Source organism: Thamnophis sirtalis, unplaced genomic scaffold (genome assembly GCF_051295495.1).
Source record: "Thamnophis sirtalis isolate CommonGarterSnake01/CBP01778 unplaced genomic scaffold, rThaSir2_p1.2 scaffold_2, whole genome shotgun sequence".
Lineage (NCBI taxonomy): Eukaryota > Metazoa > Chordata > Lepidosauria > Squamata > Natricidae > Thamnophis > Thamnophis sirtalis.
Window position 1 is genome coordinate 89803946 of NW_028261382.1, and position 288358 is coordinate 90092303.

General features: G+C 42.8%; 1 protein-coding gene across 4 annotated transcripts; it reads right to left on the bottom strand.

Moving 5' to 3' along the window:
• Positions 1-79175: 79175 nt before the first annotated feature.
• ETS1 (ETS proto-oncogene 1, transcription factor) lies at positions 79176-210587 on the bottom strand. 4 transcript variants are annotated; one of them, XM_087706349.1, is made up of 9 exons: positions 210504-210587; positions 200781-200925; positions 115252-115371; positions 113132-113332; positions 105039-105116; positions 104422-104670; positions 97903-98163; positions 82040-82158; positions 79176-79886 (listed from the first exon to the last, which is right to left on the bottom strand). In XM_087706349.1, the coding sequence occupies exons 1-9, from the start codon at positions 210570-210572 to the stop codon at positions 79671-79673; spliced, it is 1458 nt and encodes a 485-aa protein (XP_087562475.1). In that variant the 5' UTR covers positions 210573-210587; the 3' UTR covers positions 79176-79670. The 4 variants fall into 4 exon arrangements, with proteins under 4 accessions (XP_087562475.1, XP_087562474.1, XP_087562473.1 ...); XM_087706346.1 differs by lacking the exon at positions 79176-79886 and adding an exon at positions 80656-81449 and having other exon boundaries at positions 210504-210583; XM_087706348.1 differs by lacking the exon at positions 104422-104670 and having other exon boundaries at positions 210504-210583.
• Positions 210588-288358: the final 77771 nt, after the last annotated feature.

A 288358-nucleotide genomic window follows, 5' to 3' on the forward strand; every position in this document is an offset into this window, starting at 1 on the left:
GCTGGTCTTTTTTTTCCCAGGCACCGACTACAAATGCTTCATTTCTGAAGCCTGCACTGCCTTATCTAATGGCCCTTTCCTACGGAATATTTGCATTTGATTCAATGGGCCAGGGATGAAAACCAGAATACCTAATCTTAGTCCGAGTAAGCAAAAACGAAACAAAAGCTCACCCAGATACCACTATATAAACAAATCAAATGCTGAGATAACCTTAACACAGTTGAAATTGCTTCCTTGTTCCTATGGCCAGAAACATACCCTTGAGTCATTGTTAACAAAAGCCATGAAATGTTATCACTCAGTAAAGATGTAACATAATCGGCCACTCAGGCCCTAGTCTCTTCCTGTCTTGACTGCTGCAATGCACTCTACATGAGACTCCCCCTGAAGAGCATCCAGAAGCTCCTGTCAGTATAAAATGCATGGTTTTGTGCAGATCTCGGTGTGCACATGTGTCTCCTCTCTTGCAGAAGCTGCATTGGTTGCCGATTTGCTTCTGAGTGCAATTCAAGGTGCTGGTTGTCCTTAATTCTAGGGTGGATCTTTGAAGGTTTTCCACTCATAACCCATATTTTTCGGAGTATAAGACACACCTTTTTTCCCTCAAAAAAGAGGCTAAAAATCTGGGTTCATCTTATACACTGAATATAGCATTTTTGGCTCCCAAAACCCTGCCCCCTTCACCAAAATGGCCATGCATAGCCTTTAGGAGGCTTTCAGAGTGCTCCTGGGGGCTGGGGAGGGCAAAAATGAGTGAAAAATGGGCCATTTTTTGCTCAATTTTGCTGCCCAGCACCCAGGAGTACCCTATAAGCCTCCTAAAGGCTATGCATGCCCTTTTTCGGACAAAAAAACGGGCCCATTTTCATGAAAAACGTGCCATTTTTGGAAGGTCTGCAGAGTGCAAAAACTTTTTTTAAGTTGCCTTTTCAAAATCTTGGTGCGTCTTATACTCCAAAAAATATAGTACTTCTTGTCCTGCCTTCAGGTGCTTTGGAGAATAGGTTGACGTCTTCCTCTCCATGATAACTCCTCAAGTACTGGAAGATTGCTATTATGTCAGCCCTAGTCATCCTCTTCATTAGACTAGAGATAACTCTTACAACTGTTCATTCTATGGTTTAGCTTCCAGACTGCCAATCACCTTGGTTGCTCTTCTCTGCACTATTTATAGGACTTCAGCATCTTTTTCGTACCATGGTGATCAGTGGTGGGTTTCCAAAAATTTTGGAACCTACTCTGTGGGTGTGGCCTCCTTTGTGGGAGTGGCCTGCCGGCCATGTAACCTGGTGGGAATGGCTTGCCGGCCATGTGTTCTCTCTCTCTCTCTCTCTCTCTCTCTCTCTCTCTCTCTCTCTCTCTCTCTCTCTCTCTCTCTCTCTCTCTCTCTCTCTCTCTCTCTCCTTCCTTTTGTCTCTCTGTCTCTTTTTTCATTTTTTCTTTCATCTCTCTCACTTTATTTATTTATTTATTTCTTCCTTTCTTTCTCTTTCTCTCTGTGTCTGTCTGTCTGTCTGTCTGTCTGTGTCAGTGGTGGGTTGCAAAATTTTTTGGAACTTCTTCTGTAGGTGTGGCCTGCTTTCCGGGTCTGCTGGTGGAACCTCTTCTAACCGGTTCAGTAGATTTGACGAACCGGTTCTACCAAATAGGTGCGAACTGGTAGGAACCCACCTCTGATGGTGAACAGAAGAAAACTTAGTACTCTTGGAGTAGTCTTACTGGTCTACTTCGATAGATACTTGTACCAGTTATTTGGTAACTCTCAGGTACTCAACCTAAGTCTTTCATGCATGGCTGATCTCCTAAATTATCTTTTTTTTTAAAGGACAACATCTCCCTATAGCTAAGCTTGACTCCTAGTGACTGCATGTTCTAAATGATTTGCCCATTTTTTCGTGGTTCCCTTTTCCAACTTCTCAGTATAGACTAAATTATATCTGTGTCATTTTTTATTTTCTCTTTCTGATTTCTAGTCAATGTTCTAACTAGGGCCAATTCAAGTTACTTCCTGAGGTCAGGTGCTGGTAACGAGCGGCATTATTAAAATGAAAAGAGAGAAATGAATAAATCAGACTTTAATATTATTAAACTCATATTAACCGAATCACTTAATTAAAATGAAATTGCATTTAGATATAAAATGAATTAAATCATATTTTATTTTGTCTCGGTCCTACCTACTCAAATGTCAATGGTCTTCTGCTATCATTTTTCCTTGAACTAAACTGGCACGAGAGTCAGAATTTTAATATCAACAATAATTATGCATCAAACTGATTAAACCCATTTCTTTAAACTCTAAACCCTATTCTCCAAAGCACCTGAGGGCAGGACAGGAAGCAATAGGTAGAAATTAATCAAGGAGAGAAGCAACTTAGAACTAAGGATACATTTCCTGACAGTTAGAACAATTAATCAGTGGAACAGAAGTTGCCTCCAGAAGTTTTGAATGCTCCAACACTGGAAGTTTTAAAGAAGATGTTGGATAACCATTTGTCTGAAGTGGTGTAGGGTTTCCTGCCTAAGCAGGGGGTTGGACTAGAAGACCTCCAAGGTCCCTTTGTTATTCTACATTCTATTTAAGTGAATGTTTCTACTTCTTTAAAATAGGATTGGGCAGTATTGCTGAACTCCAATCAAGTATAAAGAGAAGACCAATGGTGAACATTGATGAGAGTTGTGTACTACCAGCATCTAATCATACTTTGCTTGCCCATGATATAAAAAGATGAAAATCCACTTTCCTTCTCCAACTCTTGGTACCTTCCTGGAATATTTTATTTCTGCTTTGTATTTCAGATCCACAAGAGGGAGTCCAACCTCATGAAACACACTTTGGCCAAGGAAATAGAGCAAACGTTTATCTTGTGATAGGCACTTATTAAGTCAATGCATAACTGTAATGTAGTGCATGATACGGAATATTTAAAGGATGCAACAGGGAATGAAAATCTACTGAGGTTGTCGACGTGAATCCAAGGATGTAGCCTGGAAAGCATGTGACCTGACTTCAGTTCCTGTTGTTTAAAGTGCAGTTCTTTAATCAGTGTAGGAGTTGGTGATACTATTTTTAGTCAATCAAGAAAAAGGGATTGAAGCAATATTTACAGTCCAAATGCACGGATGTACACTCAGAAACAAACATCTCCAATTTAATCAAAACGGATTCCCACGTCGGAAATTGGATTGCACCTGTAGGCAGCAGATGTGTTTCAAACAAGAAACTTTATTTATTTATAAACTTGCAATTGATTTCCCAAGTGGGGATGTATAGGATTGAAGCGGTAAATCTTTAAGCATATGCATAATAAACAAGTAGAGCACTGTATCTCTCTAGAGAAGTGATAAGTAAATATAAATGAATATTAGAAATGCAATCCCCCTTCCTTCCTTCCTTCCTTCCTTCCTTCCTTCCTTCCTTCCTTCCTTCCTTCCTTCCTTCCTTCCTTCCTTCCTTCCTTCCCTCCCTCTCTCCCTCCCTCCCTCCTTCCCTCCCTCCCTCCCTCCGCTTCCCTTTTTTAAAGTGGATACCACAATTATTTCAATACTGTGAGTCCAGAATTCTAATTGTTGTTTTTTTTTAGTTCCCTCCCCTCCACCCCCACTACCGTAATGATACTGGCCAGATTTAACATCAATAGCTGGGCTACTTGTCATCTCAAATCGAATATTAATTTGCCCTTGAACTGCAAGTAAACATTCATTTCTGGTTTAAATATTGTGTATCACACAGAGAGGAGGAGATTCTTCACAATTAAGAGTCAGATTACCTGAGTGATTTGTTACACTGGCAATGAGAGGACACCGCCACATCCCAAAACTGCATGGTGGATTAGGAGGTGTTGAATAAACCAGGAGAAGAAAGATTCCAGAAGAAGACAATGCTAAACCACTTCCATATTGTTGCTAAAACAAAACAAATGCCCAACCCTGGGGCTTTTGACCATGAGCTCAACTAGAGGGAGCCTTCATTTCCCATTCCTTCAGCATTTGTTTCTTAAACCAAAGAAAGAGGCCCCATCTTTCTTCTTCATGAATAGCAAAAAGGCAACAGTGGATGCACAAGAATTGCTAGGTCAGTTCTGGGCTAATCACCTCTGTTAAGGTGGAAACTACTGCAGTTCTGACCTTGTGACTCTCACCCAGGAGTGGGCTTCAAAAATTGCAGCAACGAGTTCGCTGCCCCATTGCTAGGTGGGCGTGGCCATGGTGGTCGAGCCTTAGTTGGCCTCTTGCACCCGGAGGGGGGGGCGCTTTTCACCCTCCCCAGACTCCAGAGGCTTTCCTTGAGCATCTCGGAGGGCGAAAACTGCTTCCTCCAGGCTCCAGAGGCCTCTGGAGGCCAGAAACAGGCCCGTCTCCAGACTCCCGGAACTTCTGGTAGGCCCATTTCCCCTCCCCCTCCCCGAGCCTCCGCGTGGGCCCTACACTTACCTGGCATGATGAATGGGCTGCATGGAGACTCCTTGGAGGGGTGGGTTTGGTGGAGCAGGGTGGGCATGGCCAGCCAGGGGTGGCATTGGGGTTTTCTTGAACTGGGAAGAATCCTAATTAGAGGATCGCCTGAATCCGTGTGAACTCCCAGCAGCCCACCCCTGATCTCACCACTTAACAATACTTATCAATGGGATCATCTTTGGAAGATTTCATGGTTTATTTAACTGTGTATAAATGCAACCTGTTACAAACTAGTTGTTGGGTTGTCAACTCCTGGTTATTTTCCAGATACGTTCTTCCAAGTTTCTTGGTTGACGTACGAAAGCCATTGTCTCCCCTCCCCAAGGGATATATTTTTTTCAACTTCCCAGTCTAGTCTCCATCCATGGCATTTCTCAGGGGCATGACCTGGTGTATCCCTGATAATAAGAAGCTTAATGTAACCCTGCTTAGCCCTCCACCAGCAGAGAGCATAGTGCCCAAAATACAGAGTCTTCCAGGGGCGTCTTCTTTCTTTCTTTCATCTCAACTCTTCGATTGAGCCGTGGATAACTCGCATGTCTTTAAGGTTCTACCTGGCATTGAATGCACCACGGGCCTCCCTTGCCCATCCCTGGTTTCTTCTTTTCTGGGTTCCCATTCTTGGAAGCCAGCTGCAGTGTGTAGGATGAAAATGACCCTGTCACAGCTGCCTCTGGTGTGTTATTGTTAGTGTTACATTACAAATCCTGTTTCCATGCCTAGGTCTCACGAGGGTCATAAACTGGAGAGGTTGCAGGCCTGCCAATAAACAGAACCTCAAGCTCTATCCTGACCTCCATTCTGCACTGACTTGAGTGGCACAAATGTTTATGCTGACATGATTTCTACTTTCCTCTGCCCCATACATAGCAAAGATGTTTGCATGACTGGGGCCACCAAACAGACCCTCCTGGCCATGCTTGGGATGATCCTTTTGATTGTGCTCTTTGACATGAAGGCATCTACACAATGGATATTTTGTTGTTGTTAGTTGTGAAGGCATGACTGACCCATCATGACCCCATGGACAATGTTCCTCCAGGCCTTCCTGTCCTCTACCATCTTCTGGAGTCCATTTAAGCTCATGCTGACTGCTTCGGTGACTCTGTCCAGCCACCTCCTTCTCTGCCGTTCTCTTCTTCTTTCGCCCTCAATCTTTCCCAGCATGAGGCTCTTCTCCAGGGAGTCCTTCCTTCTCATTAGGTGGCCAAAGGTTTTGAGTTTCCTCTTCAGGATCTGGCCTTCTAAAGAGCAGTCAGGGTTGATCTCCACACAATGGATATAAGAGGGGGAAAACTGGGAAAAGGATTGTGATCTCACTTCGATTTAGAGCAACAATGATTTAGAGATGATAATAACTCTTGATGCATTTTCTTTCTTTTCATTCTATCCAAGCAATGACTAGTTGAATGACACAACATGGGCTTATATATATGTGTTTGTGTGTGTGTGTTTATTTGTGCTGATAAATAAATAAATGGAGACTAGTATAGATCTATTTCAAGCTATTTAGCTCTCATCAGCTAGCCATACCCTTACTGGGATTCAAACCTGTGCTGTATTGCATCTTAGGCAAATGTCTTAGCCATTAAGCCACAGGTCTCCTCCTTATCAGCTGAAGCCAGGGAAGAATGTATATATTTAGAGTCACAACCCCTGGTAAGCCCCAATTATGGGAGGAAGCTAACTGCTTCCATCAACTGTCAATCGGCTCGTCACAAGAGTCCATCACGACAGAAACCCAATATTTTTACTGTTGCCTTTGTTATATTTGTGTTTTTTTATTTGTGCTGATAAATAAATAAAGGGCTCAAGCTGATAACGGAGGACAGCCTATGGCTTAGTGGTTAACATCTCTGCCTGATATGCAATCAGCCCAGGTTCGAATCCCAGCAAGGGTATGGCTAGCTGATGAGAGCTAAATAGCTTGAAATAGATCTATACTAGTCTCCCTTTATTTATTTTATATATAGTTGTGGCTGTTGCTATTGTAACTCTTATTTTACCTGGCAACTGTTGATAATCAGCACAAGGCTAATCCACTGAATCGGATTCAGATTTGACCATGCTTAGAACACAGCCACTTGAAACTTAAATCAATGAATTTTTTTAGCCACTACCAACCTGCCCTGTTGGATTCAGAATGGTCTGATTTATGCATCATTACCACCAAACAAACCTCTAGGTTCAGTTGAGTTGAGTTGCAAATCATACTGTACCCTATTTTCTCCTGCCCCTTCTTTAAAAGTCTGACAGATGAAACCATTCTTGAAGTTAATGCCAGAAAAATTGAATATGTAAAAGAAATAATAACAACGCTAAGTTAAGCTACACTTCTCCTACAAACTATAATCACATTATCCACTGATAACCTTTTGTTCAAGGTGTCCTTCTAACGCATTCCAGCACCTGCTTCACCCAATGTCTATCTTTATGAAGTACGTGTCCTAGCCATGATTCTAACAGACCACTATAATGGAGTTATTAACTGGTGGAAACAAGTTTGCAGACATGAGAAGTGACCAAATGAAGTGTTTTAGACTAAATATTGGTTTAGAGCAGGGTCCTACTGCAATAAATCCAGATGCTCATTTTATAAACAATCCCCCATTTCAAACACCGTTGGCCTAGCAAGCATATCAGTGAAAACCAGCGAAAATCAGTGAAAACGAACTTCTGCCCTTTGGGTCATAATATTTCAGTTCTGAAAAATGAAAAGCATTGTGTTGTAAGACAGGTGGCTTAGCAGAGTATTGGCTAAGCAGTAATTTAAGAAAAAAGTGGGAGACATAAACATAATATTCTGGCTGTTATTTTTATAGAGCTACACAATCAACAATATAAGTGAGTGAATGAGTGTGTATGTGATTTCCAAGCAGCAAAATCTCTCTCTTTTTCAAAGTATTACTGAAGCATAAATAGCTGGCAGGAAATAAACATCGGTGTAGTCTTAAGCATGTTGCCTGAGTTCAAATTTCATGCAAAACCATATTTATCATATTTTGATAATCTGGCGTTGCCGAGGTATTTATTTATAGGGGGAAAATGTCTGGACCAAATGTAATTTTTAATGTTGAATTTTCCCCCTTACCGGAAGGAGCCCCCCTTGTGGAATACTGTGAAGCCATTATCATGGCAACTCCACTATGCTGTATATTAGAATCTATTTTATGGCAGTACAGTAGAAGCTATTTTAAGGCACAACAGGCTGTATCTTAACAGAACGCACAGCCCAAGGGGGCTGTCTTACCCACCACAGTATTTTTTCCAAGAGTAAGTCATCTGTGTACCAAGGTTGGTTGAAATTGCTCGAGGCGTTCCAGAGTTATGCTGGAACACACATACACACACACACAAACACACACACAAACACACACACACACACAGCTATATATATATATATAGCCATACAGACCCAATTAAATATTTGGGAGTGCATTCCTATAGCGAAATGAAACTTGAAGCTACTGTGGAAACATTATTTGAAAAGGACTTTCTGTTTATCTAAATAAACCATCGTAGCAAAGAGATTAGATCTTAGACCAGATAAATGCAGATCCAAGTATTGATTGATCTGATTTTCCGATGTTTACCTTTTGACAGATTAATCTACTCCATGCCATGTGAGGTTAAGATGGGATGTAAGTGTGGCAATTAATCAATGAACACTGGGGATCCTTCTTTAAATCCCTTTATTGCAAAGATTAATCTGGTGTCTCATCATCCAGGCCCTTTTCTTAGGAGAACCTGCCTTAAAATGCTTTCCAGGGAAATATGCTTGGGTCAAAAATGTTTTCCTTTTTTAAACAAGCAAACAAACAAAAACTAATATGAGCAATTTATCTAGGACAGCATTTGCTTTTCTTTTTATTTGCCTTCGTTGGAATAATATGCTTTGGGGGTGGGGGGAAACCTTGATATTTTATGATGCAATAACTAATGCCTTGAGAACATTCTACACTAGAAAAGTCACAGAAGATCTTTTATTTATTGTATTATAAGTTAATGTCGTCATGGGAAGACACTTAATATCGTTGTATATTTTGACATTATTTTCCTTAGGCTCATAGTCACGTGGTGACCAACCACATTACATTCTGAATTGTCAGTTGTAGAAAATCTCCCCAGAAGAACAGTTAAGCTCCCTGCTTTGATAGAATGCAGAGTTGGTCATTTCATGCTTTAAGAAAACAAAGCAAAAATACCTACAATCACATCCTTTTTAAAGCCTGACTCTTTGCTGTCCCAAATGTAATAACAGATTACATTTTGCAGATTTCAGTTTGTTAAATCACAATGAAGAGACTTTATATGACATATGTCAGTGGGACAAACTTGTGTAGATCCAGCTGTGGCTAATTTTGCAGAGTTCATCTACAATCCTATTCTTTTGAGGCTCGACGAGCCTCCGTGGCACAGGGGTTAGAGTGCAATACTGCAGGTTACTTCTGCTGACTGCCAGCTGCCTGCACTTTGGCAGTTCGAACCTCACCAGGCTCAAGATTGACTCAGCCTTCTATCCTTCCGAGATGGGTAAAATGAGGACCCAAATTGTTGGGGCAAGAGGCTGACTCTATAAATTGCTTAGGAGAGGGCTGTAAAGCACTGTAAAGTTGTATATAAATCTAAATGCTCTTCCTTCCTTCCTTCCTTCCTTCCTTCCTTCCTTCCTTCCTTCCTTCCTTCCTTCCTGCCTGCCTGCCTGCCTGCCTGCCTGCCTGCCTGCACAGTGGTCAGAATGCAGTATCGCAGGCTAATTCTGCCAGCTGCCAGTAGTTCGATCCTGACCAGTTTGAGGTTGACTCAGCCTTCCATCCTTCTCAGGTGGGTAAAATGAGGACCCAGATTTTTGGGGGCAATAGGCTGACTCTGTAAACCACTTAGAGAGGGCTGTAAAAGCACTGTAAAGTGGTATGTAAGTCTATTGCTATTTCTATTTTATGATGACTGAAACCTCATTGACATGGATATAATATGATATCTCTACAATACTGGACATATAAAGAGTTAAAATATACCAGTAAGGAATAAAAGACAACAGTTTTGGAATAATCTAAATATAGCTATTGACTGATGAAGATTTTCTAAAAGGTGATGGTATTCAAGTGGTGTTCCTGTTGCTTTGGCACACAAAGTGCCCATTACTATTGATACTATCTTAGCTTTCTTTTCCCATAGTCATTCTACTACTATTTGCAGGTCTTTATATGATGTGATTTTCTTCAGTATTATCTATTCTGTTCTGCTGTTTTCTATTCAGACTTCTTTGTCTTTTTTATTGACAATTGTTAAATCTGGGGTATTATGAGGCAAGCGCTTGTCTGTTTGAATTCTGAAATCCCAGAGCACTTTAATTTATTCATTTTCTATGACTTTTTCTATTGTATATCCCCACAAGTAGCATTTTTGCAGCTATTCCAATGCACCATTGTTGCTAATTGATCATATTTGTAATCAGCCTGTATTATTATTATTATTATTATATATTTTATTCATTAAACATGAAACTCACCCAACTGAACATTCAAAAATGCATTGCAAATACCAGTTACTGGTGCTAATGGTTGATACGGTTTGCTTCCAGTGTCCTAGGTATCAACCAAGTACCTTCTTAAAATGTAAGATGTTCCGAGTAGCGCAGGTTTTGTTGTTGTTGTTGTTGTTGTTGTTGTTGTTTTGCAGTTCCGCTGGTGTTATTGCAGGAAGCTGCAATTTGTTGATGTATCTTGTAAAATTCTTGGACATGGTGCCAAGTGCCCCGATGACAATGGGTATCACTATTACATGCTTCATCCATAGCCGTGTAGTTTCGATGGCCAGGTTGCAATATTTCATTATTTTTTCTAGTTCTTTTGCTTCGGCTCTGCCATCTCCAGGAACAGCGATATCAAATAATAATAATAATAATAATAATAATAATAATAATAATAATAATAATAATAATAATAATATAAGGAGCACTGAAAAAAGAAACAGAAGGCTTTATTTTGGCAGCTCAAGAACAAGCCTTAGCCACAAACTGCACGAAGGCAAAAATTCAACATGTTACCACCAACAGCAAATGTTGCCTCTGTAATGAGAAAGACGAGACAGTCGACCACTTGATCAGTGGGTGCAGCAAAATTTCACAAACTGACTACCTACAATGCCATGACCACGTTGCTAAGACCATTCACTGGAAATTGTGCCAAAAGTTTAGATTTGAGTACAGCAAAAACCACTGGGACCATCAGCTTGAGAAGGTTTTAGAGAATGAGAAAGTCAAGATCTTGTGGGACTTCAGAATTCAGACTGACAGGCACTTGGCCCACAACACACCTGACATAACAATAGTTGAAAATAAAAAAAAAAGTATGGTTCATTGACATTGCAATACCTGGAGATGCAAAAATTGAAGATAAACAGCAAGAAAAAATCAAAAAGTACTGGGACTTGCAAATTGAAGTTGAGTGACTGTGGAAAAAGAAATTGTGTGTTGTCCCAATTGTAATTGGAGCCCTTGGAGCAATACCCAAAGGGCTATCCTGCTATTTGGACATTTTAAATTTATCAGACTTGAACATTCTGATTCTACAAAAAAACGACCCTACTTGGAACAGCTTATATCCTCCGACGTTACTTTAACAGTTCCTAGGTCCTTGGTTAGGATTCAAGCTGTTGAGCTACGAACCAGCCCCAAAGGCTGTGAATCTCACCAAAGATTAACCACATAATAATATTAGAAAGGGGGGGGAAGGCAAAAAAAATTAAAAATAATATGAATAAATAGGGAAGCATCATAAGAAATAAGCCAGACTACTTTCCAAAGATAAGAATTTTCAATATTTCATGAGTTAGTATTGCATATTTGAATATATTTTGCTGTTTTAAACTCTGGGGCTCATTGTTAAAATTCAAGTATTATATAAATGGCAATAATCAACACTGCATAAATAATAAACTACAAAAAGGAATTAGAGCAATTTCTGTCCAAGAAGTGAAAAATTATTGTTGAAAGTTAAAATATTAAGATCTTGCGTTAAAGGAAGCCCAAATTTTGGAAGTCATAGAAACCCATATATGGAACAATGCAAAAATGATTTCCAGTTGAATTAAATTCTATATCAGATTTACTTTTGAAATACAAAGTTATTTTGGTTACCAAGGCATGATCCTGTAACTTAATTAGGGATTCTTCTGCAGAAGGAACTGCACATTCTTTCCAGAGCTTTACTTGTCTGAGTGAAAAATCACTTCCATCAAATGCGTTCACGATATGGTAACAACTTTACGCCTTATGAAACCAGCTGCAGTTAAATTCCGGCATGGAGGGTCTCCCAAAGGTTCTAGAGTGTGAAGAAATAATTGATACAATAAGTCTTCTTCACTTAACTGTGGAATGGAATCCAAGCATTTGCTTTCTGCTGAAATTCTCTGGATGATCCATAAATTGAGTACAGAAGTGACAAAGATATGCCCCATAGAATTGTGATACTGGTAGATGATGGCGCTTCCCAGATTTACATCCCGGAACACATCTCAGCCGCATCTCCAAACCCATGTCCTTCTTGCACTTCCTTCTCACTGTTGCTGTTGTTCACCTGTCCAAAGAAAGTGAACTTAACAGGAAAGGGTTCAATTCCCTCTGGATGGTGCTGTGGGTTTGAGCCCAGAGGGAAAAGGGAAAAGAGCAAGAATAAAAGTTAGGAGATCCTGTTATGAAGAAGTTGAGCTTTTGATGACTTCTTACCCTACAAGTCCATTTCCTATATTCCATTAGTTAGAACCAATTCAGAACCTCAAATTGGGGAAGGTGAGGAGGAAAGTAGAGAAGGGAGGGAAGGAGAAGAGGAAAGGAAAGGAAAGTAGGGAGGCGGTAAAATAAAATAGGTGTATGGGATGGTAAGCAAAGGAATCCCGATCGTATATGTCGATTTTTTATATGGAAAAATGAATGTTTAAAAGTATTAAAATGTGATAAGAATAATAACTATAAGAATGTGCACTTGTAAATGTGTGTATGAGACTAAAAATGAAAAACTTAAAAAAAACCTCAAATTGCCTCTTTGCAAAACATCTACGTTCATGATGGTGAACTTATGGCAAGCGTGGCATCCACAGGTGGCATCCAGAGCCCTCTCTGCAGGCACTCCAGCCATTGCCTCAGCCCAGCTCCATGCATCTCCTGACAGCCAGCTGGTCTTCTGGTCTCTAACACACATGCGCAGGGGGCGGGGCACAAGTGTGTGGGGGCCTCGCATTGCTTTTTGGGGGTCCGTGCATGTGTGCGCCCTGCCTCCCCCCCCATTTTGGGCCTGGAAGTCCTCCTGCACCAATCTGGAAGCCAAAACGGGGTGCAGGGAGACATATGAGCCTCCCTGTGCCCCATTTTGGGCCTGGAACCCCTCCTGCATCAACCTGGTAGCCAGAAATGTGTGAGGGAGCATGCACACATGCACAGGGGGTGGGGTGCATGCATGGGGGGGGCTGCTCATGTTGCATTTTGGGGTTACGTGTGTGCGCTTTGGTAACTCTGCACCATCACTGATCTATGTGAATGTGCATCTATTAAAGCAATCAAGTCTACAGCATCTAAATTAAGCAGGCGATACTTTCTCCAAATTTCTCTGCAGAGTCACTAAGAGAAATATTTAGCATATCTGGCCTGGGGCTATGTTGCAATATTTGAGGGGGAGCAGTTGCAAAACAAACGCGTTGGCCTGCCCTGTTCCAAGCCTACCTCCCCTTTCTCCTCAGCTCTGTATACCTCGTGAATAGTTCTGCCTTTGAGAAATTTAGAGAGGAGGCTGTGACCTTTCTTTTCCCTTCTTTATTGCTCCCCGGGGAATGGAGATTTTCCATCTGGGGGGACTGGTAACACAATCCAAAAATAACAGTGTCCAGCAAACACAGAACGTCACTCAGTACATCCGAGGTCGTGTCGCTCCAAATATCCCAGCCAGTAAAAGGTGAGTGGTGAAATTAAAGAGCTGCTGACTTTCATAAAATATACATCAGACCACTGTAGACAGTTTACATTTTTGCAGCAATAACAGATTAAGAGAGTCAGAAGGGACCTTGTAGGTCATCTAGTCCAACCCCACCGCCCAAGCAGGAGACCCTACACCATTATGGCTTGGATTGTTTACTTCCAAACCAAAGAATAATTTGAATTTCTAGCTTGGTAAAGATCTCAGTATAATCCCTTGCTTCCAAATCAGGGGAACGGATCCTGGGCTTGGAATAAGAAGACTTGAGTTCCCATTTATTTTATTTTAATGGAGGTATCACACAACAGAAAGACAATTGACGCTTCTTATTGATGTGTTCCTCAGTTCTCAGAAGAATTAAGTAGCAATAGAACTAGACTCCAGTGGAAAGTTTTGTATTTCTTACACACATCAATCCTTTTTCTGGCTTCCAAAACTAGTTGATGTATCTTCTCACCTGGGAACATGGCCCTCCCTTAACTATTCTCATGCCCTGTTGGAATTGAGCCCTATCATGACAAATATTTTATGGGCTGTGGTTTATTTATAGGAACATCCTTAAGAAATATTTCTTTATTAGTTTCACTTCTTGATTTTCATATAGGGATTCAAGGTGTGTCAGTTTTGAGAGGTAGTGCAGAGAAGAAACACACACAGGTGTACTAACTTTATTTCTAGCCAAGTGATGGTGAACAGATGGCCTTTGAAGGGCCTCCTCAGTTTGACACCCCTGCCTTAATCACTATACCACACTGGCATTCAGATGGGTTTGGAATGCCCTGTTAAAAAACAGAATTGTTTGGCCAAAGGCCATAATAAAAGAAATCATTCATTCGTTTACTCAAAAAGGGCAGTAATAAAAGGTGGCCTCTAGTAGAAATGAGAAAGGAGCTTCAGAGAAAGAAGTTTCCATCTAGGCTCACATGTTTCCTGCAGAAACTGTTGGGGATAAAATGCCAGAAGTATTCTTTCTTTGCACATCAATTCTATTGATCACAAGAGTTCCATCTTTGCTGCTTGCCTTGCCACTGATCTGCCTTCCTCTGATTAGAAGGATGTTACTCTTCCTTTGTTTGTGCTTGCTACAGGAAGAACAAAAAAGATCCTCCTTCCCTTTTCTCCTACTCAAAGACAGAAAGCTCAAAGATGAAGGCTTTCAGGAAATGCATACCGTGTTTCTCCGAAAATAAGACAGAGTCTGAGCTGAGGTGGCTCAGTGGTTAAATGCAGCACTGCAGTTCAGCAGTTTGGCTGTTCAAATCCCACCAGGCTCAAGGTTGACTCAGCCTTCCATCCTTCCGAGGTGGGTAAAATGAGGACCCAGATTGTTGTTGGGGGCAATATGCTGACTCTGTAAACCGCTTAGAGAGGGCTGAAAGCCCTATGAAGCGGTATATAAGCCTAACTATTGCTATTGCTACTATTTTCTTTTGACCCTCAAAATAAGCGCTTGGCCTTTTTTTTTCGGGGAGGTCTTATTATTTTTGAGGTGCAGGAGGTGGTGAGCATGGTCACCTCATGGCTGCTGCTGTGTTGCAATATTTTCAGGGAGGGCTTATTTTGGGGGGAGGGCTTATTTTAGCACATGTGCTCAAAAGCTCGATTGGGCTTATTATCCAGGGAGGTCTTATTTTCAGGGAAACAGGGTACATTTTCCTGAAAAAAATATTTATTATTAAGAATTGTAAGCATCTGTCTCTAGATCTTCACAATAGGCTTGTTTCTACCCATGCTAATTACAGAAGATTCTGAAGGACTCCAACCAGACTGAACTTATAAAGGCACCTTCCCTGTGCAAACTAGATGCACATTCTAATGTTCTGAGAACAATGACAACTGAGAACATGCTGTGGTATATGACCTTGGGAAGTATGACTTAGAAGTTTCTCATGGATCCCACACAAACCTTATATGGTTTGAAATCCTTTGAGGCTTCATTTGAAGTCTCTTGAATCTTCATCTTAGGGAAAGTTTTAGCAACCATTGAAAACCAATAAATGATACATCCACAATGCTGCTTCAAAAGGCTGGACAATGCAAGCAGATATTTATTTACTTACATCCTTGGTGGTGCAGTGGTTAGAATGCTGGCTACTTCTGCTGACTGCCAGCTGACTGCAATTTGACAGTTCAAATCTTACCAGGCTCAAGACTGACTCAGCCTTCCCTTCTTCTGAGGCAGTGGTGGGTTGCAGGCAGTACGCCCGGTACCGGAGCCTGCCTGGAGCACCAGGTATATTCCGGTACAGTGCCCCGGAGGGCCCTCCTGCCTGCCCAAGCTCCTTACCTGTCCTTTAAGCCTTTGACGTTTCCATGCATGCACATGGCAGGTACAGCGCCTGCACGATGCTCCGCCGAGCAGCTGGAGCATCGCGGGCAGGTACAACACATGCACACACTGCATGCATGTGCGCACATACCACACGCATCCACGTGGGTGATGCCAGGCCTGTTCCAACCATACCGGTTGGAACGGGATCCGCAACCCACCACTGTTCTGAGGTCATAGGTGGCAAATACCTTTCAGTTGCTCCAAATACCATTTCAAACTCCTGATCTCCTCTTCAGGATGGACTCTGGCTTCATCCAGTTCTGCAGTGTGATTCTCAGGATGCCACACGGTGGTGGCTTTCAATTTTTTTTTAGAAACTATTCTGTAAGTGTGGCCTGTTTTGTGGGAGTGACTCACAGTCACTGCTATTAAGCCTGGTTTCACCCAGTTTGCATGTGTGTTAGGAATGTGCCCCCCCCGCAGTTACTTGCAAAATGAAATGTTTGTTACCTAACAATGTGTCCTTTTGGTTTTTCTTACCTAAGTGTAGGACTTTGCTTTTCTCTACATTGAATTTCATTTTGTTAGAAACAACATTCAAAGACAGCAAGGAGCAGTCAAATATTAGGAAAGTGTCAAATTGAGAAAACCTGGATTTGCTGTGATAAACACATGGAAACCCTGTCTTTCAAAAAGTTACACCGCGATGATTCTTGTGAGAATCATTGCAAGGTTTGTGATTTGATCCTATTTACCCTACCAAGAAAATAGGATTAGCCAACTCTTCTTACGATTGCATTCCATCGCTCGTGACCTTTGGAGGACAAATCACTCCGATCAAGTATAGGTAATATAGAATCCCTTTTTTTTTTTTGACAAAAAAAATATATATTATCTCCCTGCGTCACGTTAGTTTCCTTTGACGCCACCGAAAGAGAACTTCAGAATGTGTGCACAATGGGCAAACTGCCATTCCAAAACATCTCTAACCGATGGCGGACTCAAGGATTCCTATTTTTACATCCAAAACCTCGGGTTCCTCCTTCGGGTGTCCTGCCCTGACCCAACCTTTTTGAACCTAAAAGACATTCAGCATATTATTTTGGCAGGACAGGATGGCTGCCTCTTTCCTCTGTAGGTGCCTCTTTCCTCTGTAGGTGGCAGGAGGACAATCATTATTTTCACCTTTTTCCTGTTCTGTCTAAAGTGAACTTTGGGGAAATGGAACATTCCATGACATCTATACAGTCAGATCCCATGTTGAGGTATGCAGCTTGATTCATTTATTTATTTTTATTTTATTTAGTTTGTCAAACGTGTACAAGATAACAGGTATAAGTATACACATGGACATGAACAAAGGAAATGAGTAAAAATAAATGGGGACAGTAGGAAGGGATGGTAGGCATGCTGGTGCGCTAATGCACGCCCCCTTACAGACCTCTTAGGAATGGGGCGAGGGCCACGGTAGACAGTTTGAGATTGAACCTGGGGCGGTGGGGTTGAGGATGTAACAATAGAGTCAGGTAGAGCATTCCAGGCATTGACCACTTTGTTGCTGAAGTCATATTTTCTGCAATCGAGTTTGGAGCGGTTTACCTTGAGTTTGTATTGATTGTCTACCCATGTGTTATTATGGTTGAAGTTGAAGAAGTTGTTGACAGGCAAGAAGTTCTAGCAGAAAATTTTGCGTACTATGCTTAGATCGAACCGCAGGCGGCACAGTTCCAGATTGTCCAAGCCCAGAATAGTATAAAAGTAATAAAACAGCAGGACAAAGTTGATCTGGCCACTTCTTTTCTTAATTGTTTGCTTCTGATGAACAAAGTGAGAATGCTCAAATCCCATACATCTCATTCACATCTGCATATACATCTGCATAAACTTGGTAAGACATGATGGATATCTCTTTGATAAATCATGCCATGTCCATAGTGGATGAAAGCTTCTGGATTAATAGGATAGGAGAAATCACTTGATTGATTTGCTGGTCCCTCCAGATAAGGCAAAGGTTCCCCATGCACATATGTGCTAGTCGTTCCTGACTCTAGGGGGTGGTGCTCATCTCTATTTCAAAGCCAAGGAGCCAGCGCTGTCTGAAGAAATCTCCGTGGTCCTGTGGCCATCATGACTAAACGCCGAAGGTGCACAGAACACTGTTACCTTCCCACCAAAGGTGGTTGCTATTTTTCTACTTGCATTTTTACAGGCTTTCGAACTGCTAGGTTGGCAGAAGCTGGGACAAGTAACGGGAGCTCACTCCGTTACGCGACGCTAGGGATTCGAACTGCCGACCTTTCTGATCGACAAGCTCAGCATCTTAGCCAACGAGCTAAGCCACCGTGTCCCTTGGTCCCTCCAGATACCCTTTTCCAAATGCCTCCCCAGTCCCAAGGTTGTGAAATGAATCACTCAAGTTCCTCTCATGGCCAAATCCAGTTGTCATCAATCTGATTCGATTGTCCTTTTTCAACACCCCACTACCTTTGCTTCCCCTATTGTTTGCCAAGCGCCAGTCCCTGACCCTGGTGTATTTATAAAAAGCTCATTTCCCCCCACTCTGGATTGCTGTGTGCTGAGCCGTCACAACGTGTGCTTTGCATCCTGCCAAGCATCAGCCTTTGACTCTGTCCAGCCTTGACTCTCCACTTCCTCTACTTCCTGTTTACAGAGGCCTGGGTGGGGCCTATGAAGGCCACTCCTTGGTAGGTTCCATTGAAGCTTCCTAAAGGAACAATGAATTGTCACTGGCAGCCTTTAACCTCTTTTTATATTTACCACTCGGATTGTGTTTGACTTGCCTTTGGGGAGTTCTCAATGTTTTCTCAATAGACATGGGAACTTTTCAACTTTGGTACAGTAAGGTACCAACAAGGGTTCAGAAATGTAGGTATGCAGTAACAATTGTTTAACCCAGTGTTTCTCAACCTTGTCAACTTGAAGATGTCCGGACTTCAACTCCCAGAATTCCCCAGCCAGCGAATGCTGGCTGGGGAATTCTGGGAGTTGAAGTCCAGACATCTTCAAGTTGCCAAGGTTGAGAAACACTGGTTTAACCCACATTATGCAGTGTAAGCATTGTTGTGGTTGTTAGTTGTGAAGTCGAGTCTGACCCATCGTGACTCCATGGACGATGTTTTTCCAGGACTTCCTGTCCTCTAACATCCCCCAGAGTCCATTTAAGCTCACGCCGGCTGCTTCGGTGACTCCATCCAGCCACCTCATTGTCTGTCGTCCTCTTCTTCTTCTGCCCTCAGTCTTTCCCAGCATAAGGCTCTTCTCCAGGGAGTCTTTCCTTCTCATTAGGTGGCCAAAGTATTTGAGTTTCATCTTCATCTAATTGTGTAAGCATAATGTGGGTTAAAAAAATTGCCCTGTGAGGTAGGACAAGTCAGGGGCAATTGCATTGAATTGAACACTGAACACTGAAATGAACACTATGCCAATAGCATCCCAAGTGGGTGGCATTCAAAAGTCTTCAACTACAAAACTCATATGGCTAGGAGAAATGATGGGAGGTGTTCTCCAGTAAATCAACAAGGCACTACATTAGAAACTACTTGCTTATCAGAAGTCTCCTTTGATTTGAGCTCATCTAAAATGTTTTCCTGGCAATAATACAATAGTAGTTCCTGCTTTCTTCCAAGTTTTTTTTTTTTTAATATTTCCCTGTCTAGCTTACATTTTTATCACTCCCTGGAGGTTTCCTTTCAAAGTACTAAGTTCCCAGCTCCACTAGATAGGCCAGACATGAAAATCAACTTCACAGGAAGACTGGAACTAATAGATAGATAGATGATAGATTAGATAGATAGATAGATAGATAGATAGATAGATAGATAGATAGATAGATAGATAGATAGATAGATAGATAGATAGATAGATGATAGACAGACAGACAGACAGACAGACAGACAGACAGACAGATATAAACTCACCAATACACTGAGAATTCTATATCCCCAAAAAACAGATTTCATTTATTCAAAGATAGACTCATCTGTGAATATATACTCTAATCATCTTTTATACTCACTGATAAGTCCATCCACAGATAAGCAGACTCTTTAATTTTTAACCTAAATTGTCAGGCACAAGAAATTGGGAGCCACGGTTAGGTCCAAAATGAATGGAAGTTTATTTTATGGTACCTCTAAACAAGAATCTGAACAATTAATGGTCAAGGCAAATTAGAGGCAGATAAGTCTGAATCACTGGTGGGTTTCAAATTTTTTTAGAACCTCTTCTATAGGTGTGGCCTGCTTTGTGGGAGTGGCTTGCTGGCCATGTGACTGGGTGGGGGTGGCTTGCCAGCCATGTGACTGGGTGGGAGTGGCTTGGTAGTCATGTGACTGGGTGGGGGTGGCCAACTTGTAATATGTGGTGAAACTCACTTAACAATGCTCTTGCTTAGCAACCAAAATGTTGGCTCAGAAACTCTGGCATTTGAAGCACGCAAGTCTTAAAGCTGTCAAGTTACAAGACCCTTGCACCCCTAACCCTTTAGGGGAAAAAACCCAGGCATATTCAAACTTGACATCTTTAAGACTTGTGGACTTCAACTCCCAGAATTCCTCCTCCAGTCATATTGGCTCAGGAATTCTGGCATTGAAGTGTGCAAGTCTTAAAGCTGTCAAGTTACAAGATCCTTGCACCCCTAACCCTTTAGAAAAAAAACCCCAGGGGTGTTCAAACTTGACAGCGTTAAGACTTTAAGGTTTAGATAGGACTCTTAGAGGTGGGTGGGGTGATTGGTGAGCCAGCCAATCAGTGAGCGGCGGGCAGGGCAAGCATGGTGCGGACCGGTGGGGGGAGGTATCTGGAACCGATTCTAAACGGCACAATAGATTTGTGGAACCTCTTCTATAGAAGAGGTTAGAACTGGCAGGAACCCACACCTGGTCTGAATATCTCAAAGGTGCTTTTTCAGAAGGCAACTGGACTTCCCAGTTTTTTTGAAGGTCTTTTGCTTCTCATCCAAGAAGCTTCTTCAGCTCTGACAGGATAGTGGGGAATGCACTTGGGTCGTTGAGGCCATTGGAGGTTGATCTGTGTCCTCAGGGTCACCTGAGTGGTGCTCCTGGTTTCTGTAGTCTGCAGTCCTGTAGTACAGGTTTCTGAGTCCTGTAGTCTACAATTTTTTTCCCTCTGGAAATCCATTCCTACTCCCACACCATTCAAAGGGTGTTCATCCCAAATGGTATAGCTAAAAATCTATAGAGATTCTCAGTCATCCAAGTCAACGACTCTCTAAAAGGATGCAAATGACCAGCTGTCTTCAAGAAATATAAATCCTTCCATTCCCCACTATCCCATCAGAGCTGAGAAGCTTCTTGGATGAGAAGTGAAACATCTTCAAAAGAAACAAAACAAGAAAGTCCAGTTGCCTCTTGAAAAAGCACCTTTGGGACAACATGACCCGGATGACTGAGAATCTCTAGAGACCATAAGACTGAATGGAATTCAAGGTGGGCCTGAGTTAAATCTCTTGTGGGCACAAAAGCATTCTAAACCTGTAACGTACTTGACCCCACCTTTGGGCTCAGTCTGGTCATTTCCTACATCTCCTATGAAAAATGGGCCACCCACAGGCAAAACAATTGAGAGAATTCAGAACTTTCAAAGATGTTGTGGGTGAGCTTATTCCCCAAAAGTATTCAGAGCCTCCTTTATTAACAACAGATTCTTACAAGCCTGATTGTGTTTTACTCCTCTTCCTTCTTATATCCCAGTGAATCAGGGATGACCCTTTCCGTATCTCTTTATTTTGTTTCCAATTTTGCTTCCCCCAAAAACATTTTGTTTATGTAATGGTTCTTGCATATTTCTGCCAAGATCATCTCCCTTCCTCTTTACATAAGCAGGCACAACCCTGGCTTAGCTTTTAAGTCCAGGATGAGAAGCATGTTTGGCTTTACCCTTGATAACAGTTCCTCCATGTCAAATACCTTCTGGCTTTTTTCACAAGCCGGATAAGTCTTTCTCCTCTCTCCCATTCAGTAATCCATATGATCCTGCTTTCTGCAAGCCATGTTCTTTTCTGAACGTGGCATTATCAACACATTGTTCTCCAACCTCTCCTCAGCCCCTTCCCTTGCATCCTCTTCACCTCCTCCATTGAATTTTTGTTAAACCAGCTCTTGGTTAAATAAGGAATGATGAAGAACTGCAAAGCAGGACCTACAGATCAGAGATCCACAACAGCTACCAGGCAAACTTTACTCTTGTGTCCTTCAAAAAAGGAAACTTTGGGATTCTTGATGACTTGGGAAGGTGAATCAACAAGATTGACAGTGTCAACAAGGGTGTGGAAACAATTTCCCAGGAATGAAGATGCAGGTAGCTTTTCTACATATTGTTGTTTTTAGTTGCAAAGTTGTGTCTGACCCATTGCAACCCCATGGACAACATTCCACCAGGCCTTCCTGTCCTCTACCATCCTCTGGAGTCCATTTAAACTCATGCCTACTGCTTTGGTGATTCTATCCAGCCACCTCATTCTGTTGTCCTCTTCTTCTTTTGCCCTCAATCTTTTCCAGCATGAGGCTCTTCTCCCGTGAGTCCTTCTCATTAGGTGGCCAAAGTCTTTGAGTTTCCTCTTCAGGATCTGGCCTTCCAAAGAGCAGTCAGAGTTGATCTCCTCTAGGACTGAACAGTTTGATTGTCTTGCAGTCTGAGGAGTTTTCTCCAGCACCATAATCCAAAGGGTTCAAGTCTTTCTAAATATCTCAGCCCACTAATGCTTAAATGGACCACCATTAGCATGTTGATTATCAAGCTTTGAGATGAAACTAAAAACAAGCAAGACCATAAAAATGGGGCATTTAAAAATCATACATCAAGTCAACTCTGGCAGAGATCTTCTCCCACATCAGAGGACATGCCAAATGTTTGTGTCTGTGGGCATTTAGTTCAACACTTCTAGAAGGTACCAAATTACTGAAGATTCTTTAAGCCAGGAGTGTTCAAACTCGTGGCATCACATCGTTGTCACATGATGTATCATAACTTTTTTCCCCTTGCTAAACCAGGGTGGGCATGGGCAGCACGTGATGTATCCGGCCCGTGGGCTGCAAATTTGACACCCCTGCTCTAAGCTATTCCATAGTTAACTTCAGCATTTCATTGATTTACCGTATTTTTCAGAGTATAAGTTGCACCTTCCCCCCCCCCCCGAAAGAGGGTGAAAATTTGGGTGCATCTTATACACCGAATGTAGCATCTCTCACCCACCAGCCCCCACCCTTTGGTCTCTGCCACCCAGCAATTTACCTCCTTGCAGCAAACAGGAAAATGGGGCTTGCAGATGCAGCAATAGGCTATGGCAATCCCTGCAAACTGAAACAGCTGATCATTGGGAAGCCTCTGCTGAAACTGAAAGTGAAACAGGCTGTTTGCTGCAAGGAGGCAAATTGCTGGGAGGCAGAGGCAGATTTTTTTCCCCTTCTAAACAGGCTAAACAGCTTTTGCTGTTTGCTGCAAGGAGGTAAGTCAATAACTATAAATGCCTATAGAACGTTCAAATTATTAGACTTATTTTTTTTAAGACTGCTTTATTATTGTTCTAGACAACTTAACAAAACGAAGAAACTTTTAAAAATAAATGCTTGATCTGAAGAGGCCCGGTGCTATTGTATTTTCTTTTAAATAGCAGAGAACAACATATGCTTCCAGGTGTTATTTATGTGTGTTTGATATAGCCTAGATATGATATCATATCATATGGGGAATATCAAGCTTTTGATTGATCTTAAAGTTTTAATTCTTAATGCTGAAAGATTTCAATTGTTTTTAATTTTATCTATCTATCTATCTATCTATCTATCTATCTATCTATCTATCTATCTATCTATCTATCTATCTATCTATCTCCATAATCTATAATCTATATCTATCTATCCATCCATCCATCCATCCATCCATCCATCCATCCATCCATCCATCCATCCATCCATCTATCTATCTATCTATCTATCTATCTATCTATCTATCTATCTATACTTTAAATATGTATGTATGTATGTATGTATGTATGTATGTATGTATAGCTGATGAGAGCTAAATAGCTTGAAATAGATCTATACTAGTTTCCCTTTGTTTATTTATCAGCACAAATAAAAAAACCACAAATATAACAAAGGCAACAGTAAAAATATTGGGTTTCTGTCGTGATGGACTCTTGTGACGAGCCGATTGACAGATGATGGAAGCAGTTAGCTTCCTCCCATAATTGGGGCTTACCAGGGGTTGTGACTCTCTCTCTCTCTCTCTCTCTCTCTCTCTCTCTCTCTCTCTCTCTCTGTGTGTGTGTGTGTATATATATAATGTTTTTATATTACATTTTATATTGCAAGCTTTCCAGAGTCATTTGTGACTCTGGAAAGGGGTGGCATATAAATTTAATAAATAAATGAAAATAAAAATGCACTTCTCTCTTTCTCTCTCCATTCCTCGCTCCCTCTCCTTCTCCCCCCTCTCTCTCCCTCCCTGAAAAGAAAGCAGCATGATTTTGTATATATTGTACGAAACTCTTTCCATCAATCTATTTTTTCCACAGCCTAGGCACAAAAGTCATTTGGCAAATGGCAGGAAGTCATCCTCCCACCCCCTTCAATGCAGTTCATTAGTCAACCCTTGTATTGGCGAGACTCCCTCTAGAACCCGTTCCAGATGATGCTCCCCATTGTTGTACCCAATTCATCTCTATATAGGGTCAGAATATCTAACTACATCCTCCCCCACAAACATCAGGGTGGTGAACAATGGGATTACGTCAAACCTGAGCCAGCTGGGAGAGGCCCGTGGCCCCCCCAGTGACTTGCAAAATGAAATGTTTGTTTTTTTTCCAAATCGCTGATAGAAAACCATAAGCTGAAGCTCCACCTGGAGCTTTCAGATGTTTGAAGGCCTGTGGCCTCTTGAGTTGTCCGTTGACACGTATTCTTTATCTCGCTAGGGCAGCTGATGCAAATGCATTTCCAGATGTTTCCTAATCCATATTCGGCTTTCTGAGGCCTACAGATCTCAGTAAAAATAGAATACAGAAGGGTGGGGGGAAACGAGAGGGGTGAAAACATGATGAGAATTGGAACTATTTTTCTTCTGCGGGCGACTTTAGAAAAGAAATTTATTCCCTGATTCAAACAACAGTTCATGGCGTTCTTAAGACGATCACCGTTTCAAAATTGTAAAAGAAAGCATTAAAAAGATTAAAATTTCCACTTCAACCATTGTTGTTGTTGGTTTTTTTTAGTAGTAAAAACACACTCCACATGGAATCTAGTTCACAATTAATTATTCTCTGGAAGAATGAGTGGATAAGAAGGGACAAAGTACTATTGCTGAATTTTGAGTTAATAATTATTATGTCATGATTGCAAATAGCCTGACATATTAATTATGTAAAGAATTCAGGAGAATAAGGTAAAATTATATTTAGCACACAAGTGCTATGTTTTCATCTACTCAAATGCCATTATTAATAAGCAGAGAAATAATGACATCTAAATATATTTCTGAAGTCTGCAGAAAAGCAATTCAACGCATTTTTGTAATTGCTATGTTCATTAAAATTATTTCTGTACCACCCTTTATGGATACTGTAATCCTGAAGCATCTAATAATAAAATTAAGTCAAGAAGAAAATAAAAGGTGTGATGGAAAGAAAGTAAAAACATTCCATTAAAATAGCACTGCTAGGGAGAGAAAACCTGATCCAGGCATGTGAATGTGAATGAACATGTGAATGAACACAGTGGTGAGTTTCAATTTTTTTGGGAACCTACTCTGTGGGTGTGGCCTCCTTTGTGGGAGTGGGAAAACATGCTGTTGAGTTTTCTCCAAACCAGCCCCTTAGATTTTGAAGCCATCATGTTCTTCTTCTGCCTGGACCTTGTTTGCCTTCAATCTTTCCCTGGAGGATTAAATGAAGTATGCCATATTTTTCTGGGTATCACATCACATGTCCAAAGTACTCTAACTTTTGCTTTTTTATGGTTTCACCTATATATTTGGCATAGGGATATTATAGAATGTTGGTTGGGTAACCTGGCTTTATTTCTTGTGTGTTTTGTCATTTTTGTGTGTTGCTGCTGTGAACTGTCCAGAATTCTGTCACATAAATGAGATGGGGGGGGGGGGGTCATATGAATATTTTAAATAAATAAACCCATAACTTGTTCTCACCAAACGTTCCCCTTTTAAACACACTCCCTGAGCATTGGGGTTTTTTTTAAAAAAAATTCATTTTACAAAATTAACTAGGTCACTGGTTGTTTTTTTACTAAGACTTTTAATGGTTGTTGATGATCTGTTTTTGGAGCTTTTTTATGTGGTTTTGTTTTTGATCAAGCACAGCTATTTTCTCATAATGTAAACTATCTGAACTAAGGATCTGCCTTGAAAATACCTATAGAGTTATGAGCGTTCATAAATGCATACACAGCTGCTTTTACCTACAAGGGCACCCGCAGACACAAGAATCTGTCATTTTACACTTCCCAACTGCGTCAATGGCCAAACAGCCACCCACAGTTTTTCTTCAGAAACTGGCTTCGCAGCTTTGAGTCAGAAAACCCGAGAATTGCAAGCCTGCTTGCCAAGATGCAAGTTACATCTGTGAATTAGCCAGAGTTGCAGTTCTCAACATTTTCAGAGGGAATCTTTTGAAAAACCATTCAATGAGATCTAAAAAAAATAATATTTTTGAGTTCTCAAGCAATAGCACTTAGACTTATATAATGCTTCACAGTGCTTTTCCAGTCCTCCCTAAGTGGTTGATAGAGTCAGCACCTTGCCCTCAACAACCTGGGTCCTCATTTTACCCACCTTAGAAGGATGGAATGCCAAGTCAACCTTGAGCCAATGAGAATCAAACTCCCGACAGCAGGCAGAGTTATGCCTGCAGTACTACATTCTAACCACTGTGCAAGAAGGAAGGAAGGGAGGGAGGGAGGGGGGGAATTGGGGAAGGAAGGAAGGAATAGCAATGGCACTTAGACTTATATACTGCTTCATAGTGCTTTTACAGCCCTCTCTAAGCAGTTTACAGTCAACATATTGCCCCCGACAATCTGGGTCCTCATTCTACCCACCTCGGAAGGATGGAAGGCTGAGTCAACCTTGAGCCGGTGAGATTTGATCTGCCAAACTGCAGCTAGCAATCATCTAAAGTAGCCTGCAGTACTGCCCTCTAATCACTGTGCCACCTTGGCTCTATCATAAATGCAGAAGACACATTAGCCTCATTATATTCTATACTATCTAGAAGTTGGTTTGGTCATTGTTTTGCTCTTGTTCTGCATAACTGTTTTTTGTTTCCTCTTGGAGCTCAAGGGAGTTCACTTCTTTTCATCTCTTTTAATTCCACAGGTTGGAACATAAGAGTTGACCCTGGGTGTTTCCAATCTCAGTCTAAAGTGGCAAAACCTGGAGGTGGGGTTAAAAAGGGGATCAGCCTAGAATCTCTACATAGCCACAAGCCACAAGTCCAACCTCCCCATCCTTGAATCCCATTGACCCTTAGCTAACTCCAAGCAGGTGGTAGCCATTAGTTTTGGGGCTAGACATTCTAACAATAAATCAATTAATTGTGCCGTCATGTGCGGACCTGATCTTTCACACCTGATAGTTGTTCACCTTCAAGAAAGAAGTAGCAAGACAAGTAGTAAAAGCAATGCCTTTCATGGAAATCCTGACATTTTCTCAATGTGCACATATATTTGGCAAGAATCCACGTTTTAATTCAAACTTACAACCATCTCTTGTTAACCCACATGTTGTGGAGCAGGGCACGCCATTTATCTTCAGCCAAAGAACTCCAATACAGCTGGGAGACATCAGAGCCTGTCAGTGCCAATAAGTTATTAATAACCTTGAATGATGACCAGAGAAATTAAAGGTTATCAGTTCCCCTTTTTCTTTACATACCCTGTTTCCAGTAAATTTGATTGATGCCAGATTGCTTGGCAGAGAACAGAAGCAACCCATTTCTTCTTCCTTCATTTTTTTTTAATCTGGCTCTCTATCTAAGAGCTTTTTTTTAAAAAAAAAAATCTGCTCTTGAAACCTTTATAAATATTTAAGAGAATTAAAAGCATGAATAAATGGGAGCATGTGAATCTATACTGGAAGCCCATCAAAGCAGCATAGAGTTTCTATATATAGAAAGGGTGAAGGAACAGAGCAAGAAAATATTATAAATCTTGGGGAAAAGAGAAAAAAAGAAAAAGAGGAAGGGCTTCACATGAGAGAGGAAGCCATTTGGAGCAACATGCATCCATAATGCTTCCTCATTCATTTGATCCAATTTCTACAGCTGTTCCTTTTCTGGAAATGACCATTTTTACCCAACAGGTGTTTCTGTTAGGAACTACATCTGTTTAGGTTGGGACCATGAAAAGTGGAATGCAACATTTTAGTAAACTGGTGAAGAATAAATGACTTATTTTATATAGGACTAGCTGGATACCTGTGCTTCGCGACAAAAATATGTGATCGGGCAATGCAGGAAAAATCCGGATCACTCCGGTTCAATCCATTGGCTCAGTGGTGGCCGGTGATTGAAACACATAAGGGAATATTGCTCCAACCTCCTTGAGTCTGGAAGCAGTTCCATAGGTGGAAGGTCTAGACATTTTGGTGAGGTACCAATGTTTAGTACTGTTAGGAGACCTAAACCGCTCCTGAGTGAAGGCATGGAATGTCTGCCAGTTTGAATTGAGGTCACAGAATGTGAAGCAACTGGCAGTTGGAACAGAGTTCTTTTCAGGTGGGGAGGGGGAGTAGAACTCCTTAGTATCAGAGTGTGTTAATTACTGTAGAAGAAATACTAATGATCTGATGATCATTTCAAAAAATCCTTTCTTAGCAAGCACCTAGAAGCCAAGAGGAACATATGTGCCAAATTTCAAGTTTGTAGGCTTTACTGTTCTGGAGATTTCATGATGAGTGATTGGTATTTGATCCCCTAATACAATGGACAACTGTGTAGTCCTATCTATCTATCTATCTATCTATCTATCTATCTATCTATCTATCTATCTATCTATCTATCTATCTATCTATCATCTATCATCTATCTATCAATCATCTACCTATACCTATACCTATACCTATACCTATACCTATACCTATACCTATACCTCTATCTATCTATCTATCTATCTATCTATCTATCTATCTATCTATCTATCTATCTATCATCTATATCTATCTATCTATCTCTATCTCTATCTCTATCTCTATCTCTATCTCTATCTCTATCTCTATATCTATCTATCTATCTATCTATCTATCTATCTATCTATCTATCTATATGACTACAGAGTTGTTCATTGTACAACTTTTGTATTAGGGAGCTTGCTGGAGTCACGATTAAATGGCATGAAATCTCCTTTGAGAGGTGGAATAAGAAATTTGGGCTAGCATGGAAGAAACATCTCAACGTTTTCTTCAGAAATGTTACTGTGATGCATGGCCTTTGCTTTGCTTAGTTTCTTCTTGCCCATGTAATGTAGCTTCATTTGGAACTAATTGTTGCTGATATTATATCCATTGCAGAATCGTCTTCTAGACTTTGAAGCAGTAAAAGAATAATCATAACCCAGTGGATTCCAAGCACCATGGACAGTTCCCCTCCTATCCTCCATTTGCAATTCTTTTGCAACTTGCCCTTGGTTCTGGTCCCATCCATGTTGACCTTGACTATTATGAGAGCCATTTCTTGCAAGTGAAGATGCTTAACAAAACTGCCTTGGACGTGCAATTGTAGAAGAATAGTTGAACTTTCTTGTCCCTTGTTTTATTTATACTATACTCTATACGTTATACATGCATGCATACATACATACATACATACATACATACATACATACATACATACATACATACATATGCATGCCATGGTGGAGCAGTGGTTAGAGTGCAGTATTGCAAGCTACTTCTACTGACTGCCAACTGACTGAAAGTTGGCAGTTTGAATCTCACCAGGCTCAAGGTTGACTCAGCATTCAGGCTAAAATGAGGACACAGATTGTTGGGGACAATATGCAGATTCTGTAAACCACTTAGAAAGGGCTATAAAGCACTGTGAAGCAGCATATAAGTCTAAGTGTTATTGCTACTTTCCTTCCTTCCTTCCTCTCTCCGTGCCTTCTTTTCTTTCTTTCTTTTTTCTTTCTCTCCCCTTTCCTTTCTTCTTCCGTCCTTCCTTCTTTCCCTTCCTTCCCTCCCTCCCTCCCTCCCTCCAAGTTGTTGGAATGCAGTATTGCAGGTTAATTCTGCCAGCAGTCGGATTCTGACCAGCTCAAGGTTGACTCAGCCTTCCATCCTTCCGAGGTGGGTAAAATGAAGAGCCAAATTGTTGGGGAAAATATGCTGACTCTCTAAACTGCTTAGAGAGGGCTGTAAAGCACTGTAAAGTGGTATATACGTCTAAGTGCTATTGCTATACTCAACCGTTAGTATTTCTTCATTTTTTTTTAAAGTACGTATATCATGACCATCTGGAGTACTCAGGATAGCCTACAAGCAAATGTTTAAATCCCCATTTCTTACCATACAAACTACATGAGCATGAACTGCAAAAGAAACTTGGACAACTGCAGTGGGGTCTCAAAAATCCTGGACCTGTTGAGATTTTGCCGGAAAGCATCCATGAATAACCCTTGATTGCTTTATTTAACTGAAGAGCTCAAAGCAAACTCTATAAAATCCACGCAGCGGGATGCCAACTTTCTACATCCTTTATAACACAATTGAGATCTGCATCAAGGACACACATATAATGAAGTAGTCATGCCATGATCTAAGTCTCCTAAGGCCCGAAAGACAGGGTGGGAGACATCAAAGAGGAAGATAATTAGGCCTGGCACACAAAAACAAGGAAGCTTATTTCAAGGTCTTCAGGCAGTAAAATCCCAAAATGTATCTCCAGTTTGAACCGGAAAGGTTAATGTGTCCATTTTTAGATCACACCGTGAGACTGAACATGTTGAAAGAAAGTGGGGGACAAAGTTTGTGCACTGCTTTTGATCACGCTTTGGTACTTCCCAAGAGCCACCACCACATGCCCAACACCTGATAAATGCTCCAAGCTGTGCATGTGGAGGAGATGTGGTAACCATAAATCGTCTGTCTCCTGGTCTCCTTTACTGCTTTCTGCATCTAAAGGGAAAATTGAAACCATGTTTCTGATTTGAAAGTGATGCCTCTTCTTCCTTTCATGAAATTCACTGAAAGGGATTGTCAGTTCTGAAGGATGTGCTGTGCCCTTTATAAGTCAGAGCTTCCAGATGTTACTGAGATGATGGGCACCAGGGGATTATGAGAGATATTAACTTTAAAATTTCACGTTCATTGGTGTAGGACTTACTTGGTGTCAGAGTTGTAGAGGACCATGAAGCTGACTTACATTAGGCATCTAAAAGATGTTGGCAGGGATTCTGAAGCTGTGCAATGCTGTGTCTTCCTACCCAATAGCAATAGCATTTAGACTTACATACCACTTTACAGTGCTTTACAACCCTCTCTAAGTGTCAGCATCTTGCCCCCAACAATTTGGCTCATCAATTTGCCCACCTCGGAAGGATGGAAGGCTGAGTCAACTTTGAGCCTGGTGAGATACGAACTGCTAAATTGCAGGCAGCTGGCAGGCAGCAGAAGTAGCCTGCAGTACCCCACTCTAACCACGGCGCCACCGTGGCTCATATAATACATTAGTTTATGAAACAGCTCTCTCCAATTCATAAAACTAATACATTCATTTGGGTGAGAATAGAACACAAAACAAATATATACAAGTCCCCTAGATGTGTGGCTTTCATGACATTTGACTTAAGGTTTTCGCTCATCATCAGCAATCTGGATCTGGCTGGCTGGGGAATTCTGGGAGTTGAAGTCCACAGTTTGTAAAGTTGTCAAGATTAGACACTCCAGCTCTAAACTTTGTTCCCATTGAGGACCAGTGAGAGCAAAGATCATCTCACTGGTTTGATTCTAAAAAAAAGATTTGGTGTAATTCAAAAAGGATCCTGTTAGCTGTTAAACCTTTTCACATTGAATGACATATCCAGCTTTTGATTGGCATACTAGCAACAACAATCCTAAAACCACCAATAAGATGGTGAGAATGGGATAAAAAGTTAACCAACTACCTAATTTTGTTTAATCATCATCTGCTTTTTTATGTTGGGTTAACATTGCAATTTGGCATCAGTGACTTGTTATCCTAGGAAAGGCTTTCAAAATCATTCTGATCTATGACTGTAATAAAAATTGATTTGATTTGATGCATCCAATGTTTGGGGGAAATAGTCACCTCTGAAACCATGGCTTCCATATATGTGATCAATTTGAAATGTATGAGCAGAGAATATTTATCAAATTTGGAGATGTCTCATTTCACTAATAGAGTGATTTTGGATGGTGTACAATTAAATATTCAACCAGAAGCATAATTTAATGGATTATACTTTCAAACATATAGGTCTTTCTTTCAGGTCATCTACTGAGTTAGAGATTTGTTTCTAAAGAATAGATTCCTTCTCTCCACTTCTCTTCTCTCTATATACAAATTACTGAATCTCAAAAGATTCCTCTGTTAAAGTACTGAAGTTTGCAGACGATACAACAGTGATTGGTCTCATTCGAGACAATGATGAATCTGCATACAGATGAGAGGTTGAACAACTAGTCTTGTAGTGCAATCAGAACAAACTTGAACTAAATACACTCAAAACTGTAGAAATGGTGGTGGATTTTAGAAGAAACCCTTCTCTACTACCACCTCTTACAATACTAGACAACACAGTATCAACAGTAGAGACTTTCAAGTTTCTAGGTTCTATCCAGTGGTGGGATTCAGCCAGTTCGCACCTATTCGGGAGAACCAGTTGGTAACTTTCTAAGCAGTTCGGAGAACCAGTTGTTGGAAGAAATCTTTTGTTTTTCTCCACTTTAAAAAGCTAATTCTGTAAGGAAGGCAGGAAGTAAACATTCTGGTGTTGCTTCTAGCCTCATCTTTATTGCCCTGCTTACAGAAACTGCCTCTCTGGTTAACCCTTATTACTATTGTAACAACTAAGGCGAAGTGCCCATCAACCTGAGTGACATTGACTTGGCCACGCCCACATGATCACATGACCACCGAGCCCCGCCTACCCAGCTGGTCATTAGGGCAGAAAACTGGTTGGTAAAATGTTCTTTCTGTGTCAGCTGAGATAGCTGAGACTGCCCAAAGAGCTGCTGATTCTGTTCTACAGAGGAATTATTGAGTCTGTCATCTGCACCTCTATAACTGTCTGGTTTGACTCTGTAACCAAATAAGACAGACATAGACTTCAACGGATAATTAGAACTGCAGAAAAAACAATTGCTACCAACTTGCCTTCCATTGGGGACCTGTATACTGCATGAGTCAAAAAGAGGGCCGTGAAAATATCTACAGACCCCTCACATCCTGGACATAAATGGTTTCAACTTCTACCCTCAAAACAACACTATAGTGCACCACACCCCAGAACAACTAGACACAAGGACAGTTTTTTTTTCCTGAATGCCATCACTCTACTAAACATCTAATCCCCACAACACTGTCAAATTATTTACTAAGACATTATTACTATTATTCTTCTCATCCTTTCTAGTACCTATCTCTTCCCACTTATGACTATAACCATGTCACTTGTGTCTTTACAATTTATATTGCTTTATTTGTTTCCTAGTACAATTTGATTCCTTATTAGTAAACTATGACTATCACTAAGTGTTATATCTTATGATTCTTGATGAATGTATTTTACTTTTCTTTATCTACACTGTGAGCATATGCACCAAAGACAAATTCCTTGTGTGTCCAATCACACTTGGCCAATAAAGAATTCTATTCTGTTCTGTTCTGTTCTGTTCTGTCCTGTTTTCCCAGATAGGTTCATCTGACTTGGTTGAGTGGAGAAAACAAAAGTCACTGGACTACATAAATTGCCTCTCAGTAAAGTGGAGGAAGGTAGTTTGAAACTAGTTAGGGTACCAGCGTGTGAAATAAACCCATGAGAAGAAGGAGAATCCGAGTTATCTCTTGTGGCTGGAAACACAGGCCAGGAGAAAAGTACTGCTCCGTCCTGACCTTTGCAAATGAAGGAGGTCAAAAGGAGAATTGCCCAGGCCAGAAACAGTGACCCCAGAGGCTATTACAGAAGTAATAACAGATGTTAAACAGAAGCTCCTAGTGTGGCAGAAGCCAGTGAGAGTCTACCCTAAAGGAATCACCCAGCAGAGGATGCAATTCCCCCAGAACATCTGAAGATGGAAATGGCAGCCTGGGCAATTGGAATGGGCTGGCCACATAGGATTCTCTTTGGCAAAATGTCTTAGGCTTTGAGCAATTCAGAACCTCTTTAGGGAATTTAGCTACATTGGAATGACCACCAGTCTCATTTCATGCCTTAAGAACCAAATGAGATCGGCCATCATTCAAGGGCTAGGATTAAGCTCGCGCATCATTTCCAAAGGGTTGCCAAGTAGCTTTGTCTCACGCCGTTCGTGGAATTTTTCCCTGGCATTTCAAGTAGCTGGTGGAGGCTTCTGGATAGGTACTGCACATATCCTTCACATGTACAGAAACCTTTTTCAGATTAAGAATTGAAAGGGTGGCCAATGTGATGTGAAGCACCTTGATTAGGCAAGTCACATTACCAATAAAGGAGGATATTGGTACCTTGGGGTTGAAATGAGGAGACCTTGGTGCTCTCATGAGCTTGGTTGTTTTCTTGCAGATGTTTAATTCCCCAAACTAGGTAACTTCACCAGGTAACTAGGATGTTAACAAGTTTGGGTTGTGAAAAGCCTGCAAGAAAAATCCATACCGTGTACGGGTTCTGGGAAGTCGGGGGGGGGGGAGTCGGAGGGGGGTTGGGGGAGGGGGGAGGGAGGGGTATGCATTAGGCTAGACAAGAATTTGGTGGTAAACTAGAATTATTTTGACATACAAAAAATTGTACTTCGATGTCTTACTGATTGAGGAATGATGAAATGTTTGTTTTAAAAGAAATAAAACTTTTGAATTAAAAAAAAGCCTGCAAGAAAACAGGCAAGCTCAGAGAGCACCAAGGACCCCCACAATCCTCCTCTTCCTCCTCCTCCTCCTCCTCCTCCTCCTCCTCCTCCTCCTCCTCCTCCTCCTCCTCCTCTTCCTCCTCCTCCTCCTCCTTTCCTTCCCCTCCCCACTCCCTTGCAGCATTGCTAATGTTACCTAGTTTGGGTAATGAAGTGTCTGCAAGGAAACAAGCAAACTCAGAGAGTACCAGGGACCCCACAATCCTCCTCCTCCTCCTTTCCCTCCCACTTCCCCTCTTTCTCCACTTCACAACCCCCACCCCCTTCTAGCCCTGATGATGTACCTAGCTTGGGTAATGAAACATCTACAAGGAAACAAGCAAGCACAGAGAACCCTTCAAATCACATTACCTCTGCAACTCAACAAGAACCACAAGTATGATCTGAAGGATTGCATCAAGGTGACATGAGGTGACTTTACAGGGACCTTATATATGGTACAACCGGGTAACCAGATTTTTTTTTAAAGTAGACTCCTGTTTAAAACAACCCTTTGCAATTAGTTAGAGATTCCTCCAATCTTAGCAAAAATATATCACTTTGGATCATCACACAGCTTTATAACAACAGCAGCATGAAGAACAACAATACTGTTTTATTAAGTTTATAAAACCACCACATCAGACAGATTCAAGGCCTCGTAAATTTAAAGCATTGCAGATTCAATGGCTCAAGGGAAAAAAAGTATGGGCTGATCGCAGTTACAGTCAACTGAAACAAGAGCTAAATGTGTACAACTTAAATTGTCAGTCTTCTTGGTGAATTGTTAAATACAGATGCTCTTTTCATCGTCTTAACCAAATGGGTGAGAAGATGACCAGATAGGAGAGTAACCTTCCTCTGTTTGTTTGCACATATGATTAATACCACCAATCATCATAGGAGGAATGAAGATGGAGAAACTTTGAAAGACCTCAAAGGCCCCCCTCCCCAAAAAATAGGTTGACATCAAGAAAAGAGAGTTGCTTCAAAAATGGAAAAATAAAGAGACTCCCCCAGAACAAGAAGCAATAAATAAGATACTGACGTGCACAGAGATGGATAGACTGACTCTTGAGCTCAAAGAAAAAGGGTGAGACAGACTATCACGGAATCTGGGACAAATGGTACCGATGGTTAGAAATGAGGGGAAAAAGCCGGGACAGAAAAACACAGACGAGTTAAGAATTGGAAAATATGGTATTAAGAAGGTGTGATATAGAGGTGGGTTCCTACTGGTTCGCACCAGTTCGGTAGAACCAGTTCGTTAAATCTACCGAACCAGTTAGAAGAGGTTCCACCAGTGGACCTGGAAAGCAGGCCACACCTACAGAAGAGGTTCCAAAAAATTTTGAAACCCACCACTGGTGTGATAGGTAGGAATTGGATATGTATTTGTATGATTAGTAATTATATAAAAGAAAGGATCCACAGACAGGTAATCTGACTGACTACACATACCTCTGTAATGGATATAAAATGTAATTGTTGTCAGATCTAATCACTATATGGAAACGTTTATGCCAGAAATGTCGCACTATGTCCATTGTTTTTAATGTTTATATAACATATAAACATATATAGGAGCCGAGGTGGCGCAGTGGTTAAATGCAGCACTGCAGGCTACTTCAGCTGACTGCAGTTCTGCAGTTCGGCTGTTCAAATCTCACCGGCTCAGGGTTGACTCAGCCTTCCATCCTTCCGAGGTGGGTGAAATGAGGACCCGGATTGTTGTTGGGGGCAATATGCTGACTCTGTGAACCGCTTAGAGAGGGCTGAAAGCCCTATGAAGCGGTATATAAGTCTAACTGCTATTGCTATTGCTATAATAAAAAAACGTTTTAAAAAAGAAAAGAAGAGAGAGTTGCTTGCTCCCCAAAGGGCAGGCTGAAAATCTAACCCTTCGGTGACTTATGAATCATTGGGGTGTAATAAATTTGAAAGCCGAAAAGATGCTGTCGAAGCCTCTCTTGCTGCTGTGATAATAGGCTAAGATAGAAGAGACCAGAGGAGGGGAAGGCAATGCGGGGGAAGGTTACACAACAGCTCTCTGGGCAAGAAATGTATTTTTCCACTTCCCTTCTCTTTCCTCCATCCCCTCCACGGAATCTTGGGTTAAAAAAAACGAAAAGGAGAGAAGGGGAGGGAAATTGTGATCGTCACTGTCCTGTTGTAAAGAAAAACCGTTTCATTTGGACCGTGATATTCCTTGTCTCACATCCAGAATCCAACAAGATAGAGAAAAAAAACTGTTCCCTCTGGGATGGTCCCTCTGGAGAACTGGTGTTTTAAAAAAAAACAACTCAGGGAAAGGAGTAGCGATGTGGGGGCGGGAGAGAAGCTGCTTTGAGAGAAGCAGCAGCAAAAAGTCATGAGAGCAGCTGAACTCCCACAGAAATCAGCTTAATTTTGTGCGGAAGAATTGGAGGCAGGAATGTCTTGGTCGCTGTGGCCTTCATCTATGACTTCTCTCTGAGTGGGATAGAGAGAGGAAGGGAGTGGGTGGGTGAGCTTTCTTCTCTGCTCTGATTTCTATTGGACCTGGACGATGGAAATGTGCACGTTCCGTTATATTTACTTAACCATAAGGGAACGTGCACATTTTTACAATTTCCTACACAAATATATATGTGTGCATGGGATGAGTGGGTGTATTCTCACCCATCCATCCTCGCCAAGTTCAAGAGATCTAGCAATTCCCAGAATTGTGTGCCTACATCGCCTGGGGGCTGCTAACTATAAAATATCCACCAGAAGAAGGCAAATGGCATGCTACCCTAATTCAGCAGTGGCTTCTTCCGTGCCATTTGTGAAGAAATTTGCAAACGTTTGGTGTTTTCTTAATTAAAGCAACAACAACAAATTGGAACAAGCAGAAGTCTTCCTTTACCCGGGGTTCATCCATCAGTTTCGAATTAGATTCACCAACTGCATTTGCAAATGCTCATCAACATCAAGCACTATAAAACTTCCCTGTACATGTTTGAATGATTAGATCTGTGACAGTTGACTCATATCTTGAGTGACGGACAAGCCAGGGCTGGTCCGAAATATTTTGCTGACTGAGTCAAAGCTGAAGATGGCATTTCTTCCCTTCTGTCCTCTTGCAAAAAGTGGCTGAAGTGACCCACGGTATCCTACTTCTATACTGTGGGTGGGATAATGCCCTATGCCATAGCTGAGACACCAAGGAACCTCATGACAAATTGCTGAATATAGCATCTCCAGCTCCCTTGAAAGACAGCCAGAAAACTGGCAAAGATTGCAGTTGTCCACCAAAATCTGCTACGCTTATAATAATTGGGATGCCCCTAGTTCAGAGCCATACTTCTTCAAGGGACCACTATTCATACCCCGGTTCTTTTGTATGCTTGCACATATTGTGATCAAGAGGTTAGGTACTTGCTACAGTGGTTCTCCTCTTTAAAAGAGCATATGAAGCCTACCTATGCTTGATGTGTCCTGATCACATAGTGCTTCCTATTGTTTATTGTTAGTTGCGAAGTCATGGCCGTCCCATCGTGCCCCCATGGATAATGTTCCTCCAGGCCTTCCTGTCCTTTACCATCCCCCAGAGTCCATTTAAGCTCACACCTACTGACTCCATCCAACCACCTCCTTCTCTGTTGTCCTCTTCTTCTTTTGCCCTCAATCTTTCCCAGCATGAGGATCTTCTCCAGGGAGTCCTTCCTTCTCATTAGGTGGCCAAAGTATTTGAGTTTCCTCTTCAGGGTCTGGCCTTCTAAAGAGCAGTCAGGGTTCATCTCCTCTAGGACTGACTGGTTTGATCACTTTGCAGTCCAAGGGCCTCACGAGAGTCTTCTCCAGCACCGTAGTTCAAAGGCCTCGATTCTTTGGTGCTCAGCTTTCTTATGGTCCAATCTTCACAGCCCTACATTGCAACTGGGAAAACCATACCCTTGACTATACAACTTCCTATTGGTCAGTAGCAATTATAGCATTGGTTAGATGGTGACAGAGGCAAAGAAGAGATGCACCTACAAAGAAAATAGAGCTCTGTTGCCCAAGGATTCCCCCCTTCCTGATACGATAAAATAAAAACCTAATCAAAATTGAAGTGAAGAGAAGGACCAAGGGAGACATGACAGCAGTGTTCCGATATTGGAGGGGCTGCCACAGAGAGGAGGGGGTCAAGCTATTTTCCAAAGTACCTGAAGGCCAGACAAGGAATAATGGATGGAAACTGAACAAGGAGAGATTCAACCTGGAAATAAGAAGATTTTTTTCTGACAGTGAGAGCAATCTAATAGAATATAAACTAACAGAACAGAAGTTGCCTTCGGAGGTACTAATACCACTCAACAAAGCCCCAGTAAGACCACATTTGGAATACTGCATCCAATTTTGGTCACCACACTATAAAAAGATGTTGAGACTCTAGAAAAAGTGGAGAGAAGAGCAACCAGGATGACTAGGGGACTGGAGACTAAAACATACGATGAACGGTTGCAGGAACTGGGCATGGCTAGTCTAGTGAAGAGAAGGACCAGGGGAGGCATGATACCAGTCTTCCAATATTTGAAAGACTGCAACAGAGAAGAGGGGGTCAAGCTGTTTTCCAAAGCACCTGAAGGCCAGGCAAGGAATAATGGATGGAAACTGACCAAGGAGAGATTCAACCTGGAAATAAGGAGGAACTTTCTGACAGTGGGAACAATCAACCAATGGAACAGAAGTTGCCTTCAGAAGGTGTGGGAGCTTCATCCCTGGAGGCTTTTTAGAAGAGACTGGACTGCCATCTGTCAGACATGGTGTAGGATCTCCTGATTGGATGGGGGTCGGACTAGATGTCCTACAAGGTTTCTTCCAACTCTGTTAACAATCTAATCTAACTGGAATCAACACTGCAAATGTCTTAATTTATTTCTATAATATCAAACCGGCTCTAGAAGGAATTCCTGGGAACTCCCTGTGGAAGATCTCCCCTCCTGAATCAGAAGCAGCCTCCACCCACTTCAGCTGCATTCCTCTATCGCCATTCATAAAAAAAGAAAAAAGTTTCCTGTGACAGAAAGTGGGGGAAACAGCACTATCGGTCGTAAGCCTTGCCTCTTGGGAAGGGCTCAAGCTGAGAGGCCATGATGGGAAAGAGGGGGAGCGGCATTCTCATGGAAAACCTTGGCCCTTTCTCCTCCTGATTACTCTTTCCGGGAGGTCAATTCCTTCCCTGGGTCACATTGCTTGCTGCTGCAGCCTTGCCAGCCTTCAGACTTCATAGGACCAAAGCATTAATGGGGTTTATCGGACCCATTAGCCGATAAGGCAGCATGCATGAAACATGATCCTTAACCATTTAAATCTTGGAGTTTAGATTTTATGCTTTAAGGTGGTAGAGGGGGAAAACAAGCAGCTGCTTTCAAAAGAAATAATCCAGGCCACATATTAGCTGGAACCAGGGGTGGGCTTCAAAAATTACAGCAATAGCTATTGCTATTTGGTTGCTGGGTGGGCGTGGCCACGGGGGGCGTGGCTTAGTCAGCCTCCTGCGCCACGATGGGGTGGAGGGGTGTTTCACCCTCCCCAGACTCCGGAGGCTTTCCTTGAGCCTCTGGGAAGGCGAAAACTGCTTCCCCCGGGCTCCGGAGGCCATACACAGGCCCGTTTCTGGACTTCCGGAACCTCCAGGAGGCCCATTTTTCCCCTCCCTGAGCCTCTGCACAGGCCCTGCACTAACCGTATTTTTCGGCGTATAAGATGCACCTTCCTCCCCCACCAAAAAAAGAGGCTGAAAATCTGGATGCATCTTATACATTGAATACAGCATTTTTGGCCTCCCGAAACCCTGCCCCACGCATCCCATTTTTCACAAAAAATGAGGTGTGCAGAGGGCTTGGGAGGCCTGCAGAATGCTCCTGGGGCCAGGATGGTTAGGGTTAGGGTTATTTTTTAAATTTACCTTTTCAAAATCTTGGTGCGTCTTATAGTCCAAAAAATACATACCTGACATGATGAACAGACCACGTGGAAACTCCTGGGAGGGGTGGGGCAGGGTGGGGTGGGATGGGCAGGGTGGGTGTGGCCAGACAGGGGTGGCATTTTGGGGTTCACCAAACTGGGCAGAATCCTAGCTAGAGGTTCACCCGAACCCATGCGAACCTCCAGGAACCCAGCCCTGGCTGGAACCCAAATAGTCTTTGAAGATTCAGTATTATTATTTGTAACTGTAGAAGTTGTATATTAATATCTTTCCTCAACCTTAGCAACTTTAAGACATATAGTCTTCGGTTCCCAGAATTCCCCAGCTAACCATGTTGGCTAGGGAATTCTGGGAGTTGAAGCTCCCATTTGGAGGCATCTCAGTCCCCTCAGTAGAAGTCCACATGTTGTAGGTTCTCAGGCCCTCATTTGAAGGAGTTGAAGCTCTCCATGTTGAGGTCCTCAGGGTTGAGAAACACTGGGACAGCCTGATTGTGTAATCCAGGGGGGGAAAACAGTATTTTAGGGCAACCAGTCATCCACTTCAGGTCCAATGTTCCCATAATTCTCATTCCTATTCTCATTCGCCCAGAGGGATGACAATTTTTAATCAAGGTCACCATCAGTGCAAGCCCAGCTGAAATAAACTGAAGGATTCCTGAGGCACATCATCAGATGTTCTACCCACAGTCGCTTCTGCTTCTCTTTTGTCTTGCTGCCAAGACACCTCCAAATTCAAATTAATTTTAGCAGGAAGGTCCTTTGGGAAGAAAGAGAAATAGATAGAGCAGAATTGCTCTTGCAAAAAGCCCATGGACTCTGTTAGGCAAAGCTCTGGAATGGAACAGCACTCCAGGGGAAACTGCGATTGCAAGAATGGATAGAAATGGTAACAGCAACCGTGATATGATTTCTTTCTTAACCCTAATGCAGTGTTTTTTAACCTTGACAACTTTAAGATGCATAGACTTCAACATTCAGAATTCCCCCAGACTTCAACTCCCCAGGATTCCTGGCTGGGAAGTTCTGGGAGTTGAAGTTCACACATCTTAAAGTTGTCAAGGTTGAAAAATGCTGCTCTAATGTGTAGATGTCCTGTGTATTTTGAAACAAGCCAATATTTTACTTTGGTTTGCTTTATTAAAAAGAACTACCATATTATGTACAATGCCCACAGTACCCATACCATATATAAACAGTATTGTTATTGTTATCAAGGTAAAGGTAAAGGTTCCCTTCGCATATATGTGCTAGTCATTCCCGACTCTAGGGGGCGGTGCTTATCTCCATTTCAAAGCCGAAGAGCCAGCGCCGTCCGAAGACGTCTCCGGGGTCATGTGGCCGGCATGACTCAACACCGAAGGCGCACGGAACACTGTTACCTTCCCACCAAAGATAGTTCCTATTTTTCCACTTGCATTTTTACATGCTTTCGAACTGCTAGGTTGGCAGAAGCTGGGACAAGTAACGGGAGCTCACTCCGTTATGCAGTGCTAGGGATTCGAACCGCTGAACTGCTGATTGACAGCTCAGCATCTTAGCTACTGAGCCACCGTGTCCCTTACCAAATAAATAGCTACCCTGTTAATAAATACTATACTATGAAGATTGCTCTCCCTCACCCCACCCCGCCCCAAAGCCCTTTTGGGAATGGCTGGGAGAGCTGCCTTTTTCTCATATTATCAGTCTGTGCAGCTGCCCTTTATCTAGGGAGCTTTCTTTTAACTGCTCTTGGCTAATATTTCATGTTATCTTTGACATTTTATTGTTCTCGTTGCGTTGCCCCTATTTTTAGACTGTCCCTGAGACTGAACAGGAGAGCTGTAAACAAACAGATAAATAGAGTTGTTGGTTGTGAGGATATGGTTTTTGAAAAGGGTGGCTTTCTTAGTTTTGCACCACACTAAACCTCCAGTTCTCTCCTGGGCTATTTCTTTTATATATATATGATGGAACTTCTTGTTCCTATGTTGTTTTAAGTCATGTGTTTGTTTTTGTTGATGTGTTTATGTGTTTAAAATATATATATATTTTAAACACATAAACACATCAACAAAAACAAACACATGACTTAAAACAACATAGGAACAAGAAGTTCCATCATATATCTTACAGCAGTTCCGTATCGGTTTCTTTACAGTTAGTGTTTTCCCTTTCTATACCTTTCTATCTTACATTCGTGGTCTCTTTATTCGTTATCCATTTTTATGTACAATTCTATATTTATTTATACTTAACTATTTATAACCAAATATTGTTTACCTATATTATGCTTCATATTCTTACTATCATTTATTCTCTTACATACAATTATGGGTGTACATTCACATAGTTATTCTTTTTCTTTGCCATTCTTATACCTTTGTTATTCCATTTTAAATGTTATAATATACAGTTTGGGTTGCTTTGTTTACCATCCCTAGGGCCTGTTGTAACACAACCTTATTTTCCCTTTCTTTTCTCCCTCCCTTCTTTCTCTACTTCCTTCCTTCTCTCCTTCCCCTTCCTTCTTCCCTTACCTCTTCCCTACTCCTACCCTCTCTATTCCCCTTCCTGCCCTCTCTCCTTCTCTTTCTCTCCCTTCCACCCACCTCTCCTTACCTCTTTCTCCCTCCCTTCCTTCTCTACTTCCTTCCTTCTCTCCTTCCCCTTCCTTCTTTCCTTACCTCTTCCCTACTCCTACCCTCTCTATTCCCCTTCCTGCCCTCTCTCCTTCTCTTTCTCTCCCTTCCACCCTCCTCTCCTTCTCTTTCTCTCCCTTCCACCCACCTCTCCTTACCTCTTTCTCCCTCCCTTCCTTCTCTACTTCCTTCCTTCTCTCCTTCCCCTTCCTTCTTTCCTTACCTCTTCCCTACTCCTACCCTCTCTATTCCCCTTCCTGCCCTCTCTCCTTCTCTTTCTCTCCCTTCCACCCTCCTCTCCTCCTCTTTCTCTCCCTTCCACCCACCTCTCCTTACCTCTTTCTCCCTCCCTTCCTTCTCTACTTCCTTCCTTCCTTCTCTCCTTCCCCTTCCTTCTTCCCTTACCTTCCCCTCTACTCCTACCCTCTCTCCTCTGCTATTTCTAATGCCCTTCAGAGGGTCACCTATTCGGACTGTCATTCTTGGCTTGGGAGTAACTGATTGGAAAAAGGTCACATTTTTTTTTTGTTTGTTTCTAAGACGGCTTGTGTTTCTATTTTTGTTCTCTTTATGTTTTTCCAGTGCATTAAAAAAAAAAATCCCTCTCTTTAAAAACAGCCTGCCTGGAATTTCTTTCATGGCCCCTTCCCGGCCAATGTGTATATTTTCCAAAGTGTTTTTTTTTTTTAAAAACTTGCGTTGACTCAGCCGGGACTGAGAGCCAGTTCTGGTTTCTATTACTGATGATTAATGCCAGCGGCCGTGTTTTGGCTCTCTGGCCTTTATTTGCTGGTTAGGGTTGTATGAATTTGAGTACCCACTCTGATTTTTTTTAAAAAAAAAGAAGGCTGAGGACCTGGTGAAAAGGTGAGGGCACGAGGTTCAAATTACAGGGCGAGATGTTGAAGTCCACCCACCAGGAGGGTGAGAGCAAACTTTGCCCAGAAAACGGCCAAGAAAGCAAGGAGAAATTGGATGCTTTGGGAGGAATGGCTGCCACTCTTGCTTTGGTTTGTTATTCTCTCCCTTCCAGAAACGTTCACAGGGTGTAGTCAAGAACATCAAGATGGCAGCCACCGCAATGTGATTTTGAAGAACAGTTTTTCCCCCCGAACTCCATCACTCTGCTAAACAAATAATGCCCTCAGCATAATGTCAAACTATTCACTAAGGCTGCATTGCTATTAAAGGTAAAAGTTTCTCCTGCACATATGTGCTAGTTGTTCCCGACTCTAGAGGGCAGTGCTCATCTCCGTTTCAAAGCTGAAGAGCCAGTGCTGTCCGAAGATGTCTCCATGGTCATGTGGCCGGCATGACTAAACACCAAAGGAGCACAGAATACTGTTACCTTCCCACCAAAGGTGGTTCCTATTTTTCTATTTGCATTTTTACGTGCTTTAGAACTGCTAGGTTGGCAGAAGCTGGGACAAGTAACTGGAGATCACTCTGTTATGCAGCACTAGGGATTCGAACCACTGAACTGCCGGCCTTTTGATCGACAAGCTCAGCATCTTAGCCACTGAGCCACTGCGTTCCTGCATTACTATTACTATTAGCATTACTATTACTTTAAGTCTTCTCATCATTCCTATCACCCATCTCCTCCCACTTATGACTGCAGGACTGTAATTTTGTTGTTTGTATCTTTGTGATTTATATTGATTATTTCCTGATTGCTTATTTGTACCCTGTGGCTATCATTAAGTGTTGTGCCTTATGATTCTTGACAAATGTATCTTTTCTTTTATGTACATTGAGAGCATATGCACCAAAGACAAATTCCTTGTGTGTCCAATCACCCTTGGCTAATAAAGAATTGTTGTGGCCCAGCAGGCGCCGTTGGAGCTGCCACCAGACTCCGACAACAAGGGGCCCTATGAGTCAACTCTGGAGGATGTGGAGGACCCTGGACAGGGTTCCGACTCCGAGCAGGGCGCAGAGAGGCTGGTTGGCCACCAGGAGGCACCTGAGCCTTGGACCATTGGGGAGGAGACAAGGGAGAGTGAGCTGGACGCTAGTAGTGAGTTGTTCCTGGATACACGGCACCGAAAAGCTAATAGGCCTCAGGAACAGTTGCGCAGTTACAGGAGGTAATTACACTCAGCTGGTGGTCATTAAGCTCCTCTCCAGACTATAAAAAGACTACTTGTGCACACTCCCTTCTTGCAGAAGTCAACACAGGATCGAATGTCGGAGAACATTATTAGGAGCTTGGCAGGCTGGATTGCTGCCAAGCCTTATCTGTGTTTATTGCTGCTCAAGCTTCCGTTGTAAGCCGCCCGGAGTCTTCTGGGATTGGGCGGCCTATAAATTTAATAAATGAAATGAAATGAAGCTTGTCTGTGCCAGTTTGCTGCCAAGGACCTGTCTGTCTGTTAATTAAATGCCATAACTTATCTTTGGCTTGGAGTGTGCTTTGGTGTGGAACGAGGGGGGTCAGAACAAAGAATTCTATTCTATTCTATTCTATTATCCCATTATATGTAATCTTCTTGTTGGACTATCAGGCTGAAGGATGATGATACCCGAGTTCCTTGCAGATGAGGAGAACATCATCATATGCAAAACATAACGATGGATTCTTGATCTGTTCAAGAGGATTACTGACTTCCCAGCTAAAATGGGTTGCATATGGAAAGAGCTGCAACACTACAACTGGTCAAAGCCACCGCAAGTTTTCTGCAGTTGCTGTTGTTTGTTGAAATAAACTGTCTCCACAATGTCTTGTTGTGGGGTTCTTAACAAAATATATTTAATAATGAGGAGGCCCACACAACTTCACTGGTAGCAGATTTGAGGATTTTGCTGCCAAAGGAAGCTTTGATGGGATGATAAATAGCAGCCATGGAGAAAAAAAATCTTCTGGGTAATTTGTTTCCTTAAAATGAGGTACAGAATTGCTGTGATGCACACTATTTTTTGGAAGTTCAGCAGAAGATCTCCTCTGCCTTTGTAGACTTTAAAAAGCTTAGCATGCTAGAGTACTAGACACTGACACTATTTCCACAAAGGATTTTCAACTTCTTGGACATTTTATAGACCCGTGATGGCAAACCTATGGTATGCATGCTGGAACTGGCACACAGAGCCATCTCTCCAGGTACGCCAACCATTGCCCGTTGCTCTTCCAGGTTCTGGCACACACATGTACGCCAGCCACTTGGTCTTCACATGTGCAGGAGCCTCAGAAAACAGAAGAGCAGCTCTCTGGCACATGTGGTGTGCCAGGAAGCTGAGCTTCTGGTTTCCAGCACGCCAGCTGGTCTTTGCGCACACATGTGCACCAGAAATTAGAAGCCCAGGCGCATGTATGCACACGCTGGAAACCAGAAGCTCAACTTCCTAGTGTGTGCATGCATGCCAGGGAACTGTTCTTCTGCTTTCCGGCACTCCCGCGCATGCATGCTGGGGAGCTGCTCTTCCAGTTTCCGGTGCGCTACCCTGCACACGGACTCCTCTTTCAGCCCTTGGTGCTGAAAAGGTCCGTCAACACTTTTATAGACTGACCATTTAATTAAGCAACTCCGTGTGATTGCATAGTCCTTCCAGGAACTATGGGAGATGCGTTTTGGAAAGAGCCTGATAATTCTAGAAGAGTTTATAGAACAGTTTATAACTCATTAACAGAGGGAAAGAATCAAGATTGCCATGAAGTGTTAGTGCCACTTTATAATGCCTTGGTAAGACCACACTTGGAATCCTGCATCCAGTTTTGTCACTGTAATTTAAAAAAAAGACTTTGAGACTCTACAAAGACTACAGAGAAAAGCAATGAAGATTAGAGGACTGGAGAAGAATCCTTGCTGGAATTGGGTATGGCTGGTTTAATGAAAACAAAGACTGGGGTGCCAGGATAGCACAGTTCCTATATCTGAGAAGAGCCGAGGTGGCGCAGTGGTTAAATGCAGCACTGCAGGCTACTTCAGCTGATTGCAGTTCTGCAGTTCGGCTGTTCAAATCTCACCGGCTCAAAGGTTGACTCAGCCTTCCATCCTTCCAAGGTGGGTAAAATGAGGACCCGGATTGTTGTTGGGGGCAATATGCTGACTCTGTAAACCACTTAGAGAGGGCTGGAATCCCTATGAAGCGGTATATAAGTCTAACTGCTATTGCTATTGCTATATCTGAGATGCTGCCATAAGAAGAAGGGGTCAACCTGTTCTCCAAAGCACCTGAAGGCAGGACAAGAAGCAATGGGTGGAAACTAACCAAGGAGAGAAAGAATCTAGAACTGAGGAGAAATTTCCTGACAGTTAGAACAATTAATCAGTGGAACAATTTGCCTCCAGAAGTTGTGAATGACCCAACACTGGAAATTTTAAATAAGAGACTGGAAAACCTTTAGTCTGAAATGATATAGGGTTCCCTGCCTGAGCAGGGCATTGGGCTAGAAAACCTCCAAGGTCCCTTCCAACTCTATAATGCCCTAATAAGACCACACCAATAACAGAGTTATTCTATTTTAGGGTCTCAAAGACTAAATAAAGCTGAGAGACATCGCTTAGCCATTTATTTTTTTCTTTGTTTTTATGAGAAATTCTTGTCAGTTCCTCTCTAATCTTCCAAACTTTTCTATTTTATTTTATCTTTCCTGCAAAAGAGAAAGGAAGGAAGGAAGGAAGGAAGGAAGGAAGGGAGGGAGGGAGGGAGGGAGGGAAGGAAGGAAGGAAGGAGGGAAGGAAAGAAAGAAAGAAAGAAAGAAAGAAAGAAAGAAACCTGAAAAACTGCTCTGCTAATAGAGACAATAGAACACAGGAGATTTTTGAGATTCCAAGCATTCCTAGTTAAGAAATAGACATAGTTTCTCGCTTGCCTTATTATTAAATTTACCTCATAACATAAGCAAATGACTCCCAGCAGCTTACAGGTAGACAATACAATAGCAATGCCAGCACAATCATAAAATAATGGCATTAATTGTCAATAAAAATGGGAATGGTGCCATGCATTATATCAAAATAAGGACCAGAGTTCAGACATTACACTGGTGTAACCAACCAAAACTCCCAAGTGCACAATTCTCATAACTTCCTCATAGCGATGTTAAAAAGAGAAGGGAAGGAGAGGGCAGTCAAGTTTTTGCTGTCTTGTATCTCTGATCTATCTCAAAAATAAGTCCTTACTTAGATTAAACTTGGGCTTTAAAGTAAGCCTCGAAAGATAAATTAACTCAACTTTGGAAACTGATTGAAATAAAGTGGGCAGAGGAAGGCAATGGATATTTGGCAAAGTAGAACAATGGCCATTATGATTTGGGTTATGAAGTCAATGAATCATGAGTTTCTTCCTTGCACCTTTCCATTGGCCTCGTCCTCCTCTTCCTCTCCTTCAACCTCTTATTTTATTCTTCTTCCTCTTTCTCCTCCTCCTTTTCCTCCTTCCCTTCTCTGCCTCTGCCACTTTCTCCTCCTCTTCTCCCTCTCCCTCTACTACCACCACCACCACCACCTCCTCCTCCTCCCCCTCTTCTTCTTCTTCTTCTTCTTCTTCTTCTTCTTCTTCTTCTTCTTCTTCTTCTTCTTCTTCCTCCTCTTCCTCTTCCTCTTCCTCTTCCTCTTCCCTTTTCTCCTCCTCCTCTTCTTCCTCCTCCTCCCCTCCTCCTTTTTTTCATGCCTTATACACACTTATTTTTCCCTGCCTCATTATCCCCTATGCCATGTATCCACGCCTAGATGGGAGAAATGTTTTATTTCACTGTCTCAGGCTATGTCTTGGGCTCCCAAAGCTTTGGAGATGATTGGTGACATGAGAAGTTTCTCATCTGCTTCTCCCAGCATGTCTAGGCCTGCTGTTTCATTTGATATCTCTGCTCTCAGTCAGCCAAACAGCAAGATTTGTGTTCAGGATTTGCAAAGACAACTCATGAATCAATTTGGTTTTTTCCAGGCCAGCTTGGGATTCTCCATTAATCAGTCTATAGTCAAATAAAAGTGTGCACTCCTCTCTCTCCTATTATTTTTCCAAGACCCCCATGCCCTCCATGTTGTTTGGAGAATTGAAAATATGCAGCAAAATGTATATTTATTTTTTTTCACAGCCTTCTGTGGCTGAGCGTAAATGCTGGCATTTATATTTGCGTCTGGGTATTTGAAACCAAAGAGGGCTTCCTCCCAACCCAAGTAACTTCATCCTTTCAGGTTGGCCTTTGAAATTTTTGAAAGTACTTTACAAGTCCAGGTCTCCTTATTTTTATTCCTTAACTGACAACATGACCACATTTTGCACAGATGAAGTTGACTTCCAAAGTAGCCATTTTGGTGGTGGTGTTTTTTTTCCCCAGAGATAAGGAGAAAAGTAGGAAAATGTACTTCCCACAGTTCCCTCCTCCGTGTGTGTGTGTTTGTGTCTCTCTGTGTGTGTGTGTGTGTGTGTGTGTTTATGTGGGGGTGGAAGGGACAGTGCATTGACATTTCAATTAAGGGACTCATTTTGCACCAGTGAAATGGCTCCATAATTCATTTCAGGCAATTCTCAGAATTCATTGAGGGGACCTCAGCTGATTGTCCTCTACTCAAAAAGGAGAAGGGCATGTTAGGTGGGCGTGGAGAAGACAAGAGAAGCTTGGGAGTGGACAACTAAATCTCCACCATCTAGACAAAGTTATTCTTGGCAGCCACCTCCTTCGATTTGCCAGAAGAAGGACCTCCCATGGTGCCTGGTGAAATTCTGAAAGATTTTGAAAAGAGTCGCTGCTCTGGGAACACAAGTCTGTATAATTACATTAGGATACTTTTGGATAAATGAGTAAGCAAAGACCCAACATGTTCAGAATGTAGGCGCCCAAAGTCCTGAGTAAAGAGGGTTACACAGAGGCAAGTTGACATAAAAGGTTATTGGTTTCTTGGGAAAAAAAGAAAGAAAGAAATGCTGACAAACTCTATTTCACAGTTTGACCAAATAAAGAATTCTGAAAGATTGCTGCTGGTTTCTGTGGTGGACAAGAGACGCTCTTGATGATTACTTCTCACGTACATGTTCTAAAGAGAGAAGCAATTTTTTACCCTTTCAAAGAAGGAAGGTAGATATCATGGATACTAGTAAACCTTTCAAGATTTCTCTAAGTTCTGTAGAGAATTTCTATAATGTTTTTATCCTGCCTTTAGAAGCAGTAGTTGGTGTTGCCAAGGGAGGAGCATGAGAGAGTTGTCAAAAAGTCAGTAAGAGTTGAAATATTAAAAAGGGCAAGAGATGATGGATAGATACAGAATACCGCCTAATATGGGATTTGTTTTACTAAGGGTTAGAAAATAGAGGTAGAAGTTAGAAATTGGGAAAATATTATTATGTATACTTCTACACAATATAATACATTATGGTTACTGTGTACATATAAATGTTAGAAGTTGAAAGGGTATTACTATGTATACCTAAACAATATTATTGTTAGTATTCAAATCTCACCGGCTCAGGGTTGACTCAGCCTTCCATCCTTCTGAGGTGGGTAAAATGAGGACCCGGATTGTTGTTGGGGGCAATATGCTGACTCTGTAAAACCGCTTAGAGAGGGCTGAAAGCCCTATGAAGCGGTATATAAGTCTACTGCTATTGCTATTCAAATTCGACGGTTTGAATCCCTAATACCGCGTAATGGAGTGAGCTCCCGTTACTTGTCCCAGATTCTGCCAACCCAGCAGTTCGAAAGCATGTAAAAATGCAAGTAGAAAAATAGGAACCACCTTTGGTAGAAAGGTAACAGCGTTCTGTGTGCCTTTGGTGTTGAATCATGTTGGCCACATGACCATGGAGACGTCTTCGGATAGTGCTGGCTCATTGGCTTTGAAACGGAGATGAGTACTGCTCCCAAGAGGAGGGAATGACTAGCAATATGTGTGAGGGGAACCGTTACCATTACCTTTATAAAGCAAATTGACCCAGACAATAAACTGTTCACACTAAGCAGTTACGTTTGTCAAAGAAAAAAACTCTAAATAAAAATTAGAAAAAAATAGAAGCAGTGGTTAGTTGGTTCTGATCCTCAGCTTATTTTTCCCCCACTTGTGATAATTTATGTAAATTGTTTCATAGCCAAACAGAAGTTGTATATCCTACAGTTGACTAAAGTTGTGTAAGGCTTTAAAGGGCTGTTTCACTCCACTCATACTTTATGGTGAGGGAACCACTCCTTCAAAGCTGCTTTCCGAGGCAACACAGCTCCCATCTTCTACAATCCAGAATGCTGCCTTACTTTACCTGCCATGATTTTGATTCCTTCTGCTACATATTCGTTCTCTCAAAAGGGCTCAGAAACCCTGCAAAGTCTCTTGGCAAGCTCAAACATCTTACAAGGCAACCCCTCGTAGCCAAGTGTGATAAATAAAGCCAGTGGTGGGTTTCAAAAATTGTTCGAACCTACTCTGTGGGTGTGGCCTCCTTTGTGGGGGTGGCTTGCCGCCCAGGTGACCGGATATGAAGATGCCGACGACACTTGTCAGAACCACCTTAAATTACCTCACACACAGCACCAGCATGCATAAGAATATGATGTAAACTTGTTTTTTAAAAGGCATCTTTGGTTTGCGTTAAAACAACTTCAACACACGCAATGTTCTGATTGCACCACAAACGCAGTAGTCATCCTTACCTTTCACAGAGGCACTGAGTTTTATAAATATGAGCATGATAGTGTAGAATAATCATATCCAAGGACCAGTGGTGGGTTTCAAAAAAAAATGGAACCTCTTCTGTAGGTGTGGCCTGCTTTCCGGGTCCACTGGTGGAACCTCTTCTAACCGGTTCGGTAGATTTGTTGAACCGGTTCTACCGAATATGTGCGAACTGGTAGGAACCCACCTCTGAATAAAGCCTACAATTTACTTTCAATAAAAAAAAATGTGCATTTAAAAAACAAATTACAAGTGGATTTGCTGCAGCTGCAAGAAATTAAAATCTGGAGATATGTATATGGATTCAACAGCACATTGCAAAGCCTAAATCTTGGGGGAAATCCAGACTTCACTCTAATGAATTCTGATTTTAACCTTCAGTTCTGCACCAAAGCATGGCTGTAGAAGAGCAGAATATTGATGTCTAGTGCCCGTGAAATACTGTTTGCACAAAATATTTTCAAATCTCTTTTGAGTCCTCCAGCTTGCCTACAAAGCACTCTTCTGAATATCTGAGATTTATGATTTAATGGTAATTAATAATCAGGTTAATGTACAAAATTACATGGCTGAGATTAAATGAGAAACCTGGCTTAATGAAATCTGGAATTTGTTCATCAGTAAGAAACAGAAGGCGACGTGGTGGCTCAGTGGTTAAGACACTGGAGCTTGTTGATCAGAAAGGTTGACAATTTGGCAGTTCAAATCCCCAGCGCAGCGTAATGGAGTGAGCTGGCACTACTTGTCCCAGCTTCTGCCAACCTAGCATGTAAAAATGCAAGTAGAAAAATATGAACCACCTTTGGTGGGAAGGTAATAGCGTTCCGTGCGGCTTCAGCATTGAGTCATGCCGGCCACATGACCACGGGGATGTCTTCAGACAGCGCTGGCTCTTCAGCTTTGAAATGGAAATGAGCACCGCCCCCTAGAGTCAGGAACAACTAGCACATATGTGTGAGAGGAACCTTTACCTTTAGGAAACAGAAAGAGGGCCCTTGATGAAATATTCAGCATGGCATTCTAGTTTACAGGAATATGATTGACTTCCTGAACACAGATATAATGTTTACAGCAGTGAAGATACATTCCTTAAATCTATACATTTTTTTTTCTATTGCCCTACAGGCTGATTTGGTTTTAATCTGGCCATGGGTCTGTAAAGCAGAGTGTCCAATTGAAGAAAACCAAACTACAAATGGGGTGCCTATTGATTAGTACTTGTAAAAATCATCGACATACATTTTTAGCGTGCCAAATGGAACAGTTTCGGAGTTTCCGTGTTGGCTTGTTGATTGCCGAATGCTTGGAGTTTTCCTCCTATTGAAGGTCAGTGAAATTCTGCTGCGAATGTTACCCCACACACACACTTACTATCCTAATTTATTTATTTCATCCACCTGTTGCATCTTATCTTAATGTAAGCAGTTTGTGGACATGTCTATCTAACATCTCGTCTGAAATCCTCTATGCATACACAACAGCCATACCAGCCTCAATGTTCCATTTACATCAAAAAGAGCAGGTATGTTTATGTCTGCTGACCATAATAAGAATGAACACATCTGGAGGATGATTGATGGAGGCAGCTAGGCCTTTACTCACCTCCGAGGTCTTTTCTCCATTTGCCCTATTTATCACTGAAGGTACTTTTCAGTTTCAGCAAGGGCAAGTTCTCCTTACTTTCCCCCTCAAACAAAACATGGACTCTGAGCTCAGAGCAAAAAGGACTCATCCTATTCCGGTCCTTAGTGCAGCAACATCTGAATTATTTGTGCAGTTTTAAAGTCACCCCTGTTGGTTGAGCTCACACAACAAACTAGGCTAAACTGGTCTCTGTGTAGTTGCATTTTATTTATCTATGTTTTTTCCCTGTGTGTTCATGTGTTTCCTAGCACTTCTGTAACAGTGAGGAGGTTGGGGAGGAACATGGGCCAGTCCTGGAATCTGGGGAAGGCTCTGACGAGGGCTCTGCATCGGAGGCAGCGATGGGCAGGGCTGTCCCACAGTTATCAGCTGCCTTCAGAGTTAGATATCAGTGGGGCAGAAGAACAGCTAGAGCCTGTTCCCGATGTGCGCATGCGCAGAGCTGCCAGGAGAAGGGAACAAGGGCTGACTCGGGAGTAAAGGCACAGGTGGACAGTGAATGTCCCCTCCCATAGGGAATAAAGAGGAACAAAAGGGGAGGGGAGTTTGCAGGAGATAATCAATTCAATTCATTTGGTTGACGATCAATTCCTGACTTCTTCCCAAGTATTGTCTGCTACAGAGTGGCGTTTGGAAGATATCGGCCTGGCAGCTCTCCAAGCCCGATAAAGCAGTTGTGAAATCTCATGAAAGACTGTTTGCCGGGACTTTGCTGGAGAGGAATTCCCTTTAACCTAAATCAAAGAGGTTTTATCGGAAGGAGGAGTCTGCTTCATGATCTTGGGAAGCCTAGGCCAGAACAATTGGTTCTGTCCTTGATTAGTTTCCATCCGTTGGTTATTTTCCAGCCTTTAGGTGCTTTGGAAAATAGGTTGACCCCCTTTGCTTTGGGGCAGCCCCTTAGAAATTCTCAAAAAATAAAACAGCAAGCCAGTAAAAGCAAATCAGGGAGACTCTATCCATCTTACTTTTAGAGGAAGGAGGCACTAAGCTTTCTGTTGCTTAACACCCCCCCCCCCAAAAAAAACCTGTTCCCTGGAACTGATGTTACTTTCTCAATTACTAGCCTGATTCAAGCCAAGAGCCCAGGGCATTCCTCTATTAAAATCCCTATTCCTGCTTGATCTCGGAGTGTGACAAAGGCAGTCATTCTTCCTCCCGATCTGATAGAAATTCCTTGTCAACGTCCAGGAGTTGTTTTTTTTTAAGCACGGTTATTGCTGCTTCCAGCACATCACACTTCCTCTCCACACAGCTGAAAAGAAAAACGAACTGACCACGTATCTGTCAATGGATTCCGGTTACCTCCTTCTTTGGGTTTGTTTGATCTCACCCTACCTTTTCGGGGCTCAGACGAGCTACCCATAACCTATTTCTGTCTGTGGGACTTGGTGTCAGGCCTGCAGTTATATTCCTTTTAGAATTTTGGCCTGCCACACTTTCTCTTATTTCTTTATGCTGTTTCATTAGTATAGTTGATGGGAGGGGGGAATAGACAGGAGTAGGATTGTGGAATGTATTGTTATCATTCTTGTCTAGAAGCCAAGGTCATCCTTTGTCTCCGCACCAGTACACCTGACCAGAAGCAGCTGGGTGTGGATGCCAGCGTGGAAGAAGAAGATTGGACCATGTGATGGATTGTGGGTGTGGGGACAAGATCATGAACTTTTAACTGGGTGGAATTCTGATGTCATCTCCAGAATTGGGTATTAACACAGATGTGCTAAGATGTCTGCTTTATTAAATTGGAACTTTAAGGATCGTTTTGCCTTGGACTCTGATTTAATTCTACATGATACTTGGAACGCTGACACTTGGATTGGATGAAGAGCTGTGGGTCCACCCAGGCTGAAAATATGAGCTTCTGAAGGCAACAGTGAAAAAACTTACCAGGCCAGTTAATTTGTCAATGGCCACATAAAGCAGGGGTGTAAAACAGGGGTGGGTTTCTGCCAGCATCACTGCTGATTCGGTGCTCGCGATTTGCTCCATGCGTGTACGCAGTTGCCACTAAATAGGTCTGTGCATGCGCAGAACATTAAAAATGTCAACAACAAAAAACATGCTGCAGCGATTGGGGAACCAGTTTGGGGGCATGTCAAGCCAGCCATCCCTACCAGTTTGGCGACCCAGTTGCAATTTCCACTACCGGTTCGCCTGAACCAGTTTGAAATGGTAGTAACCCACCTTTGGGGTCAAAGTCAAAGCCCATGGGGTACTTAGATCTGGCCAGCAGGACCACGCTGGAAACAGTGAAGGACCAGACAGCGGTGCTACTGCCAGCAAAAACATGTTCCCGAGTTCCGTTTTCGGCTGCCACAGCCTCCTGCAACCTTCTGCCAGTGAAAACGGGCCCTCCTGAGCTCCATTTTCACTGGCAGAGGGTTGCAGGATGCTGTGGCAGCTGAAAACAGAACTCAGGAACCCATTTTTGCTGGCAGAGCGCTCATGCCACCACAGGTGACCCTAGCACAAGTGACGCCAAACTGGCAATGCCCACCCTGGCTATGCCCACGTCAGCCCTCTGAGGTCAAACACAACCCTCAATGAAATCGAGTTTGACATCCCTGATATAAAGGCAAGCAGTGTAGACCATGCCAGGTTAGCTGACCTAGGATTTTTTCTTGGAGGGAGGAGAAGGGTATTTTTTTGCTGAGGGTAGCAGCAATTTGGCCACTGCTTTCTGTTTGTTTTCGGAGTTTATTTATGAAAAACGAGCCCGGAGTGATAGAGAGTGCTATGGCATTCCTCCTCCTGATTTACCGAGAACTTTGCACTGACAAAATCTTTCCATTTAACCAGACCCAGAAGAAGAAGAAGAAGAAGGGGAGGCCAGAAAGCTGTAAAAGCTGGCAGGATGATTGGAACCAGATGTTCCATATGTTTTCTCAGAGGGCTGGGCTAAGGATCTTGCCAGGGTTTGTGGCAACTCAATATGGGCAGAGAGCTGTTATGTGCCCTGTAGATTACCTGTGAGTCTCAAGAGGCTGAGTCTTCTGCAGGGCTGTGGGCAATTTTCGACTGACTGTGCATAAGATCAACCTAGGTCAGTGTTTCTCAACCTTGGCAACTTGAAGATGTCTGGACTTCAACTCCCAGAATTCCCCAGCCAGCATTCACATTCACTGGCTGGGGAATTCTGGGAGTTGAAGTCCAGACATCTTCAAGTTGCCAAGGTTGAGAAACACTGACCTAGTGGCTTAAAAGTTTTCAAAGCTGGAGAACACACCTCCTAGAATTCACCCATTCGTCCTTTCTGATCTTCCCATATGCCAATAGGGCTTCCTGCCAGCTTGCCGGACATCAAATGGATATGACGGTAGATATGATTGTTGTAATGTGAGACAGTTGCTTTAGGCAGCAGCTTTTTCCTTCTAAAAGGATAACAAATTATTACCGGATTTCTACCAGCCATGGGTGAGATTTTTCTACCGCTAGGGTTTAATTTGGACACGATGCACATTAACTCGAGGGAAAAGATAAGATGCCATTTTCTCTTTGCTTCCTGTAGCATGATGGCCTGTTTTGGAGCCGAGGTGGCGCAGTGGTTAAATGCAGCACTGCAGGCTACTTCAGCTGACTGCAGTTCAGCAGTTCGGCTGTTCAAATCTCACCGGCTCAGGGTTGACTCAGCCTTCCATCCTTCCGAGGTGGGTAAAATGAGGACCCGGATTGTTGGGGGCAATATGGTGACTCTGTAAACCGCTTTGAGAGGGCTGAAAGCCCTATGAAGCGGTATATACGGTAACTCTAACTGCTATTGCTATTTTCCTCCTGCAAAAATTGAGTGGAATGTTTTCCTAACTACATCAACTTCCACATGTGTGATATTCAGCTCCCAGAATTCTTAACGGAGCTGGCTGGGAGATTCTGGAAGTTAAGGTGACTTATATGGAACCTGCTTGAGTTTGAGATATACCGGAACTAGCCAAGTGCATTGGCCAGTAAAGGAACACACCATAATGCTGTGTCAGGAGGTATAGTTCTTCTGAATTATTTTGAGAGCTACAATGGCATACCGTGTTTCCCCGAAAGGGTCTTATTTTCTATTTACCCACAAAATATGGCTTGGGCCTTATTATGATAGGAGGGTTTATTGTTTTGGGGTTGCCTGGCGGCTGCTCTCTTGCAAACGGGCTCATAAAGAGCCAGGCACAGCCTCAGGGGCGAATGGCTGTGTTGCGCTGTCGCAGCAGTGCAACACAACCAGAGGTGGGTTCCTACCTGTTCGCACCTATTTGGTAGAACCGGTTCATCAAATCTACCGAACCAGTTACAAGAGGTTCCACCAGTGGACCCGGAAAGCAGGCCACACCTACAGAAGAGGTTCCAAAAGTTTTTTAAACCCACCACTGGTCCTTGGATAGGATTATTCTACACTATCATGCTCCTATTTATAAAACTCAGTGCCTCTGTGAAAGGTAAGGATGACTACTGCGTTTGTGGTGCAATCAGAACATTGCGTGTGTTGAAGTTGTTTTAATGCGAACCAAAAATGCCTTTTAAAAAACAAGTTTACATCCTATTCTTATGCATGCCAGTGCTGTGTGTGAGGTAATTTAAGGTGGTTCTGACAAGTGTCGTTGGCATCTTCATATCTGGTCACATGGGCGGCAAGCCACTCCCATCCGGTCACATGGGCAGCAAGCCACTCCCACAAAGGAGGCCACACCCACAGAGTAGGTTCGAACAATTTTTGAAACCCACCACTGAACACAACAACCATGAAGCGACCACGCTCACGAGCAGCCACCCAGCAAACCCCCTTTCCAGCCAGGCACAGCGCCATTCACTGACCTAGGGTATAGCCAAGACATGTGAGCATCTGTTTGCCACTGCCCAGCTTGGCACCTTCGAAATGCCAGTGAATGGCGCTCTGCACGGCTGGAGAGGGGAATTGCATGAGCGGCTGTTCCGCTGTCCCTCATATGCCTCCCAGCCTCACTATGCCCTCGCCCAGCTCTCCCTGCAGAGCCAGGGCACCTCCGCTGCTGCCACCACTGCCATCCCAGCATGGCTTTTTCGGTGGCTTCCAAACCGAGTCTTCCAGCAGTGGAATACAATTCACTTCCTTAGTTAGTGGTACATATATCTGTAAGTTGCAGCTAACTGCAGTAGCTATGGTGCATCTGAAAAGGAAATGGTAGCATGAGATATCAGCTAAAAATATTTGCTTTAATCCCTTCATTAGAAGTTGGGGGATGTTTTGGGACAAAAAAAAAACTGGCTTCCCTCCCAAAGTTTTGTTTATTCTATTTGTTTAGAACGGTATTTGCCCTTCTTCCTACAGCCTTCTGATTTTTTTTTTTAACCAAAGAACCCCAGCCATTCAAAAATATAATATAAAAATGTGTTGGCTGTAATTCTTCATGATGAAGGGGAGGGGAAAATGACCCTGACTGAAGGAGCTTGAAACTACAAAAAAATAATTAGGCAGCTGAAGGGACTGACTGAAACAGTCACGAGAACAAATGAGTACAAAGTTCAGGACTGGTGAAGGAAGAGCCTGGGAAGTGCATATAAATAATCCTGAAAGGGGAGAGAGGGGGGGAAAAAAGAATCCAAACTAGAGAAAAAGTCAATGAACAAGGGTGATGAATTCTATTCCATGACCATGTCTCCAACATTGGACAAAATTTTAGATCAGGGGTGTCAAACTTGTGGTGTCTGTTCTGACCAAGACTTCCCAAGAGCATGAAGCAGACTCCTTGTCCCGACAAAAACCCTTTTTATTGATTGATTGTGAATTCTGCTCATTCACATCCAGCAAAATCTTTCAAGGGAGGATTTACAGTCACAGACCTTATCTGGCTTGGAGAGCTGCCAGGCCTATATCTGCAAATCTTGGCTAGGAGTCTTGGAGAGACACGAACCAATTAAGTGAACTAATTGTCTCCTGCAAACTCCACTCCCTTTTGCTCCTCTTTTATTTCTTCTGGGAGGGGCCATTCATCATCCACTTGTGGCCTTACTCCCAAGTCCACCCCTGTTCTTTAGCTGTTCCCTTCATCTAGCAACTCCACGCATGCGGACACACTTTAAAACTTCTGGGCCACAATTCAATGGCTGGCTGGGGGATTCTTGGAGGTCTTAACTTTAGGTCCACAGGTCTTAAAGTTGCCCAGCTTGGGCACATTCCTGTTCTGGATTCATGGAAAATGCATGCCATGAGCTAGGAAATGGAATGATGGGAGAAGCAGTGAACAGAAAGTGAAGATCCTAATAAAATCTATTACAGTCAGGAAGCCAGAGATATCCACCCATTCATGTAGACGAGGGGTGTCAAACTGGCAGCCTGCGGGCAGGATACGTCATGCCAGACCATGCCCATCCCAGCTCTGCAAAGGGGAAAATTGTCAAGTAGGTTCCAATGTTACGAAGATGCTGTCCTCTATTAGTGGACAACACATGAAGCAAGAACTGTGGTACAGAACCTAATTATTCTGCCCCACACCTTTTCAGTCTCTTTATCTAAAAGATCTGGCAGAATAGATGTTTAAATGATAAAGTGGAAGAATCTTCATAAAAGGGGTAATGTAAGAAAATCATTCCAGCTCTCCACAGATCAAACTTTGGGGGAACATTAAAATGGATACTAAGCCAGGATGAAATACATGCTAGATAAGTAAGGAGATTAAGTTTGAATATTGTACAAATATAACAAGGGAAAGTTTCATGATAGAGGGAAAAGACTAATTCAGGGTGTTTTCCTGTTTCCTAATTCTAACTGCAGCTGCTTCCTTTTACTCCAGTCAATGGAATAGCAACATCAAAGTGGCTTCTTTCTTAACCTTCCTTTTGAAGGTTGGCTGCCATTGTATTTGCTGGTGAGAGACATATGTTCCAATCACAATGAAAAACTCTGGCTGGGCTGAATAAGCAACAACAGGCTGACTCACACAGACAGGTTTAACACTTTGTCCTAAACCATAATTTTCCTCAACTGATTGACCAAGCCATTGCCTGAGTTCATTTCTTTTGCCAAGCTGGCGACTACCGTGTTTCCCCGAAAATAGGACCTACTTCAAAAACAAGCTCTATCCTGATTTTCACATTTGTGCCATTATAAGGACTTCCCCCAAAATGAGCCCTAGTTAAGCCCCACCTACTATCTGGTTGTATGAGGTTGGGTCAAGCGAATGTGTAAAAATCAAGCTAGGGTGGTGTGGGGAGGTAGAGCTGCCCCATGCATCCAACACCTACTTATTTTAGGACCGCGGCAGCCAGGCCTCCCACATCCCAGCACCTGTTGAATCACTGCCTGACTTCTTCTGTGGTTGCTCACAGCCAGATGCCATGGAGTACATCATGTCAGTGCCACTGCTCATGGCAGAAGGCCGCGTGGCATGCTGTGCTGGTGCTAACGTTCACACATGCAGCAGCGCAACATGCCACACAGCCTCCTGCCACAAGCAACAGCACCAGGATGACGAGCCATGCAACATCTGGCTTCAAGCAGCCATGAGCAGCCACAGAAGAATTCAAGCAGCAGCGCAACAGGTGTCGAGGCATGGCAGGCCTGGCTGCGGTGGGCCTAAGATAAGTGGGTAAGACACCCCCCTCCCCCCAAAAAAGACCTGGTGCTTATTTTGGGTTTCAAAAGAAAATAAGACTGGGTCTTATTTTGGGGGAAACACAGTCTGTTTTATAACCCATACTCTGGTTGGACTGAAATCGTACAGTGTTTAAAACAGGGGTGGGTTCCTGCCAGTTCTAAGCTCTTCTATAGAAGAGGTTCCACAAATCTACAGTGCCGTTTAGAACCGGTTCCAGCTCCCTCCCCCTGCCTGTCTGTACATCATCAAGATGAAGAGCAACAGGAGGAATTCTGGGAGTTGAAGTCCACAAGTCTTAAAGCTGTCAAGTTTGAACACCCTTGGGGTTTTTTTTCTAAAGGGTTAGGGGTGCAAGGGTCTTGTAACTTGACAGCTTTAAGATTTGTGTGCTTCAATGCCAGAGTTCCTGAGCCAACATGAGTGGAGGAGGAATTCTGGGAGTTTCTGAGCTAACATTTTGGTTGCTAAGCAAGAGCGTTGTTAAGTGAGTTTCACCACATTTAACAAGTTGGCCATGCCCACCTAGTCACACAACTGCCAAGCCACTCCCACAAAGCAGGCCACACTTACAGTAGAGGTTCTAAAAAATTTTGAAACCCACCACTGGTTTAAAACTATATATAGCAATGTGTGATCCAAATAAAACAAAATAGTTACTTCATCACTGAAAATGATGCATGTATAAGCTGATTAATCAGCTGTCTTGTCTATTTATCCCCTTCCCTTGTTTATTGTGAGCCGCCCGGAGTCCTTCGGGAGTGGGTGGCATACAAGATCAATAAACTACAACAATGACGTGCGGTCAGCTTTATGGCTGGTGAGGCACTTTTTAGACTTGTGGACTTCAACTCCCAGAATTCCACAGCCACGCATGCTCAGTTCCAATTTAAAGCGACAGCATTTTTCCCCCTTGCAAAATAAGTTTTCCCATTTTTTTTCTTCTCCCCCCTCCTTCCTCCCTCTCTCCCTCCCTCCCCCCTCTCTCAAACAGACACACGCACACAGAGAAATTGGATCCCTCTCTCACTCATTCACTCTCAAACAAACACAAATGCAGAAGTTGGATTGGATATATTTTCCAAAGGCTTGAAAGCAGCTTCTCTGCCATACCCCCCCTTCCCCTGCTGCTTTCCGATCAAACTTTTTGAATTCCTCCCCCCTCCCCACACACGCACCTTTTCCAGCTGTTTCAGAGACGATTTCAACTCCGCTTCTGCCTGCCCTGCCCTCATGAAAGGCCAGAGCTCTGAGTCAGACTGAGCTAGTTGCTCCCAGAGAACTCTAAAAAGCCTCTAAAAATGCCCTCTACAGGAGGCGAGAGAACACGTGCCTCCTTTGCATACGAATTTTTTTGCTTGTTAACCCTTGCTTAACTCTTAAAAGGTGAAAAATTGCTTATGCACAGGAGGTCCCTATTTCTCTGGCCTCCTCCTATAGTTAACACTAAGCACTGTTCCAAGTCACTGTGAATCTGGTAGCAACTACCTTGGCTTTAATTATTTTTTAAAAATTCTTTAAAATTCTTTCCTTTTCCTCATGACTGGTGAGGCCACGCCTCCCCTGCCTCTAGTGACTGCACGTCCCTGAACTACAACTACTACCATCCACTTCCCCCTCTCTTTATTCATTTGTATAATTCAACCAGAAGTTCCCCATCATTTATTGCTATGTCTTTTCTTCTACATCTCAGGTTATGAATGAAAATGAAAATAAAAAAGTCCAAGGATACATAGGAAGGGAAAAAACAGCCCAATCCAAGTCACAAAACTTTATTTTTCAACTGAGAGGAGAGAATGTCAGAAAAAAAGGTAGCCTGAGGGAAAATCCAGGCACCAATCCCGTATGAATATCAGCCTCCTTCCCACAATTTCATGGACCTCTTAGAGCCAATTCACATTTTTTGCCTGCCCGGCTGTACTTATGAATGAGTGCATTTACGGCCACCGCCTTTGTGAAGACACAGTGCTTTTCCTGATGTTAAATGCTGGCATGAGAACGGGGGTTCCACCACTGTATTTGATGAGTCACGATTTCCATGACGTTCATCTCTTTATGTACAGTTCATCCTACTCAGCCGCTCTTGAAGAGCATGAGACAATGTCCCTAAATGCTCTTCTGTGTGGCTTCTCTTTGTCACCTGCTTTGGATTTATCACTAGAATATTTATGGCCGAGTGAAAATGGAGAGGGATGGCTACATCTCAATTCCTCAAGTCTCTTCCAAGAGGTGATGATTGCTTATATCAAGAACGCAAGAATGCTCAGTCTGGCTCTTCGCCTAGAGAAATGAGAGCTTCTGCCAGAAAAAATTCTGGGCTGCAGAAAACTCTAACATTGATCTAGGTCAGATTGCATTCCCAAACTTGTGAGTCTCTTAACGCCAGTATCACCCTTTCTGCTAAGCACAGAAAGCTTAGGGAAGGAAAATAATATTGTTCTAAAAAAATCATTTTCCTGGCTAAGAAAGCTTGTTGATGATTTGCCGTGAAGGTGACCAGTTGCTATGAAAATAACATGTAAATGTAAAGGTTCCCCTCGCACATATGTGCTAGTCGTTCCCGACTCTAGGGGGAGGTGTTCATCTCCATTTCAAAGCTGAAGAGCCAGCGTTGTCCGAAGATCTCTCCATGGTCATGTGGCCAGTATCATTAAATGCTGAAGGTGCACAGAATGCTATTATCTTCCCACCAAAGGTGGTTCCTATTTTTCTACTTTCATTTTACGCGCTTCTCAACTGCTAGGTTGGTAGAAACTGGGACAAGTACTGTGTAAAATGAGGACCCAGATTGTTTGGGCAATAGGATGACTCTTTAAATTAGCTTAGAGAGGGCTGTAAAGCACTATCAAGCGGTATATAATTGTGAGCTGCCCTGAGTCCCCTTCGGGGAAAAGGGCAGCATATAAATGCAATAAATTCAATTCAATTCAATTCAATTCAAGTAACGGGAGCTCACTCTGTTATGTGGAGTTAGGGATTTGAACCGCCGGACTGTCGACCTTTCTGATTGACAAGCTCAGGATCTTAGCCACTAGTACAAATCTATGCTAGGAAATCAAAGGCCATTCATGTATCAGTAGCACGTTGGGGAGAGCAACATTCATGGAGATCCATCGCCTATCAATTGCTCCACAGTAACTGAACTGAGGTACCTGAGCCCAATTTTCAAATTGGTTATCACATCTGTAACTTTGCGCATAAATGTCATTTTACATATTTCCTTGTAACTCATTGAAGAACTATGGTGGTGCAGTGGTTAGAGTGCAGTACTGCAGACTACTTCTGCTGACTGCCGGCTGACTTCAATTTGGCAGTTCAAATCTCACCAGGCTCAAGATTGACTCAGCCTTCCATCCTTCTGAAGTGGGTGAAATGAGGACCGAGATTGTTTGGGCAATAGGATGACTGTAAAATAGCTTAGAGAGGGCTGTAAAGCACTATCAAGCGGTATATAAGTCTAAGTGCTAGTCTTTCCTTCCTTCCTTCCTTCCTTCCTTCCTTCCTTCCTTCCTTCCTTCCTTCCTTCCTTCCTTCCTCCCTCCCTCCCTCCCACCCACCCACCACCCATTCACCCAGTGGTTAGAATACAGTGTTGCAGGCTAATTCTACCAATTGCCAGGAGTTCAATTCTGACCAGCTCAAGGTTGACTCAGTCCTCCATCCTTCCAAGGTGGGTAAAATGTGGACCCACATTGTTGGGGGAAAAGAGGCTGACTCTGTAAAACTGCTTAGAGAGGGCTGTTAAAACACTATGAATAAGTCTGCTATTGCTACCTGTGGCACCATGCGGAAGAAAATTATGGTAATATCCTCTCTGACACATCCCTCATGATGACTTTTCATATTTGATGCCCTTTGGAGTTTCAGGATAGCAGTTCCGTAAAATTCTGGATGACCACAAGATTGCACTGAACAGTTCATAAAACGTTCTCTTCATCCACATTTCAGAGGTTCAGATCTGATAGACCTGCAATACATCTTCGCGAGATGACAATGACCAGAAGCCAATGCCTTTGTCTCAACACTTGTTTCCTTTAAGCGAGAGATTTTGGAGAAGGACTGCCACTATGTTCTCCCCAGTGGTGGGTTCCGTATCCCGATGCAACTGGTGTGGTGCAATGGGGCTAGGCGTCCACCACATGGACACATGCAGCATGCACGCATATGCGCACAGTGCACACATGTGTACTTACTGCCCGTGTTGCTCCAGCTGCTTGGCGGAGTGTTGCGCAGGCGCTGTACGCTCCATGCACATGTGCGGAAGCCCCAAACAACTCAAATACAGGTAAGGAGCGCTGGCGGGTGGGTGGACCTTCTGGAGCACCGTACCCGAACAGTACCTGGTGCTCCCAGCAGGCACCGGTACGCCCGCACTGGGGCAGAAACTGGTTGTATCTCACTTGTACTTGAGAGACCGCCTGCTGCCAATTACCTCCCAAAGACCCATTAGATCTCACAGGGTGGGCCTCCTCTGGGTTCTGTCTACCAGCCAATGTCTTCTGGCTACTACCTGGGGGAGGGCCTTCTCTGCGGCGGCTCCGGCCCTTTGGAATGAACTCCCCGCAGAGATTTGGACCATCACCTCTCTCCAGGCCTTCCGAAAAGCCGTTAAAACCTGGCTGTGTCAGCAGGCCTGGGGTCGATGAGTTTCCTTCCCCTCTCGAATCGTGTGGCTGTTGGTTGTTTTTAAATGCCCTGTACTTTTGTAGTTTTTGTGTTTTTCCCTTCCCCTCCTTGGGTTTGTGCGCCACCCTGAGTCCCTCCGGGAATAGGGTGGCATATAAATAAAATGACTCAAACTCAACCACTGGTTCTCCTCCACTTTATAGAGTCCTTGGATGTTGCTTTCCTCAAGCTGACTTTGGTCTTGCAGATGTGACATCGTCAATTCGCAACACCGGGTCTCTCAAGAACTTCCTGGAACTCCATGGCTCTCTCTACCAGCCCACGTCTGGTTAAAAAAAAAAAAAAGAAATCCCTCCATATTTCTAGCAGCTTTGCCCTTGCATTTTTCCCTGTGGCGTTCGTCTTCCGCCGAAGCTTGAAGAGGAGAAAAAGTTGATCCTGTGAGCTGCAGCCGGGCCTTTGTTGCAACAAGCAGTTGTCAGTTCAACTGAAAGGAACTGCCTGGCAGAATACCCCATTGTGGCTTGAATACAGGACTCGTTTCTTTGCAAAGTGTGGGCTGGAGGATGAAAGGGACAGGAGGTGGGGGGGGAGGGAGAAGAGGAACACTGGAAAGTTTCTGTTGGATGCTGTTCAGAAGCCTTCGCCCAGCAGGCGAAACCCTGGGTTGAAAGAAAACAGAGCAGGCAGTGGAAAGTGCTGACTCTGAAAGCAACGTTGGCATCTTCCACCAGCCAGCCCGCCAGCCAGCCAGTTGTTGGAGTCACCTGCAGCTGCAGAAGAAGTCGGGCCCGATTCCACTGGGCGGACCCGGATTTCAGCCCTTTCCAAAGCTGACATGCAGCGAGTAGCCGGTTTCTGACCTGGCGAAAGAGCTTTTGATTGCAAGAGAAATGAATACAAGCCTGTCTGTCTGCTGTGTCTCCCTGGACCAGAGTAAAGCAGCCATGCGCTTCCTTGCTGTGCTCCTGCTGACATTCTGAAGATGCCTAGGGCAGATACTGAGCTGAGACTTTCAATTTGAAGAGGCAATCATTTACGTAGTTCAGGGGTGTCAAGCTCAATTTCATTGAGGGCTGCATCAGGGTTGTGTTTGACCTCGGCGGTGGGTGGGCGTCAGAGGTGGGTTCCTACCAGTTCGCACCTATTCGGTAGAACCGGTTCGTCAAATCTACCAAACCAGTTAGAAGAGGTTCCACCAGTGGACCCGGAAAGCAGGCCACACCTACAGAGGAGGTTCCAAAAATTTTTGAAACCCACCACTGCCACACACACACACACACACATACACACAGAGAGACAGACAGACTGACACACACAGAGAGAGAAAAAGAAAGAAAGAAAGAAAGAAAGAAAGAAAGAAGAAAAAAGAAAGTAAAAGAGTGAGAGAGATGAAAGAAAAAAAGAAAAAAGGGACAGAGAGACAAAAGGAAGGAGAGAGAGAGAGAGAGAGAGAACACATGGCTGGCAAGCCACTCCCACCAGGTCACATGGTCAGCAAGCCAATCCCACAAAGGAGGCCACACCCACAGAGCAAGTTCCAATTTTTTTAAAAACCCACCACTGGTGGGCGTGGTCAGGGCGGGCATGGCCAGCTCAACGTCACTCGTGTTGGGGGTGCCAGGAGCAGCCAGAACACACTGCCAATGAAAACGGGTTCCCGAGCTCCATTTTTGCCTGTGACGGCCTCCTGCAGCCCTTGCAAGCTCCATTTTTGCTGGCAAATGCACTGTGGGCCGGTCTTTTGCTGTTTCCAAGGTTTCCAAGATCTAAGCATCCCTGGGGCCTTGATTTTGATACCCCTGATTTAGGCAATCTGTCTATGGAGATTCTCAGTCATCCAGGTCATGGCTGTCCCAAATGTCCCCCCCCCACAAAAAAAAGGTAAATAGACTTTCTGTGTTTTTCTTTGAAGTTGTTTCATTTCTCATCCAAGAGGCTTCATCCATTCTGGCTAGAACCGATGAAGCCTCTTGGCTGTGAAGCGAAATGTCTTCAAGGAAAAACAAAGAAACCCCAGTTGCCTTTTGGGGGGGGAACCCCACTCTTGAGACATTTAGGAAATCCTTTTTGGGAAGTAGAGAAGGGAGGGAAGAAGGAAGGGAAAGGAGAGGAGGGTGGAAGGGAGACAAAGAGAAAGAGAGTTAGTAGGAAGGGAAGAGTGGAGGAGAGGTAAGGGAAGAAGAAAGAGGTAAGGAGAGGAGGATGGAAGGGAGAGAAAGAGAAGGGGAGGAGAGTGGAAGGGAGAGAAAGAGAAGGAGAGAGGGCAGGAAGGGGAAGAGAGAGGGTAGGAATAGGGAAGAGGTAAGGGAAGAAGGAAGGGGAAGGAGAGGAGGAAGGAAGGGAGGGAGAAAAGAAAGGGAAAATAAGGTGGTGTATCAACAGGTGCTAGGGATGGTAAACAAAGCAACCCAAACTGTATATTATAACCTTTTAAATGGAATAACAAAAGTATAAGAATGGCAAAGAAAAAGAATAACTATGTGAATGTATACCTATAATTGTATGTAAGAGAATAAATGATAGTGAGAATATAAAGCATAATATAGGTAAACAATATTTGGTTATAAATAGCTAAGTATAAATAAATATAAAATAGTACTTAAAATGGATAACGAATAAGGGGACCATGAATGCAAGATAGAAATGTATAGGAGGGAAAACACTAACTGTAAAGAAACCGATACGGAACTGCTGTATGATATATGATGGAACTTCTTGTTCCTATGTTGTTTTAAGTCATGTGTTTGTTTTTGTTGATGTGTTGATGTGTTTAAAATAAAAATAAAAAAATAAAAAAAGGAAATCCTTTTTGACATTCGGTCTAGATTCTCAAGTCAATTTCATTTAAATCCTTGAATTGGTCAGGAAAATGGAGCCAGGCTTTCGAAGCATAAAAGTCGCTCAGAACTATTCAGAAGGGATCATTCATCCAAGAGAGATTGAACAGTATGAAGTTCTCCAGTCCTTCGATTCAATTGCTTTCCTGTCTAAGTAATGCATTCAGGAGCCCACCAGGTGGGTGAGCGAGATAAAGCTGGTCCAAACTTAACCTGATGTTTCCATCGTGTAACTGCAAGGAGTGAAGATGAGGAGTGAACACAAACCAGATCCTAGGCTATCTTCATTGGCCCTGGAGCTTCAGAAGTGGCTGCTGAAAAGCTGGTTATCCTTTGCTATCTTATCAGGTGTAGCTGTCATGTCCAAACTCCTTGAAGGAGTCGGGATATGTGTGAGGAGTCTGTTAACAAGCCAAAGGAGAGATAATCCTTGGCTTCTCATGTCTAGAGATTCCCAAACAACAGACATTCTCTTTACAAAAAAAAAAGAGAGAAAAAAAAAGAGAGAGAAAAAAGGTCAAAACGGTTTAAAATCACAACACTACATACATTCATTCTAATCAGGGCTGGACTTCAACAGTGAGGTCAACAGCCCCAGGCCTGCCAGAACAGCCAGGTTTTTACAGCTTTCCTGAAGGCCATGAGAGTGGGTATGGTCCAGATCTCTGGGGGTAGCTGATTCCAAAGAGTTGGAGCAGCCACAGAGAAGGCTCTCCTCTGGGGGCCCGCCAGCCGACACTGTCTGGCTGACAGCATCTGAAGGAGGCATAATCTATGGGGTCTTACTGGCCGCTGGGAGGTATGTGGCAGTAGATGGTCTCGAAGGTACGCTGGCCCTGTAGGGCTTTAAAGGTAATAACCAACACCTTGAATTGTGTCCGGAGACCAATTGGTAGCCAGTGCAGCTCGTGGAAGACAGGTGTAACATGGGTGTAGTGGGTGATTTTGGGCCAATCACTGAGTTCTTGTCCCACCTTAGGCATGAAAAGCAAATGGGTGACCAATCACCAGGTGACTGAGAGTTCTAGTTCTAGTCCCGCTTTAGGAATAAATTGGAATGACTTAGGATTAGTCATTTTGGGGCCCACAAGCGGCCAGCGGAGCTGGTTCCAGACTCTGACAGTGAGGAGGTTGAGTAGGAACATGGGCCAGTCCTGAAGTCTGGAGAAGGCTCTGATGAGTGCTCTGCATTGGAGGCTGAGAGGCGGCCAGGGACATCCAACAGTATCAGTGTCAGGCCTGCAATTATATTCTTTTTAGAATTTTGGCCTGCCACACTTTCTCTTATTTCATTATGCTGTTTCATTTGTATAGTTGATGGGAGGTGGGAATAGACAGGAGTAGGATTGTGGAATGTATTGTTTTCATTCTTGTCTAGAAGCCAAGGTCATCTTTTGTCTCCGCACTTTTACACCTGACCGGAAGCAGCTGGGTGGAGACAGCAGCGTGGAAGAAGAAAATTGGACCATGTGATGGATTGTGGGTGTGGGGACAAGATCATGAACTTTTAACTGAGTGGAATTCTGATGTCATTTCCAGAATTGGGATTAACACAGATGTGCTAAGATGTCTGCTTTATTAAATTGGAACTTTAAGGATCGTTTTGCCTTGGACTCTGATTTAATTCTACATGATACTTGGAACGCTGACAATCAGCTGCCTTTGGAGTCGGATATCAGTGGGGTAGAAGAACAGCTGGAGCCTGTTCCCAATGTGCCGCCAGAAGGGAACAGCTAAGGAACAAGGGGTGACTTGGGAGTAAAGGCACAGGTGGATGGTGAATGGCCCCTCCCATAGGAAATAAAGAGAAGCGAAATGGGAGGGGAGTTTGCAGGAGACAATTAATTCAATTCGTTAGGGTGAAGATCTGTTCCTGACTTCTTGCCAAGTAATTGCTGCTACAGCGTGGCATTTGGAAGATATCGGCTGGCAGCCCTCCAAGCCTGATAAAGGTCTGTAGTTGTAAGGTCTCTTTATGATCTTGGGAAGCCTAGATCAGAGCAAGTCACTCTCTCCCAGCTCACCTCACCTCACAGGGTTGTTGTTATGGGGAGAATAGAAGAAGAAGAATGTGTTGGATCTGTTCACTGCCTTGAATTATTAATGAAAATAATGAAGACAGAACTTAAAGAAAAGAAATGCCCAAATAGACAAAAGTAAACAAGGCATGTCTTTGCAATATTTTAATTTTGAATACAATCAGAAATAAGGCTACAGTATATAAAAACTCTCCAGAAGAATGATGTGCCAGCATCAGCAATCAAAACAAAATCTCTTCCACTCCCTATTAAGTCTTCAGTGTGGGAGAGGTTGCGATTTTGAATTTCTTAAAAAACACAGATAACGCTACATCTCTAAGCTACCTCAGCTGAGTTTGGTTTTCTTTCATTTTTTTTTCTCCTAAAAGCACCTGCTTTTTCTCCTTTATAAACAAAAAAAAACAAAACAAACAAAATCATTTTGCTTTTAAGGCATTTTTTTTCCTCACTTCTATAAAATATAAATTATATGAAAATACAAGTCGGAAAATACTTGAAGAGCATAATATAACAATCTTTTTCTCCTTTTCCTAAACTTATCAGCTTAAAAAAAAAACCAGATATAAAACAAAGACAAAAAAAAAAGGAACACAATATTTATTTTTTAAAAAAAGGTTCACTGAGGCAGTTAATTCCTGGAGATATTTCTGTCATAATAGATATGCATATATCAAGCATCATTTACTTCAGACATCTTTGGAATGGTGACGCTACTTCATTCCATCTATACAGACCCCATCAGAATAACTGGAAAAAAAATCAACTGGCAGTTCTGCAGTAACTGTAATCTATGCTGAATTGGCTTTTTGTACAACTGTTTCACACATTCTGTGGTTAAGCAAACACCTTTGTTGTTGTTTTAAAAGTAAGCCAAACATGTAATGTGTGAATGAGGCCTAAACCCCTTTTGACTGAGAGCTGTCAATTGTCAATCACCATTAACTTTACACCTTCCTTCCTTATCTCGTTCACAGAGCTGAGTGAAATATCTCTGCTAGTGCAAGGAGAATACACACTTTCCCAAAAATATATATATGACACTGCCTGTCTGTCACTGCAGTTGAAAGGTAGATAGCAATAGCAATAGCAGTTAGACTTATATACCGCTTCATAGGGCTTTCAGCCCTCTCTAAGCGGTTTACAGAGTCAGCATATTGCCCCCAACAACAATCCGGGTCCTCATTTTACCCACCTCGGAAGGATGGAAGGCTGAGTCAACCCTGAGCCGGTGAGATTTGAACAGCCGAACTGCAGATGGCAGAAAGTTAGGTACAAACACTGATAAGGGAGGAGCACCACCAGCAATGTCATGCAGCATGGTTCGCTCTCCGTTGCCCTTTCAAGATCCCTGAGAATATATATATCTGTTGTGAACACTGGACAGATTGAATCGGATTTTGAATCAGATTCAAAATGTTGGGAAGATCGCCAGAAAGTTGTAGGTGCAAATTCTTTTTTCCAGTCAGCACTAAGTAGACCAAGCAACACGAACCAAGAGTTGAGGGACGGCCATTCAAAATGGATGCTGGAAGAATCAATAGCGCCAAACCGTAAAGCGCAGAAGCCAATGGCCAAACCAGCTTTGCAAACAAGGTAACAGAGTGGTTTGTGAGCTACACAATCCAAACTTATTTTTATCTTGATGAAGTTACCCAAATCTAAATTATACCAATCACCACCTAAATCCTTACTGCTTCTAAAAGACAACCCATTGTAGGAAGATATCTCAGTGGACAGATATCATCTCCAAGTCTGCTGTTTGAGACCTTTTAATTGGAAACACTCAACTTTCTGGAATATTTGTTGCCCTCTACCAAGGAATGATGTCTCAGCTCTAATTAACAGCCACTGACTTTCCTGTTAAACTCTCCATCCCAGATACTAGACAAATGATTGAATAAAAGAGTACAAGTCTGTTTTCTTTATCTTTAACAAATGTGTAGAGTTTGATAGAATATAAAGCAGGGCTATCAGGTGGTTAAAAATCAACCAATTCTAAACCATAAAGATTTCTCCAAATATACTTGAGGAGAGATGCACTGCTTCATGTCAAAATCACAAGTATTTGCCGATGCTTAATCCACAAAGGTATAAACCCAACAGTATAAAAATAGTCTTATCTTCAGTTGGTCCAAACCAGCCTTCCTGATCAAATGTGTTAAACTCCTACAGATTTCTACACAAATGGAAGACACAACTTGGGAGAAAGCTACTGTGAATTAATGTCCTAAAACTTCAGTATTATATACATTTTCCCTGGCTAAATTTCCTTTGACGTTGGCAGGGTTTACTCCTGAATCAACAAAGGATTATACTGTAGGAATACTAAGAAGTATCACTATGACTTTTCTTTCATTTTTCCTTATAAATACCTGACTGAAAATAAAAAAAAAAAAAAAAAATTGAAACATATCTCCAGAAAATATTTTTGACCATTGTATATTTTGCTGCCATTAATATTGCTCCCAGATATTTGTTGGGAGTATCCAGGTTTTTGCACAATGCATTCAGAACTCTGAAATAAACTTAACATTTCAACTCTAATTGTTAAATTTTCTAAAACACTTTAGTCTGTGTATGGTGTTGGAACTGTAATTACTGGAACTAACATGGCTAGTGGATGGAATTCTGAAACTTAAAATTTCAGTATAGCTGGGTCTATCGACCTGGAAAAGATTGCTTCTGCTATATGATTCTTTTTATGCATAATTCAAAGGATACAGCCATTTGAATAGCATGTCAAATGAATTTGTTGTTCAAAATCTATTTTTTTTAAAAACTATGAAATTACCCCCCCCCCCCCCATAACAGTCAGATTTCTCATATTAATTGTCTATTTTCAGAGGCTGATAATGATAATTCTGTGATACAGTGACTTTACTTACAATACAAGTTGTTTTCCTTACACTAATATTTTAGAGTCTAGTCTTTATCTCTTGGTTTAGGGCTAAATCCCCAAATACCATAGTTCAGGGGTCTCCAACCTTGGCAACTTTAAGACTTGTGGACTTCAATTCCAGGAATTGCTCAGCCAGATTTGCTTTGCTGAGGATTTCTGGGAGTTGAAGTCCACAATTCTTAAAGTTGCTAAGGTTGGAGACCCTTGCCATAGATGACAAAAAAGAAATAAAAGATGTCAGGTTTTAGGAATACCATTCTTTTCCACATCCACTAATCCTTCTTCTTTCTCATTTTCTACTCATATCCTCATTTCACTGGAATCAAATCTAACTGAGCCCTTGGCCCAGATTTCCTTTCTTTCATTGCAAGAATAACCACTATCAGTGTTCCTGGCTCAAAAATCTTCTTTCCATATCTTCCCCAGAAATTCCAAGCTTATCTTCCTCTAAACCATACCAAGAATGTTCAGCCCGTCCTAAATTTATGGACGTTATTCCACTGCTCACAACCTAGCTATCTACACAGACTATGGATATTTGAGGTAATCAATACCAGAAGACCGAGAGTGGTGGAATTATCAGGATTTTGTCTTTTTGTTTTGAGCATTTGCAGATCTGGATAGAGCTACTGAGAGTTAACAATATTCTCAACACCTTTAGCAATTCTGTAACAGGCAGTTAGGGACATAATAGAAGAGGCAGCCCAGATAGACCTTATAAAAGTAAAGGTTCCCCTCTTTAAAGGTTGTTTCTGACTCTAGGGGCGGTGCTCATCTCCAAAGCCAAAGAGCCAGTGCTGTCACAAGATGTCTCCTTGGTCATGTGGCTGGCATGACTAAACGCCGAAGGTGCATGGAATGCTGTTACCTTCCCACCAAAGGTGGTTCCTATTTTTCTACTTGCATTTTTACATGCTTTCAAACTGTTAGGTTGGCAGAAGATGGGACAAGTAACGGTAGCTCACTCCATTACCCAGCATTAGAGATTCAAACCGTTGACCTGCCGACCTTTCTGATCGACAAGCTCAGCGTCTTATCCACTGAGCCACCATGTCGCTCTAAGATAGACCTTATACCATGCTATAAAAGTGATCGAAGCCCTAGCGAAAAGTTATCAAGAAAAGCAAGCTATCACCGCTAATCTTCCTAACTCCACTTCACATCCTCTCCACTGATAGTCTTTGAGATGGAGTGAAAATACATTCAGGAATGTTGATGAGTGACAGTCCTTGAGGAAGCTGCAAAAGCCTTTATTATGGTACATTCATGGCTTCAAACAGCCCCACTTTATGATTGCCTGGTTGATATAAAACCATATCAGAAATTAGGCCTGTGCAGGGCAGTTGTGCTTTGTTTGAACAAGGTCCTTTGTGTCATGGAGGCCACACAATTCTCTTAAGCTTGGAGGTCAATCCTTTTTTTTTGGGGGGGGGGCATTTTGAGTTGTTTTGAAACTTTTAGTCAGCAGTTCATTGAACTAGAAGTAGTTCCTACACCTCACTAACATATCTCCAGAACCCTCTTCCAGCTGCTCGAATTTTTTGCAAAGACTCAACCCATTTGCCAAAAGAAGCAACATGTCTTTTTTATTTGACTTCTATTTTTTTGGTCTTTTAATGACCCCTAATCCCTTACATTGGGGTGGGGTTGGGACAACTGAATGGAGCTGACTATTTACTGGCTGGATGCCCTTCCTGTCGCCAATGTAGAGTCCACAGCAGATGATTACTCATTGTGCTTTGATTTGACTTCTATGAAAAGGTGAAATATACTGCTGCAGGAAATCAACTCTGAAAGGATATTTTGCATGAATCTTCACTGCAGCAAAATCTATTCCCAGCTCCACAGGTAATCCTCGACTTATAACCATAATTGGGATCAACACAAGGCAATGTTAAGAGAGCTGCATCCAATTTGATGACCTTTTTTGCAATGGTTATTAAGTAAATCATTCCAGTCGTTAAGTAAAACACGTGGTCATTAAGCAAATCCAGCTTTCCCCATTGACTTTACTCCTTGGAAGCCAGCTGGGAAAGTTGCCCATGGTGATCACGTGAGACTGGGATGCTGCAACGGTTGCAAATATATGACAGTAGCCAAATGCCTGAAGTTTGATCATGACCTTATGGATGCTGCAATGGTCATAAATGCGAGGATCAGTCATTAATCACATTTTCAGTGCTGTTGTAACTAAACGAATGGTTACAAGTCAAAGACCACCTGTACTAGAAGGCTTTTATCTGTGATGGAAAATCTGCCACCCTCCACATGGATTGAATTACAACTGTCAGCATTGCTAAGGAATGGGGTTGCTTGGGATGTAATTGGACATGGCTACAAGTTTCACTTCCTCATTCTATAGCTCAGAGATTCGTGGCCTGTTTCAGACTGAAGGACACACTTTGTGGCAAGTTAGAAAGGGCTGCCCCAAGAAGAGAGGGTCAATCTATTCTCCAAAGCACCTGAAGGCAGAACAAGAAACAACAGATGGAAACTAATCAAAGAGAGAAGCAACTTAGAACTAAGGACAAATTTCCTGAAAGTGAGAACAATTAAAACAGTGGAGCAGCTTGGCTCCAGAAGTTGTATATGCTCCAACACTGGAGGTTTTTAAGACAACTGCCTGGAAGGGTATAAGGTCTCTTTCTTAAGCAGGGGGAAGGACTAGAAGAACTCCAAGGTCCCTTCCAACTCTGTTATTCTGTTAAATTGTATGCAAGGAGTCTGTTGTAAGAAGACGACAGTACCAGCATCAAGAAACAGATGGTATCAATAGAAAAACTAAAATTTATTTCATGTGGAATTTTAATTCAAATTAATTTAAATACTTATAAGACAATGGCTCTTTTGTTCAATCCTTTCTGTCACATTTCGTTCAATCCCTTCTGTCATATTAAACATAAATAAATTTAGTCCCAATTTTGGAGGTGCTCCGAAGGCCATGTTCAAGGTTTGGGGGACAAACTGTGTTCCTGGGCACCCAGGTTGTTCCTCACCGCTACAAAGGCGTTATTTTGAAGGGATCTAACGGCTCTTCGCTGATTATGGAAAAGCTAAATAGAGTCAGTCCCATCCAGGACTTTGATGGGTGAACTTCTCGAACAGCCCAAGTTGTAAGCTAGTCTGAAAAGCTGAAGACACCCACACAAATGGCACAAATCCTGGGGGGGGGGGAAGCAAACCACTTTCATATTGCTGCCAAGAAAACGATGTGAATTTGTTCATGAACTCGCTTGAGACTCAAATTAAACTGAAAACAGACTACCTTTTTATCGTATCAGGTAGCAATGCCTTTGAAAAACAGATTGAATCTGGCCTAGCAGGGACAATTCAATTAGAGGAAATGGTCTTCCTCAAATAGAGTGCATTTGTTTCTTTTTTCTTAAATTTATTTCCTCCTAATTTTTTGCACCCTTGCCCTACAGGTTACACAGCAGGGTCTCCGACCTGCTCTATGTCAAATTCCGCTGACATTTTGAGCGGAATTTTGTCCCACTTTCAATTTTGCATGACTGAAATAGCAATAGTTAGACTTATATACCGCTTCATAGGGCTTTCAGCCCTCTCTAAGCGGTTTACAGAGTCAGCATATCGCCCCCACAGTCTGGGTCCTCATTTCACCCACCTCGGAAGAATGGAAGGCTGAGTCAACCTTGAGCCGGTGAGATTAGAACCGCTGAACTGCAGATAACAGTCAGCTGAAGTGGCCTGCAGTACTGCACCCTAACCACTGCGCCACCTTGGCTCTCTCATTTCTATTACAGTTTTGGGCTGGTTTTTTTGGGGTGGGGGTGGTGGGGAAAGGGGATTCAAGGTCATATTACTGTTCTCCGGTTTGCAAATGTTGGCTCTCCACGTTTGTTCTTTGAAGAGTATTTCGTCCATTATATTTCATCGGTGTAGGACACAATTGTTTCACGTGACCCAAAAGCTGTGAGGCTGCTACAGCCATTGATCCCACAAAGCAGAAATATAGATGTAGCCATGGCTGTACTCAGGGAGTGAAGACTTAGGATCCAAACCCTCTAGAAATATAAGTTTTCCCCGCCCTGATTTCAGTTTTTGTAAAGGCTTTTCCGGATTGCTTTACAAATGAGTCAAGGGATAGAGTTATATTTTTAAATCAGCAGATGATTCGAGACAGGGCAGGAAGAGGGCATACAAATTCATAGAATATCTTCACATTCTATGCTCCCCTATGACCATAAATATATATTCTAATACACACTGAAGAAAGGAAAAGAAATTAATCCATTGAACTTCAACCTGCCCTCCTCTTGAAAGATATTCAAAACAAACAAACAAACTGCAAAAGCTAGCAGGAAAAGGGTCATCTATGAATAGCATCTTTTCAAATATTTTAAAGATGCATTTTAAAATGTGGGTTGTTTTTCTTTTTCTTTTTGAGATAGTAGATATTTAAGACTTGGGTATTTGAAAGGATAACAATTTTTCGCATTCTTTTCTTGTATCCAAATAAGGATGATGGAACTGTAGAGTGGGAACCCATCTTAAACTGCACCTAACACCAAGCCTGATTATTTTTGGACAACGTAGCATGAAGAAAATGAGCATATATATTGTAACTTGGGAACACGCTTGGTGGCCCTGATTTATTTTACATCCATTCAATGAAAACAGAAGTATCTGCCAAATTAGATAAGACCCCTAAGATCTTCCATATCTACTCTTAATTCTCACCCTTATGCATGTAGGCACATTGATCAGAAGTCAGAATCCCTAGAGGTTACTGAATCTTTTCTTATAAAATACTCGCAGATCGTTGTAGAAGATGGTTGATTCGAATTGTAAACCTGATCCAAGCCAGCAATTCAGCTTGATTCAGAGAATCACGCTGAATGGGGTTTCCCAACAAGGCACTAATGAAACATTCATAGCAACCGATAGCTGTGAAAAGAAGCAGAAAACAAGCCATAACAGATGGACAATTGAATTGTCCCCACAACAAGAGAATCAACCATCCTACTTTTCAAACAATGGCATAATTGTAGAAAGAGAGCCATGTTAGTTTATGGTAGGCAAAAATGAGACAGAGTGGGTAGCATTTTCCTAGACGGACACAATAAAAACCATAAATCTTTGAATAAAATCTGTTAGTCTGAAAAGATGCTACCTGATCAGTGGAATAAGACTGTTCTTTAAAGTATCCTAGATAAGCATGTATTCATAACATGCAGACAAAAATCTAAATAACATCTCAGTACGAAACTGACTTGATTGAAAAAGGCACAAGCAGAGGCACAGATCCATTGACATAAGAGAATAAAGTGCAGGAAATCTAGCATTCAAGCAAAACATCCATTCATCTAGAGTTCCCCATTCTTAGCCTACACTTGTATCTTGGTATTCTACTGGTCTATTCCATCTGCTCAGTTCTAGGGGAATTCTATATAGACATATTTCATTTTTTCCTCAATGGTGATAAAAATTCGCAGCTGGCAAAACAAACACATTTTTTTTTTGCAATACTGAAACCATTTTTTTTTTTAGAGCTTAAGACTATTTTAAAAAATACTGGCACAAAATTTAATAAAATACAATTTTCTTTTAAACATTTTCTTTAAAAAAAAAGAGGTGGTTTTTTTGCCCCCCCCTTCCCGACAAACAGAAGAGCAGAGATCTGTCTTATGAAATGCAAAAATTATCTGAGATCACAGTACTTGATTATTCAGATATATTTTCCCTGTAAAACAGGACGGTTTGCCACTTAAGACTGTTCTCCATCAGTTAAAGACAGCGCTGTCTTACAAACACACCAATTGTCAGTTTTTAAAACCGGAAGAAAGGGAACGATATGAATTCATTAAATAGATGTAACAAAATGGCGGTCATTTTCCTGACTTCTAAAATCCCAGCTGCAAATACAACTCCAAGAAGATGTAAATTGGAAACTTGGTTCTTCCTCCTCCCAGCCAACCTATATCACAGTTTCATTCAAAAGCTTAAAATCCTACCCCTTCTTAATGAAAAATTATGCTATTTTTTTCCTTTCTTTTCTTTTTTTTTCTTAAGGAAAATAAGGATTGGGGGGTAAGAAAGAAATAAAAGTCCTTATGTTCTGCGGATTGTTCGATTTTGGTAAAATGGATCCATTCACTCGTCAGCATCTGGCTTCACATCCAACATGGCATGGAGCTCTTCCGGAGTATAACCCAACAAACTTTGAAGATCACACACGAAACGATACACGTAGCGTTTCCCTGCGGTCTTGTGGATGATGTTCTTGTCGTAGTAGTAGCGCAATCCGCGGCTCAGCTTCTCATAGTTCATTTTTGGTTTGTTTTTCCTTTTGCCCCATCTCCTTGCCACCTGCAGAATGGGAACCCATAAGATGTAGTTCATGAAATTGCCAGGCACTATGGAAACCAGAAGATTCAGCAGTTCAAATGAGTATTTAAAATTATTGCATGCTTAAGCTCTCTATAGGAATCTGAACTACTAGCGGTCAATGGAAACGAGCAGAAGTTAAGAATAAAAAGGAATTCAAGGTAGAGTGGAGTTAGATTTCTTGTGGGCACGAAGGGACCCATGACTGATGACACTTTTTACCCCTCCCTCTGGCTCAACCTGGTCATCCCCTACAAAAATTCCTTAATAGAAATTAAGAACTTGACACCAGAAAAATTACCATATTTTTCAGAGTATAAGATGCACCTTTTTCCCTCAAAAAAGAGGCTGAAAATCTGGGTGTGTCTTATACACTGAATACAGCATTTTTTGGCTCCTGAAACCCCACCCCCTTCACCAAAATGGCCATGCATAGTCTTTAGGAGGCTTTCAGAGTGCTCCTGGGGGCTGGGGAAGGCAGAAATCTTTCCCCCCCCAGCCCCCAGGAGGACTCTATAACCCTCCTAAAGGCTATCCATGCCCTTTTCCTGACAATAATGGGCCCGTTTTAGCGAACAATGGGCCATTTTTTGCTCATTTTTGCCCCCCTCCTGGAGCACTCTACAAGCCTCCTAAAGGCTATCCATGTCATTTGGGGGGGGGGGGGAATGGCCTGTTTTTGTGAAAAATGGGCCATTTTGGGGAGGTTTGCAGAGTGCAAAAACTTTTTTTAAAAATTGCCTCTTCAAGACCTTGGTGTGTCTTATATTCTGCTGCGTCTTATACTCTGAAAAATATGGTAGCCATAAGTTGTAAGTGTATTTCAAGTTTACGTTGAAAATGTGGGCAACACAAAGTGCCATTTTAATATGCCTGGTAGACTTGTAGAAAAGGTAGAACATTTTGTGTTTCAAATACATACATGGATACAATAAATTTTAAAGACTAAGATTTATCTCCAAGCAGAAATTTGCTTATTGGGATTAATGGATGGATAACTAGAAAAGAGCCACAGATGATTATTTTTATATATGATCCCTGTTGATGAGAGTATTATATGCATAAAAATGGAAAGTCTCTGATATACCCATAAGGGAGGAATGATTGGTGAAGATGGAACCAGCAGAGGTGGCAAAATTAACTTGTTTGCATAGAGAAAGTTCAACAATTACATTTTATTAAGGTTTGGAAACCCTTTATGGGCTTTTTGCTAAAAAGGGAGGCAAAAATTAATTTGTGATTTATGGGTTTCATGATTAGAAATGGTAGCTTATGGTATCTCAGTACTTGATTGCTTCAAAACTCTCAAATTTGGTACTCAATACATTTGGACATGAATATGTTGTCCCAGTACTTGCCGTTGTTTAGTATTCAACACGATGCTATAGGAAGAGGGGAAAAGGTGTGGGAAACAGACAGGAAATCAGCCGTGCTGGGAAGGTCACTACAAAAGGAGCGGGACTGCTGCAGAGGGTGGATAGGAAGTTGGCCATGCTGAGAAGGCCACTGACGTAGGAAAAAGGACAGACAGAAAATGTTTCCTGGCTGAAACAAAGGGTCATATGGTAAGTTACGTGGTTTGTTTGAGATTCATCCTTTTTATTACCCATCATACCTCTCAGAACCAATTAATGCCGAGTACCAAGGTACCACTGTATGATGTAACCTTTGAGAGGGAGGGTAAAATATAAAGGTATATATAACTACTGTCAAAAAGATTGCTTTATAATTTATTTATTTCTTCTCTCTCTCTCTCTCTCTCTCTCTCTCTCCATCCTGTCCCTTTCCTTTCCTTTCCCCTTTCCCCTACTCTTTTCTTTCCATTTGCCTTTCCTTTTCTTTTTCCTTTTCTTTCCTTTCCCCTTTCCCCTACTCTTTTCTTTCCATTTTCCTTTCATTTCATTTTCTTCCTTTCATTTCATTTTCTTCCTTTCCCTTCCTTTCCTTTCCCTTCCTTTCCTCCTATCTTATCCTATCCTATCTTATCCTATGCTCCTTATTTTGTTTCTTCTTAAAAATTTGCACTGTTTTTATCTTGTTAAAATGTATTCAATTAAAAATTCTATTTTTTTTAAAAAAAATAGAATTTGACTCAGGGTTTTCACATGTACAGTCCAGATTAAACTTATACTTACCTCATCAGGATCAGAAAGTTTAAATTCCCAGCCATCACCTGTCCAGCTAATGAATGACTGGCAGGACTTGTCTGTCAGAAGTTCCAGCAAGAATTGCCATAACTGAATAGGTCCACTACCTAAGATGAGAGAGGAACAGGGAGAAAAACAAATAAGTATCCTAGAAATGAAACCCATAAATGAAATGCTGTCCCCAGGAACCAATTAGAAACGAGGAAACCACATTCAGGTTAGAGCTGTTTCACTGTTTATTTATTTAGCACGTATTTTACTCTCCTTCCCTGAAATCAAACTGGTGAAGTGAATGCAAAAAGTTATTATTAAAATCCAAGAATAACACTGCAATAAATTAGAATAAGTTAGTATTCAAACATGCTCTAAACTGGTAGGCAGAAGGGGGGGGGGACACTGACACAAGAAAGACCTTTGTAAAGTTATATCTTCATTAGAAGCCTGAAAGGCAGGAGCAGGGGTGGGATTCTACTGCTTCAGACTGGTTCAGGCGAACTGGTAGCTGTGAGAGAACCAATTCGCTCCAGTGATCAGCTGGGCCCTCCTGTCCGTCTGCGCTATTTTCCTACCTTTATCTTCCCAGCTGATTCGCACGGCAGAGTAGATTGCCACGCAAATCAGCTGTGTTACTCCTCCGAAGAAACCAGGAAGGGAAGATTTCCTCAAACGGTGCACATGCGCGCAAATCGCACGATCACCGAACCGGTTGCTAAACAGGGTGGATCTCACCACTGGATAGGATGAGAGATGCTATGGCTATGCTTTTGGGCACATCCAGCACATGTGATAATATGTGCCCGGTACTTGATTACATTTCCAACATTTGGTGGACATCTTTTTAAATATTTTTTGCTGGTAATAGCAGAACCTATTCTGACAGTTGAGGAGACTCTCATAAGAAAGTCCAAATTCTGACAAGTTCCCTTGTCCTAACTTGTCTCACAGCTAACAGTTCGCTTATTTTAACTCAGCTATAGTGGATTCATGAGAGCCGTCACAATGCTTGTGATAATATCCCCATGCTGTACATGCCTACTGGGCTCACACAGGATGTCTTTCAAGCTTGTGCCTCAACGAAGGAGTTGGATCCTGCTGGAATTGCAGCTGCTGAATAGGAAAATCAATGGGATGTTTGTACGCCAGTTTAGAGTTTACGTCTTAGTTACCTAGACAGGATTTTGGCATCGGTTGCCAAGGGAGGAGCAGCTGTACCCTCCCACCTGCCAAAAGACTCTTGGCCACAACCTGACCTCCATCAGGCTCCTGCCTCCGCGTCTTGCCTGCTGCCTCTCCCGACCTTGACTTTTTGTTCCTGGCTGTGTTTACCAAGAAGTGATAAAAAGGAGGCAGGTATGAAAATTACTGGCCTCCTTCCAAGGCATGTTGATGCAGGAACAAACTGCACAATCTCACTGAGTTAACAGGGGGGCGGGAAAAACCCAAACAAACTTGGAGCAGTTGGTGGCTATTAATATAAGGAGAGGCAGCCCTGGTATTGTGGGTGGATGGAACAGGGACATTTGAACATGGGTGGAGGGAAACAAATCTCCCTATTAAATCACTTGGTGCTTTAATAGTTCCCTTCTTCTTGGGAAAAAAAGTCAGATTAGGCTCCAAGCAAGGAAAGTCTGGCAGGAGATACAATTTGTTTTTAGGCTTTTTTCCATCTTCTTCACCTTCAACTTTGAAGAACTTTTTTCAGTGCCATTTTGAACTTTCTTTAGTGCCATTTTGGGTGGTGCTAACAGAGATACTAACTGACTCCATCCTAAATAGTTAGCCTGTTTACACAACAGTTTGCTAAAGAACTCGCAATGGGTTACATTTACACAGCACGCTATACCATGCTTTACAAATCACAGGAGTGGAGTTCATGCTGAATCAAAACCAAGAAATGCCTTGATGGTAGGGATGCGGTGGCTCAGTGGCTAAGACGCTGAGCTTGTTGATCAGAAGGTCGGCGGTTTGGCAGTTCGAATCCCTAGCGCCGCGTAAACGGAGTGAGTTCCCATTACTTGTCCCAGTTTCTGCCAACCTAGCAGTTCGAACGCACATAAAAATGCAAGAAGAAAAATAGAAACCACCTTTGGTGGGATGGTAACAGCGTTGCAATGGAACTGAACCACTGTTCCATTGGTTGTTTGTTCTCACTCAAAAGTTGAGTTGTTCTCACTCAAAAACATTCTCTTTATTTCCAGATTGAATCTCTCCTTGATCAATTTCCATCCATTATTCCTTGTCTGGCCTTCGGGTGCTTTGGAAAACAGCTTGACCTCTCCCTCCCTGTGGCAGCCCCTCAAGTATTGGAAGACTGCTATCATGTCTCCCCTGGTCCTTCTCTTCGCTAGACTAGCCAGGCCCAGTTCCTAAAACTGTTCATCGTATGTTTTAGCCTCCAGTCCCCTAATCATCCCGGTTGCTCTTCTCTGTACTTTTCCCAGAGTCTCATCTTAACATAGAGATCTATAACTCTCTTGAAAGCTAATTTTGGTCTGATTTGAATTGTAGCGTAATTAAGTATAGGTACTCCCATATGTTGAATATTCCCCTCCTGGTCCTTTACAAAAGCTGAGCTGCTACTTTTGGCAGGCTCTGGGGTCCAACCCAGGCTTTAGAAGGGAAGTGCAAGCTGCTCACCTCTCCTTTAAATAGTCTTTCAGCAATAATTAGAGTAGATCTGACATTTAAAACTCTTTCTTTTATACAACAGTGGTTTCCTCTCTAGGTTGTCAGATGTGAGGCACTGTTTCATTATTTTTCTGTTCGGTGTCCCTGTTCAGACACTCAACACAATTACATTTAAGGTCAACTCAATCATGCCTTTTCAATTTCAGTTTCCTTCTGCTGTGTTTACCGATGTTTGGTGAAGCTGCTGCCCCAAAAGTATGTATCTTACTAGCGTAGAAATATTTCCAGCTGGAGTACTGGAGTACTCATTTGTTAAATTTATAGACATAGATCCGAAGAAGGAATGCTGAGAAATTCACAGACATTGAGATAGCACAATAGCATCTGGCTTTTCATTCTCCTACATGGCTTAGATGGAAACTATGCTGTATACGCATCTTGAATCTATGCTTCCACATCATATGATAGAACATATTTGATATGTTCCACATCAAAAATGTCATCAAAAAAGCACAACAAAGAATGTTCTTTCTGCGCCAACTCAGAAAGCTCAAACTGCCCAAAGATCTGCTGATTTAGTTCTACAGAGGAATTATTCAGTCAGTCATCTGCACCTCTGTAACTGTCTGGTTTGGCAAACATAGACTTCAAAAGATCATTAGAACTGCAGAAAATAACAGTTGCTACCAACCTGCCTTCCATCGAGAACCTATATACTGTATACAACCTGTATACTGCACGTGCAAAAAGAGGGCTGTGAAAATATCTACAGACCCCTCGCATCCTGGACATAAATTGTTTCAACTTCTACCCTCAAAATGACGCTATAGGACACTGCACACCAGAACAACTAGACACAAGGACAGTTTTTCCCCGAATGCCATCACTCTGCTTAACAACTAATTCCCACAACACTGTCAATAATTTACTAAGAATGCATTACTATTATTCATCTCTTCCTTCCTAGTATCTATCTCTCCCCACTTATGACTATAAATGTTGCTTGTATCTTTCAAGTTATATTGTTTTTATTTGTTTCCTAGTACGATTTGATAGCTTATTAGTAACCTCGACTATCACTATGTGTTGTATCTTTTTATTCATGATGAATGTATTTTATTCTCTTATGTACACTGAGAGCGTATGCACCAAAGACAAATTCCTTGTGTGTCCAATCACATTTGGCCAATGAAGAATTCTATTCTATACAGCATCTTAACAAATTAAGAAGAGGGGGAGGGATGAGAAATAACTTGGGGAGGAAAACTGCATAGTCAGAAACTAACAAATGGAGCACCTAAGAATGTGTGAGAATGCAAAGATCACCTTGTCTAATGTCAAGCAGGGGAGACCAGGTCCACACATGAAGGTCCAATTAAACTGATTTATTGCTACTCATTCCTATGCAGAACAATCTACTCAACTAACGGTTAGCAATTGCTTGGTGATAGATAAGGGTCAACAGGAGTTCAAGGAAGTTGGACTTAGATCGCTTGTAGCTATGTAGGAAATCTAGGCTGGTTCCTCTTTTAACTCCATCTCCAAATTCTGCCACTCCTTTTCCTACATCCAGAGTTTCCTTAGTTCTGGCAACATAAATAGTGATAATTTTCTGGAGTACACCTTGCCAAGTCTAGTGGAACCAGTTTCTACATGCTCCAGCAAAGTATGAATTCTGTCTCCAAAGAGACAGAATTTGATAAAACTCTCTGTTCCTTCAACTGTGTGCCAGATGAACCTAGAACAGAGCCAAACTCTGATGGGATTGTTGGACTTTAAATAGGACCACATCTGTCTCTTGTTCTACAGAAAATAAACTCCAAAAAAAGCACATGATGTACACAAACTGGAGGACGTCACAGATCCAAAGAAGAAAGGGGACAGAACATACACATCACTGCATGAACAAGAATCACCCTGGGTTTTCTTTTTGGATTCCTTTTTGTGATTTTAAAGCAAGAGGACTATCGAGGAAAATGTAGACATTGCGACCCAAATTTTAGGAGCAAGATTTAAAAATGGCGTGTGATTCCACCAATTGGATGCCAGAAATCATTGAATCTACCTGAATTATGGCTATTTAACCTCTGCTTAAATATCTACTGGGACGCGGTGGCTCAGGGGCTAAGATGCTGAGCTTGTCAATCAGAAAGGTTGGCAGTTCAACAGTTCGAATCCCTAGCGCCACATAATGGAGTGAGCTCCCGATACTCATCCCAGCTTCTGCCAACCTAGCAGTTTGAAAATACAAAAAAAAATGCAAGTAGAAAAATAGGGGCCATTTTGGTGAGAACTTAATAATGTTCTATATGCCTTTGGCATTTAGTCATGCCAGCCACATAACCACTTCGGCTTTGAAATGGAGATGAGCACTGCCCCCTAGAGTCAGGAACAACTAGCAAAAATGTGCGAGGGGAATCTTTACCTTCATCTTTTACCTTACCATTAGAGGTCAAACACATTCTTGTTGTGTTTAAACTTTATTTAAACGAGTCCCACTGAAGTTGAAATTTATTAAGGATTCTCATTGTTTATTAGCCAGACTAAACAAAGTACAGTATTCGAGGTCTGCAAAGACCCCTCCTCTTGATTAATTTTTGTAGAGTCTGCAATGTACTTGCTAACTCAAAAGTGTCTTTGTTAGGCTTTATTTAGACATACAGATTCTATATATTATGAAACAGAGAAAATCATCTGATGTTGGCATTCTGGGCACAAATAACAATCTGCCTTTTGTGGTGTAACCTTTTGAAATTCAATTTTTTAAAAAAAGGCTCTTCTCAGCCCAAATAGAATCCACCAAGCCTGTTCAATTTGGGAATGGCTTGCAAGAAACCAACCCTTCCGCTCATCACAAGGAAGGAGGAAGACCGTTCCGAGTTTCTTTCCCCAGTGTCTGCTGACCTTTGTACTATAGAAAAAGGGTGGACTAAGAATAGAGCCAGTCAGAGGTGGCTCACATGCTAAATGCAATTCACAATGGATGCCCTTGTCTCGCCTTCATCGTGGTTCAAGAACAGCCAATGGGGGATTGTTACACATTAGGAATCCTCTAGCATCACCATGAAAATATGATACGCCCAGTGGATTGTGAAGTGGTGACTACACTGGGAACCCTGTTTGAGGAAAGTCCCTTTGGGAAGAGAATACATAATCAGTGACATATTTGCAGTTTGGTTTCAGAATATTCTGTTGGCAACGAGCACAACTGTATTTTGTCCCTGGTAAACCAGCAGCCTTGTTGGGACTTTTTGGGAATGTCTTAAAGCTTTAAGCCGAAAACACCAGCCTGAAGATGGCGAGTGAGACCTCGCTGAAACGTTGCCAAGACAATCTCAATCTTACATGGGAAAAGACCTGAATACAACAAGACCAGCATACCTACAGTCGTGAAAATCTACGAATATATACATACATACATGTACATGTATTGTGTCACAACCCCTGGTATGCCCAAATATGGGAGGAAGCATACTGCATCCTTTCTCTGTCTATCGGCTCACCCCAGGAGACCAGACAGACAGAAAGCCATTATTTTTACTGTTGCCTTTGTTACATTTGTGCCCTCAAGCAACATCAGATATAGATAGATAGATAGATAGATAGATAGATAGATAGATAGATAGATAGATAGATAGATAGATAGATAGATAGATAGATAGATGATAGATAGATAGATAGATAGATAGGATAGATAGATATAGAGATAGTGATCTCTCTCTCTCCTCTCTCTCTCTCTCTCTCTCTCTCTCTCTCTCTCTCTCTCTCTCTCTCTCTCTCTGTGTGTGTGTATTGCATTTGTGCTGATAAATAAATAAAGGGAGACTAGTATAGATCTATTTCAAGCTATTTAGCTCTCATCAACTAGGTTCAAATCCCAATAAGACTATGGCTAGCTGATGAGAGCTAAATAGCTTGAAATAGATCTATGCTAGTCTCCCTTTATTTATTTATCAGCACAAATGAAATACATACACACACACACACAGAGAGAGAGAGAGAGAGAGAGAGAGAGAGAGAGAGAGAGAGAGAGACAGAGAGAGAGAGAGAGAGACAGAGACAGAGAGACAGAGAGACAGAGAGACAGAGAGACAGAGAGACAGAGAGAGAGATCACTATCTCTATATCTATCCTATCTATCCTATCTATCTATCTATCTATCTATCTATCTATCTATCTATCATCTATCTATCTATCTATCTATCTATCTATCTATCTATCATCTATCTATCTATCTATATCTTATGTCGCTTGATGGCAACTTTCTTCCAAATTGTCATCTCCAGATGTGTTGGCCAAAGATTGTGTTGGCCAACACAGGAGGAGAAGGAGAAGGGGAAGGAGGAGGAAGAGGAGGAGGAGGAGAAGTAAAAGGAGAAGAAGAAGATGAGGAGGAGGAGGAGGAGGAAGGGGGAGGAGGAGGTGGTGGTGGAGGTGGAAACTAATCAAGGATAGAAGCAATTTAGAACTGAGGAGAAATTTCCTGAATTAATCAGCGGAACAGCTTGCCTCTAGAAGTTGTGAATACTCCAACACTGGAACTTTTAAGAAGAGATCGGACAACCATTTGTCTGAAGTGGTGTAGGGTTTCCTGCCTAAGCAGGGGGTTGGATTAGAAGACCTCCAAGGTCCCTTCCAACTCTGCTATTCTATTTGGAGGAGGAGGAGGAGGAGGGGGGGGAGGAGGGAGAGGAGGGGGAGGAGGGGGAGGGGGAGGAGAATAAGAGGAAGAAGAAGAGAAGCAGTAGCAGTTGTTAGGCCACTAACAGCTTCTAATCCCATTGACTGTTTCCACACTCATCATGCAACCACTGTCTTCAGCTACTTTAGAAAAAAGATTTGTTAAATTGCATGCTTATGGTTTTATTTAGCTGTAACATGTCCTCGTGCTCCTGAAAGTGGTCATTTGCAAAGCAGAGCGTTTTTATTGTTGTTGCTGTTTGGTTTTTTTAAGAAAAAGGCGAGAGCAGCACTTTCCCACATAACACGGCTTGTGGTTCCTATGTGACAAAATGCTAAGGAACAGTCTATTCCACATGAAACTGTCAGCAAAAGGGAGATGAATGAGGGGATCTGAAGCAGCTGTGCAGAAACATGAGTGAGTAAATGATTAGCCTACCCAAACATACCTACATGTTAATAATTTATGGCCCATCAGCCACTGTCTGGAAAGAAAGAAGAAGTAAAAACTCCCTTTCAAAATACGCCAATGCTGATGGAGATATCCAGTTTTAAGAAATCCCTTCTCATCTCAAATGAGTGGCTGTTTGCAGATAAATGCCCCTATGGAATTTCCCATTCTTGTTTGGAAATTAACTTGGCTTTAAGAAAATCCTATGGAAGTCTCATTGGGGAGCAGGGGGTGGGGGGAAGCAGAATGTAAAGTAATATCTAGGGCAGTGGTGTCAAATTCAAGGCCCTTCAAGGGTGCTTAATTTGGCCTGCATGGCCGCCCTGGAAACAACAAAGGACCGGCTTGCAGTGCTTCTGCAGGCAAAAACAGAGCCTGGGGATGCTGTCCATGTCCTGCTCACCCACGGCCGGCCTGGGCTCCATTTTCAGCTGTGACGCAATGGCCTTTTCAGCCGCAATGGCCTCCTGCAGCCCTCTGCCGGTGAAAATAGAGCCTGGGGAAGCCGTACATGTCCCGCCCACCCACGTCCTGTTTGGGCTCTGTTTTCAGCCGCAATGGCCTCCTGCAGACCTCTTCCAACGAAAATGGAGCCCAGGGAGTGTTGTGGCCCAGCAGGCGCCATTAGAACTGCCGCTAGACTCTGACAGTGAGGGGTCTTATGAGTCGGCCTTGGAGGAGATGGAGGACCCTGGACAGGGTGTCGACTCCGAACAGGGCAAGGAGAGACTGGTTGGCCACCAGGTAGTGGCGGAGCATTGGATCAAAGGGAATGTTCCTGAAAGCATTTGGGAGTTGTATCAGGATGCATGCAGGTTTAGGTCTACTCAGCGTAAAGGACAAAGAAGTAACTACAGGAGATGATTGCGAGCAGCTGTTGCTCATTGGGATCCTCTCCTGAGTATAAAGAGACTGCTGGTGCCACGCCCTGGTTGCAGAAGTCAATGTTCTGTTCCTGTTCTAGTGCTGGGTCTTGTTCGCGTTCACAACCCGAGAGAAGCCAACTTGGATAAGTGGTTTTGAGATAAGAGAAGCTGGGTTTGCATTTTGTTATGAGTTATAGGACTTTTGCCAGAGCTATTATCTTTGTTTATTTTGGGCTCGCAGCCAGCAAGAGCCGGGACTGATTAAAAGAAACCTTTTGAGTTACGTGGCTTTTGGCCTTCATTTCTGAACAGAGAAGGGGGGTCAGAACAGGGAGGTTGTGCATGTCCCGCCTGCCCAAGTCCTACCTGGCCTCCGTTTTCAGCTGTGACGGTCTCCTGCAGCCCTCTGCCAGTGAAAACAGAGCCAGTGATATCGAGCTGGCCATGCCCACCCTGGCCACGTGCCCACCACTACCCAAAGACAAACACAACCCTGATGTGGCTCTCAATGAAATTGAGTTTGACACCCCTGGTCTAGAGAGTATCTCACAAGGATCTCCTACATCTAGAGCACCTACACATAGGCTCAAAAGGAGTAGTCTTCCTTGCAACCTTCTAGTAAATTACTCCAAACTGGACAGAATGGGAGTGAGAGAAGGGCACATCCCTCCCTTGGCATTTAATTATAGTCATTATGAAAGTGAGGAAAAGTAAAGGGGTGTGAAATAAAAAAAAGTGACACTAAAAATTAATACCATTTCTTTCTTACACACTTGTCTCTTTGAAAGTTTTTCTGAAAAATCGCACCACTGGCCAACCATGAATGCCAACAGCTAATTTTGTTCTCATTTGCAAATGTCTAGCAGGTGTCACTAGAGTAACTGAACCAAAACTGATCTACTTGTTAAGTCTTCTCCAACAGCCTAAAGACAATCTCATACTAGAACTTTTAAGAAGTACAATGGGCGTGTGCAACATCTATCAATCCAAAGTTTTTGACTTCCCCTTGGATTATGCCATTCTAAATTAATTCAGTGGTTCCCAAAAGTACAATCCAAACCAAAACTGATTTGTGATGTTCCAGATCTAACTTCCAGGTTAGGTTGGTCTTTGTCAGAGCAGGTCTACTCCCCCCCTCCTTTCTTGGTCTAATATGCACAACATACAAAACCAACATGTGTTCATTTGCTTTTGGCTCAGTGTGTTGCATTTACACAGCCTCTGTATTTGTTCAATCTATTTTTTGGAGTTTAATACATTGTTTGAACCCTGCCACTTATGATTCACTCCATAAATCTTGGTGTGCATAATTGGCCAACCTAAGCCTGACATCTGGCAAGGATTCACACAAATAGTAGAGGTGGCCACTGCTGTTTACAGCCTCCTGAACATTGTGTTGCAGCTGGGATGAATTGTGAATTTGACCCATACATATTTGTTGTGGATCTGGCAATCTGATCAATCAGTAATCCTGCTGGGGGGTGGGGGTGGGGAGAGGAGAATCCAGAAATGTAGTATTTGAGAATGGGAACATTTGCTGATAGCAGTGAATTTTCATCACTTTTTTGTCTATAAGCCGTAAGAATTGTTTATCTTTTCCAAATTACTTGGTAATATACAGGGTAGCTCAGAAAGAAGAGATCTGGGGGCCTATGAGAGATCTGGTCTGCCATCTTCCTCACATATATATATATTTTAATTGTAATTATGTTGCAGTTATTATTATTGTTAATTTTGGAAATAACCTTTTAGTTCTGTGATCTGCAAACTAGGAAAAATCTAGTTCTGACCCAACAGGAATTTGGTTTGGATTTTGGTTGTTTTCATCTGTAATGGTTGAGTTTATATATTGTGCTATCCTATGCCTTGTTTTAACTATAATTTGAGTAACCTTAATTGGCTGCTTTCAAGAAAGCCAAAATCATTATTTAGTGATCAGACAAGTCATAAAGCAACATTTACGTATGCAGTGGCTAATTTCACACAACTACAACCTTACAGAATTCAGTATCTTTCTTACCCTTATCTTTTGTACCTCTCGTTACCTATCTAGGTAGCACTGAATTAAGAACTATGGGAAAACATCTGCTTCGATAGATGGTCTAGAACAGAGGTCAGCAACCTGTGGCTCTGGAGCTGCATGTGGCTCTTTCCTCCTTCTGCTGTAGCTCCCTGTTGCCGGTCAGCTCCACAATTGATAGGGCTTTTGGTTAGGACAGGTAGATGAAAAAGGATGCCGTGCTAGGAGGAGACTCTATGGTGGGGGAACCAGACTTCCGGTTGTCTCCAGAATTGAATGGGGGGGCTTCCAGTTAGGACATTTGTGGCTCTTTAAGTGTTTAAGTTTGCCGACCCCTGGTCTAGAACTAACTTAACAAAAGACAGATGTGTTAGGAAGGTGATGTTTCAAAGTCTGTCCAAACCACCAAAATATATAGTTGCTTGATTAAGAAGATCTGACAGATGAACTTTTACAAACTTTTTGATCAGCTCTAGTCATAAAGATATGGGTGTGTGGAGTAAGATAGGGTGGGGAATACTGCAACACCTCTGAGCAGCCCTGACAATTTGCCAAAATCGGTTAAGATGTGGAGCATAGATAGCAGCACTTGAGAAGACTGGGCCTTCATTGCCAACTTGAGAAAACATCAAAAGACAAATTGGGTTTCTACCAAAAGCATTACCTTCTCAGCAAAGTTGTTATCATCAGTGGGTTGTGCCTCACTGGCAATTACGAACCGCACAAATAATCTTGCTGTCAGTGAAACTATCAACAAAGTCAAATCTGCAAGACTGTTCATCTGTTTTGCAGTTTACTGCAGAGATAAACACAATGCCATCTTAATCTCCCATAAAATGAGGGGCTTTCAAGGATTAAGTCAGTATCTCTGAACCTTTTACATGATGTTGTGGCCCACCAGTGGCCAGAAAAGCTGGCAGAAGAGTCAGACAGTGATGAGGATGGGGAGAAGGATAGGCCAGTCCTGGAGGCTGGGGAAGGCTCGGATGAGGGCTCTGCATCAGAGGCAGAGATGGGGCCGAGGCTGTCTGGCAGTGATCAGGTGCCTAGGGAGCTAGACAGCAATTAGGCAGAGGAACAGCTGGAGCCTGTTCCCAGTGTGCGCATGCACAGAGCTGCCAGAAGAAAACAACAACTCAGAAATCAGGATGGACCTGGGAGTAAAGTCACAGGTAGAAGGTGATTGGCTTCTCCCATAGGAAATAAAAGAAAGGGGAGTGAGTTTTTGCAGCAAACAATTTGTTCGTTTGGTTGTTAGATTCATTTCAGGAGTGTGAAGATCTGTCCGTGAATCTGAGAGACTCTGTGCCCAGTCTTTCCTTGCACAGCACCTCATTTGGACAATATTGACATGGCAGCTTTCCAAGGTAGATAAGGTCTGTAGTCATAAATATTCCTTTGAAAGACTGTTTGCCAGGCCTTTGCTGAATGTGAAGGAGAGGAATTCACATCCGTTTAATAAAAGGGGTTTTGTCGGGACCAGGAATCTGCCTTGTGCTTTTTGGGGAAGCCTAGATCACAACACATGATACCAAAGCCTGTTTGGCCATTTTACAACATTTATTATGAGAAAAGCTGGCATTATAATATTCATTTCCAGATCACAGTGAAATACTGTAAGAAAATGAAAAGATAAAAACACCACTGAGCTAAGGTCATCTTCTGAATTGATAGGCAAAGTGAACCTAAGAACTCTTGGCTTACAGATCTCACTTTTAATGAACTCTTGCCAATCTTTCATCTTTATGATATTCCAGGAGTCACAGCCGCTGTTGCCTTCTTGTTTCCCACAACACCAATGAATCTAATAATATACAACAATTTCTGAACAGGAAGCAAAAGCAACAATAATAGGATCCAAAGAAGACCATCAAGTGGGAACTAGTACAGCTTGGAGATCATCAAATCAAGAATTGGAACCATTTGAAGGACATGGTATTTTGTGATTTTTCTCCAGTTCTTTCTCTTCTGTCCTGCTGCCTGTAGGTACCACAATATCCACCACTCAGACTTTTTGGTCTTTTTTAAATCAACAATGGTTAATTCGAGGGGATGCTTGCCTAGAAATGCAAACTGAACAGTGGCAAAAAAAAGCAAAAACAAACCAAAGATAGTCCCAATAGTTGAATCTCACACCAACCGGATCACTACTTGAACACCATCAGCATTGGCAAAATCACCACCAGTCAATTGCAAAAGGCAGCTTTACCTGGACCAGCTTACATCCTGCAACGATACTTTTCCCTGTATCAAGCATTGGCCGATCTCAGTTCCTTGGGAAAGGACTTGATAGATGGATAATAGCTCATTATTCTGTTGAGTGCAGGGGTGAAATTCAGCAGGTACTGACAGGTTCTGGAGAACCGGTAGCGGAAATTTTGGGTAGTTTGGAGAACCGGCAAATACCACCTCTGGCTGGCCCCAGAGTGGGGTGGGAATGGAAATTTTGCAGTATCCTTCCCCTGGAGTGGGGAGAGAATGGAGATTTCGCAGTAGTCTTCCCCTGGAGTAGGGAGGGAATGGGGATTTTGCAGTATCCTTCCCCTGGAGTGGGGAGGGAATGGAGATTTTGCAGTATCCTTCCCCTGGAGTGGGGAGGGAATGGAGATTTTACAGTATCCTTCCCCTGGAGTGTGGTGGGAATGGAGATTTTGCAGTATCCTTCCCCTGGAGTGGGGAGGGAATGGAGATTTTACAGTATCCTTCTCCTGGAGTGGGGAGGGAATGGGGATTTTGCAGTATCCTTCCCCTGGAGTAGAGAGGGAATTGAGATTTTACAGTATCCTTACCCTGGAGTGGAGAAGGAATGGAGATTTTGTAGTATCCTTCCCCTGGAGTGGAGAAGGAATGGAGATTTTGTAGTATCCTTCCCCTGGAGTGGGGAGGGAATGGAGATTTTGCAGTATCCTTCCCCTGGAGTGGGAAGGGAATGGAGATTTTACAGTATCCTTCCCTTGCTACGACCACCAAGCAATGCCCACAGAACCAGCAATAAAAATTTTGAATTTCACCACTGGTTGATGGCATATTTCCACTCAATAGAAGGTGAATGTGAGCATGCATCCTTGCATTATCCTGACATCTGAAGTAGTTCAATGGACTTCTCCGATACATTTCATATCTACCCCATAATCAGGGTTAAATAGAGCCTCTCCCTCCATTCAACCTCAATCGACATACCTACTTTCTGTTCTTCACCTACACCTACTGCTTCTACAACCCACAGATACACTTCATAGCTCAGAACTAAAATGACTAACCACTTCCTCTTGCATACAGCTCCTAAAATTATCTTCCATCTTCCCCAGAGGCACCACATACATGTATAGACTCACAAAAAAATTTTATCAGCCATATAGAAATAAAAAGAATTACATTCAGGTGTGGTCTCAAATGCAGCTCCAACTTTGTCACTGCTGCTGTTTAAGATACAAGCTTGAAAGAGATAAGTCTTAATTGTAAACTCTGGGATGTACTCAAGACATATATTTCAAGCTCCTTCTTCATTCCATCAGTGGCATGCAGTTAACCATACCCAGTCTTGATAGGTTTGTAAGCATCTCTAATAAAATACGATGTGTCTAAAATGTTTTAAACACCAGGAATATGCAGAAATTCAGACAGTACAAAAACTAGATTAGATTGCGTGGGACTGCAAATCGGTGGTTTTGTGTGTTGTGATAATCTAGTCATTGCCTTAGTATATTTATGAACCAAGCTATCACAGTACATCATAAAAGGGTTTTATTTACTTGGGCTTAACATACTTATGCAGATACACCCAATGTATTTGTAACCTAGTGTTCTGACCTAGGCTTCCTGATACAGTAAAATGAACACAATTAAATCCATAACCCTTCTTTTTTCTTTCAAAGGCTATGAATTATATTCATTCAGAGCCCGTAATGAGTTTCAAATAGGAGTAAAGAGTCCTACAGCAGGCTGCCAAAGTCCTTCGAGATAAGCCGGATAAGCACCCACCTTTATCTTCTTTGAAACACTGCCAAAGACTTAATTGGCAATTAGCTTGGCAAGGCCACAAGGAGCAAAGAGTCCAAACATATTTTCAGAAGGTAAACTGACCAGCATGAACCAAGTTGCTTCCTGCAAAGACTCATGTGCCTTTGCTCCTCCTTTATGTCCAATGGGAGGGGCCTATCACCTCCAAGCCTTACTCCCGAGTTGTCCCTTCTGTCTTAACTGTTCTTGCCTTCTGGCAGCGCTGCACATGTGCGCACTGGGAACAGGAGGAGCCTGTTCCTCTGCCTCGCTGCTGTCTGACTCTGGAGGCTCCGGAGATAGTACATAACTCCCAGATGACCCTACCCCTCTCTCTGCCTCCGATACAGAGCCCTCACCCGAGCCTTCCCCACACTCCAGGACTGGCCCATATTCCTCCCCAACCTCCTCACTGTCTGACTCTGCTGCCAGCTCTGCTGGCCACCTATGGACCACAACACCTAGATTCGGTGAGGTGTTATTGTTACTGTCATTATTCCTGCCAATGAGAATGTCACACGGGTCATGGTGAGAGGTGGTATTCAGCCAGTTTGGACTGGTTCAAGTAAACCAGTAGTGGAAATATTAAGTAGTTTGGAGAACTGGCATATACCACTTCTGGTTAGCCCACCCCCATCATTCCCTATCCTATATTCCCTTGTTTTTTAACTCTGTTGATTCACGCAGAAGAGTGGCTTGCTACACCTCAGCTGAGCCAAAACACAGCTCAGCTCACCAGCACTGACAATGGCGGTCTTTGAGTGCTGTGAACATGCGTGAAGCACATGTTAGGCATGGGCAAAACGCTCTGTCTCACACAACCGGTAGAAAAAGGTTTGGAATCCCACCACTGGTTGCGGTTATACAATACACTGAACCTGGTAAACAATTTAGCCTGTTGGTTTGTAGAATGAGATGAATTATAAGCTCACAGAAAGGGCTGAGTTTGCAGAATATTCTGGATTCCCCTCTTTTCTAAAGAAACACTAAACAAAATTTTAAGGAACCATTACTTAGCTCAGTGTTTCTCAACCTTGGCGACTTTCAGTCCTTTGGACTTCAAGTCGCCAAGGTTGAGAAACATTGACTTAGCCGATTGCACAAACGCAAACCACCAGATCCATGACTGATCTAATTGAGCATCTTGAGTGAGTCAACAGAGCCATGAGAAACTGCTTGTATCGCCCACATTTCTCCAGCATCTTACCTGTGTAACCGGCCAGGGCAGCAGCAGGAATGACAGGTTTGTCCTTGTTCATGTCACTTCGGTCTCGAACATAGTCCTTGAAAGTGCCTTTGGGCTTGTGGTTGGGCAGAGGGACAGGATAGTCCTCCGAATCAAAGCTATCATAGGAAGGGACGCGCTGGAGGCTCTGGAAGGACGACTGGCTGCTCCAGGACTGTGCCAGGCGGTCACAACTGTCATAACTCTCTATACTCTCAAAAGAATCTTGGCCCCCAAGTTTACCTGCAAAGCAAGAAGAAAATAAAGTTCACCTTCAACCAGTGATTGAGATGCCCTCCTAAGGAGCGGGGTAAAAGGTCCAGGCTACAAATAACATCCAACTGCCTGACTACCTCCCGATCCTCACCAACGTTGACTTCAATATCATGTTTTAATGTGATGGAAAGAAAAAGTCATTCTAAAACATGGTAAGCAACCACCGTAACCATCCTTGTTGAAATATTGTTTTAGCTTCATTCATGTTGCTACCTCAACTGCATCCCTTTCCCCTTCTTTTTGGCAGCACAGCCCCCAGCCTGTCCCTCAAGAGCTTAATCTAGCCCTCAGACAAAAAAGAAGTTGTGCAGTCCCCATATTTCTGTCCTGAAACTCCACCGTGAAGCCTTTTGTTGAAGCCTTACTGCTGAAAAGGAGTTCAGGCATGAGTATCTTCAGGTGAAGATCTGCCCTGAAGGGCTGTTGGCATGATGGGGTTAGAAGGGCACTATGCCATCTTGGGTGGTGCCCGAAGCAGGTGTAAGGGAGAGGCTTAAGCTGAAGCTGCAACGAAATGAGGGTGGACCTCATATTCCCTTCTTTAGGCCTCATGTCCATCTGACATTGCATTTCTTGGTGTAAGCAATATCACGTACATCCTTTGAAGACTTCAGCATGGGACCATTGGGAACTCAGAGTTCACAGGGCTGAATCTATGCCTCTAATTGCCTGAACATTGTCTCCATGCTGTCAACATTTACATGACCTTTTCTCTGAAATATACCTTTTTTCCCTACTCAGTTAAGGATATTGTTAAACCTGAGGAGGGAAACAAACCGAACGACAGCTCTGGAGTGGAACACAGTCTGGATTCCAGAGGACAGAGACAGTAAGTTTAAATAGTTTGGTTGGGAGAAAGAGGCTCAAGCCTGCTCCTCCGTAGAAGTTGTCAGAGAATATCTCTAATGATGCAAGTAACTTGCTTTAGATGGGGAGTCTCTCTGCTTATAGGGGAGGAATATTAAAGGAAACGTCTTAGAAGTAACTTTGGGTGCGTCTTTCTTGGTTTTTGGAGCTTGATAGGAACAGAGTCTTACAAGCAAGGCAAATATTATAAACTGAAAGTAGTTCAATCTCACATTTAATCTGTAGTTCAATCTCCAATTTCTCCACCTAACAGCAACATGTTGCAAGGAGAAGTAATGACGTCTTCATAAAGATTACTGAGTTAGATGGAGAAACCACCTGATCTGCTATAAGGAAACCACCAAGCACACAGATTACCACTTGTGCTATTTATCAAGAAACTTCACCAAATGTGACAAGTATCGTCTTTTATACTTTGGCTTCCAGTTTCAGGCTCCCTCCCTCTCTCTCTCTCCCTCCCTCCCTCCCTCTCTTTCTCTCTCTCTCTGTCTGTCTGTGTGTGTGTGTGAGAGAGAGAGAGAGAGGTTTGATGGCTAATAACACCAGTTATGAAGAAGAAAAGTGAAACATATAGAAAAAAAACGAGATATACAAAAATTATCACCATGTCAGTTAATACTTAGTTGGGTAACCTTTAGTGTGAATTATGGCCTTACAAAGTCTCCCCATGGAGTGAACCAAGTCTTTGAGTTCTGCAGCTGTTATAATGTGAAACCAAGATTGAATGATTGCTTCTATTAACTGGGTTTTATTGCTGGGTCGCTTCCGACTTATAACTTTTCATAGAATAAAGATAATTGAACGAACTTTGTTGCATTACATTCTTGATTACATTATCTTTCCACTGATATATAATTTTATGGTTCAACTCCAAAAGAAAGTCTGTTATCAGCCATCAAACCTCAAAAGTACACTTTTCCCTCAAAATGGTTTCCACAATTTTGGCCACTACTGTGTGTGTATGTGAGCACGTGGCATGTACGTGTGTGCATGTGAGTGCGCATCTACCTACCTACCTACCTTTCTCTAACTCTATCTATCTTTATCTATCTATCATCTATCTATCTATCTATCTATCTATCTATCTATCTATCTATCTATCTATATCTTTCTTTCTTTCTTTCTTTCTTTCTCTATATCTATCTATCTATCTATCTATCTATCTATCTATCTATCTATCTATCTATCTATCTATCTATCTATCATCTACCTACCTACCTACCTACCTACCTTTCTTTAACTATATCTATATCTATATCTATATCTATATCTATATCTATATCTATATCTATATCTATATCTATATCTATATCTATATCTATATCTATATCTATATCTATATCTATATCTATATCTATCTATCTATCTATCTATCTATCTATCTATCTATCTATCTATCTATCATCTATCTATCATCTATCTATCTATCTATCTATCATCTATCTATCTATCTATCTATTTATCTATATCTATCTATCTATCTATATCTATCTATCTATCATCTCTCTCTCTCTTTCTCTCTATATCTATCTATCTATCTATCTATCTATCTATCTATCTATCTATTTATCATCTATCTATCTATCTATCTATCTATCTATCTATCTATCTATCTATCTATCTATTTATCTATATCTATCTATCTACCTACCTACCTACCTTTCTCTAACTCTATCTATCTTTATCTATCTATCTATCTATCTATCTATCTATCTATCTATCTATCTATCTATCTATCTATCATTATGCATTTATTTGAACACTTTCAGAGTTCAGCTGCATGTGTAGCACCCTCTGTTACTAAAAAGGAAAGGTTGTGCATTGTTGCTTCCTCTTCCTCCTCCTCATGACCATTAGACGTTACCTTAGTCCTGGCAAGCATGAGGGTTGTTTGTTCTTGGCTTCTTAGAGCGCAGTACAATATGTCAACTCAGACAACTCTGCCCAGATTAATCACTCTTACTTCAGTTAAAAAATCTGAATTCCTACCAAAGCACACAGGTTCAAAAGTGAACAAACAAAATAAAACAAAATAAGATCTTGCACTGCTTTCTCTGGAATTCCACTCAATGGCTATTGCTCAAACATGTCAGATTTACTGACAACCCAGTAGGATCATTTGAGTTCAATAATGACCAAAACCAGTCTGAAAACAGCTGCTGGGATTGTGTAAGACCCGGCGGGACGGGTGTGTGTGGATATTCATTGGCAGAGATGGTGGTAACTAAAACCCACAGAATAACTCTCGGAGGTGGACATAATGCTTTGAACTGGAATATTTGCCATGTTTTGATTTGACCTCCATGTCTTTTCCAGTATGTACCTCCCTATCCGCCCATCCCCAAAATATATCTAGTAAGAATTTAAATAATGGCAGGAATCAGTTGCTTGAGATAAGCAAAATATAAGGTTAATGTTCCCCTCGAATATATGTGCTAGTCGTTCCTGACTCTAGGAGGCGGTGCTCATTTCCGTTTCAAAGCCGAAAAGCTAGCACTGTCTGAAGATGTCTCTGTGGTCATGTGGCTGGCATGACTAAACACCGAAGGCACACGGAACTCTGTAACCTTCCCACCAAATGTGGTCCCTATTTTTTTACTTGGATTTTTACGTGCTTTCGAACTGCTAGGTTGGCAGAAGCTGGGACAAGTAACGGGAGCTCACTCCGTTACGTGGTGCTAGGGATTCGAACTGCCGAATTGTTGACCTTTCTGATCGACAAGCCCAGCATCTTAGCCACTGAGCCACCACGTCCCTCAAGCAAAGTATAGACAGTCTCTAAAGTCTAGAATTTGGAAGGTTCGTGATGCCTTTCTCATATTGCATCTTTAGAAGACCCAAAAGCAAATGCATGGCTTTTAAGAAAACAAGCAAGTCTTCAACAAATCTGTTGGTAGAATTTCCAGTTGAAAAATCTTGCGTAGCGTAGCATAGGAAAAAGTGTCCATCAGTCAGAGGAGATACATCACCTTGCCAAAATAGTGCTATTTATTTATTCATAAACCTGCAAAGTGATCCCAAAGGAGGGATAAATTTGTTAAACAAACAAACAAATCACATTTATTTATTTAGTCGGTTGATGTGCCCAATGAGGGAGCTGCATCCTGTTAACCTTGGCTGATCTCAAAAGAGCTCCACAGGGTCAGTTAAACCAGGATAATACTTGGATGGGAAAACAAGGGTGTAGGCTACACTGGAAAATTACAAAAAAATAAATCCTAGAAGGCAAACGACTTCCAAATAGTTGCCAAAAAAAGTATATGGATGTTTCCAGAAATCTTGCCATTTTTAAACATTGTTGGTAGGTGAGCTTAGCTACTACTGTGGCTTGATCACAGTGTGATCTCAACTAACTGTAGTACATTCCAAAAACTTTGGTTAAATCATTGCTTTTAGTGATATAAAATCCCAGCTAGTCTAGTGATTGGACAACAATAGGTGATGTATGGTTTGTGTTCATTGGTTTGTTGGTTCTTGTGCTAAAAAAAAAACAAGTCAAAAGGCTGGGTTTTATTGGGGGGAGGGGGAAATAAAACTGTCTCAACCTTACTGTAAAGTGTAGGCATGGGTGTCTGGGAATGAGAACTGGGACCAACAATGAGGTCAAATCCAATTTATTATTAAATAAGAAAGGGTGACACAGGTTTGAAGTATATATTAAAGGTATATACATATATATAGGTATAAAGGTATATGAGATATATATTAAAGGTATGGTGGTGGGGGGGAGAATAGATATGTATGTATGTATGTATGTATATACATGTACATGTACATGTACATGTACATATACATATACATATACATACACATACACATAAACACACACACACACACACACACACACATATATATGTGTGTGTGTGTGTGTGTGTGTGTGTGTGTGTGTTTTATTTGTGCTGATAAATAAATAAAGGGAGACTAGTATAGATCTATTTCAAGCTATTTAGCTCTCATCAGCTAGCCATACCCTTACTGGGATTTGAACCTGGGCTATATTACTAGTAGGCAGACTTCTTAGCCATTAGGCCACAGGCTCTTATCCATTATCAGTGAATCTAATATATATATCAGCGAATCTAATATATATATAAACACACACACACACACACACATGTATGTATGTATGTATGTTTGTATATACACACACATACATGCAAAGGTTCCCCTTGCATATATGTTCTAGTCATTCCCGATTCTAGGGGCTGGTGCTCATCTCCGTTTCTAAGTCAAAGAGCCAGCGCTGTCTGCAGACGTCTCCTTGGTCATGTGGCCGGCATGACTAAATGCCAAGGGCGCACGGAACACTGCTACCTTCCCATCAAAGGTGCAGTTTTTACATGCTTTCAAACTGCTAGGTTGGCAGAAGTCGGGACAAGTAAAGGGAGCTCACTCCGTTACAGAGCACTAGGGATTCGAAGCGACGAACTGCTGACCTTTCTGATCGACAAGCTCAATATTTTAGCCACTGAGCCACCATGTCCTACACATACATATACTGTGTGTGTGTGTGTGTGTGTGTGTGTGTGTGTGTGTGTGTGTGTGTGTATTTGAAACCAAAGTGATTCATCCCTATTTACAAATAAGGCTGGTGCCCCCATTTGAGTGAGGAGTTACAACAGACATCTTTACCCCCCTCCCCGAGTTTTGACACAATGGCCATTGCACGAAATTTCTTCAATAGCCTTTACCAGTTCTAGATTCCTCAAGATGTCTAGAACTATGACATCCAAAGTCCATGGTTGGGGAAGACTAGGGTAGAACACATCCCCAGTAACATCACTTAGGCATACTATACCAAAATTATCCACCATTTAGCAAAAGTAACCAGCAATAGCAATAGCGATAGCAGTAATACTTAAATTCATATACCGCCCTGTAATGCTTTAACGAGATGGTTTACAATGTCAGCATATTGCCTCCAATCATCTGGGTCCTCATTTTATTGACCTTGGAGAGATAGCACTGAGACTTATATACCGCTTCACAGTGTTTTACAGCCCTTTCTACATGGTTTACAGAGTCAGCCTCTTGCCCCCAACAATCTAGGTCCTCATTTTACTGGCCTCAGAAAGACGAGAGGCTGAGTCAACCTTGAGCTGGTGGGAATTGAACAGTCAGCAGAAGAGCTAGCATGCCGTACTGCATTCTAATCACTGCGCCACCACAGATTGAACTCCAGACTGTGGGCAGAGTTAGCCTGCAATACTGCATTCTAACCACTGCAACACCAGGGCTGATTAAAGGCACACCAGCAGAATGAAACCATGATTTGAAGACGTTTTGTGGCAGTACCAGGAATGGAACAGAAGCAACCCCCATGGCCCAAAGCCTTCGTTATCTATTTGTCTACACTACCTCGGCTGGCACGCCCCATGCACATGTTATCCGGTGTTACGACTTCCTGTTTGATTGTGAAGTAGTCTGTCTGCAGGGAGTCCATCTGCATTGGGTCGCGAAGAATGACCGGTGGGTATTCATTCTCATATTTGAGAGATAGGAGCTCCTCAGAGCTGATTGGATGGAGAGTCTGGTAGGACTCTGTGATGAAGCTGGGCTCAGAAAACTCTGATGGAGGCACACACTGAGCATGCTCAATGCCATAACCTGCAAGGAGAAAAATGGCATGAAGTGGTGATCCAGGGTTTCAGGGACCTACGTGGGCACCTCGGCAGAAAAGGCCGCTGTCTGGGATTTGCCAAAGATCCTGCAAGGTTCCCTTTCTGCTGGATCTGATGTGACAGGCAGATGTAATTGGGAAGAGGTGTACTAGGTCACACATTCCAAAATTTGTTCTAAGTTAACAGAACACATTTTTAGATTTGTTTAAAGCCCAATATTCTGCACACATTAATTTACCCTCTTGTAGGAGGGAAGGAGGGAGGAGGGAGGGAGGGAGGGAGGGAGGGAGGGAGGGAGGGAGGGAGGAAGGAAGGAAGGAAGGAAGGAAGGGTAGAAAAAAGAATTGGACTTACTAATGAAGTAGTCAGATGTGTAGCGAGATTCTGGATAGGCAGCATTTATTCCATTTGCTGGATATGGCTTGATCTCTTCTATAGCAAATAAACAAAAGGGAATATCTCAGTTATTCAACAACAATTTAACTAACAACAATATCTATATATCTATATATCTATATATCTATATATCTATATATCTATATATCTATATATCTATATATCTATATATCTATATATCTATATATCTATATATCTATATATCTATATATCTATATATCTATATATCTATATATCTATATATCTATATATCTATATATCTATATATCTATATATCTATATATCTATATATCTATATATCTATATATCTGTCTGTCTATGAAGCTGAGAAACTGTGACTAATGCAAAGTCATCACACAACGTGGTGATAAGCTTGTCAAAACGAGCCCATGTAGAAAAATTGATGGGAACACTATGTTGAACATTGGAAGTGGTAGTTACCAAGACATCCGTTATGGAAATCCAACATGAGGACCATAAAGGCATGAATCACCGTGGAGTCCAGTGGCGTGCATGTAAGCAGGGCTTTCCGTCACATGAACATCTGTATTAAAATTTGTATGTGAGTTCCAAGACTTTCCCCATGTGACATGTAAATGCCTTGAGGAAACTGACGCAATCAATACAGCTTGAGCACAGTTCCCGTCATCACCAACCACATGCCAAGCTGGCCAATGGAAGTTAAACATGAGAATTGTCCTCCTTAGCGTCTATTAAACAAATGCTGTTGATACAGTTCCATGACTTACAGTTGTGTAATAGGATTTTCCCAAAATTTCATTTTTTATCATACTAGGAAAGCTGTTTGTGGCTGGCAGCTACATCTCATGAGTACAACGTTTGGCACGGTCTACTCACATTGCAAAATCGCTGCATATTTTTTTCATTGATTTTGGTTTAATTTGACTAGGGTTCAAAAAGTGTGAATAAGAGAAGCATCATGGTCCTGTCATCGCTGTTCAGTAGTTTGCTAACAAATTTCAGGCAAAAAATGTCTGCAGATTTGATGAGTTCCCTTTCTACTCCCTCATCTAAATCATTGATGAAGCTATTGAAGAGTACTGAGCCTAAGACAGAATCTAGGGCAGGGCTTGGCAACCTTAAACACTTAAAGAGCCACAAAGGTCCTAACCGGAAGCCCTCCGTTCAATTCTGGAGCCATTCGGATGTCCTGTTTCCCCACCATAGAGTCTTCTCCTAGCATGGCGTCCTTTTTCCTCTGACAACCAGAAGTCTGGTTCCCCCACCATAGAGTCTCCTCCTAGCGCGGCGTCCTTTTTCCTCTATCTCTAACCGAAAGCCCTATCAATTGTGGAGCTGACTGGCGACAGGGAGCTGCAGCAGAGGAATAAAAGAGCCACATGTGTCTCCAGAGCCGCAGGTTGCTAACCCCTGACCTTGGGATACCCCACTGCTTACGTCCCTCCATGAAAATTGTTAGCAAAACAAACAGAATAACAAAATATTAGAATGGATAGAAATGGATAGATTAACACTTAAAAATAAGGGGAAGGAAGGAATTGAATATTTTTTTTAACATGAGATTTGTTTTACCAATGGCTAACTAACAGAAACAGAAGCTAGAAATTTTAAAACATAAGAAATGATTAATTATATAAGGAAGATTTACTAAAAGGGATAAACAAATTCTATTAATATTATGTGATCATTATTAATGTTATGAATATCATTGTTACTATTATCATTATTATTTCTCAAAATTAACTGTACCAAGACAACACACTGTTTATGTAGACATTGAATGTATGAACAACAACAACAACAACCAGTGATACCTATTGTCATCGGGACACTTGGTACCACATCCAAGTATTATATAAAACATATCAAGAAATTGTAGCTTCTTGCAACACCAGAGGAACTGCAAAAAACTGTGTTACTCAGAGCATTGTATATCTTAAAAAGATACCTGGTTGTTAGCAAGGACGCTAGCAGTAACCCATAACAACCATTAGCACCAGTCAATGGTATTTGTGGTGCATTTTTGAATATTCAGCTGACTGAATTTCATGTTTAATGAATAAAGTATATAATCACTCATTTGAATGATCTTTAAGATATGGGAATAAAGTATATAATGATGATGTAAAAATTATGTTATTCAGCAGGAGGATCTTGAGGAATTGGGGGAATCTAGAAAAGCATCTCAGGGGTCTATGAGGCCCATGAACTTTTTAACCATGGTAGGAAGCTCCTGTGCTCAATGTCAGCTGGACTAAGCCAGATTCTACTGAGCAGCAAGTGCTAGCGCCATAACTTCAAAAACTTTTGCCAAAGCAAACACGTAGAATTGCATGGTCAAAATAATCAAGATGGCCAGGGTCAAAGCTTCCAACACACTTAGGTATTTCGAAACATTTCAGCCAGAAGTGACTCACCGACCACAGACTGCCTAACAAAGACAGCAAAGCCATCAGGCGAAGTCTTCTTCACTGACATATATTTCAGAATATTCAAAATTAATCCCTTTCCATCCCCCGTGCCCTAAAATAAACCCTTGTTCCTCACAGTCAACAGTGCCCTCTCGTTGACTACAAAGTTGGTGCCTTCTTTAGAACTATATCCTGGCCTGTCCCCTTCCCTGTGGTTATCTATCTGGGGGTTTGGCCGATCTGTCCAGGAGGAGGGAAAAGGGCACAATGCTCTCACAACTCAACTCACACAAGTCTTAGCTTTGTTTAGAACTCTTCCCCATCCCCCTTAGCAGAAGGAGAGGTCAAAACTAGGTCCTTTTTTAATGGATGTACACTATTCTCTGGCTGACCTCTCTCCGGAATCAGCAAAAATACTGTAGTGACCAAAAATTGTAGAAACCTTTTTTTGGGGGGAGGGGGAATGCATTTTTGAGGTTTGATGGCTAATAACATACTTTTTGTTTGAGTAGTACCATAAAATTATATATCACTGGAAAGATATTTTAATCAAGAATGTAATGCAATTAAGTTTGTTCAATTATCTGTATTCTATAAAAAGTTATGTCAGAAACAACACAGCAATAAAACCCAGTTAATAGAAGCAATCGTTCAATCTTGGTTTCACATTATAACAGCTGCAGAACTAAAAGACTTGAGTTGACTTGACTTCATTCCATGGGGAGACTTTGTAAGGCCGTAATTCACACTAAAGTTTACCCAACTAAGTATTATCTGACCTGGTGATAATTTTTGTATAACTTTTTTTCTATGTATACTTTTCTTTTTTCATAACTGCTATTCTAATAGAAAATCTTTCATAAAGGTTATTGCATTCCATACTTGATTAAATTATCCTTCGATTGATATATAATTTTATGGTAGTACTAAAAAAAGTGGTGTTATTAGCCATCAAATCTCAAAAATACACTTTTTCCCCCCCACAAAAGGTTTCCACAATTTTGGCCACTACTGTAAATAGGATCCTCATTTCATTCCCTGATGGGTCAAAACTAGTCATTCCATGTGGGAACATAGGACTGAAAGATGACTAAGAAGGAGGAAGGGCTTCCTTTAACCTTAGCATCTTCATGAAAATTTACTCAGCGGTCATCCTTTATACCTGGGGTGTCCAATCTTGGCAGCTTTAAGCATGGCTGGCTGGGGAATTCTGGGAATTGAAGTCCACAAGTCTTAAAAGTTGCCAAGTTTGGACACCTCTGCTTTAGGCAATCTTCATCTCACTAGTCATAGATAATGGCTATCAGATCCATGGTGACTTCTCCTTTCTAGTTTTACAAATAGAAATGGAAACACTGTTTTTCAACCTGTTTCAGCCATTGTAAAAACTAGTCCAAACTAACTGTTTTGAAGGTACCTAGCAAATGCTCAAATTTCTGGACCTCAGTAAATGGACTGTGCATAGAACAAACCAAATATATGTAAGAACATGTTTGTACAAATGATTTAACTTGCATTTATTTCCCTAATGTCAGTATGCAAAATTCTGTTAGTTGCATAATGATACAGATAATGCATTGCCACAGTGTTACACTTGTTGTATTTCTCAGGCTATGGGGAATAATCAACATGGCCGTCTTCCAAATAATCCATAAAAACAAAGTTTTGTTTCATATATTTCCAGGTCCTTGTTCAGCAAAGAGTCCTTATTTTCTAGAACTCAACCTTAATCAACTTTTGCCAATATCTCCAACTTAAAAAAAAAAACTTGCTTGTTGTTTTCATGACTATCAATTTTATCAACTAAAGTTGTTTCCTAGAACACTGTATTCAATTCTAAGGAACCCCTCCCTTACTCCCAAGCAGGTAAACAATAAAAATGAGCATCAAAGCAGCAGAATGCATTGCCTTGCATTGAGCAATAGCAGCAGAGGTGGGTTGCTACCGGTTCGCACCGGTTGAGGTGAAACAGTAGTGGAAATTGTGATAGGGTTGTCAAACCGGTAGGATGGCAGGTCCACCACGCCCCTGAACCGGTTCCCCGGTCACCGTGGTATGATTTTTTTGACATTTTTAAGGTTCTGCGCATGCGCAGAACTATTTACAGGCAATTGCGCACACGCACAGAGCATGCACAAATCGTGCGTGCACCAACCAGCAGTAAGGCTGGTGGAAACCCATCCCTGAATAGCACTTAGTCTTATATACTGCTTCACAGTGCCTTACAGCCCTCTCTAAGTGGTTTACATAGTCAGCATATTTTCCCCCAAACAATCTGGGTCCTCGTTTTACCGACCTCGGAAGGATGGAAGGCTGAGTCCATCTTCTGCTGAGAATTGTATTGCTGGCAGTAGGTAGAAGTAGCCTGCAATACTGCATTCTAACCACTGCGTCACCACAGCTCTTATAAGAGCAAGGAATGGTCATAAGTCAACCTTTATCAATGTCATTGTAGCAATAGCAATAGCACTTAGATTTATATACCACTTCACAGTGCTTTTCAGCCATCTCTAAATGGTTTGCAGAGTCAGCATCTTTGCCCCCAACAATCTGGGTCCTTGTTTAATTGACTGAAGATGTTGACATACTATTTGGGGAACATCAGCTAATGTACTCCAGTTCAGTTTAGTAATTTCTACATTCATTGATTCTTAAAGAGTTTCAATCTAATGATTTTTTTTCTCATCCCACCAGAAGTTACCTGGGATTTTGGTAAACCAAATCATTAAACCCTAGATGCCTGGGATATAGCAATAGCAGTTAGACTTATATACCGCTTCATAGGGCTTTCAGCCCTCTCTAAGCAGTTTACAGAGTCAGCATATCGCCCCCACAGTCTGGGTCCTCATTTCACCCACCTCGGAAGGATGGAAGGCTGAGTCAACCTTGAGCCAGTGAGATTAGAACTGCTGAACTGCAGATAACAGTCAGCTGAAGTGGCCTGCAGTACTGCACTCTACCCACTGCGCCACCTCAGCTCTATCATTTGCATTAGGTATGCCATGATGATGCCAGTGTACACAGCAAAACAAAACGCACGGAAACTTAAATTTCTATACTCTGTATGTTGCTCAGTGGTGAAATCTAATCCCCCCGCCCCCAGTTCTCTGGGCGTGCCTTGGTGGGGGTGGGGGTCTTGTGACTGGGTGGGCGTGGCCAGCTTTTTTCACTTTCAGCTTTTTTTAAAGCTTTTAAAATCATTTTTTTCCATGCCAGTTTGGGTGAACCAGCAGGGGAAAAAATGCCTTAAAAAGTTTTTTTTAAAAAGCTTCCAGCGATCACACAGCTCACAGCTCCTCAGAAGCTTTTTTTTTACTACCGGTTCACAGAATCAAGGACAATCGTTCCTACCGGTTCGGCTGAGCTAAGCCGAACTAGAAGGATTTCACCCCTGGTGTAGCTTGTTCGGTTAACTCTCACACCAAAACCAGTTGGAAATGAAAAAAGGAGAAGAAAAGAGCTGCAATGATATGCCACCAACAAGAGAAATGAGAGGCTGTCCATCCAAAAATGGTGGCATGTTTATCTTTAGGAAGCCACAGAAGGTGGCAACATCCCTTACCTTTTTAGTGGATTTCATGGAACAGACAAAACTGTCCCAGCCCACTCTTGCCTCCCAAAATGGAATAATAAACACCTGTCTCTACCTATTACAGAAGCCTCCAAAATGGTTTGCAAACATCTCAGTGGGTTTAGCCCTTTATTTACAATTGGTTTCACCTTATTATTCAAGACTGAATGCTGCTCTGTTACTTATTAAAGCTTATCCAGGTTAGTCCAGGAATAGCTGATGCTGTCTATTATTTTTGGAAAAAGGTGGTGTCAGAAACACAGCTTTGCCCTTATAAACTGTGTGTAGCCTGGCAGTGAACTTGGTTCCTTAGCACCTTTTCCCCACAGGCTCCAAGGAGAATAAGATTTCACAGTTATTTGGCAAAGAACCGAACGCTGGTGAACGATACACAGGCTGGAAAATCCCACCCATTCAAGCATGGCACAGAAACACTTCCTATCTGTGGCTGCAGTGCTGTTCTCTTGTTTGTGTAGAACTCCTCTTCTTAAATGCATCAGCACAATGATGGAAAGGTTACTAAAAAAGACTTTGTGCAGGAATAGTCATCTTCAGGTGGGAGAAAGGTATAATTTTGCAACAGCATTTGGGCCAATAACAGGGGTGCCAAACTCAAGACCCATGGGCCAGATGGGGTGCTTAGATCTGGCTCAAGGGGCCGGCCTGGAAACAGCAAATGGAGCTTGGGGAGGCCGTGCGCCCCCTCCCCAGGCTCTGTTTTTGCTGGCAGAGGGCTATCAAAACAAGCTAAAAACCAAGCGAAAGGAGAAAGGTTTCCTCTTTTGCATTTGAGCATGCAAGAAGAGCCAGGAAAGGAGAAAGGAAAAAAAGGAAAGACAAAGAAAAAGAAGGGAAGATGGGAAGAGAGCAAGGAAGGAAAAATAAGGAAAGAGGGGAAGGAAGAAGAAAGGAGAATGAAGAGGGAAGGAAAAAGAAAGGAAGGAAGAAGGGAGGGAGGGAGGGAGGGAGGGAGGGAAGGAAGGAAGGAAATAATGAGAGTGAATGAGGGTCTCAGGGAAGTCCTGCCTTAGCAGTTGGCCATCACAGATGCCCCTGACACAAGTCCTGTGTCATGCCACTGGCCACACCTATACTAGTCATGCCCATCCCTGGCTCCACTCAACCCGGTCACAGCCACTCCCGGCCACACACCCCAGCCCTCCCAGGGCATACACAACCCTGATGCGGCCATCAATGAAATCGAGTTTGACACCTCTGGTCTATATTCTAGACCCAGAGGTATCAAACTTGATTTCATTGATGGCCGCATGCAGCCTAAGCCAGCAACCTGATCAACTCTCTGTGGTGCTGTACACTCTTGCAGAGTTGAACTTGTGTCCTCATCCATTGTTTCTCAACCTCAGCAACTTTAAGATGAATGGACTTCAAGTCCCAGAATTCTCTGGGGAGTCAGCATGAAGATATCCTAAGGAGGGGGATGAAAGGTATTTCTTGGGGATTTGAGGATATTCTGGAATCCATAGATTGCATTATGGGTTGATGCATTAATCAACCCATAATGTAGACTACTTTTTAGCTTCCCTGAGCCACACTGAATGAAGAGGAATTCTCTTGGGCCACATATAAAACATATAATATAGTTAATGTATATAAATAATCAAAAATATAGAAAACTAAAGAGAATTCATTATCTGGTAGGCCACATTACTAACTGTCCAGGACCAACTGTGGCCTACAGGTTACAATTTTGACACACCTTACATAGACAGTCACTAAATAAATATAATCTCTTTTAAAGCAATTTTCTATAATCCCAAAATATAGATAAAGATTAAACTACCTTAAAAAAAATAATCGGCAAGGGCAATCTGTTTTGGGAGCCTTTCACTGTAACCAGACTCTGCCAAAATATTCAATAAGGATACCGTATACTTATATCTGTGAGGAATAACTAAACACAATAAATTAAACACATGTATTTGCCTTCATTAGTACAATAAATTAAAGTGATGTTGAATCAGGAACATTGATTTTTGCACTGGGATATTCAGGAACTCCCATCAACTTGTGCAGTCTTCCAGTAGAGTCCTGATCAAAGCAGCCCATTGTTGGTCATTATATATTACCTTTCTGCAACATCTCCAGATGTTCCCAAAGAATGTCTCCTACAAAGTCTGGTGCTAATTCAAGGAAGCAGTCTTTCCCTAGAGCACACAGGGCAGCTCCATTCATGGAGAACTTCTGGAAGTCTACGTCCTTCAGACTAAATTCATTCATGGCCCACATAATCCAGTCCCGTACATGAGTTTCTGTCCATTGGTGAGGATCTGCATGAGGAAACCACAGATAAAAAAGAGTTACCGGGAGTGGCATTTACAACATTCTATTAGGAAAGGCTGAAAGACCTCTGCTAGCCTGAATTATTAGTCCTTGTATCTCTCTCAGTGAAAAGTCATACTGTACTCTCCTCACTGTTGATAATCCAGTGAGTTGTAATCCTTTTCAAATACGCTGGCAGAATTGGCAAAGTGTTCTGACCGAGGCTTCCTAAGAGCATGAAGGAAACCCCTTTTATTAATTGACTATGAATTCTGCTCATTCACATCTAGCAAAGTTTTTCAAGGGAGGATTTATAGTCACAGACCTTATCTGGTTTGGAGAGCTGCAAGGACGATATATGCAAAACTTGGCAAGGAGTCTCGGAGAGTCACAAAGCAATTAAGCGAACTAATGGTCTCCTGCAAACTCCACTCCCCTTTCGCTCCTCTTTTATTTCCTATGGGAGGGGCCATTCATCATCCACCTATGGCCTTACTCCCAACTCCCCCCATGTTCTTTAGCTGTTCCCTTCATCTGGCAACTCTGTGCATGAGCACACTGGGAATAGGCTCCAGCTATTCATCTGCCTCACTGGTGTCTGACTCTGAAGGCAGCTGATAGGTGGCATATGGCTCTGGCTCCCTCTGCCTCCGATGCAGAGCCCTCATCAGAGCCTTCCCCAGACTCCAGGACTGGCCCATGTCCCTCCTCAACCTCCTCACTGTCCGAATTCGCTGTTGGGCAACAACACAAAGATATCTCTTCTGGTTTGGTAAGAGTTCTCCAGCAGTTTTTATCCAAGGTGGCAAGAAGCTAAATATTATTCAGAAGTTCTTTGGATGATCAGATATTGGAAACCCTCACCGGGACATATTAATTGCAATTCTGCTCAGTTTGCAGGTAGATATCAACTGATGACTGGTTGCTTCGCAAGTGTCTGAAGGTACAACAGACTTCCCCAGGGATACTTACAACCCAGTTCCAAAGTTACAATAGCTGCTCCCCCTGCAGTCATGTGACCACACATTAGGCACGAGGCAACCAGCCCATATTTACTGCCCTCCCTTTGCAGTGTTCCATAGCTGCGTGACTGTTTTTTGTATTGGTTTTGCTAAAAACTAGTATTTCCTTCAAATTTTTGGCAAGATCAGCCTATTGTGAACCCCTGGATTATTTAACAACTAGGGTGTTTGCTTAATGGCTGCGGTAGTCATTCTACAAGGTTGCTTAATCGCCATTGCAAAACAAGTTGTAAAATTGGGTCAGTCACATGGGTGGCCTAAAGGATGACAAGTTATGTCCATGATGGGGCAGACTCAGTTATGGTTGTAAGTTGAGAACTGCCTATGTCAGCTTCTCAGTACCAAAGAGTACTTCCTTATTAATGATACACCAACCACCTTTCAAAAATATAGTAACAAATAAGAAAAAGGTTGTCAGCTGTTTCCACCATCAAGTTGAATGTCCCTTAGTTGAGTATCAGATCAAAGAAACTATGAATCTCAAGATGTTTTGCTTCTCATCCAAGAAGCTTCTTCAACTCTCTTGGATGAGAAGCGAAATGTCTTCGAAGAAAAACAAGACAGTCCAGTTGCCTCTTGAAAAAGCACCTTTGGGACAACCGTGACCTGAGTGACTGAGAATCTCCATAGACAGGTGAGTCTCAAGGTTGTGGAAGGTTATGGAGACAACACCTGAGGAACTCTGTGCTCTTGGAACTACAACATATACGTATATGATAGAACTGCTACCCTTACGCCCCAAATGCTGTGCAATGTTCAAATTGCTTTCTATATACTAAATGGAAGCTGAATGACATAGGAGGGGCTCTAGCTAGAATACAATCCACGAACCCATTCAACTTGCACCTGTTTTGAAACCACACACTCTTGTAGCACGTTGGCGCAAATCAGCACTTCCAACCTACCTTTGGGTATTCCCAGTCGTTGCTGCTCTTTTGTGAAACCACTGAATGTGGCTTTTAATGCCTGAGACATCATTTCTTTGCTGCTTGGAGTTAACAAAGGCACATCTGCACATTCCATATCTAGAAGACAAAGATGAGAAAAAGGAACATCAGTAGACACCAATGATCTGGATGGTGGAAGGATCAAAGGAGCCGAAGTCATTGGACCGAGGTCAATAGATAGATGTCCACCATCTTTTCCCTGGCTAGAATTCTACTCAATGGGCCCATCTAAGTTGACCAGCAAATAAGAGGATGATACTCCATGAACAACCAATGGAAGTAGACTGTATGAGACCATTTTTGAGTTGTTGCTCTTTAGTTTTGGTTTTGTAAAGTTATATAGAATTGAACAGTAGGTATTAAGTCTCCCTTTGTCAAGCACCAAAACCAAGACAGACATGTTGAGATTCTTCTAAGCAGTTTTCTTTATGGTTTCTTACCTACAGAAAGAAATCATGCCAAAGTAAAACAGTTCACTTGCACAATAGATAGATAGATAGATAGATAGATAGATAGATAGATAGATAGATAGATAGATAGATAGATAGATAGATAGATAGAGAGAGAGAGAGAGAGATATATAAAGATATAGAGATAGAGAGAGATAGAGAGAGATAGAGAGAGATAGAGAGATAGAGAGATATAGAGATATAGAGATATAGAGATATAGAGATAGATAGATAGATAGATAGATAGACAGACAGACAGACAGACAGACACACACACACACACACACACACACACACACACACACACACAACCATGGGAATTATGATAAGGCAAACTCCTATTTATCACAATAAGTTTACCCAACTAGTTTGCATGTCTGCACATTTTTAGGGCCATGAAATCCTCATTTAAAGTTAAGAGATTCTTCTTAGCAGTTTTCCTTATGGTTTCTGACCTACAGAAAGAAATCATGCCAAGCTAAAACAGTTCACTTGCACAATAAAAAAAAAAATGCCATGGGAATTATGATAAGGCAAACTCCCATTTATCACAATAAGTTTACCCAACTAGTTTGCATGTCTGCACATTTTTAGGGCCATGAAATCCTCATTTAAAGTTAAGAGGGTAGGATGAGATACTGAGAGTATCACGTAAATAGGAAGGTTTCTCCCCCCCATCAATGTTTATGATATTTTCTTTGATAGTCTACTAAGATACACAGTTTTGCTTGTTATCTTTCTGCAGAATTCACAAGGGCCGTTTTTGGTGGGATATTTAGGAGCAAATGCAATGGGAAACGAAAGCCAAGCTATTGGGGAACGAGCAACAGATCCCAAACACTGTTTAAAAATGTCATTGGGATATTTAGAGGATTTTATTAGCAAAGCTCTGGAGAAATAAACACACCGCTGAGCACAGCTCTGCCATCCGTCTTCTGCTCAGAGATAACACCAAGGGAAAGTGTCTCCCCCACTACTTTTAAGCAGCTTGTTGTGTTTTAATGATGGGCTTAGCATGCTTGGTGGGTTTAAAAAAAAACGACCACCCAGCAGCAACTCAATCACCTTTGCAGCCTGGCCAGAGGGCAGCTGGGCTGCTCTCTGGCTATGGGAGAGTGATTCAGGCACAGCTTTGAGAGGTGGGAGAAGCCAGTGCTGACACTTGTTTTGCCGTTGGCCAACTTCAAATACAAAAAGAAGCACATGTGCACAGCAGACCTTGAGAAACACACCGGGGGCAGCCCGGCATGGCAATGTGCTCCTTCACATTCCTTTAAACCAAGGCCTATTCAGTTACTGCGCTCTACATGGGGCAGCCCTTGAAGAGTATTCGGAGACTTCAACTCATCCAGAATGTAGCCGCGCAAGCGATTGTGGGTGCACCTCGGTACACCCACATTACACCTATCCTCCGCGAGCTGCACTGGTTACCGATCAGTCTCCGGATACGCTTCAAGGTGCTAGTCGTAACTTATAAAGCCCTTCATGGTATTGGATCTGGGTACTTGAGAGGCCGCCTGCTGCCAATTACCTCCCACAGACCCATTAGATCTCACAGGGTTGGCCTCCTCTGGGTGCCATCTACCAGCCAATGCCACCTGGCTATTACCCGGGGGAGGGCCTTCTCTGTGGCAGCTCCGGCCCTCTGGAATGAACTCCCCGCAGGGATTCGGACCCTCACCTCTCTCCAGGCCTTCCGAAAAGCCGTCAAAACCTGGCTTTGCCGGCAGGCCTGGGGGTGATGAGTTCCCTCCCCTCTCGACATGTATGGTTGTGCGACTGTTGCCTATTTTTATTATTTGTATTTCGTTTTTATGTTCCCCTTTTCCCCCTTTTGAATTGTTCGCCGCCCTGAGTCCTCCCGGAGAAGGGCGGCATACAAATAATAAAATTCTATTCGATTCTATTCTACTCTACACAAAGCATCACATCAATTGCCAATTTTTTTACTACTGGTTCGGGCGCGCTCCTGCGCCACAGCGAAGCCTCCCACTGCCACTACTACCGGTTCCCCCGATCTGGGCCAAACCAGGAGCAACCACACCTCTGCATCACGTGGATAGTAGCACTGATAAACAATATTCAAATGGCATAGATCTGTGATGGCCTATGGCATGCGTGCCGGAAGTGACACGCAGAGCCATCTCTCCGGGCATGCCAGCCATCGCCTGTCGCTCTTCCAGTTAGTCTTCATGTGTGCAGGAGCACTGGAAACTGGAAGAGCAGCTCCCTGGCGTGCACGCATGCACTGGGAAGATGAGATTCTGGTTTCCATGCGTGCCAAAAACCAGAAGACCAGATGACCGGCACGCATGCACATGCTGAGAAGCTGAGCTCCCGGGTTTTGGCATGCGCATAGAGCTGCTCTTCTGGTTTCCAGTGCTCCCCTGTTCATAGGTGTGCACTCCCATTTCGGAACTGGGTGCCAAAAAGGTTCACCAACACTGGCATAGATGAATTTGGCTGGGTTAACATGAGATACGCCAGCATAAATGCTGTGGTTCATGCATACTACCAAACCATAAGCCATAGTTTACAACCCACCAATGGCTGGGCTTTGCAAAGAATGGCCTGCTTCATACATTGCACTAAGCCGTGATAGCTAATTTGTTCGATACTGCAAAATTTGCTTGGTGCATACAGTTATGGTGTAACTTCCTGACTGGCTGGGTTTACACTCAATGCTAAGTTACGGCTTAACTGGGGATTTGTGAATAAACCATAATTGACTGGGTTTACATAAATCTAAACCCTCCAAACCACATTTTGGCTTAGCATAGTGTTTGGACCAGGGATAAACACGTATGTTATTATACTACAAAGGACATTGTATATCTATACTGTAAATTCAATATAAAATCTCAGTCTTCCTAATTATTCCTATCTCTTTCCTTGGTATCTATTATAAAGTCTCTGGTTCAGTGTGATGCATCTTGAATTTAAAAAAAAAGGATATATATTTTTCTAAAATAATTTTATTAAATATTTTGCTAACATTTATAAACATTTTATTTCAAGTTGTCATTGCTAAGAGTTTCTCCTTACTTCCAGGGTTTTAATTACGCTCTTCCCAAATGTTTTATCTAAGCTTATTTCAGCTCAAGTGCTAGGAAACTTTTTTTTTTTTACATTTCCTTTGCCCAACTAGCATCTATTAAAAGAAATCAAGCCATTCTTGCCAAATGTTTAATTTCTAAAATGAGATCTGCCTTTCTGAACATCAGGCAATCAATTAAGATGAGAATTTGCAAACAGAGTAAGGGTAAGTGATGTTCAATCCTATGTATAATTATAATTGCTTCCAAGTAAACATGTCTTGGATTCAGTTGCATAATCTATTCTTCAAGTCAACATGTAATTGTAAAAGCATACAATGCCTTATAAATGTTAACCATGCTTACTCAGAAATAAACTTTATGTTAATGGGATTGCAGCCTTAAAGAGGCAAGGACTGGTGTCTTGCTTTAAACGTGTGTAAGATAGATGGATGGATGGATGGATGGATGGATGGATGGATGGATGGATGGATGGATGGATGGATGGATGCATGGATGGATGATAGATAGGCAGACAGGCAACTAGGTAGGTAGATAGGCAGGATAGACAGATAGGCAGGTAGGTAAGTAGGTAGGTAGGTAGGTAGGTAGGTAGGTAGGCAGGCAGGCAGGCAGGCAGGCAGGCAGGCAGGCAGGCAGGCAGGCAGGCAGATTGGTATATAGAGACAGATAGGCAGATAGACAGACAGATAGACAGATAGGTAGATTGACAGATAGATAGATAGATAGATAGATAGATAGATAGATAGATAGATAGATAGATTATAAAGATAGATAGATAGATAGATAGATAGATAGATAGATAGATAGATAGATAGATAGATAGATAGATAGATAGATAGATAGATAGATAGATAGATAGATAGATAGATTATAAAGATAGATAGATAGATAAATAGATAGATAGATAGATAGATAGATAGATAGATAGATAGATAGATAGATAGATAGATAGATAGATAGATAGATAGATAGATAGATAGGCAGGCAGGCAGGCAGGCAGGCAGGCAGGCAGGCAGGCAGGCAGGCAGGCAGGCAGGCAGGCAGGCAGGCAGGAAGGCAGGCAGGCAGGCAGGCAGGCAGGCAGGCAGGCAGGCAGGCAGGCAGGCTATCTTTACTGTTTTGTAAATAACTCACGATAATGAACATATCCAACATACCTTTTCTCCTCTTATTTTCCCCAAAACAATAATTCTATGAGGTTGATTAAGAGAGAGTGACCGCCCCCGCCCCAAATTCACCCAACTGGCTTTCATGCCTAAGGCAGGACTAGAACTCACCCTTTTCCTGGTGATTGGCCCAAAGTCACACAGTTGGCATTCATGCCTAAAGCAGGACTAGAAGTCCCCTTCTCCTGGTTTCTAGTCTGTTGCTAGACCAAATTGGCTCTCACTGGACTGGACTGGATTTGACATGCAGACTAAATGGAAATAATGCTCATTTAAAATTGATACTTGTTTTGTTCAGGATGACAAGACCTTGCAGCATCCAATCCTGGTCCAAGTTCAGTAACACATGAATTGCTCTCTCTTTAGCAAGATTCCAGCACCAGGCCTCCCTGAACAGATACTACTCCAACCCAGATGGCTTCAAATTTCACTCGTGATCAACAAAACAGAGCTAGCGGTTTGAAGGTATTTTGCAATAGGGAGGACCGGCACAAATAACCCCACAGATTTTGACTTCAAAGGAGGCAACTAAGGCTGGCTTAACTGAAGAAGCACAACTAATTATTTCTAGGCCACATTTAACAGAATTACCAGAATTTAGTATACGTTTAGTAAAATCTGATATTAGAATATGACACATCAAAGGACACCTTAAATAATTAACATCATAATCAAATAATTGTCTGACATGACATGAAATCATGTTTTGTTTAATTGTGTTTTGGATAAAATAAAAACGGTTGGATTCACACAATGCATAATATACTAGGGCATAAATGTATATACCAACTAGTGTCCTAAGATTATAGTTTATTCACCTATGTTAGTGAATCAGATTGTGCGTTTAACGCCATAGCATATGGAAAATGGAACATTTTTGCATAGAAGATATAAACGTAAAGGTTGCCCTCACATAAACGTGCTAGTTGTTCCCAACTCTGGGGGGGGGGGGTGCTCATCTCCATTTCAAAGCCAAAGAGCCAGCCCTGTCCGAAGATGTCTCCGTGGTCATGTGGATGGCATGATTAAATGCTAAAGGCACATGGAACACTGTTACCTTCCCACCAAAGGTGGTTCCTATTTTTCTACTTGTATTTTTACATGCTTTCAAACTGCTAGGTTGGCAGAAGCTGAGACAAGGAATGGGAGCTCACTCCATTACCCAGCGCTAGGGATTCGAACCACCAAACTGCCCAACTTTCTGTTCAACAAGCTCAGCGTCTTACCCACTGAGCCACCACATCTCCATGATGATTAGAATCACACAATATATTAAACCCAAACCAAATATACCTTACAGTTTAGTACTAGGTATGAGCATATTCAATAGATCTGTTACAAACTTATGACCTATGTTTTGAAGACCCTATTAAACAGAAAAGGCTCTCAAAGATTTCTTTTCTCAAACAAAGCATTGCTTTTCCTTTTTTTTAAAGAAACTTGATGTCCTTGTGTGTAAGAATTCCATTGTGAAATAGACATTTTTATGTACCTAGAATAGGTACCTAGAATATATGGCAGTAATAAAATAACTGTTGAGTTTGCATATGCAAACAAATTGCAAGCAAATTTAAAAAGTCCAACAGCAACATAGTCATCTTCAAAATGAGACAGGGACCCTGCTTTTCTCCATGTTGTGGTTTGGCAACTTCAAAACTCTCTCAGTGATAATTTCCAACATTGTTTATGACTGAGCATTCCTCATATCTGTTCCATTTTGACTATGATGGCCAAGTTGCTGTTGGGTTGTGAAGAATCATTTTCATCACCTCTGCTTTACAACAGTATTAGAACCCAAATCACGGCAATTTAAGCAACATTTAAAGCTCATGCGGCAGTAAGAAGTGGAGACGTTCCTCTCCATTTTGTCTTACATAAAATGAAAATCCCAATTCTAGTTGTTCCTCATGAAAAAAATCTATGGTGCCCTTGTTCCTCTGTAATACTCTACACAGTAGCAAGTCCAAAATTGATGTCCAATAGAGGCTGGTCACAACAGGAGTTGACTGACCTGGGCACCTCTTCTGCTTCCCTTCCTGTCTGAAGATCTGATGGATAACCACTAAGGTCAGAGGTCAAGCGCACTATTGACTTCAAGAGAAGCAAAATGTCACTCTTGCCAACATTTCACTCCCTGTAGCCATATCTGCTAACTCTTAAGCCATCGCAGAGAGAGAGACCTGATACAACATAGGATGGATGACTGGAGCAAAGAACTCTATGGCTAGATTCACATATCAAATTAAGCCACAAAGTCAGTGGTGAGATTCAAATTGTTTTACTACCAGTTCTGTGGGCATGGCTTGGTGGGCATGGCAGGGGAAGGATACTGTGAAATCCCCATTCCCTCCCCACTCCAGGGGAAGGTTACTACAAAATCTCCAGCCAGAGGTGGCATTTGCTGGTCCTCAAACTACTCAAAATGTCCGCTACCAGTTCTCCAGAACCTGTCAGAACCTGCTGAATTTCACCCCTGCACAAAATGGTTTGCTTAGTTTGGATTTTCCATGTTCCAGACACTGTGGTTCATAACTCATGGATTATTAATAATATATGGATGGTTGAAGTCCACACCTTTGAAAATAGCTAAGGTTGGGAAACACTGTCCTAGAGAGAAGTTAAATTAGCCTAGATTAGCTGCCTATGAGACTAACTAACAACTGCAAACAATGTTTGGGTCTCTAAGAGCAGACCTTCCATTTGATCCTGAAGGCTGGCATACTGTCAGTGGAATTCTAGGGTTATATAGTTGGAAGGGACCTTGTAGGTCATATAGTACAGACCCTACCTAAGTAGGAAACCCTACACCATTTCTGACAGATTGGCAGTCCAGTCTCTTCTTGAAAGCTTCCAGTGATGAAGCTTCAACTAGAAGTCTACAAGTCTTAGAGTTGCCACGGTTGAATACTCCTGACCTTGAGGGTCCCTCATCTTTTGCATCCCTCCATGAGGGACATGGGTTGATTCAAAATGAGAGAGGGAGGGAGGGGGAGGGAGGGAGTGAGGGAGGGTCTTCTGTGGGGATTTATCACAGTGAAAGCCTCCAACCAAAAGCATATTGCCTCACCTCGGAAAAACAGCATCCAGGTGAAGAATATTATCCGTTAAGATCTGTGGTTAGGGTTGAAGATGGTAAGGAGAGAGAGAAAACATTTCAGCAAATGAACTTAGCTGAGCCCCATTTATTTAGGCAGGATTCGCTGAAATTTGTCTGCACTTTTGAACTGTTTTCACAAAGGCCTGGCTCTCACTCCCACGCAGGAAACAAGAGCCAATATGGGCCTGTTTCAATTAAGGCTCCCTCAGCATTCACACAGTTAGAAGAGGGAGGTGGGAGTAAGGGAGGTGGAGGAGCATCCAGATGTCCATTTTAAAAAAAAGAAATGGGTGCATTTATGCACACACTCCACGGGACTGTCAAGGATTTTGCCTTTCCGCCATTCAATTGTCCCTGATTGAAGTTTGCTATCTTTCCCTACTATTTCCACTTCTGTGCATCTTGAGTGGCCATTTAAATACACACAACATGGGACTTTTTCTGTAACCTTGTACAGTAGAACCTCGGGTCACAAACGCTTCTGACCATGATCAAATCAGGGACCGACCCAAAAAATCCGCTAAAGGTTCCACTCTGGTCGCGGACATATCATCAGGTGACAATCAAACATAGCCCTGTGGTGAAAATTTCACCTTCCACACCATTTTTTTTTGGGGGGGGGGTATGTACATGCACAGTCAGTCTTGCTTCCGGTCAAGACCAAATCAAATTGCGACCAAAGTCCTGGAACAGATTACGATTGTGAGCAGAGGTGCCACGCCCCAGCTTTCATAGAATAATAATCATATGGTTGGTATTAGAACCAACCATATGGAGGTCTTCTAATCCAGCCCCCTGCCCAAGACAGGAGTCATTATTCCTTTCCGGGAAAATGGTTGTGCCATCTTTTCTTGGAAACCTCTTGTGATGGAGCATATATCCAGGGGTGGGATTCAGCCAGTTCGGACCAGTTCAGGTGAACCGGACGTTCTGATGATCAGTTGGCCCCACCCACCCATCCACCCACCCCTGCCATAGTCTGTCCTATATTTCCGTGTTTTTCAGCTCAGCTGATTCCCGCCGCACAGTGGATTGCCACGCTTCAGCCGTTTTACTCACTGGTACAGCAAGAGAAGGTAAGTTTTAGAGCTTAAAATGGGCGGTTTTTGAACACAGCAATGAAAACTGAACCAGTTGTTAAACCAGTTGAAGCCCACCACTGCGTATATCCAGAGAACATTGCAATCTTTTTAAATTGCAAACCGAGTTAATTGTGCCCAGCTGGGTCCATATAACTCATTTACTCAGCTTTGGGTTACTCTAGTACATCACCCGCATTGTTTCAACCAAGTGTTATTTTCTATATGAACCTGTACTTCACTGTCTTCATTCAGGGTTCAAAGCAATCCTGTGGTTAAGCTGACAGCGAGAAGGGGTAACTAAAGCTATTCACAAGTAGCTTCATTGCGGCACAGTGGGTTGTCTAAGCTATTGCTTCTTTCAGCAAGTTGTGATAAATAATTCACAAGTGTCTGGTTTTGCATAGCGTACCATCCTGGTGTGCAAAACACACTGGCTGGTTCTGCAGAATATGCTAAACTAGAACACAGTACTTTAGCAGGTGTGGGCTGCTCGAGGTTCACACGGGTTTGGGCAATCCTCTAGCTAGGATTCTACCCAGTTTGGTAAACCCCTAAATCTTACCCTTGGCTGGCCCCTCCCACCCCATCCCTCCCAGGAGTCTCCCTGCAACCCATTCATCATGCCAGGTAAGTGCAGAGCCCACACGGAGGCTTGGGGAGGGCAAAAATGGGCCTACAGGAAGTTCCAGAAGTCCAGAAATGGACCTGATGTTTATGAATTTAAAGAAAACCCCAAAAAACATTTTTGCAGTTGGCATATGATTCAGCCTTCTCTTCTCTTAAACAATCTGGGATTTGATATAGTATGTGAAAGGCAACACAGCTTTCTTCACTTGTAAAGCCTAAACCATGGTTGGAAGCAGTGGTGGGTTGCTCATGCCAGCGGCATCCTTGTGCACACGCGCAGTTCACGCATGCGTCTTAGCGCCTGCGCAATGCTCCAGCTGTTCATGGAGAATCGCGCAGGCGCTGTATGTGCCATGCGCCTGCGTGGAAGTGCAGAAGCCTTCAAAGACCGGTAAGGAGTGCGGGCGGGCGGGTGGGCCCTTTGGCGTTCCCGGAAGTTACTTACTTCTGGGTTTACCGACCAACCGGTCCACGTGGACCGCCGCGGACCGGTTGAAACCCACCCCTGGTTGGAAGTCAAACCAAAAAAATCCCAAGATGGTTTATTTGTCAATGTGAACGAGGCTTTTTGCTAGCTTCAGTAAGCCAGGGGTAAAACCCAGGGCAATAACCCTTAGCATCAAGTGCAAACCATACCTGTGGGAAGAAGGATCAGTGCTAAATACCTGTGACTCTTCTTACCACTTACACAGTCAATGGTATTTGCCAAATTTAACTAAAGCTGTCACTACACCTTCAAGCAGTTTTAAAGGTGGGCAGGTTTTCTTGAAATTCCTGGTACTTACGCAGCAAGTCGTTTTTGGTATAAACTTCAAACTTCCACTGTCTCCCTTCTCCACCTCCACCCGACTTCCCATAAGATAACTTCCTCTAATCCGCTCTCTAAACTTTGTCAAATAGCTATAATCCTTCCCCAAAGAATAAACTGAAAAGGAAGATGGAATGATCAGCTAAACTTGTTAACAGATTCCAAGGGCAGAATGAAAGGAGGAGAACAAATGTAAATAAGACTCAAGAAAGAAATAGGTGTTGTGGCCTGCCAGTAGCCAGCAGAGCTGGCAGCAAATTCGGAGAGTGTGGTGGTTGGGGACGAACATGGGCCAGTCCTTAAAGTCTGGGGAAGGCTTTGATGAGGGCTCTGTGTCAGAGGCAGAGAGAGGGCCAGAGCCATATGCCAGTGATCAGTTGCCTTCAGAGTCAGACATCAGTGAGGCAGAAGAACAGCTGGAGCCTGTTCCCAGCGTGCACATGCACAGAGTTGCCAGACAAAGGGAACAGTTATAAAACAGGGGTCAACTGGAAGTAAGGCCACAGATGGACAATTAATGGTCCCTCCCAGAGGAAATAAAAGAGGAGCGAAAGGAGAGTGGAGTTTGCAGGAGACAATTAGTTTGCTTAATTTGCTCATGACTCTCTGAGACTCCTTGTGAAGTTTTGCAGATACCGGCCTGGCAGCTCTCCCAGCCAGATAAGGTCTGTGACTATAAATCTTCCCTTGAAAGACTTTGCTGGATGTGAATGAGCAGAATTCACAGGGAATTAATAAAATGTGGGGTTTTTTTGTCGGGACAAGGAGTTTTCTGCAGGCTCTTGGGAAGCCTCAGTCAGAACAATAGGATACATTAGACCAGTGGTCTCCAACCTTGGCAACTTTAAGACCTGTGGACTTCAACTCCCAGAGTTCCCCAGCCAGCTTTGCTTTGAAGTCCACAGGTCTTAAAGTTGCCAAGGTTGGAGACCACTGCATTAGACATCCAACAGTCCTTTAGAAGAGAAGGCTTCTAAACTGGAGGGTGAATATTGTCTTGCGGCAAAACCCCAGAAGTGATTCCATGATTCCTTTAGGGGGGGAAAAAGAGGCTGAATTGTTTCACTGGGGAACTGGAGAAACCACTGCAGGAATGGGGCCTCCCAGATGGTTAGACTAACAGGAAGGTCAGCAACAGCTTGGGAAATACTTCTCTCTAACTTGTCCTGTGGTAGCCAGAAACCACCCAAAGGGTTTATCTCTGCCAGAACACCAGCTCATCTGGCATCTGTAACCACTTGGTGGTTACAGAAAAATGGAAGAAGCCAAGCTTTGCATGTCCAAAGGAGAATCAAAGAAAAGCCAGGTTCTTAATTAGTTATCAAGAAGCCACCAGTACAAAACTTGCGTGACCCGTCAAAACCGCGTTCCACAAAAGCACGGTCGACGAAATCGCGTATGTGACGTCATCACAACGCGACGAAAAAGATCGAAAAATTGAAATAAAAATTAAATTACAGCAAGCCGATTCACATAAAGGTAAGGCTTAGGTTAAGGGTTAGGGTTAGGTTAAGGGTTAGGGTTAGGTTTAGAGCGTTAGCGTTAGGTTAAGGGTTAGCGTTAGGTTTTTCGTTAGGTTAAGGGTTAGGTTTAGGGTTAGGTTTAGGTTTAGGGTTAGGTTAAGGGTTAGGTTTAGGGTTAGGTTTAGGGTTAGGTTTGGGGGGGTTAGGGTAAGGTTTTCGCTTTATTTTTACATTTTTCGATCTTTTTCGTCGCGCTGTGATGACGTCACATACACGCTTTCGTCGACCGCGATTTTGTCGTCCGCGGTTTTGTGGTGGAACCCAAAACTTGACATTAACATATTGCAGATTTGTTCCTAATTCTTAAATTGGAATACTGTCAGAATACTGTCATATTCCCAGTGCTGAAACATACCCTTGCATATTCTTATTAAGATAAGATAACCTTTATTGAGGGACGGGGTGGCTCAGTGGCTAAGACCCTGAGCTTGTCCATCAGAAAGATCAGCAGTTTGGCAGTTTGAATCCCTAGCACTGCGTAACAGAGTGAGCTCCCATTACTTGTCCCAGCTTCTGCCAAACTAGCAGTTCGAAAGCACGTAAAAAAATGCAAGTAGAAAAATAGGAACCATGTTTGGTGGGAAGGTGTTCCGTGCACCTTCGGCGTTTAGTCATGCTGGCCATATGACCACAGAGGATGTCTTCGGACAGCACTGGCTCTTCAGCTTTGAAAGGTGTTGTTCCCTTGAGTTGGGAACAACTAGCACATATGTGTGAAGCTTTACCTTTATCTTTAGCTAACCTTTATTGTCCTTTTTTTCTGTGGGACTCCGGCACACATTAAAAATGAAATTATGTTGCCTACAAAGTGTGCACATACAGAACACACATATAGATATGCTGCAAACATATATTTGCCTATACCTACATTAACGGGACCTACATATAGCTTATAGATATGCTATAAACATACATATGTATTACCTACATTATTAACAGTAGAATGGAAGGATTTGGCAAGGAAAATAAAGGTATTGGGTAAATATATTGTGCAAACAAACTTGCCCAATGTATTTACCCAGAAGATAAGAAAGATAAGTTGTCTTATCTTCTCCTTCCACTTCATATTTCAGTTCAATGAGCCATTTTAAGTATGATACTAAGCCAGGGACAAAATTACTAACAAACTAGGTGAAGATATTCACAGAGTATGACCCAGTCAAAGTGTTTTACACTAATCAGAAGTTCTCTCCCGTACTAATACAGATAGTTTACATGTAGTAAGATATAAGGCCATTTGTTTGATTTTTAGATTCAAAACAAAGTCCCAGCCCTGAGCATTATTTTATTTATAGCTCCAGGTACCACATAACTCCTTGGATATTCTTACACATTAAAAATCCACCAGCTATATAAAGGATTAAATGAAAGGGAGGAGAGGATGGTTAAGGTTAGAGTAAATGACAAGGAAGAACCTCACCCAGTTTGCGGTTAATGAGTGTGACCAGTCACATATTTTGCAACAACCATCCATGGAATAAGAAAGCTCTTCCCATTGCATTTGCTTTATTTTTATTTATTTATTTATTTTTTTAAAAAAACATGTTTTATTTGCAGTTTTCTTTTCTTGCCATACATATTTTGTGGACAGTGTATTGACTGGGTCAAGTCTTTCTTAAACAACATTAACAATCATAATAGAAATAGTTATTTGTAATTCTAATCTTCCAACTTCAACAATACTGTTCTCTTTTATATAAGTGTTTATCATTTTCCCATTGGTTCATTAAACATAAATAACATTTCTGTACGCCTTGTATTTGTTTCCCCCAGATACTATTATTTAATATTTTATGAATTGCTCATTATTCCACCATAACTTCAGTGTTCCCAAATGTACACAAATATGTAGGATTACTAATAACACCAAGCAGTAATAATATTTAATCAATCCTGGGAGTATATCTCAAAATCCCCACAATTTCCAACTCTTAATATTTTAAATTCACAATATGCTTCAACACATTATTAATATTAACAATACAATTAGATTAACTAATCTTAAATTTCCATATACTAGTCTAATTTATATACTGTATTTTTTGGAGTATAAGTGCCCTCCCCCCAAAAAAAGAGGCTGAAAATTTGGGCGCATCATACTCCAAATGTAGCTTTTTCCAAGCTTTTTTTTTCAGCCCTAATGAGGCGCTAACGAGTGAAGCAATCTTCCCTGCTTTTCTCATTTCTTCTCTCTCCCACGATCAGCTGTTCTTTAGATGCTGCTTTTTATCCCCAACCAGGGAATGAAAAGCGTGCGCGCGCACTAAAAACCAGCAAGCTTATGTCCTGAAGTTGACTAGACTAAAGACGCTAGCCAGATGCATACCTGGTAACCCCAAAAACTAAGGTGCGTCTTATACTCCAGTGCGTCTTATACTCCAAAAATATATATTACAATTTTCCCTATTAGAGTTTTCCCATTTTATTAATATATTTTCTCATTATCCATCATCACTTTTTTAAAGATTGCATTCATTTTATGGGAAGGGCCTACAATCTGCTCTCAAAATTCCTGACCTTCTCTGTGTCCAAGCCCTTCACTGACTAACCACAGAAGGGACAGAAGTATACATTGGACCTACCCACTTCTGAATGAAGTCCTTGCTCCTCTTGCTATCAAATTCCCAAGCCATTCATTCACCCGTCCTGAGAGGAAATTCCTAGCACTGGTTTGACTGGAAGCCAAGGTCCTCCCATCTCTCTTTGTTCCCTCATTTAATTGACTGGCCTTGAGCAAAGTCCACTGTTGTCCCTTGCCAAACACATGGGAACCATATGGCGAGCAGGAGGGCTTCTTCTGCTTAGGACAAGATGACATGGATCACAGGCATTCTTTGGCATGGACAGGCAGCCGTGACCCTCCCAGAGAAAGAATCTAGTTGCCACCACCATCGGTTCTTCCCTGTCTAGAAGCCAGGAGAATGCGCCCATAACCACAATATAAGTAGGTACTGCCAGGAAGGCTCATCCACATTTAACACCAGGATATTTGCTTACACATCTCTACATGCGTTTATTCATGGAAAGAATCTCAGCAGGGAGTAGAAAAGTGAGTGAAGAGGATGAAGAGAATTATTCTATGCCTAGGTGGATTTTTAAGCAACTTTCATAATTGCAGTTGCCACTCCTTCACAACAGCTCTCCGAGGTCACTTCAAGCGAGATAAATGGATTGTTCCAAGGTACTCAAAAAGTTTCATAACTGAGTGGGAGTCTAAACTTGAGTTGCTCCAACCTTAATTTAAAAACACTCATGGCATTCTGCTTTGCAAGGAAGATTTAAGTCCAAAAATGTGAAAAGCTAATCCCCATTTGAAATTGGACTGTCAACAATCAAGCACTTTTTTTTGTGGCTTACCTGGAGCCTTTGATTCAGTTTAAAGGCAAATCATCACAGCTAATCTGGGTGATCAATGCTTGACTGGAATTCTGAAATTCACTACAGACTTGGAAAGCACCAGACTGGGCAAAACCCTTCTACGGACTATGTGATTCATTGCTTCCAAGTCCATAGGGGAGGAGCTTTCTGGCACTTTCTTCTCTCTTGCAAGTGAGTTAAAAGAAAAAAAATGGATATGCGAGGAAGGAGAAAGTGAAAATAGACCAAAATTGAAAAACAAAAAGGGAAACAGAAGAGAAAACAAGGAGCATACAGTAGGAAGGAAAGGTGAAAGCTACCTGAACAGACTATGGAAATAGAGTAGAGATTAGAGGGTGATAGATGATAGATGACAGACAGATTGATATATGAGAAACATGATATATGGTACATGGTACATGAGATGGACGGATGGATGGACAGACAGGCAGACAGACACAGGGGTGGGATTCTACTAGTTCAGACTGGTTTGACTGAATCCGTTCGCCCCGTGGATCAGAGGACCCACCCGCCGGCCCGTGCTATTTAAGAGCTATATAAGAGCTGAGATGGTGCAGTGGTTAGAGTGCAGTACTGCAGGCCACTTCAGCTGACTGTTATCTGCAGTTCAGCTGTTCAAATCTCACCGGCTCAAGGTTGACTCAGCCTTCCATCCTTCCGAGGTGGGTGAAATGAGGACCCAGACTGTGGGGGCGATATGCTGACTCTGTAAACCGCTTAGAGAGGGCTGAAAGCCCTATGAAGCGGTATATAAGTCCAACTGCTATTGCTATTGCTATTTTCCTACCTTTATCTTCTCAGTTGATTCGCGCACAAATCGCGTGATCACCGAAACAGTTGTTAAACCAGGAGCAGCCCACCACTGGATAGATGTGATATGATGATATATGTGATGTGATGTGACAGATTAGATTAGATTAATTAGATAAATAGATTAGACAGACAGACAGACAGACAGACCATTTGGCAGGCAGGTAGCATGACCCAAATTTTTTGGATGTTGCATTATTTATTCGGGAAAAACATTTTGTTTGGCGAGAATTGCCTGGGGCTCTTGCCAGACCCTTGATTCAGAATCACTGCTGGGAATCAAGAGGAAAACCTTATTCTTCTTCTACTTTGGGGGGGGGGGGGTTGAAATCTTTGCAAGCCCCCACATGCTACCTCTCAGCAGTGTTCAAAACAAGCCAGGTGGCTACTACAAAAGCGAGTTGTGAGTGATCCATCCCACATGTTTTGGGACGCAGTGTGAGAAGGAGATGGGTTCCCCTTTCATTCTCCTCTGCACACAAACACACACACACACCCCTCTCCTCCTCAAAGCAAAGAAGAAGGGAAAGAAAACAAACTTCATTCCCCCCCCCAGCCCTGCCAATCTGCATTGGTAGTCTTAGGGTCAGCGGTTCCACAGTTTGAAAACTCTAACGAACAGGAGAAAGTCTGGGCTAGGAGTTCTCACAGCCGCCTTGGCTGGCTTCAGTCCCCCAGCGGTTGAGAAACTAAGCACCTCGTAAAGAGCTCTGACGCAAGCAAACACAGGGTGGAAAAGGAGAGGAAGGGGGGGGGTCTTCATTACCGCAAGGAAAACCTCTCTTTTGAGAATTTCTCCCCCTTCCAAGAAATATCATGAAATCTTTGCTCCCTCCTTTGAATTTCCTCCGCCTGGCTCCTGCTGGCTGATGCAAACTGATTCAAGAGGCCAGCGGGCCCAGCCCTCCAGATGAGTAAGTAAACTGACACGGGGAGTGGAGCTGGAGTAGGAAGGGGGGAGAGGGGAGGAGGAGATGAAAGGCAGACGGAGAGCGCCTTTGAATGACTCCTGCGTGCCTTGTGCATGCAGTCAGAGCAGCAGAAGGACTTGGACTTGGCTCGGCAAAATGTGGACTGAGTCAGCTGGCTAGTAAACACGCATTCACCCACATGTGACGTGCAGCTACACCTGTGCAAAAGGAGACAGGATGCTTGCATTCTCAAGCTGTTGTGGCCCGCCAGCGGTGCTGGCAGCAGATTCGGACAGTGAGGAGGTTGGGGAGGAACATGGGTCAGTCCTGGAGTCTGGGGAAGGCTCGGATGAGGGCTCTGTGTCAGAGGCAGAGGGGGGGGCAGAGCCATATGCCAGTTATCAGCTGCCTTCAGAGTCAGACATCAGTGAGGCAGACGAAAAGCTGGAGCCTGTTCCCAGTGTGCGCATGCACAGAGTTGCCAGATGAAGGGAACAGCTAAAGAACAGGGGTCGATTTGGGAGTAAGGCTACAGGTGGACGATGAATGGCCCCTCCCAGAGGAAATAAAAGAGGAGCGAAAGGGGAGTGGAGTTTACAGGAGACAATTTGTTGGCTTAATTGAGGCTCCTTGCCAAGTTCTGCAGATATTGGCCTGGCAGCTCTCCAAGCCAGAGAAGGTCCATGACTGTAAATCGTCCCTTGAAAGACTTTGCTGGATGTGAATGAGCAGAATTAATAGAGTCAATTAATAAAAGGAGTTTTTGTCGGAACAAGGAATCTGCTTCATGCTCTTGGGAAGCCTCAATCAGAACATTCTGGTGAACTTGGAGAAACCTCCATTTCTCCCTTGAACATAGATTGGCACCCACATCTTTACCACCATCATTATGCTTATGACAAAGAATGGGAAGTGGTGGCTTCCAAGCTGAGGCTTTCCCACTAAAACAGCCATTAAGCCTGATATGGTATGTTTGATTATTTATTTAGTGATTTGATTTTTTATCCCGCCTTTTATTACTTCACTCCAATTTCATTTTAAATATGTTATTCCAATTTCAGTTTAAACTGTATTTTATCCAATCCCATTTTAGATTGTTTTTCATCAGATATGGTCCCACAGTCAATCAATAAAGTCAGCTGTCTTGTGATTTTACCTGATATAGTGTATTTATTTACTTATTTGATTTTTATCCTGCCTCTTATTACTTCATTAAGTAACTAAAGGTGGTGAACATACATATTGTTGCTCTTTCCTTCTCCTATTTCCCTACAACAACAATCCAGGAGGTGGGTTGGGCTAAAAGACAGTGACTGACCCAAACTTTCATCCTGAGGGTGACTAGAACTCACAGTCTCCTGGTGATTGACTGAAAGCCACCCAGCCAGTTTTTGTGCCTAAGGCAGGACTAGAATTCATAATCTCCTGGTTTCCTGGCCAGCACCTTCACCACTATTCAAAACTGGCTCTTCACTCTTCACTCTCTCAACTTTAATCTCTTTCCTACATAAGGTTCACAGATTGCAAACAACCCATACCTTGGTGTGGGATTTAAGTGATCACACATTTATTTATTTATGTTATTATGTATAGATTTATATGACTGACATACACTGACAACTCACATATGCTAACTCTGGGCTGAGTATCACATTAAAAATCAATATTATAAAAACTTTTGAAATCCCCCCACCCCACCCATAAGGCTATGACAAAGAAAAACAAACAAAGCACTGGATCACCTTTGATTTAACCTGGTGTCTCTAGGTTCCCTGACAAAACCACATCTTCAGCACCTCCCAAGAAAAGTAGCCAATCTTTTTTTCTGGGAGAATGATGTTTCTAAGAGAGGGAGCCACTGCAGAGAAGGCTCTTCTTCTAGGTCCCATCAGGTATATTTCCTTAACAGATGGGATCTAAAACATACCCTGCTTTACCACTCATGCAGGCCTGGTAGATGTAACTCAGGAGAGGCAGTCAATGGTTTAGTATTCATTCATTAATTCATTCATTCATTCATTCATTCATTCATTCATTCCATTGGCATTAGGAAAGGCATCTGGTCAGTAAACACTTTGCTAACTCTGTTCAGTTGCCCAGACTCCACCTCGCAATGGATTATGGGGTTGTTAAAGGATGCTCATTCATTCATTCATTCATTCATTCATTCATTCATTCATTCTTTTTTTTTACTTATTAATCAAACTTAGCTGTCCATCTCACACATAAAAAAGCCATTCTGAACAGCATATAACAATAAAACAACAGATAAAAACAACAGATATAAAACTCCACATTAAAAGATAAACATAAAAACAAATTGGAGCACAGCCAACCAGGACTTAATGAATAATGTATGGCTTGGTGCAGTTGGGGTATTCAGTCCTATAATTTAGCTTCCTCCTTCCCAAGTGGGTGTTCTCCAACTTTGTACAGATTACAGCTGCTACAATTCCCCGTTAGGGTAGGAATTCTGTAGGTTCAGTTCATCCTGAGAGAACTGGACCACGTAAGCTCCTGCTGAGACTATATTTTCCCACCAAATTGCTACGACGGGTGGCTTATTCCCAAGATTTCTTTGTCTGGAAGAACAACCTATCCATTAATATGTCAACCTCTGACTTGTTTATATGATGGAATGATGTATCAGAGCTTGGAATGGACTGAGAGGAAAGCTATGCAGAACTTTAGCATAATTAGAGAATCTTATTCCAGTTCAACATTTTTTTAAAAAAAGTCATGGAAACAATAGCAAGTGCCTGTGTTTGTACAGTAAAACATCCAAAATATAAATATGTATTAACTGACTAATGAGAGGAAGATATTAAGAAGGGATGAGGGAAGCTTGCTCATTAAACATTTGCAAATGTGTTTTCTCTGCAGAGACAATTTATACAATGGCTCAGTCTTAAGGATCTTGCTTTGCATGAAAACATTCCCAGCTCTGATTACATTCTAAACTTGTTGAAGACTTTAAAATTCCACAACTCATGTGTACTAGGTATATGCGTAAACTACTCTAGAAATCATTAATGAGAAATCTGAATGATTACCACACTAAGCCAAAAGAAAATAGACCCCCATGGTGGTTTAGTATGGTGTATGAAATCAGCCAGTGTATTGCAAGAGTTTTCAGCCTGGGTTCTATAGCCTGAAAAATATAACATCAGCTTATATTGTATTATCAGACTGGAGTCCACTTGAAGGCAGCATTTTATTCCGCCCAATGGTCAACCAGATACCTTAGGGCAGGGGTGTCCCAGTCAAGGCACCGGGTGGGGGGGCAGATCTGACCCACGGGGTACTTAGATCTGGCCCGCGAGACTGCCATAGAAATAGTGAAGGGCCTGCGTCTGCCAGAAAAAACAGAGTTTAGGAGGGCCACTGCATGCCACCCTCCTGAGCTCTGTTTTTGCTGGCAGAGGGTTGCAGGAGGCTGTTGTGGCCAAAAACGAAGCTCAGGAGGGTTGCATGCAGCCTCCCTGAGCTCCGTTTTCACTGGCAGAGGGTTGCAGGAGGCAGTCGTAGCCTAAAACGGAGCTAGGGAGCCCATTTTCTCTGGCAGACTGCTCAGGCCACCACAGGCATCCCTGACAAAAATGACATTGAGCTGGCCATGCCAACCCCGGCCACGTCCACCGCAGTCCCCCAAGCTCAAACACAACCCTGGGACAACCCTCAATGAAATCGAGTTTGACACCCCTGCCTTAGGGGTGCTTCCAAGCAGGTACCCTAAAAATGGTACAATAGTTGGAGATATGCTACCTCTACTTGGAAACAATATTAAGTCTTCAATTAGTGGTCAGTGGCTGTTAATAAATCTGGCACGAATTTATCAACCTCCACTTTTAAAGGCAGCCAGGTTAGTGGCCATCCCCATGCCTTCTGGTCATGGATTCCACAAGTGATTCTGTGCTATACAAATAACTAATTTCTAAACCTCTTTCTAATCTTTTTACTGGATAGCCAGGGGCCCTAATGCTTTCAGAACAGGCAGAAACAACTTTCTCCATTTATTTTCTCCCTGCTAGGCATGATTTTATTTTCCTTTATTATTACTACCATTGGCCTCCCCCTCCCCCCCCCAAGGTAAGGTATTTCAAACATTTTAGTTTTGTATAATTTAAGCAGGGACATACAATAAGTTTTGTACAAGTGCATTAGGATCTTGGCGTTCTGATTTCTGATCTCTTTCCTAGCATGGAATCTGCCTTTTTCAGATCAGCTGATCATTAAGTTACACTTTCAGTTGACCTACCCACTATGATCCCTATATCTTTTTTGTAGTTAGTTAATGACAACTCAATACTCTGCCAACAAAAGTGTGTCTAGTCAAGGCTATGGTTTTTCCAGTTGCAATGGATGGCTGTGAAAGTTGGACCATAAGGAAGGCTGAGCGCCGAAGAATGGAGGCCTTTGAACTCTGGTGCTGGAGAAAACTCCTGCGAGTCCCTTGGACTGCAAGGTGATCAAACCGGTCAGTCCTAGAGGAGATCAACCCTGACTGCTCTTTAGAAGGCCAGATCCTGAAGAGGAAACTCAAGTAGTTTGGCCACCTAATGAGAAGGAAGGACTCAATGGAGAAGAGCCTAATGCTGGGAACAATTGAGGGCAAAAGAAGAAAGGGACGACAGAGAACGAGGTGGCTGGATGGAGTCACCGAAGCAGTTGCCGTGGACTCTGGGTAATGGTAGAGGACAGGAAGGCCTGGAGGAATGTTGTCCATGGCTTCACAATGGATAGAAACAAATTCACAACTAACAACAACAACCCCGATCATTTGATTGACAATTGTCCCAAATTAGAGATCTTTACAGAGCTTCCAGAAATAATGGTTCCTTGATACTCTGTGAGCTTGGTTATTTTCTTGCAGACATTTCATTACCCAAACTAGGTTACATCATCAGTGCTACTGATGTTATCTAGTTTGGATAATGATATGTCTGCAAGAGAACAACCAATCTCAGAGAGTATCAAAGAATCCTTATTTCAGCCCTGAGCTACAGATATTCTTTTATTGGCTTTCAGAAATATTTTGGATGTTTATAGTCTTGAATAACTTTGTATCATCTGTCAGCTCATTGTCAGTTTACATCAAGACCGTTAAAGAGGAAGTTTCAAATAACTGATCCAAACCCAGATCATTGTTTTGAAGACTCCACTTCTTAGTCTCCCACCTCCCTAGTTAAAAAAAAAATCCATTGATTTTAATACCCTGTTTTCTGTTTCTTAACCACTTAGTAATTCATAAAATCGTGATAAGGAACTTTGTCAAAGGCTTTTTAAAAATCTGAGTAAACAAAACTGATAGGGCGATTTCCATCCATGACACTCTCAAAGAAAAGAAATCTCTTTAAAGGGTTGGTGAGGCAATGTTCACCTTTGCCATGCTAACTTTGTTCCAGGAAGGTTTATTACTCTAGCCTCTTAAATTCTTTTGCTTATTGGTATTCCTTATCTTTCTGGACCTAATCCACAGCACTATCTCTAAGAAAAGATGAGGCTGCTGAAGGCTTTAAGAGCCATGTTCCATAATCTTCAGCAACAGAGTCTTTCGCTGTGAGATTACGGAGAGAATGTCTATGGAGATTCTCAGTCATCCAGGTCATGGTTGACACAAAGGTGCTTTTTTTCAAAAGAGCAACTGGACTTCCTTTGTTTTTCTTCAATTCTGAAGAAGCTTCTTGAATGAGAAGCAAAACATCTTTAAGGAAAAACAAAGAAAGTTCAGTTGCCTTTTGGAAAAGCATCTTTAGACATTATAAGAAGAAGTAAAGACTAACACATCTAAAAGGCAGCAGTTTAGAGAAAATTACAATAGAGTAAGAAGGCTCAGAATAAAAGCTGAAAGGACCTTAGAGGTCCTTCCAAACCCCTACTAAGACAGGAGTCCTTATACCATCCCGGGTAAATGGTTGTCCAATCTCTTCTCTAAAACCTTCAGTGTTGGAACATCCACAACTTCTGGAGGGAACTCATTGTTCTTCCTGTCAGGAAATTTCTCCTTAGTTCTAGGTTGCTCCTCCTTGACTAGTTTCCATCCATTGTTTCTTGTTCCACCTTCAGGTGCTTTGGAGAATAGACTGACCCTCTCTTCTCTAGAGCAGCCCTTTCTAACTTGCCACAAAGGACAAGTGTGTCCTTCAGTTTGAAACAGGTCATGACTCTCTGAACTAGAGAATGGGGAAATGAAACTACATGTCTAATTACATCCCAAGCTGTTAAGCAACTTCCAGTAATGGGGCATCCACAACTCTGGGAAGCCAGCTGTTCAATGGATTAATTGTTCTCACTACAAATTTACAACACATTAGAGAAGATCTTGGCTTTGGCTATACACAAATTATTTCACCAATGAACAGTGGAGTGAATATTCTACAAGATCCCCAAATAAATATACAATATCAGTTCTCTCCTTCCTGAGCAAGAAGATCACACTGCAATCAACCTCTTGTGTTTTGTGCTGCACCATAGACACCAAAAAATAAACAAGATCTTTCTTCCCCCTGCCACCCAGGTTTTTCAGATGTAAAAATGAAACAGAAATGAAGAGTGTGAGAGACAGAAAATGTGTGTTCTCCCAAAGTATAATTCAATATTCAAATAGAGGACCATGATTAGCTTCAAAGACTGGATTCTTTTTTTTTAATCACTACAACTGGAGAAGCTATGGGGTGGGGGGACAACCATAAAAGCTTTCTTAATCTTCACTCTATTTCAACTTTGGACTCTGACTGTGTCTCCATATGAGCCAAGTATTTTAATTACTACTATTATTAGTTGTTTGACAGTCTTTCTATCAGTCTTAGTAATTACATACATAATTTGCTCTTCTCTTTATCCTCACAATCAGCCCATGTGATAGGCTAGTGAGTTAGAAATAAGAACCTTTCTATCCCTTGAAGTTTCAAATTGGCTCAGATCTCATTTGTATTATCAGTCAAGGCTGGGTCATTGTCTGAACACTAGAACAATTCATTTTTCTGAATTAGTTTGGGAGAAAGTAGTCTTGTACAGAGACAAAAATTATTCTGAATTGTTGAGTGCATTTCGTTGGAGTCTCCCACTTGGATCTGAATTTTCGGTTTGGAGATTTGGATCTATAAGTAAAGGTAAAGGTTCCCCTCACACATATGTGCTAGTCATTTCTGACTCTAGGGGATGGTGCTCATCTTCGTTTTAAAGCTGAAGAGCCAACGCTTTCCGAAGACGTCTCCGTGGTCATGTGGCCGACATGACTAAATGCCAAAGGCGCACGGAATGTTGTTACCTTCCCACAAAGGTAGTCCCTATTTTTCTACTTGCATTTTTTACGTGCTTTTGAAGTGCTAGGTTGACAGAATTTGGGACAAGTAACGGGAGCTCACGCCGTTATGCGGCGCTAGGGATTCGAACCACTGAACTGCCGACCTTCTGATCAACAAGCTCAGTGTCTTAGCCACTGAGTCACCACGTCCCTCATGGTAATCTATCAATTTCTCTAAAAAAAACCAACAACCCCTGAATCCCCAATTTAGGATTCTGAGCATAGAGCAGCTTCAAACTGAACATTTTAATCAACACTTTCCTCAGCCATATTATCTGCCACTATCCTGTAATTTCTTACATTTTCATTTCATTTGTTTAGAAACCTGGATTGTTCAGAAATGAACATGTTTCCTAAAGGCTAGGATTTACTTTTATTCTGTTAATCGCTGCAAATGCATGTAAAAAAAAAAATCAGTGCAACTTAAAGAAAACAGCTTTAATCCTCCAGTTTCTGTTTTTCATTACAATTGTTCACAGTAGGGACCACCAACTTCTCAAACAGTTTTGATGGTACATGCTACCGCTGTATGTTACATCTATATTTTCATACCCTTCTTTAGTTAAAGGGGTTGCAGCATAACTCCCTAATTATTTTTTTCCCAAATAAGAACTCACTTAAAAGTTAGCAACTGGGATGAAATCTGGGTCTGATTCATATTATAAAAATGTAACAACCAATTCATGCTTAAACTAGCCTACCTTAGAGCGACAGTCCTCATTGTGTGACTGGAATGGAGCCTGACCATTATGGTCATACATCACAATAGTCGTAAAATCAGTCAGTCATGGTCACCAATTCGACAAACTTTTTTCAATAGTCATTAAGCAAATGCGGTGCTTGTACAGCGAATACCACCATCATTAAGTGAACCAATGGTTCCCAAGGATGTGATTTTTGTGAAAACTGGCAGGGCTGGTTTTTGGCAAGGCCATTATAATATGTGGTCATGTGATTCAGAGGTGGGTTCCTACCAGTTCGCACCTATTCGGTAGAACCGGTTCATCAAATCTACCGAACCGGTTAGAAGAGGTTCCACCAGTGGACCCGGAAAGCAGGCCACACCTACAGAAGAGGTTCCAAAATTTTTTGAAACCCACCACTGGTCCTTGGATAGGATTATTCTACACTATCATGCTCCTATTTATAAAACTCAGTGCCTCTGTGAAAGGTAAGGATGACCACTGCGTTTGTGGTGCAATCAGAACATTGCGTGTGTTGAAGTTGTTTTAACGCAAACCAAAGATGCCTTTTAAAAAACAAGTTGACATCCTATTCTTATGCATGCCAGTGCTGTGTGTGAGGTAATTTAAGGTGGTTCTGACAAGTGTCGTCGGCATCTTCATATCCGGTCACATGGGCGGCAAGCCACTCCCATCCAGTCACATGGGCAGCAAGCCACTCCCACAAAGGAGGCAACACCCACAGAGTAGGTTCGAACAATTTTTGAAACCCACCACTGCCGTGATTGTAGGATATGACCTTAAATGAAGCCATGTTTCAGTGTCTCAAGTCCAATCACATGACTGCAGAGAGACCCTGATCTCCAAATCTGGGTTGTAAATTCCTATTTTTTCTGTCAATCATAGCTTTGAACAGTTGCTAGCAACTGATCATAAGTCAAGAACTTCCTCTAGGCAGAAAATAAGTGTAGAAGTGCAATATAGGACTCAATACTCTTTTTTTAAACCAGAGTTCACGCAATCCATTAAGTCAGGAGGCACGATTTGCAGATCTCATATGTCCAGATGCTTACATCACGCTAAGTCAAACAAACCCCATGTTGGTTAGATAGACAGTAGATAACAAAAGCTAAATAGTAGTGATAATATAAATTATTACAACCGATCGTATTGTCTCATAGTCCAAGTCAAGAAAAGTGACTTCAGAAGAAGAGAACGGTTCCAATTGTGTGAATTAAGAGGCTTAAACTGCAGCACAGAGGAATGCTGGCTGTCCTTCGTTTGAACTGCCAACAGTTTGGAGAATGGGATGATATTAATGAAACATCTCTAATGAACAATAAGCTGACAGGCCGTCCATCTTGTGAGAATAAGAGACTTTGTTGCTTATCTGGGGCAGCACACTTAGTGGGGATAGAGTTCTGAACTTGGTTTGCAAATGTGAAGAAGAATCATGTCTATGGCCCAGCTGAGAACAACATTCCTTTTTAAAAAAAATAAAGTTTTTATTTTTATTCTCTTATATATAGTTACAGGCACACGTTTGCATAGTTATTATTCTTATCTATCTTGATCACTTTTACATATTTGTTTTTTTCCATATAAAAGGTGAAAATATACATTCTGGGTTGTTTTGATTACCATCCCATATGCCTGTTTTGAATTATCACCACCCTATTTTTTCTTTTCTTTTCACCCTCCCTCCCTTCTCTACTTCCTTCCTTCCTCCTCTCCTTTCCCTTCCCTTCTTCCCTTGCCTCCCCCCTACTCCTCTCTTCCTCTTCCTCTTCCTCCTACCCTCTCTCCTTCTCTTTCTATCCCTTCCCTCCTTCCTCTTATTTCTCCCTTCTCTCCCCTTTCCTCTCTCCTCCTCTCTTCCTTTCCTTTTCTGTTATTGTGGTTATCTCTTTTCAACTCTGAACTGGTGCATTTTTGGGGTGGTATTCCTGCAAACCTTGTTATAATTTTATGCTTATCCTTTCCTATTCCCTTTTCTTTATTATCATATCTGAACTATTTTTTCCCTCTACATCTCATTCTTGAACATATATATTAATACTTTATTTTCTATTTCCCCCCCTCTTCCCCCCTTTTCCATTTAATAGTGCCTCGTCTGGGTTCTGTATCTATCTCTTGCTTTCTTTTCTAGATTCCTTCTGAGAACAAAATTCCTAATGAGATATAAAACACAAATCTAGATGGTTTCTTTGTCTTTATGAGGAATCTGATTGGCAAAACAAAACAAAACAAACCCCAAACTGAATCTATTTGAAAAACTACCTGAGCAGGGACTAACACAATGTAGACAACCATAATTGGAAAGGAAAAATTAAGGGGAAAATATGATTATTATTATGATTTATCCCTTATTGCTTGTATGTACACTGAGAGCTTACACACCAGAGATAAATTCCTTGGCCAAAAAAGAATTCTATTCAAAGGGAGAAATAACCTAAAGTATCCACAACAAGAAAAACCCTTTTAGGCCAGAGTAAATTAACTTTCTTAATCTTCTTTATTCATACCTAAACTGTTGACCATGGAGAGGAAAAACTTAAGGAGAGCAGCCCAATATTATCTGCAATTAAGCCTAACTAAGCTTGATGTGGTTAACTACTTCTCTTGCCAAGTATTTGGCACACCTGGAAAAAATCTGGGAAACAACATCATAAATATTTATTATTTAGTTCACAATATTTGGACGAAGGATGCAAGCATGGTCAAATGCCAAAGCTGGGAGAAATCACTTGATTTGCACGGCACACCAATTTAACTTGATATCTGCTCAGAGAGGATACAATAAACAAGATAAAAAGTAACCAAGCAAGAATCAGCTTTGTTTAAAAAAATACAAAACAAACTAAGAAAGATTAAACACTATTCTCTTTTACTAAGGAACTGATTGATGATGGTCACATATGTTACTAACACGCTGAAACTTTGCGGGGATATCTGCCTAGCGCTGGAGGGATTGAATGGTTTCACTTCATATATATCAAACACATATTTTCCCTACCCACACAATCTTCCACAGGTTTGCTCAGAAAGTTCCAATATTTATGCAAAAAATCTATGAGAATTGAATTGCAGGTTGATTTTTTTTCTGTCTCCAAACAAGATCGAAGCTACTAAGCATTTAGTGAATCTAAAGGGCTACACTGCATAAGCCTTCACAAGTCCTGAAGCTGTTATCAAATCAAACTATATATCGGTCCTTTCACTAGCAATATTATTATTTTATCTTGTAGGTTTTGAGTTCTGGGAAAATACTGGAACAATTTATCCTTTGAAGGTTTGCTTCTATTACCATTCCAGTTGTTAGTTCTCGAAATGGTTTCGCTAAGAAGAGTGGCCTTTTTATTTTCTTCTTTCATCAGCCTTTTTTTTCTTTTGTATTATGTCTTTCAAATCGAAGACTATCTTGTTTTTTTAAAAAACTTTTGTGTTAATTGCTCGGAAGTTTGTTTTTTGTTTTTTAATCTATATAGCATGCTACAAATGCTTCAAACAAGTCAACAAACGCTACATTGGAAAGCCCTAAATAACACACAGCTAATGAAATCATGATCAGTTGCAAAGACCCAGAAATTACAGTCATTCGAGAGCAAAGATCAAGTTTGCGACAATTGCTAAGAGCATCATCAGAAGGACATTCCTCCACTGAAACTTCTGGATCCAGATGTTACATTGCCCTACACAACAGAGAGCAAAGTTTGGAGGTACAATATGTTCAACTTTATCTTATAATATGAAAGGTGCTGCTTGATTAGAAATCTTTAGGAAGAACAACTGCTCAGAGAAATCTCTTGCAAGTATTTATTTGGTATCTCCACAAAAAAGTATCAGACAGAAGCCGAGAAGATAGATTGTCACATGTCCACCAGAGTAGATCGTGTTGGCATAGGTGGCACTCCTCAGATGTTAGAATGGATCCCCTGACTCCAAAAAGAGTCCAACCGGCCACAAATATCCCATTAGTTACACATTTGGAAATTTGTGCCTTCAAGTCAGCTTTGACTCCTGGTGAATGCTTGGGAAAGTCCTTTCAGTTTTTAGAGCCACATTTTCAAATGCAACTTAAGGTAAAGGTTCCCCTTGCACATATGTGCTAGTCGTTCCTTACTCTAGGGGGTGGTGCTCATCTCCGTTTCGAAGCCGAAGAGCCAGCGCTGTCTGAAGATGTCTCTGTGGTCATGTGGCCAGCATGTCTAAACATAAAACATGCACGGAATGGTGTTACCTTCCCACCAAAGGTGGTTTCTATTTTTTCTACTTGCATTTTTACATGCTTTCGAACTGCTAGGTTGGCAGAAGTTGGGACAAGTAACGGGAGCTCACTCCGTTAAGCGGTGCTAGGGATTCAAACTGCTGGACTTCTGACCTTCTGATCAACAAGCTCAGCATCTTAGCCACTGGGCCGCCATGTCCATAGGCAACTTGCTGGTCTCTTTTTCCTGAGGTTGAAAGAACATGACTGGCCCAAAGTCATCCAGCTAGCTTTGTGCATCAGATGGATCTAGAACTCACAAACACCTTGCTGTTACCCCGGTATATGAACCGATACATCAAAGTATTTCTCCCTGCTAGTTATGGACATATTCAATTTGGAGGAAATTCAATACATGTGTGCATGAGTTGCAATGGGCTTAATTTAATAAGGTCCCCTACTTAGTACACCACACCACTACAACTCCGAAATGTAATGGAATCCAGGGTGGAGGATCACCAGAACAGGGATTAATACATTGGCGAGCCTGTGGTGCTGCAGGAGAGAGACCCTGGCTGGATATTGCACAGAAGGACCGGAGGAGACATGATAGCAGAGTTCCAATATTTGAGGGGCTACGGCAGAGAGGAGAGGTCAAGCTATTTTCCAAAGCACCTGAAGGACAGACAAGGAATAATGGATGAACAGGGAGAGATTCAACCTGGAAATAAGGAGAAATTTTCTGACAGTGAGAGCCATCAACCAATGGAACAGAAGTTGCCTTCAGAAGTTGTGGGAGCTTCATCACTGGAAGCTTTCAAGAAGAGTCTAGACTGCCATCTGTCAGAAATGGAGTAGGGTCTCCTACTTGGACAGGGGGTTGGACTAGATGACCTACAGGGTCCTTTCCAACTCTGTTATTCTGTTAATCTATTAATCTTAAAGCTACCAAGGATGGGAGCTTCATCACTGGAAGCTTTCAAGAAGAGACTGGACTGCCATTTGTCAACAATGATGTGGGGTCTGCAAAGTGGGGGGGTTGGACTAGATGACCTATAAGGTCCCTTCTACCTCTGTTAATCTGTATCTATTTATAAGGCAGTTGATTTGCAGAAATCATATTATCGACCCAAGTGGAGCATAAGTTACAGTGGTTCGGAGCATAGAAACAGAAACTCCTGTGCATTTAACAACTTTCTTCAAGCCCTGTAAAGCAAAGATGAAGGAGATAAACCACAGATTCAAATATCTACCTGTTTTGCATGCGAAACTGCCTCTAAAGTTGAAAGTGTGTTGAGTCAAGAGCAGATGTTGCCCACACATTTCCAAAACTTCAGTTATAAACTTTTTTTTTTTTTTAAATGTTTCTTCTTAAATGAAAGCAGATCTTCTCAAGATGTTAGCAGCCACAGGAACTCAAACTCACGTCGGGTCGCTACCTTCCAATTTCAGCAGAAAAGCTGTGGCTTTAATAGAAGTAGGTTGGCGGGTGCCACCATTTCTCCTCAGCACACTTTTTTTTTAAAAAAAAATATTCATACAGTGTGAATGGATCTTAAAGGCTATAGCAGTTAGACTTCTATACCGCTTCATAGGCCTTTCAGGCCTCTCTAAGCGGTTTACAGAGAGTCAGCATATTGCCCCCAACAATCTGGGTCCTCATTTTACCCACCTCGGAAGGATGGAAGGCTGAGTCAACCCTGAGCCGGTGAGATTTGAACCGCTGACCTGCTGATCTAGCAGTAGCCTGCAGTGCTGCATTTAACCACTGCGCCACCTTGGCTATCTGGACCAACCCCAGCTCATCCAACATTAAAAAGAAGCTTTATGCACTATATTGCCAAAAGTATTTGTTCACCCATCCAAATAATCAGAATCAGGTATTCCTATTTATTTATTTATTTATTTATTTATTTATTTATTTATTTATTTATTTATTTATTTATTTATTTATTTATTTATTTATTTATTTATTTATTTATTTATTTGTCTTGTATGCCGCCCACTCCCGGAGTACTCCGGGCGGCTCACAAAAGACAAGGGAAAGGGGGGAAACGAGACAAAGACAACATATTAAAAACAAAACCAACATTCACAATTTCTGTGGAGGTAGATGCTTCTCAGCTCCCCCCAGCCTGCTGGAACAGCCAGGACTTGGTGGCTTTGCGGAAGGCCGGGAGGGTAGTAAGGATCCGGATCTCAACAGGGAGCTCCTTCCAGAGGGCCGGAGCTGCAACAGAGAAGGCTCTCCCCCAGGGGAGTCGCCAGCCGACATTGGCTGGCAGATGGAATCCGGAGGAGACCTAACCTGTGCGATCTAATTGGTCTGAGAGAGGTAACTGGCAGGAGGCGGTCTCTCAGGTACCCAGGTCCGATGCCATGTAGGGCTTTATAGGTAGCAACCAGCACCTTGAAGCGGATTCGGAGACTAATAGGTAGCCAGTGCAGCTCGCGGAGGATAGGTGTAACGTGGGTGTACCTTGGTGCACCCACAATCGCTCGCGCGGCTGCATTCTGGACTAATTGGAGTCTTCGAATACTCTTCAAGGGCAGCCCCATGTAGAACGCATTACAATAATCACTTCCCTGGCCACAGGTTTATAAAATCAAGTACCTAGGCATGCAGACTGTTTTGACAAACATGTGTGAAGGAATGGGGTCGCTCTCAGGAGCTCAGTGAATTTCAGCATGTGCATGTGCAGGGGGCAGAGACCATCATGTGTGCATTGCATGATGGGTGTGGGCACATGAGGACAAAAGCTTAGACATCACGGCCCTACACTGTTTCTGAGAAATGGCCATCCAGTCTCTTCTTGAAAGCCTCCAGTGATGAAGCTCCCACAACTTCTGAAGGCAACTTTTGTTGCACAGATCGATTGTTCTCCCTGTTAGAAAGTTCCTCCTTATTTCTAGGTTGAATCTCTCCTTGTTCAGTTTCCATCCATTATTCCTCGTCTGGCAGAAATGTCCTTTTATTTTTTTTGTTCATTCAACTTGTAAATTCTGTACCTTGCAGGGGGGAAAAAAATACCAAGGCAGATTCTTAATGATCCTGCACAAATGTTCCTTGTTTGTACCAACTGTGTTTGAAGATCAAAAAGACTCCCAGATAAGGATGGTCCTTTTGATAAGCAAATGGCAGATCAGCCATTCCGGGGAGATTTCCCTTGATTTGCAAATTTCCTCAAAGAGTTTGGCTGGGATTGTAGACTGCTTTCACACTGAAGGATGGAGAATGGTAGATAAAGGAAAAGGCCTGACAAGGATCATAATGTTGACAGTTAGTGGAAAATGACACTTTTTGGAATCAAATGGCTCCCTGCCTTCACACTGAGCCGCGTAAAATGAAACTTCCCCCCCCCCCTCTGCAAGGATCCAATGGAGAAAAAGATTCCCATTTGCATAGTGGGTTAGAGGACCATAACTCTTGAGATCCCAAAGGTGCTTTTTCAAAAGGAAACTGGACTTTTGTTTTCCTGGAAGACTTTTCACTTCAGAGTCAGAACTGAAGACGTTTCTTGGCTGAGAAGCGAAATGTCTTCATGGAAAAACGCCAGTTGCCTCTTGAAAAAGTAGCAATAGCAATAGCAGTTAGACTTATATACCGCTTCATAGGGCTTTCAGCCCTCTCTAAGCGGTTTACAGAGTCAGCATATTGCCCCCACAGTCTGGGTCCTCATTTTACCCACCTCGGAAGGATGGAAGGCTGAGTCAACCCTGAGCCGGTGAGATTTAAACCGCCGAACTGCAGCTACATCAGCTGAAGTGGCTGCAGTACTGCACTCTAGCCACTGCGCCACCTCGGCTCTGTACCTGTGGGACAACCATGGTTTGGATGACTGAGAATCAGCAGTGAAATTCAGCAGGTTCTCACCAGTTCTAGAGAACCAGTAGCGGAAATTTTGAATAGTTCAGAGAACTGGCAAATAACACATCTGGCTGGCCCCAGAGTGGGGAGGGAATGGAAATTTTGCAGTATCCTTCCCCTGGAGTGGGGAGGGAATGAAGATTTTGCAGTATCCTTCCCCTGGAGTGGGGAGGGAATGGGGATTTTGCAGTAACCTTCCCCTGGAGTGGGGAGGGAATGGAGATTTTGCAGTATCCTTCCCCTGCCACGCCCACCAAGCCACGGCCACAGAACTGGTAGTAAAAAAAAAATGAATTTCACCGGTGTTGAGAATCTCCATAGACATAACTCTTGGAGGATTGTCAACAATGGGATTTAGAAGAGGGGGGGGAAGGAATCAGATTTTCTTTCTTTGAGAGTGAGTGGCAAACAGGTGGGCAGAACTTATGTGTCATGATCCCATCATCAGATGGATTAAAAAGCCAGCAGCTGCGTTTATCTTAAAAAAATAATAAACTCAACAGTTTAAACCTTCCCAATTTACTTGAGCTAAGGGAACATGATGAATTCTTCTATTTGATAGGCTGCCATAACTGTTGTTGCTATTTCACAACAATGTCTAGTGTTCTCCATTTACGCTGTGATGTCAATCTTGCTGGAAAGGATTCTCCTGTATACAAAACTGGATATCGTTCTGAAAGACCCTGTAATGATTTTAAAAAGAAAATAACAGGAATTTCCTTGGGATGCCTACTGTTCTAATTAAATAAACAGAAAGCATTGTGTGCCACTGGCATAGAGAGGGGGGAAATACTTGAATGGCTCCTTGTGATGCCACAACCCCAACCACTGGAATAGCAATAGCAATAGCTGTTAAACTTATATACCGCTTCATAGGGCTTTCAGCCCTCTCTAAGCGGTTTACAGAGTCAGCATATTGCCCCCAACAATCCGGGTCCTCATTTTACCCACCTCGGAAGGATGGAAGGCTGAGTCAACCTGGAGCCTGATGAGATTTGAACTGCCATTGGGGTCTTAGGGGGGAGGGGGGATATATAGTATGTGCTAGATTTTAAAGTAACACAATTGCACTTGTATATTGTTGCTCTTTAATTCCAGTGTAAAAATAGGACAAGCTGAATATATTAATAGATAGTAGAAATACACCGAAGGGAGGAATAGAGGGAAAGAAGAAAGAGGGGTAGAGAGGGTGGGAGAGAGGATTGGAGGGAGGGTGAGAAGGAAGGGAGGGAATGTATCGGGAGAGGGGAGTCGTAGAGGGGGAGGGGAAGTAGGATAGAGGGGAAGGATGGAGGGAAGATGGAAAGTTGGAGGGGGGCGAAAGAAAGGGTGTATGGAGGGTCGAAGAGGTACATTGGGTTTCTATTTTGGGGGGTATTATTGACAAGAGGAATGGCTGTGTTTATTGTTTAATATTATATGGCCCCGGTTCTGTACAGTATATGTACGAAAATGAAAATGGAAAATAAAACTATCTATATAAGAGTTTTGAACTGCCAAATTGCAGGCCGCCGGCAGTCAGTCAGCAGAAGTAGCCTGCACTGCTGCACTCTAACCACTGCACCACCATGGCTCATCCATACAATCCTTGGAATTGCTGAAAATTCACAATTTTCCGGCCATTTTTAGGTGGGAGAGTTACGGAAAGGGGGGGGAATAAAAGTAGTGCCATGGGATTAATGACATTTTAAAAACAACCTTAAATAACCTTTCCTTTCCTTGGCTTGCAAATCAAAAAAAAAAAAATCCCACCCTTCCCATGTTTCTAATTGTTATCCAGAAGAATCAGAGCTTGATTACCCTACAAGATGGCAAACTCAGCAACGGTTCCAGGAAAACGTGTGCAAATCTAAAAACGGAGTAACACAAACACAAGGGCAGGAAAAGTCATCAGGAGGCCTTCGGTGGCCATTGCAGATATTAGAATTTTCTGCGTTTTTCCCCCCACCCCACCGTAGATTTTATCTAGTAAACTAGCCAAGTACATCAGAAGGAGGCTGGCTAAGCTGAAGCTATTTAGGGTCTTGGCAAGATTGGATCTCAAACTTGGTTCTTTCTTCTTTAATGGTATTAAAAAAAAAATGTTTGCGAACATATTTTTCTTCTCTAATGCCTTTTCCTGGGCCTGAGGTCCCCAAAGACTGAGCACAGTGACTTAATGAGAGCATTGATAAGATTAGGTCCCTTCCCTTCACATCTTAACATTCTGCTGTATTGCATGTCGAGAGGTCACGGTGGCAACGAGTGTTTAACCTAATTGCGGTTTATTGAACAAGCTACACTTGGATGAGTTCACACATCGTGCCGCATCAAAACCAAATAATGCGAACCTGTGAATCAAATCTACATTTCTTTAAAAAAAACAACTAAAGTTTAAGGGAAGTAAATATTCCAGCTAGGTCATGAGATCAGACTCATCTATGAAGTCAAGCCAAATTAATTATGGCTTATTGATTAAGCCAATCATGGCTGGATTCATATATGAAGATATCTTTACATATATTAAGATTCATACATTAAGATGAGTCGCAGTGGCGCAGTGGTTAGAGTGCAGTACTGCAGGCTACTTCTGCTGACTGCTGGCTGCCTGCAATTTGGAAGTTCGAATCTCACCAGACTCAAAGTTGACTCTGCCTTCCACCCTTCCGAGGTGGGTAAAATGAGGACCCAAATTACAGAGGCAATAGGCTGACTCTGTAAACTGCTTAGAGAGGGCTGTAAAGCACTGTAAAGCGGTATATAAGTCTATTGCCCTTCCTACCTACCTACCTACCTTCTCTTCATTTTCTTTCCCTCTTTATTCTCCTTTCTTCTTCCTTACACTCTTTCTTCTTCCTTTTTTTCCTTCCTTGCTCTCTTTCCCATCTTCCCTTCTTTTTCTTTGTCTTTCTTCATTCCCTTTCTCCTTTCCAAGCTCTGTTTTCACTTGCAGGTACCAAGGCCCAATTCTTTGCTGTTTACAGGGCAGCTCCATGGGCCAGATCTAAGCACCATACAAGCTGAATCCAGCCCGCAGGCCTTGATTTGACACCTCTGCTCTAGGCTATCACTTGATCTGCCTAAACAAAAGGATGACTCTATTGTAAATGCAATTTTTAGCCCCCAAGCTTCTCTTTTTAACCTTCTACAGATCAAGGAAAGACTTCTTGTGGAGGTCTTCCAAGAATAGGAAATGTAAACACCGATCTGATTTCTCCAAGACCCAAACTAGCTGTGGCATGCAAGGATGTGTATTTTTCCATCGTGGTTGTTTTTAAATTGGAATCCAATTTGGAAGTATGATTAAGGGAGAATAGGATAAGCTCTAAGAGATCTCTCTGGCTACTTTCTACTAAAAAAAAAAAAGGAGCTGGGTCTTCACCTATAGAAGAAACTATGGTTAACAGCTTTTTTTTTTTTAAGAAAAATAATTATCACCTTCAGGAGAAAAATCAAGTGTGCTGCGAATTTAACCAGAAAAACGAGAAGAAATAAAAAAAAAACTTATCTCATATCAACACTGCATACATGCTTCCTTGTGGTTAAGTCAATCATGCATCGCAAAATTAATTTGCCTAAGTTCACACAACTAGCTTTGCAGGCTGCTTTCACACATTTTAAGCTAAAATATGACTCCACCAGGTTTTGGTTCTACAAATGCAGCCAGTGAATTAACTAACCCATGTTACATTAGATTGATGTGATATGTGGCCACCCTGCCATTTTCCAAACACACCATGGATAAAACTCCTGGGGTAGCAAGAGGTATGAATGTTAGCTCATACATAATGTGGTTGGTCTGGTTTGCTTCAAGATACGAAGTATTATGCGAAGGAGGCCATTTGAGCTCAACCATGCTTTAAGAATTATTTCATTCAACTGTAAAACTGTTGACTTGGTTTTTAGCTCAGCAAGAAGAATATAAACAGTCCTTCTGGTTTGTATATTATGATTTATGACCTAGGCATGAGAGACTAAGGCTGGTTAAACAAACCATGGTCAAATTAATCCACAACTTAGCAAAACATGTGAACTCCATCCACTCCGGGACATTTCCCAAAACCCTGTAGGGACTTTGCATTACCTACATGATGAAAACGATAGAATATTGAAAACGGAACATTTTTGCATAGAAGATATAAAGGTAAAGGTTCCCTTAGCACACATGTGCTAGTCCTTCCCAACTTTAGGGGGCGGTGCTCATCTCCGTTTCAAAGCCAAAGAGCCAGCACTGTCCGAAGATGTCTCCATGATCATGTGGCCGGCATGACTAAATGCCAAAGGCACATGGAACGCTGTTACCTTCCCACCAAAGGTGGTTCCTATTTTTCTACTTGCATTTTTACATGCTTTGAACTGCTAGGTTGACAGAAGCTGGGACAAGTAACAGGAGCTCACTCCGTTACGTGGCGCTAGGGATTCAAACTGCTGAACTGCCTATCTTTCTGATTGACAACCTCAGCATCTTAGCCACTGAGCCACCACATTATATATGGAGCCACCATGTTATATGGAGCTCATTCTCCAGTTCTCTGATCAAGTTATTAACTTTTCTTCATGTCACATGGAAATCAACATTTTGCTAACCTACTATCCTACTGATTGATAGAGAGGCCATCAATCTCCCACCCATGAATCCAGAATTGTCATTTTGCAAATGGTAGCTTTTATTTGATACCAGCATTTCTCACATGAAATATCCTCTACCTCTAGGAAAACCTGCTGAACTATATCATCAATTGTCTTTTCTCAACTTTAATCCTTGTCAATAACTCCCAGAGTTTTTAAGTACCGCATTTTTCGGAGTATGCATAGCTTTTAGGAGGTTTCCAGAGTGCTCCTGGGAACTGGGGAGGGCAGAAATGAGCGAAAAATGGGCCATTTTTGGGAGGTCTGCAGAGTGCAAAAACCTTTTTTTTTTAATTTCCCTCTTCAAAATCTTGGTGCGTCTTATACTCAGAAAAATACAGTAGTCCTAATTAACCACTAATGTTTTCATAAATTGTTGAATATCAGAGGTGGGAAGAAGTCATTTGTAAGGCTGAAAGAAATAACACCTATCAGTAGTTGCCTTCTGGTCTAGGATCAGGTGCAAAAAAAGTCAATGGCCAAAGGTCTTAATCTGTGGGGAAAACACTCAGATAAGGGTAAAGTGGAAAGTTTTGGAAACTGAATTAGCATTATGGTCATTTTTGTAAAGTGACTGGCATGTTCAGTGTTGAAACACCCATTTCTCAGAAGCCAAAGTCATGATAAATAACGTCAGTGTTTAGTAAACAGCAGTGGTTTTGCGTTGGAAACAGATTCTATCTCTAGTCTTTGACTTAGGACCCTAATGGAGCCCAGAATTTCTGTCGTAAGTCTAACAATCATCAGTCGAGCCACCCATGACCAGAGCAGATTTTACAACTTTTTTGCAACAGTAGATGCCATGGTCATTATTGTTGTCATATACCTCCTTGTGTAGGTGTGGCGGTCACCCATGGCCCAGTGCATAACAGGGCATGCACAGCCACGCTGAACAACACAGGAAAAAACAAACTCCTAAAAGACATAACATCCTGATAGTTCACTCTAGATGTGCCTTACCCAATGACGCCCAGGATTTGACCCTATATAGACAGAACTTCCCTGAGCAGTAGATTAGCAGTTGTAGTTTGACAGGCTGTCTTAAATCACATGCTGATTGCCCCTCCTGCCTTTGTCCTATCCCAATAAAAGGGGCTCCCAGACCTCAATCTGGGTCGCCTCATCCCGAGAAAGCTCGTGTCCGTGTCTTTTCTCAACATTGGCCTCATGGGCGAACCACGGGTACATCATACATTATATGGATGTGATGGTCATTAAGGGTAAGCCCTGATCATTAAGCAAATCAATGTATTCCTATGGGATACATTCATCGGAAACCAGCGAAAAGGATCAAAAACCATCAAAAACATTGTAAATCATAGCTATGGGACTGCAGAATTCTGCAACTGGCCATTAAGGTGAGCCAGTTGCCAAGTGCCTGGAATGACAATAGCTATAGCACTTAGACTTATATCCTGCTTCATAGTGTTTTACAGCCCTCTCTAAGTGGTTTACAGAGTCAGTATATTGCTCCAAACAATTTGGCTCCTCATTTTAACAACCTTGGAAGGATGGAAGGCTGAGTCAACCTTGAGCCAGTCAAGATCAAATTCCTGGAAGTCAGCAGTGTGTTAGTCTGCATTCTAACCGCTGCACCGCCATGAAATGCACTCATTTAACCAGTGTGTGTGTGTGCCTGCAGCAATAAGGAACCAGGTATATGTAGCTTTTGTAGAGTCCATCATTACTTCAAATGGTCATTAGGCGAGGACTTCCCTGCTGAAGACTACGTCATGATCAAGCCACAATGATATAGTTTTGATGTTTGGTATACGGCCAATCTCTGTGGTTTCTAAGCCATGGTATTGTTCTGACCTAGGCTTCCCAAGAGCAAGCAGACTCCTTGTCCAAACAAAAAACCCTTTTATTAATTGACTGTGAATTCTGCTCATTCACATCCAGTAAAGTCTTTCAATGGAGGATTTATAGTCACAGACCTTCTCTGGCTTGGAGAGCTGCCAGGCCGATATCTGCAGAACTTGGCAAGGAGTCTCAAAGAGTCACGAACCAATTAAACAAACTAATTGTCTCCTGCAAACTCCACTCCACTTTCATTCCTCTTTTATTTCCTCTGGAAGGGGCCATTCATCATTCACCTGTAGCCTTCCTCCCAAGTTGACCCCTGTTCTTTAGCTGTTCCCTTTGTCTGGCAACTCTGCGAATGCGCACACTGGGAACAGGCTCCAGCTGTTTGTCTGCCTCATTGATGTCTGACTCTGAAGGCAGCTGATAACTGAAATACGGCTCTGTCCCCCTCTCTGCCTCCGACACAGAGCCATAATCAGAGCCTTCCCCAGAGTCCAGGACTGGCTCATGTTCTTCCCCAACCTCCTCATTGTCCAGATCTGCTGCCAGCTCCGCTGGCTGCTGGAGAGCCACAACAGTTATATGCCTTCATATGCAATACAGCACATCCATCCAGTTGCGATGCACTCAACAAATCATGGTTAAAGAAATCAATGTACAACAAGATATATGAACTCTTAGGTGCATTGGCTCATCTACCTTTTTTTTTTTTTCTGCCGTGATAGGTCAAAAAGTTATCCCCCCCCCCCATGGCTCAGTATGAAGTGTCCAGAAATGAACTTGAGATCTTCTGTGTGCGAAATTTGCACCCTGCCCCAGAGTTATGGCCCTGCCCCAACTTTATCTGCTCCACAGTAATCAGGACATTCATTAAAACATTCTTTCTGAAGTGAGTGAACTGGAGGTGGGAGAAAGCTAGCTAATTAACAACTCTTTTCTCTCTCTCTCTCTCATTGCCCCACCAGGCTTGCAGTCCCCAAAACAGAAGTCCCTGAAACTGAAGTCAGTAGGAAATCCTTCCTTAAGTTTCCACCATTTATGAAGTCTGAACTTTGGGGCAACTTAAAAATGCCTGGAGTCTTCCAAGGGACAGAAAGAATTAGACTGAAGCTTTAATGGGTTTGTTCACATGCTGGAAAGAAACCAATTTTGAGAGAACAGGAAGCCATGGGCTCCTCAACTCATCAAAAGATATGGAAATGTGAAGTGGAAATAACCTTTCCCCATTTTACATACAGATTCCAAGATTCCCAGAACCCCTTATTTAAGTAGTTGTTTTCCAGTACTTCCATCACCAAACAGATAATTCCGCGGTGAGTTGCCGCGGTTAGAAGTTAAAGTTTAAACAGATCACTTGGTCTGATAAAAGAAAAAAATCTTAATTCCCACAAGTTTTTCAAGATGTTGCCTTCTGCTTCCAGTTCATAAGAGCTTCACCAGCAAGATGCAGCATCCCACCAACTCCCTTATGAGCAGGAATTTAAACTTCCCGGAGCCAGGAGCTTCTGATACAGAGGGGAGGGAAGCAGAAAATAGATTGAGATCTAGTTTGAGTTCACCAGGTCACTGGAAATAGACAGAAAAGGGGCTCCTGATTCCCTCTTGCTTAACTGGAACAATGAAATGGCTCTTCTTCTCTTAAATTAGACCGCTGAGGTCAGGAGTGCGCAAATTGAGTTATTACGGGCACAACAATGCATGAAACACCCCTAGTGTTTACATGTAGATAGATCTTCATTTTTTTTCTCAGAAGGTTCCTAGGAAAAACACATGAAGATCTCAAGGGTGAGTTTCTGGTTAATTTCAAGAAGAAATGAGGGGAGCTGCACCACTCTAGACAGTTCGTCTTGGGGTGTCTGTACTCTGCCTTGGACAGGGAGAAAATGAGTAGATGAATGTGAGAGAAAGGGGTGTAAAAATTAAGTGTTATGAATTATGGTTCCCAGGGATATACTCCCGGGGGACGTGTCTATGGAGATTCTCAGATATCCAGGTCGTGGTTGTCCCAAAGGTGCTTTATCACCTTTGAAAAACTGGAAGTTTTTAAGATGATGTTGGATAACCCTTTGGCTGAAGTGGTGTAGAGTTTCCTGCCTAGGCAGAGGGTTGGACTAGATACAGTGTTTCTCAACCTTGGCAACTTGAAGATGTCCGGACTTCAACTCCCAGAATTCCCCAGCCAGCATTCGCTGGCTGGGGAATTCTGGGAGTTGAAGTCCGGACATCTTCAAGTTACCAAGGTTGAAAATCACTGGACTAGAAGACCTTCAAGGTCCCTTCCAACTCTGTTTTCTATTCTATTCTATTCTATTCTATCAAAAGGCAACTGGACTTTGTTTTTCCTTGAAGACGTTTTGCTAACTCATCCAAGAAGCTTCTTCCGTTCTGACAGTCCGAACTGAAGAAACGTCTTGGATGAGAAGGAAAACATTTTCAAGGAGTGGCAAAACTCACTTTCCTTTTGAAAAAGCACCTTTGGGAGACTCCCAAGGAGGGCAGAAACATTGGAACATTCCAAGGTCATGTCTGGAAAGTGCTTCACATACACACAGCTTAGCTGAAGGACAATTTCCAAAAGTAGTGCTGCTGTTTACTAAGTTTGTGCTTTTGTCTTTCTGTACCTTAGGCTGCTAACAAAAGACTCACACTGATGATGTTACTCAGTTGGGTAATGAAACTTCTGCAGGCAAATAGCCAAGCTCAGAAATCACCAAGGACACCACAGTCCTCCTCCTCCCCCTACCAATCTCCTTCTCTTCTAGCACAGATGATGAACTTAGGTAGGCAATCAAAAGTCTATAGCATGGGTGTTCAAAGTTGGGAATTTTAAGATTGGCTGGCTGGGGAATTCTGGGAGTTGAAGTCCACAAGTCTTAAAGTACCCAAGTTTGGACACCTCTGGTTTATAGGCAAACAACCAAGCTCAGAGAGCATCAAGGACTCCACAGCTCCCCCAGAATAAGGCAGAGCAGACAACAATAGCAATAGCAATAGCAGTTAGACTTATATACTGCTTCATAGGGCTTTCAGCCCTCTCTAAGCGGTTTACAGAGTCAGCATATCGCCCCCAACAATCCAGGTCCTCATTTTACCCACCTCGGAAGGATGGAAGGCTGAGTCAACCCTCCTCAACAAGCATCATATCGTATCAAACAGTAAAATATAGCTTATATTTTAGAAACTTGCCCATGAAAAGTGGATCAAACTAAGCTTTGAATTGCAAAGCCCATGCAAATAAATAATAAAAAAAGCAACCAGACATGTTTTTCGCCACCCATTTTAAACAGCTATAAGTCACACAATACACAGGCACAATGGGTAATCTAGACGGTTGAATGTACTCTGTCAACTATTTATTGTGCTTTTGGGGTAGGTGTTCATCCATTTAGCCTCATTTGTTTTCACTTATAAATGAGGGGGGGGGAATAAGAGAGGTGAAGCTTTGAACCCTGCCCAGGCTGAATTTTAAATTAGCGAATCGCAACCTGTACAGGTTTGATATCTTTAGACAGACCTGCTTAAAGAGAAATCTGCAGGATTCCGCATCAGAGCCATAACCAAAAGGGTCTCCATATTGCTATCCCAACATATATTAATATTAATATCCAACAGATATTAATATCTGTTGAGTCATCAGAGTCACAACCGAGAAGTCTCTGTATTGCTATGCCAACAGATATTAATATAGTTATTCATGCATTCAATCTCTTCTGTAGAATAGAAAAGAATGAGAATAGAAAAGAATTGAATATAGAATAGAATAAGAATAGAATAAGAATAGAATAAGAATAGAATAAGAATAGAATAAGAATAGAATAAGTATAGAATAAGTATAGAATAAGTATAGAATAAGAATGGAATGGAATAGAATAGAATAGAATAGAATAGAATAGAATAGAATTCAATTCTTTATTGGCCAGGTGTGATTGAACACACAAGGAATTTGTCTTTGATGCATATGCTCTCAGTGTACATAAAGAAAAATAAAATAGAATACATTCATCAAGAATCATAAGACACAACACTTAGTGAAAATAATAGGGTACTAATAAGCAATCGAATTACACTAGGAAACAAATAAAACAATATAAATTTTAAAGATACAAGCAACATGCTTATAGTCATAAGTGGGAAGAGATAGGTATTAGGAAGGAAGAGAATAATAATAATAGTAATACAGTCTCAGTAGGTCTACTTTAAACATTATATTTCAGTGACAATACTTAGATGGTCTCTAATTTAAGACTAGAGATTAGGTTCATCTGATTAAAGTCTACTATCTTGGCTCATAGGATACTCACTAACAACCCAACTGTTAGATCTGCTAGGTAAATGGTCGTGGTTATCACTGTTCAAAAGCCATTTGTCTTCAGTTGAATCTCTTGATCTGGGCAAGACTACCAGGAACTAAAGAGAGATATTTTTACCCTCTTTGCCAACAGACGGATATAATCCCTTGCATTTCATCATTTTCAGACGAAGGAGTCAGTATGCTTTTGAAAACTGAAATCATTTTTTCTTTCTTTCTTGTATTCTTTTTTTTAGAATTTTCGTCTTCTTCACTCACCTTTTCCAGGCAGTTAATATGCCACAAATGAGTAACACAGCTCCGTGTAGGTAAGCAAAGCTTGTAAAGATCCTTGCAAATACTAAAAATCTGGAGACTTATTTACAAGGGTGGGTTTAATAATTACTAAATACTTATTAAACCTGTGGATATTGTTTCAGACATTGCTAGCTAGATTATGGCAAGCTCTGGTCTCCCTAATTCATTTAGCTGTCCAAGAACTTCTTTTGCATAAGGTTTATTTCTGTTTTTAATACCCCATAACCTCATAATCAACATATAAAAAAACAAAGAATGTCTCCTTTGGAAAACAGTTGCTGCCCTTTTACAATTCAACATTCTTCTATTCTTCATTTAAGACCATTCTATAGATTCAGAAGACATTTAATACCTCCCAATTCAAGGTAATTATCACATTTGTATATTTGATGGTGTTGCTCCTTTGTTTTTAAGGAACATCTATTTTTACAATGCCCTAGAAGCATCCGCATTTGCAAAATTATGTTGCAAATTCATTGTTTGGAAAGCACCGTCCTAGTCGTCTCAAATTGGGTTTTTTTTCCCCCAGAAGGCAACTGGACTATGTTCTTTTTCCCCTTGAGGAAGAAATGTTGTTGTTTTTTTCCCCTTGAGGATGAAGAGGTTTTGCCTCTCATTCAAGAAGCTTCATCAGTTCTGACTGAATGGTGGGGCGGATGGAAGGATTAGTTCTGATGAACAAATGGTGGTACACAAATACGGGTACAACTTTCAGCTATCATTTGTTTTACCCCTACCCATCCACCCGCAATTTGCTAGGACATTAAATAGTCCATGAAACAGGGGTTGCTTTGTTAAGGAAAGTGAAAACATTAATTAAATAACTGATATTGCTTGAAAGGTGGTGAGTTTCAAATCACGATTAAAATTCAAGAACTATACTGTACAGAGGAGGAGGAGGAAGAAGAAGAGAGAGAGAGAGAGAGAAGGAGGAGGAGGAGGAGAATGAGACCAAGATAGAGAAAATGGAGAATGAGAGGAGGAGGAGGAGGAGGAGGAGGAGGAGGAAGGGGAAGGGGAAGGGGAAGGAGACCAAGATGAAGAAGATGGAGAAGACAGAGGAGAAGAGGAGGAGAAGGAGGAAGGAGGAGGAGGAGATCAAGATGGAGAAGATGGAGAAGAGGGCGGAGAAGAAGAGGAGAAGGAAGAAGAAGAAGAAGAAGAAGAAGAAGAAGAAGAAGAAGAAGAAGAAGAAGAAGAAGAAGAAGAAGAAGAAGAAGAAAAGAAGAAGAGAAATAATGCTGATGTTTAATCCTTTCCTCACCATGGGACTGTAACTATCCTTAGCCTTTTGCTTGATCAAGGAAACTCTAAACACTGTTTTCTTTCTAGGAATCCAGTACAGTAGCAGAATCCTTAACCTTCGAAGCTTGCAAAGTCACATAAGGTTAAAAGAATGCAGATCTTCCCAGTAACGCACCAAGGTTGGGTTTAACATTAACGTGAGTATTTAAAGTTATTGATGGTCTCAGTAGCATAGCAACATGCTCCTGAAATCCTCTCCAGCAGATAGCCATCAAGGGCTGGACTCTCCTCTCTCTCTCTCTCTCCCCCCCCTCTCTTTCATCATAGTTTTCCCAGACTTTGAGGCTGGGGGGGGGGAGTTACAAACAATCTAGGAATAGTATTCTGCCATAATGATTGGTGTGTGTGTAATAGCCAAGATATTTACTTGACCACAGAAAAAGAAAAACTAGCCAAAACCCTCAAGGGGTGTTAAGCATTTATATCTTAAAGGAGAAAGCTACCCAAATAAGACCTAATCATTAACGAAAGTTATTTTCTTCCCAAGGGAAACGAAAACATTGTATTTTTGGCTTGGGTAAGGCCCACTTAGAAAGGGGAGTAAATTTAGGAAGGTTCTTGTTTTTAGAGGCATGTATATAAATGTGAAAAAGGTCAAGAAAGTAATCAGAATTTTCTCATCCCTTGATCTCCCTTAAATCTCTGGAAGGATCCACATTCTCTAGATACCTCGTGCATTACAGCTTCATCTTTTCTGGCAGAAAACTCAAAAACAAGAGCTTGCCCTATTTAGAAGGGCCAAAAGAAATCACTCGCTGTCTTAAGGGCGCCCGAGCTGCAAACCCAACTGGAGGAAGTAGCCATTGCTACTGGGTTGAAATGAGTTACTTTTGAATAGACTCCTCCGGGCGTTCTATACACTATCAATATCCCAATAGGTGCTTTTCAAAAGACAACTGGACTTCGTTTTTGTTTTTTCTTTGAAAGTGTTTCCCTTCTCATCCGAGAAGCTTCTTCAGTTCTGAACTGGGAAAAAAAAACATCAGAACTGAAGAAGTTTCTCAGATGAGAAGGGAAACGTCTTCCTCAAAGGAAAAAAAAACCAACTCCAGTTGCCTTTTGAAAAAGCCCATTTGGGACAACCATGACCTGGAGGGTTGAGAATCTCCATAAACTATTATTGCAATTCATGGGGGCTTTATATAGATAGATAGATAGATAGATAGATAGATAGATAGATAGATAGATAGATAGATAGATAGAGAGAGAGAGAGAGAAGAGAGAGAGAGAGAGAGAGAGAGAGAGAGAGAGAGAGAGAGAGAGAGAGAGAGAGAACAGAGAGAACAAGAGAGAGAGAGAGAGACAGAGAGAGAGAGAGACAGAGAGAGAGAGAGACAGAGAGAGAGAGAGACAGAGAGAGAGAGACAGAGAGAGACAGAGAGACAGAGAGACAGAGAGACAGAGAGACAGAGAGACAGAGAGACAGAGAGACAGAGAGAGAGAGAATCTAAACCCTAATTCACCTTTGAACATGCTCACAACTCAATGGACAATGGAGTTCAATGAAAGCATCTGCATTATTACATCTAATCAGTTATTCACTAATCAGTTATTCAAATGCTCTCTCTTCTTGCATCCTTCCCCTGGTTTTCCCCTTTAAAAGGAGCTCCCGGCACCTCGAGTTTACGGTAGAGGAAGTTTTCAGCAAAGATCTATTTGCTGTACAAATCAGCCTCCTTTTAAGCCCACACAAACACCCCGGGCCAGATCTATTAAGTTTCTTCCAACCACATGCCTGAATTGTATTACACCTCCGCACAGACAGAAACACGGGGGAGGGAAGGAGGGAAGGAGAGGTGGGAGGCGAGAGGAGACAGGGAGAGATCAATCGATGGATCAATCCATCAATCATGACAAGGAGGCTAAGGGGTGGGTGGGACACAAGGTCTGTCGAGAAGGGTACAATTGTCAATAAGGGGCGCAGATATTATCTTACACCCACTCCAGCCAGGTTTCTGGGGCAGGAGGTCGTTGGGTCCCGACCCACACCCCACCCATGCCTCCTCTTTGACCTAGTAGTAGCCAGGAGCCGAGGTGGGTTGAGAAGCGTTAGAAAGCAGATTTGACACAACCGCGGTGATGCCTGCGGGACATTCAGCCTCTCTCCATCACCCTTCTTTTTCTCCTTCCCCCCCCCCCAACCCTCTCTCCCGTGAATTTAAAATACAGTTCAAAGCCGGGGACCAAAATGGACCCTTCCCTAGTCAAGGAGCGAAAGGATCCAGGACTGAAGCAAGCATCCTCCCCAGGGAGTGGAAGGAGGGAGGGAGGAGAGAGAGCGGGGATTGGGGGGGGGGGGTTCCAGAGCCGCCGAGAGTCAGGAAAAAGGAGTTTCTGAAGCAAAGGTAGCAAAAACGAAAGAAAGAAAGAAAGAAGGAAAGAAAGAAAGAAAGAAAGAAGGAAGGAAGGAAGGAAAGAAGGAAAGAAAGAAAGAAGGAAGGAAGGAAAGAAGGAAGGAAGAAGGAAAGAAAGAAAGAAAGAAGGAAAGAAAGAAGAAGGAAGGAAGGAAGGAAGGAAGGAAGGAAGGAAGGAAGGAAGGAAAGAAGGAAAGAAAGAAAGAAGGAAGGAAGGAAGGAAAGAAAGAAGGAAGGAAGGAAAGAAGGAAAGAAGGAAAGAAAGAAAGAAAGAAAGAAAGAAAGAAAGAAAGAAAGAAAGAAAGAAAGAAAGAAAGAAAGAAAGAAAGAAAGAAAGAAAGAAAGAAAGAAAGAAAGAAAGAAATTGGCCACGGCTTGAAAGGTCGAGCCTGGGCTGGGATGAAACTGACCGCTCCGGCCATTTGCCCCCTTTCCCCCGGCGCCCGGGAGGCGATGCGAGCGGCTCACTCACCGGGGGATGGGAAGAGATCCACCTCCACCTTCTCGGCTTTGATGATGGTCAAGGTGGGCTTCGGGTCGCCCGCCGCCTTCATGGTGAAAGGGTCGCCGGAGAGAGCCTGGGAGCCGGGCAAGGGGACCTCGGTGAGGGGACGGGGGGTGGGGAAGGAAGCCTGGGCTCCCCCTTGGACGTTGAGGCTCAAAGTTGGCAGGAGACCCCGGGCCGGCTGCGGATTGGCTGCCTGACTGGGTCGCTCCTCTGGCGGCCCCTCTTCGCTCGCTCGCCCGCTCTTCAGCGCGGCCCTGATGGGCTCCGGCCGCGGCTCTCGCTCCCTTCCGCGTTCCCTTTCGGCTTGCTAGGGCGTTTCTCCTTCGCAGCCGCTGCGAGCGTCCCCACCTCTCCTCCTCCTCCTCCTCCTCCTCCTCGCCTCTCCTCCTCCTCCTCCTCCTCGCCCAGTAGCGGCTGCGAGCGAGGACTTGGGCTGCAGCGAGAGAGGAGGGAGGGAGGGCGGCCTCCGCTCGGGGACAGCGGCCGGGGGGTGGGTGGGGAAAGGCTTCCTCCGCCCCAAACGGCTGGCTGGGACCAGCCCGGCTGCCGCTGGGTCCCGCTCTCCGTCGTCCCCCACTTCCCCGGGCTAGAAAACAGGGCGCAGCGACGCCCCTCCACGTGGCGCCCTTTCTTCCCCGGTGTGTGTGTGTGTGTGTGTGTGTGTGTGTGTGTGTGTGTGTGTGTGTGTTTGTTTGTGTTCATTGGGACCATAGACAAAAGACCGCACCTTTTGGAAGCCCCCACCCCACCCCGGCTTCATTGATCCGGGGTAAAGTCTACCCCGGTTCCAGATGTTTTACCGCGGCATCTGTATCCGCAAAGAGTTTTCATCGCCATCCGGACGGAGGGAATAAGCTGAATTCTTCACTATGAGCCTCTTAAGGTTCCTTCTGCTCCTTTTTAGGGTCTCTCTCTTAAAAAGGTGGGGACCCAACCCCTTTTTATTTAACCCCCCTGCAGGCGATCGACCCCCGTGCGCCATCGATGTCACCTACGTTTTCCCTGGGTTTTTTAAAAAAAAGTTGGAGGTGGTATAATTTTCCTAAATTACCATGTGAAAGTGGTGGTGGAGCCGAGCTGGCTAGCTCATCTTCCAAAGTTGTGAAACTGAGTTCAACTTCCCTTTCTCAGGTAAACAAGCTCGCCCCCTTGTTAGTAAAACCTCCCCCCCCCCCCCGCCCTCCAACTGCCCTTTGCATACACACACAATGAAGTGCAATTAGTCTCCGGACAACTTTCCACCCAGATCTCCGAGCTGCTTAGCTAACTATAACAAACTGCAAACTTTTCCAAGAGAGGCTTTAGCCATTCATTGACGGGTACCCAGAAAAAATGGCCCCAAATGCAAGATAAAATAAAATTAAAATCAACTACCCCCCTGGAACTCTTCACAATGGCAGGATGCTTCCACATTGTTAGGATAGTATAGAATAGAATTCTTTATTGGCCAAGTATGTTTGGGCACACAAGGAATTTCTCTTTGGTGTCTATGCTCTCAGTGTACATAAAAGAAAAGATATATTTATCAGGAATCATAAGGTGCAACACTTAATGATAGTCATAGAGTACAAATAAGCAATCAAATCATACTAGGAAACAACCAATATAAATGGTAAGGATACAACAGTCATACAGTCATAAGGGGAGGAGATGAGTGATAGGATGAGAAGATTAGTAGCAATAGTAATGCAGACTTAGTAAATAGTTTGGCAGTGTTGGGTGAATTAGTTGTTTAGCAGAGTGATGGCGAAACTGTCCTTGTGTCTAGTGGTTCTGGTGTGCAGTTCCCTATAGCGTCGTTTTGAGGGTAGGAGTTGAAACAATTTGTGTCCAGGATGCGAGGGGTCTGTAGATATTTTCACAGCCCTCCTGCAGTGTACAGGTCCACAATGGAGGTTGAGGCAGGTTGGCAGTAACTGTTTTTTTCTGTGGTTCTAATTATTCTGTCTTGTTGGGTTGCAGAACTAAGCCACTACCCTCCCCCTACTAAAAAAAAAATTATCCCGCAAGGAGGAGAGAAGCTGCAGCAGCAAAAGTGTAGGGTCTGGATTTGCAGATTCCAGATCTGAAATTCTCCTGCCTCTATTGTGTCTTCCCTTTGATGATGAGTTCTGCAGAACTTGGAAGCTTGCCCATCCTTTCATGCTATTTCGGGATTAAAAAGTTTCCCCAAACTATGGATTCTGGATTCGTCGCCTTCCGCCTTAGGCCAATGTATCTGTGATGACTTTTATTATTTAACACACTTTTCAAGCCACTTCCCCCCCCCCCCCCGGCCATCCCACCAAAGCAGTGTTTACCACGTTCATGGACTCAGGCACTGGTCAGCCTCAAGAGTTTATTTTACGATGGAAAATGCATGTTATTCTTTTTAGAGGCTGCCTTGACACTCTCTAGCCTTTCTTGGTGAGGTTGTTTTGTGAATAAAATGGGATGAATCGGTGCTTGTGATTTTTGGAGTTTCTTAGTTTTTAAATGTCACCTTGCTGTACCACTTCTAGGGTGCGCAAATCCATGCTTTACACAGGGGGAAAAGGGGAATTTTCAGCATGCGCTGGCCATTTGAATTTTTGCCATCCAGGTATAATATGCCTAATTATATAGCAGTGGTGGGTTTCAATTTTTTTGGGAACCTACTCTGTGGGTGTGGCCTCCTTTGTGGGCGTGGCTTGTCGACCATGTGACCTGGTGGGAGTGGCTTGCCAGCCATGTGTTTTCTTTCTTTCTTTTCTTTCTTTTCTCTCTCTCTCTCTCTCTCTTTCTCTTTCCTTCCTTTTGTCTCTCTGTCCCTTTTTTCTTTTTTCTTTCATCTCTCTCTCTCTCACACTCTTTTTCTTTCTTTTTTCTTTTTTTATTTATTTATTTCTTCCTTTCTTTCTCTTTCTCTCTCTCTCTCTGTGTCAGTCTGTCTATCTCTGTGTGTGGGGGGGGCAGTGGTGGGTTTCAAAAAATTTTGGAACCTCTTCTGTAGGTGTGGCCTGCTTTCCGGGTCCACTGGTGGATCCTCTTCTAACCGGTTCGGTAGATTTGACGAACCGGTTCTACCGAATAGGTGCAAACTGGTAGGAACCCACCTCTGTTATATAGGTATAATAATGTCTTGGGAGGATGCAGTGGGAAAGAAAAAGAGGCACTTATTGCTATTTATAGAAAAATAATAGTGAAAAAGAATGGTTATTCTATGCAATTTTGAAATTGTCTCTATGCATTGCTATTGTTAGTAGTGTGGGTGGATAAACTACGGTTAAATTCAGACTTTAAGAACTTGGAATTTAATAATTCAAGACCTGTCTATCATCTAAGAATTATCTAAGAATTATTATGAGAGCATCTAAGAATGTAGCCAATCCCAAGCAGGATGGCTTGGGTTCCTGTTCGTTTGTTTGTTTGTTTTATTTTGTAACATTAAGAGTGTTGGGGCCTAATAAATCCAATACTTCCAGTTATTGGAAGCTGAGGTGGCGCAGTGGTTAGAGTGCAGTACTGCAGGCTACTTCTGCTGCCTGCCAGCTGCCTGCAATTTGGCAGTTCAACTCTCACCAGGCTCAAGGTTGACTCAGACGTCCATCCTTCTGAGGTCGTTAAAATGAGGACCCAGATTGTTGGGGGCAAGATACTGACTCTGTAAACCGCTTAGAGAGGGCTGTAAAGCACTGTGAAGTGATATATAAATCTAAGTGCTATTGCTATTGGGGAAACCCTTTAAGTATTGCTCTGAGGGCTCCAATCACAATTGGTATAACAATTATAATTACCTCATTTGGAATTTTGTTGGTCAGTCAAAAATCTCTATTTTTTGGTTGCTAAAAGGTAAAGGTGCCCCTCGCACATATGTGCTAGTCATTCCTGACTCTAGGGGACAGTGCTCGTCTCCTTTTCAAAGCCGAAGAGCCAGCGCTGTCCGAAGACATCTCCATGGTCATGTGGCTGGCATGGCTAAACGCCAAAGGCGCACAGAACGTTGTTACCTTCCCATCAAAGGTGGTTCCTATTTTTCTACTTGCATTTTTACATGCTTTGAACTGCTAGGTTGACAGAAGCTGGGACAAGTAACGGGATCTCACTCCATTACGTGGCGCTAGGGATTCAAACTGCCGACCTTTCTGATCGACAAGCTCAGTGTCTTAGACACTGACCCACCACATCCCTTTTTGATTGCTAGCATCTTCAGTAGAGTAAACATTCGTTCCGAAATCTAGTGATTAAAGCTCTTCATTTACAGTTATTTCAACGCATGTCATTATATTATTGTGGGTGGAATGTGATTTTTAACAAAAACGTCGTTTCATTGTGTATCAGAGGGCGATGGAACATATCTGAAGATGCTGGGTACTAGAATGGGACTGGAATGGTTTAGATACAGCTGTCAATCTAATTACAAAGCTCCAGGTTCAAATCTTGACTAGGGAGTGAAAATAAGCCACAGTTTTACCCGTTAGCAAGCATAACTCTAATTAGATTTACACACTTACCATGTTCTACAGACCTAAAATTGCCCCCTACTGAAAACTGAGCCTATACTTAGTTGAGATTACAGTGTGATTAGAGTTTATGATAGTCCACAGTGGTGCCCCTTTGGGTTCACACAACAGAGTAAGCCTGTAACCTCAATTAGAAGCAGTATGCTTACTCATAAGCATGTAATACTATAAGCATTATGGAGAGAGAGAAATGCTATTGTGCATGTATGTCCTACCAGAGCTGAGTTGAGTGAAAAAACACAGTTTTAATCCTTGGGCAGTTTCTTTCAATCTAATCTATCTAACAAGGTGGCCATGGGGTGGGGGTGGGGAATAGGAGGGACCATCTGCTATGCAGTCTTTTTGAGAGCCACTTTCCCATGATAATCACAGGTTTTTAAAAACTGGCAAATTCTTGTAGAATGAGTGAATATTCTCTTTAACTTGGCATGACATTTTGGGATACAAAAGTTACTACAGTAGTGGCCAAAATTGTGGAAACCTTTTTATTTGAATTCTACCACTGGCTAATGACACCACTTTTCTTTGGAATAGTACCATAAAATTATGTATCAATGGAAAGATAATTTAATCAAGAATATAATACAGCAAAGTGTGTTCAATTATCTGTATTCGATGAAAGGTTATAAGCCGGAAGCGACCCAGCAATAAAATCCAGTTAATAGAAGCAATCATTCAATCTTGGTTTCACGTGACAACAGTTGCAGAACTAAAAGGCTTGGTTCACTCCATGGGAAGTCCTTGTAAGGCCGTAATTCATGCTAAAGGATACCCAACTAGGTATTAACTGACATGGTGATATAATTTTTGTATATCCCATTTTTTCTATGGCGATAATTTTTGTATATCTTGTTTTTTCTACATGTTTCACTTTTCTTCTTCATAACTGCTATTCTAATAGCAAATTCTTCATAAAAGTTATTGCATTACATTCTTGATATAATTATCTTTCCACTGATATATAATTTTATGGTACTACTCCAAAGAAAAGTGGTGTTATTAGCCAGTGGTAGAATTCAAATAATTTAACAATCGATTCTCTGCCCTAATGACCAGCTGGATAGGCGGGGCTTGGTGGTCATGTGACCGTGTGGGCATGGCCAACTCAGTATATTTCAGGTCGATGGACGCTTCACCTTAGCTGCGACAATGTAATAAGGCTTAACCAGAGAGGCAGTTTCTCTAAGCAGGGCAATAAAGATTAGGCTAGAAACAACACCAGAATGTTTCCTTCCTGCCTTCCTTACAGAATTAGCCCTATAAAGTGTGGAAAAAACAAAATTAGATTTCTTCTAATAGAAAGTTAACAATCGGTTCTCCCGAATAGGTGTGAACTGGCTGAATCCCACCACTGGTTATTAGCAATAGCCATAGCAATAGCAATAGCAGTTTGACTTATATACCGCTTCATAGGGCTTTCAGCCCTCTCTAAGCGGTTTACAGAGTCAGCATATTGCCCCCACAGTCTGGGTCCTCATTTCACCCACCTCGGAAGGATGGAAGGCTGAGTCAACCTTGAGCCGGTGAGATTTGAACCGCTGAACTGCAGATAACAGTCAGCTGAAGTGGCCTGCAGTACTGCACCCTAACCACTGCGCCACCTCGGCTCATATTAGGCACCAAACCTCAAAAATAGACTCCCCCCCCCCCAAAAAAAAAGGTTTCCACAATTTTGGCCACTTCTGTAAGGCAGTGAATGGTGAACTGAGAGGAGATTCTCAGCTTGAATTTATTCAGTGTCTTAATTTTTGAAGTCCAAGACAAAACGCTTGTCTACTGGTGTCTACTTCTCTATTTCTAGTTCTCTACTGGTGAAGATTTAGAAATAGCTTAGTTGGAAAGGAGGGGCAGGTGTTCAACTTTGAAGTCTTTAAATCCTATCACCATTTTTTTTAAAAAAATACAAGGATGCAGCATCTGTAAGCACAAACACGCCTTTCTTGTGAAAAAGGTCTTTTAATATTTATCTAGGTATTTTCAGGAAGTAATTGATGGCACGTAAGAGCAAAACCTGAGACCTGCCTGATTGCATTTTTATCTGTGTAGTCATATTTTCCCACTCCCCGAAATTAACAAGCCTTTCAATCGAATCATACACTAGATCAGAAAAACAACTGAAGGGGAAGAAGTGGGGAGGGGAAGTGGAGGAGGGGACATCCTGTCCTTCGGCTTTTCTGCTCTGACCCATGAAGAAGAAAGAAAGAAAGAAAGAAAGAAAGAAAGAAAGAAAGAAAGAAAGAAAGAAAGAAAGAAAGAAGAAAGAAAAAAAGAAAGATATAAAGAAAGAAAGAAAAAAAGTGGAAAGGAAATGGAAGGAAGGAAAGAAAGAGAAAGAAAGAAAGAAAGAAAGAAAGAAAAAAAGAAAGATATAAAGAAAGAAAGAAAGAAAGTGGAAAGGAAAGGGAAGGAAGGAAAGAAAGAGAAAGAAAGAAAAGAAAGAAAGAAAGAAAGAAAGAAAGAAAGAAAGAAAGAAAGAAAGAAAGAAAGAAAGAGAGAAAGAAAGAAAGAAAGAAAGAGAGAAAGAAAGAAAGAAAGAGGAAGGAAGGAAGGTGTTAGGATTCCAAGTAACATACCCAGCTTCAGGGTTGATGGATGGATGGATGGAAGGAAGGAAGGAAAGAAGGAAGGAAGTGTTCCTAAGGGTTAGAAAGAGCTATTAAATGTTATTCAGCATGTAAACCAGGCTTCATATACTTCTTTATCCAAAGATAAGATCTACAGTATCAGTGATCAGTTTATTCAAATCTACAATCTCTCCTTTCAGTGTTTTCCTACTTTGCTTGTCTATCTGCCTAGCTAGCTAGCTAGCTAGCTAATCATCTCACCAAATGTGGCTGTAGGTAGCATCATATACCTACACATAGTATGAGTCCAACCCAGGCTAGCTTCTGTCTCTCTGCTATACTTCCATTACATTGCCTTCATCTTAAATTCATCCCATGAGTGAGACAAGCTTAAGTCATCCTTAGCTGTACTAGTGTAAATCTCCGCGCTCTTATGCTGATATTATCAAAAGTTGATGTCTGGTTGGATTAATCACTGGGGGTGGGGCAAGAAATCAGGTGGACTTGGCAACAGAAACTATCAAAGCCTTGACATAGGGGACAATAAATTTCATGTTGGTATCCAAGAATAGGTGGAGAATATTTCTAATTAGCAATGGCAAAGGTCCTTTGTTCCATATATTTCATTCAGATATCAACTGAGACATTGGGCCAATATTTTTTAAAAAGATTCTTGACCTAACCTTGGGAATGTCTTCCTTCTTTTCCTTGTAATGAAGAGATTTGGAGAAATGGACTGTCTCCTAGAAAGGAATCTGTACTGTAAAATCTGAACATCTTCAGTTAACAATTGTATTTTTTTTTTGTTCTTTCCCCATGAAACTGCCTTTCAAAATGACACCGAAGCTCAACAATCAATTGTATAGGCAGAATGGATAGATGGGTGGATTTTAGGAGGCACATGAATATCGTCTGATTTCGCCAGAGCAATGTTCTCCTTCTGTCTTCCTATTCTGAACTGCAGAAAAAATAATGGCTACCAACCTGCCTTCCATTGAGGACTTGTATACTGCAGGAGTCAAAAAGAGGGCTGTGAAAATATTTACAGACCCCTCACATCCTGGACATAAATTGTTTCAACTCCTACCTTCAAAACGATGCTATAAAACACTGCACACCAGAACAACTAGACACAAGGACAGTTTTTTCCCCAAACGCCATCACTCTGCTAAACAAATAATTACCTCACCACTGTCAAACTATTCACTAGGGCTGTGTTACTATTACTATTAGTCTTCTCATCATTCCTATCACCCATCTCCTCCCACTTATGACTGTATGACTGTAAATTTGTTGCTTATGGTTTATATTGATATTGATTGTTTCCTGATTGCTTATTTATACCCTATGACTACCATTAAGTGTTATATCTTTTTATTCTTGATGAATGTATTTTATTCTCCTTATGTACAATGAGAACATATGAACCAAAGACAAATTCTTTGTGTGTCCAATTACACTTGGCCAACAAAGTATTCTGTTCTGTTCTGTTCTATTCTGGGTTATTTAGGCTTGAGGTTGTATCCAAAATCAATATTTTTGTTAAAAAAACAACAACCCAAAGTTGAACCTCGAGATGATGGGTATCCAACTCTTGGCAACTTTCAAACTTGTGCACTTTAACTCCGAGAATGGCTGACTAGCTGGGGAATTCTGGGAGTTGATGTCCAGAAATATAATCTTCCAAGATGATTGGAAGACTGGAGGCTAAAACATATGAAGAACGGTTGTAGGAACTGGGCATAGCTAGTCTAGTGAAGAGAAGGACCAGGGGAGACATGATAGTAGTGTTCCAATATCTGAGGGGCTGCCACAGATAGGAGGGGGTCCAGCTATTCTCCAAATTGAGAATAGGCCAGACAAGGAATAATGGATGGAAACTGACCAAGGAGAGATTCAACCTGGAAATGAGGAGAAATTTTCTGACAATGAGAACAATCAACCCAGGGAACAGATGTTGCTTTCAGAAGTTGTGGGAGCTTCATCACTGGAAGCTTTCAAGAAGAGTCTAGACTGCCATCTGTCAGAAATGGAGTAGGGTCTCCTACTTGGACAGGGGGTTGGACTAGATGACCTACCCTTCATGGTATTGGATCTGGGTACTTGAGAGACCGCCTACTGCCAATTACCTCCACTAGGCCAATAAGATCCCATAGATTAGGCCTTCTCCGAATCCCATCAGCCGGTCAATGTCGACTGGCAACTACCCGGAGGAGAGCCTTCTCGGTGGCTGCTCCGACCCTTTGGAACGATCTCCCCATGGAGATTCGTACCCTCACCACCCTCCAGACCTTCCGCGTAGCCCTTAAGACCTGGCTGTCCCGACAGGCCTGGGGCTAAAGACTTCAACCCCACTCGAATAGTATGACTGTTGCGCTTTTTAACGATGTATTGTCTTCATGTTTGTAACTTGTTTGTCCTTCCCTCCCCTTGAATTGTGAGCCGCCCTGAGTCCCCTCAGGGAAAAGGGCGGCATACAAATAAAGTAATCTAATCTAATCTAATCTACAGGGTCCTTTCCAACTCTGTTATTCTGTTAATCTATTAATCTTAAAGCTACCAAGGATGGGCGTTCCTGCAGTAGATCATCCATGAGTGCTGCTTTCTCCTATCTATCCATAACCATTTATCCTGGTATATAAAATTTTCTGTTGACAACCGAGTAGCCTCCCTGCACAATGTTACCCAGTTCACCAACACCAAGGTTACAACAGTGGTGAGATCTGTATCATAGCAACACATAATACACATAGCTCTATAACCAAAAAAACCCTTGGTTTAGACGTAAATATTTTATTGCTACTTAGATAAGTTGTTTGTGTGGTTGTGTTTTTTTTTAAAGTTAGCAAACCACAAACGGCAATTCACAGAAAGGAGAGTATGACTCACAGAGACCCATTTACTGTCACCTCTTACAGAAAAAAAAAATAAGCAGCATAGATGACATTAAGCAATCTGCTAGCTGTCGTTCTCTTGTCAACAAAATCTCACTATTGTTCATTGCACTGCAAAGTTTGGGGTTTTTTTTTTAATAAAAATGAATTCTGCGGTCTATTACGCACAAACTTTTCTTTAGCCTTTTTGGACTGCATCAGTGTAAGAACGAATAACCCCAGACGGATCATTTTAAGCAAAATTTCAGGTGATCATTGGAAATCAGGTCAATGTAGGGTTTTTTCAGTGAGCCCTTTCAGGAATTCAACTGTAGGACACGACAACTAATGCCACACAAAAATATAGAATAGCAATAGCAGTTAGGCTTATATACCACTTCACTGTATTTTTACAGCTCTAAGTGATTGACAAAGTCGGCATTTTTGCCCCCAACAATCTGGATCCTCGTTTTAACAACCTCGGAAGGATGGAAGGCTGAGTCAACCTTGAGCTGGTCAGGATCGAACTGTGGGCAGTGGGTACAGGTAGCCTGGAATACTGCATTCTAACTACTGTGCCACCCACAGTCCTTCCTTCCTTCCTTCCTTCCTTCCTTCCTTCCTTCCTTCCTTCCTTCCTTCCTTCCTTCCTTCCTTCCTTCCCACTTAGCAATAGCACTTAGACTTATATGATGCTTCCCAGTGCTTTACAGCCCTCTCTAAGTAGTTTACAGAGTCAGCCTATTGCCCCCAACAATCTGGATCCTCATTTTACCCACCTCGGATGGATGGAAGGCTGAGTCAACCTTGAGCCTGGTGAGATTCAAACTGCCAAACTGCAGAATCTATGCTCATTGACCCTACAGGACAAATTTACTCTGGTTCTTAAGTTTATATGTCATGCTCACCCGCCATCTCAGGATGAAAATCTTAAGTCCAGGTTCACCTTAACATACAGAACGATGCAGAACCTTGTAAATGTGTCTTAGATACATGCTGCTAGATGGGAGGTAGAACAATCCTCTTGTATTTTTTTTTCCTACCAGTTAACATTCTCCATGATGAAAAAGAATTTGTCTTTTGAACTTTGCTGGCAGAAGAAAGTAATTTGGGTGAAATACTCATCAGTTACTACATTGTTCTGAGATGAAGGAAAGGTGTGGATTTTTTTATTATTATTATTGCACCATCATTTCTCTGGTCTGCAGCCATCCAGGGGTACCACCCTTTTATTAAAGGAAAATATCAGTGAAACTCCTGCCATGGAATTTTCCTGCCAGGAAAGGAAAGTGGGAGCAGCCCGGAGTGGTTTCAGAGGGATGAAAAATGTACAACAAAAAGTATCAGCAACAATTGCAACAACAGCACTGTTTCCAAAGCTGTTTGCCTATGTGTGTGTGATGAAAAGAGTCACCACCACATGCAAATCCTCCCATTTTTTATGGAAGCATCATGACATTGCACCCAGGTGCAAAAGTCTGCTAGAGAGGCAACTGCTACATTTCAATCTCGGTTTAATTGAAACTCCTTACAGAATAACAGAGTTGGAAGGGACCTTGGAGGTCTTCTAGTCCAACCCCCTGCTTAGGCAGGAAACCCTACACAACTTCAGACAAATGGTTATCCAATATCTTCTTAAAAATTTCCAGTGTTGGAGCATTCACAACTTCTGGAGGCAAACTGTTCCACTGTTTAATTATTCTAACTGTCAGGAAATTTCTCCTTAGTTCTAAGTTGCTTCTCTCCTTCATTAGTTTCCACCCATTGCTTCTTGTCCTACCCTCAGATGCTTTGGAGACTATCTTGACTCCCTCTTCTTTGTGGCAGCCCCTGGAAGATTGGAACACTGCTATCATATCACCCCTGGTCTTTCTTTTCATTAAACTAGACATACCCAGTTCCTGAAACCATTATTGAAACCCTTGTTGAAAATTATCTGTTCTTTAGCCAAATAAATAAATAGATGAACTTTGGATACATCACTGCAACACAAAAGAAAACCCATAATCATCATCAGGGGATTTTGTTCTGAAAAAATAAGATGGTTTGATCTGGGCCTTGACCTTATCTCTAGATGACCACAGAATTGGCATTATTTTCATTGTATTGTACAACTTGTGATGTTTTCCAGGCTGGTACTACAGAGTAAAATATACCAATTTCTTCTGTCACTATGAGCTTGCTCAGCATGCAAATATATTTGAAAAATGGATGGAGATCAATTTCCTACTAATGCAACAAAGATGCGCAGTAGGTGGTTTCATATTGCAGTGATAAGATATGACATTCTGCTCTGCTATTTTTGTAGGGAGGGGCACATTGGGGAATAACCCCTGAGTCCCCACCCAAACTTCTCCTTTCCTTCAGGTTTCTGATTCACCTCTTCTGCCCATAAGAATAAAGCCCTTGGGGAAAAAAATGTGGGCAGTCTGATTCAAATACGTATGGAACATTATTTTATGGGACCATCTCAAGATGAATCACTGGTTTCAACCAATGGGTTCATTTTTTTCCTCTTATTGTTCTATTTTTGTAAGCCACCAAAGTCTAGGGGATTGCAGAGCATACAAATAGAAAAAATAAGTAAAATAAGAAATCTAGGTACAAAATTGTTAATGTGCACACACAAATATGTGATAGATAGATAGATAGATAGATAGATAGATAGATAGATAGATGGATGGATGGATGGATGGATGGATGGATGGATGGATGGATGGATGGATGGATGGATGGATGGATGGATGGATGGATAGATAGATAGATAGATAGATAGATAGATAGATAGATAGATAGATAGATAGATAGATGATAGATAGATAGATAGATAGATAGATAGATAGATAGATAGATAGATAGATAGATAGATAGATAGATAGATAATGATAGAGACAGACAGACAGACATGATAGGCTGATTCAATTCATTCTAGGAAGAAGTCCTCTTTGTTCAAGGTAATAGGCTCTAATTTACTGTATTAGTCAAGCATGGGTTGATACATATACTTTTTTTTAACTTTTCAATCTAGGTTTGAAAGAGTGACTAGACCAGTCTCTCTACCTATTATGTGCCTAAGTGAAGACTAGAACCTGGGTCTCTCTGCCCTAAGTCCAATACCTTGATCACATTTCTCTTGGTGAAGGAGTGACCAGACCAAAGTCACTTAACCACCTTCTGTGCCTAAGGGGATTAGAACCTGGGTCTCTGCTCTTAATCCTGCAGTTTAACTACTTCAATACACTGTCCTTTCTTCCTTCCTTCCTTCCTTCCTTCCTTCCTTCCTTCCTTCCTTCCTTCCTCCCTCCCTTCCTTTCCTTTCCTTCCTTTCTCCCTCCCTCCCTCCCTTCCTTTCATCCTTCCCTCCCACCACCCCTCCCTCCCTTCCTTTCTTTTCCTTCCTTTTTTTCTTCCTTCCTTTCCTTCCATCCTTCCTCCCTTTTTTCTTTCCTTCCTTTTTTCTTTATTTCTTTTCCTTTCCCTCCCTCCTTCCTTTCCTTCCTTCCTTTTCTTCCTACCCTTCCCACCCTTCCTTTTCTCCCTCCCTCCCTCCCTTTCTTTCTTTTCCTTCCTTTTTTCCTTCCTTCCTTTCCTTCCTTCCACCCTCCCCCCCTTTTTTCTTTCCTTCCTTCCTTTCTTTTCCTTTCCCTCCCTCCTTCCTTCCCTTCCCTTCCCACCCTTCCTTTCCTTCCTTCCTTCCCCTTCCCTTCCCTCTTCTAGCTCCTGTACACACAGTAGGCACCAAACATTAGCTCTTGCCTTTTATAATAAATAAGTGCAAAAGAAGCAGCTGTGCGTGGGGAAGACTGATCATGTTGCAAGCTCTGAAAGACAGATGTGATTCAATTTTGCAGAAGACAATTATCTTGCTTTCCAAAGGCCTCAACAAGTATTTGCACAGACCAGAGAGGCAGAGAGCCACAACGGAGAATGTGCGCTGGGATCAATACAGACAGAGAGACAGAGAGGAGGGTTGTGTAGCCACCTGCGGCCTTGATGCCGTAATGACAATGCTGTCCAAATGCAGCTTTGGTCCCCAGGGTGTAAAAACAGACCTTATCATCCCCCTCTCGGTTTGCCGCAATGCTCAGTGTAACCCAGGCTGTCCAGGACGCACATCTTCCCCCCCAGCAAACCACAAATGCCTGGAACAGAACCGAGAACCGAAGCAAGTTCCAACCCCCTGCCTCTTCAACAGCTGAACAGACAGCCCCGGTTGTCGTCTCTCCCCTCCTCCCTTCCCCAGAAAATGTTTCCCACGGAAATAACGGCCAACAAGCACAGGCAGCGAACCCAAAGGGAAAGCAGGAGAAGCCGAAGGGGCAGGAAGGAGCAAAGAGCAACACCGAGGAGGTGACATTTCCATGGTTTTCTCAGCGGACAAAACCCAGAGAATTGGATAAAACTCTCTCCCGCTTTGGCTCTGTGTGGATGCCAAGCATTCATCGTCTGAGCTGCACCTGAGCTAAACATTTGCCTTCTTTTTTTCCCAAGCCAGGTGCCGGAGGCTTTAGCAGCAGGCTAGGTTGCAGGTAGCGTGCAAGAGATATTCCTCTACTTAATGTATTCCTCAGTACATTTTGTACAGTAGGTTTGTACAGTAGGTTTAGTTTTACTTCTGAAGGGCGCCATTTGTTGGATGAGATGGAGCAGTTATTTCACTTTTACCTGACTGCCTCCCTGAGTATAAAAGTTGAGACTATATTAGATTTTTATCCTGCCTTTATTATTTTATAAGGAACTCAAGATAGTGAATGTGCTTAAAACTCCTTCCGCCTTCTATTTTCCTCACAACAACATTATGAGGTGGGTTGGGCTGAGAGAGAGAGACTGGCCTGAAGTCACTCAGCCAGCTTTCATGCCTAAAGTGGGACTAGAACTCACCAACTCCTGGTGATTGGCCCAAAATTACCCAGACAGCTTTCATGCCTAAGGCGGGACTAGAACTCACTATCTCCTGGTGATTGGCCCAAAATTATGCAGTTTTCATGCCTAAGGCGGGACTAGAACTCACCAACTCCTGGTGATTGGCCCAAAATTACCCAGACAGCTTTCATGCCTAAGGCGGGACTAGAACTCACCATCTCCTGGTGATTGGCCCAAAATTATGCAGTTTTCATGCCTAAGGCGGGACTAGAACTCACCAACTCCTGGTGATTGGCCCAAAATTACGCAGTTTTCATGCCTAAGGCGGGACTAGAACTCACCAACTACTGGTGATTGGCCCAAAATTACCCAGACAGTTTTCATGCCTAAGGTAGGACCAGAATTCACCATCTCCTGGTGAGTCACCCAGCTGGTTTTCACCCTGAAGGCAACTCAAACTTACTATCTCCTGGTTTCCAGGCCAGCATCTTTACCTTCACAACGGCATCAAACGTGCCTAATTTGTATGTGTGTATATCATCCAGGAACAAAAAAACCCATAATATGCAATATGTTCCAGAAAATCTGTCAAATTTCAAATGGTGTCCAATCCTAAAGCAACTTGTACCCTTCTATTTTCATCAATTAAATACAATTCATTTAACTATAGATTTCAATGTTTAAATATACTTGGACTAAAATTTTTTAAAAAAAATCTTAAATTTTCATTCATACCCACAGGAAAAACAAACCATAACCAACAATTAATATTCCTGCATATTTCTCCCACACATTAATAAATGCAGTTGGCATGAAGAAGTCAGATTCCCTTGATAACTAAGCTAAATGTTTCACAGGCTACTGTGGGAATTACCATATGTTTTATGGATTCCATCAACAAAGGATAACAATGATCTGCTTAACCCAAGAATGAGGTCCTTGTTGTTCTCCAAGTCTGATTTGGCCACAGGCTTCATCATCTCCTACCACTGGCCATATTGACTAAGTCTTCAGCTGTTGAAACATCTGGAAATCAGAAGGGTGCAAAAACACCCTTGATCTCAAGTGAGCCTTCCATTTGATCTGGAAAACAATCTTCTTGGGTATGCACAAATGTCCATTACATTGTCAAATGGATTTAGAAGCACCCAGTTTGATTTGATTCACAGGCTCAATTCGGGGATTCAATTGGAAGATTCAGTTGAAATAAATGATTATCTTTCAATTAGTTCTTTGAATCAACTTTGAATCAACTGCAAAACTCAAGTTCTCTATTCCTAAAGGTAAAACATGTACACTTTATACATATAAAATAGCCAAAAACTCTCTGGATAATCATCTCATATAATTCAAAGCTGGGTTGTCACATGCTGACTGAATTCTTGCATTCTCTGAGGTAAAAATCCGAAACAATTCTTTTAAGTTTAGTAAATATCCTGCCTAAAACCTTGAATAGTTCTACCAGTCAAAATGAATTAGCTATCAATCACCTAACTAATTGCCAATTCCTTGTCTTCTGTAGGCAACCACATTATGTGACCTTCTTGAATTTCTGAATGGCCATGAATTGGGGATAACCCTGCTTTGAATCACATGGATTGTTGTACCCTAGTATGGCTATCTGGCTTTTCAATAGCTATGACTTATTTCTGGAAGGTTCTCTGAAATCATGCTCAGGAATTAAACAGGACACTTCTCCAAGCTCACTGAATCTGGAAGCTCCTCCATCTTCAGGCAGTACTTTCATTTTTTTAGAAAAGCATAATTTTTGCCGCTATGGAAACCGGCTTCAAAATGGAGAAACAAAGCAAATATTAATTCAATATTGAAGGCAATATAGAGGTACGGAACCTGGGGAGAATAGCTGCAATTTTCTGGAAGACGCAGCCCTCACACTACCTTCAACTTTGCAAAGTTGTGTGAAAGGACTTCAAATCTGGTTCCAAAGCTTGTGGGATACAAGGACAAGAGTTTCTGAATTATAGTTCAGCATCTCAGTGAATTTCCAGATGACATGGAACATCTCTGATCCTGCTCCATTTATTTAAAAAGAGATATACAGTATATGCCTTTGTAGTATAAGTCATGGTAAACATAAAAAGTGTTTTGCAATTAGAATCATCAACATTTTATAGACAACATCTGCCTGAATAATGGAAGAAATCATCTTTTCATTAGTTCAGGGTGAGGATAGAATAGAATAGAATAGTTGGAAGGGACCTTGGAGGTTTTCTAGTCCAACCCCCTGCTTAGAACAGGAAACCCTACACCACTTCAGACAATCTCTTCTTAACAAGTTCCAGTGTTGGAGCATTCACAACTTCTGGATGCAAGTTGTCCCACTGATTAAATTGTTCTAACTATCAGGAAATGTATCCTTAGTTCTAAGTTGCTTCTCTCCTTGATTAGTTTCCACCCATTGCTTCTTCTCCTGCCTCCAGGTGCTTTGGAGAATAGTTTGACTCCCTCTTCTTTGTGGCAGCCCCTGAGATAGTGGAACTTTGCTATCATGTCACCCCTAGTCCTTCTTTTCATCAAACTAGACATACCCAGTTCCTGCAACCTTTCTTTATATGTTTTAGCCTGCAGTCCCATAATCACTTTTGTTGCTCTGTTCTGTCCATCAACACTCAAACTGGGAGCAGTTCAGTTCAATTCAGTTCAGACTAGGGAGGGAACATTATTTTGTCCCATCTCAACTGTTATGCAAATTCCTGGATTCTTTCCTGTCGCACATCAAGGTGATCTGAATTCTACCTTTTCCATAATGTGAACTCCAACAAACCACTCCAAATATGCATAGTAAGAAAAAGTGAAAAAAAATCCATAAATTCAAGCAAAGCATCCACAAAAACATAGTAGGAGAGGGGAAGTTACTCTCCAAAAACACATCAGCTAGATAACGTGTTCAACCAAATTCAGCTATTGGGGGAAATGCGCAGCAAACCTATGATCCTAGGTAGTGCAGAAATGGGATGCCATAAATACATAATTTGGAAAGTATGACATTGATTCAAGGTGATCTGGACAGTTTCAGAATTCTCAGTCAAAAATTTTGCTTCCAGAAGAAAAGAAACCTGACAGATTCAATAGGAGCTACCAAGAATGGAAGCTAATGGCGAATAACAACTCAGCCATAACTGGCCAGTGCTAAATATTAGTGGCAAAAAAGAGGAATAAAAAGATCCTGGGAATAGACTTGCACTCTATAGCTACCACCCAGGAAACAGATTTATTTTCACACAGAAGTGCTATGAGGTTTTTCACAGCCCAGAACAATAATTTTATTTTATTTGTGCACATCTTGCCTTTATTATTTTTGTAAATAATTCAAGACAGTGAACTCGTGCAATACTGCTTCCCTCTCCTATTTTACCCACTGGTGAAGTGAGTTGGGCTGGGAGAGAGTGATTGGCCCAAAGTTACCCAGCCGGCTTTCATGCCTAAGGCGAGATTAGAATTCACCATCTCCTGGTGATTGGCTCAAAGTCACCCAGCCAGTTTTCATGCCTACAACTCACAGCCGCCTAGTGATTGGTCCAAAACCATCCAGCCGACTTTCATGCCTAAAGCGGGATTAGAACTCACAGTCGCCTGTCTTTTAGAATTCTAGCGTTCAGTAATATTTTCTACCTAGCCAACTTTCATGCCTAAAACAGGACTAGAACTCACAGTTGCCTGACTTTTAGAATTCTGGTGATCAGTAATATTTTCTACCTAGCCAACTTTCATGCCTAAGACAGGACTAGAACTCACAGTTGCCTGACTTTTAGAATTCTAGTGTTCAGTAATACCTAGCCAACTTTCATGCCTAAGGCAGGACTAGAACTCATAGTCGCCTGTCTTTTAGAATTCTGGTGATCAGTAATATTTTCTACCTAGCCAATTTTCATGCCTAAGGCAGGACTAGAACTCACAGTCACCTGACTTTTAGAATTCTAGTGCTGATTAATATTTGCTGCCCATGATACAACATGAACTTTTTGCATGCCAAGCAAGTGTTTCATCACTGCACTGAAAGAAAGGGAGGGAGGGAGAGGGAGAGACAAAGAGAGAGAGGAGAGAATGGGACAGACAGAAAGAGGAGAGTGTTTGTGTGTGTTTGTGTGTGTGTGTGTGTGTGTGTGTGTGTGTGTGTGTTGTGGCTCTCACGAGCTACGTTTCCAAGTCCTCATTCTATGTGCTCCTTTGCTGGTCTCTGAAAATTTGCCATTTCCACTGGCCTCAATTTGGCAGATCTGCTCTCCTAGGGAACTGACAGCTGAGCAGTCTGCCTCCACACGTGTTTGAGTTTCTTGGGGTGGTTTTCTTGGACTGTGATCTTGGCCACCCAACAATGCAGCTCTTGTTCTGCTTTCATATATATCTATATATGCTAAGAGAGCAAGCCTGAATAGATCCATCTAAAAGTATAAACAGGGGGCAGCCCGTAGGCAGAGAAAGATCACATACCCCATGCGGAGGCTGAACAAAAGGCCTGCTATTTCTGAACAATTAGCCAGCTAAGAGAACATCTATCCACTTCGATTAGAAGCACCACGTGTCTCCAAGTCAAGGCATTGTAAAACTAATTAAATAACACGCTTCGCTCCCCAGGCTGATCGCCTGATTAACTCTCTCTCTCTCTCTCTCTCTCTGTCTCTCTCTGTCTCTCTCCATCCCCCAGGAAAACATCTCAATCCAGATGGAATCACACCAATAGTTCCTCTATTTTCATTGCCAATTGTTTTCAAATTGCAAAATGTAGCTTCTGGAGTCTCCTGAATGTGGATCCAAAGCTTTATGCTTTCATTTTTATTTACCGCAACAGCAATACTTTCAGTTTCCCCATCAGAGCTCATCCCTCCAAAGAGCAATGAGCAAGCCTCTGAAATTTGATTAAGGTATCCTTTCTCATTTCTTCCTCAACATGCACATTTGATTCAACCTTGTTTCCTCCTTCGTTCTAGGCCCCAGACATACCCACTCATACTCTGAAAAAAAGAGAGATTTTGGTACGGAAGTATGAAATTTTCAGCAATTGGGCAAAGTTGTATGAAAATTCAGACTGAACAGATTTCCTCCACATTTCTTATTCGCAATCATTAATAAACCCATTCATTCAATAAATCCTGTAAGCAGGGGGTTGGACTAGAAGACCTCCAAGGTCCCTTCCAACTCTGCTATTGTATTGTATTGTATTGTACTGTACTGTATTGTATTATTGTATTGTATTGTATTATTGTATTGTATTATTGTATTATTGTATTGTATTATTGTATTGTATTATTGTATTGTATTATTGTATTGTATTATTGTATTGTATTATTGTATTGTATTACTGTATTGTATTACTGTATTGTATTACTGTAGTGTATTGTAGTGTTGTATTGTATTATTGTATTGTATTATTGTATTATTGTATTGTATTATTGTATTGTATTATTGTATTGTATTATTGTATTGTATTATTGTATTGTATTATTGTATTGTATTACTGTATTGTATTACTGTATTGTATTGTAGTGTAGTGTTGTATTGTATTATTGTATTGTATTATTGTATTGTATTGTATTATTGTATTATATTGTATTATTGTCTTGTATTATATTGTCTTGTATTATATTGTCTTGTGTCTTGTGTCTTGTGTCTTGTGTCTTGTGTCTTGTGTCTTGTGTCTTGTGTCTTGTGTCTTGTGTCTTGTGTCTTGTGTCTTGTGTCTTGTGTCTTGTGTCTTGTATTGTATTGTATTGTATTGTATTGTATTGTATTGTATTGTTGGGCAAAATGATGAAAGAGAAGATATATTAAATAGGGAGCAGTACCTCCCCTCATTCTGAAAAATTGGCAGGGACCATAAAGATTCTGTGCAAAATGCAGGAAAACTAGTTAAAACCATCTGTGAGGTGTTTGATATTTTTAAGTTGGGAACAAATGTCATTCATTTCTTGCCTGCAGAGAGAGCTCTGTGTGCTACCTGGGGCATGCGTGCCATAGGTCTTAGCATATTGCGTGCCATTATGGTCTTAGCATATTGCAAGAACCAGGCCATCCCAACCAGCTTTAATAATTATCTTGTTATTTTAGGATTATTTGTAGATTGCCCATTCCTCAAAGGACTCAAGACAATTTCGGGTGCAGTACAATGAAACACTGAAAGCCCATCAACAGTCTAAGTTTGCTAATCAGGGTAGACCAGTGCTATCAGCATTTGTTCTGCAGAATAAGAAGATTTTGAAGGTCTTCTCAAAGCAATTGGGAGGAGTTCTTATCACGAGAGGCAAGGTGTTCGAAAAGGCATTTCATCAAGGTTTCCCACCCTTCTCCACCCCACTACGGTTGCGTGGGAAAACTAAGCAACTTAAATTATTGGCTTGGGTGTAGCATATTACATGCACACAGCAATTGTGTTTGGTTAATCTGATTGCACAGTTTGGAATGATATGTACATCCAAGCAAAACAATTCAAGAGGTTAGGGGGGGGAAGGGTGGGTAGGTTTGGGGGTTGATTTTAGCATTTTTAAATAGGACTTGTGAATTGAAATCTAGGACAGAGTACCCAAAAAGAGTACCATTTGGCAGGGCCCAGGAAGAGAAATCATCTTGTGATGACATCCTTTTGGGGGGGGGGGGGGGACATGATGTCTCTGGAGATTAGATCAGCCCCGACCCTGGAGACCTCTGGGATAGCTTTGAAGACTTGGCTATGACGCTGGACATGGGTGACAAAAGATTACTTGTACAATGGACCTAAGGATGGTTGGGTTGATTGCTATGATGGCTTTTACTTGTGGTACTCCTGTTATTTGTTTCAGCTCACAATCATGAGACTTTGAGTTCGATCCTAGGTAGAGGCAGATATTTCTCTCTCTGGGCACACTATGAGAATATATCTGCTGAACAAAACTCCATACTGGTGACAGGGAAGGGCATCTGGCCATTAAAACACTCTGCTAGCTCCATTCAGTTCCCCAGACTCCATCCCACAAGGGATTATGGGGTTGTTAAATGATGATGATGATGATTCCTGTTATTTGTTATTCTGTTGTCCGTTCACTACTTAATGAACGGAGAACAAAGTTGACATGAGTGGCCATAGAGGATGAAATAAATAAATAGCAATAGGTTTTAGGCTTATATACTGCCTCATACTACTTTACAGCAATACGGATAGTTTACAATTGAAAGCATTATTTGCACATGGCTCCCAACAATCTGGATCCTCCTTTTACCAACCTTGGAAGGATAGAAGGCTGAGTTTACATTAAGTGAGCCCTGTCAGGATCAAACTCCTGGCTGTGGGCAGAGTTTGCCTTCAATGTTGTACTTTAATTCCTGCACCACTAGGGCTCCTAACTAAATAATCTAGGTGTTTTCCTCTCTGCCTTGCTGACGTTAAGAGAATTATGGATTTTTGGAGCAACAGATTAAGCCATCGGTGATGAACACATCACATTATCATCAATCAAGTAACTCTGAGCTTCATTTACAATATACCTTTTCAGCTCAGTTTCGGTGTGGGATAGAAGGCCTGACATGAGAGTCAGGTCAAAAGTCATCAATTCCCAGCCTTGTTGACAGTTTAATCTGCCTCTTCTCTGCAGCTCTGGCCTATGACCCCCATGCATTTTGACAATTGCTTCTTTATTTTTTTTAAAAAAAATGGTATCAAAGTCATTTTGATTTGACCAATAAACTTTACCGAAGAAGAAATGATCTAAAAATTAGTCCATGAAGGAAGTCAAAGGATGGAGGAGGAAAGAGGTACCCAAAAACCATGAATAGATAACTCTGACTTGTAGAAATAGGTGCCGACTCCAACAGCCAATGTATTAGAAAAAGAAGTTTGATACAGTTTGTGCACACAATTAACTGCTTTACAATGTCATCAACTTGATGCTTCCCAAGTGAGAGGTGGCAGAAAGATTGAGCTTTCACAACAATCAATAGCAAACTAGGATTTCCTGGAGACAAGCCAGAAATCCTAAAGGTCCATAGTTACAGTCATAAAGCTAATATGATTTATTTGCTAAATCTCTAATAGGCTTACTCTTGTCAAAATGCATTAAGACTTAAACCATTTTGATCAAGTAGATCATGCTGCCTCTAGTGGTCAGAGTATGGAATTGGACACTGGTGTATCCGTCATAAAGGATATAGACCAGTGTTTCTCAACCTTGGCAACTTGAAGATGTCCGGACTTCAACTCCCAGAATTCCCCAGCCAGCATTCGCTGGCTGGGGAATTCTGGGAGTTGAAGTCCAGACATCTTCACGTTGCCAAGGTTGAGAAACACTGATATAGACATACATTGAAAGAAAGGAAATACTGGGAAGAAGTGAAGACTGGAGCCTCCAATATAGTTTAACACGTGATATAACATAACATTAGCCAACTATATGGTCTCAATCCCTGTTTCCCTGAAAATAAGACCTCCCCAGATAATAAACCCAATCGGGCTTTTGAGCGCATGAGCTAAAATAAGCCGTCCCCCAAAATAAGCCCCGCCTAAAATATTTAAATGCATGTGCAGCTGGTCCCCACATTTCTGGGTGGGAAGGGGAGAACATACCCCACGCACCCCACACAAGAACCTGCCATCCATGCATAACCACCTCATGAAGGCTGCTCCCGCAAATCCTAGCTACTACGCCCCTTCTCTTAGTGGCGGCTGCAAAAATAATGGCAGGCCCAGTGACGCTAGGGCTGGCAAGAGTGTTCCAGAAACAGAGACAGAACTTCCGGCCCTCTCTGGATCAGCTGAGACGTGAGCCGCGGGCCAAGTTTAAAGGGCCTCCTGCACCTAAAAAATAATAAGACCTCCCCATACAATGACTATATATGTATACTTAGTTTTCTCTCTTTAAAAAAAAAAAGAAGGAAGAAGATATAGGCTAAAATTAAATATGTGTATTGAAAAGGAATTGATAAACTAACTAAAGAAATCCAGGGAAAGGAAGAATCAGAATTCTACCAGATATGGGATAAATGCTATAGGTGGATGGAGGAAAGAAACAAAAATCAATGAAAGAATATAACAACACTCAAAAATAATAGTTATGAGTAAAATAAGAGGGTTAAGAATGGTGAAATCTAAATAAAATACGATAGAAGGGGAAATAATATAAGGTGAGCGATATCGATTGATGATTGCTAATATAAAAAACAGGAAGTTCCTGTTTGCACTGTATTGTATAAATGTGGTGTACGTCTAATTTGTGTGTGTGTGTATTTCACATGTTTGTTAATAAAAATCTTTTTAAAAAATGAAATGGGATTATAAATACCATCAACATAAAATGGAGCTCCCTCAGAAGCTGAAATACACCAAGTGAATGAGATGAAGAGTATGAAGTAGAGAGGAGAGGTAAGGGAAGATGAGAGGGATAGGAGAGAGGGCACAGGAGGAAGAGGAGGAAAGAAAGGAGGAGTGGAAAGAGGAGAGAGGAGAAGGAGAGAGGAAAGGGAAGTAGAGAAGAGAAGGGCGACAGAGGGAAGAAAGGAGGGAGGGAGGGGGAGGAGAAAGGGAGAAGTAAGTGATGGATAAGGTACAAATATGGTGTATGGAGAGCAGAAGAGCCAATAATTGATTACAGGAGTTGATGGCAAGACAAATTGATATAAACATTTAATAATACAATATGACGTTGGCTATGTAATCATATACATGTGGTTGTATGTTATGAAAATGGAAACATAAAAATCTTTATTAAAATAATAATAAGAAGAAGACCTCCCTAAAAATAAGGCCAAGCGCTTATTTTGGAGATCAAAAGAAAATAAGACTCTGTCTTATTTTGGGGGAAACACGGTACGATAGGCAATTTTGTGGTCAACATGCACAAGGTCAACTCCTATCCCAAAACTATATTCCAATTCATCTATTTGGAAGCAATCAGATGAGAAAAAGATACTAATGCACAACCTAAATACTTACAATAGCAATCTGTAGTTTAGAATCAGTTTCTTCCGCTTGGGTGGATAAAGCGCCACCCCCCCCCCCCAAAAAAAAAACCATGGGTTAGCAAAGAGAGCTGGGGAGTCATTGCATTCTTCGTGGGGTTATTTGCAAATATTTATCCTGAGATTGTTATGGAAACAAATTCTATAAATTCCATAATCAACTGGTTTACAGACGTCGGGAGAAAAATAAGGATAGTGGAATTTATACAGAGCAACGTTTTCCTAAACTTCTTAAGTGTTTTATAGGGCAACTTCCCTGGAGACCTAGACTAAAAGCTAACCAGATCGTCTTATTCATAAACATCTGAAACGTTAATGAAGTGACAGGCAGGAGGAACCGGGAGAGGAATATTAGCTTCCCAGTCTGAAAGGCCAGTTTGAAAAGCTACTTATGGTTTGCCTTGCAAAGTAGCTATTGATAGCACGTTTCCCCGAAAAATAAGACTAGGTCATATTAATTTTTGCTCCAAAAGACGCATTGGGGCCTATTTTCTGGTTAGGTCTTATTTTGGGGGAAAATACGGTACTAAATTCGTCCATCTGGCTGACATTCTTAACTGGGTCTTATTTTTGGGTAGGGCTTATACAGTATCATAAGCATCCTGAAAAAATCATGCGAGGGTTTATTTTCCAGTTGGGCTTTATTTTGAGGCAAACAGGTAGGAAGATCATCTAAAATCAACTCCAAACTTAAAAGAGAATCTTCTACTGCTGAGCTTTTGATTCTGGTTAGTGTCAAAATAAGTTTCGGCTGAACTTACTTTATGCATTGAACAATGTGGTAATCACAAGAGCACTGAGCTATTTACAACATGTTCAGTTTTTCCTGGAAGGACTCTGTCATAATATAATCCCACAGACTTTGGAGGAAGGTCTGTGAGAGAGGTAGGATGTTGGCAAAAAGCACCGTATCGTTTTCAACTTTAAAAGGAGAGAAAATAGGAGAGCTTCTTTATCATAGCCTTGAAACCAGGCTTAATAACAGTGACTATAAAAGAGATCTTGGAGTCTTAGTGGACAACCAGCTAAATATGAGTCAGCCATGTGCAGCGGCAGCCAAAAAAATCAATGCAATCCCAAGTTGCAATAACAGAGGGATATAATCAAGATCAAGGGAGGTATTAATACAGGGGTGGGTTTCTCGCCCCATTCCAACCGGTTCGGTTGGAACGGGGCCGGCGGTGTCCTCATGCACGCGCGCGGTGCACGCATGCGTACTAGCGTCTGTGCGATGCTCCAGCTGTTCCTGGACGATCACGCAGGCGTGGAAGCGCAGAACCCGTCAAAACCGTGTAAGGACCGCGGGCGGGCGCGCCCTTCGCCGTTCCCGGAAATTACTTACTTCCGGGTTCGGCGACCAACTGGTTCGCAGGGACCGCCGCGAACCGGTTGAAACCCACCCCTGTATTAATACCACTCTCTAAAGCCTTAGTAAGGCCACAGCTAGAATACTGAACCCAGTTTTGGTCACCACACTATAAAAAAGATGTTGAGACTCGGGAAAAAGTGCAGAGAAGAGCAACCAAGATGATTAGGGGACTGGAGGCTAAAACATACGATGAACGGTTGCTAATTCTCAGTATGGCTAGTCTAGTGAAGACGACGGGAGACATGATAGCAGTCTTCCAATATTTGAGGGGCTGCCACAGAGAGGAAGGGGGGGTCAAGCTATTTTCCAAAGCACCCGAAGGCCAAGGAATAATGGATGGAAACTGAACAAGAAGAGATTCTGTAGATGTGGCCTCCTTTCCTGGTCCACTGGTGGAACCTCTTCTAACCGGTTCGGTAGATTTGACGAACCGGTTTTACCGAATAAGTGCAAATTGGTAGGAACCCACCTCTGCTCCCCAAATACAATTTATCGAAAGAAGTGGGGGGAAATAACCACAGGCTTTTCAGAGCCTTTTGAAGGCTCACGTCAATGGTTCCAGTAATAAAATTCATCCTATGACTGTCCCATGGCAGGGCACCAAAGGCCCACCTCCTTCACTTTCAAATGAAAGAAAAGCCTCTTTCCTTACTTTCTCAGCCTGGCCGCAGTTGTGGGAGGCCCTTAGGACTCAGCTGTAGCAGCTGCAAGATCTAAATGTTGCTTAATTCCTTGGGAAATTCATCACGATTGACCTAGCCTGCTAAAGCCTCTTTAAAAAAAAAAAAACCCTTGCAAGAAAGATGCTGATCTACAAGCAGGCTATCTGAAAATTTTTCTACCACTGTGTTTTTTTGCTTTAAGCAAAACTGAAAAGGATTCATTTTCCCGTCTCCAAATTTCAGCTGCAGACAAAGATAGGCTAAAAATTTATTCTTTCTTTTTTTTTAAACCAAGTTGCAGACAAAAAAACAGCCTTGAGTGCACCAAGGGCTAAGAAGTGAAAAGAAATGTTTAAAAAATGCATGATGTTGTGCTTTTTAAAAAATGCACTCTAATATAGAAAGGAGATTGAAACCACTGCAACTGAGCCCTGATAAAGAGGAATCAAGCAGAATGGAGTGGTGTTTTTTTTTTTTTACCAGTATCTCTTTTGTAATATTGGAAATATATTTGTACTGAAGAGGTAAAGCTGTTTTGTTAGAAACTTTCACGCACGCATATTGTTATTCTACAGAGCCTTGCTCAATGAACAGACAAACTCTCAAATTCACATAACAATTTGGTGATAATTTCAAGACTTTGTTAAAGGAAAAAAAAATGGATGGAGCTTGAATTCCACCATTACAGCTGCCCTTGTTGATTATGCCCATGGGTGGGCTGCTGGGGGATCGCAGGGGTTCGGGAGAAACTCTAGCGAGCCGAGGTGGCGCAGTGGTTAGAGTGCAGTACTGCAGGCCACTTCAGCTGACTGTTATCTGCAGTTCAGCGGTTCAAATCTCACCGGCTCAAGGTTGACTCAGCCTTCCATCCTTCCGAGGTGGGTGAAATGAGGACCCAGACTGTGGGGGCGATAGGCTGACTCTGTAAACCGGTTAGAGAGGGCTGAAAGCCCTATGAAGCAGTATATCAGTCTAACTGCTATTGCTATTGCTATTAGCTAAGATTCTGTGCAGTTTGGAGAACCCCCAAATCCTACTTCAGGCTGGCCACGCCCTGCCCACCCACTCCTCCCAAGAGTCCCCACGTGGCCTGTTTTGGATGCAGGTAAGTGCAGGATGTGTGCAGAGGCTCGGGGAGGGTGAAAAATGGGCCTACCAGAAAGCTGGAAATGAGCCCATCTAAAGGGCAAAAAGCCTCTCGAGCCCAGGAAGTGCCAAAAGCCCCCTCCTGCCTTGGTGCAGGAAGCTGACCAGGCCACGCCCACCCGGCAACCGGGCAGAGGATCCCTTGCTAAAAATTTTGAAGCCCACCCCTGACTATGCCGAGGTGGCACAGTGGTTAAATGCAGCACTGCAGGCTACTTCAGCAGACTGCAGTTCTGCAGTTCGGCTGTTCAAATCTCACCGGCTCAGGGTTGACTCAGCCTTCCATCCTTCCAAGGTGGGTGAAATGAGGACCCAGACTGTGGGGGCGATATGCTGACTCTGTAAACTGCTTAGAGAGGGCTGAAAGCCTAATGAAGCTGTATATAAGTGTAACTGCTATTGCTATTGCTATTGCTTCTTCACCCTTGCTTCCTTGCTCCCTCATTTCCTTCCTCTTTCCTTCCTTCTTCTTCCTCACTCCCTAATTCCCTTCCTTCCTTTCTTCTCCCTCACACCCTCATTCCCTTCTTCACCCTTGCTCCCTTTCTTCTTCCTTTCCTTCTTCCTTTCCTTCTTTCTTCTCCCTCCTGCCCTCTCTCCCTCCCTTCCTATCCACCCATCCTCTGTGAAGATCTCAAGAATTATAAGCCCCCTTGATTTACCGGCAACTGTTTTGCTTCTCATATTCAGCGGTCAATGGCCCAGAAACTTCATCTACCTGCAGTCCAGGTAGGAAGTCAAGAGGCAACATAGCTGGCCTGCGATAAAGACAGCTGAGCACAGGGCTCGTGCATGGGGAAAGGGCCACTGGGTAAGTCGTACAGCAACCAGTGGAAGGCTAACATCAGAGTTTCTGCCTTCTCTCCTCCCCCCCCCCCCCCAGCAATCGCAGCATGCAGCTTCGTTGGCAAACCCAGGGTTAACCTCGGAAGGCTCCTGTGTAAAGCAAAGCTTTCTGGTTTATTTCAGGAAGGGAAGTGTGTGCCTGCCTGATTAGTCGATAGTTTCCTCCTTTCCCATAACCTCCAGACCCCCATGGCCTGAATGTTTACTTTCTGAATTTTTAAAAAATCTGCTTATGTTTTTCTTTTCCTTTTTTAAAAACTCCTCTGGGTGTGCGCTGCGCACCCCTTACACGCGTATTTGGAGAGACTTTGCTAAGAGTGGGTGTGGTGGAAGGATTAGCTGAATGGGATGGAGGGGGAAGCACAGCCCTCCCTCTCTGCCTCTCTCTCTCTCTCTCTCTCTCTCTCTCTCTCTCTCTCTCTCTCTCTCTCTCTCTCTCTCTCTCTCTCTTTCCCCTCCAACTGTTTCATTCTCTCTTTTCTTTTTTTCTTCCGCCCTTTGCCCAAAATCAGCCCTTCTCCAGCTGCATCCTCTAAGCTGAACTCCCTGGCTCCAGGTTAAGAGAGGGAGAAAGGGGGAAGGACAGCGAGAAATAGTAATGAGAAAGTTTGCTCTCCTCTCCAGCAGCTATAAACACAATGAACATCTGGCAAGGGAATGGTTCCAGGCTGCCAAAAAAAAGTGGAGAGGGGCAGGGAGGGAAGCCTGAGTTATTTTCAGGGTTTCAGCCCCCTCCAACGTTCCCACCCTTTCTTTCTCTCTCTCTCTCTCTCTCTCTCTCTCTCTCTCTCTCTCTCTCTCTCTCTCTCTCTCTCTCTCTCTCTCTCTCTCTCTCTCTCTCTCTCTCTCTCTCTCATACACACACTCTCTTGCTCTCACACACACACACTCACACACTCATACACACATATTTTCCACTAGTTTGGCACCATACACACACATCAAGTCATTCCCATTCATGATAAAACCCGAGAGGAAGTCCTTTTTCGGCTCACCAAGTTTTTTTCCCCGCCCTACAAAGACAAGCTAGCTTGAATGAGCAACATTATTCCCACAATACAGGAGCGACTGCCTCCTCCTACCGCTGAATTTGCTTAGGCAAACTATGGTTCATCCTCATCCACAGCTGGCATGCAACCACCATTGTTAACTCTGACATCTGGCAGGGGTATGGACAGTAATGATCCAGAGGTGAGTTCGCACCGGTTTGGTGGAACTAGTAATGGAAATGGCGATTGGGTCTCCAAACCGGTAGGGATGGAATGCTCACCACACCCCTGAACCGGTTCCCCGGTTGCCGCAACACCTTTTTGGGGGGACCTTTTTAAATGTGCTGCGCATGCGCAGACCTATTGATAGGCCATGGCACGACAAAACCGCGCTAGACTAAAGCGCGCCCGATTAAACCGCGTCGCTGACGTCATCAACAGGGCGACAACAGCGAGCGCGGAGAAAGAAGGGCGCTTTAAATAGTGCTTTGAAAGCAAGCCGATTCAAGTTAAGGTAAGGGTTAGGTTTAGGGTTAGTTTTAGGGTTAGGTTTACGGTTAGGTTAAGGGTTAGGATTAGGTTTAGGGTTAGGTTAAGGGTTAGGTTTAGGGTTAGGTTTAGGGTTAGGTTAAGGGTTAGGTTTAGGGGGTTTAGGTTTAGGTTTAGGGGTTAATTTTAGGTTTAGCGTTTACAGCGTGCTTCTGTCTCCGCGCTTTGTCACCCTGTTGATGACGTCAGCTACGCGGTTTCGTCGAGCGCGCTTTAGTCGAACACGGTTTTGTGGTGGAAGCTTGATAGGCAACTTCGCACACGTGCATGCACCCAACCGGCAGAAGCCCAACCCTATAATGATCGGTCAACAGGTACAGATTGCGATGGACACAAACTGAAATTTAGCACGCAATAATGGTATCCTATTTTCTTCACTACCGGTTTGGTAATGGGAGCAACGGGCCTGGGCATGTGCAGAGCTTCCTGTGCATGCGCAGAAGGTCCTTGGTGATGTCTGGGTGGGTGGGCGGACCTCACACTGCCTCCACTACCAGTTCGCCCCAAACTGGTGTGAACGGGCAGCATATCACCTTTGATTGCCCGCCCATCCAAAATAGTAGGCTAAATAAAGAGGTGCATTTTAAACAGATGAATCAGTGCCAGGGGTGGGTTCAGTTGGAATGGGGCTGGCGGCGTCCTCATGCATGTGCGCGGTGCACGCATGCGTACTAGCATCTGCGTGACGCTCCAGCTGCTCCTGGACGATTGTGCAGGCGCTGTATGCGTCCTGCGCATGCGTGGAAGCGCAGAACTCATCAAAACCGGGTAAGGACCGCGGGCGGGCGGGCGCGCCCTTCGCCGTTCCCGGAAGTTACTTACTTCCGGGTTCGGTGACCAACCGGTTTGTAGGGACCACCGCAAACCGGTTGAAACCCACCCCTGATCAGTGCGCAAGATATGAATGTATTTATTGCTTCCAGACAACTGTCTCAGTAACTTTGCGGGGGAGGATTAACTCCCCCCAGGGGTTGGTAAGAGTTGGACTTGCTCCATTTTTATGTAGTCTACCCTTCCTCCAAATCCAATCTTTTTGAAAGAATTGTGTAAAAGTGGAACCTCAAAGAATATTAAAGTGTTCAAAAACCCCAATCATTCGTATCCATCACTATGTATAGAAACACCTGACCAATGGAAGAAGGATCAATTTAATTTGTTACAAATGGTATCTTTGCATGGCCCTATCTTATATCCCATTGGTGGTGGGGTGGGGGGATCCACTTCGGGTTAGGGTTAGGTCTCCATGAAAGGTCTCCATGAATTCGGAGAGCAAAATGGACCTCGCCAATGGATTCAGAGTGTATGGATTTGCTTAGGAAGGTGCCGACCCTTTGAATCTGCCTTATCTACATTTCCTGGTAAAATATATGGGGAAATCTCATGGGGGGAGGGGCAAATCCACTTAGGGTTAGGGCAGTGGGGAAATTCATGTTTTTTTTTACTACCGGTTCTATGGGTGTGGCATGGTGGGCGTGGCAGGTGGAGGAAACTGCAAAATCTCCATTCCCTTCCCACTCCAGGGGAAGGATGCTGAAAAATCCCCATTCCCTCCTGACTCAGGGGGAAGGATGCTGAAAAATCCCCATTCCCTCCTCACTCCTGGGGGAAGGATATTTGCATTTTTGTGTGCTTTCGAACTGCTAGGTTGGCAGAAGCCGGGATAAGTAACGGGAGCTCACTCCATTATGCGGCGCTAGGGATTCGAACCGCTGAACTGCCGAACGTCTGATCGACAAGCTCAGCGTCTTAGCCACTGAGCCACCACATTCCTACAAAGGGATGTAGGAAAGTGGAAATACCCCCCAATGGTCACTGGCCGAGGGCAAATGGGAAAATACACACAATTGTGGAAAGTGGGTGTGGAGACCAGCAGCAGCCCGAGACTGGAGGCTAAATTAGATGCCTGAACAGAGGCTTTTGTGCGGGAGGCCCCGTTCGACTCGCAGACCCTCCAGCCAAGGGAGGACCGAGAAGCCAAGAGAGAAAGACTTCAGTCATTCATGCAGAATCCCCGGGCAGCATCCTACCCAACGGCTGCCAATGGCTCCGGGCTGCTCTTGGGCACAGGACAGTAAGCAGCGGGGAAGAAAGGCAGATAGAGAAAGAGAGAGAGAGAGAGAGAAAGACACGGGTGGGGGAACGGAGTATGAATGAAGCCAGGCAGCTGCATCATCCATCGTATACAAATGAGTTGCCTACTTCTCTGTTTGGCTGCCATGTGCAAGTGAAAGGATAGTTTTTCCTTGCTTCATCTCTTCCTCTTCCTCTCTCTTCTCTTTCTCTGTCTTGCTCTTTTTCTCTCTGCTCCCTTTCTCTCTTTCTGTCTTCCTCACATCTTTCTTCTGATCTCCCTTTCTCCATCTCCCTCTTTCTCCCTCCCCCTCTCTTTCCCTCTCTCTTTCTCCCTCCCTCTTCCCCTTCCTCCCCCTCTCTTTCTCTCTCTCTTTCTCTTCTGTTCTCTTTTCTCTCACTCTTTCTGTCTTGCTCTTTTTCTCTCTGCTCCCTTTCTCTCCTTCTCCATTTTTCTCACATCTTTCTTCTGACCTCTCTTTCTCCCTCCCTCCTCTCTCTCTTCCCTCTCTCTTTCTCCCTCCCTCTTTCCCTCCCTCCTCTCTCCCTTTTCCTCTCTTTTCTTTTTGCTCTATCTCTCCTTTCTCTGTCTTGCTTTTTTTCTCTCTGCCCCCTTTCCCTTTCTCCATTCTTCTCATATCTCTTTCTTCCTACCTCTCCTTTCTTTCCCTCCCTCCCTCTTTCTCCATCTCCCTTTTCTCCCTCCCTCCCTCTCCTTCTCCCCTCTCTCTTTCTTTCTCTCTCCCTCCCTCTTTCCCTTCCTCAGCCCTCTCTTTCTCTCTCTAGTTTGCATTTCAGCCTTGACTCCTCTATCTGCAACTTTCTGCAAATCTTTCCGATGCCCCTTGGTAAGGAAACGGAGAAGGCCTAAAAGATGCCCATGTAGTTGTGCCCGTTTTCCTCTCTCAAACCTCTGAGCCTCCCCCCTCCCCTCCCCGGTCCCCAGCAGATGTGCTTTCTTTGAGAAAAGGAGTCCCATTCATCTCTTCCGAAGGAGTGCGGGGGAGGTGGCTGTGGGGAGGGGGGGAGACAGGGAGGGAGGGATGTCAGAAGGGGCTGAGAAAGGAAAAAGAAGCTGCAGTTAAAAATAGGATAAAAGAATGCCAAAAAAATGCAGAGCATTCTCTTTTTTTAAGCCCGGCTTTGAAAATGCACTGCAGCTGGAGAAGCCCTTGGAGCTGCTGAGCCATGTTGGCCTTTGCAAACAAACACACACAGACATGCACGCTGATGCGCACACACGCACGCACACACAGGCACACACAAGAGGGACACATCCTGCCCTTCCTACAAGGAAAGATTCTGGAATTGGGCCCAGAAACTGCATACAAAGAGAACTTTCCTCTGGGGAGCAGAGAGAGAGAGGGAGGGACGGAGGGAGGGAGGGAGGGGGAGAAAGCATGAATGGGGAAATCGCCTGGGCAGAAGAGTCTCAGGGAAACAAAAGCAGAGAGGGTAGAGGGTGTCACAGAAGGGGGAATAAGGGAACTTTCACCTCTAGAAGCCCTAGAACCATGATGGCAAACCTATGGCAAACGTATCACAGGTGGCACACAGACCCCTCCCTGAAATCACACAAGCCGTCATCCCAGCTCAGCTCCACCGCGCATGCACACGTGCCTCCCACTTGCCAGATGATTTTCAGATCTCTGCTCTGCATGCATGGGAACGGGGTGCAGGCGGGAGACATGTGTGCATGCACAGGGGGTATGAGGGATCACACGTGCATGCGCAGGGTGCAAGGGGGTGCATGTGCAGGGGTGTGATGCCCTCCCCCCCCCCCGTGGCCCATTTTTAATCCCAGGAGGCTGCAGGGACTCCTTGCTAAATCCCAAAATGGGCAGGGGGAGGGGTCATAGGAGCATGCTGGGGGGGGGGGTAGGATGGGGAGGTCACACGCCAGTGGTGGGTTCCGGATTCCATTTCAGCCGGTACAGTTGGAACGCTCCCGGCATCACCCACATGGATGCGCGCGGCCTGAGTAATTGCCTGTGATGCTTCCGCAAGCTTCCATGACGCTCCAGCTGCTTGGTGGAGCATTGCGCAGGCACCGTACGGTGGAGCTGCCTGCGATTCGATCTAAGCACAGTACACAAAATTGTCTGCTAAAACGTCCTACCTGTCAACGACTACTTCAGCTTCAACCACAATAATACAGGGGCAAACAATTGATACAAACTCAAGGTAAACCGCTCCAAACTCGATTGCAGGAAATACGACTTCAGCAACAGAGTGGTCAATGCCTGGAATGCTCAACTTGATTCCTTTGTTATATCCTCAAACCCCCACAACTTCACTCTCAAACCGTCTACCATGGACCTCACCCCATTCCTAAGAGGTCCGTAAAGGGGGTGTGCGTAAGTGCACCATCTTGTCTACTGTCCCTGTCTCATTGGTCCCCATTTATCTGTAGTTACTTCCTTTGTTCATGTTTACATATCATGCTCATGCCTGCTATCTTGTACATTTATTTATTTGTTATTTATTTATTTATTTATTTATTTATTTATTTATTTATTTATTTATTTATTTATTTATGTATTTATGTATTTATGTATTTATTTATTTATTTATTTATTTATTTATTTATTTATTTATTTGTCTTGTATGCCGCCCACTCCCGGAGGACTCCGGGCGGCTCACAAAAGACAAGGGAAAGGGGGAAACGAGACAAAGACAACATATTAAAAACAAAACCAACATTCACAATTTCCGTGGAGGTAGATGTTTCTCAGACCACCCAGCCTGCTGGAACAGCCAGGACTTGGTGGCTTTACGGAAGTCCAGGAGGGTAGTAAGGGTCCGGATCTCGACAGGGAGCTCGTTCCAGAGGGCCGGAGCTGCAACAGAGAAGGCTCTCCCCCGGGGAGTCGCCAGCCGACATTGGCTGGCAGATGGAATCCGGAGGAGACCTAACCTGTGAGATCTAATTGGTCTGAGAGAGGTAATCGGCAGGAGGCGGTCTCTCAGGTACCCAGGTCCGATGCCATGTAGGGCTTTATAGGTAGCGACCAGCACCTTGAAGCGGATTTGGAAACTAATAGGTAGCCAGTGCAGCTCGCGGAGGATAGGTGTAACGTGGGTGTACCTTGGTGCACCCACAATCGCTCGTGCGGCTGCATTCTGGACTAATTGGAGTCTTCGAACACTCTTCAAGGGCAGCCCCATGTAGAGCGCATTACAATAATCCATGTTTGACAAACAAACGAATAAAATAAATAAATGCACAAGATTTACACAAGATTTGCTTATTAGGAGGCCGTGCATATGCTAAATTTATCCATTGCTTCTTCAACCTCGGCTGGTGCTCCTTGGCTGTTCCTGAGCAGATCAGAACTGGGGCAATAAACACGCCTCCCCCATCCTTTAGCCAACCTGAGATCTCAAAGGATTTAGAAATAAGCATCTTTGTGCATGTTTTTAAAGCAAGGACCATCTCTTCCTTCATTCCATAGCTGACCGCAAGAAGAAGAAGAAATTATCATACCTCTTTAGAAAGTATCTTTGAAACTCCAGGACAGAGATAAGATTCCAAGGCAAATTCTTTGCATCTAAACAATCTTTCTTTTAAAAAGATCCAAAGCCTGGGTTTTATGGCTCAGTGAAGTTCTAAGTCACGCTTTCTTCCCACCAAAGCACTCCATAATCTTATCTGCATGTAATGTAATCTGGTTATGGGCATCAAAGGCCAGCATGGCTCAGCCAAAACAAGCAGTGTCCCAATTTTTTCCCTTCCCTCGAGAATATTTAATGTTTTTTTCTCTAGAGAAGACCCTTGGATCAACCTGGGTCCTTGATGAGTCTGTGGATCCTTCCCTGCAATTTTCTCAAAACGCTATGAAAGGAGGAGCCTTCTTCCCATTGGTTTCAATTTCATCATCTAGCTCACAACCAGGCATTGAAGGATAATAGTAAGTAAACAAAAATTTAAAAGTAAAACCATGGTGGTCTTCCAGCCAAGCCAAAGCAGACCAGGTGCAATTTAATAAATATAATTAAATTAAATTTAAATAATAAAACAAAATAATAAAATGCATGCTGATGTACGAAAGTCTAACATGGGTATTAGAGCTGGCCCTGCACAGCATAGCTCATAGCTTCATTGAACTACACACACCCCTTCGCCACAGTAAGGCAGTAATCCGTGAAGGGGAGAGCTGCCATGCTCAGTATGTTTCGGTGTTTCATTCATGCCTTTTATTTTTAGGCTTGTAGATTTTTACCTATTACCAATTGGCCTGCTGCCAATTACCTCCAATAGACCGATCAGATCCCACAGATTAGGCCTCTTCCGAATTCCATCCGCCGGCCAATGCCGACTGGCGACTACCTGGAGGAGGGCCTTCTCTGTGGCTGCTCCGACCCTCTGGAACGAGCTCCCCGTGGAGATTCGAACCCTCACCACCCTCCAGGCCTTCCGCAAAGCCCTTAAAACCTGGCTGTTCCGACAGGCCTGGGGCTAAAGAGCTTTTGCCCCCCTCCTCGAATGGTATGGCTGTTGTGTGCTTTAAATTGTGTATTGTTCTGTTTGTCTTTTTTATCCCTTATCTGTACCCCCTTCCCTGACTTGGATTGTGAGCCGCCCTGAGTCCCCTTCGGGGAAAAGGGCGGCATATAAATGCAATAAATTCAATTCAATTCAATAGCTTTGAAAAATAAACAAACAAATGAACACCCTATGAACCGATTAAACCAAATAGGTGCAAGGCACTTTTATGTAGCTCCTTCAGTGAGCATTTGCACACCGCTTTGAGACGTACAACACAAGTAATTGCTCTTTAATATTCTTGTCCCCTCCATCTCCCTGAAAGATTGGGAGACCGTGGCTGGCTTCACATTTCCTGGTAAAGGCAAGAAGTAGCAGAAACTTCCTGATTCGTAACTCATTACGTTATATATGAAGGAGGGGCATAAAAGACACATTTTTTCCAGCCAGCAAAGGCAAAGACAGAGGGATAGGATTATCTTCTACCTGTGCTGTGATAGTCTAAACCAGTCGGTACTTCCTGGATCGCCGTCTCATCCCAAAGGGAATAGAGTGCCCTCTGCTGGTAGCAATTGGACTGGAACCCGCAGCTCATCCAGGGGTCTTCGTAGGAACCGACATCCCCAGGTCTCTGTGCAAAAGCAAAACACGACGTTAAGAAGTCCACTTTGGGAGTGGAAGGGTTGTTTAAGTTGCTTAATTTACATACGGGACGGCTGCAGTTATGACTTCTGTTAACACGATACAAACTCAAGGTAAATCTCGATCGCAGAAAAGACGACTTCAGCAACAGAGTGGTCAACGCCTGGAATGCTCTACCTGACTCCATTGCTACAGCCTCAAATCCCCCGCAGCTTCAACCTTAAACTGTCTACCGTGGACCTCACCCCATTCCTAAGAGGTCCGTAAAGGGGGCGTGCATAAGCGCACCAGCGTGCCTACGATCCCTTGTCCTACTTCTCCCCATCTATTTGTATTCATTTCTTTTGTTTATATCCATATTTATATTTATACCTGATATCTTGTACACGTTTGACGAACTAATAAATACAAATGCAATTTGTAAAACACATATTCCTTATTATGACTAATTACGGGATGCATTTTCTGAATGCATCAAAATCAATGCTATCGTGATGGGTGAAGGAAGGAAGACCACACCCTTTTTCCACTTCTGTCCAGATTAATTGCGTCCCCTGTTGATCGACACCATATTTTGGTCACGAAAAGCTGAATGAGTGCTAAAATGAGCTGTGGTAGCGCAGTGGTTAAAGAGCAGTACTGCCGGCTACTTCTGCTGACTGCCGGCTGCCTGCAATTTGGCAGTTTGAATCTCACTGGCTCAAGGTTGACTCAGCCTTCCATCCTTCCGAGGTGGGTAAAACGAGGACCCAGATTGTTGGGGGCAATGCGCTGACTCTGTAAACCGCTTAGAGAGGACTGTAAAAGCACTGTAAAGTGACATATAAGTCTAAGTGCTTTTGCTATTCCTTCCTTCCTTCCTCCCTTCCTCCCTCCCTCCCTCCCATCCATCCATCCATCCATCCATCCATCCATCCATCCATCCATGATGCACAGTGGTTAGAATGTAGTATTGCAGGCAAACTCTGCCCACTGCCAGCAGTTCAATCCTGACCAACTCAAGATTAGCTCAGCCATCCATCCTCCTGAGGTCAGTAAAATGAGGACCCAGACTGTTGGGGGCAAATAGGCTGACTCTGTAAACCACTTAGAGAGGGCTGTAAAATACTGTGAAGCGGTATATAAGCCTACTATTGTTAAGTGCTAAAATACACAATCTGCATGTAACATTTGAGTCTGGATATATACTAAATTAAAAACACAAGCATCTATATCTGTTTTATTGAAATTCCTCATTGCAAAGAGTTTTGCCTTTCTTACCTTAGGGACCATGGGCTGATTATTTTAAAAAGAAGCTGAATGTTGAATTCCTACAGGAATCCTGAAGTTCAGGAATAACAAATGAACTTTAAAAAATAGTGGTTGGAAGGGAACTGTGGACTGAATATCAGCTACTTTCATCCTATAATAGTTTTGGTTAATCATGTGTGAGACCAACCAACCGGAATTGACAAAGCAGATAAACTGGAAGGGCTTTGATGTAACATTTCCTATTCCCACACGTAGAACAATCTCAGTGTGATTGAGGACTGAGTGGTACAATAGCTACAGTCACCCAATTCAGGTCTCCAGAGACCTGGTCACTTTAAAATACATCTACTGAACAAAGACATTGCATCCAAGCTACGACATGTATCCATGAATGAGTAATTGTGACTGGGCACTTGGTCACAATATGGCACAGAACAGTGTCTCCTCAACAGTGCCCCGATTCCTTGGAACAACTCTGAGTAAAAATTAGAAGGTCTAATAATGGAGACTATTAAAATTAGAAGGTCTGATGAACTCTGATGTGCCACAAATGCATATGATACAATCTTTTCCCCATTATATCAGCCTATCGACCCAGTCAAACGGGGAAGGAAATAACAGAATGTCAGAGTTGGAAGGGACCTTGGAGGTCTTCTAGTCCAACCCCCTGCTCAATCAGGAAACCCTACACCACTTCAGTCAAATGCTTGTCCAATCTCTTCTTAAAATATCTAGTGTTGGAGCACCCACAGTTTCTGGAGGCAAGTTGTTCCACTGATTAACTGTTCTAACTGTCAGGAAATTTCTCCTTAGTTCGAAGTTGCTTCTCTCCTTGATTAGTTTCCACCCATTGCTTCTTGTCCTGCCCTCCTTAGTTCGAAGTTGCTTCTCTCCTTGATTAGTTTCCACCCACTGCTTCTTGTCCTGCCCTCAGATGCTTTGGAGAATAGTTTGACTCCCTCTTCTTTGTGGCAGCCCCCGGAATATTGGAATACTGTTATCACGTCACCCCTGGTCTTTCTTTTCATTAAACTAGACATACCCAGTTCCTTCAACCATTGTTGAAACCCTTGTTGAAAATCCACTGTTTAATTCTCTACTTATCAGTTTAAATGTCCATACTTTCCATGAGCAAATTACCCTCGTTTCTTACAGTTTTGCATTTCTCCCTAAAATGCACATTTTCTTTCTCCATACAGGTAGTTCTTGAGTCAGAATCGTTCATTCAGTGACCATTCAAAGTTACAATGGCACTGAGAACAAGTGACTTAAGCCCAGTGGTGGGATTCAGCCGGTTCGCCACACTTTGGGAGAACCGGTGGTTAACTTTCTGAGCAGTTTGGTGAACTGGTTGTTGGAAGAAATGATTAGAGCAGAGAACCGGTTGTTTAAATTATTGGAATCCCACTACTGCTTATGACCATTTTTCACATTTACAATCATGGCAGCCGCCCTGGGTCACATGATCAAAATTCGGATGCTTGACCAATGGCTCATATTTATGACAGTTGCAGTGTCCTTGGGTCATGTGATCATCCTTTGCCACCTTCTGATGAGCAAAGTGAAAGAGGGAAACCAGACCGATTTAAACAACCATGTTACTAACTTAAGAAGTGCATATTGATTCGACTGTGGCAAGAAAGGGCATAAAATGGGAGAAAACTTAACCAATGTTTCACTTAGCAAAAGAAATATTGGATTTAATTGTGGCTATCTTATGATTTGTGATGAATATATTTTATGCGTATAATCATGATTATTGCTTGTATAAGAAGCTTAGGCACCGGAAACAAATTCCTTCTGTATCTAATCACATTTGGCCAATAAAGTATTCTATTCCGTGGCACGACAAAACCGCGCTACGCAAAATAGCGGAGATTAAATCGCGTCACTAAAGTCGCGACGTCATCATCGCGCGTCATCACCGCGGGGACAACAGCGCGGCGACAGAAGGGCGTTCTACATACTTCGTTCTTTGCCTCCAAAGGTAGCCCTCCTCCTCCAGCTGACAGCGGCTGCAGGCACGGGGCAAAGCGGGCTGCCCAGCAGCAGCAGCCCGCGGGAAGGGTCCAGCTCAGCCGCGGGGGGCAGCAGGAAGCCCGTGGGGGGCCCGAGCAGGGCCGCCGATGCTGGCAGCGGAGGAGGACGCAGCAGCGGCACCAGCTGAGGCTCTCCCGGGGCCGGCGAAGTGGGCTTGCCCGGCAGAGGCAGGCCGCCCTCTTCTTCCTCAACAACATCTCCTTGGATGGGCGGCCGCTGCCACCGGGCAAGCCCGCTTCGCCGGCCCGGGAGAGCCTCAGCCGCCGCCGCTGCCGTGTCCTCCTCCGCTTCCTGCTGCCCCCCGCGGCTGAGCTGGACCCTTCCCGCGGGCTGCTGCTGCTGGGCAGCCCGCTTTGCCCCGTGCCCGCTGCCGCTGTCAGTTGGAGGAGGAGGGCTACCTTTGGAGGCAAAGAACGAAGCATGTAGAATGCCCTTCTGTCACCGCGCTGTTGTCGCGGCGGTAGGGTCGTTTTTTTCTTAGCGCTTCGGACGCTGCGGATTTGCCTCCGCACTTATGTCGGCGCGGATAAGGTCATCGCGGTTTTGTGGTGGAACCATTCTATTCTACTCTATTCTAATTCTAATTCTAACTCAATCTAGTCTAGTCTAGTCTAGTCTAATCTACTCTACTCTACTCTACTCTACTTTACTCCTATTATTTCTATTCTATTCTATTGAGCCGAGGTGGCGCGGTGGTTAAATGCAGCACTGCAGGCTACTTCAGCTGACTGCTAGATCAGCAGTTCAGCGGTTCAAATCTCACCGGCTCAGGGTTGACTCAGCCTTCCATCCTTCCGAGGTGGGTAAAATGAGGACCCGGATTGTTGTTGGGGGCAATATGCTGACTCTGTAAACCGCTTAGAGAGGGCTGAAAGCCCTATGAAGCGGTATAAAAGTCTACTGCTATTGCTATTGCTATTGCTATTCTATTCCTATTCTTCCTATTCCTCTTCTCTATTCTATTCTCTATTCTATTCTCTATTCTCTACCTCAGTGTTTCTCAACCTTGGCAACTTGAAGATGTCCGGACTTCAACTCCCAGAATTCCCCAGCCAGCGAATGTTGGCTGGGGAATTCTGGGAGTTGAAGTCCGGACATCTTCAAGTTGCCAAGGTTGAGAAACACTGCTCTACCTTACTCTTTCCTTTCTTATTCCTATTCCTATTCTTTTGTCAAGGACATCTCTATTTCTCTTTTTCATTTTAAAATGAAGGTAGACAGACAGACAGACTTTTCACAATGGGTGCCTGAAAAATCAAGCAATTTCTCTCAGTCATGGGCCAAGAAAGATACTGCAAGGGAACGCATGGCTCAGAATGCCAAAAGTTATTACTTCAACTCTGGATAATGATTACAAAAGTATGTCCATGCAGGGTTATCTTCCTTTGATTTCAGAAGTTATTAAGATCAAACCCTGTAGCCACAAGGTATGAACTTCTCTTTTCTCTGGATCAATTACCACATTCCCAGGGTAAAGGAATGCTGACCATCTATAGCTCTCCAGGTCTTCAGAACTTCTAAGGGAAAAAATTGCCAGACCTTTTTATTAAAGCTTAGATACAATTAACCCATACTGAAATGAAAACTCCTCCTATCCAACCTTTATACCCCGTTAGCCCGACGCAAGTACAACCTATACATGTCAACCTGTATGTAAATTATTATGATCCAATCCATACAATTTCACAGAGGGATAATGCAAGAAGAATGTCACTGCTTGTATCTTTGGAAAGATGAAAGATCAGTAGGCTTCAGAAGCCACCAATGGGTCCCGGTCCATCCCACCCCACCCCTGCCACCCCAGGCTCCAGAGGCTTTCTAGAAAAAAAGCCTCCTCAGATGCCCTCCAGAGGCCTCAGGAGCTTTCCTGAAGGCTCTGGAGAGCGAAAAAAGGACCTACGGGGAATCAGGAAGTTTGGGAATTGTGACTTCCAGTTTTTCCAATTTTCGACCACCACAGCCTTCAGGGGCCCTTCAGGTAAGTGCAACCCACCACTGGACTCCACCTATCTCCTGTTTAAAACACAAGCAGTTCCAAGAGGTTCTCACGCTCATTTGCACTGTTCAGGTGAGCCTGGAGGAGCTGAACCTCCAAGGGGCCGCAAGGACTTTCAGAGAGAGTGCTAACCAACAGGTGACTGCAAGTCACACACTCTCTACCATTCCATTCTCTACCATTCTGTCAGAATTGAAGAAGCTTCTCGGATGAGAAGCGAAACATCTTCAAGGAAACACAAATTCCAGTTGCCTTTTGAAGAAGCACCTTTGGGGAGTCCGATGTCAACGGCTGCTGCCTTCTCTGACAGCAGAGAAGCCCAGCTTTTCTAAGAAATAATCCCCAAACTAAACGAATTCAGAGGAAATGCAATCCCAGCAGGGATATTTCTTTTGTGACAAAGGTTCCTTGCTTAGACAGAAGGGAACGTCTCTCATTGGCAGCGTATCTGCTGAGCCTGCTAATACTTTGGGATAACAGGAAGAGGAACTTCCTTCCCGTCCCCTCCACTTTCTGATGCCCTGGCTTCATTTATGTATTTGCTCCTCCCATTCGCAATCGTTTCCTTTTTGATACTGCTCCATAGATGGTCAACTAATCTGTGCCCCTTCCTATTCTCAAACGCGTTTGAGTGAGCTCCTCATGGCTGCATTTTTATATCCAATTTTACTAAATGCATCAAAATATAAAATAGAAGGGAAAATAAAGATACTGGGAAAGCGGGAAAGGGAAAACGGAGTAGAGAGTATGCCCCAAGGCAAGAAAATATTGGATGAAAATACATACATGGCTGGGGAAAAATGATAAAACAATACATGGATTTGAAACCAGAGATATTTTTGTTGGGCATCCTACCTGAAATGTATGATAAAAAGACCACATATTTGATCCTGAATATTTTAACTGCAACTAGAATTGTATTTGCACAACGATGGAAAGATGATGAGATCCCGTCTGAAGGGAATGTGATCAAGAAAATACTAGACTGTGCAGGAATGGATAGATTAACACTTGCTATTAAGGATGAAGGAGAAGCTGAATACTTTTTGATATGGGACATATTTTATCCATGGCTAAATGATAGAAGTTAGAAATTTCCTGACAGTTAGAACAATTAATCAGTGGAACAGCTTGCCTCCAGAAGTTGTGAATGCTCCAACACTGGAAGTCTTTAAGAAGATGTTGGATAGCCATTTGTCTGAAACCGTATAGGGTTTCCTGCCTAGGCAGGGGGTTGGACTAGAAGACCTCCAAGGTCCCTTCCAACTCTGCTATTGTACTGTATTGTAAGTTAGAAAGGAGGAGATACAGTTGGAGGAAATGATAAAGAGGACAGGTGTTAAAGAAGATGATGTCAAATGTTAAATATTAATGTTATTATATCTTTATGTTATTATATTATTGAGGGTGAGGAATTATAACAACAAAGATGTATAATATGATTATTTAAGGACAATTGTACTCAGAATACACACTGTTCAATGAAAATTGGATGTTATATAAATAAAACAAATAAAACATGAAAAAGAAAAACAAAAAGGAGAAGTGTACGGTGAAGTGGGGGAAGAGGGAAACTTTAGCTTCCAGCTTTTTTCAATGCAATAGAATAAAGATGGTCTGCATCCTAAAACACTGCATCCTCAACTTTTTGCATTAAAAATGGTAAACGTTTTCCTGTCAATCATGTCCAACTTTAGAGGGTGCTGTACATCTCCATTTCTTAGTCAAGGGAACCAGCATTGCCAAAGACACTTCCGTGGTCATGTGGCCAGCATGGCTGCACACCAAAGCCACACGGAATTCTGCTACCTTCCCACCAAAATGGTACCTATTCATCTATTTGCATTTGTTTGCTAGGTGGGCAGGTGCTGGAGCAAGTAAGGGACGCTCACCAGTGGTGGGATTCTACTACCAGTTCTGTGGGGGTGACTTGGTGGGCATGGTTGATGGGCATGGCAGGGGAAGAATACTGTAAAATCTCCATTCCCACCCCACTCCAGGGGAATATTACTACAAAATCTCAATTTCCTCTAGCTGGGATTTGGGAGGCAGAGAATAGATGGAGGCGGGGCCAGTCAGAGGTGGTATTTACCAGTTCTCTGAACTACTCAAAATTTCTGCTACCGGTTCTCCAGAACTGGTCATAAACTGCTGAATACCTCCTCTGGAGCTCACCCCGATGTGCAGAGTTTGGGTCTCAAACGCGGGCTGACAAACTCAACCTAGTTTGCTAGTTCCCGTGGAGATTCGTACCCTCACCACCGTCCAGGCCTTCCGCACAGTCCTTAAGAACTGGCTAGCCTGTCAGGCCTGGGGACAAGGATAGTCGCCCCTCCCGAATGATGAATGAATGTTGCTTATTACTTTTATTATATGTGTCTACGTCATTGTTTGTATTCCCCCCTTCCTGATTTTATGTGAGCCGCCCTGAGTCCCCTCAGGGAAAGGGCGGCCTACAAATGTTAATAAACATTACAAACATTACAAACCTCTTTAAACACTGAGCATCCCCTCCTTATCTTGCATACTTAGCGTATTTTAACTATTTCTATAACAACAACCTGATCCAATCTGCAAATCCGCAAATCAGAATTTTAATTTTTTCCCCTGTCTCAAGCACAAAGTATCTAGACGCCATTTCCAAGTAGAAAGGAAATGGGATGTATTCTTTTCTTTGATTAAAGCAATTGATTTTTGCCATCTCCGCTAGTTCCAGGAGTTTTTCCAGACATTCTTCCATTGTGGGAATTAGTGTATCTTTCCCACATTTGGGAGTATAAAGCATTCTTGCTTCAGTACGATGAATGGCTGTTTTGACATCCACGTTAGTTCTCTTGTAAGTATTTACTTTGTATGCTTCCCTGCTTCCTTTTATCTTCTATAAACTTTTCCTTGAATTCTCTTTTAATGAATTTTCAGGAAAATCCCTTGGCTGACTCCTGCCATCACATCGGTTTTTAGCTTATCGCACAGAGACCCCTGAGGCTAATAATATGGAAATGCAAAGAATGAAGCAGAGATTTTTTAAAGAGAGATAGAACATACGATTTTTACAACATCAGATATCTGTGTACTGTAGGTAATTTTATTCAATAAAAGAAACTATCTGTACAGTGGTGGGTTTCAATTTTTTTTAGAACCTCTTCTGTAGGTATGGCCTGCTTTGTGGATTGCCGGCCATGTGACCAGGTGGGAGTGGCTTGCCAGCCATGTGACTGGGTGGGCGTGGCCAACTTGTAAAATGTGGTGAAACTCACTTAACAACGCTCTTGCTTAGCAACCAAAATCTTGGCATTGAAATGTACAAGTCTTAAAGCTGTCAACCTAACCCTTTAGAAAAAAACCCAGGGTGTTCAAACTTGACAGCTTTAAGACTTGTGGACTTCAACTCCCAGAATTCCTCCTCTCGCTCTTCATCTTGATGATGTGCGGATGGGCGAGGGGAGGGAGCTGGAACCGGTTCTAAACGGCACAGTAGATTGGTGGAACCTTTTCTATAGAAGAGGTTAGAACTGGCAGGAACCCACCCCTGTATCTGTACCTCTGTCAAGGGTGGGCTGCTGGGGGTTCACACGGGTTTGGGTGGTGCTCTAGCTCGGATACTGCCCAGTTCGGCGAACCCCCAAATGCCGTCCCTGGCTGGCCACGCCCACCCAGAGGTCTCCATACAGCCCGTTCTTCAGGCCGGGTAAGTGCAGGGTCTGCACGGAGGGGAGGGGGAAAAACTAGCCTACCGGAGGTTCCGGAAGTCTGGAAATGGCCTGTTTACGGCCTCTGGAGGGCCTCCAAAGCCCGAGGGAAGCAGCTTTCACCCTCCCGGAGGCTCGAGAAAAGCCTACAGAGCCTGGGGAGAGCAAACCTCCCTGCCGTTGTGCAGGAGGCCAAGTAGGCCACACCCACCATGGCCACGTCCACCCAGCAACAGAGCAGCAAACCCGTTGCTGCCACCCCTGACCTTAGTCCTTGCTACTCTCTGAACTTGAAGAGATTTCATTATCCAAGTAGGTGACATCGTGCAAAGATTGAAAGCAAGCAACCAAGCTCAGAGAGCACCAAGCACTTCACAGGTATTTTATTTTGGCCTTGCTATGTTTCCGAGTTTCTTCAATCCTTAAGACTCTCTCCCTGGATGACTGGGCTTGGATGAGGCCAGTCTGTGTAGGCTGCAAAAGTCCCAGCAAAAATGAATTTCAGACTAGCCTGCCGGAGCTGACTTATGTTGCAACAGGCATACATGGCTTCCTTTATGTCTCCATGATTAAGCCAAGCAATGTCCTTACCATCATCAGAGGACGAGGCAGGGGGTAATGGGGCTGATTCCCAATAGCTGTATCCACGTAGTAACTCATTGTTTCCAGGACACCTGCAGAAATGGAGAAAGGGGCTTGTTAAATAGTTGCCTAGAGGATTAATGTGAATCCCTAAAAGCAAAAACATCCATCTGGATTGATGGATTTCCCATTGTCAGACCTTTGAGGCGTGCCAAGGTCTACCCAACTCGGCATTGGACAATAGGGCTAAAATGGAAGCAACCTAGAACTAAGAATAAATTCCCTGACAGTTAATCAGTGGAACAACTTGGCTCCAGAAGTTGTGAATGCTCCAGCACTGGAAATTTTAAAGAAGAGATTGGACAACCATTGGTCTGAAATGCTAGAGGGCTTCCTGCCTAAGCAGGGGGTTCGACCAGAAGGCCTCTTATTCTTATTATTCTATTCTCTATATTCAGTTCTCTATATTCTATTCTATTCCATTCCATTCTATTCTAGATTCTATTCTATTTTCTATATTCTATTCTATATTGTTTTCTCTTCTATATTCTATTCTCTTCTATATTCTATTCTATTCTCTTCTATATTCTATTCTATTCCATTCTATTCTAGATTCTATTCTCTACTATATTCTCTTCTATATTCTCTTCTATATTCTTCTATATTCTATTCTCTTCTATATTCTATATTCTATTCTCTTCTAGATTCTATTCTATTCTATATTCTATTCTATTCTATATTCTCTTCTATATTCTCTACTATATTCTATTCTATTCTATATTCTATTCTATTCTATATTCTATTTTCTTCTATATTCTCTTCTCTTCTATATTCTATTCTATTCTATATTCTCTTCTCTTCTATATTCTCTTCTATATTCTCTTCTATATTCTCTTCTACATTCTCTTCTATTCTATATTCTCTTCTATATTCTCTTCTATTCTATATTCTCTTCTATATTCTCTTCTATATTCTCTTCTATATTCTCTTCTCTTCTATATTCTCTTCTCTTCTATATTCTCTTCTATTCTATATTCTATTCTATTCTATATTCTATTCTATTCTATATTCTATTCTCTTCTATATTCTATTCTATTCTATATTCTATTCTATTCTATATTCTATTCTATTCTATTCTATTATCTCACTGCACACTAAAGCCAGTTGGAATTCTCTGTCCCTGCAAATACCAGGGTCCTGGAAATGGGAACTTTTTATCAGGAAAAAAAAACCTGTTTTAATACAACTGATAAATGGTGTATATTCTTAATTGTAGAACATGGCAAATATTTTTGTTGCCGAGTTAATTCTGCAATTCAATTTCTCATGCTATTTAAACTTGAAGTGAGTTTGGTATAGCAGTTAAGGCATCAGGCTAGAAACTAGGAGACTGAGTTTTAATCCCACCCTCGGCATGACAGCTGGTTGACTTTGAATCTGTCTCAGATTTATCTTAGCTGGAAAAAGGCAAACCACTTCTGAAAAACCCTGCCAACAAAACGGCAGGGACTTGTCCAGGCAGTTTCCAAGAATTGAACACAATTATTCAGAAGAATAAAACATCCAATAACATCCATTGCCTTCATCTTCAATACAAATGGAATATTTGTTGTTAGCATTACACTTCTAATGTACTGAGAGGTGCATTTTAAAAATTTGTGATTTAAAAATTTGTGCTTTGAAGAATAGCTTGACCCCCTCCTCTCTGTGGCAGCCCCTCAAATATTGGAAGACTGCTATCATGTCTCTCCTGGTCCTTCTCTTCACTAGAGTAGCCATGCCCAGTTCCTGTAACCGTTCTTCATATGTTTTAGTCTCCAGTCCCCTAATCATCCTGGTTGCTTTTCTCTGCATTCTTTATAGAGTCTCAACATCTTTTTTTGTAGTGTGGTGACCAAAACTGGATGCAGTACTCTAGGTGTGGTTTTACTAGGGCTTTATAGAGTGGTATTAGTACCTCACTTGATCTTGATTTTATCCCTCCATTAATGCAACTAGTCATAAGACTGCTGACAATAAAATCATAGCACATGTTTACACTTAAATTAAATTATTTACAAAGATTGATTCTTGTAGCTATCTGGTCCTCTGATAATTTCAACCTGGCTAAGTCACACTACAAACAGAGGGTTTGAATAGCATTGCAGATGGTTCTACAAGCTTAAACTATCCTACTGGGCATTATTTATGAATATATTAATATATTTTCATCATTTCAATTTATATACCATATCTAAGATGCTTTACTTGGGAGAAAACAGGAGCGGATTAGGGTGGAGCCTTTGTCTTGAAAAACTGAAACCATGAAAAGAAGGAAGAAGATCAAGGGTGAAGCCAAGGGTAATTTATTATCATTATTACAAATGTTTACAGAGATTCTTTCAGCTGCTTGGGATACGAAGCAGCTGGCAGAAGAGCAAGTGCCAGCATCCCTTAAAATAAATTGGAAGCAATATTCCTCCTACCAGGAAAAGAGTGGGGGGAAGTGGTCATCTAAATTAAGGGCCTGAGACTCCTCTGATATGGGTTAAATGGTTGAAGTTCCTGTCATTGAGAATGAAACCACAAAAACGTGGAACAATAGGCCACGGAAAACGGAAATCACAAATTGAAAGGCTCGGATATTTTAACTGAAGCGTTTTGTCGTTGGCCCATCCACTATCTTTAATTCATGCATGTATATCTCTCTCATACACCCCGTGGCTTCAAGTTCAAGAGCAGACATACAGATAGTCCTTGATCATTTAGTCCTGCAATACTGCCTTCTAACCACTGTGCCACCACGGCTCTCAATAAGGATGTTATGAACATCGATGAAGTTTAGAAAGTTTAGAAGTTTAGAGAGAAGGAGAGATGAAAGGAGGGAAGGAAGGAGGGAAGGAAGGAGGGAAGGAGAGAAGAAAGGAGGGAGGGAAGGGGGAAGGAGGGAGGGAAGGAAGGAGGGAAGGAAGAAGAGAAGGAGAGAAGAAAGCAGGGAAGGTAGGAGGGAAGGAAGAGGAAGTAGGATTGTTGTAAGATAAGATGGGTTTATGGGATGGTAAGAAAGCAATTTCAAGTATATTGTCAACGGTAGGGGAGAAAAATTGTTACAAATACATATTATTAATAACAGTTAGGAGATCATATAATTGTGAATGTATATATGAGAAATTAAAAATTAAAAAAAAGAAGTTTAGAAACTTGTCAAAATCCCAAACTGAATGGAGACTATCTGAAGTCTCTGCAAAATTGATCCAATTGCAAATAATAAATTCATAAACTAAATTATGAGTAACAGGTCTGCTGTGTTGATACACTTTCTGTAACAATGGATGGTTTTGTTTGGGAAATCCACTCTGCACCCCCCAAAAAAAGGTTCCCTGTTTGACTCACAACAAGAATCTAGTTCACACCTGGCGTGCAAGATAGTGGCGGGTTGCCAATTTTTTTTACTACCGGTTCAGGGGCACTCCTGTACATGACACTTCTACGCATCTGGGCGGAGCCTCCCACCGCGGCTACTACCAGTTCGCCTGATCTGGGCCGAACCAGGAGCAACACACCTCTGATGCAAGAGCCATACACCCTTCAGAGCCGAGGTGGCGCAGTGGTTAGGGTGCAGTACTGCAGGCCACTTCAGCTGACTGTTATCTGCAGTTCAGCGGTTCTAATCTTACCGGCTCAAGGTTGACTCAGCCTTCCATCCTTCCGAGGTGGGTGAAATGAGGACCCAGACTGTGGGGGCGATATGCTGACTCTGTAAACCACTTAGAGAGAGCTTAAAGCCCTATGAAGCGGTATATAAGTCTAACTGCTATTGCTATCTACAGCTTGAGCTTCACACCACACCACAGAAGTGTCAGATTCGGAAGATCTGGTGAGGCTGAGCACCGCTCATTCTGAAACCTTTGCTGATTGTCGGTCAGACAGGAGACAAGAATAGCCAAACGGGGTGCACTACTACCACTCTTTCTAATTGGTAGACATGGTGAATCATAACGAGATAGCTAAACACAATTTGTGGCCAGTTGGCCCATGCCCCCTTCTGCATATTCCCTCTCTAAAATTGTTATTTGCATGGTTCTTTACGTGACCCGTCAAATGCGCGCCCGACAAAAGTGCCCCTGGGAGTCTGACAACCAATCAGAATACATTTCTTACACAGGAACAGGAAACAGAGAGGCGGGGCCAAACAGAATGTATAAAAAAACTCAGGAACTCTCAGCAAGACCCTTTTCCCCCTCTTTTCTCTTCTTCACACAACATCTGGAAGCATGTGATCACCTCTTTCCCCAGGACCTCAAACCATGTGGTCCTGTCCACCGTTAAAACCATCTTTCCAAGCAGCCTCCATGTTTCCAGTGTCTTTTCCCCCCACTTGGAACTGAATCCAGAAGGACATTTCTTCCAACAGGAGAAACTACGCCACTATCAGGGTTGAAACATACTGTTATTGTAGCCAAACTCAATAAAAAAATAGCCTTCCTGTGCCATTGACTTCCTGGTTTGGTCTCCCTAAACAAAACTGAAGCTATTTCATAAGTTAAGCTTAGATATAGAAATGAGATATATGCCACATTGGCTCCCGGAGAAATTTTTGGGATAAAATCTAGCAAGGAATAAATGAATGGGCGATTAAAAATGTTTCACCGAGCAAATACTGGTGGCTTTGCAAAAGTAACCATAGCTGAAGACCAAGTCATGATTTTTTTTTTTTTATTTAAAAGACACACTTTTAACTGCACCAAAATAATTTTGCAAATTCTTACGCATAGTACTACACAGGAAAAGCTACACATAGGAAAGCTATGGCAAATCTAGAGAGCACACTAAAAAGCAGAGACATCACCCTGCCAACAAAAGTGCATATAGCCAAGGCTATGGTTTTCCCAGTTGCAATGGATGGCTGTGGAAGTTGGACCATAAGGAAGGCTGAGCACCAAAGAATTGAGGCCTTTGAACTCTGGTGCTGGAGAAGACTCCTGCGAGTCCCTTGGACTGCAAGGCGATCAACCGGTCAGTCCTAGAGGAGATCAACCCTGACTGCTCTTTAGAAGGCCAGATCCTGAAGAGGAAACTCAAGTACTTTGGCCACCTAATGAGAAGGAAGGACTCACTGGAGAAGAGCCCAATGCTGGGAACAATTGAAAGGCAAAAGAAGAATGGGATGATAGAGAATGAGGTGGCTGGATGGAGTCACCGAAGCAGTAGGTGTGAGCATAAATGGACTCCAGGGGATGGTAGAGGACAGGAAGGCCTGGAGGAACGTTGTCCATGGGGTTGCAATGTGTCGGATACGACTTTGCAACTAACACCACCACATAGGATAGTGCGTGCCTACAAACACTATCTAATTTTAAAAAGTTAAGATAGAGTGCCTTTATTCCCAACTTCTGATCCTATTTTTACAGATAGGAATACCAAGGACAATTGTTTTCAGACTTCAGCTCGAAGCACCAAGGGGAAAAAACGAAACAGCAATCTCTTGATTCTCATAGCAGTTCCCGCTAAGCATCCTAAACCTGGAATATAAGTTTTGTCTTCCTTTATGATGGCATATTCTATGTTCTTTGTTCAATATCTCTAGCCATCCATGCAGTTTTTCCAGCCCCATTAATTTGGAGTGTGGGCTTTTAAAGACCTCACCAGGCCTGAGGAAAGGAGTTGCAGCCAGTACATTGTTCCAGGGCCCATAAAATTCAAAGGGGCAGGAACAGGAAAAACTTAATTTTTCTTTTTTACAAAACCAATTTTTTAAAAAGAAAAACAATATTGGATATATACTTCACACTCTATACTTTGTGTGTATGGCCTTGCAGCCTCGTTTGACACCACCTTTATGAATCTGAAACTCAGTGAAGAGTTATTTATTTCATTTATTGAATTTTAATCTTATTACTTATTTATTTAAGTTTGCAAGTTTAGCTTCATTCCGTGTACGAATATATTTTACGCTTCATTTCAGCTTATGAATGGTGATGAAATGTCATCTCAAAAATCTGGAGCCCCAAAACGCTGTACGTTGTAAATGATGACAATTATGACATTTCCCTTATGCCTGGCCTCGTGACACAGAGGTTTTCCACCAACCTGCACCCAGAGCACACAAAAAGCAAGAAGCAGCTGCCACTGAGGAATATTGGTCACCTCCGAACAAAGAGAGCCAAATTTCACAGACCACCAAAAATACAAAAATTGATCCAACTAAAAGATAGGGGAGAGGAAAAGAAAAAGAAAGAAAGAAAGAAAGAAAGAAAGAAGGAAGGAAGGAAGGAAAGAAAGAAAGAAAGAAAGAAAGAAAGAAAGAAAGAAAGAAAGAAAGAAAGACCACAGAATTGGTATCAAACTCCCACTTGTCCCAATCCTCCCACCACACCCATATATTTTATTATCTCTATATATATATTTATCACACACGCAGGCGCACACACAGAGACTGTGCAAAAAATCCTGGTAGAACCAGAACATGAGAAAGAGAGAGAGAGAAATCAAAAGTTAGCCCCAACCATCCCCCTCCCACCCATGTTTAGAGGTGTCCATGTGTAGGGGTGAGGGGGCCCCCTGCTAGTTTTGTTCCAGCATTTAATCATCCTCTCAGTGGCCCTGGACCCCTCACCCTTCACTTTGGACACTAGATAGCATGGCTTGCCTGCACTATAAAAGAAAGGCTGATTCTCTTCAAAGAGAAGTAGCGGGTCTCTTTCTGTCTATAAAATCTCACATCCTGTCTTTGATAAGGGAGACGCAAGGCTCACGGAGGCATCATTAGATATGGATAACATCACAATCAGCAGCATGGTAGGGACAGTTGGTAAACTGTCAAGAGGCGAGGTCAACCGAAGGGCACCCATAACTGCTAAGTTGGCTGGACGGTTAGATCTGGATGAGTCTTAAAGCCGCAGAAGACAAGCCCAGACTCAACCTGGTGTATATGAAAATGTGAACAAACTCATTAATTTTATTGTATCTGATTACATGGAAGACTCGGGGAGAAAGGAGGAGACCCAACTGCCGATAGAAAAGTCAATCTCTTAACCAGTCTACTTTTCTGAAGCTACAGTTCAAAAGCAGAAGAACGCCAAAAAATGTGTCTTTTGAATGAAATTATTCACCAACTCATGGTTGGAAATTTAGAATTTTGACTGTGCCCATTAAATAGATACAAGCGACAGAGGGAAGGGGGGGCGGAATTTACTCATTGCAAGGAGAAGGAATAAGGTTCGATGGAAAGGCAATTGAACATCCTTCCAGCTCACCTTTCCCCTCTCCTGTTGCAATGCAAGCACATGGCATGATGACATCCCGATATTCTTCCTCAGATCCCTACTTCGTATCATGTGGCGTGCTTGGGGTGGGGGGAGGGAACAAGCACAAGAGAGGACAACTATTTGATTGAGAGGGAAAGGAAATTAAAGAGAAGCAGCTGTGGTAGAATAGTTAACGGAGCCATCCTTAATCTGTGGCCCTCCCAAGGAATTAAAAATGACATGTGTCGAAATGGATAAACTAACTAAAGAAATACAGGGAAAGGAAGAATCAGAATTCTTCCAGATATGGGAAAAATGGTATAGGTGGATAGAGGAAAGAAACAAAAATCAATGAAAGAATATAACAAAACTCAAAAAATAATAGTTATGAGTAAAATAAGAAGGTTAAGAATGGTGAAATCTAAATGAAATACAATAGAAGGGGAAATAATATAAGGTGAGCGGTATCGATTGATGATTGCTAATATAAAAAACAGGATGTTCCTGTTCGCACTGTATTGTATAAATGTGGTGTACGTCTAATTTTTTTGTGTGTGTATTTTACATGTTTGTTAATAAAAATCTTTTTTTTAAAGTGACATGTTGGCTGAGGATGATGGAAGATATAGTTCAACACTTCCGGAACTCAGCAGGTTGGAGAAAAGCTAAGTTTTGGGTTTGGGACTTCAGTCAGTCTTGCAAAGCACCATGAGGCTCATTAAGTGATTTTACCCACACTCAAGCACTGTCAGCTAAACTATCAGCCTCAACCAAGAAACCTTCAGAGGACAATGGGCACCACAATAATCAGATAATTTACTAAGACTTTGCTGTTGTTGCAGCAGGAAGACTTGGAAAGTTTTCTTTTGGTTATGCAGAATTCAAATCCGCAGGGCCAGGCCTTCCCCAAAAGCCAAGAGAGAGTTAACACTGTTAATACGTGAGCTGGTGAATAGGATTTAGAATAGAATAATTCTAGTTGGAAGGGACCTTGGAGGTCTTCTAGTCCAACCCCCCTGCTGAGGCAGGAAACCCTACACCACTTCAGACAAATAGTTATCTAATCTCTGCTTTAAAATTATCAGTGTTGAAGCTTTCACAACTTCTGGAGGCAAGTTGTCCCACTGATTAATTCTTCTATCTGTCAGGAAATTTCTCCTTAGTTCTAAGTTGCTTCTCTCCTTGGTTAGTTTCCACCCATTGCTTCTTGTCCTGCCCTCAAGGGCTTTGGAGAATAGCTTGACTCCCTCTTCTTTGGGGCAGCCCCTGAGATATTGGAACACTGCTATCATGTCTCCCCTAGTCCTTCTTTTCATCAGACTAGACAAACCCAGTTCCTGCAGCCATTCTTCATGTTTTAGCCTCCAATCCCCTAATCCTCTTTGTTGCTCTTCTCTGCACTCTTTCTAGAGGCTCCATACCTTTTTTTTACATCATGGCGACCCAAACAGGGTGCAATATTCCAAGTGTGGCCTTACCAAAGCATTATAAAGTGGCATTAACATTCACGTGATCTTGATTCTATCCCTCTGTTAATGCAGCCTAGAACGGTGTTGGCTTTTGTGGCAGCTGCTGCACACGGCTATCTCATATTTAAATGTCCATCCAGCCCAAGTTTAATTACCCATAAGCAATCTGTGCAACACCCCATAGGAAGGGAGGGTGACACTGTTCAGAGCATAAAGGCTTTAGAATCTTTAAACCAGAAAATATCTCTTTGCGTAGGGATATTCCAAGCAATTCAAGGCATTGGTGTAGCCCAGATTCCCAGATGTTTTTAAAAACCTGGGTGGGCCAACACAATACTTCAGTGAGGAACTCATTAAGCTAGTGAAAGCTTTAAAAAAAAAAACAGGCATCTTAGCCCAGGCATATGTGTACATTTGATAGCAGAAATCCCATTCTCCCCTGCTCCTCTCATGCTTGAAGAATCAACTGTTATGGGCTCTGTATTTCCTGCTTCAGCAGTACAGGACAATTTTACTCACAAACGCACAACTAGGGTTCTGAATATATCAATGCAATTCAGAATACAGTTGGAAGGGACCTTGCGGTCTTCTAGTCCAATGCCCTGCTCAAGTAGGAGACCCTATATACCATTCCGGATAAATGGTCGTCCATCTCTTAAAAACCTCCAGTGATGAAGCACCCACAGTTTCTGGTTGCATGTTGTTCCACTGGTTGATTATTCTCACTATTAGGAAGTTTCTCCTTCATTCCAAGTTGCTTTGATTAGTAGCCCATATCAGTGTCACTATCTCACAAATCCCTTTGGACAACTAACATCTGAGAACTTGAGGACTAGCCACATGCCGCCTCCTTCTATTACACAATACTACAAAAAGCTAAAACCCCTAACGAATTTTCCCACTGATATCAGGGCTTCCCAGAAGAATTAGTTACAAGTTACACAAAGGGCATGGCTCTCCAGGCTTAATGAATGTCCCAACCGTTTCTCGTAAATAACAATAGCAGGGGGGGGGGGGGAGTTCTCATTGATATCACTTTCATTTAATTAAAAATAATTTCCTGTCATTTCTGCAAAAGAGAGAGAGAAAGAGAGGGAGAGAGACGCTGAATATTTCATGCCATTTTTAAGCCTTAGTCACACATCATTCTTATATTCAGAGCCACACAACATTGGCAAGTACCCCGTTTAGGTTTTGAAATACTTGCTATTCTTTGCTCATTTTTGTTGTTCGGAAATGAAAATTCTGCTAAGTAAATCTTCCAGTAGGGAAGAAATGGTAAGCAATGAAGAAGGCAGAGGAAAGTGGGAAGGAATCACACCCTCTAAATACTTACTACAAAACCTAAAGTTTCTTACTGTCCCTAAAAGCCTGTCCTTTTATCCCAAATCCTAAAGTTCTGTATCTTAAAGCTTTGCACAAAAATAAATAAATATACATACAGGCAACTCTAACTTAGATATCTGCCAGAAGATCCATTGCTAATCGCTTGTTCTAACATTGGAAGCATGCTATTTATATTTAAACAATGCCACTGAGTGTGGAACTTCTACCCCTTCTTGGGTTTTTCCCCCAATCCACAAAGTATCTCCAGTAGGAGTCTAAAAGTTGCATTGCTTCTGATTAAAACGTAGCCTTATGATCTGCATCCTTGTTATTTACAGTTATCTGTCTTTCATTTTCCTCCCAGTACTAAGGAAACTAATTAGCAAGGCGAGCAGCAAGTCATGAGTTATACAGAGTATCTACCCATCTCGAGAAATGAAATAAGATTTGCCCAACAGTAAAATGCTCCTAGAAAAAGAAGAACCGTTGACTTGCCTGAGAAGCTGGAAGAGAAAGGAAGAGTTATCCCCGCTATCCACAAGCTGCTCCTTCCACGCTTGGCTAAAGACTCCCGTCAAATACCTGGTGGATTCCTCTTTACTGAATCTAGAGAGGATGGAAATACCATAATGTTTCTAATAGTGGCCCACTCTTCAAATCACCGGAGGGGTGGGGTCATTAAAAACGTCAAAGGGCAGCTGGAAAACGCCGCCTCTTTCCCTTCTGACAGAGCACACCAGCCTAGCGATAGCCCAGCAAGGAAATTTGGCCACGTGCCATTTGCAAAATTCAAATATAGGAACTAAAAGCTGAGCCAAATGAATGCCTCTTCCCCATACAACATCCTGGGGGTGGGGGGGTGTTGTTTTGTTTGATTTCCATTTGTTTGCAGGATCACTACCAAATCAAAATTCTTTTTAACAGTTTGCCTCCGCTGGGAGTTACGCCTTGAGGGTGAAATGGATCAGAATTGTGGTTTTGAAGCTGCGCTCAAAGTTTTTAAAGAGTTAAGGATGCAGAAAAGGTGGACATCTATTAAGAATGTAGGCAAATTGTTTTTTTTAAAGATCATTGGATATTTCAGATGCCTGATATGCTGGGAAGCCTAGCAGAAGCTGCTGCTTTAGCCTCATTAAAGTTGGGGAACTTCTAAGAAGTAAAGACACATTCAAAGTTAAGCACATCTGAATATCAGCTAGAATAGAATAACAGAGTTTGAAGGGATCTTGGAAGTCTTCTAGTCTAACCCCCTGCTTAGGCAGGAAATCCTACACCACTTCAGACAATTAATCAGTGGAACAATTTGCCTCCAGAAGTTGTGAATACTCCAACACTGTTGGATAAGAAAATGTTGGATAACCATTTGTCTGAAGTGGTGTAGGGTTTCCTGCCTAGGAAGGGGGGTCGGACTAGAAGACCTCCAAGGTCCCTTCCAGCTGTTATTCTATTCTTAATGGTTATCCAACTTCTTCTTGAAAACTTCCAGTGTTGGAGCATTCACAATTTCTGGAGGCAAGTTGTTCCACTGATTAATTGTTCTCACTGCCAGGAAATTTCTCCTTAGTTCTAGGTTGCTTCTCTCCTTGATTAATTTCCACCCATTGCTTCTTGTTCTACCCTCAGGTGCTTTGGAGACTAGCTTGACTCCCTCTTCTTTGTGGCAACCCCTGAGATATTGAAACACTGCTATCATGTCACCCGTAGTCCTTCTTTTCATTAAACTAGACATACCCAATTGCAGCAATTGATCTTTATATGTTTTAGCCTCCAGTCCCCTAATCCTCTTTGTTGCTCTTCTCTGCACTCTAGAAAACTAGAAAGGACTTCTTTCTTCTATGTATGGAAGGGCAGGTCTACATGCACTTCAATATTCACAAAGTTAAGCAGGATACTATGACTTCTAGTCCTGCCCCAAGCATGAAAGCCGTCTGGATGAGTTAGGGCTAATCATCAGGAGAAGATGAGTTCTAGTTCCATCTTAAGCATGATGGCTGTCTGGATGATTTTGTCCCAGGTGCTTTCTCATCCCAACTCATCCCCCTGGAGTGTTGTTGTAGGAAAACAGGAGGAGGAAGGAGCATTATGTTCGCTGCCCTGAGTTCCTGATAAAGCAGGGGTGTCCAAACTTGGGAACATTAAGACTTGTGGACTTCAACTCCCACAATTCCCCAGCCGACAATTCAACTTGTGGAGTTGAAGTCCACAAGTCTTAAAGTTCCCAAGTTTGGACACCCCTGTGATAAAGTAATAAAAGCCGGATAAAAATCAAATAAAATTTGGCATACAGAGCATCCTGTAACATGAACACAACCAAAGGAATGGAGAACGTTTGCCCATGTAATTGGATTTCAGCCTTCAATGTTGGGCATTAGACTATCCTACATTGCCTTTAAATCAAATCATGTCAAATTTAGTCATAGACCCAGCTTAAATTTGCTTCTGAAACTTTTCTTTAAGACAAGGAGAGGTGAAGTGACGTTCTCGTCAGCAGAGGGGGGTAGGGGTCTTCAGTGACAGGAAGGACAAGTAGATATAAATGCTAGTCAGGGAGCAACTCTACCATTGCTGATAATGACATCATCATCAGAACACTCACTGATCTCAGAAGTGTGAGACTGAAGATTTTTGTGATGCTTCATGAACTTCTGGCCCATCTTGTGAATTTTTCACTAGACTTGATGTACAAAAAATAATAGCAATAGCAGTTAGACTTATATACCGCTTCATAGGGCTTTCAGCCCTCTCTAAGCGGTTTACAGAGTCAGCATATCGCCCCCAACAACAATCCACATCCTCATTTTACCCACCTCAGAAGGATGGAAGGCTGAGTCAACCCTGAGCCGGTGAGATTTGAACAGCCGAACTGCAGAACTGCAGTCAGCTGAAGTAGCCTGCAGTGCTGCATTTAACCACTGCACCACCTCGGCTTCTAAGGACCTTTAATGAGCCTTTCTGCCTATATGCCACCATTTACATCCAGAATTTTGAGTTAAGCTACTTGCTTCCCTTCCATAACTCTGAAAACTTCTCTATTTTATCCACGTAGAGCAAATGATGTCCTTTACCAGCTATGCCCACAGACCAAAAGAGTTCAAATCCCACCCACCCACCCACCCTTGAGACTATTTTCATCCAGGAAATAAATCAAAAGCTTCTATAACTTTTCTTTGATGCACTTTTAAAATCTGAGTAACATAAGAAATGGAACTTGTCCAACATTTGGTATATAATCTGGACACCACTCCACCATTTCTGGAAGACAACAGCTGGTATCAAAATGTCTCTGAGGCTCTCTGATTGCTTTGAATAAAAAAGAGCTTTTAAGAATCTCTACGTTTTGGTTTGCTATTGTTACAGCCTCAACCTCAACTTACTGAACTCATGACCCTAACTCATTTATTCCCAAATAAATCATAATTATATTTGTGTGTGTGTGTTTGTGTGTGTGTGTGTATTGTGTCACAACCCCTGGTATGCCCAAATATGGGAGGGAGCATACTGCTTCCCTTTTCTGTCTATCGGCTCACTCTGGGAGCCATCCAGGCAGAAAGCCATTTTTTTATGTTGCCTTCTTACATTTGTGTTACATTTGTGCTGATAAATAAAGGTTTGATTCCCAGGAAGGGTCTGGCTAGCTGATGAGAGCTAAATAGCTTGAAATAGATCTATACTAGTCTCCCTTTATTTATTTATCAGCAGAAATGCAATACACACACACACACACACACACACACACACATATATATACACATATATATGTGTGTGTGTGTTTGTGTGTATTGCATTTGTGCTGATAAATAAATATATGCGTGTGTGTGTATGTGTATATGTGTATGTGTATATGTGTATATATGTATATGTATGCATATGTATGTATATGTATGTATATATGTATATGTGTGTATATGTGTGTGTTTATATGTGTGGGTTGTATATGTGTGTGTATGTGTGTCTGTGTTGTGTGTGTTGTGTGTGTTGTGTGTATGTGTGTGATCATACCTTATTGGAAACAGTGTGCCAAGTCTAATGAACCTAGGAAAAAAAGTAAACATATTGAAATTAAAATTAAAATCTAACCAACCCTATGAAGGCAATTCTAGAACTGAATACCTATGAGAAATGGTGGGATGCTGGTGGTTTAAAAACTGATTCAGTGAGCATGCGCTTCTCATGTACACACACTTAAAGTGCTTGCACATAGCGCAGAAAACGGAGCATTTAGAAGCTCAGCTGCTTATCTTCCAAGTCAGCAACGATAAGTAGAACATTGAGGAGGTGCCTGTGTGAAATCAGCTGTGGGGCATGATTGAGATGAGCTAGAAAGCAGGAAATAAAAGACAGGATAGGGCGGGGTAGGTGGGTGGGACCAAGCGATCATCGGCGCTACTGGTTCGCCTGAACTAGTCTGAACCGGCTGAATACCACCTCTGCCTATGAGTCTCCTCATCCCTATGAGAGCTAGTAGCAAATATTTGATTAAAGTTGAGAGAATTGTCCAACTTAGCCATAAAATATGCCGAATGCAGATGGACTCATGTCTCTCAGCTCAACCTGACTGACAGAACTTACATCCATGTATTCCTCAGGCATGGATATCTTATCATAGGGAGGACTTTAGACAGTTCATGGTGCTCTGGGGATACCGCTCAATAAAGCAATATTTCCAATCCAGTCCAGGGTGTGGGAGCGGGGGAGAAGGGAGGGAGAAACTTCCTGGAAACTCAATGATCTGCTGGAGCCATGTAATAATAGCTGATCATAATGGAGATGCATTGATGAAGGCTTGCATTATTAATATGAAGACTGGACCTCCAGTAGAAAATTAAATTGTCTGGGTGAGCTGAGGAAACCGATCACTGCTCAGAGAGAATGCGGAAGTGGCAGCTGTCATAATTCCATCTCAAGACGGTCTGCAGTAAAGAGAGCCATCCTGATAACACCATGTCATCTGAGACATCTGCTCCCTGTGGTCACTTAGTTTCATCTGCACACTGGAATGCCATGTATTATTCAGCTAAAGGGCACTTAGGCTCAATCTTAGGAATGCCCAGATGATCCACTGATTATCAAGTTCTCCATACTCTGTGAGAGAGAAGATCTAAAGCAGAAAACAGACCAGAAAGACACACCACCACCCATGCTGTTAGTATTAGCAATAGCAATAGCAATAGCAGTTAGACTTATATACCGCTTCATAGGGCTTTCAGCCCTCTCTAAGCGGTTTAGAGAGTCAGCATATTGCCCCCAACAACAATCCGGGTCCTCATTTTACCCACCTTGGAAGGATGGAAGGCTGAGTCAACCCTGAGCCGGTGAGATTTGAACAGCCGAACTGCAGAACTGCAGTCAGCTGAAGTAGCCTGCAGTGCTGCATTTAACCACTGCGCCACCTCGGCTCTCTTATATTAGTATTGCATCTAATATAAGAAGAATTGGTCTATCTCATGAGAACCAGGTCAGGCAAGCTCAGTCACTGAGCTGTGAAAATATCAACAAATGAGGAATCATCAAGTAGTCCTGATCAGTGGTACTTTTGTCCAAGACTTGAGGAAAACAGACAAATCATTGAGGTCATTAAGCGGTTCAGGGATTCCATTTAGCATTGCAGAGGTCAATAAGATCAGACCTTGGGTACATTTTTTTTTCCTAATCACCCACTTGATCATTTGAGTTCACTTTAAACTTTGCAAGGCTGATCCTACCCACCTGAGTTGGCACCAATTAGTTTAGAGCAGGGGTGTCAAACTCAAGGCACGCGAGCCAGATCTGGCCTGTGAGCTACCTAGATCTGGCCCACAGGGCTTTCCTGAAAACAGCGGGCTGGCCCATGGTGCCTCTGCCAGTGAAAATGGAGCTCTGGAAGGCTTCCAGCACCCCCACCTCCCATGCTCCGTTTTCAGCTGCAATGGCCTCCTGCAGCCCTCTGCCAGAAAACAGAGATCTGTTTTTGTTGGCAGAGTGCTCAGAGTCTGGGGTTAGGCTGTTGGGGGTTTGCAGGGGTTTGGGAGAACCTCTAGCTAAGATTCTGTGCAGTTCGGAGAACCCCCCCCCCAAATGGGTTCTCCTGGCTGGTCCCATCCACCCCGCCCCACCCCTCTCAGGAGTCCCCACATGGCTCACCCAAGACTCAATTCAAGATTTAAATCTTAACATTCCTTCCAACCTTCGCAGTCACACACACAACCCTGTGATGACATCACAGCCCCCCCAAAGGTCCACAGACCACAAGTTGAGAACTACCACCCTCATTAAATATTAATTAGGATGCTCTTGCATCCTCAAAATCAGGGGAATCTGGAATGGGGCTAGTAATTTCTCAGACACGGATCATATAAAGAAGAAGAATCCAGAGTCCGATTTGGTTATGACATACAAATCAAGAACCGGTTGGCCTAATGCCCAAAGGGAGTCATTATCCAAAGTTTTTTTAAAAAAATATATATATTATTATTTATAAATTATATTGAACAGACAGTGTGATTGTCCTGGCATTTCACTTGCCATAAAAACCAAAGTGAAAACAAATAACATTTATGCTACTAAAACAGTGCTAGTGTTCTACAGTTATTTTTGACCATTCTATTCATTCTAATACCACAATGCGTGTGTGTGTGTGTCTGTGTGTGTGTGTGTGTGTGTGTGTCTGTGTCTGTGTGTTGCATTTGTGCTGATAAATAAATAAAGGGAGACCAGTATAGATCTATTTCAAGCTATTTAGCTCTCATCAGCTAGCCATTCCCTTACTGGGATTTGAACCTGGGCTGTATTATACATTAGGCATTTATATTAGCCACTAAGCAACATACTCTCCTCCTTTATCATATATGCTGGTCTTGTTGTATTCAGGTCTTTTCCCGTGTAAGATTGAGATTGACTTGGCAATGTTTCAGCAATGTTGCCAAGACAATCTCAATCTTACACAGGAAAAGACCCGAATACAACAATACCAGCATACCTACACCCGTGAAAATCTACACACACACACGCACACACACACACACACAAACATATCCATTTCATGTATTCATAATCTTGTATCTACTTATATTTATTATTTTATACACACTTGACAAAACAAACAAATAAATAAAAAATAAATACGTAGATTTCCAGGTCCCCCTGCCCTAATTTTTTTTCATATTCCGACTTCCACCTCGTGCTCCTAACCATTGATAGAATCTGTTCCATGTGTCATAATATTCTGTCTCTCCTTTGTCTTTTATTTTTAACATTAGTCTATTCATTTCTGCACAGACTAGTATCTTCCTTATTATCTCCTCCTCTGTAGGTGTGTTTTCACTCTTCCATTGCTGGGCATACACCATTCTTGCTGCGGTCAGGATGTGTAGTCTTAGGTATATTGTTCCTTTATCATAGCCATCCGTGATACTGCCTAATAGAAATAAATTCTGGCTTGAACCCTTTACGTTGTCTAGCCGTTTTTCCTAACCACATATGAATTTGTAACCAAAATTCCCTTGCTTTTTTACATGTCCGCAACGTGTGGTAGTAAGTGGCCTGGTGTTTGTTTATCCAAACTTTTGTTAACCAGCTCTTTTATTCTGTATGTGCACCCTATGAGATCTGGGAAAGGGTCTGTAGGTTAATCATGAAATGAAAAGCTTAGACTGGTTAAAGAAGGCAATTAAAAAGCTCTCTGCTTCAGGAGAACAATCTTTGAGTGGAATAACACAAATCCTGCCCCACTTCCATCATCTCCTGCTTGGCTTTTGGAAAACGAAACAAGCCATTAACGGTTGAAGAAAAAAATGGGCAGCTCAAGGTTTTTATTTTATCTCTGGAAGCAAAGCAGAGAATTTTCCTAATGATGCCAAGTGGTACATTTAAGGCCAGTCAAAGCTATCCATTGATATGATTAATTACAATCATTTGGGGAATTGTATAGTCGTGTTAGTTGGAATCTACTTAGAGCAAACGATAATTCATACATACATATACACCCTAATTGCCTTTTTTCCCCCTTCCTTCCTTAGTGTTTGGGGCTGTGGTTCACTTTATGTCTATCGCTCCAACCCAATTCCTCCCATCCAATTCCTCCCATCCGATTCCTCCCATCCAATTCCTCCCATCCAATTCCTCCCATCCAATTCCTCCCATCCAATTCCTCCCATCCAATTCCAACTCAGTTTATGATGATCCTATTTGTAAACCCAATCAATTGCAGGATGGCAATGATTAATTCATGAATCTGTGTGGGTGAACGAGGCCTTGAAAAGTTCACCAAGAAAAAGAGGCCAGGCAGAAAAGGTTAAGAACAGCTGATAAACTTTTTGACATAGTATTGCTGATCACTTGCTGGAGTTATTAAGAAGTTATAGTTATGCATTAATTTCTTTTAAATGGCATTTGTTGTCAGAAATGTCAAACATTTGATTGCTATATGTCTAGGGAGATTCTCAGTCATCCAGATCATGGTTGCCCCACAGATGCTTTTTCAAGAGACAACTGGACTTGGTTTTCCTTAGCAGACATTTCACTTCTCATCCAAGAAGCTTCTTCACCTCTGACTACTTCCATTCCCCACTATCTTGTCAAAACCAAAGAAGTTTCTTGGATGAGAAGCGAAACGTCTTCTAAGAAAAACCAAGTCCAGTTGCCTCTTGAAAAAGCACCTTTGGGATTTCATTGTTTTCCCGTCATTTTCCCTTTGAAAAAGTCACCATCCCTTCATCAACATCTTAAGAACATTATGACGGGATCTTCCTTCATGATCAAGGTATCTCCCCTGCCAGGTAAGTAGATCTTCCTAACTTTCCTCCTGCCCACCCCCATCTCTTGACTCTCCATTTTTCTGTTCTTCTCCAATTGGCTATAATAATAAAATCCCTGCAGAATTTCTCATGTAAGCTCATACAAGCTTTTTTAAAAACAACAACAACAACAACAACAATAGTAAAAATAATAATAGTAATATGTACCTAATCAAGCTTCCAGAACTCTAAAATTGTGTACATTAGTAAACTATACATGGAAGCAACATACAGGATGAATGTGGTGGCAGAGGTTAAACCAAGAATGGAAAATATCAATCTACTGCTGAGGTAGATACAATACAATACAATACAATACAATACAATACAATACAATACAATACAATACAATACAATACAATACAATACAATACAATACAATACAGTAGCAGAGTTGGAAGGGACCTTGGAGGTCTTCTAGTCCACCACCCTGCCTACACAGGAAACCCTATACCGTTTCAGACAAATGGCTATCCAACATCTTCTTAAAGACTTCCAGTGTTGGGGCATTCACAACTTCTAGACGCAACTTCTGTTCCACTGATTAATTGTTCTAACTGTCAGGAAATTTCTCCTCAGTTCTAAGTTGCTACTCTCCTTGATTAGTTTATGTCACCTCCACTAAAAACTGTTGGAATTAAATGGTCTAGAGCAGGGGTGTCAAACTCAATTTCATTGAGGGCCACATCAGGGTTGTGTTTCACCTGGGGGGGAGGGAGGTGGCCATCACTCATGTCGAGGTGCCTGTAGCATCCTGAATGTTCTACCAGCAAAAAAAAGCTCCTGAGCTCCATTTTCAGTTGCAACGGCCTCCTGCAGCCCTCTGCCAGTGAAAACGGGGCTGGGAAGACCACACATGGCCCTCCTGAGCTCTGTTAGAGCTGAGGTGGTGCAGTGGTTAGGGTGCAGTACTGCAGGCCACTTCAGCTGACTGTTATCTGCAGTTCAGCGGTTCTAATCTCACCGGCTCAAGGTTGACTCAGCCTTCCATCCTTCCGAGGTGGGTGAAATGAGGACCCAGACTGTGGGGGCGATATGCTGACTCTGTAAACTGCTTAGAGAGGGCTGAAAGCCCTATGAAGCGGTATATAAGTCTAACTGCTATTGCTAACTACTATTGCTATTGTTTTCACTTGCAGAGGCACCACAGATTGGTCCTTTACTCTATATTCACTACATCTGGGCTGTGATGGTGTCACCTGGCATCTCCATCCTATTTCTGCGTTGAACCACCACACAGCCAATATTCATAATAGTCCTAAACTGTAAAATAAAGCCAACCTGATGAATATTCTAGACTTGAATGCATCATCTGTCATGATATGGAATTATAGCATTTGGAAGATTAAGAGGAAGCATTTCGGTAAGGTTTGCAACTCCAAGGCAAAAGCCTATTAAGAGTGGATGTGAGCCATTAGGTTGATCAGCTTCCAGGAAAGGCTGATGAAGGGTAAGAATGGAAGAATGTCCATGGACACACCACGGTGGAATGGTTGCTGAAACTGAAAGAGCTTGCTGGCTTTCTTTAATTGGGAAAAGGTATTTACGACATTCATCAATGACTGGAAACTCTTTATGGGTTTTTTTTTTTGTATATAAAAGAAAGCACCTTTGGAGCATGATTTTGATCATTAATAAGAATGGTTTATAGAAATAAGAGAATGATGATATATTCTTAGAAAAAGTGGCTTGGCTGTATATATAATTGCAGAAAGGAAGATCAGAAGAGAGAGAGAGAGATGAGGTAGATAAGTAGGCAGATAGATGAGAGAGACGGAGGGGGAGAGAGAGAGAGAGAGAGAGAGAGAGAGACAGAGAGAGAGAGAGACAGAGAGAGATGATAGTTCCTGTTCTACTTTATTTTCCGTTTTCCTGTCTCCTTTTTTCTTTTCTTTCCTTCTTCCCTTTTCACATTTACTTTATTATATATCTTTCCTTTAAATGTATTTCTTATTGTTTACGTAAAATCTTTTAATAAAAGGTGTTTTTTTTTTAAAAAAAAAGAAGAATGTCATGGGGTATATACATCTCAGAGAATGATACTTTTCCAACAACTGAGTTGTGTCTCAGTTACCAAGCTGAACTTTGTGGCAAGTCACACAATGTATACCCACCGTGGGATTAAAGACACACTTACATGGTATTCTTGTAAACCTTCAGAGGCTAAAATTTGGTTAGATTCAGAAAGTTATTTTTTTTTCCCTCAAATGAGCTAGGGGAAAAAAATGTCAAGGAAGCATATGGATGTGTGTGTGTGTGTGCTTTATATTCCCCCCCCCCCATGGGCTTTTATTTAGCAATGCCATGCGTCAGTGGGCAAAGGAGGCCTGATCCAAATTCCCCGAAACAATGGCCAAGGGAACCCTTTAAACTCTCCCTCCTGTTCTCAGCATCTACGAAATCCAGCTACACTATTTAATGAGTCAACCTTTTCCAGTTCCTCTCTTAGGAATAAGCCTCATTAACTCATGCAGACAGAATTCTGAATGGATCTGCAACTTGCGTTTGTGTGTTCGCACGCATGTAGCAACAAAACAATGACAATTAAACTATTACCACCAAATGATGACAATTAAAACACCGAATTCCCCTGTCGTTTCTTTCGCCGTTGCAAAAGCCTTCAATCAGAGGAAGTCCTGGGCTAAATATAGATCCTCCTGATGAAAAAAGTTTTTAAAAAAACCCAGACACTTTTTCTCTCCCAGAAACTTCATACTGTAAAACATCTGCTGAACAGTTTCCTATAAGTCTTTAAAAAAAAACATTAAATCAAAGCAAAGCAAAAACAATGGGCCATTTTAGAAGTGTGTGAGTATGTGGAGGGGTGGGTGGGTAGGGGGGTTGGTTGCAATGTTAAATAGACCTTCCTTTGAGAATAGAAAGACAATAGCAGTTAAAATAGCATGGAAGATACGTTTTAAGCACAAAGCCTCCGCTATAAATTTAATCTGGGCATTCCAGCCACTTGTGATATTTCAGTTTCCTTTTTTTAAAAAAAAAGAAAAGAAACCTGCGGTGGGGATAATGCAGCCATCCTCAAAAGGTTCCTGCAGGCATAAATGTATTAAAATAACGGTGCTACTTCAAAGGACTAAGTTCAGCGGTTGCAAACATAAGCAGACTTACCCTTAGATGCCCCTGCAAACTGATTTTACAGAACACAAGGACACTTCATACATTGTATTCCATGGGGGTAGAACTGAACCCACAAATAAAAATACATACTGGGCACAGCTAGTCTAGTGAAGAGAAGGACCAGGGGAGACAGGATATCAGTCTTCCAATATTTGAGGGGCTGGCATAGAGAGGAGGGCGGGGTCAAGCTATTTTTCAAAGCACCTGAAGGCCAGACAAGGAATAATGGATGGAAACTGAACAAGGAGAGGTTCAGCCTGGAAATAAGGAGACATTTCCTGACAGTGAGAACAATCAACCAGTGGAACAGAAGTTGCCTTCAGAAGTTGTGGGAGCTTCATCACTGGAAGCTTTCAAGAAGAGACTGGACTGCCATCTGTCAGAAGTCCTATAAGGTCTCCTGCTTGGGCCGTGAGGGGGGGGGGGGGGTTCGGACTAGAGCCAAGGTGGCACAGTGGTTAAATGCAGCACTGCAGGCTACTGCTAGATCAGCAGGTCAGCAGTTCAAATCTCACCGGCTCAGGGTTGACTCAGCCTTCCATCCTTCCGAGGTGGGTAAAATGAGGACCCAGATTGTTGGGGGCAATATGCTGACTCTCTGTAAACCGCTTAGAGAGGCCTGAAAGGCCTATGAAGCGGTATATAAGTCTACTGCTATTGCTATATAGATGACCTACAAGGTCCTTTCCAACTCTATTAATCTGTAAATAAATTAATCAGAAGGCCCAGAGCATCCAAAACCTTGGTATTCATCTCCCCCCACCCTTTTCTACACTGCCATTTTCAGCATAGTTGAAGTAAAAAGTAATTGTATCCACTAGAATTACTCTGTGGGTTCAAATATGATTAATTTGATTTGGTAATTGCATTGCTCTATCTTGGCTCCATATAATTTTGGAGGGAGGTAGCTTCAAGTCATGTCATCCAAAGCTAAAGACCTCTGGTGTAATTAACAAATGACTTTGGAAGGCTTGGCCACTGGATGACTTGACTACTACAGTGTTCTCAATAGGGATCCACCCTAGAGGGTCCAGAAGTTGCAGCTGCTGCAAAATTGATCTGCTAAACTGCTATGGATAGATATGGATATGGATGTGGATGGAAGCAATGGGTGGAAACTAATCAAGGAGAGAACCAACCTAGAAATAAGGAAAAAATTCCTGGCAGTGAGAACAATTAATCAGTGGAACGACTTCCCTCAAGAAGTTGTGGGTGTTCCATCAGTGGAGGTTTTTAAGAAGAGACTGGACAGCCACTTGTCTGAAATGGTGTAGTGTCTCCTGCTTGAGCAAAGGGTTGGACTGGAAGACCTCCAAGGTCCCATCCAACTGTGTTGTTCTGTTAGGATCGCATTTTAGAAGGGTCTGATCATGATGTTGATCCTGTAAGAGATTTGTGGATTGTTAATTACATATCGGGAAGAAGTTAGGATGTAGATTGCCACTGAAGTGTAAAGCAATAAACAACTTAGGTGTTGACTGTCTAAGGAAATATATCTCCCATTACCAAGCTTTCCTGTTGTTAAGAATGGCAGGACATACCTTCTTAAAGATGTCTTCAGTTTCTGTCACATAGGAGAAGGCCTCCTTATTCAAAGTTCCCAGGCTCCCTTGGGAACGAAGGCTCTCACGGAGTTGGAAATCTCTTCCCCAAGCTTTTCATTGTGAAGATGATTTTAATATTCATTCTGTTGCTGTTAAACTCACTTGTTAATTTTGATTTTTACATGAGGTTTTACTTTTATAATTTGTTAGCTTAATGCTCACCAGAGCAGAATAGAAGATCAAAACCCAATTAATACATGAAGGTTCATTCCTTAAGCAGACCACAATGCCTTCTCCTTGATTTCCATTACATAAGGAATGAAAGTAAAATCGGACTGCATCACAGGCAGGTGTGCTGGGCTGGGAATTATGGGTGCTGCTGTCAATGCATCACATCAGTTTAAGACAAAGTAGATGGAAGTAGACTCTACTGAAAAGCATTGGGCTTGAGAACATGCACATTTGTATGCCTCAGTCAGTGGTGGGTTTCAAAAAATTTTCGAACCTACTCTGTGGGTGTGGCCTCCTTTGTGGGAGTGGCTTCCTGGCCATGTGACCTGGTGGGAGTGGCTTGCCAGCCATGTGTTTTCTCTCTCCTCCCTCTCTCTCTCTCTCTCTCTCTCTCCTTCCTTTTGTCTCTCTGTCCCTTTTTCCTTTTTTTCTTTCATCTCTCTCACTTTTTTTCTTTTTTTCTTTCTTCCTTTCTTTCTCTTTCTCTCTCTCTGTGAGTCCGTCTGTGTGTGTGTGTGTGTGTGTGTGTGTGTGTGTGTGTGTGTGTCAGTGGTGGGTTTCAAAAATTTTTGGAACCTCTTCTGTAGGTGTGACCTTGCTTTCCAGGTCCACTGGCGGAACCTCTTCTAACCGGTTCGGTAGATTTGACGAACCGGTTCTACCGAATAGGTGCGAACTGGTAGGAACCCACCTCTGGCCTCAGTCTATGCAGGCAAATCCACACATCTGCATCATTAGGATAACTGTTGTTGTGAATGTTGATGTGGAACAACCCTACATTCCCAAGAACTTTGAGTAGACATCTCATATATATATATAAGATGCAAGTCAGGAGGAAGAACTCAATGTTGGCTTGAGAAAACTGGACCTGCTCTCATCTGTAGCATTCCAGAAATAGACATGGTATATCTGGCATTGTTCTTAGCTCCAATGCACTTTCGTTCAAGAGTGGTGTAGGTCACATTAGCTTCTTTAACTTTCTGCCAATATCTGAAGGGAAACAATAAGACATTTGCTTTAAAATTGGCACAATCTTTTTGTTTGCTCCAGTCTATGCCTGGGGCAGTGGGACATTTTCCATCTTGGATCATTCTTCCTTTTTCCAAAGATTATTCTTTGGTCACACCTTTTTGGCTACTTGAAACAAGTATCCTCCACGCTGTGACTTCCTGCCAAGTCATAGGGGGCAAATGACATCCCGGCTGGGAAGACTCGGAAAACCCAATCAAAGATTGTCTACAGAGTGAATCCTATAAATGGCTCATTGGATGAAACACCAGCTTCTGTCCCTGGGATGTTTATCAAGCATGTTCAGGCTCAGGATTTGTGATGGAAACTGATTTAATCTCATTTCCTGTTCGTCATCAGGAGGGGTTGCATTTCGCCCAAACCTGTTGACCTCTTGGAATCCAGAGATATTTTTGAAGCTTTATTCTGACCCATAGTCTGTGCCAAAATGTTGGTGTGCGTTCAGAGGATGCTCAAAGATATTTGGGTCCCCCACAGTAACCGTGGATAGATTTTTTATTTTCCTCTTGATGAGACAGAAGATTTCTGAACTGATGAAAGTAAATCAATTTAAGCCTGATCCAAGATGTCTAGAAAATGTTGCGGCAGGATTTGATGAGTCACCGTTTGTGTATTTTAGGACCATTTTTTTTGTTTCTCAAGATGGGTTCTTTAAGAAAATAAATGAAGATGCTCAGATCTATGAAAGAACAACATTAAGAACACGGACATGAAAGAATAACATTAAGCATTCTCCTAACCCAGACATGACCCTCCCAATATTGTTTAATTCTGGTCCCTATCAGCCTAGCCAGGAGGGACAATGGTGTAGGATGACGGAAAGTCTATCTCAGAAACTGATGTGAACCTTAGAAAGCTGAGACTTAGAATAGAATAGAAAAACAGAGTTGGAAGGGACCTTGGAGGTCTTCTAGTCCAAACCCCTCCTTAGGCAGGAAACCCTACACCACTTCAGACAAATGGTTATCCAATATCTTCTTAAAGACTTCCAGTGTTGGGGCATTCACAACTTCTGGAGGCAAGTTGTTCCACAGATTAATTGTTCTGTCAGGAAATTTCTCCTTAGTTCTAAGTTGCTTCTCTCCTTGATCATTTTCCACCCATTGCTGCTTATTCTACCCTCAGGTGCTTTGGAGAATAGCTTTGCTCCTTCTTCTTTGTGGCTTGACTTCCTAAATGGAGAAGGGGATTCATTTTGGAACTAGTGACAGCAGAACAAACCTAGATGTTTGGTGGTATTGAAGTAATACATTTAAAAGTAGATTATTTGCTTATCAATTGCTTGCCAATTCTCTCAGTGGCCTACACTGAGTAGCAGAAGGCAGGAACAATTTTACTTTTTGATCTACAGGTGGGTAAAAATTTCACCTGTACTATTTTCCTTGTATCTATGGTATGCAAGTGGAAAAAGCCACAGGTGTGTTTTTAAACCACCCATAAAAACAGGGAAGAACCCCAAGACAACATGCAATTAAACACCCATGTAAGTAGTCAGTGATAACTATAACGATCTGGTCATTTGTAAAGGTATGTTGGTGGGAACCAAAACAGTTTTTTCCCATCTTAGAATAGAGTAGAATAACAGAGTTGGAAGAGACCTTGGAGGTCTTCTAGTCCAACCCTGAGAGTACCTGAGAGACCGCCTCCTGCCGATCACCTCCCATAGACCGATTAGATCACACAGGTTAGGTCTTCTCTGGATCCCATCTGCCAGCCAATGTCGTCTGGCGACTCCCCGGGGGAGAGCCTTCTCTGCCACAGCTCCAGCCCTCTGGAACGATCTCCCCGTGGAGATCCGGACCCTTACTACCCTCCCGGCCTTCCGCAAAGCCGTTAAGTCCTGGCTGCTCCAGCAGGCCGGGGGGGCTTTCGAAATATCCAGCCCCTCGGAAATTGTGACTGTTGTGTATTTTAATATGTTGTTTTGTATATTATCCCCTTCCCTTGTTTTATTGTAAGCCGCCCGGAGTCCTTCGGGAGTGGGCGGCATACAAGATCAATAAAACTAAACTAAATTAAACTAAAAAAACCCTGCTTAGGCAGGAAACCCTACACCACTTAAGACAGATGGTTATCCAACATCTTAAAAACTTCCATTGCTGGAGCATTCACAACCTCTGGAGACAAGCTGTTCCACTGATTAATTGTTCTCACTGTCAGGAAATTTCTCCTTAGTTCTAGGTTGCTTCTCTCCTTGATTAGTTTCCATCCATTGCTTTTGATCAGAGGCCAATCTTACCACCTGCACCTTCTCAACTCTTTGTTTCCTCCCTTCTGATGTTGTTGGGCACATAGCATTCCAAACTCAGAAACCTACCCAGTATTTTGGAAGCCTTGCCTATTAAATATATCACCCAACTTGGCTTTTTAAAAACTGTTTATTATGTTGCCTATTTCTAATCAGTCCCACAAACTTTATTGCAGTTACGGTATTTCAGTTAGATGAAATGGATGCTGTGTTGATTTTAATTTTGTAATTTTAAATGTTTTAAATGTTTTTATTTTTATGTTTTTATTTGTTGTGAGCTGCCCAGAGTCCCTAGGGAGTGGGCGGCATACAAATACCATTAAAGTTTGAAAGTTTGAAAGTTACAGATCTGTGTCAAATGTTCATTGCATTGCTTCTGAAAGTAACACAAATTCCAAAATAGAAGAGATACTATATAGGCTATATAAAATACAACAATGTCCAAAAGACAGCACTGGTTTTGCATTCTATGTGTATTATAGTTTTATACCACATTGTTGGCATTAGACTGTCCATTTAAAAAAAAGGCATAACTAAAAGTCAAGGGAGCAGAATATTAGAAAGAAGAACTGAATTGTAGCCTTGTCAATTGCTATCCTTTTAGAGTAGAAAATGGAAAGTATAATCCTAACAAATCCTTCCCTGAGCACATACAATGGAATCCTAAGAAGATAGTAAATCTGGGATCTGTAGGAGAACACCTGTTTTCTCATCCTGTGTTTCTCCTAAGGTTGATCAACTCACCCTCACTGCTGTTTTAACATCCCCCTCCCCATTCTTTCTCTCCCTGATGTGTTTTTCAGCAGTCTGGCCATTCCAAAGATAGAAGCATTAATATCTCCAAGTCATGACGTTGTGAGGAAGTAGGAGTTTGTGCATTGTGTTTTAGTTCAGAAGGATTTTTTTATCAATGAAAGTTAGGCCTTTGGGACCAGGGCTGTTATCTAAGAATTCTTACCTTTTTCCTTCCCCTTATCCAGCTCCTTAATCACCAACTCCTCCCCTCCCCCACAGCCTTTTGGCTGATTTCTCTTTAAAGCACTTCCGGAGGCCCATCAAGTTTATCCAGATGAAGGGGAGGCATTATCTGCTCAGGCTATCCTCAAACAACTTGGGACTCACTTACCCTCCTCCTGTAACAGGAGGGCAAGTGGCTCGAGAAGGCTCTGCCTTTTGTTATGCATCTACCCAACTCAGGTCTTCTAATGTTGTTGTTTTTTCCATTAATGTATCTGTGTATTTACACAAGACGATAAACTTAAGTTAAAATAGGATCGAGTAGTTTGTGGTTCGGTTCGGAGGCAGTTTGGCAGAAACCACAATGGTGAGAAAACATCGTGACACACATGTCACAGTGTCACAACACAAACGCCCCATTTTTTTTCATGCTAGTGTCCTGGAACACCTGAGCCCAAGTCAATCACATGGTTTGTATCATGATCCTTTACTCCACCGCCACTCAGAGAATATAAGTGACTCACTCACTCACTCACACATAAGTGACTTTGAAGACACTTATGGTTTAATCTCTTGTTGGAAACACAATCATTTCCTAGTGATTGCAGGAAGCAAGTCATCGTATTATCATTATGCTATTGTCTGATTTATTGGGATGGGGTGGGAATATAACCATTGTGTGAGACTCAGCAAAGTTGACGGGAATGGTGGGGAATGGAAGGATTTATATTCCTTGAAGACCAGCTGGTCCTTTACATCTTTTGAGAGAGAAAAGAAGAACAAGCCCATCAGGACACAATTCAGCAGTCCATCTGCTTTTAAAAACAAAGGCCACTGTTTTGAAGACAGGACAGTCCATATTTTGGACAGAGAGGACCACTGGTTTGAAAGAGGGGTCAAAGAGGCCATCTACATCAACATTGAACAGCCCTCTCTCAACAGAGGGGGAGGGATACGGCATTATCTATCTCCAGTCTACAACACAGTCCTTTCAACAGTGACAAGAAGGCTCCACACCTATTTGCATTACTCAGGTGACCCTGAGGACAAGTGGCCTCAATGACCCTCTAAAAGGATGCAAATGACCAGCTGTCTGCAAAGAATATAAGTCCTTCCATTCCCCCACCATCCAGTCAGAGCTGAAGAAGCTTCTTGGATGAGAAGCTAAAGGTCTCCAAAGAGAAACCAGAAAGTCCAGTTGCCTCTTGAAAAAAAAAAGCACCTTTGGGACAACCATGACTTGGATGACAGAATCTCCCCAGATACATAGACATGTCCACAAAGACCAAAGGAACTAAGTACAACTTGAAGGAGTTCTTATATTCCTTGTTAATGTGCACCGAGCTTCTGCTGCACCTCTTCAAGAGGAAGTTCTCGAGAGACACTTTTTCACATAGCCCTGGACTCTGGCTGACATCAAAACATCCATTGTCCTTTCAGAAAAGGGAGGGGGGAGGCAAATGGGATTGTGTTTGTCCAAGAAATCACTGAGTTTACAATCTGAAAGTCAAAACACTCCAAGACTGGAAGCCAAGGTTTCCTGGGCAGAGCCCAGTTGCTAAATAAAAGACAAAGGAAAGAGCAATTTAGGTGCCTATAATTGTTGTATGGAGGCCACTCCATTTGCTGCCAGTCCTCCTTTCTAGTGGATGCAGTTCTGAACATTGCCCAGCCAAGCTGCGATAATAACAGCCATCTGCAATTATCTGTTTTAATTTCAGTTATGCCCCCTCTCCTTTCATGGCTCTTTCTTCTTCTCCCCATCACTCCTCCCTTTTCAGTTTCCTTTGCCTTCCCCCAATTGCTGAGTGGCCTGTTCTGACCTAGGCTTCCCCAAAAAGCACAAAGCAGAGTCCTGGTCCCGACAAAACCCCTTTTATTAAACGGATGTGAATTCCTCTCATTCACATTCAGAAAAGACCTGGCAAACAGTCTTTCAAAGGAATATTTATGACTACAGACCTTATCTACCTTGGAAAGCTGCCATGTCAATATTTTCCAAATAAGGTTCTGTGCAAGGAAAGACTGGGCACAGAGTCTCTGAGATTCACGGACAGATCTTCACACTCCTGAAACTAATCTAACGACCAAACGAACAAATTGTTTGCTGCAAAAACTCCCTCCCCTTTTGCTCCTCTTTTATTTCCAATGGGAGGGGCCATTCACCTTCCACCTGTGACTTTACTCCCAAGTCTACCCTGTGCTGGCTGGGGGATTCTGGGAGTTGAAGTCCACAGGACTTAAAGTCGCCAAGGTTGAGAAACACTGCTCTACACCATTTCTGACAGACGGAGGTCCAGTCTCTTCTTGAAAGCCTCCGGGGATGAAGCTCCCACAACCTCTGAGGGCCTCCTTGGTGTCTCTGGCAGCCCCTCAAAGACTGGAAGACGGCTCTCATGTCCCCACTAGTCCTTCTTTTCTCTAGACTAGCCAAACCCAAATCCTGCTACTCTTCTTCATATGTTTTAGTCTCCAGGATTTTAATCCTCTTACTGTAGTTGCTCTTCTTTGTACTTTTTTCCAAGTGTACTCTAGGGCAGTGTTTCCCAAACTTGGCAACTTGAAGATGTCCGGACTTCAACTCCCAGAATTCTCCATTCGCTGGCTGGAGAATTCTGGGAGTTGAAGTCCGGACATCTTCAAGTTGCCAAGTTTGGGAAACACTGCTCTAGGGGGAGGGGGTAGAGGGGAGGAGGTGTAGAGGGAGTGAGTTGTTTTTTTGTGTGTGTTTTTTTTTAACAGTGGCAAACAAGAACTTCCTAGGAACAAAATCTCTTTAGAGAAGCTGGGTTTTGCATTTTATTCTTTATACATTTTGCATTTTATTCTTTATACATTGTACTGACAAGAGGAACCTGTTGAGGTTGTTTTTAGCTGTCAGTTGTTTCCAATGCGGCTTTATTTGGAGCACAGGGATCTAAGGAAGCACAACTGTGCCCCCTGGAGGAAACTGCCCACCCTTGCAACCCTCTTTTCGCGTATCTTGAAAAGGCTGTGGGAGGAGTGGGGGGAAAAAAACGGGAGGCCGCCACAAAGACAGTTTAATTAATACGGATTACTGGCACAAACGGCAAACCGGCCGCAAAATTTGTTCGCAGGGCTTAGCGTTTTCTGATCTTTCCGTGCAACGGCACAGCCCCAAAGAAAGAATCCTGCTTGATCCACTCTGGATTTTCGCTTTTCTACCAGCCAAACATTTCACACTACATGCAACCCACTGTAAAGTTGTGCACTTGTGGGTATATTGTGGAGCAGCACTTGTGGTTTTTAAGCTCTTTCAATGTCTATGTGGTGACTGTGTGTGTGTGTGTGTGTGTGTGTGTGTGTGTGTGTGTGTGTTTATTAGTGTCTGTGGATCAGTTGCCTTGCAGTTTTAATTAAAGCCTTGCCATGTCAACGGTGAAAAGAGTAAGGTTCTACATTTAGGCAAGAAAAGGAAAACGCCCAGGTACAGTATAGGTGGTACCTTGCTCAATAGGAGTAACTGTGAGAGGGATCTTGGAGTCCTAGTGGGCAACCATTTAAATAGGAGCCAGCCGTGTGCAGCAGCTGCCAAAAAAGCCAACACCGTTCTAGGCTGCATAAACAGAGGGATAGAATCAAGATCACGTGAAGTGTTAATACCACCTTATAATGCCTTGGTAAGGCCACACTTGGAATCAAGCTTCCAATTTTGGTCGCCGTGGTGTAAAAAAGATGTTGAGACTCTAGTAAGGGTGCTGAGAAGAGCAACAAAGATGATTAGGAGACTGGAGGCTAAAACTTATGAAGAACAGTTGCAGGAACTAGGTATGTCTAATTCATTGAAAAGAAGGACTAGGGGAGACATGATAGCGGTATTCCAATATCTCAGGGGCTGCCACAAAGAAGAGGGAGTCAACCTATTCTCCAAAGAACCTGAGGGTATGACAAGAAGCAATGGGTGGAAATTAATCAAGGAGAGAAGCAACCTAGAATGAAGGAGAAATTTCCTAACAGTTAGAACAATTAACCAGTGGAACAACTTGCCTCCAGAAGTTGTGAACGCTCCAACACTGGAAGTTTTTAAGAAGATGTTGGATAGCCATTTGTCTGAAGTGGTGTGTAGGGTTTCCTGCCTAAGCAGGGGGTTGGACTAGAAGACCTCCAACGTCCCTTCCAACTCTGTTATTCTAATTCTAATGTGGACGACCATGCACTCGTGTGTGACTCAAACACAATTTGTAAACATTATGTTGTTTACTCAATAATACTAGAGAAGAACTCTGGAACTTGCCTGGATCTCTTTACCTAGAAATAAATTCCACATTAATCCATGTAGATTAGTCCACAGAGAACCAGGTTTTTTTTTGTCTAGTGGTTAAAGCACCAGGCTAGAAACCAAGAGACAGTGAGTTCTAGTTCCATCTTAGGCCTTAAAGCCAGCTAGGTGATTTTGGGCCAAGCACCAGGAGCCTGTGTGTTCTAGCCAGTGGTGGGATTCAAATAATTTAACAACCGGTTCTCTGCCCTAATGACCAGCTGGGTAGGTGGGGCTTGGTGGTCATGTGACTGGGTGGGCATAGCCAACTCAACGTCACTCACGTCAATAGGCGCTTCGCCTTAGCTGTGACAATGTCATAAGGGTTAACCGGAGAGGCAGTTTCTGTAAGCAGGGCAATAAAGGTGAGGCTAGAAACAACACCAGAATGTTTCCTTCCTGCCTTCCTTACAGGATTAGCCCTGTAAAGTGGGAAAAAATAGGAGATTTCTTCCAACAACCTGTTCTCCAAACTGCTCAGAAAGTTAACAACCGGTTCTCCCGAATAGGTGCAAACCGGCTGAATCCCACCACTGGTTCTAGCGCTTCCTTAGTGTGAGTGAGTGACAGACAAGATCACCCAGCCAGCTTTTATGCCTAAGGGGCGGACTAGAACTCACTGTCTCCTTGGTGATTGGTCCAAAGTCATTCAGGCAGCTTTCATGCCTTAGGCAGCACTAAAACTCATCGTCTCCTGGTTTTTAAACCGGTGTCTTACTCGCCGGGCCTATCCTAGCCTAGCCTTTTAATTGTGTATTAATGCTTTGTTAAGTTACCTGGGGTCATGTTTTGCGAGATGGGTAGCTATCTAAATATAATGGATCCATAAATAAATTTCTTATTTTTTTAAAAAAGTCAATATCAATTCTAAATTCTGTGGCAGGAAACGGTATCAGAGGGAAATCTTTTAGGCGCGTGAAGAGTAACTTTCCTTTCCAAGGTGGCGCAGTGGTTAAATGTAGCACTGCAGGCTACTTCAGCTGACTGCAGTTCTGCAGGTCGGCTGTTCAAATCTCACCGGCTCAGGGTTGACTCAGCCTTCCATCCTTCCGAGGTGGGTAAAATGAGGACCCGGATTGTTGTTGGGGGCGATATGCTGACTCTGTAAACCGCTTAGAGAGGGCTGAAAGCCCTATGAAGCGGTATATAAGTCTAACTGCTATTGCTATCCCCAAGCTGTTCCCAGCAGTTTGCCTAAAACTGTTTGCTCTGCTTACTCGCCATTAACCGTGGAATAACTTTCCCAGCGGCTGCCGGTCGAAGGCAACCTTACTTGTTATATTCCCCCCCCCCTCATCTGGAAATCCCTCCAGAACAGACGCTGGAGTTGTGAACCTGGGCAGATGGAGTCAGTCACTGTCAGCCAGCAGAGAAGTGTGGACACTCAACTCCCTTCGCATTTTCCCTTCCATCTAAATCATTTTCCTTACTTAGCGTCTGAAGGAGATAGGATCTTGGATGAACTCCAGCTGGCAGATGAGGAACAGGCAATTCGGCAAGCAGACACGGTTTTGGGGGAAGACGGCTGCCTCTGATGAATGGCCAGGCTCTCCCCATTGGTAACTCAGGAGGCTGTTCTTTGCACATGGAATGCCATGTATCACGTGGAGCTGCCATAACTAAGAAAGAAAACGAAGGCCAGGGACTGGGTCAACACCATCCCCAGATCCGTTGGATGGCTTTGAGGGAAGATTGTCATCCTGAAAGAACGTGAGTCTCCAGGAGTGTCAACCCAATGATGCAATCCGTTGGCTTCATTGACACCTGCACTCCAGTGGTGGGTTCCGAATCCCAGTGCAACCGGAACGGGGCCTGCGTGACCCGTCAAAACCGCGGTCCACTAAAGCGCGCCCGATCAAAGCGCGTACGTGATGTCATCAGCAGCGCGACAAATAAAATTAAAAATAAATTAAATTAAAATTAAAATTAAATTAAAGCAAGCCGATTCACATAAAGGTAAGGGTTAGGTTTAGGGTTAAGGTTAGGTTTAGGGTTACGTTAAGCATTAGCATTAGGTTTAGGGTTAGGTTAAGGGTTAGGTTTAGGGTTAGGTTAAGGGTTAGGTTAAGGGTTAGGTTTAGGGTTAGGTTTGGGGGGGTTAGGGTAAGGTTTTCGCGTTAATTTTAAATTTACCGCTCACAGCGTGCCCTTTTCGTCGCACTGTGATGCCGTCACGTACGCGCTTTCGACGAGCGCGCTTTAGTCTACCGCGGATTTGTGGTGGAACCGGGGCCTGGCGTCCCCCCCACATGCCCGTGTGCACACATGCGCATGCGCCCAGGATCGCTGAAGTCCAGTGGTGAGTTGCAGGTGGTATGCCCCAGTACGGGCATGCTGGTGCGTGCCGGGAGCACCAGATACCGTTCCAGTACGGTGCTCCGGAGGGCCCACCCACCCACCTGCCGTCCTTACCTGTATTTGAGCACTTCAGTGCTTCTGCACATGCGCATGGAGCATACGGCAGCTGCACGATGCTCTGCCGAGCAGCTGGAGCATCACGGAGCTTCCCAGGAGGTAAGGATGCATCTGTGTGCTGTACGTGGTTATGTGGTAGCCGCCAGGCCACATGGCATCGTACCAGTTACAACAAGATCCAGAATCCACCACTGCTGGAGTCCTGAATAGGAGCACTCCAAACAATACTATTCAAAAGTCCAACTATTCTCCAAGGCACCTGAGTGTAGAACAAGAAGCAATGGGTGGAAACTAATCAAGGAGAGAAGCAACTTAGAACTGAGGAGAATTTTCCTGACAGTGAGAACAATTAATCAGTGGAACAACTTGCCTCCAGAGTTTCTGAATGCTCCAACACTGGAAATTTTTAAGAAGATGTTGGATAGCCATTTGTCTGAAACAGTATAGGGTTTCCTGCCTAGGCAGGGGGTTGGACTAGAAGACCTCCAAGGTCCCTTCCAACTCTGCTATTGTATTGTATTAATGTGATTGCAGCTGGCTTTTCTTCCATCCAACCACATATTTCTTTTTTATGGTTTGTTGCCAGAGCTTTTCACAATGACACCACAAAAATTGCAATTTTACATTTTTCCCAAGATCAGAAGATTAATGCTACTACTCTCCACGTGCTTTGACACAGCATTCCCCAAGGGCCACTAGGTGGCAGTGTTTCTAAAAAAAAAACACCCTTTCTTAGGAAACTCGGCAAATAGCCTGATGAATTGAAAATTGGGCGAGAAAGCGATACCTTTGCAAATGCCTATTTCTCTAAGTAGCTCATTTTTCACCCTTGTGGCGAATGGAAAAGCCAAATGCAGGCTTCAGCAATTTTTTTCATAATCGTTGGTTGCCTTTGTTGACAGCGAGGAAAAAAGATATTGGGAGGCTCAATCCAGGCCTGAACTGCAGGGTTTTGTCAAAATAATTTCAGTTAAGAGATTTCAGACATTTTCAGGGCTGTTCAAAAGCCAAGCCAGAAATTTGAAGTTTTGTTTATTCTTTAAAAAAAAAAAAAAAAGAACTGAATGAAATAAAGCAAATAAAGCAATTGTGTTTAGATGACTAGATTTAATGATTTGGGAAAGGGAGCTTCTCCATAGAGGGAAGATGTAAACTTGGATCCATCACTAGGATAGGACAAGAACCAATGGGTGGCAACTAATCAAGGAGAGAAGCAACTTAGAACTAAGGAGAAATTTCCTGACAGTTAAAACAATTAACCAGTGGAACAACTTACCTCCAGAAGTTGTGAATGTTCCAACACTGGATGTTTTTAAGAAGATGTTGGAGAACCATTTGTCTGAAGTGCTGTGGGGTTTCCTGCCTAAGCAGGAGACTGGACTAGAAGACCTCCAAGGTCCCTTCCAACTCTGTTATTCTGTTCTGTTCTTTCTGGATTATTTGCAGTAGATCCACACAGTTTCTCATTTCCATTCCTGACAGTAGGGAAAAAAAACAGAGTTATTGTCCTTGCACGTGATTAAGTCATAACAACTTCCTTTGACTTGTGCGTATCCAGTAATTGTAGCTGTGCTTCGTGTTTTATAGTTTAAAAAAGTAAAGGTAAAGGTTCCCCTCACATATGTGCTAGACGTCCCCGACTCTAGGGGGCGGTGCTCATCTCCTTTTCAAAGCCGAAGAGCCAGCACTGTCCAAAGATGTCTTCGTGATCATGTGGCCAGCATGACTAAACACCAAAGGCGCGCGGAATGCTGTTACCTTCCCATCAACAGTGGTTCCTATTTTTTCTACTTGCATTTTTACCTGCTTTCAAACTGCTAGATTGGCAGAAGGTGGGACAAGTAACGGGAGCTCACTCTGTTACGCAGCACTAGGGATTCGAACTGCCGAACTGCTAACCTTTCTGATCAACAAGCTCAGCATCTTAGCCACTGAGCCACCACGTCCCTATTTTATTGTTCAGTCTGTTGCAAATAGAAAGCTATCATTTAATAGTGTGTGATTAAAAATAAACCGGGATTTAGTGTGTGACTTGGATAAAAGGTTTAAGTATTGAATTCTAATAATAATAATAATAAAAAAAGAATTATCTGGGTTTTTTTTTTTCATTCCAATCTCTGGTTCGCTTAGTTTACTCAGCCACGATCGAGTGCATTTGAATCTGGATTTATTTGTGTGTTGTGTGAACCTAACCACTGTGCTTTATACTCATGATTTATCCATTAGGCTATTGGGTCAACAAACCACTATAGTCTGTTCAATTAAGCATGATTAAATCAATCATTGCTTTATGTCACTGTTTCTCAACCTTGGCAACTTGAAGATGTCTGGACTTCAACTCCCAGAATTCTCCAGCCAGCGAATGCTGGCTGGGGAATTCTGGGAGTTGAAGTCCAGACATCTTCAAGTTGCCAAGGTTGAGAAACACTGCTTTATGTGATGCAAAAGTCTTGTGTTTTATATCCGCCCGTGGTTTAGATAAATACGGCTGATTTCACACAGCCAAATAATCAAATCAAACCAGCACACTTTAGTGTTGTCCAGATAGCCTCAGTCCATTTTGTGTGCCTGGCCTTCGACTGGTGGATTTGGGCTATTGGCATAAGACATTTGGCATGGGTCCATAAAAGGTGGTTGTTGCAAATGGCAAAACTGAATTGGTGCTTTCAGGATGTAGAAACTAAAATGATTTCTTTATGAGATAAAGGGAACTTTGATACGTGATTTTGGACAATGGAAAATGTGTTTTCCGCTAGAGTGATTCTCTTTTATATATAAGTTCAATGCACACTTTATTAGTCACTGTAGGTTTATGCATAAAGAGTGAGGAATGCCAATGATAAAAGAGAATATTTGCAGCTCAGGGTTGAAATAAAGGGCCCTGGGTGCTTTCCTGCAGACGGTTCATTTGCAAACTAGGTAACGTCATCAGTGCTAGCGATGATGATGTTACCTAGTTTGGGAAATGAAACAGCTGCAAGGAAGCAACCAAGTTCAAAGAGCACCAAGGACCCCATAATCCTCCTCTTCCACTATACAAGCCCCACTCCCTTTTAGCACTGATGATGTTACCTAGTTGGGTAATGAAACGTCTGCAAGAAAACAACCAAGCTCAGAGAGTACCCCACATTCCTTTTCCTCTCTCCTCCTCCTTTCTGTTCTGCTCCTGCTCCCGCTCCTCTTCCTCTCTCTCTCTCCCTCCTTCTTTACTCCACAATCCCTATTCCCTTCTAGCTCTGATGATGTTACTTAGTTGGGTAATGAAACGTCTGCAAGAAAACGAGCAAGCTCAGAGAGCACCAAGGATGCCACAATCATCCTCCTCTTCCTCCTCCTCCTCCTCTCTTTCCTCTTCCCCCTTCTTCTCCACTCCACAATCCCCACTTCCTTCCAGCACTGATGATGTTACTTAGTTGGGTAATGAAACGTCTGCAAGAAAACGAGCAAGCTCAGAGAGCACCAAGGATGCCACAATCATCCTCCTCTTCCTCTCCTCCTCCTCTCTTTCCTCTTCCTCCTTCTTCTTCACTCCACAATCCCCACTCCCTTCTAGCACTGATGATGTTACTTAGTTGGGTAATGAAACGTCTGCAAGAAAACAAGCAAGCTCAGAGAACACCAAGAATGCCACAATCCTCCTCCTCTTCCTCTCCTCCTCTCTTTCCTCTTCCCCCTTCTTCTCCACTCCACAATCCCCACTCCCTTCCAGCACTGATGATGTTCCCTATGGTAATGAAACATCTGCAAGAAAACGAGTTCAGAGAGCACCAAGGAATCCTCAGAGAGAAGAATCTTGTGACACATTAAAAAGTCGAACATAGATTCTAGTGGGTGTTCTTTTTAATGATTAAAAAAATGCCTGCAGGAAAGAGACAGTTTTGATTATTTCTCAGTATATTTTTACCACCTTTCTAACCATAAAGGCAGAAGACCAGAATACAAACTAGGAAAGTCTCGTTAGTACTGCATTCACTTGATCAAGCAAGATGAGTTTGATAAGCTATCTAAAATATAGGGAGATGGTCCATCCTTCTTCTTTACGATTGTCAATATATCGTGGGTGTTTAAGCCATACTTTTCTGAATAAACCACAACGAACCGGGTTCTTAAAGTACGCTAAGCCAAAAACAAACATATTAGGGCTTGTCTTGCTGTTTGAAGCTGCCTCATGAGACATAGCTGAGCCAGTTCTAAAACAGCAAACAAGTGTGACTTTTCTATTAGAAGGATTAAACAACTTACACCTTGTGCTAACAATGTGATTTGTTTTCGTTTGACATGTTGAGTTAACCCAACCAAGTGAACTTCATTTGATCAAATCTTCCTTTTGAACTGAATCATTCAATCAGTTTGAGGCATTCACTTAAATGGAGTCCCTTCATGTTGATTCAGAGGGGTTTTTTTTGGGGGGGAGGGCCTGTTTTACCTAAGTGTGTACCTAATTACAAAACAATCCCTCCCAGCAGATCACAAATTTGAGTCAGCTCACCAAATTAAAACAGATCTTGGCAGAACATACTCAGTAACCTCAACCAGCCATTGATCTTTTCAATGCAAATAGAGACTTTTTAAAAATTATATCTAATATATGATGCTGTGCATGTTTTTCCAAGTAGAGAGTCAATTTGGTCTACTAATTAAGACATAAGGTTAGAAATCAGGAGAGTATGAGTTCTAGTCCTACCTTAAGCAAATCACTGCTCAGTGATTTGGGGCCAATTGCCAGGAGACTGAGAATTCTAGTTCCTAAGGCATGAAAACCAGCTGAATGACTTTGGGCCAATCACAAGAGATTGACAGTTCTAGTTCCACCTTAGACATAAAATTTGGCTGGGTGGGTTTGGGCCAATCACCAGGACAGTGATGGCGAACCTATGACACGCGTGTCAGTGCTGACACGCGTAGCCATTTGGGGTGACACGCACAGGATTTCATGCGATTCATCCTCGGCTCCTGCACGGCCGCCGAGGATGAAAGAATCTGTGCTGGAGGAACGGGGGGGACGTGTGATCTCCCCCGCCCACACTCACTTACTGTATCGCTGCCGCCCCTTTCTGAGTGCAGGGGCTGCTGGTAAGGCGTGCGTGTCGTGCGCACACACGTCATCAGCGCGGCGAGGGAGGACCCGCAGGAGAGGAGCGCGGGAACAGTGATTAGAACAGTGCGCGCCTCTCTCCAGTCAGGCCGGCACAGAGAGTCTACTCCTGTACTGGGACTGTCGGTTACGACCGCACCACAGCAGGGAACAGCGGAGTGCCAACGGGAACTGTGAGCGCCATTAGTAGCAACTATTGGGGTGCCATGGACTTGTAATTGCGGGCTGGAGCGGCATGTTGATGAGGACGTGGAGCTGGAAGCAGCCGACTCCACAGCCCTGGTTCACAGCACCCCAAACAAGTTCAATAATATCAAGGGCAACATACGAAATCGACTGATGAACAAAGAAGTTACTAAGCAGGTATGTTAAATAATTTGTTTTTGGTTTATTAAATACAATTATATATTGCAATTATACATTTTTGTAGTTTAAACTATAAATTGCGCAAAATTATGTTTTTGTCGAAGTGACACACAACGCGAGTTATGCTCGATTTTTTGCCGATTTTTGACACACCACGCCAAAAAGGTTGCCCATCACTGCACCAGGAGATGGTGAGTGGGGCTTTCATGCTTACGGCGGAACTGGAACTCAAAATCTTTCGGGACATTGGGTTGAAGATGTTTGATTCAGGACTCCAATAGCAATAGCAATAGCAGTTAGACTTATATACCGCTTCATAGGGCTTTCAGCCCTCTCTAAGCGGTTTACAGAGTCAGCATATCGCCCCCAACAACAATCCGGGTCCTCATTTTACCCACCTCGGAAGGATGGATGGCTGAGTCAACCCTGAGCCGGTGAGATTTGAACAGCCGAACTGCAGAACTGCAGTCAGCTGAAGTAGCCTGCAGTGCTGCATTTAACCACTGCGCCACCTCGGCTCCTATAATCATAATCCAGTTCGGCTGTTCAAATCTCACCGGCTCAGGGTTGACTCAGCCTTCCATCCTTCCGAGGTGGGTAAAATGAGGACCCGGATTGTTGTTGGGGGCAATATGCTGACGCTGTAAACCGCTTAGAGAGGGCTGAAAGCCCTATGAAGCGGTATATAAGTCTAACTGCTATAATCCATCTTTTTCAACTCTTCAAAAAGATTTCTTGCCACATTTCCTTTCCTGCGATTTAATGTAGCCCTGATATTATAGAAAGTCTGGAATTTCTGTCTGTGTCCCGTATACAGATAATCTTTCTGCTGAGGGTTTGAAGCTCCTTCTATTCACATTCGCTTTCTAAATAAGCAAGGTTTCCAAAGCATTTTAAGGAGATGGCTTAGCATCTGGCCAGACGTTACCCATTTAGGACAATCTGGTCCATCTAAGGGATTGCTAATAGCTCTGTGAATATCAGGTTTTCAGATATTCGGTTTTTTTTTAAATTCAATGTTAGGTCTTCAACCTACAGCATTCTTCCTGAAAACCGAGTTCTCTGCCACTTATCTATGGTTCTCCTTGACAATATGGACTTATCAGTAACAACCAGCCAAAGCAAGAATCCATTACAGTCTTGAGTCCTTGCAACCTCTTTCAAGATGCTACTGCTTCATATGCAATCATGATTTGCTCTCTTTGCATTGGCTTTGATGTTTCCCAGACAGACAAAGCAAAGCCACACAGCTCAGCTATCCAAGCTGTCGGCCACAAGGCGTATCAGACAGCAGCTGTTGAGCAGGAAGGGTTCTGCTACATCTGGATTCTTCGGATAAAAAAAGTGCTATAAAAAGAGTTCCTTTCCCCCCCCTCCCTCCCTCCCTCCCTCCCTCCCTCACCTCTGTTGCTCTGGTGCTACAGAATGATATGAGCGTTGGACTCGCCTCCAGATGTTTATAATATGCAGTCAGGCCAATTAAAATCAAATCTGAATGGCCAGGGACGCCTTGAACAATTTATCAAGGACGCAGCCATAACTTTCAAGAAGCTTTATGTTCCCGACTCTCACAGTCCTCTTAAAGAACTGAAAAATGAGGATCCGAAGACCTAGTGAAAGGCCTCGCAATGACCTGATTCACATATTGCACTAATTCAAGTTAAAGTTTGTTTTAATCGGGGCTTGTTGAATTACAGCCGAGTGGTTTCCTCTTCAGCTAATGTGCCAATAGCAATTGAGAGGATCACATCTTCTGCTAGGTAAGGTAAAAGCTTCCCCTCGCACATATGTGCTAGTTGTTCTAGACTCTAGGGGGCAGTGCTCATCTCCGTTTCGAAGCCAAAGAGCCAGCGCTGTCTGAAGATGCCTCCGTGGTCATGTATCGCCAGCATGACTAAACACCGAAAGGGCAGGGAACGCTGTTAGCTTCCCACCAAAGGTGGCCCCTGTTTTTCTACTTGCATTTTTATATGCTTTCAAACTGCTAGGTTGGCAAAAGCTGGGACAAGTAATGGGAGCTCTCTCTGTTATGCAGCGCTAGGGATTTGAACCGCTGAACTGCCGACCTTTCTGATCAAAAGGCTCAGCGTCTTAGCCACTGAGCCACTGAGCCCTTCTGCTAGGTCACAAACAAGCAATTGCATCATTCATTGACCGGAGGGGTGAATTCAGCCTTCCAATTTAGAGCCTCGCCATCTCTAATGGTCCAGTTGAGAAAAACAGTGTATACTAGCTAGGGGATTTTCTGCACTCAAACCTGTTGGAAATGAAATGGACAAAAGTCATTCCTTTCAATATCTTGCTCCACTTGGGTCTTGATGAGGTTCTGTCTGCACCATATTTATCCCAGTCCCTGATTGGTGGATTCCCCTTCCTTGTTCTGTCTGTCCTGGTAGAACAATTAACCAGCGGAACAACTTGCCTCCAGAAGTTGTGAGTGCTCCACCAATGGAAGTTTTTTTTAGAAGGGATTGGATAGCAATAGCAATAGCAGTTAGACTTATATACTGCTTCATAGGGCTTTCAGCCCTCTCTAAGCAGTTTACAGAGTCAGCATATCGCCCCCAACAATCCGGGTCCTCATTTTACCCACCTCGGAAGGATGGAAGGCTGAGTCAACCCTGAGCCGGTGAGATTTGAACAGCCGAACTGCAGAATTGCAGTCAGCTGAAGTAGCCTGCAGTGCTGCATTTAACCACTGTGCCACCTCGGCTCAGAGATACAGAGAGAGAGAGAGACAGAGAGACAGAGACAGACAGACAGAGAGAAAGAGAGAGAGACACAGACAGACAGACAGAGTCAGAGAGAAAGACAGAGAGACAGAGAGACAGAGAGAGAAAGAGAGTGAGAGATACAGACACACACAGATACAGAGAGAGAGAGAGAGACAGAGAGACAGAGACAGACAGAGAGAGACAGAGAGAGACAGAGAGAGAGAAAGAGACAGACAGAGAGAGGAGGGAGAGAGAGAGATACAGAGAGAGAGAGTCCAAAGGATTCTTATTGCATTTTCTTTTCTCCCTGGTGCATGGTATTTCATTTCCAGAATCTGGAAATGTTTAGCCTCATCCCCTTCCCACATGTGCACAAGCAGACACAGAGGTATATGAACTTTGTGATGGGGTTTTTTTTCAAGTTACAGCGAGGTCTCATCCATTCGACTGATGAAAGAAGAGTTGAGAACATGTAACCTTGCGAGTTTTACTATCTATCTTATTTCTTGAACAAAGCTTCAACGGGGGCTTGGCATACTTATTCCCATCTTCCCTTTGAAATTAGAAGGAAAATGTTTTAATGAAAGCACTGAATCTCCTCTTCAATAACTGGAGGGAGCACTCATGCTTGGCCACTCAGTGTGGAAAAGTATATTTGGAGAACACCAATGGACAGAAAGCAGCATTGGCAGCATGGAGAATTTCCTAGAGAGCATCAGTGGTGGGTTTCAAAAATTGTTGGAACCTACTCTGTGGGTGTGGCCTCCTTTGTGGGAGTGGCTTGCCACCCATGTGACCGGATATGAAATTATGAATTAGTACTTAGGTCGGTCCAAGTAGCTATTCACAAACTCTGGCATTGAAGCATGCAAGTCTTAAAACTGTCAAGTTACAAGATCCTTGCCAGTGGTGGGTTTCAAAAATTTTTGGAACTTCTTTTGTAGGTGTGGCCTGCTTTCCGGATCCACTGGTGGAACCTCTTCTAACCGGTTCGGTAGATTTGACGAACCGGTTCTACCAAATAGATGCGAACTGGTAGGAACCCACTTCTGGAGAGGATGTTTCATAAATACTGACCCATCACCGAAAGGATTTCTGTCGTGAGTTCAGAATCAGGAAGAACAGGTTTTTAAGATGCATTAGGCCATGGAGAAAGAAATCCAAGAGGAAAGAATTCCATCAAATATTGAGGCCAATAACCCCTGAATTCTGTTTTATTTTCATTTATTTTATTTATTTAGCTTGTTGAACATGTACAAGATAGCATGTAAACATGGACATGAACAAAGGAAATGTGTATAAATAAATGGGGACAGTAGGACAGGGGACGATAGGCATGCTCCCTTCATGGACCTCTTAGGAATGGGGTGAGGTCCACACAGTGGTGGGTTTCAAAAATTGTTCAAACCTACTCTGTGGGTGTGGCCTCCTTTGTGGGAGTGGCTTGCTGCCCATGTGACCGGATGGGAGTGGCTTGCCGCCCATGTGACCGGATATGAAAATGCCGATGACACTTGTCAGAACCACCTTAAATTACCTCACACCCAGCACTGGCATGCATAAGAATATGATGTAAACTTGTTTTTTAAAAGGCATCTTTGGTTTGCGTTAAAACAACTTCAACACACGCAATGTTCTGATTGCACCACAAACGCAGTAGTCATCCTTACCTTTCACAGAGGCACTGAGTTTTATAAATATGAGCATGATAGTGTAGAATAATCATATCCAAGGACCAGTGGTGGGTTTCAAAAAATTTTGGAACCTCTTCTGTAGGTGTGGCCTGCTTTCCGGGTCCACTGGTGGAACCTCTTCTAACCGGTTCAATAGATTTGATGAACCGGTTCTACCGAATAGGTGCAAACTGGTAGGAACCCACCTCTGGGTCCACAGTAGATAGTTTAAAGTTAAAGATGTGTGGATTTGAGCATGGAACAATGGAGTTGGGTAAAGCATTCTAGGTGTTGACCACTCTGCTGCTGAAGTCATATTTTCTGCAATCTAGTTTGGAGTGGTTAACCTTGAGTTTGTATCTATTGTTTGCCCGTATATTATTGAGGTTGAAGCTGAAGTAATCATTCACAGGTAGGACATTGGAGCAGAGAATTTTGTGTACTATGCTTAGGTCAGGCCATAGGCGGCGTATTTCCATCCTCTACCATTCAGGCAGAAGATGTTTCTTGGATCAGAACTGAAACGTCTTGAAGGAAAAACACAAAACAAGTTGCCTTTTTGAAAAACCACCTTTGGGATGTTTTGACTGGATAGGTTAAAATCTCCCAAACTGGGCATTCATTCCATACGTGAGGAAAGAAGAATGCCTAATGGGACAGGATGCCAACCTCAATGACTGTGAAGAGGTATCCCATCATTAGCCAAATGTTTCTGATCTGGGGTGGATAAACTGCAGTGGGCCGAGGGGGTGGGCTGGGGTTGGGGGAAATGGTTCTAGGATTAAAAGAATGATTTTTATCTCCAGTCCACTTTGTTCTCCTGCCCTCCTGCCGGAGGGAATGATGCTTGAGGTTGCCTCTATTTCCCCAGGAGGTCATGGGTGGCCAGTCCAGATAAATGAAGCTATAGCAGTCGGGGACAGGAAATAGAGTCCTGGACCTGGAGGTCAGGACCACAAGCTGGAGAATTACAAATTGGATGGTGGGCCATGACAAATTGATGCAAGTTTGTTTACTGTTGCAACTGTTGTTTGGGACTATAATGTTTAGCTTCTATTGTTTCTGGGTTCCAAACTACTTGCATGCTAATCCAACGTGCATTGCTTTGCCGTGTCCCCATTCCGTTGGCAATCCTGCATTTTTTTAACGAGTAACCATTAAAAATTTATTCCTGCTATTGGCTCCTATAAAGCTTCAGTTGAAAGCCTATGGAGATTCTCAGTCATCCAGGTCATGGTTGTCCCAAAGGTGCTTTTTCAAGAGGCAACTGGACTTTCTGCTTTGTCTTTGAAGATGTTTTGCTTCTCATCCAAGAATCTTTTTTTTCAGTTCTGACCGAATGGTGGAGGATGGAAGGATGTAATTTCCTTGCAGTCATCTGGTCTAATATAATATATACAGAATATATGCAGAATATATATAATATATACAGATACAGAAGGATCTTGACAAACTTGAACATTGGGCACTTATCTAATAAAATGAAATTCAATGGTGAAAAGAGTAACGTTCTACATTTAGGCAACAAAAACAAAATGCCCAGGTACAGTATAGGTGGCACCTTGCTCAATAGTAGTAACTGTGAGAGGGATCTTGGAGTCCTAGTGGACAACCATTTAAATAGGAGCCAGCCGTGGGCAGCAGCTGCCAAAAAAGCCAACACAGTTCTAAGCTACATAAACAGCGGGATAGAATCAAGATCACGTGAAGTGTTAATACCACTTTATAAAGGCTTGGTAAGGCCACACTTGGAATACTGCATTCAGTTCTGGTCTCCACGATGTAGAAAAGATGTGGAGACTTTGGAAAGAGTGCAGAGAAGAGCAACAAAGATGATTAGGGGACTGGAGACTAAAACATATGAAGAACAGTTGCAGGAACTGGGTATGTCTAATTTAATAGAAAGAAGGACTAGGGAAGACACAATAGCAGTCTTCCAATATCTCAGGGGTTGCCACAAAGAAGAGGGAGTCAAACTGTTCTCCAAGGCACCTGAGCGTAGAACAAGAAGCAATGGGTGGAAGCTAATCAAGGAGAGAAGCAATTTAGAACTGAGGAGAAATTTCCTGACAGTTAGAACAATTAATCAATGGAACAGAAGTTGCCTCCAGAAGTTGTGAATGCCCCAACAATGCAAGTCTTTAAGAAGATGTTGGGTAGCCATCTGTCTGAAATGGTATAGGGTTTCTTGCCTAGGCAGGGGGTTGGACTAGAAGACCTCCAAGGTCCCTTCCAACTCTGCTATTGTATTGTATTGTATTGTATTGTATTGTATTGTATTGTATTGTATTGTATTGTATTATATTGTATTGTATTGTATTGTATATAAAGCCTTCTATTCTCCATCATTCAGTCAGAACTGAAAAGACGTCTTGGATGAGAAGTGAGAGGAAAAAAACCAAGAAAGTTCAGTTGCCTCTTGAAAAAGCACTTTGAGGGCTTCAGTTGAGAATTGAAGGATCTCTCTTGCCCAAGTAGAGTTTCCATTTAATCAGCAAGAAGTTTTTGACATCTCAGTTGGACAGCATTGTCCCCCCAATTGAGATATTTTGAAAGATGGAAAATCCAAGGATGGCATTAGTGATCTTCTGGAAGCAAAGCAGGAGTTCTCCTCCATGGCTACATCTTTTTAATGCTGTAATCATCTGTAGACATTATCTGACTGTTCCCACACACCCTACATTTCTGCCAACCCAGTGTTGGCACTTTGCTGTCAAGTATCTATAACGTTAGGGAAGAAATTGAGGTAGTGACAGATTTTATTTCCCTGAGCTCCAAGATCACCGCAGATGGGGACTGCAGCCAAGAAATTAGAAGATGTTTGCTCCTGGGGAGGAAAGCTATGGCAAATCTAGACAGCCTACTAAAAAGCAGAGACATCACCCTGCCAACAAAAGGGCATATAGTCAAGGTTATGGTTTTGCCAGTTGCACTGTATGGCTGTGAAAGTTGGACCATAAGAAAGGCTGAGCACCAAAGAATGGAGGCTTTTGAACTATGGTGCCGGAGAAGACTCCTGCAAGTCCGGTCAGTCCTAGAGGAGATCAACCCTGACTGCTCTTTAGAAGGCCAGATCCTGAAGATGAAACTCAAATACTTTGGCCGCCTAATGAGAAGGAAGGACTCACAGGAGAAGAGCTTAATGCTGGGAACTATTGAGGACAAAAGAAGAAGGGGACGACAGAGAATGAGGTGGCTGGATGGAGTCACTGAAGCAGTAGATGTGAGCTTAAATGGACTCCAGAGGATGGTAGAGGACAGGAAGACCTGGAGGGGTTGCAATGGGCTAGACACGACTTCGCAACTAACAACAACATCTATTATCTTATCTCCCTTGGGCAATCCAGCTTGATTTCATTTCATTTTAGCTCAACTGCAATTCAAATGGGGGGGGGGAACCCCTCAATTCTGCAATTTGTGATTCAGATACTCTGCAGGTTTTGAGTTTAAGCTGTTTCCCCCATTGGCTTCTTGTCTTGTCTTAGCCCATCCTCCACGGTTTCCTCTCAGAATATTTTAGTAGCTTTCACAGGCAATATTATCAGCCATTCTTAATCCTTCGAATCAGTTTCATACTCCCTGGTTTTTTTTAAAAAGAAAAAAGAATCTGCCCCATTTGATTTTTCTTCTGCTTGTAACAGAGAAGAGGTGAAGAGCAAACTCAAGCATGCTATTCAACTTTGGTTCTCCATGGCAGCCTACAACCAAGGTTGCAACTGGAAAAAGCACTTAGCTTTTAATAGTCAGAATTTATATCAGGAATAATGATGTCTCAACAACCAGGCAATTCCCCCTCATACCAACTGCTCTTATGTTTTTACAAAATGGGCAGAAAAACATACAATGTACTACAGTAGTGGCCAAAATTGTGGGAACCTTTGGGGAGGGAAAGTGTATTTTTGAGGTTTGACGGCTAATAACACAGTTTGTTTTGGAGTAGTACCCTAAAATCAGTGGTGGGTTCTAGATTCTTTTCCAACCGGTATGGTTGGAATGGCCCCGGAGTTACCCACATGCATGTGCACGGTGCATGCACGGGGCGCGCGCATGAGTTCTAGTTTCAAATGATGCTTCCACAAGCCTCTGCGATGCTCCAGCTGCTCCGTGGAGCATCGCGCAGGCGCCGTACGTGCCATGCACGTGCGCGGAAGCACCAACAGCATAAAGCACTAGTAAGGAGCGCAGGCGGGTGAGTGGGCCCTCCAGAGCACCGTACCAGAACGGTATCTGGTGCTCCGGGCAGGATCCGGTACACCCGAACTGGGGCGTACCTCCAGCAACCCACCACTGCCTAAAATTATATATCAATGGAAAGATAATTTAATCAAGAAGGTATTCTACGAAAAGTTATAGGCCAGGATTGACCCAGCAATAAAACTCAGTTAATAGAACCAATCATTCAATCTTGGTTTCACATTATAACAGCTGGGAGGAGAAAGAGTGACTGGCCCAAAGTCACCCAGCCAGCTTTTGCGTCCAAGGCAGCACTAGAACTCCCAGTCCCCTGGTGTTTGGCTCAGAGCCACACAATCAGCTTTCATGTTTAAGTTAGAACTAGAACTCCCAGTCTCCTGGTGTTTGACTCAGAGCCACACAATCAGCTTTCATGTTTAAATTAGGACTAGAACTCCCTGTCTCCTGGTGTTTGGCTCAGAGCCACACAATCAGCTTTCATGTTTAAATTAGGACTAGAAATCCCAGTTTCCTGGTGTTTGACTCAGAGCCACACAATCAGCTTTCGTGTTTAAATTAGGACTAGAACTCCCTGTCTCCTGGTGTTTGGCTCAGAGCCACACAATCAGCTTTCATGTTTAAATTAGGACTAGAAATCCCAGTTTCCTGGTGTTTGACTCAGAGCCACACAGTTTTCGTGTTTAAGTTAGGACTAGAACTCCCAGTCTCCTGGTGTTTGACTCAGAGCCACACAATCAGCTTTCATGTTTAAGTTAGGACTAGAACTCCCAATCTCCTGGTGTTTGAGTCAGGGCCACACAATCAGCTTTCATGTTTAAGTTGGGACTAGAACTCCCAGTCTCCTGGTGTTTGACTCAGAGCCACACAATCAGCTTTCATGTTTAAGTTAGGACTAGAACTCCCCGTCCCCTGGTGTTTGACTCAGAGCCACACAATGAGCTTTCATGTTTAGGTTAGGACTAGAACTCCCAGTCTCCTGGTGTTTGACTCAGAGCCACACAATCAGCTTTCATGTTTAAGTTAGGACTAGAACTCCCAGTCTCCTGGTGTTTGACTCAGAGCCACACAATCAGCTTTCATGTTTAAGTTGGGACTAGAACTCCCAGTCTCCTGGTGTTTGACTCAGAGCCACACAATCAGCTTTCATGTTTAAGTTAGGACTAGAACTCCCAGTCTCCTGGTGTTTGACTCAGAGCCACACAATCAGCTTTCATGTTTAAGTTAGGACTAGAACTCCCCGTCCCCTGGTGTTTGACTCAGAGCCACACAATCAGCTTTCATGTTTAGGTTAGGACTAGAACTCCCAGTCTCCTGGTGTTTGACTCAGAGCCACACAATCAGCTTTCATGTTTAAGTTAGGACTAGAACTCCCAGTTTCCTGGTGTTTGGCTCAGAGCCACACAATCAGCTTTCATGTTTAAGTTAGGGCTAGAACTCCCAGTCTCCTGGGGCTTGACTCAGAGCCACACAATCAGCTTTCATGTTTAAGTTAGGGCTAGAACTCCCAGTCTCCTGGTGTTTGACTCAGAGCCACACAATCAGCTTTCATGTTTAAGTTAGGACTAGAACTCCCAATCTCCTGGTGTTTGAGTCAGGGCCACACAATCAGCTTTCATGTTTAAGTTAGGACTAGAACTCCCTGTCTCCTGGTGTTTGACTCAGAGCCACACAATCAGCTTTCATGTTTAAGTTAGGACTAGAACTCCCTGTCTCCTGGTGTTTGACTCAGAGCCACACAATCAGCTTTCATGTTTAAGTTAGGACTAGAACTCCCAGTCTCCTGGTGTTTGGCTTAGAACCGCACAATCAGCTTTCATGTTTAAGTTAGGACTAGAACTCCCAGTCCCCTGGTGTTTGGCTCAGAGCCACACAATCAGCTTTCATGTTTAAGTTAGGACTAGAACTCCCTGTCTCCTGGTGTTTGACTCAGAGCCACACAATCAGCTTTCATGTTTAAATTGGGACTAGAACTCTCTGTCTCCTGGTGTTTGGCTTAAAACCACACAATCAGCTTTCATGTTTAAGTTGGGACTAGAACTCCCAGTCCCCTGGTGTTTGATTCAGGGCCACACAATCAGCTTTCATGTTTAAGTTAGGACTATAACTCCCAGTCTCCTGGTGGTTGGCCCAAAGCCACCCAGCTGGCTTTCAGGGAGGGGGGAAAAACCATCCATTTATCCCCCACTTTTTTATGTGGCATGAAACCAAGGGGATTTTTGCTCTAACTATGGAAGGAGAGAGAGACTAATTTTGGGCATGTTTTGAGTCTGGCTGCAGGGAGCACTAATTTCCTGGCCCTTTGCCTTCTTGTCAAAATTGTGAATGAATAGGAAAGGAGGCAATCCCATAATTGGCTTCCAATATATGCTCTAGGAGGTTTGAGGCAAGGTAATGGTGGCAGGGAGAACTGCTTTAGCTCATTGTTTAGAAAATGTGCTTGCTCACTTCATTTCTTTCTTTTTTTTTAAAGCAGGATCTTATCTTCCAGTGATTAATAACCTTGACAATTAAAGGGGTTCTTCCTAGTGGGTAGGAGAGATCTAGTTTCACTGCTTTCCATTTTGCACATGTGCTCTCGGGATCGAATTTGCCAAGCCTCCAGCCGAACTGTGCCTCAAATCAGATGGGGGAGAGAGATTCCCACAGGAACCAGCAACAAATAACCCTAAATGTGTAGGACTGGCAAGGAAGTTCATAGTTTCAGCATCACCAAAAGACTGAACTGCCCATGAAATGAGGGATTGATCTCTCTCTCTCTCTCTCTCTTTCCATCTCTGTTCATCCCATTTAATTGCAAAAAAAACCCTGAAGTCCTTAAAATCCTAAATTGCTGCATCTGGGTAGGTTAGACTGACATAGAAGGTCATTCTCAGATTCTGATTAGTTTCTCACAAGAATAACATAGATGGGGGAATGTTAGCCATGTACTGTACCCTCACCCTCCCAGGGTCCTGCTCCTCCTCCTCCTCTTCTTCATCTCCTTCATCTTCATCTTTGTCTCCTTCTTTCACTCCTCTCTCCTCCTCCTCCTCCTCCTCCTCCTCCTCCTTTGTCTCCTCCTTCTTCCTTCTCCCTCCCTCCTCTCCTCCTCCTCCTCTTCTTCATCTTTGTCTCCTTCTTCCCCTCCTCCTCTTCTTCTCCTCCTCCTTCTCAGTCTCCTTCTTTCTTTCTTTCTTTCTTCTTCTTCTTCTTCTTCTTCTTCTTCTTCTCCTCCTCCTCCTCCTCCTTTGTCTCCTCCTTCTTCCTTCTCCCTCCCCTCCTCCTCCTCCTCTTCATCTTTGTCTCCTTCTTCCCCTCCTCCTCTTCTTCTCCTCCTCCTTCTCAGTCTCCTTCTTCTTCTTCTTCTTCTCCTCCTCCTCCTCCTCCTTCTCCTCCTCCTCCTCCTCCTCTTCTTCATCTTTGTCTCCTTCTTCCCCTCCTTCTCTTCTTCTCCTCCTCCTTCTCAGTCTCCTTCTTCTTCCTTCTTCTTCTTCTTCTTCTTCTTCTTCTTCTTCTTCTTCTTCTTCTTCTTCTTCTTCTTCTCCCCCCCCTCCTCCTCCTCCTCCTCCTCCCTCCTCCTCCTCCTCTTCTTCTTCTCTCCCACTGATGCTGCCCACTTTAATTCATCTTTGGGGGTCTGCCACCTTCCATCATTCCTTGTAAGGAGACACACTTCCTTTTCCTTAAACTGTGCTGTTTAGATTGGGAAAAAAAGATTCTCTCAAGTTAGGAGAAGTTGAGAAAACAGGCAGCTTTTTAATCTCTTATCTTTTGCTAAATAAGCTGTGAACTTTCATCAGTTTTACAAATGGTTTTAAAGGTGTACTAGTGAGGGGGATGGAGAGAGAGAGAGAGCGAGAGAGGTCCCCAGGAAGGGAAATCTGTTGGGTGGAGATAAGAACAGGAAATCGAGCTCCTGACTGGAAGGGCGACAAGTCCACTAGGAATGTCTGACTCAGGGCACCGACTCTCATTCTTCCGTAAAGCAGAAATATAAAGCTGGAGTGGGGTGGAGGTTAATTGATTATTTAGTTCATGGAGGCTAATGGTCTTTTTTAAAAAAAATACAGAACAACAACAGGTTTAGAAAAAAGCCAGAAAGGAGGAGGAGGAGGAGGAGGAGGAGGAGGAGGAGGAGGAGGAGGAGGAGGAGGAGGAGGAGGAGGAGGAGAATGGGAGGGATAGGAGAAGAAGAAGGAAGAAGCAGAAGGAGAATGGGAGAAGGAGGAGAAGGGAGGGAGAGGAGGAGGAGGAGAAAGGGAGGGATAAGAGAAGAAGGGAGAAGGGAAGGGGGAGAAGGAGGAGAAGGGAGGGAGAGGAGGAGGAGAAAGGGAGATAGAGGAGAAGAAGAAGGAAGAAGCAGAAGGAGAAGGGGAGAAGGAGGAGAAGGGAGGGAGAGAAGAACGAGGAGAAGGAGAAAGGGAGGGATAAGAAGGGAGAAGCAGAAGGAGAAGGAGAAGGGGAGAAGGAGGAGGAGGGAAGGCAGAGGAGGAGGAGAAGAAAGGGAGGGAGAGGAGAAGAAGAAGGAAGAAGCAGAAGGAGAAGGGGAGAAGGAGGAGAAGGGAGGGAGAGAAGAAGGAGGAGAAGGAGAAAGGGAGGGATAAGAAGGGAGAAGCAGAAGGAGAAGGGGAGAAGGAGGAGAAGGGAAGCAGAGGAGGAGGAGGAGAAAGGGAGGGAGAGGAGAAGAAGAAGGAAGAAGCAGAAGGAGAAGGGGAGAAGGAGGAGAAGGGAGGGAGAGGAGGAGAAAGAGAAAGGGAGGGAAAGAGAAGAAGGGAGAAGCAGAAGGAGAAGAAGGGGGAGAAGGAGGAGAAGGGAAGCAGAGGAGGAGGAGGAGGAGAAAGGTAGGGATAAGCGAAGAAGGGAGAAGCAGAAGGAGAAGGGGAGAAGGAGGAGAAGAGAAGGGAAGGAGAGGAGGGAGAAAAGAGGAGGGAAAGGAGGAGAGGAGAAGGAGAAGGGGAGGGGAAGGGAAGGGGGAAGGGAGGGATAGGAGAAGGAGGTACAACTCACTTAAGGTACAATGACCAGGCCTCAAATTATCCTACTTTGGATACATTATATGAAAATCGAGTTCTCTAAAAAAAGGCGCTAATGCTGGGAAAGGCAGAAGGAAAGAGAAGAAGAGAACAACTGGCAGCAAGGTGGATGGACTTAGTTAAAGTGGGGATGAATGCCCTGTTAAAAGACCTGAAAAATATTAGGACAGATTATCATGAAGAAGATTGATCTATGTGGTTGCTAGGAGTGGAAACCCCTTGATCGTCTACAATGCACCAGTAGCCATTGCATAAGCAACATGGAGAAAAACTTGGCCCAAGGAATTGAAATGCTAAGTGAAACTTTGGCCTCTCCCATGAAAAAATATTTAAATTGGGGGGCAGATTGGTGCCCTGTGATGGCTTAGCCTTCTGTCCGATCCACGTTGTTCACAAAAAGAGATTTTGAGTACTGCAAGGAAATATTTTGGCTTCATCCGGCCTCACCAGTAGGATTTATGCAGGGACCGTAGTAAATTTGATTTCTTGGCTTACGGAAAGCAAAACAAGGTTTAATGTTGCTTTTATAGCTCATTCTTTAAATTTAATTTTAAATTGACTGTTTGTGTTTATAATTCTTGCTGAAGCAACCCGAAGAATCTTCCCCCCCACCCCACCACCTTCAGCCTTGCAGGCCCTGTGATGTCTTTAATCGAATACAGATGCTGCTACTAAAACGTACCTCCACTTCTTATAAAATGTTTCTTAAAACTCAGGTTTGATTTACTCTATTTTCTCTCTCAAAAAAAATCTCATAAAGAGACAGGGGAAGGTACTTATATAAGAGCTCCCCTAAAGCCTTCCTCTCCCCCCACAAAAAATTTCAGCTGATCCATCAGTTTCAATAATTCTTGGATATAATACTACTGTAAGGTAATCCTTAACAATCCAGGGAATGTTAGCCTGAGTATGTCTCTATTGTCCGGAAATCTTATGCTTCAGGTACAGTACCTGGGTCCTTATATCCTTACCTCTAGAGAAGTTGGTGAATGGGCAGAAAAGGTTATCCAGAGTTCAATTTAAAGCTTCAGGTTCAATGTACTTCTGCCATATGTTAGACATATGGAAAGCCTTTCGTAATCATATGGCAGATATGAATTTCCAGAGACACATAACTGTTCAAAGCCCCTCATCCCTTCCCAAAATGTTTAAGGATGCATGCATGCATGTGTGAGTGAGGGAGGGAGGGAGGGAGTATAATTTTTACAAAAAGAAAAGTGGTTGAATGCCAACCATTTTGGAAAAGAATCGAGGCCACTCAAAATCAAGGAGGGCTTCGGCATATGCAGAAGATTGAGAGATTCAAGCCCAACAATTCTTGACAAATTAAAACAGGGGGGGTGGGAAATGCAGCCTTATGGAAATCCAGCTCAATTAAACCCATAAAGTCGTAAACCTAAGGCTCAAATGGACAGATGGGAGAATCACGAGTTGTGGATACTCCAACACTGCAGATTTTTAAGAAGAGATTGGATGACCATTCGTCTGAAATGGTATAGGGCAGTGGTGGGATTCAAATTTTTTTTGTACTACCAGTTTTTTTGGGCATGGCTTGGTGGGAGTGACAGGGAAAGGAAAATCTCCAATTTCCTCCCCACTCCAGGGGAAGGATAATGTAAACCTCCATTCCTTCCCCACTCCAGGGGAAGGATACTGCAAAATCTCCATTCCCTCCCCACTCCAGGGGAAGGATACTGTAAAATCTCCATTCTCTCCCGCTCCAGGGGAAGGATACTGGTAAATCTCCATTCCCTCCCCACTCCAGGGGAAGGATACTGTAAAATCTCCATTCCCTCCCCACTCCAGGGGAAGGATACTGTAAAATCTCCATTCCCTCCCCTCTCCAGGGGAAGGATACTGTAAAATCTCCATTCCCTCCCCACTCCCAGGGGAAGGATACTGTAAAATCTCCATTCCCTCCCCACTCCAGGGGAAGGATATTGTAAATCTCCATTCCCTCCCACTCCAGGGGAAGGATACTGTAAAATCTCCATTCCCTCCCCACTCCAGGGGAAGGATACTGCAAAATCTCCATTCCCTCCCCACTCCAGGGGAAGGATACTGTAAATCTCCATTCCCTCCCCTCTCCAGGGGAAGGATACTGTAAAATCTCCATTCCCTCCCCACTCCAGGGGAAGGATACTGTAAAATCTCCATTCCCTCCCCACTCCAGGGGAAGGATACTGTAAAATCTCCATTCCCTCCCCTCTCCAGGGGAAGGATACTGTAAAATCTCCATTCCCTCCCCACTCCAGGGGAAGGATACTGTAAAATCTCCATTCCCTCCCCACTCCAGGGGAAGGATACTGTAAAATCTCCATTCTCTCCCGCTCCAGGGGGAAGGGATACTGTAAAATCTCCATTCTCTCCCCGCTCCAGGGGAAGGATACTGTAAAATCTCCATTCCCTTCCAACTTCAGGGGAAGGATACTATAAAATTTCCATTCCATCCCAATCAGCTGGGACTTGAGACACAGAATACATGGGGGCGTAACCAGTCAGAGGTGGTATTTACCGGTTCTCCAAACTACTCAAAATTTTTACTACTAGTTCTCCAAAAACTGGTCAGAATCTGCTGAATACCTCCTCTGGTATAGATTTTCCTGCTTAAGCAGGGAGGGGGTGGACTAGAAGACCTCCAAGGTCCCTTCCAACTCTATTATTCTGTTATTTGTTTACTTATTTAATCAGATTTTACAGAATCCTTAAATGTAGACCGATGACCAAGTGACCTTATATGTCACCTCTGGACACAAAAACAGATGATTGCCTATATAACGAAGAAATACACTCCCTTCTCCCATTTTCAACAAAGGAAGCGTGTGCCAAACTGGTTCTGGTGATTTGAAGCTTTCTTCTTCATGGGATAGATGTCAAAAATAGTTTGGATACTTCAGCTTGCCCAGAATGTGGCAGTATGAATAATGAGTGAATTCTTACCTGTATTTTGAAATAGCTTTTGCTGGTGGTCAGTTATGGGTGCGCACAAAATGAAAATGTTTGAACAAATCCGCCCCATTTAAAGTGTTCTTCTGAACAACTGGATTAGATCTGCTCAACACTTTGGCAGTTCAAATGCCAAACACTTTTGGAAGAGGAGTTTTGTTCCTGGCTTGGAATACTCAAAACAGCCCATTTCAGTGGCTGAAATCTCCCTTTTCAAAGTTGTCTGATTTTGAACTACTTATCGGGTGATGGTCTTTGATCTTTTAGGACTCTTTTGTGCTTAGATCACCCAGGCAATGTTTTGAGGTGCTGGTACAAAAAAAGAAGCCTGTAAAGAGGATACAGTGGCTAAATATAAGGGAATTGAGAATGGATCTGAGAACTGAGCCATGGTGGTGCAGTGGTTAGAGGGCAGTACTGCAGGCTACTTCTGCTGACTGCTGACTACTTGCAAATTTGGAAGTTCGAATCTAGCAATAGCAATAGCAGTTAGACTTATATACGCTTCATAGGGCTTTCAGCCCACGCTAAGCGGTTTACAGAGTCAGCATATTGCCCCCAACAATCCGGGTCCACATTTTACCCACCTCGGAAGGATGGAAGGCTGAGTCAACTCTGAGCCGGTGAGATTTGAACAGCTGAACTGCTGAACTGCAGTCAGCTGAAGTAGCCTGCAGTGCTGCATTTAACCACTGTGCCACCTCGGCTCAATCTCACCAGGCTCAAGGTGGACTCAGCCTTCCTTCCTTACGAGGTGGGTAAAAGGGAGGACCCAGATTGTTGGGGGACATATGCTGACTCTGTAAACTGCTTAGAGTGCAAAGCATTGTAAAACAGTATACAAGTCTAAGTGCTATTGCTATCTTGAGAAACTAAGGTAGAACCATGATCACTTCTGAAATTCTTCTCAGCCCCCACAGAAGGAAAAAAATCCTGCTTCAGATCACAATTTGAGGCCAGAATATATAATTATATTCCTTGCCCTACCCTGAGACAAAATACCCACCCCCTTCTAAATCCTAAACCTGCAAATTCTATCTTCAGAAAATAAGTTGTGCAGTAATTAACATGCTCTGATGCTAAGGAGTAGACGTTCTACTTCCCCTCCCCACTTGAAAATAACCTCTGTTCCAACTGCCAGTTGCCTCACATTCCGTTACCATAGTTCAAACTGGCAGACATTCCACTCCTTCACTCAGGAATGGTCTGGGTCTCCTTATAGTACTAATCATCAGTACCTCACCAAAATGTATACACCTTCCACCTATGGAACTGCTTCCAAACTCAAGGCGGCGGGTATGAAATTCCCCTTATGTGTTTCATCACCGACCCACCATCGAGCCAACAAATTGTGAACCAAATTTCTCTTGCATAGCCCCATCACATTGTTTGGGTCACGAAGCACGGGTATCCAATTAGTGCAGTAAAAGATGATAAATCAGGGGTCACACAATCATTTATAAGGAGGTCCACTCATGACATCCATAGGTGGCTCCTCATCACAATTGTGTCCCGTTATTTGTTGTGAAACATACTGCCAAACATGCAGGTTTGGGTGCTCATTTTAAGACGCCAGGAGCATTTTCCAGAGATGTCCCTTGATGGGATGTTGAAAAGTTGCTTACCTACAAGTCACTCAGAGTTTACTAACCAGCTATTGAGATGGCAGCCTGAAATGGGAACTCTTTTCTTCTGTAAACAAAGCTCCTGTTAACTTTTTCTGCCTTCTGGAGTGATTTTTTTTCTCCCTCTCTCCTTTCTCTTTGTTTTGTTTCTGGGTCTGCAGCTGGTTTTCAATTTGCCTGCAATTTTCTTCTGGCTAGTAAAGCTTTGGAGGTGACTTAAACTAGACACACGGGATATCTGGACCCAAGTGTCATATTATTACGAAGACAGAAAAACAGAAATAAAGATCTTTTTTTTAAAGCCCAATTTAAAAACACGAACACATTTTTTTAAAAAACACATTTTCTAGATTTTAAGTAGTAGGATTTGGAAATTCAGTTTTAGCTCTTATCTAAAATCCAAGGAAGACGTTTGCTGAAGTAGTTTCAAATAAAAATCACTCGCGAAAGAGATTAACTGGTTCTTTTTCCTTGCTTTTTACTATTTGTTTAAAACAGCTTGGATTTTTCCCCCCTCAAAAGTCTGCCATTTTAAACGACCTTGACCAAAAAGGAGAAAAAAAAGTGGATGTTGTAATCATAAAAGCCAGGTTGCATTTATATATTTCTTCCTTCCTTCCTCTTTTTTTTTCCTGGCAATGTGATGTAAACAAAACCCACCTTAATTAAACTACTGTTATCTCAACTAAGCAAAATAGACATATTTAGATTTCAACTAGGCATATCATGTTTAGTGGATAAGGGGTGGGGGGGGATACTAATTTGCTTGGAAATGTCCTCTCTGTATCCAGATCCGTTCATATTTATGCAATGGCTTGTTAATATGGATCGCAAGAGCAACAGAGCAAAACTGAAATAACTCTCTCTAATGCCATAACTGGAGTTTGTTCTTCGAACATTTGAGAGTGGGTTTAATTTTGGTTCAGTTTGTGTTGTCATTTTCATAATAAGAACTGTTGCAAAGACCTTTGGGGACCTCTAAAGAGCAATTTCATTTTATTACTTGTGGCTTAATCCTAAAAGAAAAAAAAAAACCCAGAAGAAGAAGAAGAAAGAAAAACAAACACAAAACCCACAATGACTTATGGGAAAAAAAAAAATGAAAAGCAAACACGAAACCCGCAGTGACTTATGAGGCAATCGAGAGAAATGGTGGGACTGTTAGAGCTGAGGGGGAGGCTAATCCAGATTGCAAGTTACATATGGCAGCTCCAAAAAAAACCCCTTTTTTGCTTTTCTTCCATCCCCCCCCACGCCCCCCTCGCAAACCTGCAACATTTACTTTGCCTGAAAAATTGGTTTTCATGACAATCGGCACAGAACCAAATGAAATCTCAAAGATGCCAACATTCACAATGCCTTTACTTAGTCCAGATATACGTCTCAGCTGTGTGTTGTTTTCTTTAAGATTGGTCAGGAATTTTGTCTGCCGGAGACTAAATTGCATATAGGCACGGCTCCTAAACTGACCTTTCACCCCTGCCACGTTATACATATATATTAAGGAGGAAAATGTTTCAATATGTTAGCCTTAAGAGTGAAATGGCCAGGGAAAGCATGGTGGAAGAGAGCATTCGATTATATCAAAGTTTTCCCGTGTGTGTGTGTGTGGATGGATGGATGGATGGATGGATGGATGGATGGATGGATGGATGGATGGATGGATGGATGGGTAGATAGATAGATAGATAGATAGATAGATAGATAGATAGATAGATAGATAGATAGATAGATAGATAGATGGATAGATAGATAGATGCAGACAGAAAGAGAGAGAGAGAGAGAAGAGAGAGAGAGAAAGAGAGAGAAAGAGAGAGAGAAAGAGAGAGAGAAAGAGAGAGAAAGAGAGAGAGAAAGAGAGAGAGAAAGAGAGAGAAAGAGAGAGAGAAAGAGAGAAAGAAAGAAAGAAAGAGAGAGAGAGAGAAAGAGAGAGAGAGAAAGAGAGAGAGAGAGAAAAGAGAGAGAGAGAGAGAAAGAGAGAGAGAAAGAGAGAAAGAGAGAGAGAAAGAGAGAGAAAGAGAGAGAGAGAGAATATATTAGAATTCATTGAAAATTTAAAGACACTACTTTTGTTCTGCTTTTCTTTCCTTATTATTTTAGCACTCAAAAAAACAAAACCCCACCAAAGTTTATCTTGATTAATTCTTTACAGTTTAGATAATCAGCAGTGTGTGTTGATATTGAGAAATATCTCAATTGTGCGATCACCAGTTTTGCAACATTGTGTGGCGGGGAAGATGAAACAGCAAATATTCAGAAAGAATATTTTAGCATTTTGCACATGTTCGTGCATTAGGCAGATAATCAGGCTCCTGTTGATTTTATTGCTTCTATTCTGATTATTTCCCTCTGACCTGCAAGCTAATCATTTCAACAGTTTGATTGCGATCAATTATTATTCATTAGCAGTCTGCACATGCTCGAGTGCCACTTGGGGGCACCACGAGGGGATGGTCTGAGGTGATATGAGGCGCCTGTTGACTCGACTGCTTCTATCCTGGTTAGTTTGCGCCAGAGGTGGGTTCCTACCAGTTCGCACCTATTCGGTAGAACCGGTTCGCCAAATCTACCGAACCGGTTAGAAGAGGTTTCACCAGTGGACCCAGAAAGCAAGCCACACTTACAGAAGAGGTTCCAAAAAATTTTGAAACCCACCACTGGTCCTTGGATATGATTATTCTACACTATCATGCTCATATTTATAAAACTCAGTGCCTCTGTGAAAGGTAAGGATGACTACTGCGTCTGTGGTGCAATCAGAACATTGCGTGTGTTGAAGTTGTTTTAACGCAAACCAAAGATGCCTTTTAAAAAAGAAGTTTACACCATATTCTTATCCATGCCAGTGCTGTGTGTGAGGTAATTTAAGGTGGTTCTGACAAGTGTCGTCGGCATCTTCATATCCGGTCACATGGGCGGCAAGCCGCTCCCTTCTGGTCACATGGGGAGCAAGCCACTCCCACAAAGGAGGCCACACCCACAGAGTAGGTTCGAACAATTTTTGAAACCCACCACTGGTTTGCACTGACCTGTAGGCTGCTTATTTTGATGTTTCAGTTGCGGTCTTGAAATATCAACTATCAAGCAACAAATACTTGCGGGGGGGGGGGGAACAATCTAGGGAGAAGAAGATTTGAACTGACATTAAATTATGACTTTTTATTTAAATTATCACTTGGAATTGCAGTGACCAAATAAGGGACACAGCTGGGAAGCAATTTTTTTTTTGTGCATCCATCATTTGATGATTTCAAAATCAAGGGATGACCCTGCATTTCTGAAACAAGCAAACATCACTTCTAAATACATTGACTTCAAAAAAAAAATGAAATAGTCCTCACAACTGGGGTTCAGAATAGTCAACAATCAATCGCATTGAAGTAATTTTTAATAACCAAGTGCATTTTCCTGAGCAAAGGTACAAAGGTTAAGTTGAGCATGCAACTTCTTGTATAAACGCATGGGGAACACGACACATACAGATATTTCATGGTTCATAAATTTAGGCCGCAAGTATTACATAGCACTTATGAATAAAATCTTTTAAATTATATGGACTTCTTAGTGATCCAAGCTGGGGGAAAAAAATTCTAAACAACCCTGAAAATAGTAATGCATTGCTTATCTATGGTAAAAATATTAAATAACTTGGGGCGTCAAGATGCCACATTTTTAATATCCCATCACCCTACTTATGATTAACAGTGTAATTGCCAACTTCTTTAATGACACGCTCTTCCCTTTAACAAATGTTGATGTTCTCTTCAGGCAGGTACAAAGGGCTTTGTTCCCAAAACCTAACTCATCCAAGGGACAGCATGATACTTCCAGAAAGTTCTATTGTATCATCTGCATAATTTGAATTGGGATATGAATCAGAAAATACTGCCTTCCTTTTGTAAACGTCCCTTATCTTTCCACCAACTTACTACAGAAGTATCACTGTTAGGACTATGCCATTAATCCAGAAGCTTGGAGTTAGATGGCCTGAAGACACCACAAACAAAATTTCACTTGCTCGTGTCATATCCTCTTCTTACAGAAATCCTGGGGAGAAGAATAGCTGAGAGAATTAGGAGTAATAAAATATACCGGTAAATTTGTGGCAGACTGTAAAGAATGTCCTCTCACTAATGTAGGCAAGTTGACTTGTTCAAAGTCTTTAGCTGATCATGCTGAGAAGTCTTCATCTGAAATCGCCTCATACTTCATGAGGAACTGATAACATGGATATTAAGGAGGTGAAAACAGATGGCAGGCCATGATTTGATCCTGTCTTTAGAGCTGTGGATGACAAAAGAGCTGAGGAACCTCTTTCTAAGAGATTTTTATGTCAGGGTTCCAAGTAACAGGGGTGGCATTCTACCAGTTCTGACTGGTTCGGGCGAACCGGTAGCTCCGATGATCAGCTGGGAGCGAACTGGTTCACTTCGACGAACAGCTGGGCCTGCCCACCTACTCTTGCCTTTTACTGACTTATATCCTGTCAGCTGAGTCGTGCAGCAGATCAGAGTGCCACACCTCAGCTGTTTTCCTCCCCAGCGGTAATGCGGAAGGTAAGTTTTCTTAAAACTGCATGCGCGCACAAAGCACGCAATCACCAAACCAGTTGTTAAACTGGTAGGATCCCACCACTGGTAACACCCCTAACGAAAGACATTTTTGTTGTGTATCTGCATTAAGAACGTAAGAGCAAATGATTTTTAATTTTTAGTTTAGATTTTTCTTCTTCTGTCTTTATTATTTTTATAAATAACTCAAGGTAGGGAACACACCTAACACTCCTTCCTCATATTTTCCCCACAACAACAAACCTGTGAGGTGATTTGGGAGAGAGGGAGAGGGAGACAGAGACAGAGAGACTGGTCCAAGGTTACCCAGTTGGCTTTCATGCCTAAGGCAGTACCACAACTCATAATCTCCTGGTGATTGGCCCAAAGTTACCCAGTCAACTTTTATACCTATGGTGGGACTAGAACTCACAATGTCCTGGTTTCTAGCCTGGCGTCTTATCCACTAGACCAAAGTTAATTGTAAGGACCCTGGTTATGTGTATAGAGGTTACCCCTCTGTGGTTGTGTGATTCACTTTTCATCCCATTGTGTTTTGCTTCAGTTTGACACACTTTGTTTTCAGCAACCTTGGGGTTGCAATTTAGGCACCTCCACAATATTTTTCTTTTTCTGCTTTGCAGCCAAAGAAACTGCATTGAATGATCTACCATCATGCTAAAAAAAAAAAAAAGAGGGATTAAAAAAAATAAAGGAGGAACTATCCCTGAGGATGTGCAGAGTTTAGAATTCTTTTAAATAAATCCAGCCATCCCTCTTACATCTGGAAGGGTTTGAAGTCACAGAACGTGTGTGTTGCTTGGAGGGTGTTGGGTTGCCTTCCTTGCTCCCATCCTTTTCAAACATTTCCTCCCTGAAATCTTAACACTGGTGATAATAAAAAGCCCAAAATATAGAGTACTGGTTTAAAAGCAGAAAACGGAGGGATTTTTATTTCTGAAGCCGGGGCTGGAAATAGTACTTGAGCTCCACTCAGCGTCACTTTTGGGATTGTCTGCTGTGTGTGAGTGTGTGTGTGTGTGTGTGGAAGGGGGGGGGATTTCTGTCTCAAAGTTGTGTATTCTTGTAATTTTATAGAGTTTCTGGAAGATGAAAGCCACTCCAGCTAGAGAACCAAGTCGGGGAGCAGAGGTGACGCAGGCAAAGTTGTCATATTAGGGTGATTTATCAAAGGAGCAGTTGAAATATTGATAAAGGAAGGAGGGAGGTAATCCAGGAAGAGAAAAGGAAGGGAGAGGGTCTGGGCACGAGAAAGGGGGAAAGGATGCTGTGTCGAGTTGTTCAGGGAAAAAAAAAACTAAAACATACCCTTAACCCCGAGGATATGTGAAAACTGCTGCAGTCTGCAAGGCTTCTTAACACGGGGAAACTCACTTCCTTGCTTCAAGTTGATCTTGTTTTGAGGAGAGAGTGAGGGGGAAAGCTCTCTTTTGCAATAATGTGGCTGCTGGACTACTAGATCGGGGGAAGAATTTTTTAATCAGCTTCTTTGTCATAGTGGATCTGGATTTCTCAATCATCCAACGGGCTGAAGACAAAAGTACGCTGCATAAGGTAAGTGTTTGCTATGTTCTTTCCAGCTTTAGCAAGGCAAAAAGAGGGAGAAACTTGACTTGGGTTTTTTTTTTTTAGGCTGTGAGGCTTCATAGGAGTGGAAATATTCCCGCTTCTTCTATCCATCTCTGATTATTTTACACAGGTAGTTTCACTTTGGTCAAAGTTGCATGTTGTTCGTGGCAAATATATATATATGTATATCTGGGAACAGTGAGGAGAGAATGAAGATTAGCCAGCAGAGAGAGAGAGACAGACAAAGGAAATGTTGAGGATAACCATCTTTAAGGAAGAAGTTTGTTATCAGTTTGTTCCTTCAGGAAAAAAAAATTGCAAGAGAAGTAAAATTGGGAACATCCTAGATTATTTTCCCTCATTTGATTCCCTCTAGAAATGTTATAGAATTGCTCCTAATGTTCCTGGTTAGTGCTGACGGAGGACGATGATGGCTGAGAATGATGGAAAGTGAAGCTGTGTACAATTATAGGATTGTATAGAGAGTGAGACTGAATCTCCTGAAATTCGTCAGAGTTACAACTGAGAATAATTACCCTTTTGTTGCAATTGGTCGACTAATCGTTTAAAGTAATGTGCCTAAGGTAATTGATGCATTCAGAAAAATTCAAAAGGTTTCGGTAAAGAAAAATAGAAAAACGGGGGGAAATTATAAAACTGAATTTTCAAACATTATCATTTGGAAATGATTGCAAATCCCCACGTGAGCTCAAACATAGATCTGCTGTTTCTACATCCCTGAACAAGCTCCACTGTAATGAACGGAGATGCTTGCTCCAACTTAGCTCAGGTGAATATCTAAGTAAAACTTGTGTTGAGCTTCAGGAATATTTGTTTTGTGTCCCCCAAATCTGGCCAAGGCAGATTTCTGAGATGAGTGGAAATGCTCACCCATGGCTGGCTTTCAAACCAACTTTATTCCATTTAACGACACCGAACAGGAAATGCACATTTGGGATAGACAGGCTGCGTCTGTGGCAAGAATTTAATCTGGTTTGCATTTGCAAAGGTCTGTGTTTGAAGCATTGTGCTCGCCAGTCTTATATGTTTTATATATTACGAAGCACACATTTTCCTGGGTTTTGTGGAACTGACTTCTAAGTAAACATGTGGAGAACACACAGGTCACAGTTTAAGCAGAAGGCAAAGGTCACGGCTTGCAGAAGAAACAAAATGAATTGAATTCCCCTATAGTTTCTGAAACACTTAAAACCCAGTTCTTTTCGTTTAGGTGGTTTTTACATATTTGTGAGACGAATTTTTCCAGTAATAATCCTGGGTAGCATTCCAGTCCTATTATTAGCTTTTTTTTTTTAAGAAAAAGTATCCCTCTTCACCAAATTTTTGCATAGAAATTTCTTCTGAAATCGATCTGGCTCCCTTTCAAGGAATGTCTAATAAAAATCCTTATTTAAATTTTATTTTTGTTAACATACTTGAGCTGAGAAGAAGGCCAACGTTTTGCTTCCTTCCTATCATGCTTCCCTGTTTCTTACAACACTACTCTTCACTGTAAGTTAGTGAAGCTGAATTTGCTTCTAAGGAAAGGAAAAAAAAAATGCAACCTTGGGCAGTCTGAACCATACAAGTCTCACTTTGAGATTAGATCTTGGGATGGTTTTAATGCGTCTAGGTTTAGGTTTGGGAGAAAGTGACTGTAAAAACAGCCATTTATTTTGACAGCAGATATAACACTGGCCATGTTGCTTCCAGTGTTGATAACTCCCGTCCAGACGTGTTTACATGACCAAACAGAGCAGTAGTTGCAACTACCGTACAGGAGTTCAGTGGCCCGAGATCAGTGGCAAAGGAATAGTCTTAATTTACTCAAATGGCTAATACAAGTATTAACGTTATCTCTCATCATCTATCTGTGGCTGCCTTTGGTGTCGCCAGTGGTGGTTATTGGCGAAAGAGATGACGGGCTAATGATTCCAGAAACAAGGATAGTCAGTAATGAGAGTTTCATCATTGCTTAATGCTTGTTGATAGTTATGGACTGTGAGCATACGGACACAATAGTTTAATGCCATTGATTTAAATGGCAGCAAATTAAGCAAGCTGACAATAGGAACTTAAGTAGTTAGTTTCAACTGGCCAGTGGCCAAGGATTTGCATAATTAGACCAATGGCTATATAACACACACATACAAACCCACAATCCCCCCCCCACACACACACACTACTCACAAAGCTGAAATATAGGCATTTCGTTTACTTTAGAAGTGTCTGTACTTTGTTATGTGTTGTTGATATTATTATTTTGTAGGAATAGAGTTGCTTAGGCACATGACTTTTCTTTCTTTTTTCGAACTTCATCTGCACCCCATTATGGGGTGCTAAAAAAAACACCCCTAAGTGTGTCTGAACAAGAAAGAAAAACCTTCACTGCAATTCATTAAGTTTTATAGAGCCATGTCACTATTCCCTTCTCAGCGCCAACGTTAAAGATGCCGTAGCTTCCTCTTTTTTTCCATACAATTTCTGCACAACATTCATTGTAAATGCCTTTAATCAAATTAATTGGCAGTTTGGAGAATCAAATATCCAAAGGGAAAATCTCTCCCTCCATCTCTTCCTCCTTTCTCCTGATTCTTTTTGAACTTTCAAGAAAACCCAGAAAGACAATTAAGAAAGAAAAGCAACAAAGAATGAAAGCAATACATGTTGTGGGATTTCTTTCCCTAGAGAGTCCTTCTGCTTGAGGTGCCATGACTGGAGTTACACATAATGACATTGTTTGGAATCTATTTTACAAAAAGGACACCTTGAGTTCATATCTCTAATTACTCCTTCTATGTTGGTTTGAAGGCTCTTTCCGACATCCAGGCGCAAACCAGGATGTTCCAGACAGTCCCAGACACTTCGTCTTACGTCAAGGTAAGACATGACACCATCTTGAAGCAGGTAATGTCCAATATTTACAATATTCATATATTCGATAAACCATTTGTTGTGTCCGTTCAAAAGTGTGGCTCTTGTGTCAATTGATGAATGGAGAAGGGAAATCGATAGGAACAGTTTTAGTTATTCACCACTTACCTCCCATTGAACTGTACTTTGCACCTTGAGAATGAATTTCTATAATACAACTTGTTCAGGATTGGCAGTTCTACCCTATTTGGCTTTCTTTTCTGCTGTGTTTAAAGAGGGATATTTCTTTTGATTCACACATATTTAGGAGCTCCAAGTAACCATCTTAATTTTGAGTTCCCCCAAACCTTGTGGTCTTCTGTATCACATGTATTTTGTGTGTTTGCATTCTGATTGATCCAATGGAAATGAAATGGGGAGAAGCAACCTAGAACTAAGGAGAAATTTCCTGACAGAACAATTAATCAGTGGAACTATTTTCCACCAAAGGTTTTGGGTGCTCCAACACTGGAGGTTTTTAAGAAGAGATTGGACAACCATTTGTTTGAAGTAGTTTAGGGTTTTCTGCCTGAGCAGGGGGTTGGACTAGAGGACCTCCATGGTCCCTTCCAACTCTGTTATTCTGTTAAGAAGTCGTTCTGTTAAGAAATGTTCTTTCTCTTCCTTCTGTGTGTGTTTTCCCAGTGTGTGTTTCCCTCTGTGTGTGTTTTCCCATGGAAATGTTCTTGCTTATGTCAGAGGATGTGCTTAAGAAAGGCACCTAGGTTTCACACCAGAATCAGTCTTGCAATATCCGGGAGATTTGTTCCCTTCAGCTTCTGTTTATTATTGGGTTCTTTGAGAATTCCCCTCTCTTGGTGGTGTTGTAGAATGGATAAGATTCTTGAAGGTGATGTAAAGTTCTACTGCTGGAATTGGTTATGTGTCATGGAGGCTTCCAGGCTGCCTACACTTTCCACCCAATGACACACAAGGAGTGATTGCCTACCCTGGGGATTGAGTGGAAGTGTTCAGAGACAGGAAGGTTATGGAGCTCCGATTATGGTGCAATGAAAGCCAGGAATTCCACACGGACAGCCTTTAGCACTGAGAATTCTCTTTGGGGGACACGTTTTAACGTTTCATCCAATTGAATGGGAATGGGTTAAAAGAAATTAGACATTACCAGGTTTGTTTATTTATTTTTAATTTTGGTCTGCATCATCCCGCATGGAAACATCACAAGATCTTAGATACATCAAGATGGGCTTAGCCCTGCTATAAGAAACAGTGCTCCCTTCTTACAACAGGACTTCTGAGTACAGATAATCCTCAACTTATGAACACAACTGAGCACAACATTTATGTTGCTAAGCAAGGCAGTTATTCAGTTTTGCCCTGTTTTATGCCTTTTTTGCAGCCATTGTTAAGCGAATCACTGCAGTTGTTAAGCGAATCTGTTCTGAACTAGGCTTCCTTTAAAAGGCATGAAGCAGAGTCTCGGTTCCACAAGTGTGAATTCCTTTCATTCACAGTCAGCAAGGCTTAGCAAGCAGTCTTTCAGAGGAATATTTATCAACACGAACCTTATCTCGGTGAACGCTCTGATGGGGCGCAGGAGTTCATGGCTTCCATGACAGCCATGGGCTTGACCCAAGTAATTCGGGGCCCAACCCACGCAGCGGGTCACATGCTCGACCTCGTATTCCTCTCGGAGCAGTGGATGTGTGATCTTGGTCTGAAGGGTAATGAGATCATACCCCTGTCGTGGTCAGACCATTGCCTACTGAGGCTTGACTTCCGGAGGCCATACCCCCACCGTAGGGAGGAGGTGGCCTTCCAGCTCCAACGGTCCTTGGAGGAAGCAGACTATCTAGACCCCTTCCAGTCAGGCTTCAGACCCGGTTACAGCACTGAAACCGCCTTGGTCGCATTGATGGATGATCTCTGGAGAGCCAGAGATGAAGGACATCCCTCCATCCTGGTCCTCCTTGACCTCTCAGCGGCTTTCGATACCATCGACCATGGTATCCTTCTGCGAAGACTGCGGGAGGTGGGAGTGGGAGGCACCGTGTTACGGTGGTTCTCCTCCTACCTCTCGGACAGGTCGCAGTCGGTGTTAGTGGGAGGGCAGAGATCGTCCCCAAGGCCCCTAAAATATGGGGTGCCGCAGGGTTCGGTCTTATCCCCCCTACTATTTAACATTTACATGAAACCGCTGGGAGAGATCATCCGTAGGCACGGGATTAGATACCATCAATATGCGGACGATACTCAATTGTATCTGTCCGCCCCGTGCCAAATCAATGAAGCGGTTGACGTAATGGACCGGGGACTTGAAGCCGTCATGGACTGGATGAGGATTAACAAGCTTGTGCTCAACCCAGAAAAGACCGAGTGGCTGTTGTGTTTTCCTCCCAAAAATTCGGCTATTAATCCAACACTCAGGCTGGGGGGCCAAATTTTACACCCCTCAGAGAGGGTTCGCAACTTGGGAGTCCTCCTGGATCCACAGCTGTCATTCGACCATCATATAGCGGCTGTGACCAGGGGGGCATTCGCCCAGGTACGCCTGGTGCGCCAGTTGCGACCCTACCTGAACCGGGAGGCTCTCACAACAGTCACTCGGGCCCTCGTGATCTCTAGGCTGGAATACTGCAATGTGCTCTACATGGGGCTGCCCTTGAGGAACATCCGGCGACTTCAGCTAGTACAGAACGCGGCCGCGCGAGTGATCGCGGGTGCACCCCGATTCACCCGCATTACACCTATCCTCCGCGAGCTGCGCTGGCTACCTGTCGATCTCCGGATGCGCTTCAAGGTGCTATTGACCACCCATAAAGCCCTACATGGCAGTGGATCTGGATACTTGAGAGACCGCCTTCTGCCAATTACCTCCCTACGGCCTATAAGATCTCATAGGTTAGGCCTCCTCCGCATTCCATCGGCCAGCCAATGCCGGCTGGCAACCACAAGGAGGAGGGCCTTCTCAGTAGTGGCCCCGACCCTTTGGAACGAGCTCCCCGTAGAGATCCGTACCCTCACCACCGTCCAGGCCTTCCGCACAGCCTTGAAGAACTGGCTCGCCCGTCAGGCCTGGGGATAAGGACCATTACCCCGCCCGAATGTTGTATGCATGTTGCGTATTATTTTATTATGTGTTGTTGTCTTAGTATCGTATTGTATTGTATTCCCCTCTCCCTGGTTTCTGTGAGCCGCCCTGAGTCCCCTCAGGGAAAAGGGCGGCCTACAAATAAAATCAAACTGAAACTGAAACTGAAACTGAACCGACCAGGTGGTTCCGCCCCAGGCGACTTATGGACCCTTTGAGGTTCCAGACGGAGCTTGGGGTTATTCCTGATACTCTCGCCCACAGTTCGGTGGAGACTCTGGCTGCCGCCTGGTACTCGGCGGCGTCGGAGTCTCTCGACCGGATTGCGCCACTACGGCCCCTCCGGGTCAGTGGATCCCGGAGAGCTCCCTGGTTTACCGAGGAACTCCGGGAGAAGAAACGCCGGAGGAGATGCCTAGAGCACCAGTGGAGGTCCGATAGGTCCGAGGCGAACCGAGCACTCTTAACTACCTGCACCAAGGACTATGTCCGAGCATTAAGAACCGCAAAAAGATCATATATTTCTGCCTTGGTTGCGTCCGCCGAGTCGCGCCCAGCCGCCCTGTTTAGGATAACCCGCTCCCTCCTCAATAGGAGGGATGCGGGAGACCCCTTGCAGGGTAGGGCTGAGGATTATGCTCAATTCTTGGCGGACAAAGTAGCTCGGTTTCGATCGGACTTGGACTCCACCGCAGTAGGTCCAGCTGGGTCACAGGAGGATCACTTGTTACATCAGCTCTGGGTTGAGTTCCAGGAAGTTGCCTCTGGGGATGTGGACAAGGCCATTCGAGCTGTAAGTGCTTCCACTTGTATTTTGGACCCGTGTCCCTCCTGGCTGGTGGCTAACAGCAGGGAGGTGACACATGGCTGGATCCAGGCGGTTGTCACCGCCTCCCTTCGGGAGGGGCACTTTCCCGCCGTACTTAAAACGGCGGTGGTGAGACCCCTCCTGAAGAAACCATCGTTAGATCCAGCCATCTTAAACAACTTTCGTCCTGTCTCCAACCTTCCCTTTATCGGGAAGGTTGTTGAGAAGGTGGTGGCCTTTCAGCTTCAACGGGCCTTGGAGGAAGCTAGCTATCTTGACCCCTTCCAGTCCGGCTTCAGACCTGGTTACAGCACAGAAACCGCTTTGGTCGCATTGACCGATGATCTCTGGAGGGCCAGAGATGGAGGCTATGCGTCCATCCTGGTTCTCCTTGACCTCTCAGCGGCTTTCGATACCATCGACCATGGTATCCTTCTGCGACGACTGCGGGAGGTGGGAGTGGGAGGCACTGTTCTGCGGTGGTTCTCCTCCTACCTCTCGGACAGGTCGCAGTCGGTGTTGGTCGGGGGGCAGAGATCGTCCCTGAGGCCCCTAACATGTGGGGTACCTCAGGGCTCGGTCCTATCCCCCCTACTATTTAACATATACATGAAACCGCTGGGCGAGATCATTCGGAGGCACGGGATAAAATACCATCAATATGCGGACGATACGCAATTGTATCTGTCCGCCCCGTGCCAACTCAATGAAGCGTTGGATGTGATGAACCAGGGTTTGGAGGCCGTTAAGAACTGGATGAGTGCTAACAAACTGGTACTCAACCCGGATAAGACCGAGTGGCTGTTGTGTTTCCCCCCCAATAATTTGGCTAATACACCAACGCTTAGGCTGGGGGGTCAAATTTTAAACCCCTCAGATAGGGTCCGCAACTTAGGAGTCCTCCTGGACCCACAGCTGACTTTTGATCACCAGCTGTCAGCTGTGACCAGGGGGGCATTTGCCCAGGTTTGCCTGGTCCGCCAGTTGCGGCCCTACCTAGACCGGGGGGCTCTCACAACAGTCACTCGAGCCCTTGTGATCTCTAGACTGGAATACTGCAATGGGCTCTACATGGGGTTGCCCCTGAAGTGCATCCGGCGACTACAGCTAGTCCAAAATGCAGCCGCGCGAGTGATAGTGGGCGCACCGCGGTTCGCCCACGTTACACCTGTCCTCCGCGAGCTGCACTGGCTACCTGTTGGTCTCCGGGTGCGCTTCAGGATACTGATGACCATCTTTAAAGCACTCCATGGTAGTGGATCTGGGTACTTGAGAGACCGCCTTCTGCCGATTACCTCCCTAAATCGACCAATCAGATCGCACAGACTGGGCTTCCTCCGAATTCCATCTGCCAGTCAATGTCGACTGGCGACCACACGGAGGAGGGCCTTTTCTGTTGCTGCCCCGACCCTGTGGAACGAGCTCCCCATGGAGATCCGTACCCTCACCACTATCCAGACCTTCCGCGCAGCCCTCAAGATCTGGCTCTCCCAGCAGGCCTGGGGATAGGTTTCCAATTACCCGCCCGAGTGTTTGATTGCTGAATGAAAGTTGTGTTTTATTATTTTTTCTTTGTGCACATATTGTTTTGTTTTTGACCTTGCACCCCCCTCCCCTGTGGTTGTAAGCCGCCCTGAGTCCCCTCAGGGAAAAGGGCGGCATATAAATCCCAATAAACCTCAAACCTCAAACCTCATCTTGCTTGGAGAGCTGACAGATAACTAGTTTCCAAAGGCAGGGCAAGGTAACACTTGGCACAGAGTCTCTTATAGTCACAAACAGAACTTTCCACTCTTGAAACAACCGAAGGAACAAATTGTTTCCTGCAAAAGCCCCCTCCCCCATTCACTCCCCTAATGTTTCCTATGGGAGGGGCCAATCACCTCCAAGGTGTGGTTTTCCTCTTAAGTCAACCCTGCTTTCTTAGTTGTTCTTGTCTTCTGGCAGTTCTGCCCATGAGCACACTGGGAACAGGCTCCAGCTGTTCTTCTGCCTCACTGCTGTCTAGCTCCCTCCCTGCCTCCAGCTTTCGTCTGAGTTTTCCTCAGCCCCCAAGACTGGCTCATGTTCCTCCCCAAATTCCTCACGGTCTGACTCTACTACCAGCTCTGCTGGCCACTGGTGGGCCACAACAGAATCACACAGTCATTCAGTGAATCTAGTGTTTCCCCATTGACTTTGCTTGTCGGACCACAGCACAGCTGGCTGGGAAGATTATACATGGTAGTCACAAGATCCCAGGCCAGTTGCCAAGTAGCCAAATTTTGATCACATGACCATGGCGATGCTGCAACAGTTGTAAGTATGAATCAGTCACCTGCTTCAGTGTGGTTGCAACTTCAAACAGTGCCTAAAAGAATGGCTGTAAGTCGAGAACCATCTACGTATAAAGACCTTCCTGAAGGAACAGATCTCACCAATCACCATGGGGGAAATCTTAAGACTTAAATCTTTTTTTTTCCCCTTCCGCTGCTTGTAACTAGCCTTTAAGAATCAAAATTCCTTTCTCAAAATCCTTTTATGTGTTTCTTGGCCCTGTTAAAATAGTAGGACAAGGTACTCGGAAGAAGGAGGGAAGTTTTAAATGTTAACAGGCATGCTACATGCTGAATTTTCAATCAGGGAACGAGATTAGTAATAATTGAACATTGTAAAATAATCTCTCACAGAGGTGATGGCTCACAAGGGACACGGTGGCTCAGTGGCTAAGACGCTGAGCTTGTTGATCAGAAGGCCGGCAGTTCGGCGGTTTGAATCCCTAGTGCTGCTTAATAGAGTGAGCTCCCATTACTTGTCCCAGCTTCTGCCAACCTAGCAGTTCGAAAGCACATTAAAAATGCAAGTAGAAAAATAGGGACCACCTTTGGTGGGAAGGTAGCAGCATTCCATGAGCCTTTGGCATTTAATCGTACTGGTCAGATGACCACGGAGACGTCTTCGGACAGCGCTGGCTCTTCGACTTTGAAACGAGTTGGGAACGACTAGTATATATGTGCAAGGGGAACAACAAGAGAGCCAATTGTCTTGTAGTGCCCAACTTTGGGAAATAATTTATCCAAAAAACATAGTTTTGCCCCAGGCTTGAAAATCAGGAAGTGGTGCTGAGTTCATACATTGGTTCTGCCGATTTGTGAATAACAAGTTGGTTTTTAGTCCAGCTGCTGTTTCTCTGCGTGTGGTTTTTCTGTTATTTATGAATGTGTGATGGAAGGATGTATATATTGAAATAATAAATAAATGTGGGGTCAGTAAAGGCAGATACACTGTAGTTAGCAGAACATTTTTGCCTCCCTCCCTTGTCTGAAAGTATAATTTTGCTTATAGCAATAGCAATAGCAATAGCAGTTAGACTTATATACTGCTTCATAGGGCTTTCAGCCCTCTCTAAGCGGTTTACAGAGTCAGCATATCGCCCCCACAGTCTGGGTCCTCATTTCACCCACCTCGGAAGGATGGAAGGCTGAGTCAACCTTGAGCCGGTGAGATTAAAACCGCTGAACTGCAGATAACAATCAGCTGAAGTTGCCTGCAGTACTGCACCCTAACCACTGCGCCACCTCGGCTCCTCCAACTATCTCTATGTAATATGTCTCCTGCTGGCTAGAGTAATGTTCTCAGGACTTTTTATCCCTTCATCCCAATTCATTTTTCCCCCTGATTTTGAACCAGGCAGTTCACATTCTTCCTGAGCCTTTCTCCCCCTCCCTCCATAATAAGTACAAGAACCCTATAGGCAATGTATGGCTGTGAAATGTATGTTACAATGTATGGCTGTGAAAGTTGGACCATAAGGAAGGCCGAGCGCCAAAGAATGGAGGCCTTTGAACTATGGTGCTGGAGAAGACTCCTGCGAGTCCCTTGGGCTGCAAGGCCATCAAACTTCTCAGTCCTAGAGGAGATCAACCCAGACTGCTCTTTAGAAGGCCAGATCCTGAAGAGGAAACTCAACTACTTTGGCCACCTAATGAGAAGGAAGGACTCCCTGGAGAAGAGCCTCATGCTGGGAACGATGGAGGGCAAAAGAAGAACAGGACAACAGAGAATGAGGTGGCTGGATGGAGTCACCAAAGCAATCAGAGTGAGCTTAAATGGACTCCAGAGGATGGTAGAAGACAGGAAAGCCTGGAAGAAGGTTGTTAATGGGGTCTTGATGGGTTGGACACGACTTTGCAACTAACAACAACAACCCTATAGACCTGTAGCTGTAGATTCTTTATTTTCCTTCCTATAAACCTCATCCCCCCCAGAATACTGTCTTACAAAAAGGAGCTTCAGTGTTTCTCTCCTCATGCATTCTTTCCCCTGCATAAAATCATCTACTATTCAACACATAGATTCTTTCATAACCTGGGATGCATTTTTCTGAGATGCTACAATCCTGCTCGGCTTTAACACGATTGTTTTTCCCAAACTGACTGGGGCATAGCCTGCTTACCACTGACTTTGAGTAGACATCAAAGATTGGCAGTGAAGCTAAGGATTTCATGGAAAATATGGATTTTTGAGGCCAGCCTTTGAAAGTAGATGCAATGAATCTTTGCTTCAGACTGGGCAGATTCTAGGAAGTTTGTGTGTGCGTGCATGCGTGCGTGCGTGCGTGCGTGTGTGTGTGTGTGTGTGTGTGTGTTCCAGCATAACTCTGGAACGCCTCAAGCAATTTCAACCAAACATGGTAAACAGATGACTTACTCTCTGAAAACAAATACTGTGAGGGTAAGCCACTCCTAACACCCCTCGGGGTTTACGTTCTGTTAAAATACAGCCTGTCGTGCCTTAAAATGGCTTCTACTGTGCAGCACAGTGGAGTTGCCATGGTAACAGTACTCCACAAGGGGGCACTCTCTGGTAAAGGGGAAATCCAACCTTAGAAATTATGTTTGGTCTGGACATTTTCCTATAATAAACACTATAAATAAATACTTGGGCAATGCTGGGTCATCGTCTAGTATTTTTAAAATAAAGAGAGAGAGAGAAACTAGCTGAATAGATGAGACGAAAACCAGAATTTCCTGGTATTTCGGCCTTAAACCGAACAGAGGTTTGCTCAGCTAAATTGGAGAAGGAAAAATATGGAGAGGAAAATTTGTTTGGCACGTAAGAGCTGCCATTTGTTTTCACAAACAGAGACATTTGAAACAGATGATTAAAATCTTGGTCACAAATGTGGCTTCTTTCAAAATTCACTTGGGCCCAGGGTTATGTTTAAATAGCGCACGCATGCCCGTGTACGCATATATGCACAGAGATATTTTTTTCCCCTTTCCCCTACAACATTTCTCAAGAATGTAAACAAACCCGGCCTGAAACATCTGGATTACACATTTTAAAATCAACTCCAGTATGTATCCAGAATTCTAAATGCAGGCAGCTGCTGCTCGCCTTGTCTAAAGAAGGGTGTGATAAAACCCATGCGTTGTGTGAAAATTGCTTCTTTCCTCTTTGTCAGGCTGGTCTGTGAACTTCGCAATGGGATTCTTTATAAACAGAAATGGCAGTCACATCGAAATGCAGGCGCACCACACCATCTGAGCTAGATTGTTCATCCACAGAGTCCTATGGATGTTTACTTTCAAGTCAGAAAGAAGCCAATAAGGTTCGCCAACCTGTGTATGAAGAGATTCCATATCTTGCACCTCTGATTAAAAGTAGTGAAGTTGCAGAAATTGATATTTCTTAGCTTGGAAAGGGGACGGGGTGGCTCAGTGGCTAAGACGCTGAGCTTGTCGATGAGAAGGTCGGCCGTTCAGCAGTTTGAATCCCTAGCGCCGCATAACAGAATGAGCTCCCGTTACTTTTCCCAGCTTCTGCCAACCTAGCAGTTAGAACGCATGTAAAAATGCAAGTAGAAAAATAGGAACCACCTTTGGTGGGAAGGTAACAGTGTTCAGTGTGCCTTCGGCATTTAGTCATGCTAGCCACATGACTATGGAGACGTCTTTGGACATTTCTGGCTCTTCAGCTTTGAAATGGAGATGAACACCGCCCCCTAGAGTCAGGAACAACTAGCAAATATGCGCGAGGGGAACCTTTACCTTTACCTTGGAAATATGCAGCTTGAAGGACCCAGAATATCTGCTTCAACCGAAGCCAAATATTATCAGCCTCTGACATCTCGGGTTCAAGACCCAGGTGCTACGTCCCAGGGTGAGCTCCTGTTACTTGTCCCAGCTCCTTTGAGGGGCTGCCACGGAGAGGAGGGGGGATCAAGCTATTTTCCAAGGCACCTGAAGGCCAGACAAGGAATAATGGATGGAAACTGAACAAGGAGAGATTCAAGCTGGAAATATGGAGAAATTTTCCGATAGTGAGAACAATCAACCCATGGAACAGAAGTTGTCTTCAGAAGTTGTGGGAGCTTCATCACTGGAAGCTTTCAAGAAGAGGCTGGACTGCCATCTGTCAGAAATGGTGTAGGATCTGTTGCTTGGCAGAGGGGTTGGACTAGATGACCTATAAGGTCCTTTCCAACTCTGTTAATCTGTTAATCCTGTCGACTGAGCAGTTTGAAAGCTTGCAAATACAAGTAAATAAAGAGATACCACTTTAGTGGAAAAGTAATAGCATTCTGTGCGCCTTGGCGTATACAGGTAGCCCTGGATGTTTGACCACTATTGAGCCCCAAATGTCTGCTGTTAAGTGAGACAGTTCTTGAGTGAATTTTGCCCCATTTTATGTCCTTTCCTGCCACAGTAGCTA

What these genes read in the sequence shown, in the direction of transcription:
- ETS1 (XM_087706349.1), bottom strand. Translation starts at nt 210,572, where the DNA reads ATGAGTTACTACGTGGATACAGCTATTGGGAATCAGCCCCATTACCCC. An exon ending in TCTGGAGATGTTGCAGAAAG is followed by an intron (nt 105,117 to 113,131) that starts GTAATATATAAT and finishes TATTTGCTATAG; the next exon opens with AAGAGATCAAGCCATATCCA. An exon ending in TGCCCTGGCCGGTTACACAG is followed by an intron (nt 82,159 to 97,902) that starts GTAAGATGCTGG and finishes CTCTCATCTTAG; the next exon opens with GTAGTGGACCTATTCAGTTA.